The 275,996-nt window shown below is 33.4% G+C and overlaps 40 protein-coding genes, 1 long non-coding RNA gene and 2 pseudogenes across 61 annotated transcripts; 27 read left to right on the top strand and 16 right to left on the bottom strand.

Moving 5' to 3' along the window:
- Positions 1 to 7,821: 7,821 nt before the first annotated feature.
- Positions 7,822 to 10,372, top strand: LOC123196808 (protein NUCLEAR FUSION DEFECTIVE 4-like). Its single transcript, XM_044610933.1, has 3 exons — positions 7,822 to 8,256; positions 8,740 to 9,668; positions 9,759 to 10,372. Exons 1-3 carry the CDS (start codon positions 7,948 to 7,950, stop codon positions 10,225 to 10,227), a joined length of 1,707 nt encoding a protein of 568 aa, XP_044466868.1. The 5' UTR covers positions 7,822 to 7,947; the 3' UTR covers positions 10,228 to 10,372.
- Positions 10,373 to 24,487: 14,115 nt separating this feature from the next.
- LOC123197081 lies at positions 24,488 to 25,998 on the bottom strand (annotated as a pseudogene).
- A 3,380-nt stretch (positions 25,999 to 29,378) lies between these two features.
- On the top strand, positions 29,379 to 30,395 carry LOC123196532 (UDP-glycosyltransferase 90A1-like). Its single transcript, XM_044610596.1, has 2 exons — positions 29,379 to 29,718; positions 29,812 to 30,395. Exons 1-2 carry the CDS (start codon positions 29,379 to 29,381, stop codon positions 30,393 to 30,395), a joined length of 924 nt encoding a protein of 307 aa, XP_044466531.1.
- A 436-nt stretch (positions 30,396 to 30,831) lies between these two features.
- Positions 30,832 to 32,187, bottom strand: LOC123196531 (probable aspartic protease At2g35615). The gene has a single exon (XM_044610595.1). It carries the CDS (start codon positions 32,185 to 32,187, stop codon positions 30,832 to 30,834), a length of 1,356 nt encoding a protein of 451 aa, XP_044466530.1.
- A 1,460-nt stretch (positions 32,188 to 33,647) lies between these two features.
- On the top strand, positions 33,648 to 34,712 carry LOC123196530 (probable aspartic protease At2g35615). Its single transcript, XM_044610594.1, has 2 exons — positions 33,648 to 34,035; positions 34,510 to 34,712. The coding sequence occupies exons 1-2, from the start codon at positions 33,648 to 33,650 to the stop codon at positions 34,710 to 34,712; spliced, it is 591 nt and encodes a 196-aa protein (XP_044466529.1).
- A 1,555-nt stretch (positions 34,713 to 36,267) lies between these two features.
- LOC123196652 (LRR receptor-like serine/threonine-protein kinase FEI 1) lies at positions 36,268 to 45,606 on the bottom strand. Of its 2 annotated transcripts, XM_044610711.1 has the most exons (14): positions 45,421 to 45,606; positions 43,987 to 44,216; positions 43,271 to 43,406; positions 42,637 to 42,708; positions 42,456 to 42,527; positions 41,525 to 41,596; positions 39,959 to 40,030; positions 39,782 to 39,853; positions 39,477 to 39,574; positions 38,589 to 38,753; positions 38,136 to 38,468; positions 37,770 to 38,015; positions 37,187 to 37,320; positions 36,268 to 36,914 (listed from the first exon to the last, which is right to left on the bottom strand). In XM_044610711.1, the coding sequence occupies exons 2-14, from the start codon at positions 44,081 to 44,083 to the stop codon at positions 36,702 to 36,704; spliced, it is 1,782 nt and encodes a 593-aa protein (XP_044466646.1). In that variant the 5' UTR covers positions 44,084 to 44,216; positions 45,421 to 45,606; the 3' UTR covers positions 36,268 to 36,701. The 2 variants fall into 2 exon arrangements, with proteins under 2 accessions (XP_044466646.1, XP_044466647.1); XM_044610712.1 differs by lacking the exon at positions 45,421 to 45,606 and having other exon boundaries at positions 43,271 to 43,401; positions 43,987 to 44,129.
- A 2,089-nt stretch (positions 45,607 to 47,695) lies between these two features.
- On the top strand, positions 47,696 to 51,029 carry LOC123196651 (zinc finger protein 706-like). The gene is made up of 2 exons (XM_044610710.1): positions 47,696 to 47,904; positions 50,711 to 51,029. The coding sequence occupies exons 1-2, from the start codon at positions 47,719 to 47,721 to the stop codon at positions 50,792 to 50,794; spliced, it is 270 nt and encodes an 89-aa protein (XP_044466645.1). The 5' UTR covers positions 47,696 to 47,718; the 3' UTR covers positions 50,795 to 51,029.
- Positions 51,030 to 51,770: 741 nt separating this feature from the next.
- LOC123196649 (trihelix transcription factor GT-3b-like) lies at positions 51,771 to 53,304 on the bottom strand. The gene is made up of 2 exons (XM_044610709.1): positions 53,047 to 53,304; positions 51,771 to 52,813 (listed from the first exon to the last, which is right to left on the bottom strand). The coding sequence occupies exons 1-2, from the start codon at positions 53,239 to 53,241 to the stop codon at positions 52,247 to 52,249; spliced, it is 762 nt and encodes a 253-aa protein (XP_044466644.1). The 5' UTR covers positions 53,242 to 53,304; the 3' UTR covers positions 51,771 to 52,246.
- Positions 53,305 to 57,717: 4,413 nt separating this feature from the next.
- LOC123196648 (F-box/kelch-repeat protein SKIP25-like) lies at positions 57,718 to 59,123 on the top strand. Its single transcript, XM_044610708.1, has one exon. It carries the CDS (start codon positions 57,862 to 57,864, stop codon positions 59,020 to 59,022), a length of 1,161 nt encoding a protein of 386 aa, XP_044466643.1. The 5' UTR covers positions 57,718 to 57,861; the 3' UTR covers positions 59,023 to 59,123.
- A 1,865-nt stretch (positions 59,124 to 60,988) lies between these two features.
- Positions 60,989 to 63,014, bottom strand: LOC123196647 (phytochrome-interacting ankyrin-repeat protein 2-like). Its single transcript, XM_044610707.1, has 3 exons — positions 62,391 to 63,014; positions 61,621 to 61,792; positions 60,989 to 61,515 (listed from the first exon to the last, which is right to left on the bottom strand). The coding sequence occupies exons 1-3, from the start codon at positions 62,538 to 62,540 to the stop codon at positions 61,301 to 61,303; spliced, it is 537 nt and encodes a 178-aa protein (XP_044466642.1). The 5' UTR covers positions 62,541 to 63,014; the 3' UTR covers positions 60,989 to 61,300.
- Positions 63,015 to 64,044: 1,030 nt separating this feature from the next.
- LOC123195466 (protein MOS2-like) lies at positions 64,045 to 65,627 on the top strand. Its single transcript, XM_044609175.1, has one exon. The coding sequence runs from the start codon at positions 64,205 to 64,207 to the stop codon at positions 65,471 to 65,473; it is 1,269 nt and encodes a 422-aa protein (XP_044465110.1). The 5' UTR covers positions 64,045 to 64,204; the 3' UTR covers positions 65,474 to 65,627.
- A 2,997-nt stretch (positions 65,628 to 68,624) lies between these two features.
- Positions 68,625 to 69,965, top strand: LOC123195872 (acyl-CoA-binding protein). Its single transcript, XM_044609738.1, has 4 exons — positions 68,625 to 68,780; positions 69,268 to 69,385; positions 69,475 to 69,537; positions 69,652 to 69,965. Exons 1-4 carry the CDS (start codon positions 68,769 to 68,771, stop codon positions 69,729 to 69,731), a joined length of 273 nt encoding a protein of 90 aa, XP_044465673.1. The 5' UTR covers positions 68,625 to 68,768; the 3' UTR covers positions 69,732 to 69,965.
- Positions 69,966 to 70,738: 773 nt separating this feature from the next.
- On the bottom strand, positions 70,739 to 73,564 carry LOC123195815. Its single transcript, XM_044609660.1, has 4 exons — positions 72,842 to 73,564; positions 71,751 to 71,806; positions 71,468 to 71,660; positions 70,739 to 71,175 (listed from the first exon to the last, which is right to left on the bottom strand). Exons 1-4 carry the CDS (start codon positions 73,427 to 73,429, stop codon positions 70,822 to 70,824), a joined length of 1,191 nt encoding a protein of 396 aa, XP_044465595.1. The 5' UTR covers positions 73,430 to 73,564; the 3' UTR covers positions 70,739 to 70,821.
- Positions 73,565 to 76,998: 3,434 nt separating this feature from the next.
- LOC123196094 (formin-like protein 14) lies at positions 76,999 to 87,608 on the top strand. 4 transcript variants are annotated; one of them, XM_044609974.1, is made up of 19 exons: positions 77,000 to 77,158; positions 77,411 to 77,536; positions 77,635 to 78,338; positions 78,418 to 78,639; positions 78,907 to 80,789; positions 80,904 to 81,027; positions 81,904 to 81,975; positions 83,576 to 83,674; positions 83,760 to 83,801; positions 84,087 to 84,167; positions 84,254 to 84,304; positions 84,386 to 84,467; positions 84,577 to 84,671; positions 84,959 to 85,030; positions 85,146 to 85,262; positions 86,507 to 86,575; positions 86,660 to 86,726; positions 87,024 to 87,245; positions 87,330 to 87,608. In XM_044609974.1, the coding sequence occupies exons 2-18, from the start codon at positions 77,464 to 77,466 to the stop codon at positions 87,212 to 87,214; spliced, it is 4,044 nt and encodes a 1,347-aa protein (XP_044465909.1). In that variant the 5' UTR covers positions 77,000 to 77,158; positions 77,411 to 77,463; the 3' UTR covers positions 87,215 to 87,245; positions 87,330 to 87,608. The 4 variants fall into 4 exon arrangements, 3 of the variants coding, with proteins under 3 accessions (XP_044465909.1, XP_044465907.1, XP_044465908.1); XM_044609972.1 differs by having other exon boundaries at positions 87,024 to 87,608; XM_044609973.1 differs by having other exon boundaries at positions 77,008 to 77,158; positions 77,414 to 77,536; positions 87,024 to 87,608.
- Positions 87,609 to 89,853: 2,245 nt separating this feature from the next.
- Positions 89,854 to 91,311, top strand: LOC123196095 (ubiquinol oxidase 3, mitochondrial-like). The gene is made up of 4 exons (XM_044609975.1): positions 89,854 to 90,268; positions 90,351 to 90,479; positions 90,554 to 91,042; positions 91,123 to 91,311. Exons 1-4 carry the CDS (start codon positions 89,960 to 89,962, stop codon positions 91,180 to 91,182), a joined length of 987 nt encoding a protein of 328 aa, XP_044465910.1. The 5' UTR covers positions 89,854 to 89,959; the 3' UTR covers positions 91,183 to 91,311.
- A 1,153-nt stretch (positions 91,312 to 92,464) lies between these two features.
- Positions 92,465 to 94,540, top strand: LOC123196741 (ubiquinol oxidase 2, mitochondrial-like). Its single transcript, XM_044610843.1, has 4 exons — positions 92,465 to 93,029; positions 93,122 to 93,250; positions 93,718 to 94,206; positions 94,295 to 94,540. The coding sequence occupies exons 1-4, from the start codon at positions 92,703 to 92,705 to the stop codon at positions 94,352 to 94,354; spliced, it is 1,005 nt and encodes a 334-aa protein (XP_044466778.1). The 5' UTR covers positions 92,465 to 92,702; the 3' UTR covers positions 94,355 to 94,540.
- Positions 94,541 to 94,787: 247 nt separating this feature from the next.
- LOC123196740 (protein CYCLOPS-like) lies at positions 94,788 to 97,194 on the bottom strand. The gene is made up of 7 exons (XM_044610841.1): positions 97,125 to 97,194; positions 96,296 to 96,984; positions 96,175 to 96,218; positions 96,027 to 96,072; positions 95,799 to 95,844; positions 95,546 to 95,674; positions 94,788 to 95,403 (listed from the first exon to the last, which is right to left on the bottom strand). Exons 1-7 carry the CDS (start codon positions 97,151 to 97,153, stop codon positions 95,280 to 95,282), a joined length of 1,107 nt encoding a protein of 368 aa, XP_044466776.1. The 5' UTR covers positions 97,154 to 97,194; the 3' UTR covers positions 94,788 to 95,279.
- A 40-nt stretch (positions 97,195 to 97,234) lies between these two features.
- On the bottom strand, positions 97,235 to 97,912 carry LOC123196742. Its single transcript, XR_006497731.1, has 3 exons — positions 97,855 to 97,912; positions 97,410 to 97,550; positions 97,235 to 97,306 (listed from the first exon to the last, which is right to left on the bottom strand). It is a non-coding gene; the product is annotated as an uncharacterized LOC123196742 (long non-coding RNA).
- A 1,453-nt stretch (positions 97,913 to 99,365) lies between these two features.
- LOC123196953 (ATP-dependent Clp protease proteolytic subunit 4, chloroplastic-like) lies at positions 99,366 to 104,066 on the bottom strand. Of its 2 annotated transcripts, none has more exons than XM_044611115.1 (3): positions 103,594 to 104,066; positions 102,826 to 103,328; positions 99,366 to 99,871 (listed from the first exon to the last, which is right to left on the bottom strand). In XM_044611115.1, the coding sequence occupies exons 1-2, from the start codon at positions 103,980 to 103,982 to the stop codon at positions 102,845 to 102,847; spliced, it is 873 nt and encodes a 290-aa protein (XP_044467050.1). In that variant the 5' UTR covers positions 103,983 to 104,066; the 3' UTR covers positions 99,366 to 99,871; positions 102,826 to 102,844. The 2 variants fall into 2 exon arrangements, with proteins under 2 accessions (XP_044467050.1, XP_044467049.1); XM_044611114.1 differs by lacking the exon at positions 99,366 to 99,871 and adding an exon at positions 100,848 to 101,224 and having other exon boundaries at positions 103,594 to 104,064.
- Positions 104,067 to 105,672: 1,606 nt separating this feature from the next.
- LOC123196035 (replication protein A 70 kDa DNA-binding subunit E-like) lies at positions 105,673 to 109,083 on the top strand. Of its 2 annotated transcripts, none has more exons than XM_044609918.1 (2): positions 105,673 to 106,144; positions 106,391 to 109,083. In XM_044609918.1, the coding sequence occupies exons 1-2, from the start codon at positions 105,855 to 105,857 to the stop codon at positions 108,810 to 108,812; spliced, it is 2,712 nt and encodes a 903-aa protein (XP_044465853.1). In that variant the 5' UTR covers positions 105,673 to 105,854; the 3' UTR covers positions 108,813 to 109,083. The 2 variants fall into 2 exon arrangements, with proteins under 2 accessions (XP_044465853.1, XP_044465854.1); XM_044609919.1 differs by having other exon boundaries at positions 106,019 to 106,149.
- Positions 109,084 to 109,265: 182 nt separating this feature from the next.
- LOC123196037 lies at positions 109,266 to 112,242 on the bottom strand. 2 transcript variants are annotated; one of them, XM_044609920.1, is made up of 4 exons: positions 112,109 to 112,242; positions 111,402 to 111,564; positions 110,976 to 111,269; positions 109,266 to 110,062 (listed from the first exon to the last, which is right to left on the bottom strand). In XM_044609920.1, exons 2-4 carry the CDS (start codon positions 111,540 to 111,542, stop codon positions 109,436 to 109,438), a joined length of 1,062 nt encoding a protein of 353 aa, XP_044465855.1. In that variant the 5' UTR covers positions 111,543 to 111,564; positions 112,109 to 112,242; the 3' UTR covers positions 109,266 to 109,435. The 2 variants fall into 2 exon arrangements, with proteins under 2 accessions (XP_044465855.1, XP_044465856.1); XM_044609921.1 differs by having other exon boundaries at positions 111,402 to 111,524; positions 112,109 to 112,227.
- An 8,248-nt stretch (positions 112,243 to 120,490) lies between these two features.
- On the top strand, positions 120,491 to 124,986 carry LOC123196421 (probable methyltransferase PMT21). 4 transcript variants are annotated; one of them, XM_044610446.1, is made up of 8 exons: positions 120,492 to 120,648; positions 122,067 to 122,358; positions 122,459 to 122,607; positions 122,715 to 122,910; positions 123,062 to 123,272; positions 123,459 to 124,134; positions 124,237 to 124,314; positions 124,518 to 124,986. In XM_044610446.1, the coding sequence occupies exons 2-8, from the start codon at positions 122,089 to 122,091 to the stop codon at positions 124,735 to 124,737; spliced, it is 1,800 nt and encodes a 599-aa protein (XP_044466381.1). In that variant the 5' UTR covers positions 120,492 to 120,648; positions 122,067 to 122,088; the 3' UTR covers positions 124,738 to 124,986. The 4 variants fall into 4 exon arrangements, with proteins under 4 accessions (XP_044466384.1, XP_044466381.1, XP_044466382.1 ...); XM_044610447.1 differs by having other exon boundaries at positions 120,503 to 120,648; positions 122,041 to 122,358; XM_044610448.1 differs by lacking the exon at positions 120,492 to 120,648 and adding an exon at positions 120,755 to 120,770.
- Positions 124,987 to 125,482: 496 nt separating this feature from the next.
- Positions 125,483 to 128,362, bottom strand: LOC123195988 (isoflavone reductase homolog). The gene is made up of 4 exons (XM_044609865.1): positions 127,954 to 128,362; positions 126,875 to 127,115; positions 125,952 to 126,155; positions 125,483 to 125,850 (listed from the first exon to the last, which is right to left on the bottom strand). Exons 1-4 carry the CDS (start codon positions 128,281 to 128,283, stop codon positions 125,681 to 125,683), a joined length of 945 nt encoding a protein of 314 aa, XP_044465800.1. The 5' UTR covers positions 128,284 to 128,362; the 3' UTR covers positions 125,483 to 125,680.
- A 3,566-nt stretch (positions 128,363 to 131,928) lies between these two features.
- On the top strand, positions 131,929 to 133,446 carry LOC123196053 (bifunctional pinoresinol-lariciresinol reductase 2-like). The gene is made up of 4 exons (XM_044609938.1): positions 131,929 to 132,322; positions 132,456 to 132,696; positions 132,784 to 132,987; positions 133,176 to 133,446. The coding sequence occupies exons 1-4, from the start codon at positions 131,993 to 131,995 to the stop codon at positions 133,337 to 133,339; spliced, it is 939 nt and encodes a 312-aa protein (XP_044465873.1). The 5' UTR covers positions 131,929 to 131,992; the 3' UTR covers positions 133,340 to 133,446.
- Positions 133,447 to 134,831: 1,385 nt separating this feature from the next.
- Positions 134,832 to 138,497, top strand: LOC123196251 (transmembrane protein 45A-like). Its single transcript, XM_044610198.1, has 4 exons — positions 134,832 to 135,012; positions 135,635 to 136,070; positions 137,371 to 137,875; positions 138,145 to 138,497. The coding sequence occupies exons 2-3, from the start codon at positions 135,724 to 135,726 to the stop codon at positions 137,864 to 137,866; spliced, it is 843 nt and encodes a 280-aa protein (XP_044466133.1). The 5' UTR covers positions 134,832 to 135,012; positions 135,635 to 135,723; the 3' UTR covers positions 137,867 to 137,875; positions 138,145 to 138,497.
- A 225-nt stretch (positions 138,498 to 138,722) lies between these two features.
- Positions 138,723 to 143,253, bottom strand: LOC123196252 (MOB kinase activator-like 1A). Its single transcript, XM_044610199.1, has 7 exons — positions 143,106 to 143,253; positions 140,680 to 140,728; positions 140,348 to 140,456; positions 139,966 to 140,059; positions 139,513 to 139,646; positions 139,158 to 139,321; positions 138,723 to 138,949 (listed from the first exon to the last, which is right to left on the bottom strand). Exons 1-7 carry the CDS (start codon positions 143,126 to 143,128, stop codon positions 138,875 to 138,877), a joined length of 648 nt encoding a protein of 215 aa, XP_044466134.1. The 5' UTR covers positions 143,129 to 143,253; the 3' UTR covers positions 138,723 to 138,874.
- A 1,731-nt stretch (positions 143,254 to 144,984) lies between these two features.
- LOC123196529 lies at positions 144,985 to 145,707 on the top strand. Its single transcript, XM_044610593.1, has one exon. It carries the CDS (start codon positions 144,985 to 144,987, stop codon positions 145,705 to 145,707), a length of 723 nt encoding a protein of 240 aa, XP_044466528.1.
- A 2,218-nt stretch (positions 145,708 to 147,925) lies between these two features.
- LOC123195446 (protein PAM68, chloroplastic-like) lies at positions 147,926 to 148,723 on the top strand. The gene has a single exon (XM_044609132.1). It carries the CDS (start codon positions 148,033 to 148,035, stop codon positions 148,606 to 148,608), a length of 576 nt encoding a protein of 191 aa, XP_044465067.1. The 5' UTR covers positions 147,926 to 148,032; the 3' UTR covers positions 148,609 to 148,723.
- Positions 148,724 to 151,657: 2,934 nt separating this feature from the next.
- On the top strand, positions 151,658 to 157,112 carry LOC123195991 (protein BREVIS RADIX). Its single transcript, XM_044609870.1, has 7 exons — positions 151,658 to 151,944; positions 152,262 to 152,395; positions 153,062 to 153,223; positions 155,322 to 155,728; positions 156,056 to 156,185; positions 156,361 to 156,716; positions 156,806 to 157,112. Exons 3-7 carry the CDS (start codon positions 153,107 to 153,109, stop codon positions 156,882 to 156,884), a joined length of 1,089 nt encoding a protein of 362 aa, XP_044465805.1. The 5' UTR covers positions 151,658 to 151,944; positions 152,262 to 152,395; positions 153,062 to 153,106; the 3' UTR covers positions 156,885 to 157,112.
- A 3,207-nt stretch (positions 157,113 to 160,319) lies between these two features.
- On the top strand, positions 160,320 to 166,907 carry LOC123196214 (cyclin-dependent kinase F-4-like). Of its 5 annotated transcripts, none has more exons than XM_044610143.1 (19): positions 160,320 to 160,475; positions 161,208 to 161,468; positions 161,551 to 161,600; positions 161,699 to 162,291; positions 162,380 to 162,458; positions 162,551 to 162,619; positions 162,696 to 162,785; positions 162,879 to 163,017; positions 163,368 to 163,470; positions 163,611 to 163,663; positions 163,759 to 163,825; positions 164,193 to 164,301; positions 164,543 to 164,608; positions 164,770 to 164,838; positions 165,115 to 165,178; positions 165,297 to 165,413; positions 165,837 to 165,874; positions 166,219 to 166,297; positions 166,431 to 166,907. In XM_044610143.1, exons 4-19 carry the CDS (start codon positions 162,284 to 162,286, stop codon positions 166,652 to 166,654), a joined length of 1,374 nt encoding a protein of 457 aa, XP_044466078.1. In that variant the 5' UTR covers positions 160,320 to 160,475; positions 161,208 to 161,468; positions 161,551 to 161,600; positions 161,699 to 162,283; the 3' UTR covers positions 166,655 to 166,907. The 5 variants fall into 5 exon arrangements, with proteins under 5 accessions (XP_044466078.1, XP_044466077.1, XP_044466075.1 ...); XM_044610142.1 differs by having other exon boundaries at positions 161,543 to 161,600; XM_044610140.1 differs by lacking the exons at positions 161,551 to 161,600; positions 161,699 to 162,291.
- A 978-nt stretch (positions 166,908 to 167,885) lies between these two features.
- On the top strand, positions 167,886 to 169,579 carry LOC123196216 (myb family transcription factor PHL11-like). Of its 2 annotated transcripts, none has more exons than XM_044610146.1 (5): positions 167,886 to 168,193; positions 168,299 to 168,375; positions 168,564 to 168,615; positions 168,878 to 168,938; positions 169,019 to 169,579. In XM_044610146.1, exons 1-5 carry the CDS (start codon positions 168,040 to 168,042, stop codon positions 169,440 to 169,442), a joined length of 768 nt encoding a protein of 255 aa, XP_044466081.1. In that variant the 5' UTR covers positions 167,886 to 168,039; the 3' UTR covers positions 169,443 to 169,579. The 2 variants fall into 2 exon arrangements, with proteins under 2 accessions (XP_044466081.1, XP_044466080.1); XM_044610145.1 differs by having other exon boundaries at positions 167,889 to 168,193; positions 168,561 to 168,615.
- A 2,289-nt stretch (positions 169,580 to 171,868) lies between these two features.
- LOC123196292 (protein ENHANCED DISEASE RESISTANCE 2-like) lies at positions 171,869 to 186,196 on the top strand. The gene is made up of 22 exons (XM_044610260.1): positions 171,869 to 172,587; positions 172,941 to 173,015; positions 173,781 to 173,834; positions 174,918 to 174,983; positions 175,279 to 175,382; positions 176,642 to 176,709; positions 176,796 to 176,912; positions 177,095 to 177,135; positions 177,233 to 177,333; positions 178,019 to 178,114; positions 179,457 to 179,521; positions 179,618 to 179,689; positions 179,789 to 179,944; positions 180,595 to 180,827; positions 180,908 to 180,947; positions 181,054 to 181,208; positions 181,323 to 181,424; positions 182,677 to 182,721; positions 182,797 to 182,937; positions 185,280 to 185,375; positions 185,451 to 185,552; positions 185,881 to 186,196. Exons 1-22 carry the CDS (start codon positions 172,447 to 172,449, stop codon positions 185,986 to 185,988), a joined length of 2,178 nt encoding a protein of 725 aa, XP_044466195.1. The 5' UTR covers positions 171,869 to 172,446; the 3' UTR covers positions 185,989 to 186,196.
- A 4,408-nt stretch (positions 186,197 to 190,604) lies between these two features.
- LOC123196855 (isoflavone reductase homolog) lies at positions 190,605 to 193,894 on the top strand. Its single transcript, XM_044610998.1, has 4 exons — positions 190,605 to 190,986; positions 192,912 to 193,152; positions 193,226 to 193,429; positions 193,514 to 193,894. Exons 1-4 carry the CDS (start codon positions 190,657 to 190,659, stop codon positions 193,675 to 193,677), a joined length of 939 nt encoding a protein of 312 aa, XP_044466933.1. The 5' UTR covers positions 190,605 to 190,656; the 3' UTR covers positions 193,678 to 193,894.
- LOC123196854 (DNA (cytosine-5)-methyltransferase CMT2-like) lies at positions 193,836 to 202,121 on the bottom strand. Of its 2 annotated transcripts, XM_044610995.1 has the most exons (22): positions 201,708 to 202,118; positions 201,283 to 201,399; positions 199,843 to 199,877; positions 199,641 to 199,743; positions 199,082 to 199,186; positions 198,877 to 198,996; positions 198,691 to 198,784; positions 198,035 to 198,240; positions 197,859 to 197,924; positions 197,522 to 197,770; positions 197,317 to 197,375; positions 197,182 to 197,248; positions 196,753 to 197,082; positions 196,419 to 196,487; positions 196,264 to 196,350; positions 196,086 to 196,173; positions 195,635 to 195,753; positions 195,449 to 195,553; positions 194,765 to 194,808; positions 194,622 to 194,691; positions 194,421 to 194,524; positions 193,836 to 194,299 (listed from the first exon to the last, which is right to left on the bottom strand). In XM_044610995.1, the coding sequence occupies exons 1-22, from the start codon at positions 202,017 to 202,019 to the stop codon at positions 194,125 to 194,127; spliced, it is 2,724 nt and encodes a 907-aa protein (XP_044466930.1). In that variant the 5' UTR covers positions 202,020 to 202,118; the 3' UTR covers positions 193,836 to 194,124. The 2 variants fall into 2 exon arrangements, with proteins under 2 accessions (XP_044466930.1, XP_044466931.1); XM_044610996.1 differs by lacking the exon at positions 193,836 to 194,299 and having other exon boundaries at positions 194,421 to 194,520; positions 201,708 to 202,121.
- Positions 202,122 to 206,925: 4,804 nt separating this feature from the next.
- Positions 206,926 to 210,441, bottom strand: LOC123195789. The gene is made up of 4 exons (XM_044609633.1): positions 210,196 to 210,441; positions 210,017 to 210,120; positions 209,830 to 209,914; positions 206,926 to 207,338 (listed from the first exon to the last, which is right to left on the bottom strand). The coding sequence occupies exons 1-4, from the start codon at positions 210,397 to 210,399 to the stop codon at positions 207,249 to 207,251; spliced, it is 483 nt and encodes a 160-aa protein (XP_044465568.1). The 5' UTR covers positions 210,400 to 210,441; the 3' UTR covers positions 206,926 to 207,248.
- Positions 210,442 to 217,577: 7,136 nt separating this feature from the next.
- LOC123196288 (secretory carrier-associated membrane protein 4-like) lies at positions 217,578 to 224,536 on the top strand. Its single transcript, XM_044610257.1, has 12 exons — positions 217,578 to 217,738; positions 217,967 to 218,080; positions 218,164 to 218,226; positions 218,370 to 218,403; positions 218,508 to 218,633; positions 219,227 to 219,289; positions 219,430 to 219,523; positions 220,958 to 221,003; positions 221,095 to 221,162; positions 221,428 to 221,476; positions 222,136 to 222,201; positions 224,279 to 224,536. The coding sequence occupies exons 1-12, from the start codon at positions 217,682 to 217,684 to the stop codon at positions 224,309 to 224,311; spliced, it is 813 nt and encodes a 270-aa protein (XP_044466192.1). The 5' UTR covers positions 217,578 to 217,681; the 3' UTR covers positions 224,312 to 224,536.
- Positions 224,537 to 228,897: 4,361 nt separating this feature from the next.
- LOC123195811 (phosphoribulokinase, chloroplastic-like) lies at positions 228,898 to 231,604 on the top strand. The gene is made up of 5 exons (XM_044609653.1): positions 228,898 to 229,710; positions 230,509 to 230,593; positions 230,673 to 230,757; positions 230,838 to 231,082; positions 231,173 to 231,604. Exons 1-5 carry the CDS (start codon positions 229,142 to 229,144, stop codon positions 231,422 to 231,424), a joined length of 1,236 nt encoding a protein of 411 aa, XP_044465588.1. The 5' UTR covers positions 228,898 to 229,141; the 3' UTR covers positions 231,425 to 231,604.
- A 1,188-nt stretch (positions 231,605 to 232,792) lies between these two features.
- On the top strand, positions 232,793 to 238,548 carry LOC123195564 (4-coumarate--CoA ligase-like 6). Its single transcript, XM_044609346.1, has 6 exons — positions 232,793 to 233,954; positions 235,166 to 235,355; positions 236,720 to 236,865; positions 237,064 to 237,131; positions 237,835 to 237,937; positions 238,224 to 238,548. The coding sequence occupies exons 1-6, from the start codon at positions 232,878 to 232,880 to the stop codon at positions 238,341 to 238,343; spliced, it is 1,704 nt and encodes a 567-aa protein (XP_044465281.1). The 5' UTR covers positions 232,793 to 232,877; the 3' UTR covers positions 238,344 to 238,548.
- Positions 238,549 to 239,598: 1,050 nt separating this feature from the next.
- On the top strand, positions 239,599 to 243,484 carry LOC123195503 (activating signal cointegrator 1-like). 5 transcript variants are annotated; one of them, XR_006497481.1, is made up of 7 exons: positions 239,599 to 239,823; positions 239,998 to 240,141; positions 240,726 to 240,793; positions 240,900 to 240,950; positions 241,035 to 241,094; positions 241,175 to 241,572; positions 242,467 to 243,484. XR_006497481.1 is itself a non-coding variant. In XM_044609243.1 (6 exons), the coding sequence occupies exons 1-6, from the start codon at positions 239,691 to 239,693 to the stop codon at positions 241,514 to 241,516; spliced, it is 798 nt and encodes a 265-aa protein (XP_044465178.1). In that variant the 5' UTR covers positions 239,599 to 239,690; the 3' UTR covers positions 241,517 to 241,736. The 5 variants fall into 5 exon arrangements, 1 of the variants encoding a protein (XP_044465178.1); XR_006497480.1 differs by having other exon boundaries at positions 239,601 to 239,823; positions 242,464 to 243,484; XR_006497479.1 differs by having other exon boundaries at positions 239,602 to 239,823; positions 242,454 to 243,484.
- Positions 243,485 to 245,355: 1,871 nt separating this feature from the next.
- On the top strand, positions 245,356 to 251,928 carry LOC123196763 (CSC1-like protein At1g32090). The gene is made up of 11 exons (XM_044610878.1): positions 245,356 to 245,856; positions 246,735 to 246,887; positions 247,733 to 247,868; positions 248,470 to 248,571; positions 248,706 to 248,825; positions 248,967 to 249,047; positions 249,263 to 249,603; positions 249,991 to 250,236; positions 250,361 to 250,685; positions 250,908 to 251,141; positions 251,296 to 251,928. The coding sequence occupies exons 1-11, from the start codon at positions 245,543 to 245,545 to the stop codon at positions 251,614 to 251,616; spliced, it is 2,373 nt and encodes a 790-aa protein (XP_044466813.1). The 5' UTR covers positions 245,356 to 245,542; the 3' UTR covers positions 251,617 to 251,928.
- A 6,134-nt stretch (positions 251,929 to 258,062) lies between these two features.
- On the top strand, positions 258,063 to 263,537 carry LOC123196847 (DEAD-box ATP-dependent RNA helicase 5). The gene is made up of 13 exons (XM_044610989.1): positions 258,063 to 258,721; positions 258,806 to 258,930; positions 259,588 to 259,695; positions 260,040 to 260,120; positions 261,070 to 261,148; positions 261,298 to 261,383; positions 261,460 to 261,516; positions 261,613 to 261,680; positions 262,089 to 262,157; positions 262,312 to 262,405; positions 262,491 to 262,655; positions 262,769 to 262,861; positions 263,073 to 263,537. Exons 1-13 carry the CDS (start codon positions 258,145 to 258,147, stop codon positions 263,163 to 263,165), a joined length of 1,695 nt encoding a protein of 564 aa, XP_044466924.1. The 5' UTR covers positions 258,063 to 258,144; the 3' UTR covers positions 263,166 to 263,537.
- A 1,056-nt stretch (positions 263,538 to 264,593) lies between these two features.
- LOC123195951 (disease resistance protein RPM1-like) lies at positions 264,594 to 268,106 on the bottom strand. The gene has a single exon (XM_044609827.1). It carries the CDS (start codon positions 267,607 to 267,609, stop codon positions 264,757 to 264,759), a length of 2,853 nt encoding a protein of 950 aa, XP_044465762.1. The 5' UTR covers positions 267,610 to 268,106; the 3' UTR covers positions 264,594 to 264,756.
- A 3,933-nt stretch (positions 268,107 to 272,039) lies between these two features.
- Positions 272,040 to 274,514, bottom strand: LOC123196528 (annotated as a pseudogene).
- Between the last annotated feature and the right edge of the window lie 1,482 nt (positions 274,515 to 275,996).

The raw sequence follows: 275,996 nt of genomic DNA, 5'->3' as shown, positions 1-275,996 counted from the left end.
TATTTGTTTTTTAACATTCTTCCAATTTGTGTAAAAAAAAAACCTATCATATAGTAACATTTCTTCGAACATTTAAATCATATTCGATATTTATTTTTGAATTATATTTAAATTAAATTGAATTAGATTTTATATAAAAAATTCCAAACTCTAATTTGATTTTTCGTATTATACCTAGTTTACATATTGTATAAAAAATTACCAACCCTGGTAACAAAGTAGTTAAAAGTTTCCCAAGCTAAGACGTGATATTAGTCTATAACTCTATATTAAGTACTAATGACAAAAAGAATTAAAATAAAGCAAAAGGTGGATTTGGTTCAAAGGTAGAAGAGCGATGGAAAAGGATTGAGGTGATTAATTAACCAGGGGGGAAAAGTTAGCTCTAGGGTTGAAGATGGAGAAGATTTCTTATACGAAACCAAGGTGACGATGAGTGGACTGTTTTAACTCTTCCCTGGGGATTGGATTCTGTTTCTTCCTGAAGAAGAAAATTAATAAGGATAAAGAAAGGAAAGGCTGGTTTGTGGAGTAAAATTCTCTACGTATGTATCAATAAAATTTTGAGTAATGCTATGTGTATCCACTTTAGGTACACAAATGTATACACACTCATATGTGTCATCATATGATTGGTTATTGTTTTATTCTTAATTCAAAATTATCCAATCACATGATGACACATATAAATGTGTACATATTTATGTACCCAAAGTGGGTACACATAGTTTTATTGTAAAATTTTATACATATATACACATAAATCAATTGGTTTTATATAATATGAGTTTTAATCTTCACATTTATAAGTTTAATATATATTTCTGATATGGTATCAGAGTACGAGTCAAACGACAAGTTTAACAACTTAAGTATTTTTGGATACAAGTGACAATACACCTAACCAAAAATCGATTGAGCCAAAAGACGAATCTAACAACTTAGGGGTTTACATATAAGTGAGGGTGTTGGAGAGTCAAATAAAGAATAAAAAAATAGAGTCTCACATCTAATAAATAGAACATAAGAGAGTGATATATAAGTATGTGGATTGAATCTTAACATAAACTAATTAATTTTGTGTAATATGAGTTTTAATTTTCACATTTATAAGCCTAATATAATATATATATAACAAAGATTTCCACTAACAAAATGGGAAGCATTTAAGTTCACTCAATCCAGTGGACACAAGAGGCCATGGATGAGGAACAATTTGATAGCTTTGTATTTTACTAGTAATTGATTTTGTTGTTTTCTCTTCAAAATTTGGGGGTCTCTTTTTTTTTTTTTTTTGGAATTAGTTTGCTTTTTAGGAATCTTCGTATGCATTTTCCTTAGCATTGTTTTTATTTTGAATAAATTTAAAATACTTTAAAATTTTGGTTAAAATAAATGAAAAATTATTATTTCATTGGTTGAGATTCTTAAATAATTATATCTAATTATTTTTAATTTTTACTGAAATCCAAGATAAGGTTGTCACAGCGAAACCTGCAAAAATCAAATCGCATTTAGTAGCAAAACAACAGTTGAATAAATGAAGGCCATAACTTTCGTCTCTGAAAATGACAAAAAAGATGCCCAAGTTGGTGTAAAATAGTCAAGAAAATTACACACTTCATCAATGATTTTGTTTTTGTAACCACAAAATGCTCCATCAAAAACTTTCCAAGGTAAAATCAAATTAAAAGGCAACTGTTTGATTTATATTATTTATTTTAAATATATAATTTATTATAATTTTATTTTTAATTTTTATATTCTAATTTATAAATTATTTAATTAATTATCATTTTTAATTATATGAGATACACAAATAAATTTAATATTTATTTCATATTTTATCAGTATAAAATTTAATTAAAAATATCAAAGAATGAGTTTCGTCTTACACGGCATTAAACTTGCAATTTTTGGACTGTAGACGCAAAATTCAAAAGCGACTGTGATGTGATGATTTGATGGCAAAACAATAAATTAGAAAGGCCAAAGGACTTTTTCCCGCTTACGTTTTCTCGAGTTTTTATTTTTTATTTTTAAAAATTTTATTTATTAAATTATAAATAATTAAATATATTAATTTTAAAAGTAAATTTATTATTTCATATATAATATGAAATAATAAATTTTATTTTATTTTTTTTATAAATATTAAAATTTAACAATTTTTGTTAGGATAAGTTTAAAAAAATAATATTATATTTTTAAGGGTTTAGTTTTCAAACTCCAACGTTATCTCTAATGACCTCTCCCTCTCGAAATTTCCTTTCTCATTAATGATCTCTCTCTTTCTATTTAGACTTTTAATCGATATTGATTGAAGCTAAAAAAATAAAGAGTTTCGTCTTTTCAATAATTATAAAAAGAAATATGTCTGACAAAATTAGTGGATTCTTGATCATTAAAAAAAGAAAAAGTCATGTCAACACAATTTTGGATAAGAAATAGTCTTCTCCTTCTAAATTATCATAAAGGGTTTGAAAAAAAAAATCATGAAACAGAATTCCCGTTATAAAATACCCAAAATAATGCTTAGCATGATGTATAAATTTGCATAAATATGGTAGCATTAATTTACTTGGATAGACTAGTAATTCCAATAACTGGTAATTTCTTGAGGACGTTTAAAGGCAATGACATCCCAACCGATATCTAAGGTGAGTCTTCATTTCAATTACCATTCTTTTTATCTTAGACTAAGTTAATGTACACTATTTTGGACTTAAAAAGAGAATATCAAAACTAATGAAACATTATAATTTTTTAGAAAAAAATTTAAGTTCGACTCTCTGTCATATTATAAAATTTTAATTTATACGATACAATAATTATGAGTTTGGTTATTATACTCAGAATTTACTTATTCATTCAATATGAACTGACTCTCACAAGCATGATTAAACTTCAAATTCAAGCGTTTTTTATATACACTGTTTCTATAGTGAGAAGACAAACCAAAATTCTTAACTTAATTTCATTCATTCTACTAACAACAACCATCAAACGTTTGTTTTATGAAAGTATTGTTTTTAAAATCGGATTGGATATCAACCTAATAAAAGAAATGATCTAACCTAACTGATGGCAAATCAATTGCTTGTTTAAAAATAATATTTAAAATTTTTTATATAATTTATTATTAGTTATATAATTTGACTTAATTAACATTAAAATAAATTTAATTTGTGATATAATTTATTCAATTATGATAACTAAAATTTTTTTAATAAATCTTTGAAAAATAATTAAATTTTCTATGTTGATGGAGTTCAATGCCGATTCAATCAATCAGACTAATTGATTCGATTCAGTTTTAAAATCCATGTTTAAAAAGGAAATAATGTGTGCGCAGCTGGAGCCATCAATTTTTTCTGGATTCCTAATCTGTATATAAATTCACATGTATGTGTTTCAATAAAAATTGCTAAGATTGAATTTCGAATTTCAATAATTACACATATTTATTTATTAAATTTGAAATCTTTATGAATCTTTGCATCTCCTTTTAAATATACCGGGTCAATTTTGTCCAATTTCCTTGAGATAAATAGAGACAAGAATTGATCATTTCTGTGCTTGCCTATTTTCAAGTATCAGGAGATCAGAACGTGAGATTTTTTATCTATATTCTGTCCACTTGAAAGACAGTTATTACCCTTAAAAATCAAATAATTACGTGGGTCATAAATAATTAAAAAAGTTGATTTAATTTATTACTGAGTGATTGCATTTGTATTTGTATTTATATTAATTGATTTTGTGTATTTATGAAATCAAATTGTCGATTTGAGAAATTACAATAACGTACGTAATTATCTAAAGATATTATGTTTGTGTGTGTGAAGAAAAAGTAATGAAACATTAATACCAAAGATCATTTATAAAAATAATTCAATAGTTTGAGCCAAACTTTGTTTATTGTTATGTTATATAATGAATGTATTCATGTGATCAATTACAAAAGTGTTTTTGTGGAGTCCAAGAGATTTCAGAAAGATACACCTTGTCTCTCTTTTGGTTTTCATGGCTAAGTGGAAAGGGCATCGTCACCTTGCAGCGATGCTTTGGTGCCTGGAGGTTTTATTTGGTGGACATTCAAGATTAATATACGTTAGAGATGGTTGGATATAATATTATTACTTTAAATTTAATGTAGCACCATTACTTTAAATTTAATGTAATGTTGTTGTATGATCTTTTTTAGTCATTTTATATTTAATATGTCATTCAAACGGTATAATCATTTCATATTAAATGTGACATAATATGTTTCATTAGAAAAACTGTTACGACATAAGATATCGTTATACACCCAAATAGAATACATAATTTTATCTATTATAATGTAAAAAGACCTATGCTTCTTACTAATTAATTATCTTAGAAAAATAGATAAATTTTTATCTACTATGTCATCTTCCTTTGAAAAAGAGTTAGACTTCGAACTTCTCTCTTTTGTCATGAATACAATGTCATGTTTTTATCTACAAATAAAGCAAGTCAATTTGCATGTAATTGAAGGACTTTAAGAGTTGAGTAACTTATTGTGTTGTTCAAAGTATCAAAAGACTTTGAAATGCCTAAAATTTGAGAGACTTAGGCCAAACACTCTCCCTTTTTATAGCCAAATCAAAGGCTAGATGAAGACTAATTATAGTTGTTCAAACTAATCCCTAGACACGTGTCAACTGTCCTTGATGTAAACAGAACACCTTTAATCAAGTTTTATGGATAAGTGGAGCAATATGATTAGTGTAAAACTTAAGCCTTGAAGCATACAACATAATGATTCTGCTCGCTAAAAAAGTCTTTATCATGAAGATCTCGCAATCTCCATATGACGTTAATCTAAACAAATTTATTTCGATTGTGATTTTACCTTTAATGTAACCATTTATGTAGTTAATATTTGAATTCGAATTTTGAATTTGTAATTGATAACACTGCAACCCATTTCTTGAATCCTCTAAATATGAAAAACCATCAAAGGAAAAATAGGAAGGATATGACAATACACAAATAGATACCACATATTTCTTTTGCACATGGGATTAGTTTTGTTTTATTCTAAGCACAATGGCAAAGACCTTCAAACTTAACAATCTTACCTGAGGTGTCTCTAAGCTTTTTAACATTCTTTAAGATATTCTTTTATAATCTTTATACTCATTATATGAAAATACTCTTTTAAATTTATTAATATTATAACTGTTGACATAAACTCTTTAACAATAGATCGAACTACCTTTATAAACAACTATTTTATGTTAAATTCCTTTTTTATACAACTTCTATCATCTTAGTGAATATCTGTGTTGAATCTTTAACTCTATTATCAAGTTAGGTACATTGACACATGGAAAGAAATCTACCAACAAAATCAAGACAAAACATTTAAGCACACAGGTAACATGTACTCCAATTAAAGCCGAAACCCTCGAATATTAGGCAGCCGGCAAAACAAAATATTCATTTATCCTGCATTTGGCGGCTAAATATGTTAATACATTTTATTAATTTCCAAGGGATCAAAGCTGCCGTTTTTCAAAAAAAATATTTCAACTTAGCCGGTAATTAGTTGTCTTAAACTGGAGAATCACATTGGAAATCTTTCATGTGTCCACATGCTGTGTCCATCCCTATCTCACACTGTCACACGACACTTGTTGAGCTGTGTCCATCCCTACAACTCACACTGCCACACGACACTTCTCAACAACGCCAGTTTTAACTCATTATTTTATTTATTTTTTTATCAAGTATCTGTTTATTTTAATAAAAAATTACCTTTACCCTTACAATTGAAAAAAGGATAGTGATAGTGAAATTTTTGTCCAAAAAATCAACTTTATTTATAAAATTATCATACACATAAATATTTAAATATTTTTATCGCAAATTAAGAAGAATTTTAAAAGCACTTTTTGTTTGACCAATTACTGTTAGTGGTTATTGTTCACACATGAATTTTAACATTGTTATTATTTAATTACACAAAAACTAATATATTTTTATTATATCTTGTAAGCATATTTCTTTTGTTTATGCAAAAATATAAAAAATAAACTCAAATATTTAATTATTGATGGTTAAAATTTTTAGTTAGATCTAGGGTTTGATGAACAATTATAAAAAGTTTTTAATTAAAAACTTAAATTCTGAATCGTGTATCTGTGAAAAAAATATATTAGTAGAAAAATAGGTTAACGATCCCACTAAAGGGTTGACAGCCCCACTAAGAGTTGGCAATCCCACTAATCCTATTTTTATCTAAAGTTGAAAATACGGGTAATTTAGATATTATACTATAAATATTTAATGTCTGAAAAAAGTGATAAATTTGTATAAATAAACCTATCTAAGGGTAAAAATTTAAATATTCCTAAAAAAAATGTCCTTTAAATGATAAAATTTTTTTTTTTTTGGGTATAAATTGTTATGAAGCTTTTAAATTTAAAAATTTATAGTTGGAAAATCCCATGTAACACTAGCTGTAATATGAAGAATTAAGCAAATAAAACACAAAATTGCGAGATCTAATCCAGGCCTAGTTTGAGTTGCATCATGCAGAAATATTGTGCAAGGGAATCGCTGTAAACTTAATTGAGTAATTATAAATTACGATTAGAAATTAATTAATAATTGACTATATTCTTCTATGCCTATGCCATCACATGCCATCACGTTCGCACCCAGGATTGGAACTGATTGACACCAAATCTGTTAAAACTTGGGTAATTCCAACTATCATTCAGGCCCCACATACTTGGCCAATGATTAAACCCAACCCCCCTCCCTTTTAATCTTAAAAGGGTATTTTAAAAAAAAAAATATTTTCTTTTTTTTTTAATCATTGCATGTGATTTGGAAACATTTGTGAAAAAGGGTGATAATGGCCTCAAAAATAGCTTGAGTGATAAAATTGTAAGATTCTAAATATAAGAGTAAAAATTTAAATTCATTCTAATAATAATTTAATATTAAATTCTTAATTTATTTAAAATAATAGTTATAAGATCGGTCATTAAATTAAAATTTTATCTATTTAAAGTAGTTAATTTAATTAATTTTTTTTAAAATCCAATTTAAATAAGATTTCCTTCCCCATAACAGTTAAGGTATGTAAATATTGTTGTGATTTGTGAAATAATATTTACATGGTATGTAGACTATGACAGAGTAAGGATTATAGAAACAGTTTTATTACTATAAGAAATAAATACCATTAGAATCTTGGTAGTTGGCAAGTCCCAAGTGAGGTAAGGGCAAGCTATTAAAGTGTCCAACTGAGGTAGATTGGCTTAAGAGAGGTGACCTCCAATTGGTTTTTTTTTTTTTTTTAATCAAATCAGGTATTTATTTTAGTTACATTTTCTTATTAGAATTGAATTAATTATATTTGATATAATAATTTATCGTCAAAAAAATTTGAATTTATACTCTTTTAAAATAAAATATTTTTATCACACAAATTGTGCTTTGGGGGTATAATTGTTTCATTTTCTATTCAGTTTGCGTTCTTCAAATGGCTACGGACCTTAATGGAATTTCAAAAATTTAACTTAAAAATAGGGAGACGAACGTCACTTATCAAAATTACTCAAAATAGGGAGAAAGAAAAAAGGAGATTGAATAGTTATTCGATAAAATTAAATGTACTTAAAAGTAATTTGAATTATCTACTAATATTAGTATAAATCATAAAAATTAATTAGAAAAAAAAAAAAAAAAAACAAGAGTGAATACAAAAGGAAAGATAAAAACCAAAAAAATTACCATAAATTTTGAGCTCCATTATAAATGAGGCCACGTAAAGAACTTGATAATCTTCATCATCATCAAACCAAACACAAATCCTCTTACAGAAACTCTTTCATCAAGCGAATCCCTCGGCGGAGATTCTCGTGGCTGCTGCGTGTAAAGTTACTGTTGGGGTTGCTGTTCATGGCAGGACAGTCAAGAAAATGGATGATATTAGTGGCCACGATTTGGATTCAAGCCTTCACGGGAACAAACTTTGATTTCTCTGCGTATTCATCGGATTTGAAATCCGTTTTGGGGATTTCCCAACTGCAGTTGAATTACTTGGCGACGGCCTCCGATTTAGGAAAGGTCTTCGGGTGGTCTTCAGGTTTGGCGCTCATATATATGCCTTTGTGGGTCGTTCTTTTCATGGCGGCTTTCATGGGATTCTTCAGTTACGGCCTTCAATGGCTTGTTATCAGAAATGTTATCTCTTTGCCTTATATTTTGGTATGCTGTTTTCGGGACTTTTATTGGTTTTTAAATTCCTTTTACAGATTCATTTTCGTATTATTCATTTTCATTTTTTCCCAGTTTCTGGAATTCGGAGGAACTAGAGAAATATTTAGAATTCTATCTTAAAGAGGATCAATGGAATTTTTTGTTTTATGAAAACGTTTTAATAAAGGACACTGGTAATTAATGGCTACATGTGTTTTAGGGACTACATTGAAACACGTAGTCTCGGTTGCTGGGTTTGTTCTAGTATTTATTCTGTGGCTGAGAAAGTTAGAAATGGAATCAGTTTAGAAATTTGAAAGGGAAGGTGAAGCTTATTTTTTAAATGGAGACAATGGCAACACGGCCAATCATGGCTGCTCCTGATTAATTTCCAGGAAAATCTATCTCTCTTTTTAATTTTTTTTTTCAACAAAATTCATAGAAAATAATGTATTTTACGTAAATAAAATTATACAAAGAGTCTTTTTGCAGGTGTTTCTTCTATGTTTGTTAGCGGGGTGCAGCATCTGTTGGTTCAACACAGTGTGTTTCGTACTTTGCATCAGAAATTTCCCTGCAAGTCGAGCTCTGGCTCTTTCACTTACAGTCAGCTTCAATGGAGTGAGTGCCGCCTTGTATACTCTTGCTGGCAATGCAATCAACTCTTCATCAAGTTCGTTATATCTCCTTTTAAACGCTCTTGTTCCTCTCATAACTTCTCTTGCAGCCCTCATTCCAATTCTTCGCCAGCCTTCTTTAGACCCTCTTCCTCCTGATGGAGTTAAACGTGACTCTATCAATTTTCTCATATTGAATTTCATCGCTGTTTTCACCGGTGTCTATCTCCTTCTTTTTGGATCAAACTCATCAGCTGGACCAACAGCTCGTCTCTTCTTTGGTGGAGCCCTTTTCCTTCTTGCTTTTCCATTGTTCATCCCCGGAATCATATATGCTCGAGACTGGTTTCGTCGCACCATCCATTCGAGCTTTCGCCTCGAAGGCTCTGGCTTCATTCTCATTGATGTTGATGATCTCGAGCTGCATAAAGAGCTTCTTTCCCGTGAGGCAAGTAGCCATGAAAATGGTCATCTTTTAAGCGAAAATAATGGTTCTAGGCATAGTATCTCTAGACAGAAGAGCGCTGAGAGTGATGGCTTCTGTGAGACAGTGATTGGGAAGGATAAATTAGCAATGCTTGGAGAAGAGCACTCGGCGAAATTGCTTGTACGCAGGCTGGATTTTTGGCTATATTACATTGCATATTTTTGTGGGGGAACCATTGGCCTTGTTTACAGCAACAATCTCGGTCAAATTGCACAATCTCTAGGACAAAGCTCCAGCACCACCACTCTTCTCACTCTCTATTCTTCCTTCTCCTTCTTCGGCCGCCTGCTCTCTGCTGCGCCAGACTACATCCGAGCGTAAGTTACCATTTCACCCAAAGCTAAAAACTTATTTAATCATCAAACTAGTGTGAAACTGAAACATTAGCCAGACTTTTGTGTATGCAGTAAAATGTACTTTGCAAGAACAGGATGGCTGGCGATTGCGCTATTGCCAACTCCGGTGGCTTTATGTTTGCTGGCGGTATCCGGGAAGTCAATGGCACTACACGCAGGCACAGCACTGATTGGATTAAGCTCTGGGTTCATATTTGCCGCTGCAGTTTCCATAACATCAGAATTGTTTGGCCCGAATAGTGTAGGAGTCAATCACAACATTCTGATCACCAACATCCCGATAGGTTCACTTGTTTATGGCCTTCTTGCAGCCATAGTTTATGATGCCAATGTGAGGCCTAACGCTAAAGGTATCTCCACAGACTCGGTGGTGTGCATGGGGAGACAGTGTTATTTTTTAACCTTTTTATGGTGGGGATGCCTATCCGTTCTGGGTTTGGTCTGTAGTGTGCTTTTGTTCTTGAGGACTAGGCCTGCTTATGATCGTTTTGAAAGGAGTCGCTTGACACAATTGTATTAAGAGATCAGTCAGGATAATTCATAGATTTGACTAGGGGCAAGTGTGGATTGGGTAGAGAGGCATGAAATGTATAGATAGTACATTAAATGTTTACTTGTATTCAACCCAAAAAAAATAAACAAAGACATCAACAATTTTGTATTCAGAGGCAGAGAGAATTCTTTGCAGCAGAGACCTAGGCACTAAACAAAGTTGAAGTTTAGGTTTCCAATCTAAAATTCAATGGAAATGTTTACTTGTATTCAACCCAAAAAAAATAAACAAAGACATCGGCAATTTTGTATTCAGAGGCAGAGAGAGTTCTTTGCAGCAGAGACCTAGGCACTAAACAACGTTGAAGTTTAGGTTTCCAATCTAAAATTCAATGGGCGGAGCTAAACTGCAGGTAAACCTATCTCTGAAAGGCCAATGATTCTTCAAGTGACATTTGTTTTGGGCTTACCTATGTGCATAAGTGACAAAAGGCCTATTAAAGGAGCATGTTGAAATGTATGTGACCTGGACTACATATCACATCATAATTTGACACTGACAGGTACAATTCCCTAGCATTATAATATTACACTGACAGTTACAATTCCCCAGCATTATAATATTGTAAGGCAGCCCATTGACTGCTCGGCCGGATCCAATCGAGAGTCGTAACCGGTTTCGTATGGTTAAAGAAGATTAGTACAATATGGCCACCCATCTATTTTTTTGTCATTATATAAGTAACATATAATATATATATATTTTAGGCCAAACGACTATTTCCCACCCAAGGTTTGATGTATTCTCAAAAGTCCCCCCTTTAACTATGAAAACACCAAATACCCACCCATGGCCGGTTAGATTTAACCAAACCCTAATGCTTGAAAATTTCATCTCCTTTTGCCCTCCTAAACTTTAAAAACTGAAATTTTCCCCCCGCCTAAGTTTTAAAAAATTACAGTTTCACCCTAGGGTTTGGTTTTGAAATCTTTGACGACCTCTCCGGCTCCGTTGCCAACGGCCGCTCCCTCCCGAAGCAACCTCTCCTTCCGGCAATCTCTTTCCTCTCATTTGGAGGTCCGATCGACGCCTGGAGATGCCGTGGGAGACGAAAAACTTCGTCTGGGAAGACGAACTCACAACACTCCGGGCGCCGATCGGACCTCCAAATGGGAGGAAAAAGATCGCCGGAAGGAGAGGTTGCTTCGGGAGGGAACGGTCGTCGGCAACGGAGCCGGAGAGGTCGTCGGAGATTTCAAAACCAAACCCTAGGGTGAAACTGTGATTTTTTAAAACTTAGGGTGGGGGAAAATTTTAGTTTTTAAAGTTTAGGGGGGCAAAATTAGATTCTATTTTAGTTTATTTTTAATATTATAGCAAAAATGACGATTTTACCGCTACCACCGTTAGAGTTTGGTTAAATCTAACCAGCCATGGGTGGGTGTTTGGTGTTTCCATAGTTAAAGGGGGGACTTTTGAGAAAACGCTAAACCTTGGGTGGGAAATAGTCGTTTGGCCTATATTTTAAGATATGTTAAATTATTATGATATTATAAATAGGTAGGGTAATACGATAAATATTATTAATATATATTTTTAAAAAATAATATAATAAGTGTATATATTAAAGTTTTAAAATTTTAAAAAATTTAATCATTTTAATCAGATTTTTGATAGTGTACATATCAAGAAATCATAAGAGAGAGAGATGAGATGTTATCAGAGTAGTTGACAATCTGTTGAAGTGAATTACTAAGAAAAATAGTTGTTAAAAAGAAAAATATATTTATGAGAGTGTAAATATAATATTTTAAATTTTGAGAGGGCAACTGTTAATCATAAAATATGAAAATCTTAAAAACCCCAAATGATAAGGGTAAAAAAATAATTTTTTAAAATTAAATTAGAGGCAAAATTTTTAATTTTCAAAACTAAAGTAAAAAATGAGCATAAATTATTTTTAAAAAAATTAAATCTCATAATAACAATTTTTTTAAAAGTAATAATAAAATTTAATAGATGAGTAATTATTTAGATTTTTTAAAATTAACAGATAAAAATTTAATAAAAGAGTAATATTTATATGAGAACAAGCCTTTAAACCTTTTTATTAATATAATATAATAATTGTATTGTATAATATGATACATATTATTAATATAAATTAATACATATTTTTAAAAAATTTATGATATAATAAAAATATATATGAAAATTTGTAAATTTTGGTGGTATTTAAAAAAATTAAGATCTATTAATTATATTTTTTATTATTATTATTATTATTTTTTTAAATCGCCACGCAAATTTTGACTAACCCCCTCTCATTTACTTGTTGATCTTAAAAAAAAAAAACGAAGATTATGTGCTTCCTGTTTTCTTAAATAAAACAATAATAGCGATGGTCCAATCAGAGAACTTGATTAATTACAGATGCCACATTTTATATTCTTTTTGGTTAAGTAATTAAACTTTTCATTAATTTACACACTATTAATTATAAATATCAACAGTTTTATGGCTAATTCAAATTAGTTAATGTTAATAAAGCAAACTCCCTTTTGAATAAGTGGTTCTCCAAGCTGCCCCGAGGCATGAACTCATACATAAAGAGACCTTCTTCTTCCTTGTAACAATACCCAATTAATCTTACCAAATGAGGGTGCCTAAGCTGTCCCAGAAATATTACTTCTGCTTCTGCCTGCTAAATTAAATATACAAAAGGTAATTAAATTATTTTTAATGGGTTTAATTAAATAAAACGGTGGTAACCTTTTACAAGCCATTTTCGGTGATTAGACATTTTAAATAGGTTAAACTGATTCAAAGTATAAAATTTTAGTCTAATTTATTAACAAATTATGTCACACTCAAGAATCGGGTCACTCTAATATTGTATGTAATATTATTAAAAAAATAATAATAATAAAGTAATAATTATAATATAAACTTTTTTTCTTTAAAATTAATGGATCCGTGAATTCCACGGGTGGCAATTGGAGGTTGCGAATTTGTGATCTTGCTGTTATTATCAGCACGCTCTAACCCACCTAACTGATGGGCCAAACAATCTGCTCCACACTTTTCTCTTGATACAAAATGTCTAAAAATTGTGAAAGCAACATTTTTATTTTTATTTTTATAAATTTGACAATTAGTGTTTCCATTGTTAATTAATTTCTTTTCCAATTTCAATATTCTATATTTAATGACAAATATATGATGCTTAAATAGCTTTGATTTGTTAGATGAGGCGAATATAATTTTGAGGCCACCAAAGTTTTTTAATGATGAATCATTTAAGATTATATATACTAAATCTTCATAATTTTCACAAATTCTGCAATCTTTCAATATTGAAAATATAATGGAATTATGTATATTTATTTTAGATATACAAATGTATGCACATTTATATATATCATTATATAATTTGATGATTTTAAATTAAAGATAAAATAATATCTAATTATGTGATAATACGTATGAGTATATACATATTTATATACATAAAATAGATATATATAGTATTATTTTTTGAAAATAAGAGCTTAATGTTCATGGTTTTGATGGCATTCATGAAGTCCCACGGTTGGCTTCAGTGGTTGTCGCCGTGAGGCCATAAAAACCCTCTAGGCTCTGGCAACCCTGAAAGACAATTTAAAATCCAACATACTTTCATTAACAAAGAAAAAGTAGTGGGGAGCTAGTCAATTTTCCAACACTAGTGGGTGTCTTATAAATTCATAAAAACTATGAGGGTTTGCCAAGTAGTCCATATTATTAGTAATGTAATTGATGTATTAAGAGATTGAACTCTTATTGGTTTTGCTGTGCAAGTGCAGCGTTTCTATTTCTTTCGAATTGGCTTATCACAATTTTGGGTACAATTTGCACTTAATATTTCATAAATCTTTACTATAAATTACAAAATTGATTTTGACATATAACGATTTGATCACCTAAAGTAGCACATTATGTGGTGGCAGACGGCAATATCTTATTAAATGGGAAACTTAAGAATCTCTACGTTTCTGTTTTGGAAAAAAAAGATTTTTTTTAAGGCCAAATGACTATTTTCCACCCAAGTTTTGATGGAAGATTCAGGGTTGATCTCATACATCATGACTCCCCTTTCTTGTTATCACCATCGTAGTCAGGGCAAAATTTCTGCAAGTACCGCTGAGATTAGTTCAGTGGCCCACACCGGCAACAACCTTACACTGGATTAAATGCCAGCCGTGCATAAAATGCTACAAGCAAAAATGAAGTGTGATAAGGGGAGAAGCCTTGCCCTTACCTCGAAACAAGCTCTAATTCTCTCTCCACAATGGTCACCAATTAGTCAAAGGACTGACTATGAATATACATTGCAGTCGTGTCTGAATCGATCATCATGTTACTCTTATCAAAATTCGTGTATGACAATTTCTCGTTTCCAACGCTAATTGCTTCTACGGTAACGTGATAAAACATTTTAAGTTCTTTTAATTAAATTGGTAGAAAAAATACTAAGACCGTTAAAATTTCCTTTGATTGAAGAATTCAATTGAGATATTAGCAAAACAGGCCTCTACCAAGGCCATGAGACCCGACACGTTTTCATCAAAAGGGCTTACATCCGCAGCCAAAAACAATATTCGGTAGTTTGACAGCACTTCCAGCAGTTGAATCTTTCGTGGCCAAATTTTCTAGAGCCAGATTTCCTTCAGTGACGGCTCCATCTTGGTGTACCCACACAAGTTTGTACCTGATTGGCGACGTCTGTTGTTGCCAAGATGTTTGCATTGAGGAGATTGTAAGTCGAAGAATTTTAGGTAAAAAAGAGTTTTTTGCTGGTAGCATTTTATGCATGGCTGACATTGAATCCACGTAAGATTGCTGCCGGTAGTAGCCCCTGCAATGAGGGTTCTGATGGACATTGTCCCTAAATAATCTCCACAACTGGGATTCAGGGGTGCCGGAGGAAAATTTTCAGAGGCTGATTATGACGGTGATAAGATTGATTTGACATAGCGAGTGAACAACAGCCTTATGCAATTTGGATTTGGAAGGATCATAAAAGGGTGTGTGGAGAGTCACGGGTGTATGAAATCAATACTAAAACTTTCACCAACGTTGGTTTCTACAAATGCAAAGACAACTATAAGAGTAAACTAAATTATAAGTGAGCATAATTTTAAACTAGTTGTGTGTGAGAATAAAAAGAGTGATGAATATTAATTAACTCAAATAAAAATAAGTGGTGAAAAAAAGTAGGGTATCTATAAACTCTTGGATAATATCCAACGCAATGAGTTTAATTCAGAATTGTCTTCATGTATCATTCTTTGAATCGGTCAAACCCCTTATTTTCAAATTTTATGTATTATTAATTTTTCAAACTAAAGAAGAAAAATAATATAAATTTTTAAGATTTTAGAGTTTAATAACAAAATAATAATTTTGTCCTTTCTTTTAATAAAAAAATTAAATAATAATTAATTTAAAAATAAATTTTTAAATTTTTAAAATTTCATAAATAAATCTCTATTTGTTATTAAAATTTGAGTGATAAATAGTCCTTGGATCTTTTTTAAGTTTCCTACACTCTTGAGTAATGTCAACTTTGTAATGCGCTTTCAAACTACTGTGTCTTTACATGGCGACCCTATAAATTTCCTGCACATGTTGTCAAATAATTCACCACTTTTCTTCAACTATCAGAAAAAATGGCAGCCACCACTATCATCGATGGGAGATTCAAGGTTGATCTCATACAATGTGACTCCCCTGTTGTTATCACCATCATCATCAGGCAAAATTTGTGCAAGTACAGCTGTGCAAAAATTGTGCAAAATTTGTGCAAGTACCAACCTAATTTGTGCAAAGTTTGTGCAAAATTTGTGCAGTTGTGTCTGAATCGATTATGATGTTACCCTTATCAGAATCAGTGCATGACAGCTTCTCGTTTCCAACGCTAATTGCTTCTATGGTAACGTGATGAAACATTTTGTGTTCTTTCAACTAAATTAGTAAAAAAAATATCAGGATCACTAAAATTTCCTTCGATTGAAGAATTCAATTGAGATATTAGCGAGACAGGCCTCTACCAAGGCCATGAGACCCGACACGTTTTCATCAAAAGGGCTTACATCCGCAGCCAAAAACAATATTCGGAAATTTGACAGCACTTCCAGCAGTTGAATCTTTCGTGGCCAAATTTTCTAGAGCCAGATTTCCTTCAGTGACGGCTCCATCTTGGTGTACCCACACAAGTTTGTACCTGATTGGCGACGTCTGTTGTTGCCAAGATGTTTGCATTGAGGAGATTGTAAGTCGAAGAATTTTAGGAAAAAAAGAGTTTTTTGCTGGTAGCATTTTATGCATGGCTGACATTGAATCCACGTGAGATTGCTGCCGGTAGTAGCCCCTGCAATGAGGGTTCTGATGGACTTTGTCCCTAAATAATCTCCACAACTGGGATTCAGGGGTGCCGGAGGAAAATTTTCAGAGGCTGATTATGACGGTGATAAGATTGATTTGACATAGTGAGTGAACAACAGCCTTATGCAATTTGGATTTGGAAGGATCATAAAAGAGAGAGTGTGGAGAGCCACGGGTGTACGAAATCGACACTAAAACTTTCACCAACGTTGGTTTCTACAAATGTAATGGCAACTATAAGAGTAAACTAAATTATAAGTGAACATAATTTCAAACTAGTTGTGTGTGAGTATAAAAAGAGTTATGAATATTAATTAACTCAAATAAAAACAAGTGGTGAAGAAAAGCAGGGTATATATAAACTCTTGGATAATATCCAACGCAATGAGTTTAATTCAGAATTGTCTTCATGTATCATTCTTTGAATCGATCAAATCTCTTATTTTCAAATTTTATGTATTATTAATTTTTCAAACTAAAGAAGAAAAATAATATAAATTTTTAAGATTTGAGAGTTTAATAACAAAATAATAATTTTATCCTTTCTTTTAATAAAAAAATTAAATAATAATTAATTTAAAAATAAATTTTTAAATTTTTAAAATTTCATAAATAAATCTCTATTTGTTATTAAAATTTGAGTGATAAATAGTCCTTGGATCTTTTTTAAATTTCCCACACTCTTGAGTAATGTCAACTTTATAATGCGCTTTCAAACTACTGTGTCTTAACATGGCGACCCTATAAATTTCCTGCACATGTTGTCAAATAATTCACCACTTTTCTTCAACTATCAGAAAAAATGGCAGCCACCAATATCATCGATGGGAGATTCAAGGTTGATCTCATACAATGTGACTCTCCTGTTGTTATCACCATCATCATCGGGCAAAATTTGTGCAAGTACAGCTGTGCAAAATTTGTGCAAGTACCAACCTAATTTGTGCAAAGATTGTGCAAAATTTGGGCAGTTATGTCTGAATCGATCATGATGTTACCCTTATCAGAATCAGTGCATGACAGCTTCTTGTTTCCAACGCTAATTGCTTCTATGGTAACGTGATGAAACATTTTGTGTTCTTTCAACTAAATTAATAAAAAAAATATCAAGATCACTAAAATTTCCTTCGATTGAAGAATTCAATTGAGATATTAGCGAGACAGGTCTCTACCAAGGCCATGAGACCCGACACGTTTTCATCAAAAGGGCTTACATCCGCAGCCAAAAACAATATTCCGAAGTTTGTCAGCACTTCCAGCAGTTGAATCTTTCGTGGCCAAATTTTCTAGAGCCAGATTTCCTTCAGTGACGGCTCCATCTTGGTGTACCCACACAAGTTTGTACCTGATTGGCGACGTCTGTTGTTGCTAAGATGTTTGCATTGAGGAGATTGTAAGTCGAAGAATTTTAGGAAAAAAAGAGTTTTTGCTGGTAGCATTTTATGCATGGCTGACATTGAATCCACGTGAGATTGCTGCCGGTAGTAGCCCCTGCAATGAGGGTTCTGATGGACATTGTCCCTAAATAATCTCCACAACTGGGATTCAGGGGTGCCGGAGGAAAATTTTCAGAGGCTGATTATGACGGTGATAAGATTGATTTGACATAGTGAATGAACAACAGCCTTATGCAATTTGGATTTGGAAGGATAATAAAAGGGAGAGTGTGGAGAGTCATGGGTGCATGAAATCAACACTAAAACTTTTACCAACGTTGGTTTCTACAAGTGCAAAGACAACTATAAGATCAAACTAAATTATAAGTGAGCATAATTTCAAATTAGTTGTGTGTGAGAATAAAAAGAGTGATGAATATTAATTAACTCAAATAAAAACAAGTGGTGAAGAAAAGCAGGGTATATATAAATTCTTGGATAATGTCCAACGCAATGAGTTTAATTCAGAATTGTCTTAATGTATCATTCTTTGAATCGGTCAAACCCCTTATTTTCAAATTTTATGTATTATTAATTTTTCAAACTAAAGAAGAAAAATAATATAAATTTTTAAGATTTTAGAGTTTAATAACAAAATAATAATTTTGTCCTTTCTTTTAATAAAAAAATTAAATAATAATTAATTTAAAAATAAATTTTTAAATTTTTAAAATTTCATAAATAAATCTCTATTTGTTATTAAAATTTGAGTGATAAATAGTCCTTGGATCTTTTTTAAGTTTCCCACACTCTTGAGTAATGTCAACTTTGTAATACGCTTTCAAATTATTGTGTCTTTACATGACGACCCTATAAATTTCCTGCACATGTTGTCAAATAATTCACCACTTTTCTTCAACTATCAGAAAAAATGGCAGCCACCAATAACATCGATGGGAGATTCAAGGTTGATCTCATACAATGTGACTCCCCTGTTGTTATCACCATCATCATCGGGCAAAATTTGTGCAAGTACATCTGTGCAAAAATTGTGCAAAATTTGTGCAAGTACCAACCTAATTTGTGCAAGGTTTGTGCAAAATTTGTGCAGTTGTGTCTAAATCGATCATGATGTTACCCTTATCAGAATCAGTGCATGACAGCTTCTCGTTTTCAACGCTAATTGCTTCTATGGTAACGTGATGAAACATTTTGTGTTCTTTCAACTAAATTAGTAAAAAAAATATCAAGATCACTAAAATTTTCTTCGATTGAAGAATTCAATTGAGATATTAGCGAGACAGGCCTCTACCAAGGCCATGAGACCTGACACGTTTTCATCAAAAGGGCTTACATCCGCAGCCAAAAACAATATTCGGAAGTTTGACAGCACTTCCAGCAGTTGAATCTTTCGTGGCCAAATTTTCTAGAGCCAGATTTCCTTCAGTGACGGCTCCATCTTGGTGTACCCACACAAGTTTGTACCTGATTGGCGACGTCTGTTGTTGCCAAGATGTTTGCATTGAGGAGATTGTAAGTCGAAGAATTTTAGGACAAAAAGAGTTTTTTCCTGGTAGCATTTTATGCATGGCTGACATTGAATCCACGTGAGATTGCTGCCGGTAGTAGCCCCTGCAATGAGGGTTCTGATGGACATTGTCCCTAAATAATCTCCACAACTGGGATTCAGGGGTGCCGGAGGAAAATTTTCAGAGGCTGATTATGACGGTGATAAGATTGATTTGACATAGTGAATGAACAACAGCCTTATGCAATTTGGATTTGGAAGGATCATAAAAGGGAGAGTGTGGAGAGTCACGAGCGTATAAAATCAACACTAAAATTTTCACCAACGTTGGTTTCTATAAATGCAAAGACAACTATAAAAGCAAACTAAATTATAAGTGAGCATAATTTCAAACTAGTTGTGTGTGAGAATAAAAAGAGTGATGAATATTAATTAACTCAAATAAAAACAAGTGATGAAGAAAAGCAGGGTATCTATAAACTCTTGGATAATGTCCAACGCAATGAGTTTAATTCAGAATTGTCTTAATGTATCATTTTTTGAATCGGCCAAACCCCTTATTTTCAAATTTTATGTATTATTAATTTTTCAAACTAAAGAAGAAAAATAATATAAATTTTTAAGATTTTAGAGTTTAATAACAAAATAATAATTTTGTCCTTTCTTTTAATAAAAAAATTAAATAATAATTAATTTAAAAATAAATTTTTAAATTTTCATAAATAAATCTCTATTTGTTATTAAAATTTGAGTGATAAATAGTCCTTGGATCTTTTTTAAGTTTCCCACACTCTTGAGTAATGTCAACTTTGTAATGCGCTTTCAAACTACTGTGTCTTTACACGGCGACCCTATAAATTTCCTGCACATGTTGTCAAATAATTCACCACTTTTCTTCAACTATCAGAAAAAATGGCAGCCACCAATAACATCGATGGGAGATTCAAGGTTGATCTCATACAATGTGACTCCCCTGTTGTTATCACCATCATCATCAGGCAAAATTTGTGCAAGTACATCTGTGCAAAAATTGTGCAAAATTTGTGCAAGTACCAACCTAATTTGTGCAAAGCTTGTGCAAAATTTGTGCAGTTGTGTCTGAATCAATCATGATGTTACCCTTATCAGAATTAGTGCATGGCAGTTTCTCGTTTCCAACGCTAATTGCTTCTATGGCAACCTGATGAAACATTTTGTGTTCTTTCAACTAAATTAGTAGAAAAAATACCAGGATCATTAAAATTTCCTTCGATTGAAGAATTCAATTGAGATATTAGCGAAACAGGCCCCCACCAAGACCATGAGACCCGGCACCTTTTCATCAAAAGGGTCATCATGATTATTACGTCTGCAGCCAAAAACAATATTCGGAAGTTTGACAGCACTCGTGGCCAAGTTTGCTAGAGCCAGATTTCCTTCGGTGACAGCTCCATCTTGGTGTGCCCACACAAGTTTGTGCCTGATTGGCGACGTCTGTTGTTGCCAAGATGTTTGCAGTGAGGAGATTTATATGTTAAAAGGGTTGTGAGTTGAAGATTTGTCGGGGGAACAAAGAGTTTTTTGCTCGTAGCATTTTATGTATGGTTGGCATTGAATCCACGTGAGGTTGCTGCCGGTATCGGCCCCTGCAATGAGGGTTCTGATGGACATTGTTACTATATAATCTACACAACTGGGATTCAACGGTGCTGGAGGAAATTTTTCAGAGGCTGATGATGACGGTAATAAGATTGATTTGACATAGCTCCTAGGTGAAATTGATCGAGCAACAGCCTTATGCAATTCGGATTCGGAAGGATCATAAAAGCGACAGAGAGGTGAGTCAGGATGTATGAAATCAACTCTAAAACTTTCATGGATGTTATCGATTTCTGCAAATGCAAAGACAGCCATAAAAGCAATCCAAATTATAAGTGAGCATAATTTTAAACTGGCTGTCATTGTCTGTGAGAGTAGAAGAAAAGTGATGAATATTAATTAACTCAAATAAAAAAAAGTGGTGAAGAAAAGCAGTGTATAAATAGACTCTTGACAAATGCCCAACGCAATGAGTTTAATTCAGAGTCCTCTCCATGTATCATTCTCCGAATTGGCCAAACCCCTATTTTCAAATTTCAAGAACTCCACTGAACCAAACTTAATCAATTTTTGAATGCATAATTTAATCTATTATTAGAAATGATAAATAAGGATACAAATTGATCAACATTTAGAATTAGTGAAACTTGTCTGCAACTTCAATCGATTTTCTATTCAGATCCTCTTAAATTAGCTGAAACCCATATCCAGATTTTGCCCGAGTCACCTACCCGCTGAAACAAAATCAATTAACTATAAAAATCTAATTTCCAGTTTAAACCTATTTTCATGTTTTTTTGCTTGCTTTGAAAGAATAAGAAAACGGCCATGGACTAATGCCAACAAATAATAAGAAAATGATATGGGATTATTCTATGGCATTAGTCCATGGCCATCATATTCTTCTTTTTTGGGTGTAATATCAAGTATAGAGTAGCAACCAACTAACTGTTTATTATATTATTTGATTTGAATAAATAAGTTAAGAGTTTAATTTTGATATAACGATAACAAATCTCGAATTCAAACACTTTCTATTGAGGATTCCACATTTTTTTACGTTCAAATTATCCTTAAAAACTGTATTTATTCTTTATTAAACTGAAATTATTTTTATAATCCTCCTGGTGTCATAACCTACGTATCATATAAATATTTTTTCAAAAACACCCGAATCAACATTTACATACCTTAAAAAGGAAAAAAAAAGAAAAAATATATTTAAAAAAAATAATCCCATTGAAGATTATAATGGGGTGTAATTAATTTGGCCAAGTATATGGGATATGCGTGGTATTTCAAATTACCCAAGTTTTAACAAATTTGGTGTAAATCAGGACCAATCCTGGGTGTGAACGTGATAGCATGTGATGGCAATAAAAATGGAACCAACTCAATTATTAATTTCTAATCGTCATTTATAATTACTCAATTAAGTTTACCGTGATTACCTCGTACTAGCTTTGATTGATTTTGCGGTTTTTAGGTTGTGCTTTAGTTGTTTGGGTGACCCTTTTTTAGGTTTTTTCATTTTTCTTTTATATTTATATATATAATATTAATTAAAATAGATACAAAATTTTATATCTAAATTCTTTTAAAGAAAATTTTATTAAATTTTTTTAAGTAAATTCAATATTTATTCCAATAATATCCCTCTTGGTAATTACTTTTCTTCAATTATATTTTTTTTTTTTTGTTATAAGTTTGATAACTTATGAATCAAAATATTTATAAACTTATTCAAAAATAGATTAATTTTTATTTTTATTATTAATATATCTATGCACTTCTTACACTCATATTTTAATATAAATATATTAAAATATGTTTATATAATAAATATATATTTAAATTATAAATATTTATATAAAAAAAGATTTTTATATAACTATATATATAAAATTTTATATATATAACATGATGTACATCTCTTGCACTCTTTGCACTTCTTATGCTTATGTTATGTATACATAATATAATATTTATATATTATAATAAAATACAATGTAATATTTATATAATATATAAATATTATATTTTATATATAATATATTATAATATAATATAATAGATATCACGTAATATTTATTTTAAAACGTGAGTGTTAGAAATTTGTTCGTACTTTTCGCACTTACATTTTTTGTACTTGTATATGTTTTGTTTTTCTTTTTAATTTGAATATATCAACAATCAAACTAAAAATTGACATGTTTTCAAATAAGTTTATGAATGTTTTGATTTATAAGTTACAAAACTTACAATCAATGTGATGATACTAAAGTATACTGCCAACGAAAATGCTGACGAAGGAAAAACACGATTAAAGAAAAGTAATTATTAGAGAGGGGTATTATTGAAATAAATATTGAGTTTGCTTAAAAAAGTAAATTCAATAAAAGTTTATCTAAAAATATTTAAGCATAAAATTTTGTGTCTATTTTAATATATATAAAAAATAAAAAATAACAAAAATGGCAGTTGAATGATTGTACATATGAATTATCCATAATTTAACATAAGAATGAAATACAAGTTCAAAGCCAAGCTTTATAACTGAGTCAATACGAACATCTTGTGCGAATTTAAGCAAAGTTTGGCTAATACACACGAACCCAAGCTAAGTGTGAATTGATCAAAAACTCTAAAATTATGAAGCGAGTCTAACACAAACTTGTGTTCCACTGAGCTTGAATCGAGCCTATGCCTTGGTCTTTCAAAAATGAGTTGGACCCTATTCAGGCTCAACTCATATCCAACCCTAGTTGAATCATTTTCAGGTGCCATATTAAAGCATTATAATAATATGATATGAATGTGAAAGAGGATTGATAATATTGTGGAGAAAGGGGTAAACAAGTAAGAAGCACAAATGACTCTCGCGCATAGTCTACCTCTACTACTTGTTTATAGAGTTGAATTCAAACCAAACTAAACTCGAACTCAACTCAATTTGAGGGCAGTTGAACTTGAATTTGATCTCACCAAACTGTTTTCAAAGTTGTTCAAGTTCGATTCACTTGAAAAAAGAAGAGCTCGAATCGAATTAAGTAAAACTTTGAGTTCAGTTTGATATTGTAACCAAACAAAAAATGACTAAAATTATATTATTTGGATGTGTACTGGTCAAACCCAAAATTTTTTAATTCTTAAACTTAAATTTGAACTCAAATTCAAATTTATTTGAATTAAGCTCATTTTAGGTTTGTTCAAATTAATTTTATTATTGAGTTTAAATAAGTTTGATTTAAATCTAATTATACTTGTTTACCTATTCAAAAATTAAAAATACATTTTATAGCAGAACATTATACATACAAGAGCAAAATTATATAAATATATATATATATAATACTAATTCCATTTTTTTTTTGGGGTCAATAAAACACTAATTCCTTTTTTTTTATAGAGTCAAAGGGGGTCAAACGACTCTCTCTCCCTCATCCTGTTGAAGTATGACGGTGTTCGCTGCGCAAAACGGTCCTCGTAATTAGCTAGCCAATAGCCACTCCCCAACCGAAAGAACCAAGGATTGCGAGCTTCTAGTATGAGCGAATCCAATGTGTTCCAAGACAAACCTTTCGCCTCCTCCATAACTTTGTTTGCAGCCTCAGACAAGTTTTCCACATTCTTCCGCAACTCTTCAGAATTTTCTCCTTCCATCAACTCTCTCACCTTCTTCTTCAACTCTTCCCTCTTCACAAAACCATCACATCCCTCTACTCTTAACCCCACTTTAATCTCTTCCACAACCAATTTTGCATTCAATGGCTGCTCTGCCATCATCGGCCATGCGAGAATCGGAACGCCCGCACATATGCTCTCCAACACTGAGTTCCATCCACAATGGCTTAAAAAACCACTCACACTTTTGTGCAACAATATTTCCCTCTGATCCACCCACTCTCTTACCACAATTCCTCTCTCTTTAACCCTCTCTTCAAACCTCTTCCCCACTTCCCATTCATCTTCCCTTATCACCCACAAAAAGTTCACCTTAGATTCTTCCAACCCAATTGCTATTTCCTTAATTTGCTCCGCTGAAATCTCTGCTTGCGTCCCAAAGGAAACATATAGAACTGGGCTTCCCTGACCAAGCTTTTGGTCTAGCCATTGAATCCACAAGGGCTTCTTATCATTTATGGTCGATGGCTCAGCCAGGCAAAGGGGTCCGACACACCAGGCCTTTGGTTTTGCCTCGCGGTTATGGTAATCAACGAACACAGATTCGAGCTCCTGAAAGCTATTGATAATCATGCCATAGCTATTTGACGCTGCTGTTAAATGCTTTATCATGAACTCAAATTCGGCACCTTTAGGATCGTAAAACATCCGTCACAATTCACTTTTACAAACCTTAATCCAAGGAAAATGAGGCAGAGCCACTCTCTCATCATCTTTCTCAACTCCAATCAGAACCCTATTTTCCATTGCGTCATTCGAGACGCTCATTGCATAAGCTCCCATGCTGTAAAAAACAAACCTCGGGAAATCGAATTTCGAAGCAGGTTCCAAGGTCCACCACGGGAAGCCGTCGGACACCATGAAAGTGACAGGTGGCAGACGCTGAAGCTCCCGTTCGAAGGCTGGTTGCATTAGTTTCGTTGCTTCGGCGAATTGAACAAAGAGTGATATTTTGGGAAGTTCATCGGTGCTCTCGACACCGGCTGGGATTTCGGGGATGTTTTCCGGGTAAAGAAGATCGATTATAGAGACGCTGGTGTCCTTGAGAAACTGAGCAATGAAGGAATGGTTGCCTGGAGTGGTGAAGATGGTGACAGCGACGTTTGGACGGCATCGGAGGAGGCGAGCAAGATGCAGAATTGGCACCGTATGACCCTTTGACATGAACGGAAACAGAATTACATGAACAGATGAATTCGATTCCATTTTGTTTGTAAAAAAATGTCAATCTTGACTAGGAATGGCAATTTGGGCCTGACTTTAGGGGCTCCGAGCCTCTCCGACCCTAACGGGGATGGATTCCCCGATAGAATCGGGGAAGGGGACGGGGATGGGGATAAAAAAAATCCCCACAATCGGGGACGGGCCGGGGATGGGGATATATGTGTCCCCTCCCTGCTCCGACCCTTCCCCTCCCCACCCTTTTATATTAATATATTTATTTAAAATACTAATATATTTTTATAATTTTAAATTATTTATATTTTTCAAATTTATTTAGAGTTTTGTTATGCATATTAAAGTAGTTAATATATTATATTTATGATATTTGAAATAGTAGGTTAATTTTAATTTTGCTTAATTTTATTATTTAATATATTTATATTGTATTTAGAATGTATAAAAAAAAAGATTTTTTTTACGGGTATGGGGAGGGGATTTTTCCCCGCGGAGACGGGGAAGGGATAGGGAGGGGATTTTACTTTGCGGGGAGGGGACGGGGATTCATTTTCATCCTCGTAGCGGGGACGGGGATTGAGATCCCCTCCCCGTTGCCATCCCTAATCTTGACAGACAATACAAGGGCTCAAGGTCTTGTCTCTCTATATGAAGAATAATTGCAGGATTCAAGGTAGTATAAAAATATAGGATAAAAAATTCACATTAAAGTATAGTACCTAAAATTGGGTGTTTATATGGAAGTAATATCTGGATCCACATTATTCAGAAATTTATATGGAAGTAATTACTGGATGCACATTATTAAGAAATTAAAGTTAAATTACTTACTCTTTATAGTTCAGGGCAAATCAAAGAACTATGCATAACATAGGCAAATTCATTATTGATGAAAACTCTTTAATATTTGCACCATTAAATTTGTTAAAAAGTTATTATTATTTTTTTAATAAAATTGTTGCAACAAAAAATCGTCAAATTAAATAAAATTTTGCCCCCCACTCTTTTTATTTTTGTTAATAAAAGTACGTTAGATTGTAAGAACAAGGTGAAGAGCAGCTCTTGCAAGAGGAGAATCAGTATTTTTGATTCTAAACGAACAAAAATATTGTTGTAAAAAGTAATAAACAATATATGAATATAAACTTTTGCCAATTTTCATTTAATTATATATGCTAGCTTTCATTTTAAACCAAATTAAATGACAAATCATTATTATTATTAGGCAAAAGGACTTTTTCCACCCAAAGTATCCTCTTATCTCAAGTTTTCATCTCTTAACTTTAAAAATTTTATTTACCCAATTATGAGAGGTTAAAGTTAATGAAACTTTAACCCTTTAAAATTTTATTTCTTTTTCTCTCCTACTCTAAACATTTATAATTTCCCCCAAAAGTCAAGTTTTAAAAAATGACATTTTCCCCCAGAATTTAGTTTTCAAACTCCAGTACCATCTCCGACAATTCTCCTTTCTCTTCCTCCGACGGTCGCTCTCTCGCCATCTCTTTCTCTGACTGACAATCCTAAACTCAACTGGAGATGATATTTTGTCAGGGGAGAAAAACATCATCTCCCTGATGAAGATGAGATCTCTCGCCTTCCCCGATGAAGATGAGATCTCTCGTCTTCGTCGGATCTCATCTTCATCTTCCTGACAAAGTTGAGAGTAATTTTTGACATCAATCAATGCCATCCAAGCTTCCAAACGAGATAAGTTTAGCTGTCGGAGGGAGAGAAGACATCGGAAGATATTCATAACAGATGATGACTTTGGATTTGACATCAGAGATCTGAAAACTAAACCCTAAGAGGGAATGTCATTTTTTTAAAACTTAGTTAGAAGAAAACTTTTAGAGGTCGTTTGGTTCCAATTAAGATAGAATACCTTGGTAATCTATCTTTTATTCCCTTCTTTGGTTTGTCAGTAATAAAATATTACAGTAATCTTCTATTACCAATGCTGACGTGACAGGTAATATAGGTAGTAATCTGATTACCACATTCACCTTGGGTATTTAAAGATTACCAAGGTAATCTTGATTTTATTATAATTATATTATTATTTATTAGTTTTTTAAGACAAAAATAAATTTATTTTTAATTAATATGACAAATATTATAAAAAATATTTAAAAATAATTATATTCAAGGGTATTTAAGTAAAATAATTTATTAGTAATCTTTTATTACTTTTAACCAAACATAATAATTATTTATAGCTATCCAATTTTATCAAACATAGTAATCATTAATACCCAGTAATCTTCTAAGTAATCTATCTTCAAGGTAATCTTTCTATTTTGGTAATAAAACATTATTCAAACCAAACACCCCCTTAGTTTTTAAGGTGTAGTGGAGAGAAAGGAGATTAAATTTTAGTTTATTTTTAATATTACAAGAAAAATGACAATTTTATCTCTAAAACCGTTAATTTTAATTACTTATGAATGAGTTGAGATTTTCAAAATTAAGGGATGAAAACTTGAGATAAGAGAGAATACTTTAGAAGAGAATAAGACCTTTGGCCTTACTAAAATATTGATTTCGGCATACATATATTATTATAATTTTACTGCTTCGAGCAATCAGTTCAAAATAGGTAAGAAAATGGGGATTTGATTACTTTGAACGGTCAACCTCCAATTTGATTTTCATTCTCCAAATACTCAAAGAGTTTAAATAATATTGTTATTACTTATTAAAAATAGGGTAAAGGCTTCATATATATATATATATATATATATATATATATATATATATATATATATATATATATATATATATATATATATATATATATGTAAATTCAAATTAGTAATGATATCCTACTATAACTGGAATAATTCAAGCTAGTATTCAAATCACGCTAGGATTCAAATCCTGAAATAATTTCTTCATGTATATACCACCTTTAATCCTGTAATTATTCTTCATAGAGAAAGAGGACCTTGAACCCTTGTATTGTCTGTCAAGATTGAAATTTTTTTACAAACAGAATGCTTGTTCATATAGTTCTGTTTCCGTTCATGTCAAAGGGTCATACGGTGCCAATTCTGCATCTTGCTCGCCTCCTCCTCCGCCGTCGGAACGTTGCTGTCACGATCTTCACCACTCCAGGCAACCATTCCTTCATTGCTCAGTTTCTCAATGACACCACCGTCTCTATAATCGATCTTCTTTACCAGGAAAACATTCCCGAAATCCCAGACGGTGTCGAGAGCACCGATAAACTTCCCAAAATATCACTCTATGTTCAATTCACCGAAGCAACGAAACTAATGCAACCAGCGTTCGAACGGGAGCTTCAGCGTCTGCCACGTGTCACTTTTATGGTGTCCGATGGCTTCCTGTGGTGGACCTTGGAATCCGCTTCGAAATTCGGTTTCCCGAGGTTTGTTTTTTAGAGCATGGGAGCTTATGCAATGAGCGTCTCGAATGATGCACTGGAGAATCGGGTTCTGATTGGAGTTGAGAAAGATGATGAGACAATGGCGCTGCCTCATTTTCCTGGGATTAGGGTTTCTAAAAGTGAATTCGGACGGATGTTTTGGGATCCTAATGGTGCCGAATTTGAGTTCATGATAAAACATTTAACAGCAGCATCAAATAGCTATGGCATGATTATGAATAGTTTTGAAGAGCTTGAATCTGTGTTCGTTGATTACTATAACCGCGAGGCAAAATCAAAGGTCTGGTGTGTCGGACCCCCTTGCCTGGCTGAGCCATCGACCATAAATGAAAAAACACGTCCAAAACCCTCGTGGATTTAATGGCTAGACCAAAAGCTTAGTCAGCGAAGCCCAGTTCTATAACTATATGTTTCTTTCGGGACGCAAGCAGAGATTTCAGCGGAGCAGGAAATAGCAATTGGGTTGGAAGAATCAGAGGCGAACTTTTTGTGGGTGATAAGGAAAGATGAATGGGAAGTTGGGGAGGGATTTGAAGAGAGGGTTAAAGAGAGAGGAATTGTGGTAAGAGAGTGGGTGGATCAGAGGGAAATATTGTTGCACAAAAGTGTGGAAGGTTTTTTAAGCCATTGTGGATGGAACTCACTGTTGGAGAGCATATATGCGGGCGTTCCGATTCTCGCATGGCCTATGATGGCAGAGCAGCCATTGAATGCAAAATTGGTTGTGGAGGAGATTAAAGTGGTGTTAAGAGTAGAGAGATGTGATGGTTTTTTGAAGAGGGAAGAGCTGAAGAAGAAGGTGAGGGAGTTGATGGAAGGAGAGAATTCTAAAGAGCTGCGGAAGAATGTGAAAGACTTGTCTGAGGCTGCAAACAAAGCTATGGAGGAGGAGAACGGTTTGTCTTGGAGCACATTAGATTGGCTCATACATGAAGCTTGGGTCTTTCATTTGGTTCCCCTTCCAAGTCGCTGTCGATGCAATCCGAATGTGTTTAGTAAATTCAATATTGAATGATTATGATGTCTTTAATGAGAAGACAACAAACATAGAAGTTATTGTCTTCAATACAATTTGAATGTGTTTGATTGATTCTTTCATCTATGATTATGTTGATGTGGTCAATGAGAAGGCAACGAAAGGAGAGGTTCTTCTTCTTTTGAACAAACAAATCTATATAGATACCACTGAGACATATAGAACAGTTGAACAAGATGAAAAACAAATCTAAGTATCATAGAGCTTGATGTTTGTTTCTTTATGTTCAGACCTCTCATCTCGAAATCAAGTTGATCAAGTTTAACCATGTGTAAAAATTAATAAATAACAAATAAATATAAACTTTTGCCAATTTTCATTTAATTATATATGTTAGTTTTTATTTTAAACCAAATTAAATCACCAATCATTATTATTAATATATTGAATTTTGCATACATATATTATTATAATTTTACTGCTTCGAGCAGTCATTTGGCATGAAAGATACAGTCTTCCCTTCAAGATCAAATCCCACCAGGAAATTCATTTGAGCCAAATTTCCAAAAATGGCAATGGAATCTGAAGGCACCATAGTAAAGCACACCAAATCTTCCTCCACTCTAATGAATGCATTCAATGGCTGTAATTTCAGATCCGCATTGCCACTAAAATGAACTGTGATAACAGGAAGATGGTCTTCATTCTTGCTTTTAACTCGAAAACAAGCTCCAAAAACACCCTTCGGATCACTCACACGTTGAGATCCAATTTCTTTCTCCAAAACAGTGGCCAATTTGTCGTAAAACTGACTCTCAATAAACGTTAAAGTCGTCCCTGAATCGACTATCATGTTACCCTCCTCGACTTCTACAAAATCATAATCAGTTTTTAAAGAATTCGTGTATGGCAGCTTCTTGTTTCCGACACTAATGGCTTCCAAGGTAACGTAATAATACGTTGCCGGTGCTTTATCAATCAAAGGAGTTGAAATAAGTCCAGGACTTGAACCGTTAAAACTCGGAGCGCCAAATTTTATCTTGCTGGTTGCTGAAGATGAAATTGGGGCCAAACAATAAGTGAATTTCCCTTTGATTGATGAACTCAATTGAGAGATCAGCGAGAGAGAGCCCCCGCCAAGACCGATGATACCCGACCCGTTTTCATCAAACGTGCCACCATTATCATGTCCGCAGCCAAAAACAATATTCGGAAGTGTGACAGGACTTCCAGAAGTTGAATCTCCCATGGCCAAATTTTCCACCGCCAGACTTCCTTCAGTGAAGGAATTATCTCCGTAAGAGTAACTGTATCCGCACAAGTTCATGTGCGATTCGCAACGTTTGCCGTCGTCAAGAGCGGAGCAGTAACGAGATTCACATGTTAAGATTTTGTAAGTTGAAGATTTTTTGGGATCAAACAACGGAGGTTTTTGCTTGTAGCATTCTTTGCAAGGCTTGCATTGAATCCAAGTAAGGTCACTGCCGGTGTCGGCGATTCCGATTAACACGACAGGCGGGGTCCCAATGGAGATGTTCATTAAATATTCTCCACCAGTGGGCACCAGCGGCGCCTGGAGAAGTTTTGCTGGGCCTGATGATGACGGTGAAAAGATTGTTTTGAGATAGTTCATACGTGAAATTGAACGACGAAAAGCATTATGCAATCTATCGAAATGGGATTCCAAAGGATCATAAAAGGGAGAGAGAGGGGAGTCACGATGTACGAGATCAGCAGTGAAACGTCCACCATTATTATTTGTTTCTGCAAATGTAAAGACTAGGGTAAGAGCAAACCATATTAGTGAGCTCAAATTGAAAGTGGCTGCCATGTTTTGCGAGAGTAAGAAAGGTGGTGAATTATTTGAAAACTTGTGCAGGTTTTTTATAGGGTCATCGTGCGTGAGTCATTTGTAAAGACACAGAAGTTGAAGAGCATCTTATAAAGTTAACGTTACTCAAAACGTGGAGATCATGTAATAAGTACTTATTTAAAAAAAAAAATGTAGAGTTTATGAATTACTATAGAGAAAATGAACGGTCAAGGGGCACCAATTAATAATATCTTTAATGTTTACTTAATTAATGTTATATGTGTACCTTGTTAAAGGCCAAAGGACTTATCCACACTCTAACCTTAGTACGAAATTTCAAAAACTCAAATACTTAATATTCTATTAAAATTTATTTAATAAAAATATTTTAAAAATTAAAATTTTTATCTCATTTCCCTCTTTTTAATTTAAAAAACTAATAATTTTAAAAAATTACATTCACTCCCTTTAGGATTTGATTTTCTCATTCATCACTTTCTAACGAATTTTGTTGTCTTTACTCTTATTTTTTCTTTCTTTCAGTTTCTTTTGTCAAAAATAAAGACAAAAATTATTAATCTTCATCTGAGATAAAGACTCATTATCTTCATCTCAGACAAAAACAATTTTGTTTAAACCTTTATCTTTGATGAGAGAAATCAGGAGAGAGAGAATACAATTGAAAACGACAAAATTGGTCAAGAAATGGTGATTGAAAAAATCAATTTTTATAAGAGAAAATACAACTTTTTAAAAGGTGAGAATTAACTTCAATTATAAATATAAGTGGATTACAGTATTAGCTTAGTAATTATGAGAATTGACGAATAATGCTTTGAACAAATCCAAAAGTTTTATGGTAGTAATATAAAGAATGATAAGCCATTTAAGTAATTATTTTAATTTCACCAAATATATTATCTTAAATCACTTATCATTCTTTACACTTCTACCATATGTTCAAAGCATTATTCATTAATACTCAACATTACTAATTACTAATTTAATATCATTAAAAAAAATTAATGTTATTAATTTCATCTCTTACATTTTAAGTAACTTTTAACTTTATAATATGCTTTCATCTTCTTAGCCTTTGCATATGACTCAAGCATGACGACCCTATAAATATCCTCCACAATTTTTCAAAAAATTCACCATCTTTTTTCTACTCTCACAAACAATGGCAGCCACTTTGAAATTAAGCTCACTAATTTGGTTTGCTCTCATCGTATCCTTTACCTTCGTAGAAAGTAATCACAATGGTGGAAGTTTCCCTGTTGATCTCATATATCGTGACTCTCCTCTCTCTCCCTTTTAGGATGCTTTCGATTCCCATTTTGATAGATTGCATAAGGCTGTTCTTCGTTCAGTTTCACGTATGAACTATCTCAAAACAATCTTATGACCATCATCATCAGCCTTTGCAAAATTTCTCCACGCACCTGGTGCCCGCTGCCGTTACTGGAGAATATTTAATGAACATCTGCATCGGGACCCCGCCTGTCGTGTTAATCGGAGTAGCCGATACCGGCACCGACCTCATGTGGCTTCAATGCAAACCATGTAAAGAATGCTACAAGCAAAAACCTCCCTTGTTTGGTCCCAAAAGATCTTCAACTTACAAGACTTTGACATGTGCATCTCCTTACTGCTCCGCTCTTGAAAAGAGCAAACGTTGCGAATCAGACATCAACTTGTGCGGGTACAATTATACTTACGGAGATAAAACCTTCACTGTACGAAATCTCGCGGTAGAAAATTTCGCCATCGGAGATTCAACTTCTAGAAGTCCTGTCACACTTCCTAATGTTGTTTTTGGCTGCGGACATAATAATGGTGGCAACGTTGAAGAAGCCGAGTCAGGTCGCGTCGGTCTTGGCGGGGGCTCTCTTTCGCTAATCTCTCAATTGAGTTCATGGGAAATTCTCTTATTGTTTGGTGCCGATTTCACCTTCAAAAACAACAAATTATGTGACAAGCAAGATAAATTTTGGTGCTCCAAGTTCTAGCGGTTCTGGTTTTCTTTCGACTCCTTTGGTTGATAAAGCACCGTCAAAGCATTATTATGTTACCTTGAAAGCCATTAGCGTCGGAAGCCAGAAGCTGCCATACACGAATTCTTTAAGAACTGACTATGATTTTGCAGACGGCGAAGAGGGTAACATGATAATCGATTCCGGGACCACTTTAACGTTCATCGGGAGTCATTTTTACAAAAAACTGATGAGCATTGTGGAGGAAGAAATTGGATATCAACCGTGAGTGATCCGAGGGGTGTTTTTAAAGCTTGTTTTCGAGTTTAATGCAAGAATGATGATGATCTTCCCGTGATCACAGTTCATTTTAGTGGCAATGCGGATCTGAAATTGCAGCCATATAATGCATTCATTAGAGTGGAGGAAGATTTGGTGTGCTTAACCATGGAACCTGCAGATTCATTTGGCATTTTCGGAAATGTGGCTCAGACGAATTTCTTGGTGGGATTTGATCTTCAAGGGAAGATTGTGTCTTTCATGCCAACTGACTGCTCTAAGCAGTGAAATTATAATGATATATGTTTGCCAAATTGAATATATTAATATTAATGATTTGTAATTTAATTTAGTTTAAACTGAAAAATTATGAATTGAGATTTAAACTAAATCATTATTATTAACTAAATACTGTATAATTTATAGTATTACAACATAACATGAAATTAAAATCAAATCAAATGATTAAATATATGAATTAAATCCAATCAGAGTATGATTGAATGAAAAAATAAATATTTTATTTAACATAAACTTGATCATCTCGATTTCGATATAAGAGGCCTGAACATAAGAAAACAAACATCAAACTCAGAGAGCTTGATTTTACTTCCAGTGCCTCCTGAATCTAATGATACAACACATTAATGTGGTTGGATTTGGAATGGAACATGAAGTTCTAACTTACGTGGATCCCTCTATAATTGTCACAATGCAAGACATATTTCTCTTGTTCAAGACCTAATTATCGTAGGAACCTCTTCATCTACAAAGAGTTCTTTGTCGGTTTTAGTAATGTCTATATACTAAACCTTTGTGGAAGATAAGGCAACATACTTTTGCAACTTCAATTGGCAAGACACAAACACTTTGCAGAAGTCATCAAGTGAAAGGTTGACTTCTTGGTATCAACATCACTAGCCATGCATATCTACGTCTACGTATCCCTCCAATGCAAGTTTGCTATTGCCAAAGCATAAGCATACCTGAGAGAAACCGACTCACTACACCGTCTGAGCAATATCTGGCCTTGTAACCATTGCATAAATCAAACTACCAATTACAGAGGCGTAAGGCATTTTCATCATTTCTGCTCTCTCATTTCACCCCAGTACTACTTGTAAACTTCAAAACGTCTGCAAGTAGAGAGCAAACTGATTTTGATTTACCCATGTTGAATATGTCAAACACCTTTTTAATGTATCTTTCTTGCGATAGCCACAACTTTTTGCTCTTCCTATCATAGGAAATCTCTATCTTAAGAATTTGTTTTTGTTGGTGCCAAGTCCTTCGTGGCAAAAGACTTGCTGAGTTCACCTTTTAAGACTTTCAATCTTCTCAACACCACAACCAGTAATCAACATATTATTTACATAAAATAGAATAATAATAAAAAAATCTTCAAAAAATTTCTTCAGAAACACAATTGTTTAATATGGTCTTCTCACATACAGAAAGTAGAATCCCTCCATATTAACCTTTCAAGTAACAACCATCAATCCCATCGAACTCCTACACCCTCGTAAAAATCTCATCTTCCTGGCAACAAAACTTATTCTATAATTATTAAACTTATTATGTGAGCTTTCTTTCTTTCTTTCTTTCTTTCTTTCTTTTTTTTTTTTCCTGATCTTAAATACAAAAGAGGGTGCCTTATTCATCAAAATAATTTTTCTTTTTAAACAAGTTTACCTTACATGAATTAGACTATTCCTTTAAAACTAAACCAATTACATCAAACAGATGAAACCTCTAATCTAGTAATCGACCTCACACCTACTACATAGATAAATCAAAAATTTGCTCACGATACAGGTGACAGGAAACAACATGCACAACTGGCTAATCCAATGACCTGATATTTTCAATAAAACATATTATACAAAATGGCATGAATCAGAGTTAACTTCTGAGCGGGCCAAATTTCTGATTTATACAAATGTCATGTACACTCAATAAGAGAGTCTAATTGCAAGAGAAACTACATTTTTTTTTTTTTTTTGGGAGGGGGATAAAAAAATGACAGAAATGACTCATACCACAAGTGGGACCTCCAATTAAGTGGAGGAAGAACTGTGAACTGTCTGCACGCACCCAAGCGAAATGAGGACACCAAAAGTAGAAAATTAACCCACAATTCCATCAAGTGGATGGAAGTGCAGATCCCCAATGGCATAAATCTGCACAAAGAATGAACGAATGGAAATGGAGAAGCTAAACTGTTGCAGACACTTCGCCACTTCTTGGATGTGAACTCAACATGTCACTCTGAGGCTTTCAATCAGAGTCATAAAAGTCACTTGGACATGGGGTCACTACCTCAGATTCGAGTAACTGGATCACCCTGTGCATGGTGGGTCGATCATCGGGGCTAGCAGAAACACACTGGGTAGCTACGGAGAGCAGGGCATCAAGACTTTCAGCCTGCACACCTTCACAGTTTGTATCAACAATCTCTTGTCGTCTATCCTCTGAAATCAGGAAATTCAACTGCACAAAGACAACAGTTTAGTTGAAATAGAAGAACCATGTTTCAACAACCAAAAATGAGGCATCTAATAGTCACGAAGACATGAAAACCTCTAATATTTTCCATTTAAAAAAAAAAAAAAGCAAGCATTATGTTAAATTTTTTGCAGTATTCTCTCAAATTCATTTATCAAACAATCAAATTTCAACAATTACTTGCCAAAAATGATCTTTGATAACAGTGTATGAATCAGAGCATAAGCCGCATTCAAAATGGGTGGAAGTAATCATACCCAGCCAACAATGTTGAGGCCCTTCTCGATGAATGATGCGTCAGTTGGTCGCTTTCCACTTAAGACTTCAAGCACCAAGACACCAAAACTGTAAACATCAGTCTTTTCAGTAGCTCTACCACTTTGTATACACTCTGCCATTGGAGTTATAAGCAAATTCAGAACACGACTTCAGAAAGATAAATTAAAATCCCCTTAATAAACATTTCCACTTTTTCAGATTTTCAGGAAAAAAAAATATATATTAGCCAGCATAAGTATGCACAAGAGCCCCTCCCTGGGACCATTAATATACAGTTTTTCTATAAAGCTGATTTGGGCACCCTCATCTTTACATGACTTTATAATAGTTGTTATATGTCAAAATCAAGCTGATTCAGATTATTCTAAACTTCCATCTCAAAAGGAAAAAGGTTTGCTGCAACATTATAGTCTAACAAGTGTCAATATCATTTTCAATGTTCTTTCAGCTAAATTTGGGCCAAGTCAATAGCATGTTCTTTCAAAATTCACACCAATATAGAACCAACATATCTTAGATGGTAAACATACACAGTAATGTAATATATTTCACAATGCCTACCTGGAGCCAGATAGCCAAATGTTCCTGCAACAATGGTCGTTATGTGTGATTCTTCATCCTTCAAAAGTTTGGCAAGTCCAAAATCAGATACCCGGGCCTCCAAATTGCCATCAAGTAAGATGTTGCTGGACTTTATGTCACGATGTATGATCCTAGGAGAACAATCATGATGCAAATAAGCAAGCCCTTTTGCTGCTCCCATTATAATATTCAAGCGTGCATCCCAGTCTAACCGCTCAGATCTTTCTGTACAAACATTATAAGACATCATTGGTTACAAAAGATTAAAGAAATCACTTATGTAACAAATAACCAATGCACACTACTTAACAAATAAACATCAATCATAATCGAATAGTATCTGACCATGAAGAGCTTCATCAAGACTGCCACCAGGAAGGTAGTCATAAATCAATAACTTAGATGTAGGTGAGTTGCAGTATCCTCGTAGATTCACTAGGTAACGGTGTTTTATGCTTCCAAGAATTTCGAGCTCCCTTTCAAAATATCGATCAAATCCTTCATTTAACTTCACAATTCTTTTTAAAGCAAATACATTGCCATCATCCATTGCAAGCTTGTAAACTGTTCCAAAGCCCCCAACCCCTATGATGTGTTCATCATTTAAAGTTTCCAATTTCTTGATGATGTCTTTTGACGAATATGGCAAGTCTCCATGAAACATAACAATTGAGGCACCTGAAGCAAGAATATATTAAATAAAATAAATAAATTCTAGTTCTTCAAGGATGCATACATGTTAAAACAGCCCAAACAAATATTACAAATGATAGTCCATAAAATGGTTAAGGGCACCACCTCCACCAACATCCTTTGCAAGACTCTTACTTTCATTTTTACCAAACTTCTTATAAAGAAAGCAACCCCAAAAGCACATAAGTGCCACCAGAAGAAGTGCACCCACAGTAGCTGATGCACTAATAAGCAACCTGCCTGAGTTCTTCTTTGCACCTTGATTTTGACCTGCAAAAGTTAAAATTGCAAATAACGCAGGTTTAACTCAAGGATAAGATGCTAGAAGAAAAAAAATAAGAATGTTATCAGAAAATAGATTCTTGTAGTAGAAATTGGGTGTTCCCAAAGGACTCCCTCAGCTTCTCAGAGCCATGTTTTTACAATGCAAGTAGTAACTACATCAGCAGAAAAATCATGATAGCCAAGCCCTTTTTATCCCAGATTTGCAGAGACAACATTTTTTAAAGCCAAGGTTTATATTTCCCACAAAAAAGGGATTACGGGGACACATGATGGACACAGACCAAGTGGAAGAGAAAAATATGGGATAAGGGTGAGCAGTTTTGAGGAAATGGCAGACGTACTGATGAAGTGGGCAAGAAAAGAGTGGAGATCAAGGGAGGAGAAAAATGGGGAAACGTGGAAGACATGCAGAAGTAGTTATGTAATAGGCAAATATAAGAGAGGAGTTGTGGGAGGAAGGAGGCAGCAAGGAAAATCAGTAAGGAAGAATAGGCGTAGGAGAGTTTTAGCCTCTCGAAAGCCATTAGGATTGTGTTTTCAGTTTTATGTTCTTTGTAATTTCTGTTATCATTTAACACAGAGATTCCATTTGTTTGAGTTGGCTTGTTTTAGAGCTTACAGTTTCCAGGTACCTAACAACATTCAACATGTTGCCAGCAAATGTAAGGATCAAATATAATATACAATCAGAAGTTAATGCTGATTTACCTGAATTAGGAAATTGAGCATCTGTTCCAGGTTCACCACTATCATCTTTGCATGTCACATTAATTTGCTTCCCACACAAACCTCGATTTCCAAAGAAGCTGCAAGGTAAGAAGGCATCTTAGTTTTGTAAAGAGATAGTAATTTCCCAAGGCTTTTTTGTGGGTGTATTATCATTGAAAATTTAATTTAAATGCCAGGAGCTTGAGTCAAACCGCAGAAGTATCATAAAATACAGTGGCATTTACAAGAGCCAATAAATAATTTAAAGAATAAATCTATATACGCAAAAGGGCTGTTATACTTACGAGCTTTCAGAAAATTTGAATAGCACCCCATCTGATGGTATTGGTCCAACCAAAAAATTGTTTGATAAATTCCTTCAAACATTCAGTAGAATCCATCTATTAAAATTACATTCAAAATGTTGATTCAATAAAACCCTATTATCAAATAAGGCTATGATCTCAAGTAAAGACACTCACAAGGTTTCCAGTGTCTGTAACTTGCCAAGTGAGGGGGGAATAACACCACTGAGTGAATTGCCTGAGATATCCCTGTAATTCAAGTGTGACACCTATTAAACTACATGTTACAAACATGGACACCTAAAACAGATGTTGTAAAAAGTATTTAGTTCCAATCTCTCATTCTCAACAAGGCACCTGACTTTGGTTCATACCATAAGAAATAAAATCTAGTTATTTCTAGTGATTAACAATTTCATGCTCATCATTATCCGTGAAGATCTCTTTTTTTATTAACATGGTTCACTGAATTATTTGAAAAAAAAAAAATAGCTTCTATCACTTCGCCAGTGAGTAATGACTATTAGCAATTTCAAAGCTCTCTAATCATTCCCGACCTACAGGTATCCTTAACTTCAAGAATCAATAACCTTATCACATAATTTTCCCATGCAAAATAATTCTTAATCCACTAGGTGCAGGCCCAACGAACTTTAAGGAACCTAATTCAAGACATAGAGTAGAGCCTTTGATGTGACCAACGAGGTAAGGTGTTAAAGCATTTATTTTCTTTTCAGTTTTATCTTCTTTTCTCTCCCTTAATCGGATCAGGTTGCAGGAGGGGTTCAGAGTAGAGGTAGGGGGAAACTACAATTTACATAAACACCAGAAGAGAAAAGAGGTCATGGAAAATGTTACTAGAGCTTTAAAGTTTAACACTTCCATGCTTCAATAAGACATTAACACTGTGCTTCCAAAATTGGAAACTACACTTCGTTACTTCCACTCACGTTAAGCATTACACTTAAAGACTACTTGAGATAAGAGAACTGTAACAATTTTAGTAGAATGGAGAAACATGTAAACAATGCAAATAATCAGCGACATAGACCACAATACCTTCAGAAGGTAGTTTCTATTATTATAAAATAGCAGATAGAAAGCTATTTAATATGTGAAACTTGGGAAAAATAGCTCCATATTGAAGAGTTAAGACTGGCTAGACGTCCAAGTCTTGCAACAACAATATGTAAACAGTATGAATTACTGTAAGTTTAAACTGAAGAACTATCAAGGGAAAAAAAATTCCATAACTGCAAACAAATAAATGAGAAGTTTTGTTCATATAAGCTAACGAGACAAGGTTGCATGTGCTTTAAGCCAAAAGATTTGAATTTTGACAATGCATCACAGTATGTTAGGATTTGTTTATCCTACACAGCAAAGTAACAATTTTAAACAAAGAAAAGGAAATTCTGTCCATTTTAAAAAAGCAAGAAGAGGTAACAAGCATCATTTGTTAAAGAAGTACATTTATATAAAATAAAATAGTAAAATTAGCTTTTATAAAGAATTTTGTGCACGTACAATATAAAACCTGTATCTTAAACTATGACAGTATGATGATTTGCACATAAAAAAACATTATCAAGATTGCACAAAACAACAGTCAATAGGAAAGGTGTTCAACAAATCATATTTTTAAATCCAATACAGCCTTTCGCATTCAAGAATCTCACAATGTGTTGAAATCTAACTGATAAAACATAATTAACAATGATTAGCTTGAGACAATAAACTCACAGAATTAGAAGCTTTGATAGGTTAGCCAATTCACTTGGAATTAATCCACTTAAATAGTTACTCTGCAAGGATCTGTAAAGGAACAAAGATCAGCAATTAACTATTAATTAAAAGAAATGAGCATGTTAAGGGGATTATAGCAACATATTTGCAGAATCAAATTCAGCTGCTTTCATCATACCAACATAGTGCATTTAACACTTATTAAAGTGAAGTATATTTTCAGTTCTCAATGACTAAAGCAGAAAATAAGAGAAGCTTAATGTACAATAGAAAAACAACATTCAGAAGAAAAAACTAGAAATCTCTCAACTTTCCCCACCTGTTTCATTGAATATAATATGGATGCCATATACGAGCCCTACAACCTTGGTACCCAAGAAACTTGTGAAATATATTATCCCACACATTGTTACCCAACGGAAATTAAACCCTTGACCTCTTTAATCTGACAAAGGACCTCTAGCACTCAGCGCAGCCCTTTGGATTCATTAAACTCAATTATATCCGAAGATACAAAAAAATCAATATGGCAGAAATCAGTTTCCAAAAACTAAGTTGTAAAATATCACTTACTTTAGTTGCTTCTCCCTTCATTCAAAATAGGTTATTGTCAACAATCAAGAAACTAAATATACAAATAGATGATATCAAAAACACAGTCAAAGTACCTTTAAAATTGAATAAGTGTTTAGTTATCAAAGAGATCCCTATATCTTCAATTAAAATTTTGACAAAATTATTATGTTGTCTAGTTATTTCAGTAAGGACATAGGGAAAAGCAACAGATGATCTTCAGCTGGTTAAAGTACATCACATTGTATACCACTTAATCAAAAAAACGAAAAGAGAAAGAAAGAAAAAAAGTTACAGCACTTTATTTTGTGACAGCAACAAGGATAAACTGATTATGATTACGAAAGGTACTTACATTGCCTGCAACTCTGTGCAATTTCCCAATTCTGACGGAATTTCCCCATAGAAGTTGTTGTTATGAAGAGTTCTACAACAAAAGATATTGTAAAAAGCATCAGCTGCAACACCATAATTCTAAAACAACAAACACACATCAACTATCAAGATAAAATGTAAAAGTTCCTTCAGAAACCTACAAGAACTTTAGCTGGTCTAGCTTCCCAAGGTCAGGTGCTATTGGTCCACTCAATTTGTGATTGGTAAGACTCCTGGAAGACAAGTAAAATACAAGGAAACATAATAAGCACTAAAATTCAATCAAGAGATTATTATAAGCACACAGTTGTTTAGACAGATATCAAATCAGAACAATGCTTCTTTTTTTTTGGGGGGGCCATACATCACAATTTATCATACAACAAGATAGAATCTGCATAAATGCCAAAAGAAGTAGAGTAAAAAAATAGTGAATTTCAATAATTAGCTACAAATAGTTACTTTAAACTTACCAACACGAATAATAGAAAGTTATATAGAAGTGATGCATGCATCACTTCCTTGGACTACATTGAAAAATTAAAAAAAACAAAACAAAATGAGGAACATGGCTTGTCTACTAAAAATTTAACTTCCAGAATCCATATTGAGAAATTAATGTGGGACTATTTACGAACTATCGCTTATCATCCTTCATTACATGCTCATGCATTACAAAAAAGTAACATGTTTGAAATCCACATGAGACTATTTTTCCATATGATATATCAAAAAAAGTAAGCTATCAGTTACTTGATAAGTCTATGAATTCCATATAGGCTTTTTAGAACTCACAAAGTGATTACTCTCTTGGTTTTTTTATCACATTCCACTCCTTTCCAGTTACAAGGATCAGGATCCTCTGGTCTCCACTGAGTAAAAATACCATCTGAACTAACAACAGCCGTCCTGAAGTTTATAAGTGCCTGACCTACACATTAGAAAAAGGATTTTAAACTTAAATTACCAATAGGGGAGAAAGAGGAACAATGACTAAATTTAAAAATGTACTTCCATCCTGCCAGAAGAAACCAAAGGCCATGGGAGTACAGAGATTAAGAACTACCTCAAATCCACCTGACCTCCAAAGTTCTCTCTGACCAAACTAGTAGAATTCTTAGCAAGGTTTGTTTCATTTTTTCACTGGGTAAACAAACCCAAGCAACTGAAAAATTAAAATGCAGCATCACCTCCACCAGACTTTAATGGGGAGAAAAGTGATTGGTGAATTTTCATTTTCTATAAAAGTTAGGTTAAGCTCTAGTATCAAGAATTTTTTCAAAATTTGAAGAGTGAAAAGTACCAGCTCTAGTAGCAAAGCTAAAGAAATGAGCTTTGAATAATTAATACAGATTTTATTTTTTTTGTGTGTGTGTGAATAATTGCCATGGTTTCCTAGGGAATAAAAGCACAAACTATTTATCAGAAACTTAGTCATATAGACATAATTGATAATTACAGCCAAAAAAAAAATTGACACAATAAATAAAAATATATCACCGTCATCATACCATCAGCATTTATGGCTCTGCATTTCCTTAATATGGTACAAAGCAGTAGAATGCAAAGAATCCATAGCCCTCTACATCTTACTGGATAAATGCCCATAGTGGCACTCAACAAGCATAAGATAGGTGTTACAAATCATCTGATACACCAAACTCCAAAATGATTCTGTGTAACATATGGTGGTTTAGTTGATGACGACAATCAGCGACCACAGAAGAAAGGAATTTATTTTCTGCAAAGAAGAATCATTGTAATGATGATAGCAACATGAAAAATGTAAACAAGAAAATGATGAAAATTCCATATGACTTTCCACAAACCCAGAAAAACATATTTCTGCCCAGAAGAAATTTAAACAAAATGAAACCAATTCTTGTCTTACTTGAAGCCTTCCATTGACTCAAAGGAAACAAGAAATCCAATATACAATAAGTATTTATCAGATTTTAAATTTCAATTAGGCGAAAACATTATAACATGATGAAAAAAATACCCGACAAATTCTATGGAGGAGTTTGTCCAATAAATGAGAATCATCTCCTCCTATATTGTAAACTATGCAGCAGTTGTCTCAGAAAAGAACACAAGAATAACCATGAGGTTGAAGTAACCAGATAAAAATAAGAAACACATAGCAGAAGTACATAGCCCTTCTAATGTCAAATTTTGAAAGAAAAAACTGAAGAACTCTCGTACAAGTTATCAAATTCCATAACTCTGCACAAACAAGGGACACTTTTAAACCCATATACTAAAGGAAACATCACTTGTGATACACAAAACATTAATGTTGGTTCTCGGTATTTTTTTCTTGAAGTGAGCATGCACTAGCATTCCACCAGATTAGAGATTGCATGCTAAAGCATTTTCTTTCTATGAACCTGAATTTTCAGCACAAAATTCCATTTGTAAGATCATGAAAACAGTGCAATCAGTCACATTAAAATTTTGTTCTTCACTGTAAACTCAGTCATTCACTTACACTTTAACCAGCGAATCAGCATTTTCAATAAGCACTTGGGACTACAAAAAGACATCTCAAAATTGGCCTTAAAACAGAGGACGATAATTTCCAAAAAGCTTAAGAAAAAGTAAAATTAACAAAATGCTCAGCAAAAACACAGTATACTGCTTAAAATTCACTAATAAGCCGCAAAAAAAAAAAAAAAAAAGCCGAATTGAGTACACTTCCAGATTAAACTAAGTAAATTGCCCCAACAAGTTCAATTATTCATATTTCTACACAGCTCAATACACTCTTCTCACCAAAAACAACAAAAAATAATTAACATAACTATATCACTCGTTAAACTACACTGAACTACAACATTTCACAGCAATGACTGATCTGAAACAAATTTAAAAGATAATTAAAGTAAAAAATAAAAAACTCATAGATGAAGGAGAAATTAATACGCGCATAAAAATAAACAGACCTTGTAATTCTGATCTCTGATCTGTGAAGAAGGTGCAGGAGCTTGAGCTGTAAAGTGAAAAAACAAACAATACAAAAAATAAAAATAAAAACAGAAAAAGCAAAAAGGATTTATTTTTGGAGAGATTTGTGTTGTGTGATGGTGAGGAGAGAGAGCATGTCGAATTGATGCTGGGAATTACAATGGGACACGAACACAGCCAATTAGAGTGAAGTGATAAGCACGTGCGAGTTAGACGTTGCGTACGTGCCAACCGACTTCCTTCTTTCTAAAACTACGGCTACTTATTACTACACACTTTTCTACTACTGTACGTCTGTACCCGGAAGCTACCCCTAATTACTGTATTAGATAAGAGAGTCTCAACTCAACTTTATTTTCTGAGCCAATCTTTGCTGCGCTTATTTTAGTCAATCCCAACAAAATTAAAAATTGGTTAATTAATACTTTTATAATATTAATCGAAAGTAACAAAATGACTTGTGTAAAAAAATTAAGGCCAAACGTTTTTCCCACCCAAGGTTTAGCGTTTTCTCAAATGTCTCCCCTTTAACTATGAAAACACCAAACACCCACCCATGACCGGTTAGATTTAACAAAACTCTAACGGTGATAAGAGTAAAATCGTCATTTTCTCTAGAATATTAAAAATAAACTAAAATAGAATATATTTTACCCCCCTAAACTTTAAAAACTAAAATTCCCCCCCAGCCTAAGTTTTAAAAAATCGCAGTTTCACCCTTCCGAAGCATTGCCGACGGTCTCCGGCTCCATTGCCGACGGTCTCTCCCTCCCGAAGCATCCTCACCTTCCAGAGATCTCTTTCCTCCCATTTGGACTTCTAATCGGAGTCGGAGAAGCTGTGGAAGACGAAGAACTTCGTCGGGGAGACGAAGTTCTTCGTCTTCCCAATCGTCGTCGTCGTCTGGGAAGACGACGTCTTCCCAGAAGAAGACAAGACGACGAGATGACTCGTCGTCCTCTGGGAAGACGAGTTGTCTTCATCTGGGAAGACAATCGTCTTCATCTGGGAAGACGATTTCTCTTCCCAGACGGCTTCTCTCTCCATCGGATGCGTTGAGGTCGAGTTGAGAAGGGTCGTCGATGGAAGAGAAACCGTTGGGAGGGGAAGACGGCCGGTGATGGAGCCGGAGAAAGCGACGGAGAAGGGTTTGGAAATAAACCCTAGGGGGGAAAATGCAATCTTTTCAAACTTAGCTTAGGGAAAAAATGTTAGTTTTTAAACTTTTAGGGGGGAAAATGAGATTAAATTTTTAGGCGTTAGGGTTCTGTTAAATCTAACCGGTCATGGGTGGGTGTTTGGTATTTTTATAGTTAAAGGGGGGACATTTGAGAAAACGCTAAACCTTGGGTGGGAAATAGTCGTTTGGCCAAAAATTAACGTCTACTTTGATATGTGGGTACTAAAAATCAACTTTCCAAACTTGGTAGTAAAAAAGTTCGTTTCGTCAAAGTTCAAATGGGAAAAATTTAATCGTATGTAGAAATAACGCCAAAGGACTATGTTCCACCCAAATTATGTTGAATTCTCAAAGTTTCCCCATTAAATTTAAAAATACCATTTACCCACCCATCGTCGGTTAAATTTAACGAAACTCTAACCTCTGAAAATTTAATCTTATTTTTCCCCTTAAAAGTTTAAAACCTAACATTTTATCCTCTAAACCTAGTTTAAAAAGATCACATTTCCCCCCTAAGGTTTATTTCAAAACTCATTCCCTTTCTCCGATGTCATCATCGACCGTCTCTCCCTCCCGAGGTTTTTCTTCCTCCGATGACCCATCTCAACTCTATCTCAATCCATCCGACATCAAGAGACATCGTCTGAAAAGAGAAATCGTCTTCTCAGATGATAAAGACGAGATCGCTCGATCTCGTCTTTATCATCTGGGAAGATAATTTCTCTTCCCATACGACATCTTTTGACGTTGAATGGATTGAGGTGGAGTTGAGACAGGCTATAGGAGGAAGGGAAATCATCGGGAGGGAGAGACAACTGGTGATGACGTTGGAGAAAGTGAACGGGTTTTGAAACTAAATCTTAGGGGGGAAATGTGATCTTTTCAAACTTGACTTAGGGGAGAAAAGTTAGTTTTTTTAAAATTTAGGGGGGAAATGAAATCATATTTAAGTTTATTTTTAATATTAAATATAAAATAGCGATTTTACTCTTAAAATTAACAGATTTAAACGATTATGGGTGGGTAAATAGGATTTTCAAAGTTAACCGGAGAAACTTTGAGAATTCAGCATAGTTTGGGTGCTTTGGTAAAAATAATGAACATAATTTCTAGCGGATCAGAATTGCCGTCGGTGAGCAAATTTGAGAGAGAAAGAGAGATGACAAGAGGAAAGCAGAAGATTGAGGCGCAGAGGCGAAATGCAGAGAGGAATCTGAAGCCAAAAGGATCTCAGCTTGAGGCCCGAGCGGTTGCCCTCAAAGTTAGTTGCCCTATATGTAAGGTACATCAGTCAAAATATTTCATTTTGATCTTCTTTTTCCAATTATAAAATGGATCTGATTCCGATTATAATGGCATTGCTTTTATCTGATATTTATGATTGTTTCTCTTTATTTGATCAATCTTTCTGAGTATTATAATCGATTTACTTGATCACTGGCCATGATGTTGATAGGTCCACATTTCATACTTTGAAATGTGGTAAAATACGCAGAAACAAAGGTAAATAAACAATAGAAGGCATCACCAAGCGTCGCTAGTTTTTACTAGGAGTTTTAATGAACGAAGAATGTTCTTGAACTAAAATGTAAATGACACTTCTTTCATTGTTCCATGAGAGAGTGTTGTGTTGGATGAGTGCTAGCGCGTCTGGGAGGTCAAACGTTTGCTGGTAATAGTAATGTAAGAGTATTTTAGACATTTCAATGCAATTTTGTGTTGGAATTCGAAGTTCCTCGAGGGATCATTTAATCAAATAACCTTTTCTATTTGGACTTTTGGATGAGGATATTTCTCATCTAGTGATCCATACCTTCTTATACTGATATCTCCCATATTGTCAATAGATGTTGGATCTAAAAGGTCTCCACACTGAGATTGTAGTAGGCAGAAGATTACAAAAGTATCCAACATAGCAATTAATCAGATTATTGTGAAGTTAATTAGTTTACTGTTGTGAATATTTGCTATAAGATGTTGGGAATACAGGTTTCCGTTTGTTGTTTTTATATTTGAAATACAAAATTTTCCACAAAAGTCCAGATATAAAGGTCCTCTTCCAACCTTTTAGATTTTCTTTCCACCTTAGCACAAATGAAGGCTCTGCCAAAGAAGTTAGCTATATGTCTCTCAGATCTAGCTCTCCTCCTTAGTTTTTAAAAGTTCACTACTCCAATCTTAAATCTTGATCAACATATACAAAATCTCCATTCACCAAAATCTTTGAATCAATAGTATCGAATTCTATCAATTTTCTAATTTTAACATGGTATCAAAGTAAATGTGAATTCAATTGTAAGATTTTAGATTTCTCCAATATTCTGAGAAACACAAGCAAGGAAGATACACAACAAAAGCAACTTAGAAGCACCAAAGTTATGAAGATCAATGAAGAATGAGAAATAGAAGGAGTGCACTGGAGGTGGATGCTGATTCAGGTTTTATCAGATTATTTGTATATTGTCCAAATCAACTATTGCTATTGCATTTAAAATATCCTTTTTACTAGTTTTCAAAAAAGGCAATTCTATGTGTACCGACTTTTGGGTACACAAATTAGTACACATATGATGTGATATCATATGATTAAGTGTTATTTTATTCTTAATTTAAAATCACCCAATTACTTTGAGGACACATATAAGTGTATACCCATTTGTATACTCAAAGTAGATACACATAGTTTTATTGTTTCAAAAAACCTTTGGGATTCTTTTCAAGCCCATGATAAAATTCATCTTTTCAGAAACTCCCTTAACATGATTTTTATTGGAGTCTCAATGGTTGATTTTTTTATTTAGCTTATGGTGGAATAACTTACATGTATGCCTTTTTCATTCTGCTGACATTTTATTTTTCAATTTGTGAGGATTTTATACACATAAAGTAAAGCGTAATTTGACAGCTCTTTTTCTGTTTCTCTTTTTCTCCTTTTTAGTTTGAAGGAATAATGCTTTTTTGTCTCTGTATCAAGAATCATACCTGGCTTTGAAATTTTACTTATTGTTGATTTCACTTTTAAATTGTTTTATCTCTCAATCTTCCTTGTGTGCTTTGGATTTTGGAGAAATCCTAAATTTGCAATGGTTCTGATACCATATTGAATTTTAAGACAGATTCAAAATTGTTTGTACAAGGATCTTTGGTGGACACTGATATTTGTTTATGCTGATCGGTAGTTAACCAATGATATATTTATTAGGGTGAGCAAGTTATGAGGGGAGGGATTTTTAAATAACACTTAAGCTAGCATTGAATTTGTCATCTTTAATTAACCAGGAGATCTCTAATTATATGAAACCCAAAAAAAGGTTTAAAAAAAATAATTTGTTACAAACCCAACAATATTCAATCCACAATCAAAACAAACCAAACAATGGAAACAGAAATAAAGAAGAAATGTTGTATTGATTAAATGCAACATTTACAATCAAGAGCTCTCACTTACACCATTACCACACGAAATAAAAAGAAAAGCAAACAAAAACCCATTGGCTTTTGAGACGCTAGCCCTCTCCTCGCCCAAGTGTTTGCCCCAATTCTTTTTTTGCCTCCATCTCTCCCTTCTCCCTTCTTATGGTCCTGTCCTCTTCTATTGCTCACCCCCAATACTGCCACCTGTGTATGTTGGTCCTTCCTCCTATCTTTTGTGCCATTTGTCTTCCCAAGTTTTTTGCTTCTTGTGTGACATCTTTCCTCCCAAAATTTTTGCTTCTTGTGTGACATCTTTCTTGCTTTTGCGGGTCACATAGACCTTGGCCCTAACATTATCCATATCCCCTTCCTCTTTTAACCATGGCTACTGCATTCTTTTGGTTGAAAAACCTGAAAAATTGTTATTTCCCTCAAGTGCCAACCCTGCCTAATGCACCTCATCAGAGTATGTTTGCAGGTATGCAAACAACTGCACCATTTGTTGTTATCAAGTATGTATTTTTCATTTGCATGTTCCCTTTGATTGCAGTGGTATATTCTGATCCCCAATCCATCTTCTTTTATTGCATGTCTAATTTTACTTTGCATGCAACATGGCTGATACATTTTTGTGGTTTTTATGGATTCTGACATGGGGCAACTTTCTATTTCAGGCGCAACTAGCAAATCAGAATCAGCTTGGCGATCATTATTCTTCCAAACATCCAAAGGAAAAACCTCCGACTGAATCAAGTTGATTGATTTCCTCTTAATGTAAAATATGCAAAATAAAATTTAGAAAAAAAATGAAAAAGGAAAAAACAAATTTCATGTCTGTTGCTGCAAGTCCTAATGTGTGCAAACTTTTGTTATCTGAACAAAGGAATTTACTTTTCAATATCTATCTTTCTGTAGAATGGGACTTTGTATGGCTGATGGATGATGTAAGATTGTTGTTTCTCCTATTTTTGTATGGCTGATTGTGGTTTGTCATGCTTTGTGGATGATTCACGGGTTCTTGATGGTTGTGGAAGAAAAATTAGAATTGATTGATTTTTTTTATTATAACACATTGAAGAATGAACTTTTTGGCCATCAAGGCAGTATGGCTTCAAGTTTATCTGTTTAGCAGGGTGGCTTTAATTTTTATCTTCAACTGGCCTACTGTTTCAGTTCTTGCAGTGAAAATGTTTGAACCTGGAGTAAAAATTTCTTAGCTTTATTCGGCTTTATTGTATCATTTCTCACTATTTCCACATATAGAGATTTTACAACTTTTAAGTGTAATATATTTTAAAAATCCATTTTGAATTTTCGACTTTGTTTTGGAAAAACAATTTAAACTTTTATTAATCAGCCTTTCATTCTGTCTCAAATCCACATTTTATTCTTGCTTGAGTCTTGGTGACCAGCTCTCATTCTTGAATCTGCATTGTGCAAGAACATACCGGCAGAGTCTCTGGTCCGACCAACCACTAAGTTGATCGATTGATGAACACTTTCCTTTTGTAATATCAAAAATTAGAAAATTCAGTTCGCAGAAAGTAAGATCGCAAGTTTTGAAACTTTCCACAGAAAATCTCCTCGTTTTAAATCATATCACAAAGATTTGTATGATACAAAATTTTTGGGCTAAAAATGGACTGCATTCAACATCAAACTTCTACAATGAATTTGAATGCTAAAAATGTGATCTAAAGAAGAGCAAATTGCACATCAATCGACACACTCACATAGTTTAAACCCATATTTCTTATAATAGCCACTAGAATGATTACAATACAGAGAAACAAATGCACACTATGAACAACATTCAAACTGAAACACAAACTAGACGATACCCTTTTCACTTGTATGAACATAATATATTTACATGAAAAAGGAAACAAAAGGTGTCAACAAAAATACTTACTTCATAACTGCAGCAGATTAAGACCAAGAAATGAATATTTCTTCTCTTAAACACTAGAATTTCTTCAATGTCGATGTGACTATACTAACAAATAGTGAACCTAATTGCATACAATAGCTACTTTCCATATGTTTCTTGCACATACAATAGTTACTTTCCATATGTTTATACATATGTTTCTTGCATACAATAGCTACTTCCTCTTTGCAAAGAAGTTTATCTTTAAAATCAAAGTATTTTCTCACCTGTTATGCATTTACTTTCTTTACAAGCAACAACCAAGCTAAAATCCTCCACTTTAGAGATTGTTCTCATTGATAAGTTTCGTCAAAAGGGTAGTCAATAGAGCATCCCTCGTCTCGGCTCGTCTTTCTTCTTTTATTTTCCTTTGCTCCTCTTTCTCCCTCCAAGCCTGTTCGACCATTAACATCTCCCTCTCATGTTTCTCTATTCTTTGCCTCCATTCCTGCTCTAGCAATTCCCGTTCTCGGGCACGCCTCTCCATCATCTCCATCCACTCAATCTCCATCCTTTGTTGCTTCTCAAAGAAATCCTTAAGCAATTCCTCAATTTTTCCACCACTGCTGCCACCTCTTGAAGTCTTATCTGAAACAGTTCTTTCAATCTTCCTCTTCCGAGAATTACCTCTAACAGGCACCTCTGCCTCATTCTCATCTTCCTCATCAACATCATCTTCATCATCGGACAATTCATCGGAATACCTATTACCACTCAATGTCTTACCCCTTTTCTCTGGTTGAGTAAGTAATCTCCGCATATTCTTCGCTCTTTCAATAAACACTGCATGCATTTCATCAAAAAAGGGACATTGCCGCCCGCTATCTGGATCAGATGTCTCCTTGCCCTGCATAAATATAACCTCATTTACTCATTGTTCAATATCAATTCCCGATTAACATAATGTAAAAAATTTCAACTAGTCTGCTCTAAACCCTAATTATGATTTCATTCATACACGAAAGTGCATTTAAATGACCAATTTTTCATTTTATAGTACTCTTCTACTGAAACTTCACGAATTTATTATAACGAATAGAAATTCATAAAATCCTTAAAAGGGGTGATGAATATGAGTACCTTATAGCGATTGAGGAGGTTTTTCCACTTGCATTTACATTGATCGGGAGTCCTGGAATAGCCTTTCTCTTTCATTTTAAAGCTAACAATCTCCCATACAGTTTTGTTCCTTTTGATTCCAGTGAATTCTCTTTCAACTTCCCCACGAATCAATATCAAATCCCGAGTCTCCTCGTCACCCCACTGGGCTTGCATTCTGCCTTCTGCCTTCTTCCCCCAACCTCCGAAAGTCGACGCTAGGGTTTTTTCAGTTGAAGAATCGAACTCACGTGGACGTCGTCGTTTTAAAGCAAGTCTTCACTTTGGTGGGGTGCTTTTGCAGTTTTTCAAACAGTATGGGTCACATGGGTGGGGCTAAGTGTGAGTTTCAGTACGTGAGGGGTTTTTTGTGCAGCATATGACACGCGGGATCGAATGGTAGTGGGTGTTTCTAATTTTCCACCATGCGTGGTGGTGGTGTTTCGGTCATTTCAAATTTTAAGGGTTTTTTATATTTTCCATTTCAGCGGTAAATGACAATTTTTCTACTTTAAATTTTTTTTACCTATAATTTTTAAATTCTTATCCATTTTCTTAGATAGAGCATGTACAACTAAAACTAACATATTTTTATTTGAATAATATTATATATATAAATAATATATTATTAAATAATTAAACAGTTAAAAATTAAAAATAAATTAATATTTAATTATATTATAACATATTATTAATTGTGTATAAAGTTATACACATAATTTTATTATTTTTATTTATTTTCTTACCTAAAATAGTTTTTAGACACAAAAGAAATATATGAATTTGAGTTAAACAAAATCATAAATTCAAACCACCAATTCAAACTATAAATATAAATTGAACTAAGTCACAAATTTAAACAATAAATTTGAGTTGAAACAAATTGAACACCTCCTATTTTAAGTTTAACTCTGTTACAAAAATGAGTTCAATATTTTGATTTAAATTCGAATTAAATAATACAAAAGTAAAAATATATTTTAAAAAATTTAATACAAAATTTGAAAAATATTAATTTACAAAAACAACTTTTAAAATAATATAAAATTTGACAAATATCAATTTATTCAATAGAGCAAAATATCAATATAACATTTTATAGTTAAATATCAAATAATACTATATGATATAATATTTATTTAACTCTTTCATTATCAAATATCTAATAACCCTAAATTATAAAATCTTGTTTCACCCCAATATGGTAAAATATCTAATAAGACCCCACGTCGACAAAAACCAATTGAGATATTTTATGTTGAAGTAGAGTTGTAGTTTCTATACAAGTGGTGGACAGCAATTTTAGTGTTAAATTATGGATTTTGTCATGTCCGTTTGATACAAAGAAAAAAATATGGTCAATTGTAGTTTCCTTATAATTAATTGAGTGAATTACATTGTCCCCACCTAGCGGCGTCAGGTCAACGTCGACGCAGCTTATTGCGCTAGTGGGTTAGGTCATGTTTAACTCCTTACGTTGCAGGTTGGGTCAATCCGCTGGTAAGTAAAGGCCAACAACATGACTTAAGGCTAACGAAGCTGTGTCAAGCTGCTTGCAAAATATTTAATTTTGATTTTCAAAATTTGTAAAATTAATGACATATTTCTACGACCTACATTTGTATTTAAATTCGTCGAAACATTTAAATTTGATTGAAGAGATCTCACTTGTGGTGGAGATAAATTATTGTTTTATGATTAAAAAAAAACATAAATCAAACGTATAATATAAATCATAAAATTTTAAAATATCTAAATATCAATAATGAATTTTTTTAGTCATTTTCAATATTTTATCATATTTTAAACAAAAAAATAAATAAATAATAAAAATAAATTCATTTATGTAAATTTAAATGAAAAGAAAATAATTAATTATAAATATAATTAAAAAAACCTTTTAAAAACAATAGTGATATTATATCTATAAATAATAATATATTATTATGTGATTGATTAATTAAAAATTAATAATAAATAATATTTTATTATATAATAATATATTATTATTTATATATAAAATAATACATATAATTTTAATGGGTCGTGCATTCAAAGCTCCCTTCACCGCTGAAAACGGTAATGCAGGCTCATAAATGAAAAGCATTAAATTTTGGTCTGAAAAAAAGGAATTGATGCGGCAGTGTAATGCTGATGCTCATGGCTCTTCGGAGATTGAGGAGTTGAAGTTGAGGTTGGAATTCCTCATAAATGAAAAGCATTAAATTTTGGTCTTAAAAAGAAAAACAAAAAATTTAATGCGGTAGGGTAATGCTCATGGCTCTTTGGAGATCGAAGAGTCAAGAAACTAATCAAATTTTCTCTAATTTTAGTTTAATTTAATTTAAAAAATGGGTCAAACTTTTAAATTTAAATTAAATAAATTCGAGCCAAGATAAGTCAATTTAACCTAATTTTTAAACTCAAACTAATTTGATTCAAATCTAATCGTAATCATCGCTATTCAATATTAATAATATGTTTATTGATGTTGACATAATGTTTATTCAATAAAGCCTTTCTTGGTGGACTTGCAAGTAGGGGTGGTTTATGAATAAACAAAGACGAACTATTGTGATATATCATAGTCCATAAAACAAGTTGGAGTAGATTGATTAAACTAAAACCTAGTAGATGCAAAATGTATTTATATAAAAAATAAAAAGAAATATTATATATATATCAATTTTAAATATATAAATAAATATATATTTATATATATTATTATATAATTAAAGTAAATTTTATTTTTAATTTAAATCTATCTACCTATATGATTATATGTATATAAATGCACAGGCCTTTCTGCTTTTAACGGATTGACGTAGTGAAATGGCATGGGCCTCGCGTGACTAGAGAGCCAGCTTTCAGCATCTCACCTCAGCCTTTTTTCACTCACAAGTCACGACAAATTCACCTTTTGCCAATCACACGCTATGCATGGTGAGGTTCACTGAACATGAACCCTTAACCGGCTGTCTCTATCTCATCTCATCTCACGATATTATCGAAAATTTCCTAGTGAAAGTATTTAGAGGCTTTTCGATTTGATGCAATTATTTAACAATGTTCAAGAATAATATACGGATTTAATATTAATCATTCCCCAATAAATAAATAAATAATAAAAAACAAAAATATGTAGAGATAATTTAAAATTATTTAATTATATAAAAATAAATTTATATATAAAAAGTAATCTTGGTATCTTCTCACAATCATGAAAATTAAATTATTTATTAAACTCTATTTTTATATATTGTATATCGAATATCATATCATATAATATAATATTTAAAAAATAAAATAATAATAGTGTGTTATTATTTTATAAAATATTATAATCATATATAATAATTTAAAAATTTTTTTATATGTTTTTATTATATTGTTATTATTTTAAAAATTATATCAATTTATATAAATAATATATTTATAGTATAACTTACAAAATATATTATGTTTTGTCTGTATAATAAGATATTAGTATCTATGTTCACAGTCACGCACACTAATTCTTAATGTCAAGATCAAACTTGAACCTGGACTTGTAAATTGTGATCCTATTCATGCCACGTGTCCATAACAGTTTGTTTTTCTTTTGATTTAATGGTGGGGTTTATCATCTGTGTACTTCGGCGTTACTTCTGTCAGCAACCTGCTCCACATAAAACTATGCCGTATTGACAATGGCAAACAATTCAATTCTTTTGCTTTCAAAAGGATGACGACTTTGGAGAGAACATATATCTAATCAAAATAAATTTAAGGTGCCTTTTAAGTTTTAATCTTGTGCGGAGTGAAGTCATTATTATCCGGATGAGTAGTGAAGTCCAAGAAACATACAAACTGCCGGTGGAGGCAAGTTTATTTCAGCCTACCCACGTGACCTCTTTTTCTGAATTTGCAAGCTTTACTCAATCCAACTCCAACCACTAAATTTTCTGACTCTGGGCCCTCAAACATTCCTTTCATGCAAATCCCCTTAAAAACGCTATCAAATACATTGAGTGGTCAAAGATACAAAATCTTATGCAAAAGAGTTTAAATTTGGGATTTTTGATAATATATTAATATTAAATCTTTAAATTATTTAATACAACAATTATAAAATTAATAATTAGATTTAAAATCTCATTTAATATAATTAATTTAATTTTAAAAAGATAATCAAATTAAAATAAAATTTTTTAATTAAAAAATACCCTTTTAAATACCCTATTAAAATGATTTTAAAAATTATTTAATCGATAAATAAAGTGTTCAAACAAGATAATTTGAGTTTAAAATTTATTAATAATATATCAAAATCAAACTATTAATTTATTTTTTAAGATTTTAATCTTTTAAATTTTTATTTGTTTGGTATTAATATTATTGATTCAAGGTGGGAGGAACCCTCCTTCAAACTTTTTTTTGAAAATGAATGGTAATCAATGAGTAAAGATTTATAATATCACCTACTTAAATTAATAAATAATATATATAATTTTATATATAAATAATAATATATTATTATATAATTAAATAATTTTAAATTAAAAATAATATAATATTTATTATATTATAATATATTATTATTTATATATAAAATTATTCACATAAATTGTTCACATAATTTTATTACAAACTATCAAATATTCTGAATTCAACCTTTGCCATCCCTTTATTTTTTGACCAAATTTCTGACAGAAAACGCAACTAAACTGCCGTCGTTTTTTCAATTAAACGAAATAACAAAACAACTTCACCATTATAAAGCTATCCTCAAAACAGTCTCCTCCTCGGGCCTTCTCTATGTCTCAAACTCAAACTGACTTCTCTGCCAAGCGTAAAAAGCGAACTCAACTGAAATCCACCAAGCCGCCACCTGTGCTTCCCGGACTTCCCGAACACATCGCTCAGCTCTGCCTCTCCAGGGTCCAGCCTTCTCTTCTCTTCAACGTCTGCCGTTCTTGGAGACGTTTGATTTACTCTCCTTCTTTCCCACCTTTTCTTTCTTTGTACACACTTTTATCGTCCAAATCTCATCAAATTCTACATTTTTACTCTTTCGACCCCGTTGCTTCCACCTGGGAACCTCTTCCTCCGCCGCCTGATCCTCCCATTGACCTCCTTCTCCACCACCCTTCCTTTTTATCCCGGAAGCTTCCCGTTCAGTCCGTTTCCGTTTCCGGGAAGCTCGTACTTCTCGCCGCGACTACTCATAATTTTTACCCTGCACTCACTCGTCCTCTTTTGTTTAATCCCATTCACCGGAACTGGGTATTCGGGCCACCCCTCAACACCCCGCGCCGGTGGTGCGCTGCCGGATCGCTTCACAACGTTGTGTATGTGGCAAGCGGTATAGGATATCAGTTCTCCACCGAGGTCGCGAGGTCAGTGGAGAAGTGGGACCTGCAGAAAAACAAATATAATAACAATTATTACCACAATGGTGGCTGTGGCGGTGGCGGGGGGAGGTGGGAGAAGATGAAAGGGCTTAAAGATGGGACCTTTTGCAGAGACGCGGTGGATGCTGTGGGGTGGAGAGGGAAGCTATGTATGGTAAATGTGAAAGGGTACGGAGCCAAGGAAGGAGTTGTTTACGACGTTGAACGGGACACATGGCGGGAGATGCCGGAGGGAATGATCAAAGGGTGGAGGGGCCCGGTGGCTGCCATGGATGAGGAGGTGATGCTCACGGTGGATGAGACCAACGGTGCATTGAGAAAGTATGATGAAGAAAAGGATGATTGGGAAGAGATGATAATTCAGTCTAACATGCTCGTCGGAGCTCAGCAGATTGCTTGTGGTGGTGGGAGAGTTTGTGTTGTTGGTGGTGAGGGGGGAATCGTGGTGGTGGATGTCGTGGCAGCGCCGCCGCGGATATGGGCGGTGGATACACCAAATGGGTTCCAAGCTTTGGCGGTTCATATCCTCCCACGGATGAGCCAGTCGGTTCCAACCGATTATTGATTCATATAAATTTCACAAATTTTGCAAATTAAAATTCATTTTTTCATTCTGCAATTTTTTATGAATTTTTTTGAAAATTCTTGTAACAGATTATATTACTTACAGAATTATTATAATAATAATAATAATTTATTATTAATTAATTTTGAGTTGTTGGATGAAAAGTGAAAATTTGTCGATATGTATGCATGACTTTCAATAATGTATCTCGTGAGAAGATATAAATGAGCATTTAAACCAGGCCACTAAGCATGAATGGCTGATGTCTCCTGGCCGGCTGGCTGGGCCCTATAATTTTGGGTATTTGCTATTTTTGGAGGGTCGAATGAAATTTTCCACCCTAACTTTAATGAAACGATTTACTGTCCCTTAAGATTGAAAAGCTTATTTACTCATCCGTCATCTATCTTTAGTAATTAATACCGTTATATGAAAGGTTAGGAAGGTCATTTTACTCTAAATCTTTTTTTTTTTTTTTAAAACCATCGTCTGAATATATTACATCTCCGTCGCCTTCGTCACCATCATTGCCATAATCATCACTTTCACTATTGCCGGAGTAGAGAACCGTCTCGAGAATTATTGTAAAGAAATGATTCCAAAAATCATCAACTCTTCACATTTAAAAATCAAATTTCTTCAAATCTCTCTTCTCATTCCTCTCAAATATAAGCCAGTTGTTTCTGTCTCTCTATCTCTGTGTCTTTTGGATTCTCTTGATAAAAAAAATATTTTTTCTTTTTTATATTCTATGCAACAATTCTCTCTGATGGTTCTCGAATCCAACTAAAATATGGCTATCATAGATTAGAAGATAAATCTTATGAAGGGGACAAAAAGAAATTGAAAAACGAATAGAACAAATTCACGTTGCCTTTATCTTCATTGTGATGGTGGTGTTGATAGAAATAATGATGGTGGTAACTATGGGGAAGGAGATGGAGAAGGTTCAAACAATGGTTTTAGGAAGTTTAACAATGACAGAAAAATAAATGAAATTAATAGAGTATTAAAATTTTTAAAGAAAAAACTTAAGTTTGAATCTCTATTATATTTATAAAATCTTATCTTACCTGTATCCCAGATTTACCCATCAAACTAATATGGTCAATTTAGAGATAAAAAGGCCCAATCAATTTCCAAATGCCACCAATCTTACAGTTAAATTTTTAGCACATTAGTCATATTTATGAATCCATGTTATTTATTATTATCTATATTACCTATAACTCAAATTGTCAATTCCAGTTCATATCAGAATACTTAAACGCTCCCAATTTGAACTAGGCCTCTCTTTTTTTAGTATTTGTCCCTCTTCCCAATTTGTGCTAGGGTTTCTATGAACGATGGAAGGAATAGTCATTACGATAAAAAATAATCCAAGTCATATTTCCAAATGCAATAAATCATATTCTCAAAATATCACTTACAAGTTATTCATTATTTTTAGTTCAAATACATCTAACAATATGCAATAATCAATCTATTAACTCCATGTATATTTAGGGTAATTTTATAATAACCACTTTTCATTCACTTCAATTGATTTTATCAAGTTTATAACCTGGTGGATTGACTAACCATTTGCAATGATAATGAGACTAATATATTAGATTAATAGTTCTTAGTAAAAGCTGATAATTTTTCAAAAATTAGTAAAATTTGTTTTAATAAATCCTAGAACTCTTCCCAATTTGTGTCCTCGAGGGTTTCATATGATCGACGATGGATCGCCCCGGATCAAATTGCCATCTCCGCCAAATACTCCGCCAACTAGACCTGAAAACAAAATTTAACATCTTGTCCATCTCAAATGAATTGCGCAGAATTTGCTCAGCCCACCACTTAACCTACCATATAATTTATTAATTTAATGCACTGCAAGATGAAAATTGAAAAGGACGAGCATCAAATCCATATGCGCACATTCTCCAATAAAACCAATAAACAAAATTACTAGCACAACTGAAGAACTAAAAATCTCATTACAATAGCGGAAGGCATAACATCAAACCACCAAACTTAATCAATTGCGTATTCAGTCTTGCACAAAAATTACCACCAAAGCCTGAAAGGTTTTATAATGAGAACAAGTATCTGCGTTCTTCAAGAATTATTATAAAATCAACAATATTAAAAGCCAAACCAAGCTTACCAAAAAAAAAAAGCCAAACCAAGCATCGACACAGATACAACAGACTTTCCCATATACACAACAATAGTGTTAAAGCACCGAGATGCATCAAGCTCCTCTGACTCGGAGAGTGAGCAACGGCATTCAACTCTCAGAGCCATAAGAGGTGTTGCCTGCAGATAGATTTTCCCTTTGAAAACGCTCCATCTCCTCGTATGCCCATTCTAGACTGGGACAGTAATGAAGGGGTGGATTGAATCTGCTGTCGTCGATGTTATCCGGCAAAAATGCTCCGTTCTCAATCAGGAATTTAACAGCTTCCCTCTTTCTTTCTTTGGCTGCTATGTGAAGTGGGGTCCCTGGTATCACATGTTTATGAAGCAATGGTTACAAGTAGCAATTGTGTCAGTAGCACATAAAATGAATTGCCAGAAAATGTACTCAACAATGATGAAAATACTTACAGCCACAAGCACCCTTGGTTCTGGCATCAATGTCAGCACCTCGCTCAAGCAATTCATCCATGACTTCAAGGTGACCACCCTGAGCAGCAAGGTGAAGTGGGGTAACCCCTTTCGATTTGGGGCCCCATGCTGAGATATTCACATCCATTCCTTCATTAAGAAGTTGCTTCACCTGCTACAGAGAATTTTGAATCAACAACTATTTACCCTCGGTAAAATTCTTAGCACAGAATGATCAGTAGCAATCAGCGCAACTACAATAGAAATCAAACAATCTATTTCCTGAACTTTAAACCAATCTTGTAAAGATAATTGAAAAAATGTGTAATTTAATTCCTCCAGGATCTGTTGACAACTCAAAGCCAGGTCAACAGTTCAAATCTAACAGTCTAATCCCCTAAAGATAGAAGGCGGCACAAACTTAAACTCTGGTTCATATATAGTATTTATTCTTCCAATCGAGCTTGAAAAGAATCAATATACGTGCCTAAAGGCAGGAAAACCAAACGAGTTAAACAAAAAGTGATAAATACGACCTAATTGCAACACAAAGATTCATTCTTTATACTAAAAATGCAATTAAAAGCAATAGTATTAAATACAAAGAAAATGTTCCAGAGTTCTCTTAATCGTTCTTCTAGTTTCCATCGAGCAATTAATTCAAGGAAATATAACAACCCAAAAAAGATGTCATTAAACAAATTTAAGGGCACAAAGAAAGAGATAAAGTAAAAAAGAGTGATAAAGAAAAAAGAAAGAAAGAAAATTACCGCTTTGAGATCACCTTTACGAGCACTGATATGAAGCGGAGTCCAACCCCTATCATCCCTGTCTACCACAGACCTAAAGAAGCGCTTTCTAGACAACTTACGCTGAAAACAAAACGGACCCAGTTGCTCTTGGGGCATGCTTTCAATCATCGTTTCCAAATTTCTTAATCAAACCAGAAACCAAACCGTGAAATATCAATTATCGTTTCTGCTCGCAACAGCTATTTGACTGAAAACAAAGCAAAATTCAAAGAAGCCGATTTGCATAATAGGAAATTAGCGAGAAGAAGAGGAGTGATTGGCAATGCAATAGGGAGAGAACGGATTGAGACCAGGGCCCAAAACACGAAGATTTTGACGCACGACGGCGGAGTTAATAACAGATGAAGATGAAATAAACATAGTAATCGATTATAAACCCTAAAAACACAGAGATTAATATGAATATTTGGAGATAAAGACAGGGAAATTAGACGAATCCGGGTTTGATTAGGAGAGTTTTGGGAGGAAACATTAAAAGTTGAAAGCTTTTGCCCTAATTGAAACAGGAAGAGAATTTTTAGTCGGAGTGAATCGCGTGTGAGATCACGGAATGTTTTAAAACTGAATATTTTCGTTTGGCTGATGCTGGTTCTACAATTGGCTGTACTTATGGTCAATGATTTGGGCTTTTTGGGGCCGGTCTCTGGGCCCATAGTTTTTTAGTTCAATAATATTAGGCATAGATATGATGAAAAAATAATTTTTTTGGTTAGATTTTTTAAAATAGTGAAAATAAATAAAAGATAAAAAGGTCATTTTATATTATATTAGATTAGTATTAAAAGAATAATTTAAGGAATTTCGTTGTCATTTGAGGAAGTCCTCTTGCCTCAATTTTGTATTCCAATGTCACGTACATTTCTTTTACATATTATTTTAAAATATTATTAATGTGATAAGAGAATATATATCTTGTATCTTAATTGTCATATTCTATTTGAATGCTTTGCAAAATCATCAAATCTCATGTTCTTTATTCTTGTTGCTTTTTTCACAACATTGTGAAATTGAATTGTAACACTCTTACACCCCTTGTATGTATGCCCTTATACACATCATGTTTGCAAAAACCCACTAAATAATTGTCCAAATATTCATATTGTGGCATACCTTAATAGTGTTAAGGATGTCTATTTCTCTACGCAAATTTTTTTTATCGAATCGACCCTTTAAACACCCTATAAGATATCTAATTCCACTATATGATACACAAGACCACTTCCAACATGCATACACTCATACATGTAATCAACTTTGCACTTGCTCTTAACATCACTGGTTACACTCTTTTGTGTCCCGTATTCCCCTTCTTTATAGCAACTCCCTCTTGAAAAATTTTATGAAATATTGCCAATATGATTGAAGAAAATTCATTTCATGTCTTGGTTGTCACACTCTATTTGAATGCTTCACGGAACCGCCCATCCTCGTAAATTCTTCACACTTGCTACTCTTGTCATGACGTTGTGGAATCAGATTGTGACATTATTCTATTCACCTGGCATGTATTAGTCAAAGATGGTCGACAATCAATCTCTAACCAAGGCTGGGGTGTTTCAATAGTATCGGAAACTATTCGGGGTGTAAATGTGATTAATTCTCAAGTTGAAACGGAAAAGTAAGCCCTATGAAAAAGAATTGCTGGACATAACTAACAACTACGGAATCGTGTGCTTAGCTGTTGGTGAAATTGTAGCAAAACAAACGAACGAGTTGCTGGCAATAGAGGGAAATTCGAAAGCTTTGTAGCTTCTTCTTCTCCTTTTCTCTCAATGACTTCCAACGCCACTAAAGTTTCGTTCTCCGTTCAATCAAAATCAAACCGGAAACAGTCAAAAAGCCTCCATCTTCAACATGAAGATCAAGATGAAGTTCAACCCACCAAACACTTCGTCACCGAATTCGATCCAAACCAAAACCTAACCGACGCCAAGCCGAAACCCAGACTCATATTACCGCCTAAATCCAATGAATCGCGTCCTTACAAGAAAATGAAGAACATTGACCTCCCCATTGAAACCTCTGACCAGCTTCAATTGGAGCTCCATAGCACAACCGGCGGTGCTGAAGGTGCCGCTCAGATTACGTACGGTCTTAATTTGAGGAAGAGTGTTGGCGGTAATGAGGATGAGGAAAAAGCGTCTGACTCTGTGTCCGCGTCTGAGCCTGTAGAGAGGGTGAAATCGAAGGATGTGAAGTTTGATTTGGAGGAATTGCCCGACGATGAGGGGTTTAAGCAGTTTGAAGATATGCCGGTTGAGGATTTTGGTGCTGCGTTGCTTGCCGGATTGGGTTGGTATGAGGGTAGAGGGCTTGGTAAAAACCCTAAGGGAAATGTTCAAATTAAGCAAATTGAGAAGAAAAGTTTTGTTTCTGACGATGCTATTACTGGTTTGATGAGTGGTAAGGAGAAGAGGAAAGAGGACAAACGCATGGACTCAAATGGAGGCGATAGGATGGATAAACCAGTCAAACATCGAAGACAGGAGAGTGAAGATAGAGAGAATAGAAATGGCAATGGGAGCCAAAAGCATAGAGAGAGTGAAAAGAGAGGTAGTGTTAATAATGGGACTGAAAGAAGTAGTAGAGAGGGTGCAAGGAGAGGCAGTAATAATGATGGGAACAAGAAAAGGAGAGAGAGTGAGAATAGACACAGTAATAGTGATGAAGAGAGGGCTTCTTGGCTAAGGCGTCATATTAGAGTAAAGATAATAAGCAAAGAGTTTAAGAAGGGAAGATGGTATTTGAACAAGGGAGAGGTGGTTGATGTGGCAGGAACTAAATGTGATATATTGATGGATGACGGCAGAGAATTGATAAAAGGTGTTGATCAGGATCTTCTTGAGACTGCATTGCCGAGAAATAAAGGTGGGGTTCTTGTTTTGTATGGAAAACATAAGGGTGTGTATGGGAGTTTAGTCAATAGGGATATGGATAGAAATACTGGCATTGTTTTTGATGTGGATACAGAAGAGTATTTGAATGTTAATCTAGAGCAGATTGCAGAGTATACTAGATGCCCAAGTAGTATTAAGTATTGATTCTCTTGCCTCAACAAGATGTTGCCCTGTGATCAATAGGTATTTCAAGCTGCACCTCCTGTTAACACATAGGGTGATATATAGTTATTTCATGCTAGGAACATTGTTAAAACATTTTATCTCATTCTAAATGAAATTTCTTGTTGTATTTTAATTGGTAATTGTCACTGTTTTCTGTCTATTTGATTATTTGTGCTATGGGAAGAGCTTTGCTTGGTAATTTTTTTGGTTTATTTATGAGTTATTGGTTTTATCACCTAATGGTGTATTTTCTCAAAAGATATTTGCTGGAAATTATTAAAATAATGAAATGGATTTTTGAAACTTTTGTGAATATGTAAACAAATGTTCTGTTCTTACATGATCACACTCTATATTCTGTGTTTACTATCTTTTACAATCACAAAATTCTTATAGTTGGATAGATGTGAGTAGATAGATGCATGAATTTCTTTACATGATTTTTTCTGTCATCTTTGACAATCTATGTTTGGATTTAATAATCCAAATAACTCGTTTGGCTCCTTTTGTTTGAACCTCTGCAATTATGGTATTCAATGCATTTATATAATGTAGGGTCAGTGTAATTGGAGATCAATTTGATATTTGCTTTTTTATTGGCATAGGAATATTTAGAATTTTCTGCTGTTTTAGCAGTGTAAAGGTGATCAATTTTACATTACAGTTGTTAGGTCTAGTGTATTGCAGAACTAGCTATTTTGTCTTTTATGTGTGGGAAAATGATGCTAGAAATTGAGGTGTGCATCATGTAGTGTATGCTAGAATAAGAATCATTCTTTGTTTAGTTTAATTCTGTAGTTGCATTGAATTAATCCTAAATGACATTCATAATTTCCTAAAAGCTTCTGGAATTCAGCGAAGGATGATTGGATAATCCATTTGAAAAGGTTAGTAAATCTAGTGTAGAATTATATTGTAAAAACTTTAGAATTATACTGTTAGTAAATCAACTCGTGTGATTGGACCCAAAGAAGAAACTCAAATGTTTGTGTTTCACCATGCTGATGTTTACAGTGTAAGAGGCCAGGGAAGAGTATTGATTGTCTTTTTCTTGTACCTGGATCTTGAAGTGCTATGCTTTGTTCAATGCTAAAATGAGTTCGGATGTTCTATAGTCTAGGAATTCCTTACTATTAAATAGGTTTGTTGGTTGGGACTGGAGTAGAATGCTGCTGTACTTCGGAGGTCTGCCATTTTGGTTATATTTTCGGTTATTTGGTTGGAAAGGACTATTGGAAGATAGGGAAGAAAAAAATGTGATAACTTATTGGATATATTTAACTTTCAATTTTCATTTGGTCTTTTGCCCTAGTGAATTCCGAGGAATTGCTTAAATCATCCAGATTGTGATGCTGCTTAACAGTTCCTTATTTTTTCTCCATTTGTTTCTTGATAAGAGAAGAACAAATTAACTTTAGATAATAACACTTTGGAGTAGTGCCTTCTTGGTTGGAGTAATAATTTTAGATTGTTACCTATTGATGGAGTAGCTTTTATTCAAGATTATCAGTCTTGATAAAATAGTTTTCTGGACTTGGGACTTAAGGTCTATTATTTTACATATGATTGTTTTATGAACAGGGAAGATTTATTTATTAGAAGGGCAAGCGTTAGGATTTTGTTTTCCCTGTAGAACTTGCCCATTAGTAATGCAGCGGTTAGGTCCAATCTTCGAAGGGTTGGTATTTTTGTTGATGAAGTTGAAAATCTAATTTAGGGCAGGCACGGAGCTGTTAAAAAGAACAATAAAACTATGTGTATATACGTGAAAATACATTTTATTGTCATTTTGTGATTGAATAATTTTAAATTAAAAATAAAATAACATATAATCATATGATAACACATATAAATATATATTCATTTATATATTTAAAGTATGTATCATAATACTGCACATCAATTGCTTATGGATTGCAATGTGCCCACGTCACATACATTTACTCCAAAATAAAATTTGTTTGATTTTGCTAATCCTTGAATTTATTACATCTTTTTAGAAGAATCCAGTGATCCCATATCAGTAATGCAACCCAATGTGAATTATGACACATGACCAATCAAGCCTAAACATACAAAGAAAGTATTGATAATTTTTTTCACATATAGTATTGGTCAAATTTTCACTTGTTTCATCAAGTTTCTTAACAACTAATTGCCCCAAAACCAAGTAAGAAATAAGAATCCAGTGGGCAGAACTTGCTCAAGAGGTAATTGAATTTTATTAAGAAATAAATAAGAATACAATTTCAATTACCCAACATAATGTGTTTAAAGTAATTTTGAATTAAAGTTAAAATAATACTTAATTATATAATAATATATATCAAATTGAGTATTCAAAACTCAATGCACTAACATTGTTCATTATTTAGTTACAATCCATTCGAGTTTGCCTAAATCAACCTCATAAAATAACACTTTGTCTTAAAATATTCTTATAAAACACTTGATACGACTTTTATATATAAAGTAGTGTTATGTATATAATTTTATGCATAATTAATATATATAATTTTTTGTATAAATAATGACATATCACTATATGATTAAATAGTTTTAAATTAGAAATAAAACAATACTTAATCACATCGTAACATATTATTATTTATATATAAAATTATTCATATTATTTATACACATAATTTTATTATTTAGAATAGTGTTATATACACAAATAATAATTATATTATTATATAATTAAATAATTTTAAATTAAAAATAAAATAATATTTAATTTTATGATATTATTATTTATACGTAAAATTATATATGTTGCTCTATATATATATATATATATATATCATTTAGACGATTTTACCCACATCTTTCATCAAAACTTATTTTTCTGCTTTCAATGATGATGTAAATATTTGATTCTCCTCCTCTTTATTCCTACGCAATTTATTTCCCATCACTGCTTTTCTTTCTTCAGAATCTGTTTTACATTTTAGAATTTTCATTCATTTTATTTGATTGTTTACTCGATAATGGAGAAGATATGGAATCAAACAAAATGGGTCTTTTCCTTTTCTAATTTTTTTAGATAAATATGATTGATAATAATAAAGAAATTAATTATTATTATTTTTTGTTGGCCACTTCTGCCCATTCTTAGCCACCTAATTACAATAAGTGGCACATGTACCAGTGGACTTCTTAGTCAAACTCAACCTACTCTATTTAAAACAGCCACACCTCAAACTAGAGCCATTGGCGTTACGTTCTAAGTTTGTTATTCAAAGAAGAGAAGCCATCCCGCATCAAATTCTCAATGGGTCTGAAGGTCTAATTACTCTCTTTGCATTGCGTTTAACAAAGATCAAATTTTTATTCCGTTTTGTTTTGAATTACCCGGATTGATTTCGGGTTTTCAGTAATGTGTGTTTTGTTCTGAGTTATGAATTGTTGGATTAGTTTCTGGTTAAACGTGATCTGGGCTCCTGCATATATATATATATTTCCAGTTGATTTCTGGGTTTCTTTCGTTGGATTTGATTTTGAATTATGATTCTATGTATCCTCATTGTTTAAAAAAATCTATGGCAAATTTGAATCAAGTTTTGTTCAAATTTGAAGTCAAAGGCCTGTCGCCTTTGCTCACGAAGTCGGAGATCTTTCAATTTTCCCCAGTTTGGAATCAGTGAAGCTTTCATAAGTTTGTAGTTTGTACTATTTAGATTAATTCTATTTCTATGTGGTGTATTGAATTTGTGTTTGTATTATTTTTAAGTTTGTGGAATCAAACTGTGAACCTGCTTGGGGTTTTGCAGGAAGAGTTTGAGGAGTATGCTCAGAAAGCAAAGACCCTACCGCAGAACACAACCAACGAAAACTTGCTTATTCTCTATGGACTCTACAAGCAAGGCACCGTTGGACCAGTGAACACAAGTAAGTATTTTGCTGCACAATTACTGTATGAAAATATTCTTTGTCATATTCTGTATTAGTCTTCCTTGTTAATTGATTTCGACTTGCAGGCCGTCCTGGAATGTTCAACCTAAGGGACAGAGCAAAATGGGATGCATGGAAGGCTGTTGAAGGTAGTTTAATATGTAGTTTTTAGACAACAGTCTTTGTTTTCCAGATTCATTTAGAGAAATTTGCTTGTGACTTTTGATCTTGCAACTACATGGATTCTTTTTTTCTTTTGGCAGCAAAATCCAAAGATGAAGCCATGAGTGATTACATAACCAAAGTCAAGCAATTGCTGGAGGAAGCTGCTGCTTCTGCTTGACATTTCTGTGTGTTCTTGGCTTCTGAATATTGTGCTTTAGACGTTGAAGATAATAAGACAGGAAAACTACAGTTGTTTCGGACCTACAGCTAAATTATGCTTTGAATTATGTATGATATGTACTTCTGTTTATTTATTTCAATGGTAGTATGATTATTGTTGGCCTTCTCCATGACTGATCTTCTGCTACTCTTGTGTACTTCTTTAATTTGATAAGGATGTTTTGGTGGGCAATTCTGGTACATCTTGAATCTTAACTTGTCATTGAAATAAATCTCCTAATCTTAATGCTAGAATTACAAAATATAAATGATTGATATCATGAAAAATCAAGACAAAAATGAAATCTTTTGCATCTGGGGTGGGATTCAAATGTTTCTTCAACAATAGAATTCTAACCAGAATCATTTTCTCCGCAAATGTCTTACACTATTTAAATAAATTCTCAAAGTCCTCTGCAATTTCCACGTTGGAGACTCACCAAACTTAACTACATTTCTGTCTATGTAATTATACTCTGGAATTTTCACACTTTCTTGTTGCTTTCAATATCAATTTATCTTGTACCAAACCACCCGAACTTCGATATCTTCTAGGACTTGAAGATAGTCTTTTGACATCGGCTTGATTAATACATTTTAAGATTTTCTAGAACCCAGTTGCCATTTAATTCCCACCAAGATTTTCTAGCTACTAAATTTACTCTTTCTGGACCAATTGAAAGATTACCAAGTTCATAGATTTGTGGATATCAAACCAAAATTTGTCTGTATTGATTCAAGATTCTTGCAGCGAGCTTATATCAAGCACACTACTATTGTATGCCGCTCTACTTTCCCATATCACCAATTTAACTAGATGTTGCCTGCCTTGCAATGCATTATCATGTATTGCAGTTAACCTTCTATTATTGTTTTCTTTTTGATAAGATAGATCAGTATGTGATGGTCGCTAAGGTAAATGCAGAACGATTTCATCTTAATATAAGTCATCTTACTTCCTCTATATGGTTTTAGATCAGCATATATACCACAGAAGCAAATATATTTTCGTTAGATCAAGATTTGGGGATACCATTATTCTTGAGATTCTATTGAACAAAAGGATATCTTGAAATGTAGCATTCCCTTAGATGAGAAGCACCATCTCTGGCCAGAATGCCTTCAAGATCTCCGATAATTCTTGCCAACCATATCTCCAAATTTCTCTGGACTTCTTTCAAATTGTTTCTAATGCAGTCCAATGACCGTCTCATGGTTAACTTGGGTTGGCTTCCTAGTTCATCATCATAGTATGATTTCCCAATCTCAGTTTGTAATGCTGTAAGCTTCTGGGCAGTTTCAGATGCACGCTGCTGAAGTCGAAATGCTTCAAGCAAAAATTCGGTTTGCCTTTGTGTTCGAAACTCTGGACTGAGTGTGGATTCACAAGGATCACTAGCCTGCTGTAAAATGCCATGGATAAATAGGGTTCAGCAACATACATTAATGTCTCTAATCACCAAGATCAACATAAACAGATGAATATAACTCATTCGGATTTTGTAGGAGCGTGTAAGTGTGAGAGAGAGAAAGAATTGTTTCGAGCTAAAACCATGCAGCCACCCAGCCTATTTAAAAGGGAACTTTCCCACATCATGCTCAACCAAAGCAACATGTTTTCTATAGTTGAAGTCAAAATTGAAGGAGAATGCAAACAATTCCCTTAAAATGTAATCAGGGGCAGAAAAATCTTACCATTCTCCTGCAAAGCTCATCAATCTTCCCAGCAAGAGCTTGATATCTCTTAGCCTGCTTTCTCATTATTGACGGCACCTTTGACAGATCACTTTTTCCGATCTTCTCCATTTTCAGTAACTCCTCTTCAAGTAACTTTAGTTTAGAGGAAACTCCTGTTGATTCACCATCAACCTTCCAAGGGGACTCCCTTCTGAAAGGAAACAAACATCACTATTTTCAGTTGCAGCAGAGTTGCTACAAGTTTACATTGACAATAATTAGTTCCTGCTGTTAAATTTACCTCGCTACAAAATGCTTCATATGGTACAGTGATTCAAGGGATTCATACTGTACATCCTGCAAGTAAAAATACTTAAAATCAAAACAGTGAAAACACCATCACTACAAATCGACTGCCAACACGGTCCAGGTCAAAATAGTTATATCTATAAAATAGTTACCAATTCAAATCATTTTCTATGTCTCTATTTTATCTAAATTGTTTTACTCATGATAGGACTTGATAAAATTTTCCCAAAGCAACACGAAAAATAAAATGCTGACAGATGCCAGTAAAGTTTAAAGGCAAAAGGCCCTTCTATATTATATATCCCCACAGATACCATGTTTTGCCTATCTAGTAACGAAAATAAGCAATTTCGGTTCAGTAACATTCTGACCATGTTCACTACATCAAATAAATTAGGTAGTTGATTTCTTGCCTTCATTAAACTTATTTGCTCAAGCACAGAGGATAACAGGCCAGTGTTATACCAAAGACACGACAGTATTCAAACCTAGTTAATGTTACATAGTATATAATTTGTTCTGCTTGTTACAGATATTTACTCCCTGTGGTCCAACCCCATCAACAATATTATCAAATTAAGTAAATATAAGCAGAACCCTTGTCACAAAACTGCAGAAAGGCGTGGTCCCGTTGATGCTGAAGCTAGATTATGAGAAGCAAGAAACTGGCATTAGAATTCTAGTTGGCACCAAATTAAGTATATCATCATATTTTCCAGTTACAGAGGACAAACCGCAAATATCCAGAAATACGGAAGATAACACAAATGGAAAATTGTTCAACACATTTTACCCCAAACATCGCTAACCAGGCACTCAAAACATCCATCAATCATTTTATTTAAAGCATTTCAATAGAACTGCAAATAATTAAGCTTTCTTGTAACACACTTGCGTCAAGAACAAGCAACAAATTAGCTATATTTTCTCATTTTTTGAAGACCAAACTCATTAATCTATTGACTTTGTGTATGAATTATGAATGTATGGAAGTAAAAATTCAATTTCTGAAAAAATTCTGGGCTGAAACACCCTCAAACAATTGACCATTAACAAAAACCAAAAGTGAAACAGAGCTCAAACCTGCCATAGACTAGCTTTCTCAGCCCAAGACTTGGAAGCAGAAGCCAAAAACTCAGAGGTGAATCCCAAATTGCCATTTTGACCATCATCCCCACCACAAAGGTCCCTACTCGCACACCCACCAAATTGATCCTCTTCTTCCTCAAACTCACACCCTCCTCTTCTAGACATGAACCCAATCATCTCCTCGAGTTCCTCAATTCGCTTCTTCGATTCCGCTTTCTCCCTCTCCAATTCCTCAATCTTCGACCTCAAACTTGCCATCTCCTCATCCGCGGCGTCGATCTGTTGCAGAAGCCGCCTCTCCTCCGCCTGCCACGTGTTCCTGTGAGTAGCAAAGATCTCCACCACCCTCGCATTCGCCTTGGAGTCCTCCTTCCTCCGCGACTTCATCTGCCTCAACTGCTCCTCCGCCGTCAACAGCCGCGTTGACAGCTCCCTCACTTGAGACTCCAAAGTGGGTATCAGTAAAAGAGACTTCCGCGGAAACAAAGCTAAAAATAAAGAGAAACTTAAGCCAAGATATGAAGAAAGCAGCTTCTTCGTTTCCTGCACTTCCTCTTCTAACTCAAGCTCTTGAGCAGCCATTTCACTGAAAAAACAATTCTTTTTTTGGACTAATTCTATAATTCGATTTGGATATAGGGAAGTGGGTTTCTTTTAGTTTGGTTATTGTTTTAAAGGAAAAGGACAACTGACAGAGTGTTGTTGCAGACTTTATATCTCAAAAAGCTTCTTCACTTTTTTTAACCTGTAACTTGTTCGATCAACTAGTTTTGCCAAACCCAATATAAAAAGTACATTTTCGTACCCCATGTTTTAGGTAATCATTTGTAGCCTTGTTTGTTTTTTAAACTTGAATATTTGGACCTGGCCATGGGCCGGTTTGGCCCGTGAACCGGACGGATAAAACCAAACCGGCAAACCCAGAACCGGAACCAAAATCGAGGTTCTACGGTTCGGTTCCGATTTATATAAATTGAAATCATGAAACCGTCGATTCACATCCGGTTTATGAACTGACATGTAAACTGGAGGTTTACTGTACTGAATCGAAAAAATTTGAATTTTTTTTGAATTTTTTTTAATTTTATTAAAACAGCCAACGGTTCCCTGCGCAGGGAACCGTCGGCTTGCTGAAACTTGAAGGGGAAATTGCGGTCCCCTGCAATTTTCAAGAAGTTCCCCTGCAATTTTTAAAAGCTCAATTCACCCCCCTATTTTTAATTTTTTTCAAAAAAGTTTTTTCCTATATATACCCCTTCAAATTCTATTCTCTCAAATTTCAATCTCTCCACTCTCTCGCTCAGTCCTTCAAACTCTCATTCTCATTCTTTCAACTCTTAATACTCTCTCAATCTTTCAATTCAATCAAATTCTCTTAAATTTAATTAAATTCTTCCTTAATTTTTTATTAATTTCAATTTCAATTTTTATTATACAATTCATAATTAATTATAGAATTTATTTCTATAATTAATTTTGTTTATTATTTATTTATTATCTTTTATAATTAATCATATAATTTATTTATATAATTAATTTTATTTATTATCAAAAATTGACAAGTAGTGGAAATTCTTCCGGTAATAGGAGATTTGGTCAATATTCACATATATCAAATGTGAATAAAAATCAACTTATAGATGATTTTTCAACACAAGAAAGTAAAAGTCAATATGAAGAGGTGGAACAACAATAATAACATCAATAACAGATGGAGATAGAACAACAATATCAAAAAGTCAATATTAGAATTGACAATTCAATATCGGTTTCGAACCGGGGTCATGAACCAGAACCGTCGGTTCCGAACCGTCCTGTTATGGTTTCGGTTCAGGGCCCTTATGTTTTCGAATCGTGAATCGGTAGTTTCGAACCGAAACCGATGGTTCATGAACCATGGCCAGGTCTTCTTCCATTGTTTTGGATTTACTACATTTGGGGGCCGTTTGGTTCCAGTTTTTTAAGATTACCTTGATAATCTTGATTTTATTATAATTATATTATAATTTATTAATTTTTTGAGATAAAAATAAATTTATTTTTAATTAATATGACAAATAATATAAAAAAACATTTAAAAATAATTATATTCAAGGACATTTAAGTAAAATAATTTACTAGTAATTTTTTATTACCTTTAACCAAACATGATAATTATTTATACCTACCAAATTTTATCAAATATAATAATTATTTATACTCAATAATCTTCTAAGTACTCTATCTTCAAGATAATCTTTCTATTTTGGTAATAAAATATTACCCAAACCAAACGCCCCCTTAGAATCAAGCATGTTTCCAAAAACAAATTATTGAAATGGGATTATTTTACATTTTAACGTGAGTTTAAGTTTTTTTTTTATGATATATTAAGATCAAACTCTTAATATATTTAATTTAATAATTATAAAATTTCTTTTATTTATGTGATTAGTTTTGACTTAATATAATAATCTAATAAGGAATAGATTTTCTGTTAAAAAACAAATTCTCACCTTTTAAATGGTTATTTTATAATTATTTTTTAAAAAAATTTACTTAAATTATATCATTCTTTAATTTAATCATTGACTCTATCATACCATTTAAATATAATTTTATATTTAATAATCAGATTTATAAATATTACAATAAATAAATAATATTTATGATTTTAATATATTATAAATAAATTTAAAATTTATGTTCTCGTACCAAAACACTCTCATCTATTGCCTCTCAGAAAACATCTTGAAGCAGTTCAACTAATTTTCACCCAAACAGTAACTCAAGTTATTGAAAAGCGGCAATGGCACAATAATTGGAATGTGATTGTCAGAATCCTCCTTGTTGGCCTACAACTTGCCACCTAAGGTGGGAAGTGGGGGGCTCGTTCTGGGCCTCTAAGAACCAATCCCGTTTTGGGATCGATCCCAAAACGGTTGGGACCGGTCCGATACATTCCCCCACAGCCCGGCCCATAGCCTAGCAACAACTATAGAAATAAAGTACAAACAAATTTTGTAACTGAATAAACAAAAAAAAAAAAAGGTAGAATTGATTTGGGATGATTTGCCCAAGGCCAAAAATTCTTATTTGTTAAGTTTTAAAAATTTAAGTTAAAATTAATAAAATTTATTAAAATATATTTTATCTTATTTTTTTACCTTAATTTTAAAAATAAATAATTTTTTTTGAGTTTAAGTTTTGAAGACATATCTTTTCTCTCATAAGACTTCATTATTTTCCTTTATTTATTTGATGATTGAACTTTGAAGACGAATTTACAATGTATGAAGATAAAGATAGAAAAGACAAAAAGGGGCAACGAAAAACAAAGATCCGAAAATGAATTATCGATTATACAACCCCCACCAATGGGACCCATGGCTTAGATTTTTTTTATTAACATCTATAAAAATAAAATACAAACAAAATTTGTGACTGAATTAATTTAAAAAAAAAAGTATTATTGATTTAATGAAATATTAAATTGAAATGTCAAAAACAAACTCAATTTTTAAAATATTATAACAATCACAAAATACTTTAAAATAAATTACTTAACTTTTTTTTAAGCTTACTTTGAATATATTTTATGCAAAATTTCAAGAGATTGAAAATTTTTTATCACTAAGCAAAGTTTGAATGTGGCCAATTGTGATCAAACGTTCAAAACTTATATTTTTAATATTTATATGATTATTAAAGTGTTAGCTAAAATCATATAAACTCCTTTAAATTAATTAATTTAATTAACACTTAGTTTAATATGAATTTTTGATCACTTCTTTAGTTGAATAATTCGGATTTTTTTCAAATGGAATTATTTAGAAATTGAATTATTAGCTCGGTATATTTTACAAGTGTGATAAAGATTTAAATTTAGATATATTTTTAAAAATTTTAAAATTTTATTCATAATCTACAAATTTAAGAACCATAAATTTATTATTTGATAATTAAAAATAAAGGTAAAATTAATATTTTGCCAATTAAAATGGTCAACACAATTCAAATAAACACACCCCTCCTAATGGGCCTAGACAATCAAAGCAAAGCCTTTTAGGCCCAAAATTTTGAATTTTAAAAAATAATAATTTTAATTTATTTATTCAAATTCACCGCTGCCACGAATGGACTTATAATTTATAAATATATATAAGTTTATTAAAAAAAATCAACAGCAAAGTAAAATCATGTCTCGTCTGCTCCGATTGGTTCTAAGTTAGAAAGTTCAAATTGAATGGTAAGTGAAAGTGGCGGTGGCACCTTCAAATCCAACTCCTTCGGACCTCACAACACAGTGATGTTCAACTTCTCCTCTCCCAGGTTTCGCCTTTTATCGATCAAACCCAACCTTCGATTTAGTCTTTTCTTCGCGTCTCTTTTCAATGCTGGTTTAAGTTTAGAAATTGAACTCACTTCTTATGTTTCATTCCTACAAAAGAGTGAGAGAGAGAGAATGAAATAAACCCAGATGGATACTCGTTCTCCTGTAGCTCTATGTTGTAAAAAGTTTAAATTTTGAATTTCGTTTTTAGTTGACGTATTATTTAAGTTGTCATTTTCATTTTTCTTTAGGCTGTAGCTCATTGTTGTGAACCCAGACGCAGTTTGTGGTTGATTTGAGAGAAATGTCCCTCCTTAGTAGATTCTTTTACAGAAGACCTCCTGATGGATTGCTTGAATTTGTTGACAGAGTATACGGTTAGTGTTTCTTTTCTATTGAGTGGATTTTTTATTTGTGTAGTGAATAATTTGGTTTGGATTTTTTTTTTAACATGTGGACTGTTGTTTTGTTTCAGTTTTCGATTCATGTTTTTCTACTGAAGTTCTACCAGAAGGAATCTACCAAATCTATCTGCATGAAATTATAACTGAGTTACATGAAGAATTTCCTGACTCGTCATTTCTTGCGTTTAATTTTCGCGAGGGTCAGAAGAGGAGTCAGTTTGCTGATATACTGTGTGAATATGATGTTACTGTCATGGATTATCCACGACAGTATGAGGGTTGCCCTCTCCTTCCGTTGTCCTTGATTCAACATTTTCTTAGAGTTTGTGAGAGTTGGCTTACGATGGGGAATAATCAGAATATTATTCTTCTGCATTGCGAGAGAGGGGGTTGGCCGCTATTAGCATTTCTTTTAGCTAGTTTTTTTATTTTCAGAAAGTTGCATAGTGGAGAGCGTAGGACTCTTGAAATTGTTCATCGAGAGGCTCCTAAAGGTTTCTTGCAGCTCTTGTCTCCTCTAAATCCGTTTCCATCGCACCTTCGTTATATTCAGTATGTAGCTAGAAGAAATATTGCTCCAGAGTGGCCACCTCCAGAGCGAGCACTTTCTCTAGATTGTGTTATTCTTCGGGCCATTCCAAACTTCGATTCGCAAAATGGCTGCAGGCCACTTATCCGTATTTTTGGTCGGAATCTCAACAGCAGGGATGGTCTTTCAACCCAAATGCTCTTCTCCATGGGCAACAAGAAGAAGAACCTTCGACATTACTGCCAGGTGTGAGGTTTGCTGTTTTACTTGTATCTTTCTCCATTATTTACATACTGCTGCTAACACGAACATTATCTTGTTGCAGGCAGACTGTGATGTGATTAAAATGGACATACAGTGTTTGGTGCAAGGAGATGTTGTCTTGGAGTGTGTCCATTTGGACTTGGATTCAGAAAGGGAAATTATGATGTTTCGTATCATGTTTAACACTGCATTTATCCGATCCAACATATTGATGCTGAACTGTGAAAACTTGGACATTCTTTGGGATTCAAAACAGCGGTATCCAAAAGGTTTTCGTGCAGAGGTGAGTAGATTTTTTAAGCTTCCCTATATATCTTTGATAGATGAGAGAAGGGAAAGGCAAATGATGACAAATTTTCTACCAAAAAAAAAAAAAAGCAATATATTTATGGAAGTTTTTTCTCTTTTCGCTCATCTTTCTCGTGATTAAATGGAGCCTAAAAAATTTCACCAGATTTTAGACTTTGGTTCTTTTGTTTGTTTTGTGTTTTTCCTCCTCTCTTTTTCCCCCTATCCTTTTTTTCTAACAAAACTAACTTTTTAAGTTCAGGTTTTGTTTGGGGAAGTTGAGAGCATCTCCCCTCCCAAGGCTCCAACTACAATTTTAAATGGAGAGGAGAAAGGTGGATTACCCATTGAAGCTTTTTCCAGGGTTCAAGAACTTTTCAATGGGGTTGAGTGGGTTGATAACAGTGACGATGCTACCCTGTGGTTGCTTAAACAATTATCTGTCTTAAGTGATGCGAAAGAACTTTCAAGACTGCAAAATAGAGGAAGTTCATGCACGTCACCTGTGGACTCTGAAGAAGAAAGCACTGCATCTTGCATAGCTGAGGCTGATAGTTTGGATGAAGTTTTTGATGTCTTTCCTAAGCCCCAAGCAGATACAGAGAAATTACGTCCATTAAATATTGCTGATTTAGTTACCTTACCTTCTGAAAATGATGCACATGAGGTTGTTGTTACTTCAGAACCTCTAGATCAATTGTCTGCTGAAACTGCTTTGCCTTCACTAAATCCAGTAGTAGTTCCGACTAAAGAAACACTACCTTATTCCCCTCCATCAGTATCTCGGCCTTCTTCTGTTCCTCACATACCAGTGCCACCATCTCCATCACCTTTTATATATGAAGGAATTCCTTCATCGATGTCTGCAGTAGCACTGCCACCATTGCCACCACCACCACCACCACTACCACCACATTCTATTTCTAGTGGCATTGCTTTGTCAATGCATGCACCAACACTAACACCTCCACCACCACCACCCCCACCCCCACCACCTCCACCTTATACAAAAGATTTTGGTAGATTTCCACCAAATGTGCCACCGCCACCTTCTCTACCTGTGCTTTCCAGTGGGGATTCTATGCAACATTTGCCTCCAACTAACAAGAAAGGTCCTCCACCACCAAGTTTCTCTAGTAAAGATTCTTTGGCAATGCCTTCAACAACTAATGAAGGATTAGCACCTCCACCACCACCACCTCCTCCTCCTCCTTTCAATTATTCTAACTCCTTCTTGCCAACCCCACCACCGCCATCGCGACTGCCACCGCCACCACCACCACCACCACCACTGCCACCACCAGCACCATCTCCTTTAAATTCTTCTAAAGCCCTCCCACCACCACCACCACCACCACCACCACCTCCTCCTTCTCCTCCTCCTCCTCCTTTTAATTCTTCTAAAGCCCTCCTAGCACCAGCACCCCCACCCCCACCTCCTCCATTTAATTCTTCTAAAGCCCTCCCATCAACCCCACCACCTCCACCACCGCCACCACCTCCCCTCAATTCCTCTAAAGCCATCCCACAGGCCCCACCACCTCCCCCACTTTCCACAAAATCTAGTCAACCATCTTTGCCACCTCCCCCTCCCCCTCCACCTCCACCTACATCCTTGGGTGGTGCTAGTATTGCAACATTGCCTCCACCAACTCTTGTTCGATCAGCACCTCCAGCACCACCGCCGCTTCCAATGTCAAAATCTACTTCTAGTTCTATACCTTCAACACCACCTCCACCGCCTCCTCCTTCAATAAGTCGTAAGCCTGGCAATGCCCCTAGGCTGCCTCCACCTCCACCTCCACCCCCTTTAGAACCTACAAAGTCAGGTTCAGTCCCGCCACCTCCACCACCAGCACCCAAACTTCCTACTGCTCCCCCTCCTCCACCAACTCCTGGCATGATGCCAAAGCTGCCTGCATCGCTCGGACCAAAAAGTTCTACGCTGCCACCACCACCACCTCCATCCATTGGAAAGGGGAAGGTGACTTCAGGGCCCACAAGTCATGGCAGAGGTCGATTAGTCAGTGGAGGTGGTCTTGCCCCTAAGAAAACTTCATTGAAGCCCTTACATTGGGTGAAAGTTACTCGAGCAATGCAAGGGAGTTTATGGGCTGATTCTCAGAAACAAGATAATCAGTCAAGGTGCGTTAAAGTTGGTTTATTTATCATGTTGCATCACCTGTTTGATGAATTCTAGTACATGCTACAAGGAACATGTTTCTGTTGTCACCTGATGATCTTGAAAATTCTGGGTAGGGCTCCTGAAATAGATATAACGGAACTTGAAAGTCTGTTCTCAGCAGCTTCAGATGCAAGTGGCACCAACAAAGCTGGAGGTCGACGTGGTTCTAACATCAATAAACCTGAGAAAGTGCAACTGGTAATACCATTTTTTCTTTTGTTTTATAATTTCATTTCCTGATGAAAAGGTTGCATTTATGCTCTTATTTATTGAAAATAAGGTATAGCTTGACCCCCTTCTGTCATAATTAACATTTGTAGAACTATAGATTATATGATCAAATGATATCTGTTTATCATACTTGATAAAAAAAAAAGAAACAACATTATCAATTGAAATTTGGAAGATTTTTTTTCTACCTGACAATAGAGATGAAAAAAGGAGTACACATGAGAAAATGGATGGAAAGTAAAATTATACATCATAAAATTGAAGTTAGATATGCTATAGGCAAATTTTGCATGCTAATTTTTTTTAAATACTTTGTCTCATTTGAGAAAACATCTAAATTCTTAACTGCTTAGAGAGGATTTAGATTTTGACTCTGCAATAAGCCTGTTTTGCATTATGTTTGTCTTTGTGTAAATTTAATGCTTCCATGATAATTTAAAAATATACTGCAATCATATTTTTGTGTGCATTTTCTTTTTACCATCTTAACCTAAACAAAACTGAATATTGTTTACTAAGACATTAATTCTGACGTTGGATTAACATTGGAGGATGACAATTGTAATTAAGGAATCGAATGAATTTCTGAAGATGTGGTACCTTCCTATGAGCCTGGTTATCAAGAAATGGCATCACTTGCATTGATCTAAGAGTTGCCCATTTCATTTATTTGTAGATGTTAATCTTCATGTTTGTAAGCTCTTGGTCTCATGAATTAATGAGAGAAACTGCTGGTACAGTCTCAACTTTAGGAATCACTGAGAATTATGCATATAGTTTTGAATTGTTTGTTTTTGCTATGGGTGTTTGGATTAAGTTTGTCATTTTTTCTCTGTCTGACAGGTTGACTTGCGTAGAGCATATAATTGTGAAATAATGTTGACGAAGATAAAAATTCCTCTGCCAGATATGATTGTAAGTTCATCTCTCCATGCTATATGGCATATATATATTTCCCTGACCCATGGGAACTTCAATTTTCATTGAATCCATATTTCATAGTCCTAGCGTAGAAGAGTTAGTTTGTCAAAAGATCTCTTAAATGAAGAGATCTCCAAGATTGATCTCTTCATTTTATATGTTACTATTAATATCACGTTTTGATTATCTTTCTTAATGTTTTTGTTTCAATCATAGCTATCCAATTAGTTTGAAAGTGGTTTTAATATTATATTCTTTAACCAAGGAATTAAAAGGTATTGCTGCATCCATTTTATTATAAATCAAAATGCTGTTATGAACTTAGAAAAATATTGCAAATTACTACTATACTACTTCTGAAATGAGGAGAAGTCCCTTTATCCTTTATTTTAAAAGTTTCATAGCATCCCAAAGTGCTGCAAGATAGCACTGATCTTCTTTCCAGTTTCTAGAAGTGCACTGATTTTGGTTCAGGTTTTCTGTCACTGGCTTTTCTGGGAAAAGTCAGGGATGGCCAGTGGTGATGTTTGATATCTCAGACCTTTTTTTTGTGTGTGAAGATTTATGCTTTGCAATCTTCCCTTTTTTTGTCATGCAAGTTGATTTAATACCATCTTGTGGCTTTGGCATGATTTGAAGTGTGGCTTAGGTACAACATACGTGAGAGGTTTCTAATTTAAGAGCTGGGATGGGCTATAGTACATAAGAGGTGTCAAGTTTCTGATCCCTATGAGGCTATTAAGTTTTCCTTGTTATGTGTACAAGTAGCTGTAGCAATTTGTGTTTACACTGCCAAAGAAGGATGTATGAATTCAAATGAATATAAGTTATACTACAACAACCAACATGTTGCATACTGGTCTGGAATGGTTCACAATTGTTTGGGGATGTTGAAGAGATGAATGTATGGAGTGCTGATGTAGGGGATACATTTTGGAGGTTGATATCCTTTGGAGATATTAGTAAGAGTGTGATGTGAGAGGTAGGGGTGGACTCGAACCAAGTTGGTATTCGGTTTGATTCGAGTTGAAGTTTCAGTTTGACAACTCAGCTTGAATCCTCCTCCAGTAATATTTTTCATCTTGCTGATGACACTATTATGTCTGCCAACAATACTATTTGTCTAGTGGGTAGCGCTATTTATCCCACTTATAACATTAATCATCCAGCTGGTGACCTTCCTACAACATCTAGTCCTATATAATTGTTCACTTAGGAGTTAGGGAGTGTGTTGCCTTGCCTCTTTTTTCTGCAGTTCTCTGTAGTAATATACAAAACAGGAAATTGATGTTTATTTTGCTTTTCTATGACTAATCTTTTCCATTTTGTGACAATTATCATGCTCTGTATTGTTGTGGTATTTATCTGGTAAGCAATGATACTCATGAGCTAAAAATCAATATTTGGTAGAAGTGGTGCCTTCATATATTTCATGCAAGAAAATAGACTGTATTCTTTGTTCCTGAAATGAATATATCTTTCCCTGTCTGTTTTTCACTTTAAAAAAAAAAAATTGCCTTCCCTCTAATAGTTAAATTTGAATTTTTTACTCTTGAAATTGATGTTCCTTGATTTGCCCTATTTGTGTTTCCAGAGTGCAATTCTAGCTTTGGATTCTTCTGCTCTAGATATTGATCAGGTTGAGAACCTAATCAAGTTCTGTCCCACGAAGGAAGAAATGGAAATGCTGAAGGTAATCCTATGTAATCATGTAGATCCTTTTACAGAGTAATATGTTTATGTTTGTATTTCTTACATGCTATTATTTCTATTTTCAGAATTATTCAGGTAACAAGGAAATGCTTGGAAAGTGTGAACAGGTTTGTGCAGTTGCTGTATGTCTTAAAAATAGTTTCACCCATCAAATTTACATATGATTTGTAAGTATGAGAGAGAGAGAGAGTTTGTTTGCTTATCTATCAGTAGGTGTCATTAAGTAAGGGTTTGAAGGGTTACTCTGATTGGTGTTTGGACTGGTTCTCCAGTTTTCTGGTTGACTTGATTAGGCTTGTCCAGTTTTTAACACATAACTTATGCAATGGTCTTGAAAAAAGTGCAGGTTCTTTTATTTGATTTTAATATTTTTTTATCATATAATGTTTCAGTTCTTCATGGAGTTGATGAAGGTTCCACGGGTAGAATCCAAGTTACGGGTTTTTTCCTTTAAAATCACCTTTTGTAGCCAGGTATACTTCCAGGCAGTACGTATTTTTTGTTCTGCATACTATTGTTATTGACAGTCCTTGGCACTTAATTTCATGATTTTGTAAAGGTTGAAGATTTAAGAGGTAACCTGAATACTATTAATGCTGCTTCAAGAGAGGTAATATCAAAATTGATGTTTTTGTAATATTTATGAATATACAAATTATCTGCATTCTAACTGTCTTGCTCATATTTCCAGGTAAAAGAATCAGTGAAATTGCGCCAGATAATGCAGACTATTCTTACTTTAGGAAATGCTTTGAATCAAGGCACAGCACGAGGTAAAACCTTTTTGGTTAAAATTCAGTCTTTGATAGTCTTCTGCAATTTGCTTCTGATGCATGTTTGATTATAATATTATCATTGGTTTAATTTATATCTGTATTGCAGGATCTGCTGTAGGGTTCAAATTGGACAGCCTTCTCAAATTATCTGACACTCGTGCTAGAAACAACAAAATGACTTTAATGCATTATTTGTGCAAGGTAGAATAACTAAACATGAAGTTCCAAGCTGTTACCTGGATCATGAGTGTGTAATTGTGAAATAGTTATTGAGTTCTCTTCCCCTTGACTTTTGGGATGCAAAATCTACTCCGGTTAATTGTAAGTTAGGAGGAAAATCGAACTTAATGCTTTTGTCATAACCCATCAAAAGCATTTTAAAAATCCATAATGGTGATTTCATATCCTGCATTTATGAATTTCCCCTCTGGTATTTTTGATATAAGAATGGGTTTTTTTGTGATATCATATTTAATCCATCGTCTCAGCTTCTTGGTGAGAAAATGCCAGAGTTACTGGATTTTGACAAGGATCTTGTTCATTTGGAAGCTGCAGCTAAGGTATAATTAGTTCTGTTTTCTTATTAGGATTAACTTGTTAGTAGCCTTGCCCAACTGCTTCAATAGAGTGCTTATTCTTGCTTTCATTAACTTCACCTTCACATCAAATGACTAGATTCAATTGAAAACTCTGGCTGAAGAAATGCAAGCTGTAAGTAAAGGTCTTGAAAAGGTTGAGCAAGAATTGTCAGCTTCAGAAAATGATGGTGCTATTTCTGTGGGCTTTCAGAAGGTGAGAATAATAATGATACCTGTTCATTTGATAAAAAAATTATTGTAGAAAAATAAGTAAGTAAATAGTTAAAATAAAATAAAATCAAAGAAAGTTTCTGTCCGTTAAGATTTGGCTTATGTAGATTGATTCAAGTAACCTGCTAACCATCTCTCTTGCAATAGTTTTAGATATTTGCTTCAGTTAATTCATAATTTGGTGTTTCTTTTAGGAAAGGTTCTTGCTTTAGTTCCAAGTTGTATAAGCGCTAAGAAGGATGTTATTACTCAAGAAGCATATTTTATTGGTTAATCCATTGAACTTTATCCTGGATATCAATGGTATTGATAATGGTGGCCCTATGATTTTTTCATATAATGTTACTGGTAGATTCTACGTGGTCCATGTATTCTCATGTAAGCAGCATAGAATCCTACATAGATGGCTTCTGAAGTCCTAAGATTCAAAGTTTACCTGATCATAATCAAAATGCAAATATCTTAAAAATATAATCTATAAAAAATAAAGAATCAAACAGTCTCCAAAGAAATTTGAATTCCTAAAGGATAATCTCAAAATTCCAAAAACTTGGCTGCTAGGAACTGAGGAAGACCAATGGAGACATAAATAAAAATCAGTGGCAAGTGTGCTCAAGGAAACAAGTTGGCCTTATCAGAAGTGAATTTAAGTGCTATTTCAAGTCGTTTGTGTTAATTCATAGTCTGATTTATTTTTTTCCATGATGAATAATTCTTAAAATGTTTGCAATTATGCAACTGAGTTTTGTTTGAACAATTTGATCACGGTTGTGGTTATTGTGGCTATGGTTCTCCACTGCTTCACAAAATTTTGTATGTTCCTTTTTTTTTCCTCCCTCTGAAAAGGGGTGGGGGAAGAGGTTGCCACATGGTCTATATATTTTGTTTCTAACCTCAGACTCTCTTCCTCACTAATTAATGATAAGAACCTGCATGGTTTTGTAGATCTTGATAATTTTGGATAAGTGTCATAGATCTGAGGTGTGTTTTTTAAGTAGTTTCACTATGTGTAGAGTTTCTTGTTTCATCTACAAGAGGAGTGCCTGTTTTCTTTTACATTGAACCTTTTTCCTTTTCCTTTTTAAGTACTAAATTCTACATTGAACCTGTTTCCTTTTACATGAACTCTTGATGAACATGATAATGTGCCTGGTAGCATGCCAAAATCGTTTGGCAAACTTGTGTGCTTTTTAGTAAGCGTTAACATATGAACTTCCTGCTTTTCAGGTGTTGAAAAATTTTCTTGATACTGCTGAAGCTGATGTAAGGGCACTTATATCCTTATATTCTGAAGTGGTGAGTCTCTAAGATTTTGGTTCTTCACAGTTCTAATATGCATTTTAGCACTGGTTTCCATCTTGAAAATGGATTATATTTCAGGGGAGAAATGCTGATTCATTGTCTCAGTACTTTGGGGAGGATCCAGCTCGGTGTCCTTTTGAGCAAGGTTTGATACATAATTCTATTATTGTGTTCACTGTAGATTTCATTTGGAAGAATAATCAAAAATTTTTTTCCCATCTAATTATATTTATCCATTTGATTTTATACTTGTTTTTTGGCATTTTCTCAAGTGATTAGTGAAGTAGATATTATTCTGCAATAGATGAACTTTAGGCAAATTATTAAACATTTTCAGTCTATATTGCTCAGGGTTTGCAACTTGGGGCTGTTCTCTAAAATTGATCAATGATCAAATCAGATGTTTCCGACTATTGATGATTCTTATTGTTTCTGATTGCAGTGACTCAGATCTTGGCTGTTTTTGTTAAGATGTTCAAAAAGTCGCGAGAGGAGAATGAAAAGCAGGCTGATGCGGAGAAGAAAAAACTGGAGAAGGAAGCCATGAAAGAAAAGGCAGCAGCTAATTTATCTGCAAAAAAAGATGGGGTTGATGTCGACAAGTCAATACGGAACATTCAAATTCAGAAATAGGCTCCCAACTACTCCTCAAATGAATGCGACAGCGAGCACACATTCTTAACAGATGCAAGAGCTGCATTTAAGGATTCAATAACAAGATGCTGAACTTGTTTGTGGCATTTTGCAGCTTCTTTAGTATAGACCCCGGTGTTTTGTTTGCAGCAAAGAACCAGGCAGGTTCTCTTCTTTCTTGCTGCCAACCTCCGAAGAGAGTTGAAATTTTCCACCAATGCTGAAAATGTCAAAATGGGGTCATTACAGAAACATGTTTAGCGTTGTAGATAGTATACATGAAAGACATATTTTCAGCTGAGAAACCTGTTCATATTTATATCCCACTTTGTATTATTGTGCTAGAGATGTAAAAGTATTTCAGAAATTCAAAGTCTCCGTTCATTTTAACCAATTAATTGGCTGCATTAAGCTTCTGATATTAATCATAGAAAAATTTAATAATTTTTTAAGAGAATTTTCTCTTCAAAGCTTCTCAGGATATTGGGGGTGTATGAAGATGATAAAGATTGAATATATTATATTGAATAAGTTAAATCTCGAGTTTAGTTTTCAATTTCATAATTATTGTATTAAGTAAATTAAAAGTTTTATTTTGATATATCATTACGGTATCTAAAGCCCTCAATTTTAGTAACTCACTTCTCTACCACAATCTCAAAACTTACTTGATATATTATTATAACCACTAATTAAAATTTTATATTATTAAAATAAATGCGTTAGAGAATCTGAAATTTTTATCACGAATTTAACGACTTGATCAGTGAGGTGAAATGAGAAAGTTAATTATTTGCTCTAGTTATAATTCTGGAAATAATCTTGGCCTCTATCGGATTTTAACTTCTTAACTAGGGTAAAACTTTATATCAAGATAAAAATCTTGTGATTTTAAGTACTCTTAACAATTAGAGTCTAATAGGGAAAGAAAATATATACATGTTTATCCTATCATGAACAAGTTTATTATTTTGGATACTGGGATTTTCCCATTTTTAACTTTGGTTATGTTTTTGGATTTTTTAATCAATAATTCTGTATGATTTCCTTTTCGTTGGAGAATTTGACAGTATAAATGATGTCAATATTACTTCACAACTCAAACTGGTTTTCATCTTGGCTTCTGCAAATTTCTGACAGTGATAGGTAAGCATTACAATCTCAAGCTAAATCATTTGAAAACTCTCACTAGTATTGTTTTATTTTTTTTTTTTTACCCTTGGGGAGAATTATGCAATACTTGTTGTTTTTGTTTCAAAAAAAAAAGGATTATAAGTTCGTTCATGGTGATAGTGATGGCGAATACGAACCTCCAAGTATTCCCAAAGTGTTGGGGTTGGAAGGGCTTATTGAAAATAGAACTTGCGGCAAACCTTTCGAGAAGGAATTGACGAAAAGTGACTGGAGCCGAACTCAACGTGAATTGTTTCTGTGCAAAGATGACGTTGAAGAATGCTTGCTTCCTCTCTTAAATGAACGTGAGAATATTCGTGGAGGAATTCCTGTGGACACATATAATTTGTATAGGAGGAAGTGGCTTTCATACTTAGGCCTGACAAAAATTACTATGTTCTAAATAGTGGATGGTGGCAATTTGCAAAGGATAATGAGTTTCAAGTTAAAAGAGTATGTGACAATATGGATGTTTCGCCATGTTGGGACCGGAAATCTTTGCTTCGTCATTGATAATCTGGTTACTTCATCAAGAACTAGAAAGTTAAAGATATAAGAGGAGGATTTTAGCATTAATGGGCTAGATTATTAGTTGAGTTCATTTATTTCAAGTGGGTTCTTGTTTAACTTCAAAAATCTATGATGGTTAATTAAACTATTCTTATTGAAATATTTTATATGGTCCTAGATATTTATTTCTTTTGATTATCAATTTATGGGTTTCTATTATTATTATTTTTTTAACATTAAGGGTTACTTTTTTTTTTTTATTGTGGGTATTCAAACTTAAATAGTGAATATAATTGGTATAATCAAATTGACCTAGTCAAATTCATTAAATGAAATAAGATCGATGGAAATGTCAACGTCAGAAAATAAGATGGTGGGAAGATTGGTTGATGGCATGAATGATATGCGATCATCAGATATTGAAAAAAAAATCCAAAATTTTTTTTAAAAAAATATAACTTCTCAAAATTTAATTATAAAAAAAAAAAGTTAGTTTTATAAATTAAAAGAGAAAAATAATATAAATTTTTTAAGTTTTAAAGTTTAACGATAAAACGATGGTTTTATCATTGTTAACAAAAGTTAAGGTGTTTGAATTTTTGAAATATTATGGGTATGTTGAGTTTAGGGTAAAATTTGGGTGGGAGATAGTTCTTTGGTCAATTATAAGAACATTAAGAGTCTGGCCGGTCCTACATTTGAGCAACCAGGAAGGAACCAGGGCAGTACAGTCAATGTCTAAAGCAATCAGGATTGACCTTTACCCTAAGTTATAAAAGTCAATTGCACTAACGAAATGGAAAACTCCAATCACTCCATGACTAATCAATACCCTATTATTGAATGTGATGTCAATGGTCCACAATTATTGGAACGTGTCCAAGAAGGACTTTCAACCGTTCACACCTTCTTCCTTTCCAATCTGTTAACATAAATTGTTAGGGTTACCAATTAGTACTCATAACATAAATACCAATCTTCCATCTTCAATTTACAGAGAAAAAAAAATCTTGCCTTCGAGTTTCAGATTTTTTCCATTTTTACATCTCAAAAGCTTTGAAAATGAATCATCAAGCGGCAGCAAAATTATCCAGGTCGATTATATCTCAACTGGGTACTCGCAGCTTCTCGACAGCATCAGTAAGCTCTTCTGAAACCGCCCAAGCCTTTGCCAGACTGAGGCCGGCATTCATTATTCGGAATCTGAGTACTTCAGCTTCCCCCGGTGGCTCGCCAAAGGACGAGAAAAATAACTCTGTCAGCTCCGAGGACAAGTCGCCGAACGATAAGATCATTGCGAGCTATTGGGGCGTGGCGCCCGCTAATCTGACTAAAGAAGATGGTTCAGCCTGGAAATGGAATTGCTTCAGGGTGAGTGTGTTTGTAATTATAGTTTAATTAATTTCTGGAACAAATTATGTGGCAAAATTTTAACATGCTTCAAATTTTACAGCCCTGGGAGACCTACACAGCTGACGTCTCCATTGATGTAACAAAGCACCATAAACCTGAAAACTTCAGGGATAAATTTGCTTATTGGACTGTCCAGAGTCTCAAATACCCAACTCATTTATTCTTTCAGGTATTTATATGATAACCCTAAAGTTTCAATGTTAATTTTTCATGGTGAAAAATTCTAACTTGGAAATGCTGCAGAGGCGCCACATGTGCCACGCAATGCTACTAGAGACCGTGGCGGCGGTTCCCGGAATGGTCGGAGGGATGCTTTTGCACTGCAAATCGCTGCGGCGATTCGAGCATAGCGGCGGATGGATAAAAGCTCTACTTGAAGAAGCTGAAAACGAGCGCATGCATTTGATGACATTCGTAGAATTGGCGAAGCCTGCGTGGTATGAACGGGCTCTTGTTTTTGCAGTTCAGGGAGTGTTTTTCAATGCATATTTTCTGGCGTATTTAGCTTCTCCAAAGCTGGCTCACCGCATAGTGGGCTACTTGGAAGAAGAAGCAGTTATATCTTACAGTGAATTCCTCAAGGATTTGGACAATGGTAGCTTTGAAAACGTCCCGGCTCCAGCAATCGCCATTGATTATTGGCGTATGCCACCGGATTCCACTCTCCGAGATGTTGTTGTGGTCATCAGAGCCGATGAGGCTCATCACCGCGACCTTAACCACTATGCATCGGTAAAGCAAGAACCCCGGTGAATTTTCTTTATCTTTTTCTTTTTTCAATGCATTGACTGACTTTGTAATCTCCATTGCAGGATATTCAATGTCAAGGACATGAGCTCAAGGACGCTCCAGCTCCAATTGGATATCATTAAATTGATCCAAATGCCCAAGAACTATTTATTATGGAAAAAATCTTATGCCTTGAATAAAGTTTTGTGTTTGTAAATTAATTATAATTTGTATGAAAATTGATTTATTTAATTTAAACTATTTTATAAAAATTGTTTTAGTCTATTGCAATGCCATCTTAACATGTAAACCTTTGGAACATCTTACAAATGCGCTTACACTAAGATAATTACAATTAGTCCTCTTAACAGTTAATTAATTAAGTGCCTAGTGTGATTTAGACAGCACCAGCCCGTGCCGCCATGCCATGCCAGGCAATGCCAACCCACAAAATTTTAAGGATGGGGGCATGACCCACAACAAAATAGGTTATGCTTCTGTGAGAATTTTGGTAAACTATGCTAACTCTAAACATTTTCATTAATAATATGAATACACAGTTTGGAGATTGTAATTTGATACCTAAATAATATAATTATATAATTAAATATAATTTTATTTTTAATTTAAAATTACTTAATTATATAATAATATATCATATAAATATTTAATTATATATTTAAATTTATTTATACTAATTTTATTACACTATAAAATTCTCGCACAATCCATTTTATTTACGGGCCTTGGCATGCCCAGTGTTGGCCACCTCTCATTTGTGTACTAATTTTCCCACCTGGTTCGTGTCAGGTCAATGAAAAGCTACTTTAATTTTCATTGGCAACCACACCAGAAATTTCCATGGTTAATTAAAAGGTCGAAAGACTTGTTCCCACTTTAAGGAACAGTAAAATCATAAAATCATATCTTCTTAATTTTAAAAATTTAAATATTTATTTATAAAATAATTTTTTATTAAAAATCTAAATTAATATTAAAAATAAAATCATTATTTATTAATAAATTTTAAAATTTTAAAATTTTATCATATTTTTTAAATTTAAAAACCTCATAATTTTACCTCTAATTTCAATTAATATCTTTAATAAAAGTTGTCACAGGAACGAATATCTAAATTTTTCAGGGGTGAGAACTAGTCTTTTTGGCCTAATTAAAACTAGTCATATGGCCAAGACATGACCACGTTGAATGGGACCTGGCTGATTAAGGTGGCTCAATTTGGGTCAATAAATAAGCCGGTCAATTGACCCCATTTGTCAATCTCACCCCACGCCAGTTGGAATCATAGGACGCCAACCAATACACGTTTCTTCCTTTTCCATTTCCATATTAAATTCAATTTTCTTTTTCCGTCTCTTCTTGATCCCCAAGAAACTTCCAATTCAATGCACTAGACTTGTTCTCCAAGAAATACTGGAACCACCAACGCGCCGCCACCAAATTTTACGGAATTAAAAATCTTCCTCTCCAGAAATTTCTTTACGAGTTCATCTTTATCACATTTCCACGTTGGCATCTTAATTGGCTACTATAAAACATAAATTAAACCTCCCTTAAACCCATCGTCATATAGCTGAGAAACAGTCAAAATTCCATCAAAAAATCCTCTGATTTTAATTGTTTCTGATCTCTGAATTTGAAGATGCTGAGCGGTGGGAGCAAATTATTGGGTAATTCCATGGTGGCTGTGTTGGGTCCTCGTTTATTCTCCTCTGTAACCACTCGTGTGGTGTACGGTGAGCCGGTGGCAACTGGGATCCTTACTGGTTACAAGCTTGGGGTTGTTGGCGTGAGAAACAGAAGCACTTTGGCTTTGGGTGAGAAGGAGCAGGAGGAGAAGAAACAGGCGACGGAAACAGCCGGTGACGGTAACAATGATGAAGAGAAAAGGATCGTGAGTTACTGGGGCGTGGAAGCTCCGAAGGTCACTAAAGAAGATGGAACTGAGTGGCGATGGAGCTGCTTTAAGGTACACAGATTAGATCCTTCATCTTCTGTTTCAGTTTCTGCAATTTTTTTATTAAATATTTATGAATTAATTATGTTTATCATGTGGTGCAGCCATGGGAGACTTACAAAGCTGATTTATCAATTGATCTGAAGAAACACCATGCGCCTGCAACATTTATGGACAAAATGGCTTTCTGGACCGTCAAATCTCTAAGATGGCCAACAGATTTGTTCTTTCAGGTAATATCCACTATAATTCCCGAAAGAATGTAATGATATAACCATAGATCATAAATGGAAACGTTAAAACGTACATCAACTGATTTTTTAGTCATAGTTGGAGAAGTTGGAGATGGAGAAAAGGCAAGTTTTAACATACTAGAGAGCAGAGGAGATGACCTTCATATGTCGGGGAGGAGACAAAATTAGAGTTAGGATTCCAAATTATGAAAGAGTGAAATATAAAATTAATTAAAAAATAAGGAAAAGAAGCGTGATTCTTCTTTCTGAAATATGTTTACAATTTTTTTATATTTCCGAATCAGGGTTTTTATCGGTTTCGGAATGTTTCGAAATCGGACAGGTTTCCGTGTGTTTCTGTGCTTCTTAGATCCAGGACTTAGCAATACATAACTATTCTGTTTATTTATGTCAGGGTTCGTCTAGTAAACTACTTTTTAACTACTTTTCTTTGCTTTCACGTACAGAGGAGATATGGATGCCGGGCAATGATGCTTGAAACGGTGGCGGCGGTGCCCGGGATGGTGGGGGGCTTGCTGTTACACTGCAAGTCACTGAGGAAATTCGAGCACAGCGGGGGCTGGATCAAGGCGCTTTTGGAAGAAGCTGAAAACGAGAGAATGCATCTAATGACATTCATGGAGGTCGCACAGCCCAGATGGTACGAGAGGGCTCTGGTTTTTACCGTCCAAGGCGTGTTCTTCAACGCCTACTTCTTGGGCTATTTGATTTCTCCGAAATTCGCCCATCGCATGGTAGGGTACCTTGAAGAAGAAGCAATTCACTCTTACACAGAGTTCCTCAAAGAATTGGACAAAGGTAACATTGAAAATGTTCCAGCTCCTGCAATCGCCATAGATTACTGGCGCCTGCCGCCGGACTCCACTCTTCGTGATGTTGTGATGGTGGTGAGAGCCGATGAGGCTCATCACAGAGATGTCAATCACTTTGCATCTGTAAGCCATAAATTTGATTTAACTGATAATTCAGGTGAATATTAGTGTTAATTATTGATTATTAATGGAGTTAAATTTGGATTTGCAGGATATACATTATCAAGGCCGCGAACTGAGGGAGTCGCCAGCGCCAATTGGGTATCACTAAAATGCTCAAATATCATAGAGAATAAGGATGTTCTTTGTGTAGTAATGACTGCGATGTAAAAAGTATGGGAGTTTTTCCATAAATTAGACTGTTTTACCAGTTGAAACAGTCTATTGAAACTAAAATAATTTTGATAATGAAACAATTTATATTACAATGTAAATAACAAATTAATTTAACTTTTTATGTCGTTGTATTGTAAAATTTTGTTTTGATTAAACTTACAGAAAGAATATTTAAAAAATAACTAGCTAACGATAAGCTATTCAATCAATCAAGGATTAGACGTGTTGTTTATTTGAAATAGTAGTCCAAGATATTGGTAGATGTTTAATCATTTAAGTACAAGTAGGAGAAATCTACGTAGCAGGAAGAAGGGAAAGATTTGAAATTTTCATACAGCTTTTTCGGCTAAAGTGGTTTCATCATCAAGAGCTGGGTGGCTATATTTTGATTCTCCAGGAAAACTGGAACCCTGATACATTAAATCAAAGTTTTTGCAGCATACTGCCAAACTCTATCAGCAAGAGAAATTGGTTTAAGAACAAATTCGTAGATGCTTGTTGGCTTCAAGAGGATGAAAGCTTTTGCTTGATGAGATGAATTTCCCAACAAATTGGAGTTTGGAACTTGCTACTAAAACCAATAATACGGTTTGATCTTTCCAAAATCTACTATAACCAAAGTTAGAGATTGGATTACTACCCATAAGGATGTTCTTTTAATGTATTTACCAAACAAGCCATCCTGCCTATACAGAATACAGATACATCAAGGGCAGGCTTTTCGTCTTTCTTTTGCCTGTTCATTTGCATGTTGGTCCTCGATACCTGAACTGGATCTCTGGAACCTTCGAAATTGTAACCTATAATTAGCTTGCTGCTAAAACATATGTGGAGCCGGAGTAGACTAATATTAGTCAGTTCTACATCTTTCCCGTTTCTGAGATGATCCGTTCAATCTCTTCCAGGAGACGCTCCTTTTCATCCATCAATTCTTCATTCTGCTTCTGAAGTTCTTCTATCTGCTTAGTCTGTTCAGAATCCTTCCTGAAAATTTATAGTACAACTCTTGGTTCATAAACCAGAATGCTTTTGTTCATTATTTAAAGCAAAGAGGAGCATGGAGATCTAAAGACGATTATTTTGTTAATATTGGATGGAGTTTTTCAGAGTAAGCAAATTTAATTACCTGTTCATGAAAGACAAGTTAAGTTTAAGTGATCGCACTTCCTTTTCAAGATTTTCACACCGCTTCAAGACTGACTGCATATCAGATGGAATCGCTGGTGTTAAATTCCTTTCCTTTGCCTCTGCCATCCTACATCACCAATCCATGAAATATAAGTAAAATGAAAAATATACGGAACTTTGGAGTATGGAAGAACAAGTTATTATGCAAGGAAGAGGATAATCTCCTCAAGTTATGGAAAGGATTTACATACTTTCTTGACCGCTCCACCCTCCGCTTTTTCGTGGGGTCTCCCTTGTCTGCTGCATAGTTTTAGTTGGTCAGAGAGATTATACAATTCTTTTTTTTTTTGGGTAAGTAACCATTCATCTTATATTTTTTGAAGTAATTATTTTCCAAATAGATTACTTGAATCCAGGATCAATGGATGAATAGGAAAGCTAAATTTTCATACACGTGAAGTCTAACCATAACTTATTACCTGAACCAGCTGAAGTCACAGATCCAGATCGAGCGAGTTCTCCCCTCTGCTAAACATTCCAAAACAAGAATTAAAGCAAACTGGAAATCAGTAAAATCTTGCAGGTTTTAAAGAAAAATTGTCCTCATTGTCCAGGGGTGGAGAATACCTTTCGGTCATCTTTCAAATTGTCGATTATTCGTTCGCGGATATCTGCAGTTTAAGAAAGAATATACTATCAAACTTTGTGACATAAGGCATTTCATCATCAGTATGTAAACGGTATGTACCTTTTGCTTTAGAGCCATTTTCTATGCTTATGGAGTTTCCAGCTTGTCTTCTGGAGCTCTCACAGATGCTTAGAGTTTGACCTGAGTTGCTAGGACCATCACATACTTCAAAGCCAGATGAGATTACTGGTGCAGCTGCAGAAGATTCACTCTGAGAAGGCTCCCGAGAAACAGTGCTCAACTGAATTGCGTGTGTAGGATTTACAAAACCTTCCAAATCAAGATCCAGAGATCCTTGAATTCCTTGTAGAACTGGAGGATTCTTCACTTGGCCAGCAGACAATTCTTGAAAAGCTCCAGGCATTTCGTGAATTTGATTTACATGTCTTTGACTGAAACTAGTATGGATGATAACTTCTTGAGCAGGATTATATATCCCATTTGAGCATTCCTCGGCAGTTTCTTTCTCAGTCTGGTTATTCAGTTTCTTGCGTTCTAAGGTACCCTTTAGCATACTTACAACAGAGGATACTTGATCAACATTACCCATTTTCAGAGTGTTGAATATGGATGAGGAGGAATCGTACGGGGACATGAATGAGCCTATTTGATTGGGAACCTCACACATAGGAAGATCACTGAAACTACTTGGATCTGCAAATTCTTCTTTCATTTTGTTGGGGCCATACCGCGAAGCATTGTGCATAGCTTCCACACCTAGAGTTGTTTGCATAGCAGCGTACCTCCTCCTACAAAAAGAGCATTATATCAAATCAAGCAAGGTGAAGTTGAAATGCAAAATTGAATCCAAAATAGATAATTTCTCAATCTTCATTATATCAAAGGAAGTGTTTGAATTCTGTAAGCATTTGTTGGATAACAATAATACCGCAATTCAGAGGATCGACTTCTTGTCATTGGTTGAGAACTGTGAAACCAGGCCTGCACAGAAGTCGAGATGCATCAGAAGATCTTTAATCTTTCCGAAACTGATATTTCCTAGTAGTTAGACATGAGCAAACCTTGGCTAAATATAAATTACTAGCCTGGAGTCCTCTCTCAACTGCATTCCTGTTGAAAATGGAGACCAAATATGGGGACTTTTTTTCATTACACAAATTAATAGTAGGCATTGAAATTAAAAGAACAGATCTTGGAAGCATGTGATGATTACCGCACTGAATGCTGATTAAGATCACCCGAGATTTCTTCAGCCTGAGGCTCGTTCTGTGAAAATAAAACATCATTGCTTTTTATTTTCTGCAGCATAGTTCCATGTTGGTGATTAGACAAATTGTTTAGCTCTGTGGATATCCTGAAATCATTCAAAGTAAACATGTTTTAAAATATGATACAAAACATTATGATTAATTCTTGAAGAAATTCTGAGATTTAGTGTCGAATCAATTTAAAAGCTGAGAATTTGATTTCTAAAGCTAAGGAGTTTTTTTTAAATCTTCTTCCAAGTTGCCCTCAAACAATCAAAAAACAGGTCTATGAATCTTTTTTCTATGCCCAAGGGGGGATCCAGCTCAAGTAAAGTTTTCTTGTATTAAAAAAAAAAAATCTCCGATGGTTTGCTGCCTTATTTAAGGAAATTTACTCTTGAATCTACTCACCTTCTTGATGCATGTCGTGTTCGATGTGCTATGCTTGATGAATTGTGGCCATGATTCTGCAAATTCAATAGTACCAATTGAACAATAAACAATTCATTCAGAAAAACAAATTTGTACATATGGGCAATATAATTCCTATATTATGAAAACCCAATTAAAAAGAATTGCATATCAACTTGCCTCTCCATTAATGAGCCAGCTTTTGAAGAGCTCTTCACTATCAGTTCTTAAAGTCTGAGAAATATTTTTAAACCCTAGCATTTCCATAGTTGGAGCAGGCATTCCAATGGAAGTCTCCATTAACGACTTCAAAAACATCTCCTCGCTTGAGTTCCTATACAGCTCTGAAAACCCTCTTTCCTCAGCCTCCATTAAACCCTTCTCCCCCTCACTCCTCTGAACCATCTATCACTTGAGGAAAAAAAAAAACAAACCACCCTAAAATCTCTCCATTTTCTCAAAACAAAAAACAAAAACACAGAGAACCCAAGTTGAAGATGGTGCTGAAAATTAATCTGCTTTCACTCAGTTGACCATTATACGCGTATTCTCATACTTTAGAAAAATGTTAAGCATCTAGCAGGCATGAATTTTCAGCTTTATTTTTTGATTCTTTAAACTATATGTTTGTCTTTTCTGTTAATTTCTGAGGCTTTCAACGGTCGGAAATTGGCGGCAAAATTACACCCTCAATTTCACATTAGATTTTATATTAAAATTGTAGTCGTTGAATCCCTTAATTGTTTATTAATTATTTCTTAATCACCAAATTGCGTGATTAATATAAATTAATTATCATGAATAAATAAAGATAAAATATTGCAAAAAATAATCCTTTGTGTTAACATCAGTCCACGCCACCATAAAAGCGAACGACGTAAGTTTTCAATAAGAGAAATTAATTAAAAAAATAATTTTTGAAGAGGCTATCCAAAAAGAATTCAAACATGACTGCCATGCCTGTATCTTTATTATAAACTATCTAAAATAAATAAAAAATACTGTCAACCTCGACATGCAAATGGGCTAATTATGTGGGTCGTTAAATTAATCATCATTAAATATTATTTTATTTTTAATTTAAAATTATCTGATAATAATATTATATTTATATATTTATGTATTAAAAATATATTCGAAAAAAATAAATAGCTTTAACTGGTTGAGATCAGTAAATAAAAATGTATTATTTCAAGTTTATGGCACAACAAATTACGTAATTGCAGATAATTCCATGTAATTACAGAGCTTACTGAGTAATGTTGGCCGGCAATATTTGTAATTACTTTAATCAATAACGACTCATGTAATATTAATACATTTTTTATTTTACAGTTAATTAAACTCTGTTTTTTTCTCCTTGAATTCTTAGATTCCCAGACCAGAACTATTATTTTTAAAATTTTTCACTTTATATAAAAATTTAGTTCAAATTGTTTCCTTCCTCTCACTTGTTTGTTAAATTATATATGGTAAATAATTTCAACAATCATTTTTATATAAGACTGAGATTAAATAAAGCCAACCGGATTTATAATTTTTGGCCGGTTTGGAAGCAGGGTTTTGACCCATGACAGGATATATATATATGAAAATCTCCGCAATGTTTTCTAGTCCCAACATGGCGAAACATCCATATTGTCACATACTCTTTCACTTGAAACTCATCATCCTTTGCAAATTGCGACCATCCATTGTTAAGGACATAGTAATTTTCGTCAGGCCTAAGAAGGAAAACCATCTGATACTTCCTCCCATAAAATATTATATGGATCTACAGGAATTCCATGACGAATATTCTCACGTCCATTCAAGAGAGGAAGCAAGCATTCTTCGACGTCAGATTTGTATAGGAACAATTCACTTTTTGTCAATTCCTTCCCAAAAGGTTTACTGCAATTGCTATTTTCAATCATCCCTTCCAAGCCTAACACTTTTGGAATTCTTGGAGGCTCGTATTCTCCATCACTATCACCATGAACGAACCTATCCAATGCTGTTTCCCAATCCATTTTTCCTGAAACAAATACAACAATATTTAGTTACCAAGTATTACATAATTGTTCCAAAAGGTTAAAAAAGGAAAACAGATCAATGCTATTGAGGGTTTTCAAAAGATTTAACTTGATATTGTAATGCTTACCTATTAGGGTCAGAAATTGCACAAGTCAAGATGAAAACCAGTTTGAGTCGTTAAATACTATTATCGACATTATTTATATTGTCAAATTCTCCGTCAAAAAGGAAATCATTCAGAATTCTTGATTAAAAAACCCTAAAACATAACCAAAGTTAAATAGAAAAATCCCATTATTCAAAATCATAATCTTGTTCATAATAGGAAAAAAAATAAAGGAATTGTGCTTTCCAATATCAATCTTCTTGATTGAAAAAAGATATGTCCATATTTTCTTTCCCTTTTAAACTCTAATTGTTAAGATTGCTTATAATCACACAAGATTTTGTCCTTGATCTAAAGATTTACCCTGATTAAGTAGTTAAAACCCAATAGTGAGCAAATAAATATACTTTCCCATTTAAACTCAACAAATCTTTTGAGGCTTGAGAAAAATTCAAGTTGGAAGGTTACTCTAATTCTCTCGACAAGAATCATGGGTTAGAAAATCTGTCAATTTTCTATTAAATCAATGTTGTAGCAGCAACCAAACCGGTTTGTAAAACTAATAAAATTTTGAGTTCTATTAAATTTGACTGGAAAAAATAAAAAATAACATTATATAATGTTTTAAGCCCGCGACCCAAGCCAGACCCTCCGACACGGCCCACTGCTGTGTTTACTCGATGTGCATGACTTTTTGAAAGCATGAAAAGTGACAGTTCAAAACTGTTGGCCTAAATATATCAATAGGACTGTAGAATGTAGACTTACACAAGAAAAAAATCCCCAAAGATATATAAGCAATGACCAAAAATCACAAAACAAAAGATGAGGCATCAAAATTTCTCAAAAAAAGCAAAAATCTAACAGTAAATGCAAGGCCAAAATAATTTGTCAATTACAGATTGAAGTTTATGTATAGCAGTATAGGCATTTACTTTATCTGCAAGAATTGTCACAAAGCTGTCAAAGATCTTTTCATTTTGGCTCACAAGCAGGCAAACATGTTTGAATAGATGACCTGATATTGCAGGTGGCAAAGATAGAAAGTGCAAAGCTATTCTCAAACAATCTCTAGTCAACAAAAATGAATCGGAACAATCATAAACCAATCTAACTAAGCATTGCTTCCAAGTACTGCAGTAGGTCATCCCAGTCAATTTTTAGGAGAGCCAATTACCATTCACCCAAATTTGCAGGAAATACATGAGACTACAGCTAGCTGAAGAATCCATTGATTGATTTATAGACCTAGAAGAAAAAAAGGAGGAAAAGAACTTTCTGTCACATGCAATTTCAAGAAATTTGAAACAAGTGAAAACATCACAACAACAATACAGCCACCAAAACAACTAATAATAGAACTAGCAACTATAATAATAATGATACACAGCTATCCAAAATTTTATACATGACACCAAATACTGGGAACTAGAACTTTGTAATAATTTGTACAATTACAAGAAAAAAGTCAACAATCAAACTTCTTCAGACGATCATAAAGCAATCAAAATAACATATATATCCCTCTCTCTTAATTTTCAGACATAGGAATTGTAGATTTTAATTTTAGACTACGTAGAAGCTAAACCATAGTTTTATGATCATGATTTTACCCTTAATATCACTACAAAATAAACCATGTAGTGGAATGGGGAACAAGGATGATGATTATGTGTTTTTAATTTTTCCCAGCTTTTTTTGAGAGTAGATAATAACATTACGCATTAGCTGCAAGGATCATGATTCTAGCTTCAAATTCCACAGTCAATGAACAAAGCAACAACATCTGATAGAGGAAATTTGCCACTATGTAGTAACTTTGTGGATAGTGAGACTGACAGAAGAGATAGTGAGTAAATGGGAATTGCATGCCCAAAGGGTAATTTACAAGAAGATAGAATACCCACAAGGTAATGACCTTTGTCTTTATCCCTATGAATTTATACAAAACATGAAGGGTGATATGCCTCTTTATTTCAGCATTATTAGCAGGACCGATGAATATATATGGGCAACATATTCCAGGTGTTTCAAGAAGAAATACTTCACTAAATCCCTCAAACTGTAGAATATGACAAACAATTTTCAAAGGACAAATTCAGTACATCAAGGTGCTATTACGTGAGAAAATTGCACCATAATAGCTGGTACCATTCTCACAGCCAGCTTTAGAATTAAGAAACCTATGCAGCAAGGAGACAAAACCTGTCAAGAATTTTAACACTCTAAACATGATGGTAAATAATTTTCATCTAGAATAGAAACAACATATATGTTAGATTAAGATTCAGACAACTTTCAGTGAATTTCTCATGGTTAAGGTTCCTGAGTGACCACACACTAAACTAAAGTTAGCAAACCACATGAAAATGGATGGGGGCCAGTTGTCATCCACAGAATTTCAGAAACAGAAAACATAGGTGCAGTGGGGGTTTATCCAGTACTTTCTTAAATCCTGCCACAGCATTCATAACTTTTTCCTTAAGAGAAATAAATCAATGACATCTTAACTTTCATATTGGTCAAGACAAGCTTGTATATAAATAGATGTTATGACCATATATCGATACGAGACACCATAAACTAAAATTGTCTATATCAGAGAAGTTATTTATTCAGAACTGTCTTATGCATAACTCTTAGAAAAAGCAAAATATGAAGACACTTTTAGAAGTCCTTGGCATACTCCCCAGATTTTTATTAACAAATCACAGTAAATAACTTCCCTATAAAAAGCATCACCTTCTTAAAGCTCATTCCAATAAAATAGGTAGAAAACAAAGAAAATTAGAATTATGCACAAATTATAGCCCAAATGCACAGGAAAAAAGGTTGAAAATATATCATACCACTAAAAAACACTCCATGCTAGTAAATTTCATCATCAGGAACATCTGGTGTCAAGTATTTCCTTGGATCTTTACTAATTTCCTCGTAATTGAAGTTTGGTTTGACCTTATCTGGAACAGGCACCAAAGGAATGATGCTATCTCTATCAATAACTCCATCGATAATTCCATATTCAACCGCTTCAATTGGAGACATGTATCGATCCCTATCAATCTCCTTTTGCACTTGTTCGAAAGGACGACCAGTGAAACCAGATATAATTCTGGTAATATTATTCTTGTTATGCATAATTTCTTTCGCTTGAATTTCCACATCAATTGCTTGCCCACTAGCCCCTCCAAGAGGCTGATGAATCATAATTCGCGTGTTGGGCATTGCAAGACGCTTTCCTTTGGTGCCACCACCAAGAATTATCGAAGCAGTTGATGCTGCAATGCCAAGTGCAACTGTGGACACGTCAGCTCTCACCAGCTGCACCACATCATATATAGCCATTGTGGCACTGCCATACATAAACCAAATAAATTAAGGATTTTGTTTTCAAAAACAAGGATAAAAGAAACCTTATGAAAACTCTTTTGGTTGAAATGAATTAAAATCTTTTCAACACGGTTTTTGAATGCAATCCTAAAAATTAGTGAAATTACAAACTATTCGTTTTCTATGGAGTTTAACGAAGATAAAAATCATAATACCTAAGAATATCGAACACATTTTCTAAAATTCATCCAATTATGAATTGAAATAAAAAAAGAAAAAATATTTACCTCAGAGAGCCGCCAGGAGAATTGACGAAAAGTCTGATATCTTTGGTAGGGTCCTGAGCGTCAAGTAACAGAAGCTGACTAATAATGGCATCAGCTACGAAATCGTCTATTTGGTTACCCAAAAAGACGATTCTCTCTCTGAGAAGGAGGCCCATGGCGTCACCCTCTGCGCCTCGCATGGCGGTGGCCGGGGTCTGAGGAGAAGAAGATAAATGCACATGTTGATGTTGCTCTGGAAGCGCTAGGGTTTTAGCGAATAACTTCGGGGTTTTACGAGAAGAAATGGGTTTGAAAGAGAGAGAAAATGAATTGGAGCGAAGCGAGGAAGTTGGTTTAGAAATAGAAAATAACTGAGGAGATAATGGCGAAGAAAGCGAAAGCAAGTCCATGCTTAGCCTTAGAAACTTGAACAAACTTTGGGAAAGGTAACCTGAAGACGACGACTTTTTCTGCGAACTCTTCTACTGAGGTTCGGGTATAAAAAGGATCAGATTAGACCCGCCCGCCCGAATTAAAATTCATAGGACAAGTCGGTTCGGGTCTAGATTCTAGAAATATCAACCCATTTGAACATTTTCAATGGCTAAAAGTTTTATCCAAACTTCGATGAAATCACATTGCCACCCTTTAGGATAGAAAAGTTCATTTCTTACTCAATCTTCCACTCCCATTAATGATATTTTATTTCTTCCTTTCTTTCCCTTTGTCTTCTTCTTTTTTTCACCTTTTTTTGGAATTGAATCTCCCTTTCAATTATGTAAATGAACTTTTTAAACCGTTTCATTTGAAAAGTTAACAAGATAAAATAAATACACGAAGACACTTATTTTAAGCTCAAAACGATTATTCTTCCTCCAATGAAGACTTCTTTGCCACTTTCTTGTATTTTTCTTAATCTCTCTTTCCATTAATAGTTTTTAGGGAATAATTTATATGTTTTGTTGATTTTATTCATGAATTTCTTTTACAGAACAAAAAGTGATTTGTAAAATGGTTATGCAAATTGGGAAAGTGAAGAGATTTGTAATCTCAGATATATTGTCAATTTCCTTTAAATGATAGTTTGATTTTTCATCCACTAACACTAGAAGAATAACCAATTAAATTAGATGATAAGTGAGAATGTGAGTTTTTTAAGTTGAACATGAAATATTGTTTTTGGGGCAAAGGACTATTTCCCACCCATGTTTTAGGCCGATCTCAAACTCATACTCACGGGAGATGAAAATCCAGTTTTTCCACCCATAACCAAACTGCTGTCCAATTTATCAGTTAGGGGCAGGGTAAAATCAATATTTTACTGTTTAAAACCTTAAAACTTTAAAATTTCACTATTTTCCCCTTAAAGTTTTAAAAACTGCAACTAAACCAATCCCCAAAGTTTAAAAAGTTTAATTTCACCCCTAGGGTTTGCTTCCTTCTCCGGCCACCACCGACGACCGACGTATTCCATCGATCTCACATCTTTGACTACAAAGGACGACCCTTTATCTCCCAGATCTGGACGACGAAGTGTCGTCTTTTGTCATTTGGGTGGAGCAACGAAGAGAGGGTGGTGCGACGAAAAGATCTCTGTCTCTTCGTTGCATTGTGCGACGAAGTGCGACGAGGAGATGAAGTTCTCTTCGTCACACCACCGTCGTCGCACCAGGAGAAGAAGGAGGTTGGTGATGACGTCGGAAGATGAAATTGAAGAACGGGGGTGAAACTGCTATTTTTGAAAGTTATGGGGGATGGCTGCTTTTTGAAAAATATGAAAACCCTAGGTTTGGGGGTAAAAATGTTAGTTTTCAAAGTTTAAAAACTTTGGTTAAAGATGAAATTTAGTTTCTAAAACCTAAAGGGGGTGAAAAGTAATTAACTTTATAACTTTTTAATATAAATAGTAAAATGTCGATTTGCCTCTATCCCTAACTGAGAAATTGGACAGCAGTTTGGTCATGGGTGGGAAAATTGGATTTTCATCTCCCGTGGGTATGAGTTTGAGCTAGCCCAAAAAATGGGTGGGATATTAGTTAGTTTTCCCTTGTTTTTGCATCAAAGTTCGGGTGGGAAATATTTCGGCCTAAACAAATGAAGTGGAGCAGACGTGCTGGCAAAGATTTCTCACTTGGAGCCCAAAATTCCAAAGAGCTAACCTTCCATTTTCCCTCTCAAACTATTCACTGGCTATGGCGCTTTAGTTTCTCTCTCCTAGGTTTTTCACAGAAGCTTCAAACTTTCAGTTCATTTTGGATCAATCTCCCAATTTCGTTACAGGGATGGCGATAAATTTGACGGAGGGCGCAATAGAGTTGATATGCAAGGGTGATGTCACGTCGGACAGCCATTTGATGCCTGTGCTTCAAGTGATGGATTTAAAGCTTGTTGTTTCTAAGCAGCAACAGCAACAGCAACATCAGAGATTCAGAATGGTGCTATCTGATGGGTCGCTGAGTCAACAAGGCATGCTTGCTACTCAGAGGAACGAGTTAGTCAATTCCGGGCAATTGCAGATTGGCTCCGTTGTTAGATTGACCAAATTCACTTGTAACGTTATCCAAAACCGCATGTAAGGTTATTATCTGCAAGAAATTTGTTATCTTTTTTCATCAGTATTAAAGTAAAGATATAGTGTAAAATATTCCTTACTGGTTGTGCTTAGAAAATGGAATTACGAAAATGGGACTGTTTATAAATTTAAGGAGAGAGGTTTTTTTTTTTTTTTTCTAATTAGTTTTGGACATTCAATTGTGTTACGATAGTTTGTATGTTGGATTTGTTTTGATGAGATGGTAATTTTGTTTGCTGGGTTCAGGATTGTTATTGTTATGGATTTGGAGGTGATAATGCAAAATTGTGAGCTAATTGGAAAACCTGTACCTGCACAAAGACCTTCTGCACCCGCGCAAATGTCCAATGATCAATCGAGGACAGTTTCTGGGAATCCTCAACATCATGGTGGAAGTTCACTTGCTGGTGGGCCGGTTGATAAATCAAATGTAAGTGCTACAGGGAATCCTCAACAGTATGGTGGAAGCTCACTTGCCAGTGGGCCTATTGATAAATCATATGTAAGCGGTACATTCCCACAACAAGCTAGTGTGAGAATGAATCAATTATCAGGTGCTTCGTATTCCAGCAATTCTGATCCTGCAAGATATGTTACAACAAATGAAACACTCAGTTATTCTAAACCAGAGTCTGGTGCTAGATTTTCTGCTCGGTCAGGAACATTTAACAATCCGAACATGAGTTTTGGTGACTCTAGGCCTGAACTTTCCCGATCTTATCAAAGCAATTATGCTCGTACGCCCCAACCACCCTATATGCAGCCACCTGCTATGTATATGAACAGAGGACAAGTGGCTAAAAGTGAAACAATTCTCAGGATAATTCCCATAGGTGCCCTTAATCCCTACCAGGGCAAGTGGACAATCAAGGCTCGTGTAACATCCAAGGGAGAACTTAGGCACTATAACAATCAACGTGGTGATGGTAAAGTTTTCCATTTTGATCTTCTTGACTCTGATGGTGGAGAAATCAGGGCAACCTGCTTTAATGCAGTGGCAGACCAATTTTACCACCAAGTTGAAGCAGGTAAAGTTTATTTGATCTCTAGGGGAACTTTGAAACCTGCCCAAAAGACCTTCAACCACCTTCATAATGATCTTGAAATTTTTCTTGATACTACATCAATGGTACAGCTGTGCGCGGACGATGACAATTCAATTCCACAACAGCAGTTTCATTTCTGTTCGATAAGTGATATCGAAGTCATGGAGAACAACTCAATTGTGGATGTTATTGGTGTAGTCTCATTTATTAGTCCAGCTGCTTCAATAATGAGAAAAAATGGTACTGAAACTTACAGGAGAACCCTCCATTTGAAAGACATGTCTGGGCGAAGTGTTGAATTAACCCTATGGGGAACCTTCTGTAATGATGATGGGCAAAGGCTGCAAGAAATGTGTGATTCTGGGGTCTTTCCAGTTCTTGCTGTGAAATCGGCCAGGGTCAATGATTTTAATGGGAAATCAGTGGGGACTATTCTGTCAAGTCAGCTGTTTATAGAACCTGACTTTCCCGAGGCTCAGAAGTTAAGGCAATGGTTTGACAAGGAGGGGAAGAATATCCAGTCAGTCTCCATTTCCAGGGAAACATTGAGTGTGGTTAGGTCGGATGTCCGAAAGACTATATCTCAAATTAAAGATGAGGGTCTAGGGACAAAGGAGAAGCCAGATTGGATCACTGTCAATGCAACTGTTGTATACATAAAATTTGACAATTTTTGTTACACAGCTTGTCCTATCATGAATGGGGATCGACCATGCAACAAAAAGGTCACAAATAATGGAGATGGGAGGTGGCATTGTGAGAGGTGTGACCAGTCTGTTGCTGAATGCGACTATAGGTATATACTCCAGTTCCAGATACAGGATCATACTGGCTTAACATGGGTAACTGCATTTCAGGAGTGTGGGGAGGAGATCCTGGGCATATCTGCAAAAGATTTGTACTACTTGAAATATGTTGATCAAAATGAAGAGAAATTTTCAGAAGCCATTCGTAATGCTACCTTTTCCAAATTTATATTCAAGTTGAAAGTGAAGGAGGAAACATTCAGTGATGAACAGCGTGTAAAGTCAACAGTGGTCAAGGTGGAAAGGTATAATCATATATCTGATACCAGGTTTCTTATTGATTTGGTGGCTAAACTTAAATCAGGAGATTCAAGTGCTTTTAACTCAAAGGCAGAAAGTTCAGTTCCTAATTCTGGGATGAGTATTAGAGAAGCTGAGAGTATTGGAAACAGACAACCTGCATCAGCAGTTCCAAACTATGTGGAGACTAACAGCAATGCTGGTAGAGATTTTGGGTTAATGGCCAATCAAATGGGTCAGTATGGAAACCGGTACAGTGGTTCAAGGCTTGCTGCAGCTGGCACTCCCATGCAGGAATGCTGTAGCAGCTGCGGGGCTGCTGGTCATAGCTTTACAAATTGCCCGAGCATAATGAGTGGGCCTGGACAGTCCATGACAGGAGGCTATTCCAACTCGGTATCTCCCGGAGTAGGTGGTGGTGCATCTGATGAATGCTATAAATGCCACAAATTTGGACATTGGGCAAAAGACTGTCCTGGACTGAATACAGCTCCTCCTGCTTATGGAAGCAGCCGCAGTGGCATTTCCCCGGGAAGTTACGGGAATGCCTCAAGGCAAAAAGTTGGTGGCTTTTGAAGAGACTAGAAGAAATATGTACTAATTGATGCCTGATTGTCAAATATCATGTTATGTTGATGGTATATAGCGTTTTCAATGCACTGTTTTGATTTAGGTTGATGCGACCTACGTTTAGCAGTTTTGGGGGCTCATACATGGCCTGGCAGGCACCTTGTTTCTGTAGCTTTATCATCTCGTGAAGGGTTTAGTTAATTAAAATTCAACTTCTTATGAAGTGTATTAAAGTACCTTACTTTTCCCGAATTTGATTATATTTTGTTTGTAGATATATGGTTTTGCAAATTTTCCAGTGTTTCTTTTGTTGTCTGCACGTCTGAGTAAGTCTAACTTGAATTAAACTGTTGAGCTCCATTTAGAAAGTTAACTGTTGATAATGCCTCATGGGTATTCATTGAAATAACGTAATTCACACATTGGTTCAAATAAACTGAAGAACAAGAACTCCCAGGATCCGTAAAATCATAATTGAACAGTGAGCCATAAAATATAAAAGAGGACTGAGGTTCATTCTGCATATCAATTTAAAGCAGGTCCCTCTCCAATACAAAATTTTAAATTTTACCAGCATCAATATTTATTACATTAATTGCTATTTAACTCCACACTTACAACTTATTATGTTAGAAGCACACATTGCCTGAAATAGAAGTGGATCTTTCAGCAGCAACAGAAACTGAACAGCAGTGATTTCCAGTAGTTCCATCAACATGTTTTGGACTATATGCTGCAACAGCAGCAGCAATGGCTGTCTGTGCTGCCACTCTATCCCTTTCAGACACTGCTTTCAGCCGCTGCCGCTCAGCTCTTGAACCAATAACCTGCCCCAAGATAGATGCACCAATGGTCAGTACCATAGCTGTCTTGGGCATCACAACAGACTTCCTAAGCATAGCTATAAAGGGCACAGCCGCATGCACAGCTGCAAACCAGGACAAAGAAAACTTTTGAGTATGCTCCTTCCATACACCCAATGGCACATTAACTGCCATTCCCAGGAGAGCAATAAAAAGCATTTTAGCAGGTAGTGGCTGAGGGCGTAAGTTTTTAACAAGGGCAGTCCGAGCTAGGGCAGCCCTTGCAGCAACTACAGCAGGCGGACATCTAAGCTTCACTCCAGGTGGCGGCTGAAGGGCAGTTGCCACAAGTGGGAGGACCCGACTAACAGCTCTGTAAGACTTTGCAATTGGGCAGTTTCCCATCTCTAACCACTCTTTTCCTATTGCTTCATGATTTGATGAATTAGGGTTCTGTTAGATCAGTAAACCAAAACAATGTCAGTTGAATATAAGGAGAATACAACTTATCATCAAAATTTACAATTATGATGAGGTAGATAATAAGATTTATCATCTAAAGTTAAAGAATAATGTTATGTGAATAATTTTGTGTACAAACAACGATGTGTTATCATGTGATTGAATAGTTGAAAATTAAAGATAAAATAATATCTAATCACATGGTGATACATTATTATTTGTACACATAGTTTTATTGAAAGTTAAATGTTTGTTGTAAACCATCTCAGGAATGAATTGATGCAATTAAATAAGTCCTTCAATAGCTCCCTTTTTTAACCACCCCTTACTGCTTCTCAAGCACTTGCTATTTTCTGGCTATTTGCCTTGCCTGATTCTTTGATTATTGGCACATCAACTGCATGCATTTTGCTTTGATCTCGTTGCCACTTGAGGGCAAGTCAGGTAAGGAAAATCCCCCTTGAAATTGAAAGTAAGTAGTCAAATGCTTCTTGTCGGGACAGAAAGCTACTCTTCTTACTGATTTAAGCACTATGCACCGAAGCTTTTACAAAATTATGCGTCTCTATGGAGTTTCTTATATCATTCAGTCCTGTATTTAAATAATGCCAGCTAAAGATCCTGTCTGCTAACACACAGTTTAAAATTTAGAATGAAGGATTATATGGTGGTGCTAATGAAACAAAAGCAACTTTTTATACATGAATATCTTGGATTCATTTTTCACAGAATAAGAATTATTTAAATGGCCCATCTTAAAATCCCTTGCCTTTCCACAGTTGCAAGCCCAGGGCTTGATTGAAAATGATCGCCTAATCAAATGAATTTTCCTTTACCTTTAACTTTTATTAGATCAATTCCCTTATTAGACTATAATGCTAAATTTGCCAAAGAACATATCTACCTGTGAAGACGTGTCTCTCTTGTTGGGTGCCTCAGATTTCTTCTGCTGCTTCTTCTTCCATTTGTCATCAAAGGGGCCAAAGCTGAACGGACCTCCTAAGCCAAATGTTGATAGGCTGATCGTGGCAGCTTTTGCTGCCAAGGGATTGAACTGGGATGCAGGCTCAAGCTCATTATCATTATAAAAAGAAGACCTCTCTGAAAGAGGAACAACCCCATTCTTCCCATGAAAGAGCTTAAAAGCTGTGCTAAAATTTGGACCATCTTCAAATATTGGACCCTTGGCTCCCCGTACCTGTAGAAGAAGTAGCTCAAAGTCAAGTCCACAACGACAATAACAGTTTTCAGCATAAACAAATTCTCATCAACACTTAAATAATAAAGATCATCAAGGCAAACAAAACACTCTACAAAGACGATAACTTACAGGCATTGGAAAATTCACTGCCGAGAATGAAAAGCTTGTGGGTTTGTTGATGTTCCTTAGAAATGGACATTTCTGAATATCCCCCTCATTAAAGGAGCAGTCAGACAGATCTTCATTCATTCCCTTAAAGAAGAAACCCATGGCTTATCTCAAAGAAATTTATCTACCAAAAAAAAAAAAAAAGATTCTTATCTCTGGTTCATAAAAGTTTAAAGGCAATGAGAACATGAAAAGAGAAAGGAAATTCAGATTGTTTATTATAGCATACAATCACAAAAATATGAGCAAAGCCTTGTAGTAAGTCTCTGGCCACATCAATAAAAAAACAAGTCCCTTCCTAAAAGCCCTCAATCTTCCACATCTTTACTCAGTAATTTCCTCTATGAGGTAAAATACCTTCAAAATATTCCCAGAAAATCTTCTCTCTACTTCAAAAAATTTTAAGCCCATGTTTCAAATATTGCTGGTTCACAATAATATCTAAACAAACACAACCCTCTAAATGTAAAAATTCAAGGAATAACAATTCCAGGTTCAGCTTCTGAAATATGCATTGAACCAATATCAATTAAAATTCTAGCAAGAGAAAATGCAGAAACAAGTACGATTCAACGAATAAATATATATAGAGGTGATTAAATCATATGGGGAATTCAGGATTTGGTTCAAACAAGAAATGAAAAGGAGAGAATGGCGAAGACTTTAACCTCAAATCCCAAGGAGAGACAGAGCTGAAACGAAAATGCGCGTGCCGATCACGAACCACAATTCTTGGGATTTTTTATTTGCTTCTACCCAAGCAGATTACAAACCAAACACAATTCGCAAATCTCACGTGTAATAATTAATGATTGTCTATGTCGATAACACGTGTCAATAATTGGACGCCGTGTGTGCTGTGACCATTCAAATTTAATTAGGATGCAATAATTTATAATTATACTTTGAGCATATTTACTGTATTATTTATGGTAAATTAATTAAAATGACTTAATTCAAGGAATTTAAATAAAATTGATTTTTTAATAGAATATAAACAAAACCCTAATTTAATACTATTATTATCTTTTATGTATAAACCCTAGGCTTTGAATTCACTCTTATTTAAATTTTAATATCATGATTTCAATTTTAAAAGAAAAAGTTTGTTATATTGAAATATTTATTCAAACATTTATTCAAAACCTTATTTATGTATTGATTATGTATTATTTTGTGGTGTGTTAAATAGTATTTTGAAATGTGTTTCAAAATGAACAATCATATAAAAATGTGGAGGGTTTCGTGATATTTTAACATGTAAGGGTAATTCAAAGTAAACTGATATTTTATTTACAATGTTATTTAATATTTAATTATGTGAGAGGTAAATTGATATTTTAATATATAAGAAATAAATTAATATGTATTAAAGTTGACATTAATTTTTTCAAAAATATATTTTATGTATTTAGTTATAAATTATTTTATTTTATTTTATTAATTATGTTATACAGGAGAACTTCGGAATTGATGTAATTGATATTAGATGGGAATTAACTGGAGTTTCGTCCTCTATTATTTCTTATTTCAAAATCCAATTTAAAAAAAAAAAAAAATGTTAACTTGGAGTCAAGTTTATAAAACAATTCTGAAATTTTTCTATAAAGAATAAAAAAAATCGAATTAGCAGCTGCTCCACTTGGGCTCTTGATTACAAAGTGGCAACTTGGGCTTATGTAAGTACTACTTCACTAAACTAGTAAATTAGGATTTTATTCTTGCCCGAAGGACTTGCTCTCACTTAAGGTTTTGTATAAAAACAACCTTTCATCGGTCGGGTTTTAGAAATCTAAATATATATTTATCATTTAATTTTTATTAAATTTTTTTATTAGATTAAGATAAAACTATTATTTTAAAATTATATTAAAAAAAATTATTTTATTTTATTTTTTTCTAAATTTAAAAAGAAATTTTTTTTTCAATCTTAATTTTAGAAAGTGAGCTCCCCCTTCCTCCCTCACCCATCTCTATGATTTTCTTCTCTCTAACAGTGAAGATGGCAACGATGACCATTTCTATCATTTTTCTCCTTTTGATTGTCTCTCTTCTCGACAAAGATAAAAACGTTGTTAAGGAAAATATGAAGACAATTCATCTTTTTTTCCATCTCTGTCTCTTTGTATATTAGATGGTATATTAACATCTAAGACATGAAGATTAAAAATATACGAAATATTAATTATTAAGAACAGTGGTGTAAAGTTGGTGGATAGAACAATAATCCAAAACAAAATGTAAAATTTATAAGGGTATTTCAATCGAATTGCACGTTTTTAATTTAGTAAATTGCCTAGATAAGATTGGCTAAAGGACTATTTCCCACTCAAGTTTTAATCTAATATTAAAAGTGTATTCATAGTAGTTTAAAAGCTCAATCACTCATCCGTATTTACATTTCAGTTAAAATTATAGTTAAATATAAGAATAAAACTATTATTTTAATAATATTATTAAAAAATATAGAATTTTATGTTTTTTTTTTTTAGTTTTGAAAATTAAAATTTCACTAAAACCTCAATTTTAAAATGTGACCCCCCCTTTTAAATCCCTAAGTTTTTTTTTTTACTTTTCCGCCACTAATGATCATCAGTTTCCAACCTAAAGTTGATCACCATCTCTATCATCATCTCTCTCTTCTCATAAGGATGATGAAGGATGAGTTCGTCGTTCTAGATGATGAAACGTCTTTCTTCTCTAAATGACATTTTATCTTGACAATAAAATGTTTTCCTTTGTCATCTAAATGAGACAAAGTGTCATCTCATTTGGACCAAGAATGCATCATCCAAACAAAGGTTTTATCCTTCGAGATAGAGTATCATTAGGAGGGAGAGAAATGGTAGAGAGGAGGGTCATCATTTGTTGGAAGAAGTAGTCAGATATTTTGATATCAAATCTCAGGGCGAAAAAGTAAATTTTTCAAACTTTAATCTTAAAAGAAATTATTAATTTTTTAAATAAAAAAGAGAGAATGAGATATAATTTTAATTATTTTAATATTAATAATAAAATAACAATTTTACACATAATCTTAACATAAAATTTTTGGATGTATAACAATAAATTAAACTTTAAATAAATATTTGAAATTTTCAATTATTACGTGTATATATTTGCCTTTCACCGAAAATGGGATGTAAACTAGTCGTTTGGCCAAAACAGAGAATTGAATTTGAATCACATGGAGAGCACATGCCTTGTTGACTTCCATCAATGAATCAACTTGATTAATTAATTATTAAAACGACGGGCCATAGACCTTGAAATTGAAAACGCGTGGTTGCCCCTTGTCTTGGCAATGTAAGTATAAAATCATTATCCATCCAAAACCCCCTGTCGGATGCAATTGAAATCATTCAATTTCAACTATTTCACTTTTAATGAAAATGAAATGGTTACTACAACATCCCTGGTCCAATAACTCGATTCACTGTCAAGATATTATCTACTTTGGATACACAGTCCATCATGGGTTTGCTTCTGGGCTTTGCAACCCAAAACGTGTCTTAACAGTTAAGAAGCTCACAGACTATTTAACCAATTCAATTCTCCCACCACTAACCAATGTGGGATCCAAAGACAGAGCATACACAGATCCAGCATCTCTCCCATGCTTTGTCGATGTGGGATTCGCCTAAGGGTATCACAGTTACATTTTCAGTTTGCCACCTCGTTTCGTTGAGTAAATTAATTAGGAAATTTACGATCATACCTAAATCTTGTACATTGGCACTAACATAAAAAATTATTAACATTTTCTTCTCCAAGATTTGGTTTTAAAACACAATTCTATCTGTTTAGCATACAAATCACATTTCATTACACAAAATCTAACTTTCAACATTTTCTTAATTCTCTCGAACAATTTGTCCAAACAACTTTCAAGCTCGAACATTGAGTATGATTTACGGATCCAAATGAGCAAGTCGAAATGATGTTAGACCCTTAAATTTTATTAATCTTCAGTAAGAAAAAATCAAAGAAACTAATAAAGACAAAAGTTTAGACAATAAACAAAATGATTTAATTTTTCAATAGGTAAAAAAGTATTTTAAACCTAAATGTTAATCACTTTTGCACAGGTAATTAAAAAATAACTTAAAAATAAAAAATAAACACTTTAAAAAACAAACATGCTCATCAGTAATAATTTTCGGGAGGGGACAAAAGACATATTAAGTGTGATAATTTTTATGCTTCATCGAAAATCAAATTTATAGAAAATAGAATTTTAAACATACATATCATAATTAAGAGAAATTTTCATTTAGGCCAAAAGACTTATTCCCATCTAAGGTTTAGTATAAACCTAAACTCATATCCATTAACTTTTTAAAAATTTAAATACTCATCTATCTGTTAAATTTTATTATAATTACTAGGGATAAAATTGTTATTTAAGAAAAATATTTAAAATAACTAAAAGTTTATTACATTTCTCTTTAAATTTAAAAATCTAACAATTTTTCTCAATCAAAGTTTGAAAAATGACTATTTCCCTTTAGGGTGCGTTTGGTTAAAGGTTTTTAAGGTTACCTTGGTAATCTATCTTTTATTCCCTTGTTTGGTTTGTCAGTAATAAAATATTACAGTAATTTTCTATTATCAATGTTGACGTGACAGGTAATATAGACAGTAATCTGATTACCACCTTCACCTTAAGTATTTAAAGATTACTGGGATAACCTTGAGTTTATTATAGAAAAATTATTATTTATTAATTTTTTGAGATAAAAATAAATTTATTTTTAATTAATATGACAAATAATATAAAAAATATTTAAAAATAATTATATTCAAGGGCATTTAAGTAAAATATTTTACTAGTAATCTTTTATTACCTTTAACCAAACACAATAATTATTTATATCTATCAAATTTTATCAAACATAGTAATCATTTATACCCAGTAATTATCTAAGTAATCTATCTTCAAGGTAATCTTTCTATTTTAGTAATCAAACATTACCCAAACCAAACGCTCCCTTATGGTTTTTGTTCTCCTTTTCCAATGACAACTTCATCGGCCGACAATTAACCTTCCCACCTATCCTCTTCTCTTGTCGACAATCGACAATTTTAGACTAACTAACGTGAAATATTAAAACAAAATACTTAAATTATCCTTAAAAAAAATAGACGGGTAAGAGTGGGGTAAACAAGTAGGTGTGATATTGTTTATAGATGTTATTTAAGAGTAAAAATGATTTATTTATATCAAATTTACATTAGAAAGAATCAATGTCTAGTTTTTTATATTAAAACAAAATACTCCAATTTAAACTATTTTAAAGATAGATCACTTTAATGGTTACTGAATATAAATTATTACTATATTCAATAATATTTTATAAAAATAAATAAATAAAAATAATTATTGTGTTTGATTAGAGATAATAACATAATACTGACATATTATTTTACTTAAATATTTTTAGGTATAATTATTCTAAAATATATTTTTTTATTATATTAATTGAAAATAGATTATCTTTATCAAAAAATTAATAAATAAATATATAATTATAATAAAATCAAAATGACCTAATAATCTTTTAATATCTAAAATAAAAATGATAATCAAATTATCTCTTATATTATTTATTATATTACTATTAATAATAAAAAAATAATTAAATATTTTATTATTTATAAATTAAATATAATAATAAAAATAATAAAACATAAATTACTAAACTAATCTCTATAGAACCGCAATCAAACACTCCTAGCTTTCATAAGGAAGGTGCTTGGAGAACATGGTATAATCTCCTTGCCTTTTACTAGTACCATGATTTGTTGGAATTTGAGTATTAATTAATTTTTAAATACTAATTTCAGGATTTAAGAATTTTAACATCAAAATTTAATAATCAAATAAATATTTAAAATTAAAAAAATAAGGTAGTATAAATTTAAGTTTACAGTCAACCTCAGGTGGGAATAAGTGCAGCAGGCTGCAGGCATACAGAGCGGGACCATTGGCTTAAATCACGCCAGATACTTACCAGAAAGACAATTGATTTACGCGTCGGTGGGCTGACTAAATTTAAAATTCCAATTCAATCCTCCTCTTCATATATTTTAGTTCGGTCAATTCTATTTACTTAGAAAAGCATACTTCTTCCTACAAATATAGTTGGCAGGAAATTTCGCAAAGCAAAGAATAAAGACAATTTGTCGGTGATTCAGATTTGTTAATTTTTAAGTTCATTTTATACTAAAGTTTAAATTGAAAAAGGACAAAGACTTGCCTTAATTATCTATTTGACAATGCCATATTATTTCTCTTAAATTTTGTTTTCATTATCTTCAATCCACGTGTCACAAAATTACTTCTTTCTTGTATTTGACATATTCCCTTATAATATAAATCAATCTATATATATTATAATTCCATTAAGGAGAATATCCATTTCCCACCTAAGATTTATCCCTTTTTGTTTTTCCCACACTTCAATTTTGAAAAGACAATTCGCCTATCATTCAATTTAAGATCACAGTTTTAATGAATTAAAGGTTTTTTTTTTTAAGTTTGCAAAACATATGATATGCTTAATTTTAATTACACTCTTCAAATTTAATTTCTTCACTTTGCTTCCGTTTTTTTTTTTTTTCTCTCCCATTCCCAACTAACCCACTACTAAACGTGTAAAAAAATTGAGTTGCTCACAAACTATTTATGGTTTGGCTAGTATCAAGTTGAATTCAATTTGATTGCTATAAAACTGAACTCGAACTTGAACAAATTGAATTTAATTTTTGTTGAATAGTTTTATTTGTTATTAAGTTTTGTAATAAGGGTTTTTATTTGTCTTTTCACTAAATCTATCATAAAAATTTGGATAACAGATGAGTAATAGTATTTTCAAAATTAAGGAGTTGAAAAATGTTAATAACTAGGGTAAAATTTGGGTGGAAAACAAACCTTCTCCTTTTCGTAATCTGAAAAATTCAATACTTTATTTTGCCATATTCATAATTCCAGGATAAAGTTTCATTGTAAGGTTAGAATGATGAAACCCAAATATAAAAGAATATTTAGAAAACTTGCATCTAAAGGGATCAAAGTGTGAAAAATATGAAATATAAGGAATTCAAAAAATATCTCAAACAAAATTTCTAAAAATTCTCTTGGGCTTGGATAACCATGGTTTGTTAGAAAATTTGTGACGTAGACTACTATTAATTATGGTTTCGGTTTAATAAAATCAAATAATTGAATAGTTTAATACCAATTTACAGATAGATTTAAGTGATTAATAAAAATAAGTTTAATACACTTAAAAGTTATGATTTGAGTAAACAACATAAGTGTGAATCGTGAAGTTTATTAGATCTTGATGGAGAACCAATTAACATATTATATATTGATTAGATTTATACTCCAAAACCTAATACAATATGTTTGCAATATAACATATCCATTTAAAACCCTTATTAAGAGAGGTTTATGAAGTAGAAGATCAAGTCGCTTCGAGAAGTGATCTCGACAGGTAATTTCAGCATGTTTATAAATTTAATTTGTATAACGATCTAAAACTCTAATATTTAATTCAATATTTTGTAATTTATGTGTAGATCTTACAATTTAAGATTATATATTTTATGTTTGTTTATGTAAAATTATCTTACACAGTTTCCCACCTCCATAGCTCTACCATGTATATACATTAATGGGAAGGGGAAAATGTAAAAAAAATTTCTAAATTTTATACTTAAATTTAACAACTTTATCATTTAATTTACCTATCAGGGATAATATAAGATGCTTTCACATTGCCGTCTTCCATTTGATTGGATTAACACGTAATTTTTTACTTAAAAGAAAAAAAAGGAAAAAGTAAAAAAGAAAAGGTCAATTAAGTAAATGCATAAAAGGTGGGCAATCCATGTGGGAACAAACACTACGATGGCCAAATAGGAAAGGTGTTTAATAATGTTTGACAAATGGAGGGGACCAATCTGTTCTGTTTAAAAAAACTGTGTGCATGCTACAATTCTTATCACGTCAACTCAAATAACTTGTATTTATATAAATATTAAATTATTTATTTAATTATAAACAAATACTTAATTAACATTTTTTAATACTTCGCATTAATTTAAGCACCGGCAGCCACTTTCCCGGCATCCCCCCTCCCTCAGTGAGTATTAATCAGCGTTTTAAGAATTAAAGCGATGTGATTATTATTGTAATTATGATGCGTCATTAATAGTCTCTTAGTTTGGGATTTGATGTTTAGAGAAGCAGAAAGAACATTAATGGAAGCAAGTCATTGACTTCTGGATCTCCTCCATCAAGGTGCTGGTGGTTTACTTCAAAGCAGCAGCTGATTAACAAATCAGTGGGTTAAAGTTAAACAATTTTATAAATCACTTAGAAATATAATTGAAAAATCATAGTATTATATTGATAAATGGTAATATATTATTATATATTTAAATAGTTAAAAATAAAATAATATTTAAATATATAATAATAAATTATTATTTATATATAAAGATTTATTAAATCACATAATAAATATATTATTTATATATTAAAAATATATACACATAATTTTATTTATTAACAATAAAATTATGAATATTTATTTTGATTATATAAATAGATATATATTTGATCTCGTTTGATTTTAGACTCTTTGGTGCCTCTTGTCAATGTGAGATACCAAGGAGGCTGACAACAGAAGATGTAGTGAGGGTAAAATTAAAATTTTCTTAAAAGATTAAGGGTAACTATAAAAAAAAGCAAGTGATAATTTATTAGTTTTTAAAATAAAATTAAAAATTAATATTTTTAAATAAAATATCAAAATAACAGTTACCCCTCCTATGATATAAAAAGTGGGGTTTACGGCAAATCTTAGGTGGGACATAGTTACGTTGCCTAAAATTAAACCCAAAAAAAGGAAGGGCGAAAAAAAAAAAACAGTGGACGGGACAGGACAGCTCATCGGCCACATATAGTGAAGACTTTGAAGCTCCAGCTCAAAGTTGAAACTTGAAACTGTAGACAGACAGCCTTCTTTATTTAAAGGCCGAGTTCCGCGTAATGTTCATAATTTCATTTCAAAGAGAGAGGAGAAATCTCGAGCTACTGCAATCGTATGCTGCAACGCTAGCTTCTTCTTCTTCTTTCTTATCTCAAGTTTTTGATAGAGACCTTTTTTTTTCTGACAATTATCAGTAACGAAAGGTACAATGCTCTCTCATTAGTATCATCGTCGTCTTCTTTGTGTGACTGTGTCTGATCTCTTCAGTTAAGGCTGCTAATACCTGAAACTTGTTCTAGTCGTCCTCCAAAATCTTTTCTTCTTGGTGGGGTTTCCTTGTTTTAGATTGGATCTGACATTTTTTTTTTCGTTTTTGCTGGTTCTATTTTTGGATTGTTGTTTTTTGTTATTGTGATCGGTATTTTGTTAGGCTTGCACTTTTGCGTTTTAATGGCTTGTGTTTTGTGTAGCTTTACTCTCTTTCCTACAAATGTTTTTAGAGATTTACATTGCTTTAGCTTGATTTTCTACAACAATGGAATTTCCAAGAAAAAAAAGAAGAAGGATGCAGATTTTTTATCCCGGTTCTGTTTTTGATACTGCTCTGTTTTTTCCAGTTTCGAGTATAAAACTACATGAGTCTCAGGCCATACTCTTTTTTAGGTGGGTTTTTAACTGTTCTTATTTTGCATTTATGTGATTTTTTTTTTCTTTTATGTATTTAAGAGTATGGCTATTGATTATTCCTGTAACAATTTTAAATAACAGAGAAGTAGTCTGATTGGAAAATGTTTTCACACATGAAATCATTTTAAAACTCTTGTTGTGTTTCAAGAAAATGATTAGATTAGAGTAGATTATACTGTGTTGCTTTTCGCTTTTGTTTCCTTGTTTGCTTTCCCTTAAGTTGGTGCAAGATCCACAGCTTTTTTCTGTTTTTTTGACTTAGTGGTGTGAATAAAAACACAGAATGGGCCATGTTAATAGGGTGGCTGAGTTTGACAAAGTTGGGTCCAAACATCACGTGGGAATTGTCTATAGCGTCGGCTGTTTATGTCAGATCTTTATACTTCACTGTTCTTTCATAGCTGTTTTGATACTTATGGATCAGTTATTAAAGGTCTTTGTTGAACCATTTTGATTTCTTCAAGCACTTTTAGCTTGGTTTAGTTACTTTCTTTTTTCCTTGTGTTATTTTGCATTTTTGGATGCTACTTGTATTGATAATTCAGATCTATTTTAAACAATTGTCATGTTTTGTTTCACTTCCTAATCTATCTGGTAAATGCATTTACAGATTTGTAGGGATTTTATTGAATCGAAGTTCTTCATAGTAATATAGCTAAATCGGTTGTGATTTTGACTCAATGCGTATTCTACTTAGTTTCGTACTAAATCTAGTTAAGTTCTTCATAGTAATTTAGCTAAATCAATTGTGGTTTTGAATCTATGTATATTCTACTTAGTTTGAAGTCTTAGATGATATAGGGAAAGGGGCCTTTAGCTTGAGCTTCGAATTGAGTTGCTGACTTCTTTGGTTAATTCCACGCATCAACAATAGCATTATAAGAAATCTAATCTTCTTTCTAATGCAGGTAAGCGTTGCATTTTATATGTGCAGGTTTATAATTATTTCTTGAGTCATGAAGCATAAAGATGGAAAACTGAATCCTCACTCTGATAAAGGTCCTAGGATTGTCCCTTTAACATTAGTAGTTCTTGTACTATGTGGGTTTTCTTTTTATCTCGGTGGAATATTTGGTTCTGAGAGAAACCGAGTTGAGGCTAAGGAGGTCAAAAAGGCTGTGTCAGCTCCAAAGGAAGCAGTTGTTGCTCCTCTCCAGATCAAATCTACAACCTTTCCTGAATGCAGCAGTGACTACCAAGACTACACTCCATGCACTGATCCACGGGTATTGATTTATTCCTGTGATAGTAGTGACTATCTCGGTTATGCTATAGATTTATACAGCATCAAATGTCCATATTCATGATAAATGTTTATTGCAACAGAGGTGGAAGAAGTATGGTGTTTATCGCCTTACGTTTATGGAACGCCACTGCCCTCCAGTTTTCGAAAAAAAGGAATGCTTAATTCCTCCTCCTAATGGTTATAAGCCACCGATCAGATGGCCAAAGAGCAGGGATGAATGTTGGTACAGGTATTATGGTCTACTAATTATGTTTGCTATTATATTGCCAAGGGCTTTCCTTGCTGTAATGTGTTACTTTAAGTATCTTATATTTTGCTGTGTGGATCCTGTTTCAGGAATGTGCCATATGATTGGATTAACAAGCAGAAGTCGAATCAAAATTGGCTGAGAAAACAAGGGGAGAAGTTTCTCTTTCCTGGTGGGGGTACCATGTTTCCTCAAGGAGTCTCTGCCTATGTGGATTTGATGCAAGATCTGATTCCAGAAATGAAAGATGGGACTATTCGGACTGCCATAGACACTGGATGTGGGGTTAGTTTTGTTTTGTTTCTCCATTCGACCAATTCAGTAGATTTTCTTACCATTGGAACACTTTTTTCAATCAGTTATTTTTAAGGGTGCATCTTATTTTACTTAGAGGTAGCTCAGGTCAAGTTAATTTAGATAGCCAATTCATTTGTAGGTTGCAAGTTGGGGAGGTGATTTATTAGATCGTGGAATTTTAACAGTCTCTCTTGCACCAAGAGATAATCATGAAGCTCAAGTCCAATTTGCACTGGAACGCGGAATTCCTGCAATTCTTGGCATCATTTCTACTCAGCGCCTACCTTTCCCCTCAAATTCTTTTGATATGGCTCATTGCTCACGATGCCTTATTCCATGGACAGAATATGGTGATTAATTATCTTAAACTATGATGCACTTAAAGATGATTGCTTCAAAAAATTACATCTTTTGTTTCTCTGTGTAAACTATCATAAGGTTTTAGTTTAGTTAATATCCATTAAAGCATAGCAGCTTCGTTTTCATTCACTGGTGATGCTTGATATTTTTCTATAATATCAATGTCTTGGTGTCAGGTGGAGTTTATCTTCTAGAGATTCACCGCATACTCCGTCCTGGTGGCTTCTGGGTTCTGTCTGGCCCACCTGTCAACTACGAACATAGATGGCGAGGGTGGAATACTACTGTGGAAGAGCAGAGAACAGACTATGAGAAGTTGCAGGAACTGCTGACATCAATATGTTTCAAATTGTATAACAAAAAGGATGACATTGCAGTTTGGCAGAAATCTTCAGATGACACTTGCTACAACAAGCTTACTTACTCAGAGCCATACCCACCCAAGTGCGATGATAGCCTTGAACCGGATTCAGCATGGTACACACCAATCCGTCCTTGTGTTGTTGTTCCAAGACCGAAACTAAAGAAATCGGTTTTGGAATCCATGCCTAAGTGGCCAGAGCGGTTGCATGTTGCACCTGAACAAATTTCGGATGTTCACGGTGGGAGTGCTAGCGCTTTCAAACATGATGACAGCAAGTGGAAAGTGAGAGTAAAGCACTACAAGAAGTTACTCCCTGCAATTGGGACTGATAAGATAAGAAATGTAATGGACATGAATACAGTTTATGGAGGATTTGCTGCAGCGGTAATCGATGATCCCTTGTGGGTTATGAACGTGGTCTCATCCTATGCTGCCAATACACTAGCTGTTGTCTTTGATCGGGGCCTCATTGGAACTTATCATGATTGGTAAATTTCACTGCATTTATTTTAGGGCTTCACCCATAACCTGTAATTTATATGGTACTGGAATATCTATGGTGCTGACTTATTTGTTTTCCCCCTTGGTAGGTGTGAAGCTTTCTCAACATATCCTAGAACCTATGATCTCCTTCACCTTGATGGCCTCTTTACTGCAGAAAGCCACAGGTTGATCTTACAGTTTCCTTCATTGCTATTTTGAAATCACATGAAATATATTTTCTTTAATTTGTAAATTTGACATTTCTTACTAGGTTAGGAAATTTTAGTAAATTAAAATGATGTCTGTTTAACATTTCGATCGCAAACTCTTGTGATAAAGAATGTCGAGAAATGTGTATGATTCTGATAATCATCGCGACCTGTAACAGGTGTGATATGAAATATGTGCTGTTGGAGATGGACCGGATATTACGTCCCAATGGATATGTGATTATCCGGGAATCGAGCTATTTTGTGGATGCTATAGCTGCCATTGCTAAAGGGATGAGGTGGGGTTGCCACAAGGAGGAGACTGAGTATGGTGTTGAGAAGGAAAAGTTACTGATTTGCCAGAAAAAGCTCTGGTACTCAAGCCAAAGTTCAAGCTGATAAAAATTTATAGAGATTCAAGTGGGGTAGAGGCAGAGGATAAGCAAGTGCACTACCCACCACAGTGATTTAAAATTGTTCAATAGGCATCAAGAATTTTTATATTCAAAATTGTCAATTGTAGCTACCTAATAATATGATTTTGTTGTCATATAATAGGGAATTTTAATATAAATATATTCTTTCTAAGGAATCAATGTGTTCTTTGTACTGTATCAATTTTAATTTTTTAAATCACCCTTTTTCTTATTTCCCTCTTATTATCAGGAGAATTTATTTTTTTATTATTAATATTATTTTATTTGGTTTCATAATTTAATTTATATAAATAAATATAAAATAAGATGGATTACAAAGGGTTTCATTAAAAGAAAAATTGTTTAATTAAAATATTCTCTTTATATCTTTATCGAACTACTTTTATGAATAAAAATTCTTACGAGAGAGTTTATATGACGTAATCATATAAATTTAAGACAAAAGACATAAAAAAATGAATGTTGGATATATAAATTAAAAAAGGATTATATGTAGTTAAAAACATATTTTTTGGTAGTGGTATCGTAAATTTGAGAAAGTTATAATTTTGTTTGATTTTATAAAGAACAAATTTGATCAATATGTATATATAAAAATGCGAGAAAGTAAATTAATATTTATGTAATGACTTTTTGTGTTGATAACAAACTACTTGTTGATGGTAATATCAATTTATTTCATAAAACGAAAGAGTTATTGACTAAGATTTTTGCAATGAAAGATCTTAAAAATATATTATTTGTCCTCAGTGTCGAAAGCCACTTTAACAAGACTCATGATCAAATCTTGTTGGCACCAAGAATACAAATTAACTTGAACGAAGAACAATACAAATAACTTTGAAAGGATAATGGAGAAAATTTGATGTATAATATGAATTCAAATCTCTTTCGAACCGAGACTTTTAGACATAGATTTTCAAATATTGATGCATCCGAGTGTAATTCACCTCGGGATAAAGCTTTGAAGCTTCTTCATGACCCTCTTCTTCTATTTCAAAGTTTGTCAAACATCCCTCGTAAAATATGTGATAGAAATGTCCCAATCCCGCCTTGGCTCCAACATCATCCGTCCCTGCAATTAATATTTCATTAATTAATTTCAGTAAAGAGATTTAATTTGCAACTAATTAATAATTAATCTAGTAATTAAAGCTAATTAATTAATTAATCTACCTTTCAACATAGCTAAAATTTCTTGGGCAGAAATACTTGACTTCTCTAGTTTTCTTCCAAGAAGCTTCTCCCATTCCTCGACTAATTGTCTCTGCGACAGAATGTTCTCCGGCGGTGCCACGTACATCGTTTTGTTTAATGTTCGAGGGTCATCTATGGCCTTGATTGTGTATGTCGCCACGTCATCTTCATCCATGAAAATCACTATGCCATGGCCATGCAAACAATAATTAAAACTTAAATCTAAATACATAAAATGGTTAAATTATTAGTACTTTGTAGGCCAAAGGATTATTTCACACCCAAATTTTATCTTAATCTTAAAAATATACCTATAACAAATAAAAAATCTAAATATCTATTTATGAATTAATTTATATTATAATTTTTTATTAGAGATAAAGGTAAAATCGTCATTTTACCTCTAAACTCTAAAAATTTATATTATTTTTTCTCTTTAATTTAGAAGACTAATAATTTTTTCCTATTATTAAACTTTAAAAAACTACATTTCTCCCCTCACCTCTTCAATGGGGTGAAAACGAATTGTCTTCGTCCGATGAAATCAATCAAGTGAAAACATCAATTGGGGGAGAAAAAGATGGTGGGAAGGCTGACCGACGATAGGAACAACATCCGATCATTGGAGATGGAAAAAAAACCTTAGGGGGGGAAATGTTGTTTTTCAAAATTCGATTTAGGAGAAAAATTGTAAGTTTTTTAAATTAAAGGAGAAAAATGATAAAAATGTTTAAGGTTTTAAAATTCAATAGTAAAATAATGATTTTACCCTTCATTTTAACAAAAGTTAGTTTATAAGTGGGTATTTGAAATTTTCAACTAATATGAATATGCGTTTGAGATTAAACTAAAATTTGAGTAAAAAAATAGACCTTTGCCCTACTTTATAATTAGAATTATACCTTTAACATTGCCGTCTCCATAGAGGGAGACTTTGTCCCTTGGGGGGATAAGGGTGGCGAACTGAGAGAGATTGCCCGCGAAATAGCCACCAAAGCAATTGGCGACGACATAAGTGAAGGGAATATTAGCATCCTCTATGGCTCTTCTAATTACCATTTTCTGATCAAATGTTTCCTTGCCTGGTTCAAGGGCGTGCCCCATTCTTGATGGGTCCATTCCAAATTCCGAAGGTAAGAAACGCTACAAAATGTTCAAAGAATATTTATTAATGAATAGGGTTATTTTAATTAATATGATTGAACAAAGATAATATTATTAAGCTATACCAAGTGGACAATTATAAGATACATACACACTAATGTACCAAAGTTTTATTATTTTCATTTTTCTTAATTTTTGTCTTTTGGGCATGATCAGATGCACCAATCTTAAATCATTTAATTAGATTATTTAAAAAATCAAAGTTGGGTAAACATAGAAAAAGACGAATCTTTTTGACCAACAGATCAGCTTAATTTCTTTTTAATTTGAGTCGGCAGTCATATAATAATGTATAGAGAACAAAATTAATATAATATAAAGTCAGCGGGTAGTTGAATCTTATAGCAAGATCAAAGAAATTAATTAAACTAGTGCTACAGTGGGTAAATAGCTCACCAACCCAAAGAAATCAGAAGGTCAATCGATGCATCGTCAATGGTCATCATATGCATGTAAACAACTTTAAACCCTTTATTCCATTCAAAACATCTCATCAGGGGGATACGTAATTCAGCTTAAACTATAAAATCCGATCAAATTATTAAAAAAATTATAGTTTGATTTATAAAATAATTTAATTTTGTTTAACGAATTTTAGAAAAATAATTTATGATTTGAATAATTTTTAAATTAAATCAAACTATAAACTATATTTTTTTTAAATTATACTAAATCTGACTGTTCTACTCTATTTGAAATCAAGAAAAAGTAAATTTTTTTAGTTTGATACGGTTTATATTTAAATTTTTTGCTTATATTTCAATCAATATTCCAAAGCAAAAGCCAACAACTATTAGGTCAAAGAGACAAATCGTACCTTAACATTTCCAGCCTCTTTGATAGCGTCAACAAGCTTCAGCTGCAACAAAATGTTGTGGCTCCGGAAATGAACGCCGGACATCGTGCAAATCACAACATCGGCCTTCTTCACAGCCTCCACCAGGCTCTGATGATCGGAAAACGAGCCCTCGACGAGAATGGCTCCTTCTTTTTTGAACGATAACAGCATCTGCACCTTTTCGATGTCGAGCCCGATCTCCGGACGCTGAAGAACGTAAGTTGTGTGGCCTTGAGCTAAGCTCGCCTTCACAATTCTCCTCCCTATGTATCCTGTTGCGCCCACAACAAGAACCCTGCTCTTTCCCATCTTTTTTTATTCTCTGGTTTTTACTTCGGCTTGAAGATCAGTGGTGAAAGTTTGAAGAAAAGAAATGAATATATATAGGGCTTAGAGAGTTGGTCGTGCATGGTTTCTTAATAAATAGATATAATATAAATATATAATAAAGCTGCCTACCCACTCATGCCTTATAAGTTAATCAACAAGTTTGTTACTAGAACACATGAATCTGAGCAATTTTCTGCGTATCAAGTTTTGAATATTTAAATATTTAATTAAATATATAAATGATATATCATCATATCTCATATAACTTAATAACTTATTAATTTTTTATAAAATAATTAGGATATGCTTGATATGAATTTTATTTTATTTTTAATCTTTAAAAAAATACAACAAATTTTAAATGCCTCAAAATATTTTAGAATACCAACAATAAAGTTTGTTTTCATAATTTTGGAAGTTTTCATAATTAAAATTATTTAATTATATAATTATATATTAATATTTTTACCCGTATTTATTCCTATTGAACATCAATTTGAACACAAACAATCTAGAAAGACGACATTGAAACTGAGTCCAATCTATAAAATTATATTGTGTTAGGTTTAGACAATTTTTTATTTAAAAAAAATGACAGATTACATAAAGATTGCGTAAGATTTTATTTGACAATATAAAAAGGAAAGTCAAAACAATGACATTAGTGATTACGTTTCCGTCTATTCTGAACTTTGCTAAATTAATAACATATAATATCATAACTACTCAAAGTCCAAACTCAGCTAGCTTCTTAAAGCAAGCTTGTAGTTGAGAAAAATAATTAATAATAGTCTCAATAGGTTTAGGGTTCTTAACGATAGAAATTTGAAGGTACTTTGTGATGCATTAGAGAGAAAGGTTTCGTAGTCGTGTGTGACTTTAAAAGTGAAACAAATTTTCAAGATAGATGGATGTCTTTTAGGGGGCAAATTGTTATTTAAATTAAGAGTATTTTTATCTTTTTACCAACATTATTGAAAATTTTAATAGATATTATTATTAAATTTAAAATTAGAAAGGTGAAAATTTTGACATTTCAAACTTTAATAGTGAAAAATTAGTTTGTCCATTAGAGGTTTTTGGGGGGTGGGTGGGGTGGGGGGTGTGGGGCGGGGGCGGCGCTGCTGTTTTGGCCTAATTAATAAAGCACAATAGCTCGTTCCATGGGGGGAATGAAGAGGCATGGGTCAAAAAATAGTGGTTGATTTGTCTCGATTTGATTCTGGTTATACATCCATTTGGCTCACCACTTTCTAAAAGAGACATTATATCTCATTAGTTAAATTAGTGCTATAAAAAGTTAGTGGGACTAATTTTTAGGCGGCAGGATTAAAAATGAGATAAATTCAACCTCGTGTCATTAAAATGAAATTACAAATAATTTTTAATTCAAGCTTTTTAAGTTTTAAAGATCAAAAAACCCAAAGAAAAAAAGTTATTGTTTAATCCAAATTTATTGAAGTGGAGAAGGTTTTAGAGATTGGAGAGAGTGAGTTACCCTCTTTACTTGAAGCTCACTAATTCTTAGAAAGTGAAAAAACCTTGAGCATATTATATAAAATTTTTGATTTAAATTCATTTTGTACTTAATTTGATTGAACTTTTGCCGCAAACTCTTATGTAGGGATGACAATTTGATATCAGAAATAGGATTTTATCTCATTTCATACGAGAAAAAGAAGATTTTTTAATATAAGTGGAGATAGAATGAGAACATAGATTAATATATCACCATTTTATCTTTGTTTTATACCTTTTTTGTCTTGTATCTATTTGTAAAGTATAATTTACAAAAAAAAATATTTTTAATTATTTATCACAATATTATTACTAAGTTAATAATTAAGTGGAAGAGACAATAAGAGGTTAAAAAAAGGGATATGATATGAATATAATTATTTCTCAAGAATAGAGGATAAGATTTTCTATAATTCTCATTAGAGAAACAAGGAAGAGACATATCTGTCTCACCTTGTGATAGATGAAGATGCGGACAAGAAGGGGGATAGTCATCCCTCTCCTCCCCACCCCACCCCATCCCATCCCATCCCATTGTTATTTCTACTCCACAATATTGTAATTAAATGATATATTACAAGAAAATGATAATTTATTGATGCTTTGTTGTTTAACATTTGTAGTTTTTCTCTCTCTTCTTCATCCCTATAGTTGTATATATAAGTCTTATTTGGAGGGAGAATATACATTCAAATTTAATTGGATTAATATGATATATTACAAGAGAATGATAATTTGCTGATGTTTTGTTGTTTAACATTTGTACTTTTTTTTTCTCATCTTCATCTCTCTAACTGCATATATAAGTCCTATTTAGAGGGAAAATATAAGTTTTATTTGTAATTCATATTTAAATGAAAAATGAACATTACAACCATTATGAACATATTTTGTTGAAAGTTTTGGATTAAATCCTTCTTTAGCAAGGGTACAATTGTTGTCTCGATTGGAAAAACTTTTTCCTCTCCGCAAAATGTTGGATTGGAGCTATTAGTCACTTATCATTGGACAAGACATCTATATCTTGAGTAGAAATTCTACGAGCTATGGAGTATTTTACAATAATTGCTTCTAAACTTTGGAATGTGGAGAAAACTTTAAGAATTTTGAGAATTTTCTACCACGTGACTTGTGTATTCATCTTATTGTTTTATTTTTTTGTGGATTACAATTAGTTGTGCACTATTTACATCTTGAGTGGTGGACACATGCTCATAGATAACATTGAACAGATAGGATGAGTTCTTATTCACTTCCTTCTTATTTTGTTATAAAAAGAGAGTGAAAATGACCTAAACTTCATTCAAAGTTTTCCTTCTTAACTTCTCTTGTATGTGTTTTACATAATAAGGAACACGAATTTATTGAAAAACAAGCCATCAACAGTTATCTTTGGCTTTGATACCAAGGAAAAAAAATAACAAAAACAGAAAAAATAACCAACAAAAAAAAAATCAATCAACAAAAGTATCATTTGCAACTAATTTTGATTAACTTTAAAAAACTAACATTAATCCTTTTTATACAACAAAGCTTATGTTAAACTATCAAACCTCATGAAAAACACTAGACGTTTAAGAAAAACCGCATCGGCAATGGCTAACATCAACCATCAAACTTAAGGACAGGAAAAAAAAAAAAACCCAGAGCATTGATAAAAGAGAAAAAAAGATGAACCCTAATTGAATAATCGACCCGTGTCTAGATTTTCCCTCTTTTAGCAAGAAACGGTAAGTCTTGGCTGAAACTCACCATTTTATAAATCTAGGCCAGCACTCCCCTTTGTTTTGCATAATTGCCAAACAACCCACTAATTTATTGGAAACTCATTTAACACCGTGATATTCTTCACATGGATAAATGACTAACCTTTCTTGTAGTGGTCATAACCAAATGACTACGTAATATTAAAGTAGTTGAAACATCACTAGTTCACCTAGATTTATTAATTTTTCGAAAATGAACTATCTTAATTTTCAAGTCAAAGCAATCATGTGAAAAATTCTACTCGTTTATTATTAAATTTAAGTTGTAAGGTTAACTGTGAAGCTAATCTACGTACAACCAAGCAACCATATTTATGTAATAAAAAATGGCTGACACCTTTCCTCTACACTGTTCATTTTTTAAATATAAACCAGGTGGAAATATGGCAGAAAGATAACTAGAGATGGAGAAAATAAAAGTGTTGATTGTTGGGGCAACAGGTTACTTGGGAAAGAGGCTGGTGCAGGCGAGTTTAGCCATTGGCCATGAAACCTATGTGCTCCACAGAGAAGAAATTGGTGTGGATATTGAGAAAGTGCAAATGCTGTTGGGATTCAAAGAGCAAGGAGCCTTTCTGGTGCCGGGTTCTTTTAACGATCACCGGAGTCTTGTTAACGCTGTGAAGTTAGTTGATGTTGTCATCTGTGCAATTTCTGGTGTTCATATCCGGAGCCACCATATTCTCCTTCAGCTCAAACTTGTCGATGCCATCAAAGAAGCTGGAAACATTAAGGTAACCTTGTTAATTTTCAAGGGGAGATTTCTGTTGTGTTATGGACAGTTTAATTTGCCCACATCAGGAAAGTTTCTAACATGAATAGCCGTAATTCTCGTGATATTGTACTGAATAATCTATTGTGTGTCAGAGGTTCTTGCCGTCTGAATTCGGGACTGATCCAGCGAGAATGAGGCATGCAATGGAACCTGGAAGAGTGACGTTTGATGACAAAATGGTAGTGAGAAGAGCCATAGAAGAAGCCGGGATTCCTTTTACGTATGTTTCCGCCAATTGCTTTGCTGGTTACTTTCTTGGTGGCCTCTGTCAACCTGGTAGGATTCTTCCTTCTAAAGATTCTGTTGTATTGCTAGGAGACGGCAACACAAAAGGTACACACACATATATATATATATCTTCAAAGCTCTGAAAGAAATTTAAGTGACATTCACATATTATCTGATTTTACATTAAAACAGCAATATACGTGGATGAAGATGATATAGCAATGTACACAATCAAATCAATAAACGACCCTCGAACCCTCAACAAGACTTTATATATCAGGCCACCCAAAAACATTTTATCTCAAAGAGAAGTTGTGGAGACTTGGGAGAAGTTGATTGGCAAAGAGTTGCAGAAGTCCTCCATCTCCGAGGAAGCATTTCTAGCTTCCCTACAAGGTGAAAATATAAAAAGAAATTATGTGAATAATGATTGATTGTGCCACTTAGTTTAAAAACCCAGATTGAATACACAAATGAATATATATTTATATATATTATCATGTGAGTAAATATTATTTTATTTTTAATTTAAATTATATGATAACACATCTCTGATAAATTTATTTTGTTTCCAAAAATTGAAGGGCAAAATTACTCGGAGCAAGTTGGATTAACACATTACTATCATGTATGTTTCAAGGGTTGCCTTACGAATTTCGAAATAGGAAAGGAAGGAGTGGAAGCTTCTCAACTCTATCCAGAAATTGAGTATACCACAGTGGATCAATACATGCGTCGCTATTTGTAAGGTGGCTGAAGCAAATAAAAAGCTTCATATTTGCTAAAGTGTGGTTAATTTGTGTGATGTTAACATATAAAATATATGCCAAAACTTTGAGTTGGCATTAATGTCTCTATTGGCTGTGACATAGATCTCTTTTGTTCATGCAAATTGTCATCACAGCATTATTGAACCATTTGATGAATAATATCATATTGCCAACCTAAGGATCACATTATCCTTATATTTCAAGAATACAGAAATGGATTTATAAGAAGAATACACTAAAAGGGCATTTAATTTGAGAAATATTTTATTATTAAAATTAAAAAATTACTTTAAAGATAGATTATTTTGAGAATTATCGAGTATAAATTAAAAATTAGAAATATATTATTAATTTTAAATAATTTGAAAATATATATAAAATTAATTAATACAAAAACACACAGATCAATTTATTAAAGGCTCATGAAAACACAATTTTAAAGCTCATAGGCCTTTAACTATTAGTCGATCGACCTACAAAGATATAGGGATCAATTCATTAAAGACTTACGAAATCACAACCTTAAAGGCCATGAGTTGTGCCATAGCCCTCAACTGTTAGTTGGCTGACACGACACCTCTATGGTCATGTCGATAAAAGAGTTTTGGTAATACGAGGATGAGCAGCACACACAATTGTTGAAACTGAGTCACCTATCAGCGGGCGGATTTTGATTGCATTGCCGATGGAATTCAACGGTGGAGGCAATTGAGCGGGGATCCCCTTTTTGGGTTGGCCGGTAGAGGAGATCAAAGGTTATGGGAGATGAAGAAATGAAGAAAAGGGCAGAAATGATTGGGAAGAGATTTGAGAATGGTTTTCCTGCAAGCTTACTGGCCTCTTTCAACGCTTTGCAGTGATTTTATTAGGCAGAATGCAGTAGTATCTAGAGATGTGAACTCATACTCCCATTATTATTCCATATGAATCAAATATACATAAGTATATATATTTTAAATATTAATATATAATTAAATAATTTTAAATTTAGAGTAAAATAATATTTAATGATATAATAATACATAAATATATATTTATTTATAATAAAATTATATAAATATATTTTTAATACATAATTTGAGTGTATAGATGATATATCATTATGTGATTAAATAATTTTTAATTAAAAATAAAATAATATATACTCATATAATGATATATTATTTATGAACAATATTATATGTATCTATTTTTTATACATAAATATGTATACATTTATATGCATTATTATATGATTGAATATTATTTTATATTTAATTTAAAATCATCTAATTATATAATAATGTATATGTATATATTTTTAAATATATATAATATTTTAATTATTTATATATTAAAATTATATATAAAAATATATACATATAATATTAATATTATTAGTATGCAAGTATGTCTAAACTTTTGAATATTTGCCACGTTGGAATTGATGCTCATGCAGAAATACAAAACAAACGTTATACCACTGTGCTCAGAACTTAATTGTCATACAATTGCGTTCCCTTTTCTTGCTGCATTTCAGACTGGCCGTCTCTGATCCCCACAGTCATCTGTCTGATTCTCACTCACAATCCTCTGAAATATATATTTTTTTTCATGCAATTCTTCGCCTTTTTGGATCATGTAATTATACACCTTCATTCAGTCATCTCTCGTAAGTACAAACAATCATCCATTTCTCAATCTATTATTTTATTTTTTGCCTTTTCTCTTCATACCCCATAACTACTTGCTGTTCATTTTTTTACTTTTAATTATTAACACAATCCTCGTTTACCTTGCTTTCTTTTAATTTTTTTTTTCCGTCTATGTTTCATAGATTCAACTGAACTGTAAGATTTGTGATATAGTTATATTTACTATACAATAAGATCTGTTTCCTCTTTGTTCTTGTTTTAATGAGATTTACAGTTGTTTGCTGTTGTGTTATTCTTAATTAGCTGTAAAAAATTCTTCCTATGATTTTTTCTTTTGCGGGTGGTTTTCCTTTTTCTGATAAGTTTGTGATGTAATTGCGTTTTCAATACAGAACGACAGTTGTTTCCTTTTCATAATTAGCCCATAACTTCTTTTAATTTGCTGAAACAAGAATTTTCTTTTTCCCTTTCATAATTGTAGTTTTTTGTGTTATAAAGCCCACTTTAATTGTTTTCAAAAGATATAATTCAGAAATTTTATAAAGGAAGCAATTTTCAAAGAGATCACTCAAAGGTCAAAAGTCTGCTGTAGAATTGAAGGACGAATTATTCAAAAAATCTGAACTTGCTTCGAAACAGGAAAAGTCCCCTGATTCAAGAAGAGGCGTAGCCACAAAGGAGCAATCAAAGCTTTAAACGATCAAATCTGAGTGTAAACATCAAGAAAAATGGGATCTTTCAAAGGACACGCTCTACCAGGAACACTTTTTCTTCTGGTTGGCCTGTGGCACATCTGGAGCACTGTGGTTCGGTATGTATCAAATCCCAAGTCATTTCGGGTCCGGGTTTGGAACCCAGTTCCTGGTTTCGATGGAAAGCTCAAATATTTGGAGCTTTATGTGGTAGCAATTGGTGCTTTTCTAGATATGTGTATTGAGCTTCTGTACTCTACCCATCTTAAGTTTTTCGTCCATGGAGTCTTGAACCCACATCACATGAATGATTTTGAACATTCTGGGATGCTTCTTATGTTCTTCATCTTCGGCATCGTCTGTCTGCTCTCTGAGAAAACGAGGTTGGCTGCTCCTACTTTTCCTTTTTCATATCAATGGCCTTTTTGTTATGTATAGCTCAAGTTTTATCGTATTTTATTATCTTCTTCATGGGAGTAAAAGATGTAATAATTGAGGTTGGAGGATGATAATGAGACTCTTAAAAAAATATTTTTTTTTCCCATTGCTTTGTGGGGAAGTTACAAGAAAAAGAGCATAAATTTGTGGGCTTTTCCTCATTATGTCTTCAAAAAGCTAAAATTTCTTTTGTGTAAATCAAGCTTTTAATTTTGGTCCTTTAAATTCTGATTGTGATGGAAGACTTGCTCAGTGAATTCTATTTCTCAGGGTGCTTAGGAATGTAAAGTTATATGTTTGATACTTCTTGAGAGGGGAATTCAGACTTTAGTAAACTGTCTACCAATTAATTAAGGCCTAATTTCTTGGGTTCTGAAAATCTGACCATCGAATGCTGGAATTCTCTGATTGTTGTTAATGTTGCTGGCCTGATCATAATTGCCAATGGTCTTTACACAAATAAATTTATACAATTTATTTATACACATAGTTTTATTTTTACTGACGAGAGATATCGAGATTTGAACTGAGAAAATGGAAAAGAAGAAACAGCTAAGGGTTAAAGTTGCAGAATGTGAAATTATAAATGTAAATCTAAAAAGAAGTTTCACTATGAAACTTGCTGAATTGTTTCTCCAGATATTTTGTTCTGAATTACTTCTTCTTAATGAGGTACAGAGTGATTTTGTGGCTAGTAATGAAGCTCAATAACATATTTCTATATTAATATCTAAGACTTCATTGCTAACAATTGCTCTAACATTAAACCTTTGTTCCAGCAAAAGATCTATCTTTCTTTCCATCATTTCACATTATGAAACTGAAGTACGCAGATCTGAAAATTTATGAACTAGTAGAAGGTTCAATGTATGACTTCATCACTGATTAAATTTACTTTGGCCTATCTTTATCTCTTTTATGCAGCATCAGACTCAAACTAGATTTTCTTTTCCCAGTTGCAGTATCGTCTTCTTTACTAAGAGAAAAAACTAATATTCCTGATTTAGATGTTAGTTTTATATCTTTAGATGTCTTGAGAAAATTTATAATTTCACATGCAAAAGTCACTTAACAAACAGAGATTCAATTCCCATAAGAGCTGACCTTGATTATCAGTATAATTGCTACTGTTGAGCTACTCATTATTATATATAGAATGAGTTTCTGATAATCTTAGATTTGTTACCGGTTAAGATTTCTTAAAGGCTAATTGAATTTCTTTTCTCTTTTAATTCTTTTGTTCAGCTTTCTTCGGTTGCCTGAAGGATTCCTGTGTTTGATTGCTGCCGCAGCATTCTGTGCAGAGTATCTACTGTTCTATTTTCATTCAACAAATCATAAAGGCCTTGAGGGGTACTATCATCTCCTGCTTGTCCTCTTGATAGGGCTTTGCATCTTAACCACCGTTGCTGGAGCTATCTTCCCAACCAGCTTTCCAGTTGATCTGTGTAGTGGCATTGCTATAACTCTCCAGGGCCTCTGGTTCTATCAGACTGCCTTCACTCTCTATGGTCCCATGATGCCAGATGGCTGTCAGCTGAAAGGAAATTTGATCTCTTGTCATTCCACAGACAGTGAGATTCAGGGTGAGTTTTTTGCCAACTTCCAGCTCTTTTCCATGGTCCTGGGAGTCCTTGTCAGCACTGTGGCATCATACGTTTTTGCAGTTTCAAGGCATCAGGGTTCTGAATCTGATATCAGGAGCCTGCAAGCCACTCGTGATGGATTATATCAAGATTAAAAATTAAGGGTACTTTTCTTATCCTTGTACTCCCTTGAGCCACATACATACTAGAAATACATAGCATCGATTGAATCAGTAGCTTTCTCAGGGTTGGCATAAATCTAACATTTATTACATACAACACACTGAGGGACTGCTTAATGCCATGCCAAAAGCTTGTATAAAGCAGCCCAAAAAAGCAGTTAAACCGAAATTCGGTAATGGCATCAGATGTTGATGTTATTTGGGATGTATTGTTCTATCATTGATGATGTTACTGAAACATTTTTATGCAGTTTTTCACAGGTTTCTGGAAAATGAGCAGCGTCGGTGGAGATGGACATGAATAGTGTTTCCAATGTCAAGAAGAGAAGTAATAATATCTTCAAGTCTTGTGTAAATGGGATTAGATGTAGGAATAAGTACAAGGCAGTCCAAAGTTCTTTTATTATTCGGCAGATATGGCTTTATGGATTTCAGGGCTTAAACTTTCCGTGTTGCGGATTTGTTTTCTTTGAACTACAGTATAACCATTAAGTACCCAGAAAGATTTTTCTACTTTTCAGCCCAATCTTATTGTGCTCAATACTTTGTAAACCAAGCTCATATTTGGGTCAAAATTTCAGAATCAGTTGATTCGGCTTACTAATTTCCAGCCGGTGGATATTTGACTGAATACAAAATCATTAAGATTAACGCAATATACTATAGTAGTTTAGAACTGCATCCTATAAACACATAAAAAGCCCATTTGTTCAGAAATTTCAACAGCCAAAAGATCCTGCTCTTCCACTGAATCTAGACAGACACATAAATGGATGCTCAATTTCAGGAAACAAACACAGAATAATTGCTCTAGGAACAATTTGAGAAATATAGGCAACACAGAGAATCCAGATGAATTTATAATATTAAGCAGTGTTAGCGACAAATTAGGTCAAATAAAAGTATTTATTTAATTTGATTACATATTTCTAAAAATAAAATTGTTTTTTTTTTTATAAGGATATGCCAACCCAGTAACGTTTAGTACGGAACGATTATGGATTCTATAAGCTCCTGAAGAGGTGCAAGCTCCTTCTTGTCAATTAGACCAAATTCCTGCACACGAAAGCAGTATATTCAATATAATAAAATAAAAATAAAACATTCTTCCATCGATGACATGCACATCTTGCCTAATTTTGTAAGTTTAATTTCTTAACTGAACAGAGAAAAGATGGTGTGGTCTTGTCTAATATCGACACAGCTATGAAGAATAGGCACCTAATTTGGTTTATCAATAAGATTGGCATGAATTGTAACTTACACAGGTAAACAGTATGAAGTGCTTGAAGCAAGTGTTGAGATGAGCTTCTTCCTTGAGGCTCACAATCTTCTGGAAGTGAGAGTGATAAATGTGGGCGTATACACGGAACAATCTTTTGAATATTGTCTTCACAACCTCCTTGAAGTTGGGAGGAAATGGAGCTCCTACAAAATTTAGAAGTGATTTTAAATTTGCAGACATATGTACACATACAAATGGCAACCAAATTAGTAGTGACAGTATAACTAGCCTTTCTCATTACATAGGATATAGTTATAAAAAAAGTTCACAAAATTGTGGCTTAACCTTATCACAAAGAATTAGAAGTTGACAGTGCATATGCAAATCGACATACCAAGCTTTTGAGGAAATATGGATTCATCATCAAGCTGAGACTCTATCCAGTCCATTAAATATTCAACATATTTTGGAGCAGAAACCTCAATAGGTTTTTTTATCTGTACACCATCTGCCCATCTATACTCATACCTGTGAAGTTTCCCAACACTATTTATTAAGCAACAAGGAAAACATAAAATGAATGTTTTAACTATTTCAGATTTTAATTTTGCAAAATGTACATCACTTTTAGACTACTTACCACAAAGAAAGAGAGAGGATTTAGGATGCAAAAATACTCTTAAAACTCTAAAAGTTTAGACATTGAAAAATGAAGCAATTACACCTTAGTACAAAATTAATACAAATGGCAGGACGCTTAAAAGCAAGCAAAATAAAGAATATTTCTTTGGAGTTCCAAAGAACAGACAATATTGTATATTTTGAAATACAAAATCTAATAACATACTTGGGGCCTGCAGTCATTGTAGGGCAATTCTCAGCAGTACAGAATTCTGTTAGGGTACCATATAGCAGATTTACCTGGTTGAAGAAATCCACAGCTGAAATAGAAAAGCCCAGCTTATTTAGGATGAACTACAGAAGATTGGCAACAATTTATAACACAACAAACTTATTTAGGATGTACTGTAGAAAATTGGCAATAATTTATAACACAACAAACTTATTTAGGATGTACTGCAGAAAATTGGTAACAATTTATGAGGGTGAAAATTTTGTTTTAAGACAATTTCTGAAAACATCTTTGAAAAAAGACACATATATCAGCATTAATACAGTCTATTTTGAAGGAAAAAAATATTCTAGAACATGTGAGTGAAGTGTATTACTGTTGACAGCAAGCCACTCATTTAGATCCTCTCCAGGAGGAAGTCTGACTGCTTCCCTCAGGTTTCCACTACCTAGGGTGGCATCAATATGTTTCCGAAGCTGTGCACCCTGCATCAGAAGTTCAAGATAAGATGAATATGAAATTTTATTTTCAAATTATTTTTTGAAACAAAAATGTAAAAAATTATCAAATATATTTGCCTCAATCTTCCAACCAAAAGATACAAATATGAATATCATACTATCCATCATAGAATAGTAAATACCTCATGTTATTAATATAAGAAAGAGAGCAGATATAAAAACTACTAGTTATAAGAAGATTACCAACCTTACTCCCTGAAGGTGCACTCTTTTTTGGGCGAAATGTCCTCTGATTTCTGTACCCGGAAATATTTATCAAGCAAGATTCAACAACTGAAAAATTAAATAACAAAGTTGTACAAAGCACCAATCATGAACTAAAATTCTACCAGGAGTCCTTTTTGCCGCATGAATAAATATCTACATCAGCATCAGCACAAGCATGAGAAAGAGAGCACAGAGGAAGGGTGTTATATCGTAAAGTTTCGAAAATATTAAACAAGAGGCATCCCTCTTTCAAATATCATATCAATTCAATGCCCTACTATTTAGTTTCACCATTACAAACCATAAATAGTAACACAGCCCTGACCATCAATCATCCCTGAATTAACAAAGACGATGTTTCCATCTATAGTAAACTACATTTGCATATCCTAAATTTCTACTCACTCCCACACAAGAATATCTTTGACATTAATTCTTTATGGTTTGAAGTTTTGAAATTCATTTGAGGGCCACATTACCTTTCATCATAATCCTTTCACTGGTACATGATCATTGAAGTATCCCCAATTTTTAGAACACATTAAAACAATCATATTGACCATATGTACAATTCCTCTTACATACTTGGTGTAGCACTAATTGCCAAAGTAAGAAGCAGAACCGCACATGAATGCTTATTTCAAATATTCACGACACATAGGAATCTATAAGAAGATAAAGGAACTTCTAATGACTACATATGGATGAAATTTTTTTTTTAAGAAATGCCACCAATGGGAATTACCATGTATCTTCGACCAACTATTGATCTTTAGTTTTGTAATCAACAAAACTTATTACATGTCTACTACGTAGCACCCTAACGGAAATGTTGAAATGCATTTTCTTAAAATTATAGGAAACAGAAACATGGAAAAACATGCAAATAATAAAAATATAGCATATTTTTTAAAGAAATATAAAAAATTTCACAAAAAAATGCAACAATAAAACTAACCCATATAAAACAAGGGACAACTAAAGCCCAATGAAACTAAGCAAAGTCTTTGGAAATAAAATTGCTCATACAAAGGAAGAACTCAGACCAAAAAAGGAACAAGAAAATCATTGATTGGAAATTAGAAAAACTAAGCATCTGTAAATTCAAAATTAGTAAAACAAGCAACGATGTTTATGCCAAAAATTAGTGGTTCGAGTTCTTTCGTTTCAATGATGTTTATACAAACACATACAAACATCATTATTTTTTTTTTTTGGTAATGAAAAACCTTGCCCAAGCCAGACCGGCCCTTCAGGGCCAAATTAACCATACCGAGTAGGACAAACTCCGAGTCCAGTGATCGACTTCCCAACCATTGAATCAGGTAAATAAAATGTTATATACATAAACTCCAAATCCACTTCTTTCCATATATACCAAAAACGAAGAATTTAGACCACTCATGTTTCCATATATACCAAAATCCTCTCCTCCCTAGTGTCTAGGACTGTCCCTTTTAGCAAGATTTCTTGTTATGTAACACAATTTAAACTTTTCAGGCAAAGAAAAGTTTGGATGTGTCCAAGACAGTTTAAATTGTGTTACATAGAAAAGTTCGGGCTGTCGGACTGTGTTACAAAGAAAGTTTGGCGTCTCAGCGTGTCAAAGAAAGTTCAGGTTGTCGACTTCTCGGATATATAACAAAGATACACGTTTGTTTATCTGAAACGTGTTTTGAACTTTTTAAAAATTTCTAAAATGCCCCTTTAACGTTTCATACTTGTTTTGGGAGTGTTTCAACTTCTGAAAAGTTTCAAAAATGCAGAAATGGTGCGTTTCTGTGCTTCCTAGCATGTCCACATAGAAAGAGCATATTATAAAATGGGAGTTAACATTAAAACATTAATTGGCCTCGTTCACCCAATTGAGCTTCAACAAGAAATCAAGCCAGAAAGGGATCAATCAACAAGGGTAACATGTGTTATTTTCAATCATATATATGATGAAAAATGAGAACTTAATAGACAAGTTTCAACCGTTTTCTGATTTAAACAATGAAAGTTATCACTAGACTGAACTAAAATTGCAGAAATGGATTACTCTGTAATATGACGGAATTTACTCAAAATATATACAACTCGACAAATTAATTATCCTTGCTCCAAACAGATATACACAATCTCCAGAAATGAATTCAAATTCATCAAAGATTCGATCCATAAAAATGAATAGACAAAAACTCGACCCGCCACTTCATGAACAGAAATCAGAATAAGAAATTCACACCATAGACATGTAATTTGTTAGTTTATTTAAAAAATCGAAAAACAAAAGACATGCAATAAATACAAGCTGCGGGACAAACAATAATTCTAATTATAAACCAAAAAGAAGATCCATATCGCAATTTTTTTAACAGATCCGATCATATATTAAAAGCATATTCGCTTTTGATTCAGGCTCACCTGCCCAAACCGAAGAGACTCATGGCTGGAGAAAGTCTCGTGCGTCTCTGTGTGTGAAGTTTTTCTTTCTCTCCAGTCCTGAAACTGGAAAAGCTTCTTTAATTTTTAGCTTTTTATTTTGGCCAACGACTGCCCCACCAAGATTTAGTGAAAGGACAATTCTCACCCACTAATTTTAAAAAACCTAAATACACACCCATATATTAAAATTCACCCCCTAAGGTTAAGGATAAAATGTTATTTAGTAAAAAAAATTAAAATGCTATAAATTTATCACCTTTTCCCCCCCTTAGTTTCAAAACTAACAATTATTTCTTACCTAAAGTTTGAAAAATGACCATTTTCCTTATATGGTTTTTTTCTCGGACATCAGCATTATCCCTCTCAATCTACTCATCTTTCCCTTCCAATCTCTTCTTCACCCTCCCCTAGTCATGGCATTTCTTACCCACAGATCAATGTTCACATGAAGATCAGCATCCGTAGATTTGAATGTGGCATCTTTTATCTACAGATCGACATCCATAAATGCATCCACATGAATGCATTCAGAAAGAAAGCGACAAACACGTTCATCGATTTGGAGGAAAGTGTCAATTTCACCCAAGAGCGGCATGATTTAGTCGAAAAAGAGGAGTTTGGGGAGGCTGATCATCAAAGATGGTTGTTGGAGAAGAAAAAAGAAAACCCTGAGGGAAATAATCATTTTTAAAACTTTGGGTGAGGTGAAATTGTTAGATTTTAAAACTAAGAGAGGCAAATATAATAAATTTTTAGTTTTTAATTTTTTTGTAAAATAATAATTTTACCTCTAATCTTAATAGTAAATTTTAACAAATAGATAGATACTTAGGTTTTTTAAAATTAATTGTATATATAAGATTACACTTTTTTTTTTTTCACCTAAAGCCTAAATATAGATATTCTTCATTTCTTTGCTTGTGATATGAAGAAAATAAGAATCCGATGCAATGAATGTATTGTACTGTGTGCTTCAATAGGGGTACTCTGCGCTTTGCACGTGGAAAGATTCATTTTAGGATAATTTATTTGGCCTTCTTTTTGGCTCGATGAGAATATGGGTCAATTTTTGACGGGTCATATTGGCTTGACCGACCCGGACGGGCAGCTGTCGGGGCAAGTTTTAACTTTATATTATGGTCAAATGATTTAGACACCATGAATCATTTGGCCATGGTATAAAGTTTAAGACTACAAATTGAATGTTGCACGATCTCTTTCCCATGTCCACCCATTTGTAAGATGAAATCGGAATACAAAAAAGTTCAAGATCTTTAGGGTTAGTTTTAATGAAATCCCAAAAAAACCTCTTCACATTATCTTTCAGATTTCTACTATATCATGAATTAATTGTAGAAATTGACATGTCTGATCATTGTCCTAATAGTTTATCATTGGTAAGTTATCTGTTTATATAAATTTAAGATAGATATGTATATAAGAGTAGTATTATGTATAAATAATGAAGACAGACTTATATAAAAATAATAATATGTTATCATTTGATTGAATATTATTTGAATCTTTAATTCAAAATTATCTAATCACAAAATGATATACCATTATTTAATATATTTAATCATATAATAATAAATTATTATTTAATACATCTGTAATTTGATTATTTATATCAAGTCATAGAGACACTAGAAAAATAGATACTTTTCAATCAGTTCAGTTACACGGCCTACAAGCTAGAACTGCCTCACTAACTGATACTATAAACCTTAGAGATTTTCATGGGCAACCTTCAGATTTCATCACCAACAAAGACTCCTGCAAAAACATCATCATCTTCGTAAATCCCTGTCTTTGTTTCTCTACAATTTCAATTTGCAGCTCCCTTAGCTTAAATCAAATGGCTGAACACCATGTCTTACCGGTATCTGATCACCGTTCACCGACAAAAGTTTACCCTCTAGCTAACGGCGACACCTCGCAGCTCTACCCATCGAGGCCCCGTGTACATTACGGAATGAAAAGATGGGCAAAACTCACTGCTCTTCCGATCCTCATTATTGCAGCCACCATCTCGCTGACTGCTTTAGTTTGTATCCTCATGTATTTCACTCTCGGCCCCAAACTCCCCGTTCTTTTCATCAACTCAGCGTCAGCCTCAAACTTATCCACCGCCAACACTTCATTGAGAGCCAACTGGGACATCAACCTCACCTTCAAAAACTCAGACCGGCTGTGGGAGATTTCCTTGGACTTTGTTGATTGCATTGTATTCTACCAAGACGAAGACTTCAGCCTGGCCGTGAACCACTCAGTTTTGGGGCCGGACGCCAAGCCTGTCAAGGTGAAAAAGATGAAAGAAACCACAATGAATGTGAAATTGTCCACTGGGGATCATTTTTCTTCATCAAATAATGTATTGAACAAGATAAACGATGATATCAGAAGCGGGAAGGTGGTTTTTAATTTGTCTGTGAGAGCTAGAACCAGATTTGAGGGCGTTTCTTGGCTGTGGTGGACAGAAGGAGGGACTATAATTTATGTTTGTATGGATTTAAATGTAGGGTTTAAAGATGAAAAAGGGGTAGGATTTTTAACTGGTGAGACACCGGTAAGGTGTTAATTAAAGCTTTAGCCTTTGCTTCTGTGTCATCTTGTTCTGTGTGTAAATATATGTGTTTTTGTGGTGACAATGGAGGATGTAACATTGGTTTTCTGCCATCTCATTTTTGCTTTGAGATGATCTAATGGCAACTACACACACACACACACACACACACACACACACATATATATATATATATATATATATATATATATATATGTGGCCAGAGATTTCATTATTAATCTTTTGGAGCTACTGTTTGATTCCATTTCAGGTTACTCTATATATATATATATATATATATATATATATATAGTGAGGTATTACTTTATTTATAATTCAAAATTACATAATTATATGATGATACATATTTATGATTTAATTATATACTCAAAAGTATGCACATATAGTTTTATTGTTTTCCAAAATGCTTGAAATGACTTAAATGCCCTTTCATTATATGTTCCTATCTTTAATTCCTGAAGTTTAGGAGAAACATGAGACATTTCAAAATATAAGGGGAGTGTGAAAAAACTATTTAAAAGGAACTTGCACTTTAAGGGCGTTTGATTTGGGTAATGTTTTATTACCAAAATAGAAAGATTACTTTGAAGAGAGATACTTAGAAGATTACTTGATATAAATGATTACTATGTTTAATAAAATCTGATATGTATAAATAATTATTGTGTTTGGTTGAAAGTAATAAAAGATTACTAGTAAATCATTTTACTTAAATGCCCTTGAATATAATTATTTTTAAATATTTTTTATATTATTTGTCATATTAATTAAAAATAAATTAATTTTTATCTCAAAAAATTAATAAATAATAATATAATTATAATAAAATCAAGATTACCTTAGTAATCTTTAAATACCTAAAGTGAAAATGATAATCAGATTACCACCTATATTACCTGTCACGTCAGCATTGATAATATAAGATTACTGTAATATTTTATTACTGACAAATCAAATAAGAGAATAAAAGATAGATTACCAATGTAATCTTAAAAAACTCAAACCAAACGCCCCCTAGCGTTCAAACTATTTCCTTTCCGTACATGTAACCTTGTCCGGTTTATCCCTTACCAAGTTCATCCTCCAATGGCGGGTTTCACCTCAATAATGAAACTTGAAGTTTAAGCTACTGTGTTGCTCCTCTGAACCATAGAAAGTGAATGAATGGCTGCTATAGCATGGCCTTATAAACTCTGTCAAACGCAACCCACTTTTAAGGTAATATATATGTTTCTTCTTCTTTCATTTATGTCTTTATCTGCAACTTTCTTTTCTAAACTTGGCTGATAATTGATGGTCTTGTCATTTATTATACTGTAAAAGTCTTCAAACGTTGTTTGGTTTGGTACATTTCTTGCTGCGTTCTGCCTCTCATACGAGTATTGGGTAGTCTTTGACAGTGAATTCCATTTCAATTTCCAATCAAACCCTGATTAAACTGCATAGCCAATGAGCGAAGAGCAATACCATGAACCCACGTTGAGTTCACTGATAAGTATACACATTAAGTGTCATCATGTAATTGGGTGTTATTTTATCTTTAATTTAAAATCTTCTAATAGTATTACCACACATTAAGGGTCTAGTCATCTGTGTACTGTATGCATAGTTTTGTTACTGAGGAAATTATATCATCAACTGATCAGTTGGCAAATTTATTATGCTTCCTTAAACCCCCAGATCCGTATCAAAATGACCCAGGTTCTGTCTTTAGCGATGGTGGTCTGTTGGTTTTGCTGGTTCCCTTTCTATCATAATTTAGACCATTTTTGCTTTTTAAACCGTTATTGAGAAATAGCATTTACTGTTTCCACAATCATAGAAAATGGTTCAACATGATAACTTCCTTGTTTTGCGGTGTGGTTAATTGTAAGTTTGTAACCCAGCATATTTCTGCTGGGTTGCACGAAGCTTATGATCAACAGAAGGAATCATAGTTCTGGGTTTTCATTTAGACTCAAAATTGCATAGAACTTTGTTGGATGAGCTTTATTTGCTACAATAGAAGTGAATAGTTATCTTCCTCAAAGAATATCGTTGACTGGTGCCTTATCCCCCGGGAGTCTAAATTGTTTGGTGTTTATAGTTCATCTTTAAGCCTGAATGATTATTGAAATGATGCATTTCATAATTGATTACGTAAGGTCTCTCTTTTTTGAACTTAAAATTGTCAATATATCTATCTCTTTCACTGGGAAATAATCAATAACCTTCAATCTTGGAGATAGTAGTTTTGAACTATCAAAATCAGTTCCAAAGCTTTGCACCTCATCCAGCAAATGTGAAATATTTCTAATACATTTAATAAAGGAGAAAGGCATGGAGTCCTCTTCACTTTCGAGAACACTAAAACCCTTAACATTCACATCTTCATCCAATTCTATCCCAACCAAACAACTTTCCGCATTGCCAATCTCCAAAACAAAACTAAACGAATGCCAAACTCACTTCTTAACAACGTTATATGCCACCTTGAATAGTCCAAAACCTTCGCCAAAGAAAGCAGAAAAGATGAAGTCAAAGTCTGCCAATGAAAGTGATAACGAAGGTGAAGAAGGTGACGATGAACAAGAAGAAGGCATAATACCGGAGATGGTAACCAACAGAATGATCAGTAGAATAGGGTTCACAGTGGGAATTCCCCTGTTAATAGGACTTCTCTTCTTTCCATTCTTTTACTATCTCAAGGTTGGTTTAAAGATTGATGTTCCTACTTGGGTGCCCTTCATTGTTTCATTTATCTTCTTCGGCTCTGCGCTTCTGGGGGTAAGTTATGGCATTGTATCATCGAGTTGGGATCCATTGAGGGAAGGCTCACTGTTGGGTTGGAATGAGGCACAGAAGAATTGGCCTGTTTTTTGGCAATCTCTTTGGGGAGGATCTAGCAAGAAGTAGAACTTCACATTTTCTTTTGGTCCCTACAGAGTGGCAGAAATGTTGTTATTATCAAATAATCAAAGCAAATTTGATGGGTCTTGCTTGCATAATTTTTTGAATCTGTCTTTTCAATACAAATTGGAATATAATGCTCTTTTTTTCTGTTCTTAAAACCATTTTTTTTAAGTACATGTAAATTTTATGGGTTCTTTTACTTGCTTCTAATTTGTCAAGAAATAGTACTTTCTTAAGATTCTTACATTCTTACGTAAATTTCAAATACATTGACTGTACTAAACCTACAGAGCTTCACTGGTTGACAATACTGAAAATTTGTAAGAAAAAGTGAAGGGAAAAAAAAAAAAAAGTGTAAAGGCTTGAGTCAGAGATCTCTGAAATCTACAGGAGCTTTAAACAAATTCTGCAACCTCATAAGCATCTCTGAAATTGTCACTGCAACAATATTTTCTCATATTTCTATATCAAGGCAATATTATTGATTCTGAATCATGTTTTTCAAGGAAATCTTACTGAAATCAATAACCTTCTCACATTAGGGTTGATATTATGGTAAGTTTCTCCTGTCTATATGACTTTTAACTCTATCAATAACTAGTTTTTAAAGTGTGATTTTCTCAATTTTTGTATTTGTAGGTGATTCAAATTGTGTCTTGTTCTTCACTTCAAATGAAAACAAGATATTAATTCTTATTTGAATATTATGTAAATTATTTTGTACTGTTTTCCCTCCTATCCAGGAAGTCCAAAACAGCAGGGCAAATCTTTGACGGCCTTCCTTAATTAAGTGCATCCATAAAATTCAGATGACTGCCTTTTCATCTTCATATAGAACTGAGTTTTGGCTTTGTAATTTTCCTTTTTCCTTTGGCTACTTGAAAATTTCACCTTGAATGACTTGGCCTATTCAACAAAATCAAACCAGAAAAGGTGTCTGGGTAGGCTTTCACTATAAATAAATAGAAGAATTTAATTACCTTTTATAAGGTCATAAGGCACACATAACCATATAGTACATGGTATAATTTCTTAATTTCAACTGTAGGCTAGGAATCTCAACATGGGTTTTTTTTTTTTGACTTAGAAAACTAGGGAGGAGTTTTTCAATGGAGCTAGAAGGATTAGGTCTAATAAAGGCTTAAAAAATAGCCCAGTTGGATTGGAGTGGCATGGTATGGTATGGTTCTCTTCTTTTAACAATAGGTAAGTTAATGTTCTTAACTGAAACAAGAAATCAAAAGATACACAACACATAATCAATCAAACATTGGAAATAGGGAAAGACTAAGGATTTAGATTTAGATCTAACTTTAGATTTATAATTGCTTTATAATCACTTTTCAAACCCCCTTCTTTTTTTAACTTGTCTAAAACCCCCCCAATGTTCCAATACTTCCCTGTACCATTTTTCTTTTTAATTAACTTAAATTTTAAAAAACAAGTATTAATGCATAAGGGTTTTATCTTTACACAAAGAAAAGTATATGTGAATAATAAGAAAGTTGTAAAATAAAGTAATGGGGTGGTTTTGAATTTGTTGCTTAAAAACCAAACAAATGGGAAAACTAAAATGATTTTGATTGATAGAGGCTGAGGCACTGCAATGGAATGAATGGTATGGCTTTGGAGTTGGACTTTGACTATGCTTTTCTTGCTTAAGAAGATCTTCTAATGTGCCCTCTTTACCTAAAGCTTGGTTTTCCTTATACTTGCCATGTGGCATGCAATTTTTTTTTTTAAAATTATACATAGCTAATAAAAAAATCTTACTTGAATCAAATTACTTATTCAAAGTTAAATCAATTAAATTAGACAAATAAAACCTTGAGTTATATAAGGTAAGAGTTTAATTTTGAAATATTATTGAAAAATATTTAAAATTTTGTTTTTATGTTTAAAATCTTTCTCATTTGTTATTCAAGTTATCCCTTAGAGGAAAAAATTATATTATGTATCTAATAAAAGGATTGTTCTAACTTGTATCTTTATATAAGATTAATTTTAATAAATATTATATAAAATAAAAACATATGTATAATAAAGAATCTTTATTTAAGCCGGAACATTTTTTGAAAATTAAATTAATTATATTAAATAGATAAAATTTTAATTTTATGATATTATATAAAATAAGTTAAAATTTTAATTTTAATATATTATTAATAAATTTTAAACCCATGGTCCCTTTCGTGAATACTTCACTTTTGTCCCACAAACCAGAGAGGGGGAACAGGTGTTTGTTTGGGGGGAAAGGCACAGGGATCCCTCTATTCCAAGCATTCTTTGCTTAAAGAAGAGAAGGAATAAAGCCAATGACAAAAACAGTGGGGTTAAAGTAAAAGCATTTCTCCTTCTCATTTCTCTCTACACAAACATTTCTTCTTGCCCATTATGCGAAAGCAGCTTCTCTACCTGACAACCGACAATAGCCAGTATCATTTCTGCTGATTAAAGTACTCTGCCCCTCGTCCTTTGCCCCTTTGTCACCGCTTACACCGGTAAGTCAGTCGCCAGATGCATAATGCTCTGCCTCTGCGCTCGTACTATATATATCTCTCTGTCCCAAAATTAAATTAATTTTATAATTTTCTCACAATTAACTTCAATCCAATGTTTTATAAAGTAATTTTTCCACCCAACGTATTATAAATTTGACACTGTAATCCCTTCCAATTGCGATTCCACCAACTCAACACGTGCGATGTAATCGTGATGTGATTGATCCTAGCCTGTTAAAACATCTGATCATCAAATCCTAGCCTTTCATTTCATCCAAGACCTTTTTCACCACTCTTTTAACGCCACGTCAGCACGTAGACATCTAGGTCCCACATGTTCTCACTGATCAGGACCAAATATTTATTTTCTTATTTTGAAAAAAAATAAAAAAGTAAAAAATAAATCCTCCCTTGTTCAACGGATTCTGTTCACGTATACAGGAATAAAAGATTCTCATTCTCCATTAGTTAACGGATTATTTAACGCCGTCAAGTTCCTATCTTCTTGTATATAAATACTCGAACTCCAATATGGTCTCTCTTCTAGTAACGTAAAACCCGGAGCTGTACATCCGAAACTTTCCTTTTATTTTCCATTTTTGAACAATTTCGGATTCTAACACACATATATCGCTGGCGTTTGTATAATTTTCTTTTTGAAGATTCTTGAGTTGATTCTGTGAGCGAAATTGTAGGGATTACGATTATTTCTGAGAAAAATTAGTGGTGTTTCAGCTGGAAATTAAAGTTCAAAAGGAGCTGGAAATTAATGCTGTACCATCTCCGTTTTGAGCTACTATCAAGAAGCAAGTTGTTTGCAGTTAAAGGTTTGATCGAGGTAAGTGTTTTCCCTTCACTTTCTCAGCAACCAAACAGAGCATCACTTTTTCTTTTTCTTTTTTTTTTTTTTGGTTTCAAATCTTTATTCTACTCGCTTTATTTCCTCAAAAAACAAATAATAAAAAGTGTTTTACATGAAGATATGATTTCAGATCTTGTTAAAAGAGTTCAGGCAAGTTGCATTTTCCATTTTGTGAATTTTCTTCTGCAGCTTTATTTCAAAAAGAAAACTAATACTGGAGAATTGACATTTCAACGTAGCATTCTTTCGTAATTTTTCTAACAATTTTATTGACATGTCGAAATTATTTGAAGTGATGGCAGAGAGTAAAGTGTTGCTGAGAACGATGATGGACGTGTGAGGAGTTGTTGTTTGGAGAATTAAGATGACAGCTAGGGGAGACCCAAAAAAATAAAAATAAAAATAGTGATTGCCGCTTTTGGTTCAGGTAAGTCGTTTTCGAATAATAATGATGCAGATGCACTGGTGTTTTTCAATAAACAAATATTAATGTGATTCTGCTTCTTATTGTGTCTCTTGTCTCTTTGTCCTTTCATCCATTGCTTTCATTTCTCGACATTGTTTCAGATTGGTCCATCATCATCCACAAAACATTAAGCAATTTCAAAAACAAATAATAAATAACTATTTATTATTTAGTGGGTATTTTCTCGTTAATATTTTGTCATAAACTTCGGCTACTCAGGGAAGTTTGATTTTGATTATTCTTTAATGGAGCTTTTTGTACATTAAAGCAGAATGCTCAGTGAGTCTCCATCTAATTTTAGACCACTTTGAAAGTGCAATGTCCCCATTTTGTTTTTTGTTTTTCAATTATTGACTGCCTAAACATATTTTCTTGGTCTTCTCTGATCCCGAGCTCCCTCCTTTTCTTTTTCTCTTTTGTCTTTCCCCAAAACCCACATTCGTTAGGATTCCCAAATCTCCATCTCCCCCACTTTGCCTTTGGGTTTCTTTTTTATTCTTTCTCATTCATCTTGCAGTAAAATTGACGTTACCAATAAGTTAATAATTGATAAAGACTCCTGCTTCTGCAGCAGGGAGGATCTGGAGGATGTTTGATTTTTTAGTTTGCCTAATTGAATTTGCGCAGGGTTGAGAAAGTAAGCAAAGAAAAAGGAAAGGAAGGAGAGGGAGCATGTTTACGTGTATAGCATGTACGAAGCAGATGGCAGACGGTGGGGAGGAGGTTGAAGGAGCGCGTGGGAGTGGCACGCCTAGTACGAAAGAAGCCGTCAAAAGCCTGACGGCGCAGGTTCTTTTCTTCTTCATCTTCTTCTAAGCCTTTCTTTTCCAGTAAAAACAAACAAAATCATAACTCCATTTCCCACGCACCCACACACACATTTTGTAGGGACGACACCCACCTGCGACTCACCACCTCTATCTTAATCCTTTCATTTATTTTTATTTTTATTAGTTTATGAACAACCTATGACTTCATTTAATTTAGGTAAAGTTAGGGAATGTGAGGTTCATATGTGATCGGGTGTACGTTTGATTTGTGCAGTCGATCTTAACTTCTGTCACGTGGATAGATGACCATAACCAAATATTACCAATAACTTTGACCATCACGTGACTTGTCTCTTTTTTTTTTAATATTTATTTATAAAATTATTCTACCATTTTAAATTCCGAATCTTTTTTTATATACAAGAGACAAATATTTAGTGAGTTGGATTTCTTGCTTCGCTTTTCGTACAGTTCATAAAAAGAAGAGTTTTTGAGCGTAAAAGATTCCTTTAAATTTCTGATCGGCAAAGAAATTCATCACTGAGCTTCATTTAAAAGAGAAGGCTTTATAATTACCCCATTAAAATGTTTATCATTATATGGTTTAAGCTAGGCTATGGCATTGGGTTTTGATTCTGCAACTCTCTGTATCTGGAAGTTTTCGAAAATCTGCTGTCCCCTTGAATGCATTTTGTATTTGCCTCCCTGTTGTTTTTTAGTTCTGACACAATACTGGCTCATTTCTTAGCTTCGTCCCCTTGACTGCATTATTGCTGCTGATGTTAAAAAGTAAAAACATATAACATGTAATTTGTTCGTTATTTTCTAATTTTTATTTGTATTTCTATTAATATAAATATACAGATGAGAACCTACATTGAATTTTGATTTTTCTACCGTGTCAAAATTAATGCTATTAAATCTTGATATTTTGGCCTGATAGGATATTCTTTTTATATTAATATGATATATATAAAGGTAATTTAGTTTAGGGAATGTTATATTATCAAAATTAGAAGGTTATTTTAAAGATATAATTTTTTTGAGAATTATTGGATATAAATTATTACTATGTTAAAATTTAGTAAAAATATATATGTATAAATAATTATTGTGTTTGATTAGAGGTAATAAAATAATACTAATATATTATTTTACTTAAAATGTCTTTTAGTTGAATTATTCTAAAATATTTTTTATGTTATTTATTGTATTAATTGAAAATAAAATTATTTTTATCCTAAAATAATTAATAAATAAGAATATAGTTATAATAAAATTAAGATTACTTTGGTAATCTTTTAATACCTAAAACTAATGTGGTAATCAGATTATTTTTTATATTATCTGTTATATTACTATTAGTAATAGAAAATTACTAGAATATATTATTATTCACCAACTAAAAAAAATAACGAAAGTAATAAAAGATATATTATTGGAGTAATTTTTCTATCTCTTGAATCAAATATCTCCTAAATGTGTAATTGGGTAATTGACATCATATGATGATGATGATGATGATGATAATTATTTATCAAAAAAATAATTGAAATTGGGCGGGGGACCTCTATCAAAAATCACATTAAAAAATAATTTATGTGGACTTTTTGATACCATGATACTGGTATACAATAATTAATGGTATCCTTTAAAGTAGATCTTAGAACGAAGGTCACATGGAACATGTAATTGTAGGACAGAATAGTAGCAACCAGCGACATATTCCTACTCAGGCAATAGTCGAAATCTTTATAAAAAGAATAGCTGTTTTAGAAAAAAGATTTTCAATGTCCTTGCCTCTGTCCCACATTGAATTCTTGTCGATGCATCGCGTTCAAAAAGATAATTCTTCTGAATTGCAATCTAAATTGACAGCCAAAGCAGGCCTCAAGATTGTAGCAGAAAAAGTACTTGATCATTTCAGACTATTGCACCGACTGGGTCGAATAGTTTGACCAAATCTGTTTAGGGAATTTCATTGACCAAAAATAGTCATGTTGACACCATTGTCACATCTCTATGATGCATTGCTTGCTAATAGTTAAAAAAATCACCAACTTGCTTGCACTGTGATCAAATGCTGCAATGATTTAATTTGAAGTTGTATTATGCAGATCAAAGATATGGCATTGAAATTATCTGGCACTTCTCGGCAATGCAAACCCTGCACGGGGTCTAGTAGCTACAAGAAAGGGCAGAGGCCTTATCCGGATTATGATGTGGCTTCAGAAGGTGTTCCATACCCCTATTTAGGAGGTGGGAGCTCGAGTTCGACACCAGCATGGGACTTTATAAGGCCTGGTCATCATCCTACTGGAAGGTCGGATACCCGATTTACTGGTGTATTTGGTGGTGACCGGACCCCTGGGGGGATGGATACTGCCTCGGTGCAGTCTTGTGATGTGGTGCTGGAGGATGAGGATGAATCCAAGGAGTGGATGGCACAAGTGGAGCCTGGTGTTCACATTACTTTTGTTTCTCTTCCTAATGGAGGAAATGATCTAAAACGAATTCGCTTCAGGTATGCAATTTAAAATCTATCACCAAGAACTCAAGCATAGACATTGAATTTTTCCATTGTTAGTTTATGTAGAAAGCTATGATATTTGAGCTGGCATATAATTGTAAAACTTTTCGTTACGCAGTTCTGTTACTGTTTATTCCACTATTATATCAAATTGCTATCTCAAAATTGTACTCTTTATGAGGCAATGCAGATATAATAAAGTTGACAAATAGGTCCATATGAAATATTTATATATATAGAACCTTAGAACTCCATTTGTTATCGCTGACAATGCACTGTTATGATCGGGAACTGATCTTACTGGTGCATTTTGATTTGAAGCCGAGAGATGTTTAATAAGTGGCAAGCGCAGCGATGGTGGGGTGAGAATTATGATCGAATCATGGAACTTTACAATGTGCAGAGATTTAATCGCCAAGCTCTTCACACTCCGCCAAGATCTGAGGATGAGGTAATTGCTCTTTTACCTCAATTCCAGGATACTTTACATTCATTGATAACCTTGTTTAACAATGAGTAATTGCACTTTTAGATACCCCAGAACTTAATAAAAAGGTTTGATACATTAATCGTAGAGGCAAACTGTACAAGGAAGTCTAACTGATTTGGAAACCATAACCCTTCAGGTACAGAGAGATTCTAATTACTCAAGAATGGAGTCTGCGAGGGAAAGCCCAATGGCCTCATCAATTAACAAAGAATGGATGCCAAGAAACTACTATAAACCCTCTGGACACCCTATGGATCATGGCGGCATCCAACATTACAATGTGGGATCAAGTGCTTATGGTGCAACTGGTCCGAGAGGTGAGACATCTTCTTTCGATGCATCCCGAACAACAACCTCATCCAGAGATGAGCCCTCTGTGAGCAATGCCAGCGAGGTAGAGACGGAATGGGTCGAGGAAGATGAGCCTGGAGTTTACATTACCATCAGACAGTTAGCTGATGGAACTAGGGAGCTTCGGCGCGTCAGATTCAGGTAATGCAGATACAGATTCAGTTACTTAAAAATCAATGCTGAAGTTGTTACATGCATTTACATTAAATCTTGGTTCTACTTGTGCACAGCCGGGAAAAATTCGGAGAAGTACATGCGAAGTCTTGGTGGGAAGACAACAGAGAAAGAATACAAGCTCAATACCTATAAAAGAATTATGAATTTGCAGGCCACGAATGAAGTTAAACTAAGCTTATTGAGGGTGCATTTGGAAGTCCTGGGAGCACATATCTTACAAAAGCTCATTCAGTTTTGTTTAGTAGATTGTAATGAGTAAGAAAAGGTCTCCTCCCCTATACACAATGAGAAGGATTTTTGCCACTTAGAGATCTACATTAATTATTATCAACAGAGAGAAATCATACCACACTTTCTTCACATTTGTAGTGCCTGCTACATTTTTGTATTGACAAAATATTTCTCCCCGATGTCCAGATGTGCCCTATTTTGTCTTCAGTATCGTTTCCCTTAATTTTTTTTCCCTAGATATGGGGATTATCAACATAAATCCATCCGACAGAACCATTCACTTAATAGGCAGCTAATTATGGGTTCCACAAGATTGAGCAAGAGTTTTGCCCTAATTTATGAACAATAAAGTTGTACATAACTTTATAAACAACTTTATGTACAAATAATGATGTATCATCTTGTGATTTGGTATTGGTTTATTTTTAATTTTCAAATTTTCAGGCACATGATAACACGATATTGTTTTTGCACAAAGTTACCACATAACACTACTCATTTATAAAAGAAAACAGTAGTTAACAAAGCCTTTTTAAATTTATCGAAAAGTAGTGTTTTGTGTATAAATAATGATATATTATCATATGATCGAATAATTTTAAATTAAAGATAAAATAAACATCTAACTATATGATAAAATATCATTATTTATGTACATTATTTATCCGTATAGTTTTATTGTTTACCGAATCAACACAACACAAAATCACTTTTATCACCATATATTATCTCCTAATTAAAATACACCAAGAAGTTTCTTTTTGTCATATATTTAATAATAAAATTATATGTACAAACAATAAACATAAATTTATGTATAAATGATGATATATTATTATGTGATTAAATAATTTTTAATTAAACATAAAATAATATTTAATTATATTATAATATATCATCTTTTATATATAAATTTATATTTATTATTTATACACGAAATGTTTATCTAAATTAAATGGCTAGGAATATGAGAACCCACAATGTTCACAAAATATATATATAAAGAGAAAGAAAGGGAATGGCAAGAGAGATAAGAATGAGAAAATAGTATAAAAAATAATTAAATAATTTTTAAAATTATAGGTACCCAATATTTGGAATTCATATTTTCCTTATACAAATTGGTAAAAACCTTTTGATAGGTTTAAGAATAAATATATAAAATAGCTTTAAGGATGAATTTAATGATAAAGAGGTAAAATTCTAAATATAAGAATATGAGTTTAAATATTTTTTAAAATATTTATTATATATGAAAAATGTCAAAAGACTTATTTTCACTTAAAGTTTAGTGTATTCTCAAATTTTTACCTACAAAATTTTTAAAATTTAAATATCTACTATTATGTTGAAATTTTTATTAAAGTTAACAGTAAAATTATTATTTAACTAAAAATATTTAAAAAAAAACTAAAATTTTAATACATTTTCCTTATTAATTTAAAAATCTAACCATTTTTTCTCATAAATAAATTTAAAAAGTTACATTTTTCTCGCAAGGCTTGATTTTTCCCATCATCACTTTTCAACAAACTTTACTATCTTTGACCATGTTCTCTCTCCCTCATAGCTTTTCCTTCCCTTCTTCCTTCTGTTATTTTCATTTAAAACAAAGACTTATTATCTTCATCTAAAACAAAAATGTTAAGAGGAAGAAGGGAGAGAGATGATGGGAAAAGGGAAACGAAAATGATAGGAAGGAGACTATTGTAGGAGAAGAAGAGATCTGGGAAGGCCAACCAACAGTCGGGAAGGAGACGGTCGTTCGAGAGAAAGAGAAAAAAATCTTTGAGGGAAAATGATTATTTTAAATTTTAGATAAGGAAAAATGATTAGATTTTTAAACTAAAAAAAAAAATGATAAAATTTTAGTTTTTTTAAAATATTTTTAGTTAAATAATATTTTTACCTTTAATTTTATCAAAAAATTTAAATAAAATAGTGTGTATTTAAGTTTTTTTAACTTTATGGGTGCGATGAAATTCACTATTATGAGCAGTAGGTCCCATTAAATAAAGACTTAATTTAATATATTAAATACCGTATTATTTCAATAAATTAAATAAAAACACCCTTATTCAATTAGTGGCAACTTTTTCGTTCTTATCACATGACCAGACCGTCCTTATATAGGCTATTTTGACAAAACGTCTTTAAATCAGGGTTAGACTATTTTTGCCGAACAATACTTACAAACTATGGGGGCGTATATGTCATTATCCGTTAGGAAATAAAGGGAGAAGGACTATTTCACCCCCAACTTTTGATGCTTTCTCTCAAACTGCCACCCACGACAGATGAAAATCCATTTTTCCCACCCATGAGCAAACTATCATCCAATTTTTCAGTTAAGGACAGAGGCAAAATCGTCATTTGTTATTTAAAATCTTAAAACTTTAAAATCTTACCATTTCCCCCCTCCAGGTTTTAAAAACTAATAACTAACCCATCCTCAAAGTTTAAAAAGTTTAGATTTCATCCTTGGGGTTTGCTTCCTTCTCCGGCCACCACCGACGGCCGACACATTCGATCGATCTCCCATTTTCGACTACAAAGGACGACCCTTCGTCGCCCAGATCTGGATGACGAAGCGTCGTCCAAATCTGGAAAAATAGACGAAGGACGACGCTTTGTCGTCCTTCGTCATCGCGTCGTCCAGACGTGACGAGCGAGGAAGAGAGAAGAAGAGAGACCTTCATTGAGCGATCTCCCAGATCTGGACGACGAGCGAAGTTTGAAACCGATCTCCCAGATCTGTACGACGAGAGATGAAGAGAGGTCTCTTCGTCTCTTCGTCGCACCGTGCGACGAGGAGATGAAGATCTCTTCGTCGCACCGTGCGACGAGGAGATGAAGATCTCTTCGTCGCACCACCGCCGTCGCACTAGGAGAAGGAGGAGGTCGGTGACGACGTCGGAGAGGAAGTCGGGAGATGAAGTTGAAGAATGGGGGTGAAATGCTAGTTTTAAAAGTTATGGGGGGCGGCTGCATTTTGAAAAATATGAAAACCCTAGGTTTGGGGGTAAAAATATTAGTTTTTAAAGTTTAAAAACTTTAGGTAAGGTAAAAATGTTAGTTTCTAAAACCTAAGGGGGGTGAATGGTAAAAACCTCACATCAATTTTGAGAGATTAAATTGAGGGGTATTTTTGTTATTTCATCTAATAAGGGTAAAATAGATATTTTACTCTTATGCAAATAGATATCATCTATATTAACAGCTTGTGGGTGAGAAAAGTAGATTTTCATCTGTCGTGGGTAGCATTTTGGAAACACATCAAAAGTTAGGTGGGAAATAGTCCTTCTCCCGGAAATAAATAACGTTGGCTGTGGTGTGCGTGAGCCTCAATATAACTCTGAGAGATTTATTTATTAGTTAGAAAGAGATTGTGGGTGGTGTTTTTCCGGTTTGGTTTAGACACGGATAGGGGGAAGCTCTGGATTCTACCTTTTTCCGTCCTCCGCGACGGTTATTTTGCCGGTTGGCTCTCAGGTTGTGATTTATTTCTCTCTATATCTATTTTCTCTTATTGTATTTGATTCTTTTATCTGATTCGATCGGATCGGACCGGATTGGACGGGATCTGACTCTTCAATTTGCGTTGCTTTGAATTGATTTTTTTCTTTTCTTCTTTTGATTCCTTGAACTCAATTTAGGGTTATTTTCGTTCTGAATTTGGTTTTTATTTTATATTTGTTGATTTTGTTTTGTATAATCGATTCAGCTATTATTTTGTTGTCGGCGGTTTAATTTGAAAGTTTTGATTGAATGTTTGCGGTTGAATTCCTTGCACGATTTTACTTTTTAATTCGATGTTAAGCTTTCATAATATGATGGATTATACAAGATTTTGATAAATTGATGGCAAAGATTTAGGAAGGATTCTTTCTTGTTATGTTTGCAAAAATTAATTATTAATATTGGTAATTTTAGTTGTTCTATATTCCAATTGATGGCTTTTTTCTGATGATTAGGGGTTTGTCATGATATATCACAATTACATAGGAGCAGAAAATCAATGATAATTACCCTTTCTTCAATATTACGATTTCTTGAATATGTTACATCCTTGTCATAATATGGTTATATAAAATTTTACATGTGTTCTATTGTGTCATGTTATTTATGTCATTGAAGATTCTGTCATGTTGTATTGGTTTTTTGTTCTCTTGTTTATATTGTTTCTCATGATTTTTTTGATTTAGTTTGAATATTTAATGTCAGGTTGTGCTGGACTTGGATCTATACAGATTAATAGTCTCTTTTAAGACATGGAACAAGCCTGCATCTGGTTAAATTGCTACCAGTATCGAGTTTTTTTATTCCAGGAAGTGCCGGACTGGCGGTTTCTCGTACTTGGAGGTTTCCTTTTGGTGTCCTTTGTCAATTGTACCAAGTGGTCCGAATCACCTTAATGATCAGTACAGGAGGCGTAATGCAAACATTTGCTGAGATAGGTGTTGGATATATAGCGCACTTTTACAAGTAAGAATTTTTTTGTCTTTTTTTTTGACAAACTTCACTGTAGATATCTTCTAACTATTTTCCTTTGATGGTAGTGCATCAGTGATTCTGATTGAACATCCAGCCTATAATTTTAAGAAAACGCCTTCCGGGGTACTGCATATTTTACACACTAATTTTTCATTTTTCTTTTATGTTTGTCTGAGGCAGTAGTCAATCTTACTGTTTTGTTTTTGCTCCTCTTGCTGTAGGGTTGAGGTCTGCAAAGTCATGATAAGGTTGCTTTTGTAGTGTTAGACAAGCATTTCTGATTGAAACTCTGCAGACTGTAGGTCGTAGATATTATTATGCTATTACTCCTGATGGGTACCCATTAGAAGGACAAGAGATATCAGTTCACAGAAGATTCTTCAACATCCAGTTTAGTATAGTTGAGCTACCTGTGTTTATGTTTCTGAACCTTTGGCTGTCTGTGCTTTGCACTTTGGATATATCTATTGGCTGGAACATCCATCCTACTTTGGTTCATTGTTGGTACTGCTATGTTTTGCCGAATTCTTCTTTTCCTTCAATCTGATGCTTGGTATTGTTGGGAAACTGTGAATTTTGAAGAAAATAAGGCCACAAAGCTTCTCCATCAGAAAAATTCTGGTTTTGTTGTCTTTGATTTTGCTACAGAAAATTGATGGTGGATTCAGCTGGACCAGAAAGGGTTTTTTTATAAATTTATAGTTTTTACTAGCAATCAGTTTGTGACAATAAATGTCATATATCTTTGTGGGTTCTTATACATCTCTTGAATAAAGAAAGAGCTGCTTTTTTTTTCAACAAGAAGAATGGAGAGGTGAGGGGGCTTTCTGTTAGCACTTGCTTGTTTTTTGTTTATCAGTAACTTGCTGGTTCAATACATGATTATTTATTTGGGCAATTAGGTACAAGTTAATCAAGGAAGTAGGTGATGGAACATTTGGGAGTGTTTGGCGAGCTATTAATAAGCAGTCTGGTGAAGTTGTAAGTTCACTAAAAACTTCCATGACCTGTTCATTTAAGAAATATTTTTCTGATTATATGATAATGGTTAATTCTATTTCACTTGCTGATAGGTTGCTATTAAGAAAATGAAGAAGAAATATTATTCATGGGATGAGTGCATTAATCTTAGAGAAGTTAAAGTAAGATTACTTATTATCTTATTCTAATTTGTTATAACTCTGTTGTGGCACATGCTTAATATTCTTTCTATTACAGTCGTTGCGGAAAATGAATCATCCAAATATTGTGAAGCTTAAGGAAGTTATCAGAGAAAATGACATCTTGTATTTTGTGTTTGAATACATGGTAAATGGTTATTGCACTTTTGATGTTGCATTTGTAGTTATGTTATTGTATTTTAGGATCACTTCTCACTTGTTCATACATCACTTCTTCCAGGAATGCAACCTTTACCAACTTATGAAAGATAGAGAAAAGCTTTTCTCTGAAACTGAAATCAGAAATTGGTGTTTCCAAGTTTTTCAAGGCCTGGCTTATTTGCACCAGCGGGGATATTTTCATCGTGACCTTAAACCTGGTAATTATTATTTTTGGCATTGATTACTATTAGTGTCAGATTGACTAGTTTGGTAGAAATGACTAGTATTGACATAAATCTATCCTATTGCTTATCATCCAATGGTATCTTACTGATTTAATATTTTTTTAATTTTAAATTCATTTCTTTTTGCCTCTGAAATGTATCACCAATATATTAGACCTTCCCTGAATCTAGAATTTCCATGCCCTTTAAGTTAACTTTATGTTGTATTTTAATCTTTCAGACTTATAAGATGATTTTCTTCATTGGCCTTTTGATTTATTTCGTTTATTCCTAGAACTTCAAATCTTCATATCTTTTAACTAAAATTTTTTACTTCTGCCAAGAGAACTTGCTTGTTTCAAAAGACATAATAAGGATTGCTGATTTTGGTCTTGCACGGGAGATCAATTCAAGTCCACCATATACGGAGTATGTCTCAACACGGTGGTATGTTTCTTGTGTGCTCTAAGTAATTTTCCCATCTCATTCCTTTTTCATGGTTGTCTATTTCTTGTCTTCTCCCTTACCTTTTAGGGCAACTCATGCCATTTCTGTGGTTTATTGACTTTTTAGTGTGGATGTGTCAGGTATCGAGCCCCTGAAGTGCTTCTTCAGTCTTACCTGTATAGTTCTAAAGTTGGTTAGTGTCATTTAAAATTTTCCACTGTAATAATATAATCATAACTAGTCAATTAGCATTTTGGTTATAGGTTTTTCTTCTTTTTTTTTCTCCAGACATGTGGGCTATGGGTTCTATCATGGCTGAGTTGATTACGCTCCGTCCTCTCTTTCCTGGTTCTAGGTAGTGTTATATCTCTTTTTTAAAGTTCTTTATTTCCTGCCCCTCTGTTTTGCATTGTTAAACAAGAGACGTAATTGATGGTTAACAATTCTTAGTGTTAAAATGAGAGATAAAAGTACTTAGTGTGATTGACTTTTCTGAAGTTGTTACTTTATGAAAGAACCAAGTTGAGTTTAATTAGGTATCATTTTTGAAGATTTGTTTTGTTGTAAAGAAAAAAAATGCTAGATATCATCGATGTCATCTGCCAGATTATCTTTGAAAGTAATCTTGTTTGGAGATTGTTGACTTCGAGGTTACCTTTTTATTAGTAGGTCACATACTGCAACTGGCAGTAATATTGACTTTATCATTATTGTGCATGCAGTGAAGCCGATGAAATCTACAAAATATGCAGTGTTATAGGAACTCCAACTAAGGATTCTTGGGCTGATGGACTTCTACTTGCAAGAGCTATAAACTATCAATTCCCACAGGTCTGTTTTAACCTTACCCAGATCCTGTGTCGTGTATTGTTATTAGGAATCTAATGGTTGTGCATTCATGCAAAATATGGAAGTTCACAATACCCTTTTATTTAGTTAATTTAGTTTCTTATTGTTCTGATATGTTAACTACTGAAAATTTGAAGAAAATTTATATCTAGCACTACTTACCAAATGGAGAATAAAACTATTAAGTAGCCTAAACTGTTGTTTCTTTCCTTTATTTTTTCAGTTAGCTGGTGTCCATCTCTCTTCATTAATACCATCGGCAAGTGAGGATGCACTTAATCTGATTAGGGTAAGTACTTATTTTGTATTGAGATGCCTTTAACTTTAGAGAGCATGGGAAAGTAATTTTAAAGCTCTTTTTAGATTTAATTGGGATTTTTGTGTGTTTGTTCACTGGTGACTCCTCTGATATATGATTCCTTTTGGTTCCTTTCTTATTCAAATATTTAGTTGCTTTGTTCTTGGGATCCCTGCAAGAGGCCTACTGCTGCAGAGGCCTTGCAACACCCATTCTTCCAGGTATGTTCCAGTATTTATTTCTGAAGGATTTAACTGACTTGCTTCATAGCATTGTGTATGAGTAGGTTTGAGTGGTTTTGAAATTTGTTAAAGATCTATCAGAAAATTTTAAAATCTTCTAGAAACTGATATATCTCAAAACCTCAGAAGCCTTCCCTGCTATAAATATATTTCAAAGAGTTAATTAGACATATGGGTTTTATTTAGGCTTTGTTGAAGGGGGATTTAGATTTGGCCTGTGCTAGATTTCTTATAACATTAGATGCAATGTTGCAGAGTTGCTTTTGTGTTCCGCCATCTCTTCGCTCCAGAGCAGCCGTCACGAGAACGCCTCCATCTGGTCTGTCTCTCTGCATTTGTTCTTTCATGGCTAACCAATAAATGAAATAGCAATATCTTAAGTTACTTAACTTTGAAAGGTTGCCTGTCAGAATCTTATTTATTGTGCATTGTTGCAGCTGGAACAAGGGGAGTATTGGACCAGCAAGGTGCTAGGAGGTATTCTGGGGCAATATCTAATTCAAAGCTCTTTAGTAATTTTTCTTCTCCAAAGTTAAATGCTTCCATGATTACAGGTAATTTTATCTGATTATTTAGCAGATTTTTTTATATAGATCCATTGATATTTTGAAATATTTCTGTTCTAATTTGGTCCATAGTCTTGTACTAAGATTTTCTTGGAAAATGCTGGCTTGTAATCTATGTCAATGGCTCAGGGCCCAATTGAAGGGAGAAATTTTTTAACATTCTGGTAGAATGCAGGAAATCAAATTAAGCCGAGTTTTTGTTCCCTTCAATATTGACATTGAGGATTAGTGTCTAAATCACCAAAACATGTTAAAGATTGCTTGTAACTAGATAAAGGACTGCTACCTTGCAAGTGTATGTTTGCTGCACAAATCAATTTAGATTCCTAAAATGGATGCTGATGTTTTTTCTTCTTTATGTATTTATTATTTTAATGTTAGATTGACATGCTTTGCCAAATGTTCTTTCAGGTGTGCAACGCAAGCTTGAAATGGTTAATCAGAATCAGGTAAGAGGCTAGGACCGATCCTGTTTGGCCTTTTTTTTTTTTAAATAACCAAGAAATTCTCTTGAAAATAATTAATAAAGGAATGATAACTCCTGAAGAACCTTGGCAAACATGCATAACTAGGTTAAAGGTTTGTATATCACTGGAAAACTGGTGGTTAACAGGAATCGTCAAATAATCTGTTTTGTGCTCACCCCTTAAAATTTATTACTGAAAAATAAACCAAGAAAATTCTCATATTAAATGTATTGTCTGTGTGAGAATGCTATTTTCATTTTTGTTAGCTCAACAGCATATTAGTCCTTCAGCAAGTTATTTATTTGTTGACTGATTGTTTCATGCAGGCTGCCACTAGTAATGATAAATACACAAGTAGCATTCCTAAGCAAACAAAATATCGCCCAGTGCTTAGGAAGAGTCCAAGTAAGCATCTTGATTATTAATTTATTGTTTTATGCCTGGTTGATAATTGAACTCTTTCCTTTCGATAATTGTTCATTTTTCATGTTGTACCTTAAGAAAAAATTATCATTAAGTTTGTGTTCATATTTTGCAGCCTCGATAAACAAAGGTAGAACAGTGCGTGGAGTTTCAGATGCAGCTGAAAAGTTGGCAAATATGACAATAGGTAGCCGCAGGCAGTCTGTGGGGCAGTTGCTGAAGGCGCCTCCTATGAAGACTGGAGTAGAGTGGAACACTGAGTCAGGAGGTGATATGTTTCTGAGATCTACTCAACCACTGCAGCCGGGGAGAAGTTACACAAGGAAAGTTGCTGGCTAAAGGAGGTGTTTTTGAGAGCGGGCTTGAATAATGGGATTATGTGGAATGTGTCGAGTACTACTAGTATGAATGAATGATGAACTGAGTGTGTTGTGGATTTTATGGTTCTGGGTTTAGTTCCAAAATATTGGCTTATATTTACACTCCCGTTATTTACTCAGGTTTCTCATGTTTCTTAAATATAATATGATAAAAAGTGCTGTAGATATTATGAATTGGCTTTTATATTATTTCCAGAGTTCAGTTTTTTATAGGTTGACAACTAGAAGAATCTACGATGCTAAATCATCCTTTGAAGCCTTCTTTTTTATCAAATTGCTCATAAAGAGTCGAGCTCACTTTGAACTCAAGTTTGATGCAATGAGTTAAACTCAATATTATAGGATTTTTCCAAATCTGACTATAAATTATAATTTGATTAATTTTTAATTTTTAAAATTATATTTTTTAATATAAGAAACATTAGAGAAAAGCTTAGTTGGGGTTATAATAAATTTATTTATAATGAGTGATATAAATAATATAAATTTTTTATTAGAAATTATATTAAACCTTTTTTCTTTTTTATAATTGAGGATTATATTTGTATCTACTGGATAGGTAAATTTAAAATATAATAATCTAACTTTTAAGTATAACAAAAATTCAAATCTAAATTTTTATTTTAAAAATTTTAATGTTTTATTAATTCTTTAAATGTTTTAAATTTATTTTTAAATAAAATAAATCCTTCATGTCTCTCTGTCAGGATTTTGTTTGCAGAAATCTCAGGTTAGTAATGTTTTAGTCCCTGTTGATGATGATTTGGTTGTGGTCCTTATGCTACTGTTTGGACTTGAAACGTTAACGTTTAGGGCAAACCTAGGGGGAAATTGTTATTATTCAGTGGACCAGGCGGTAGCTCACGGGCTCATATGCTGGCGTTCAGCTCGGATCGAATATTCTTGAGCCGCGCGGAAGTTGCGAAACGTGTTCATCTGTCTGGCCCACTTACATTTCCACGACCGTCGTTTAGATTCATCATGGGCCCTCCACGTGACTCCGCAATATTCTATTTCCAGGAATATTCCACGTTGGCATCTACGTGGCAACACATTACCGTCCGATCATCACACTCTCTGACTTGGCAAAACATCCAACGGCAATAAGCCAAGTACATGTACGTAGGACATGTCATTTTACATGTCACTTTTTGGGCTGAGATTCGTCGCCGAGCTTTCCCCACATGTTCTCTCTTTCATTTGTTTATTAAAAAACTTTCTCAAGTGTCCATTTATAAAGCCTGTGAAAACCAGTATAATTTGTTCTTGTTTCTTTGCTAGATTCAGTTCACTGTGTATTTGAAAATCTTCTGCTCTGTTTCCCTTTATTCTTGTTCTGGAAGAATGGAGAGAAATAATTTTGGTGCAGGAGGAGGTGGCAGCAACGGTTACGAGAACGGAGTGACTACGAGTCGAGACGCGAAGCCGAGGCTGCGGTGGACGGCTGATCTTCATCGTCGTTTCGTCGACGCCGTCACCAAACTTGGAGGCCCTGACAGTGAGTCTGTCTTTTTTCTGGTTGATTTTAATTAATTAGCTCTTAAATTTTCTACGGTGAAAGATTTCTGTTTATTTAATAATGTAATTAGATTGATGGTTTCAGAGGCAACTCCCAAGTCCGTATTGAGAGTGATGGGCATAAAGGCCTTGACATTGTACCATTTAAAGAGCCATTTACAGGTATATTTTAACCACATGGCATAATTTCCGTTCTACCCTTATCATTGCCTAAATTTTAAATAAAATTAGGTAATTGGATATATAAATAATATTATAATATATTATTTATATATTTAATTATATATTTGATAATATATTCAAATAATAATATTATTAAAAAATTTTGTGTTTGACATGGCGGATAGAAGTATAGGCTTGGACAACAGACATCGAGACAAAACCCTTCACAACAACATTATGGTGAGACAATTATTTATTGATTATATCATTGTATTACAAATAATTTTTTAGAGAAATATTATGTGTATATATTTTTTATATATAATTTGAATATACAGATGATATGTCATCGTCTGATTGAGTGTTATTTTATTTTTAATTCAAAATGATTTAATTATATCATGATACATAATCTATATACCTAAATTATGTACTTAAAATATATTCATATAATTTTATTGAATTTTTCATTTTATTATGCACTGCATTATTTAAACTACAGGGTTATCGTTGGCACAATTCATTCATGATTCTTATTCACCAGGAGTTGATGATCAAGAAGGGTAATTTTCAACCAATTTCCTAGTTCTGTTATCACTTAATTTTCCTGAAATTGACACCAACAGATGTGCAATTTAAACAGAGAAATCTCAGTGACAGAGGCATTGAAATGTCAAGCCCAAATCCAGCAGAGGTTACAAGAGCAGCTTGAGGTACAAAAGAGATTACAAATGAGAATAGAGGCACAGGGGAAGTACCTGCAAACAATATTAGATAAAGCTCAGAAGACCCTCCCCCTTCACAACATGGACATGAGCTTCAACTTGGCTTTGCCAAATCTCATGGAAAACATTAGTGAATCAGATCGAAAAGGGAATGTAATCGAGATAAATGGTATGTCGCAGAAGGCTGGTGGTTCTGCCTTCCAAATTCGAGGAGCCTGTAAGAGAGAAGAAGATGGTGATAATGAAGATGTTAAGCTTGGGTTGAATAGCAAAGGGAGGCTTGATTTTGTTTCTGCAAATGGGATTGTATTGGATGGAAGTTTGCTTTCATATAAGAGATAAAATTCACCCCATTTGCTTTCATGACATCGCCTGTTCATGGGTAGAATATTTTGGTTCTGTAAGTTAAATGTATATGTAAACCAGATTTTATTTGATGAATGTAAAATGATGCAATGAGTGCTTCTCATCTTATAAGTAATATCTATATGTGAAATGGGTAGGATTGGCACGCCGCCTAGCCTAAACCTTGGCCTATGGGACACAAACCATGTTAGGCTCATGGACCATGTGGGTTGTGTTTGGACCAAGTCCTCTTGTTTTTTACATACCAACAGGGCACATGTTATGTCAGATCTATAGGTATATAGGTTGTATCGAAAGTTTTGGGATTAGTTTGATATGATTAGCTAAAAAATAATAAAAATATAAAAAATATAAAAAATTAGAAAAAATATATAACTATAGGAGTCGACTTGTTAAGGGTCCACGAAGGCATAACTCAAAGAAGTCTTGGCTGTGTCACAAATCTTATTATGTTAATAAATTAACTTGACCCATTACACAATGGTCCATGCCAAAGTTGGTTTGGCACAACCCAATCCATTGAGACTAGTATGCCTTTTAATGTCACATTTGCCATATTTTATGAATAGAAGCAACTACTTTATTAAACTGGATCATAAATTTTTTATGGGTTTGGATTCAAAACTGACAATATTTATTTAAAGTGATCAATAACAATTTTACTTTATTAAACTCAAGATTAAACAATTAATATTATAGTGATTAATTTAAAATTTATTAGATATTATAATTATAAATTTTGAGAACATTACATTAAGGGGGCGTTTAGTTTGGGTAATGTTTGATTACTAAAATAGAAAAATTATCTTGAAGATAGATTACATATGATTACTATATTTGATAAAATTTGATAGGTATAAATAATTATTGTGTTTGGTTAAAGTTAATAAAAATTACTAGTAAATTATTTTACTTAAATACCCTTTAATATAATTATTTTTAAATATTTTTTATATTATTTATCATATTAATTAAAATAAATTTATTTTTATCTCAAAAAATTAATAAATAATAATTTTTCTATAATAAACTCAAGATTACCCCAGTAATCTTTAAATACCTAAAGTGAATATGGTAATCAGATTACCACCTATATTACCTGTCATGTCAGCATTGATAATAGAACATTACTGTAATATTTTATTACTGATAAATCAAACAAGGAAATAAAAGATAGATTACCAAAATAATCTTAAAAACCCTTAATCAAACATACCCTCACAGAGAAATAAATACTAATTATAGCTTTCAGTTTCATGTTCTTGTTGGACAGTTCATAGAATCTGTTCCGTTGACTTTTTTTGGAATAATTTGGTGTTTCAAGACTAGCTGGAGCTTTAGAAACTAGTGGGTTCTCCAAAAACTTCGCCATTTATTTTTGGCCAAAAGAGATATTCCCACCCAAGGTATACTGAAACTCTAAACCCTTATCTTTAATTTTTTAAAATCTAAATAGTTATTTATAAGATAATTTTAATTAAAAATCTCAGATAGTGTTAGAAATAAAACAATTATTTAATAAAAAATTTATAAAATAAAATTTTTCTCATATTTTTTCTCCTCAAATTGAAAACTCATAATTTTCCTCTCAAAATTTAAAAAAGTGGTAATTTTTCTTTTATAGTTTTTTTTCTTTTTTCTCTGATAACAATCCGCCGCTTTCAACCATTGATCGTTCTTCCTCCCGTCTTATCTCTCTCTCTTGGTCTCTCTCTCCCTCTCATCTCTAGCACAGATTGACAAAAAGCGTTTGAAAATTCAAACAAAAGTTATCTGAAAATCTAGACCATTTTCATTTGAATGATGACGTCTAACTAAATCGTCTGGATGTGTCATTGTTTAGATGAAAAGTGACTTATCAACCCTTTATCTAGACAACTTTGTCTAAATTCGTCCAATCCAATTGATGTCATGATTTAGAGAGAGATGGTTAAACTTTTCTCTATAAAGTAAGGTTAAAAGCATTATCACCGATGACTAAAGTAGGGAGAAAAAAAACTCTAAATTTTAAAGTTTGAAAACTTTAGATAGTGGTAAAGTTGTTAATTTTTAAAATTTTAAAAAGAAAATATAATAAATTTTATGTTTTTAAAATTTGTTTGTTAAGTACTAATTTTATCATTAGATTTAATTAAGTTTTTTAATAAAATTTGGTTGATAAATAGGTTTAGAGTTTTTGAAATTAAAAGTGGGTTGACTTAAGAATAGAATATACCTAGGGTGGGAACATGTCTTTTGGCCTTTCGTTTTTCAAAATTCGTCACCGCTCTAATGTAGATTTCAATTAGAGGGAACATATCAAGTACCAATCATCGTCCTCCACTTGGCAGTCTCTCTTCTAGGGGAGTCTCTTTAGTTTTCATATTTTTTAAAAAAACCTACGTGGGATCTCTCACTTACGTCAGTCAGAATCTCTCCTTAAAACTGCCGTCCCGCGATCATTTTCCAAAACGGCGCCGTATTATATCATCTTCAACCGATATCTGCGTATCAAACCTCACGGGTAGTCAGTAATCACCTCTGCTTACTCGATAAAATTACTTATATTATTCTTTTAAAAATAATCGTTTTTGTAAAAAAACACTCAGTTATATTTTCTTCTTTTCCAAGAATTTACTTAGATCTTCCTTTTGTCTCTCTCTCAATTTGATTCGTTTATACTTTTTTTAAATTTCTCTCTTTGGCTTCATTTTCCCTCTGGAGATTGACGGAATGCGGAAAATTGAATTCTACGGTTGATTTTCTCAACATGTTCTTCGAAATGAGGATTCAAATTGAATTAACGCAATCGCTGGTTTTTCGATTCTGATACTGATGATGAGCTATCAAGTGACATAATTTATACTGATCTCGCGGAATCCAGGATTGCCTTCTATTCTCCCGATTCTGCGAGATTTTCTGTTTTTTTTTTCTAAATCCTTTTTGTAGAGCAAGGTTTCTAATTTTTAGAGAGTGAATTTGGCGGGCTGTAAGGGCAAAAATGTCATCGAAGGTGGTGTATGAAGGATGGATGGTGAGATATGGAAGGAGGAAGATCGGGAGATCATTTATTCATATGCGGTATTTCGTGCTCGAGACTCGTCTTCTGGCTTACTACAAGAAGAAACCTCAAGATAATCAGGTTCCAAAAGCAATGTTTGCGTTATTTTACTGTTCCGCTTTGAATTTTGAACTTCTTTTCTTAGTGTTTAGAAAATGTTTCTCAAAGTAAGATGGGAGGAGGATGAATTTTACTTTTGGTTTATCTTACTAATGGCTTCAAAAATAAGCTTTTAGCAAAAGTGGAAGCGTCTTGTTTGCCCAAGGTTACTGTTATACAAGGCTTTTTGCTGTTTTGACTTGGTGATTTTTACAATTTACCCTTTTAATTGGTCCATATCCCAGGTGGATCTCAAATCGTTTTTTATTTTTGTTGCTGTTTATTTTTAAGAGGGGGAAATTTTGTGTCTAAAGTCTGTGTTCATGCTGTATTAGGTTCCCATCAAGACGTTGTTAATTGATGGAAATTGTCGGGTTGAGGATCGAGGCTTGAAGACTCATCATGGACATGTGAGTTGTTATTTTCTACTTATCAACATACACTTTGTCTTTCAAAAAAGTTCTGGATGGAATTTTATGTGAGAATTGTCTGAACAATTTATAAATTTCATATCTGGGAAACACGTGCAATATATGCTACCAATTTTCCAACATCATAGTTATTGCTGAAATGAGTGTTAAATTGTTGATATATTTTGGTCATTTGGTTTTTCTTCTAAAGACATTATTCCCTTTGGGAGTTCATCAAGTGGAGTTTTATGGTATGTTGCTTTTCTATTTTAAAATCGCTTCAGATTGTAATTTGATTGGTTCATAGCTATAACTAAATCAGGCTCTCTGACTACTTGCTTCATATATTTGTTTTATGTAATCATTGCTAATCCATAACCTTGGTAATTAATTTATCATCAGAAGGTGTGATAGGTTAGTTAGCTGAATTAAAATCTTCAATCTGATTTGATTATGTTTATTTCAATGAACCTTGAACATATTGTATGCACCTTTCTTTCCTCAAGTCCATTAACTGTTTATGCCATAATGTGTTATGAACCTATTGTAATTTACTATGACATCCAACACTTAATTGTGTGGTTATTTTTTATATTTTATTCCAAAAGGTTGGAGAGTATCTCATCTTGGGATATGAGAATATTTCATGAAATTGAATAGTGGAAGTTGCTAGTTGTCTATGGCCATCCTTTTTAGAATTTTGTTGATGAAGTATGTATGTATATCCTTTTTCTGACTTATTGTTCATTTATGTGTGTTCTGCAGATGGTTTATGTTTTGTCTGTTTACAACAAGAAAGAGAAGTACCATAGAATCACGGTTTGCGTTCTTTTCTATCTTTTAAAATTGAAATTGGAGCTACAATTTTGAATGTTTTTGACTTCATTGTAGTCACACGTGCACACACATACACACATATGCAAGTTAAGTATATTTTTTCTTTGCATCAAGAAGTTTATTTTCTAAGAAAATGTTTAATCTGTTTTAGCAAAAACTGCTCTAATTTGTTTGAGATCACTAAAATACAGATAAAATTTAATTTTAGGACTTAGATTGACACACTTCTGGGTTAAGGCTATACTTGAATAGGACCACTGAACCTCATTATTCATAGTTTATGCTTTATTTTTTTAACATCATTGATGTACATATCTATTAAAAAAACTATAAATTGTTTAAAAATAGATTACAGATCTTGAAAATGAAAAGAAATTTTAGCAATAATGTTAAACTTTTCAGATTTGAGGAGTTTCTTTTTGGGAGAAAAGCATGTCAGGGAGTGGTAATATTATATGATCAAATTTAAAGGACATTGTGCCAAAATGCGGACTGTTATCTGTTTTCAGGTGTAGCGTCAAGAAGCGTAACACATATTTTTAGAAATTAGAGTCAATTAATCATATCATTTAGGCTTGTGCCTTCAGGCGTACACTTATATCAGTTAAAATTAGACTTCAGGCAAAACATACATAAACTTGTCACATGGGTCTTAATTGGTCTTGCTCAGAGCTTTTTAACATGTGGACTTCTACTTATTCTTTTCATTGTTTTGCTGCTATCAGAGTAACTATGAAGCTCCATTGGTCATTTTGGAATTTTTGCTAATAGAGTTAGCTCTATTGGTCACCTGAACTTATTGTATGAGAACTGGAGTTGTAAGGATATTGCTGTACAAGTGATATCCATGTATACACTTGCTATACTAATGGCACCAGTGGTGCCCCTATGGGTTGACAAAATCAAAATTGATATTAGACAGGTTTAAGACCTGCTTTAAGTGTTTCTGTAGCAATTATTTTTTCTGTGCTTGATATATTATGAAAACTCCTGGTGGCTAAAACCATATGTAATTTGAGGTTTTTTAATGAGAAAAGTAATTGATCTGTTATGTGCTCTTATCAGATGGCAGCATTTAATATTCAAGAGGCATTAATATGGAAGGAGAAAATTGAGCATGTGATTGATCAGGTACCTCTTTCCCTTTAGATTAGGTTGCACTGCATACCATAACTCTCCCCTGCCTTATGCTTTGTTCTACATTTGAAATTTGATCATTAAGGTGATGCTTGCAGGCTTAAGCCCTGTTCTAGGTTTTCTTTCAATGTAGTTGCTCCAGAAAACCATTAGTGGTTATAAATTGATATTATCTTGTTGTTGCCTGTTACTTGATTTTACATGGCCGTGTGTACATGCAGAATCCAGGAGAGTTTTGCATTGCATGGGTTGACACATTCTTGACTTAATTAATATTTATACTTTGCAGCATCAGGATTCACAAGTTGCAAATGGTAACAAATATATTTCTTTTGAATATAAATCTGGAATGGATAATGGGAGGACTGCTTCATCTTCGGACCAAGAAAGCCAGTATGACCTATTTAACCTTTTTTTCATTGTTATGATGGTTATAATAAAGTTGATATCAGTGGGCATATTCTCTGTAAGTTTTAAATTTATAAATTTGACTGCTTTTCTTCTTGTATTACGAAATTTAAGTTGTCTGTTGCTAAATATTTATTAGTCCTGACAGACTTGATATTTGTATAATACCCAAACAGTTGTGCCCAGGGTTTCTGATTATATTGGCAGTAGTCTGATTTTGAACTTCTGCTTGATATTTAATCTACTCCTATTACATTTCTTGCCTGTTCAATGATTTATTTTGTGAAGTAGATTTTATTGATGCCAGACTGCAAATCATTGAATTAGTATGGGTTTAGACAAACCTTTTTGGTGTTTTTTTCAAGCCAGCTTACTGTCTATGGCCTATGAAGGCCTGCCCTTCCTATAAGAATGGGTTGTAGGCTGACATTGTGTGTTCTATCCCAATTGAGTATGTGAGAGAAAGTTGGTTTCAAGGGGATCTGTAAATTTTTTACTTATGTGCAGTTGATTTATTATTATTCATATTTGATTTGGTAAAAGTTTTCCTTATGTAGAGTAATGCTGTTTAGATGTTGCCTTCAGTTATCCTATTCTTGTACTGTATTCTGGTTTCTCTGTTCTTGAAGATGCAGAAATTGACTTTTTATTATTTGCTGACTTAGTTTATGAGAAAATACCTTTCTTTTTGGGAAACTAATGCTATGTTGTCCTGTTGTTGTTGCTTGAAGTCTGTGAATATCACTTGACAAAAGAATAAGGAAAAAATAAAATTTCCAATTGCTGTTTCTGTTTAGCATTTGTAATTGCAACCAAAAATTTTAATGTACCCCATACCCATTGCATTTTTGGTTTGGTATGGTTGCTTATCCTTTAATTGGGTCTCTACCTAATAGATTAGTTTTATGTGCTATTTATTTATAACAAGAACTTGTTTGAATGTATTCCTATTTTGAATTTCTACAGAGCCTAACCTGTCTGAGAGGATGTTGAATTATTCCATATTGGCTGCGTTTTGGCTTTATGACAGTTACTTCAATTGAAATTGTGTCTTTACGTAATAACTTAAGCTTTTTGATTGTACTTTTTAACAGAGAGCAGTTTATTAATTTCTCTGCCGTATTGATATCAACTCCATATCCAATGACACATTTCACTTCAACTTCTAAAATGCTTGATTAAAATGTTATTTGGATCTCTTTCAGTGCTTATATTTATATTCATTTATTATAAACTGTTTTCAGGTTTGGTGCACAGGAAGATGAGGATGATGGACACCCACATTTGATGCGGAGAACAACAATTGGAAATGGTTCTGCTTAATTTCCTTCTCTTATTTACTTAAAAATAATTTGGTGCAATTTACAGGTAATTTTATCATCTTTAGATGCCTGGCAGGTCCTCCTGATTCGGTATATGACTGGACTCGAGAGGTTGATTCAGAGTTGTCAGACCAGAATGCTAACAATCAAGCATTTTCTCGAAAGCATTGGCGTCTTTTGCAGTGCCAAAATGGTTAGTAATTTCACATATCTCCTTTTATCATTCACCAACTCAACACTAGGATGACATTGAAGCAAAGCGATTAGAAGAGTGGTACTTGGGAATTTAGCTGCTGGCGATGTTGTATGGCTGGGATGAGTAGTTTGACTTCCATTCTTCTTTTTTTCTTCATTCTGTTTTTCATTTTATGACAGGACTCCGTATTTTTGAAGAGCTTCTTGAAGTTGATTACCTTGTATGCCATTTCTACCTACTTTATGCTCAGGGCATTATGTCACTATGATTTAAATTTGTTTAGGTCAGAAGCATCATCTATAGTTTCCTTGATGCAGCCAAGAAGCTGTAGCAGAGCAATGAAGGCTGTAGGAGTTGTGGAGGCTTCATGTGAAGAAATATTTGAGCTTGTAATGAGCATGGATGGAACACGATTTGAGTAGGTCTTTTTTCCCTTTTTAAAACTTCATATAGTTTTTCTGTAGGCTCATTGTTATAATTCTTGGTGTATGCCAGTTTAATAAATATGCTCATTCAGGCCCTCCTTTCATTTATTTATGCGTGTGATGTACAAAACTCAACATGCTCCTTGCGTCCAGGGATGCAAATGTGGCAGAATTAGACGGGGGAAAGGATTACCATCTCCATCGCTACTTCTTGTAGAGTTCCCTATCCCAATTGATTCTCCATTTATCAAAACTTAAGTTTGGGCTGGGAAGCCTCATTTTCTATATTGAGTTCCTTGCCCACAACCATGTTCCATTGGTTTCAATTTCGGTGAATTTCATTTGTTAAGTCCCTTGGTAGATCAGTTACTAGTATCTAAATATGGGAGACTCATAGTTGTACAAATTTTTATTCCTTTTAAACTATATTTAGAAGTCAAAACCTTGATTTGAATATCTGCATTTTTTTATCGAATAAATAAATCATTGGAAATCTGATTGTGGGCCCACACAAGACTGAATCTTTTGGGGGCACCTTTCACTATTCATAATTGGGACATTATAGATCTCTACCCTTCCAAGATTTTAATAGTCCCAATCTGTAATTTTTTTTATGGATTAAGGAATGTACTTCCAAGCCTCATTCTGGATGAACTTAATTTTTCTTGAACTGTGCAGGTGGGATTGCAGTTTCCAGTATGGTAGCTTAGTTGAAGAGGTTGATGGGCATACAGCTATACTCTATCATAGACTTCAGCTGGACTGGTTCCCTATGTAAGATTCTCTGCAATTTAAGTTAGCTTGTTTATGCTTTTGATCAGTATCAAATATATGCGTTTGTGATCTGTGGAAATATTATTTTCTCCTGTTTTGGGTCTAAAATTGCTGAAACATTGTAATCATGTGCAACCACAATAGCATATGCTGGCTAAACCTATTGTCCTGTTCCTATAAATTGATTTTTTGAAAAATTAACCTGAAGTGTTTGTGTTCTGTGTTCTGAACCAATTATTTGTTATGATTTTGGATGAAATCATTTAATATACAGTGCCCCTCTATATTGCTTCTAACTCACTTGTATGAAGTTGTTCTATTTGGTCTTAAAAAGGAAGATTCTAAATGGGATATATAAATGGGGCCCTTAACTGGTTTATTAATTTCATTCTGATTGTTGGCAATCAAATAATTGTAATCATTTGATCTATGTGATGTTCAGCGCATTTCAATATCATTCCCAAAAAACCAAAAAAGAAATAAAAGAAAGATTTATGAATTGTGTGCTTGAGTGTTTATGAGAGGAATTATCTGCAGCATGTTGCTGACAGTAGAGCTTGGAAGATAGACATTTTGGTGAATCTCATTGCTTTATGAGGAAAAGGCCAGGGATGATGCAAATCCATATTGAATTTTGATTGATAATACTAGGAGCTTAGTATTCACAAAAATGTTTATTTGGTCTTTGAAGAGAGTATAATACTTATCCAATTTCTAGACTCTAAAAGCCCTTGAAAGCAGGAAGGAACCTATTTGCTTCTTTCTGTTATGTATGCTGGGGTAGGAAGATGGATAGTGGTGAAAATATGATGCATAGTTAAGAATGTAGGATTCCTCTCTAAGTTTCTAAACATTTTGTGTTTATTTTTGTGATTACAGAATTCTCTCCCACGGTTGCATCTGTTGAACCACAGAAAAATACTGTTGTTCCTGTAGGAGGACCTTTTATCATTATGCATTTGTTTCATGTAATAAAATTATTGGGAGTGTTCACTTGGAAGATTCCTTTAAAGATGTTTTTTTGTTTTGGTATTTTTCACCCTGTACTTTCGTTAAGGGAAAATTTTCTTGCCTCACAACATGGCCTAAATACCCAAGTTGTTTGATGTGGCTTCGAAATTTCTCAAAAGCGTCCCTTAGGCTTTTGATGCTTTCTAAATGGAAGTTTATAATGAATCTAAAAAACTTAGGGTAGATTTGTAACAGATTTTGCAATCACTTGGGTGCCTGTGTTTTAGAAACTTAAGAGGTATGCGAGGTCCTAAGAGTTTACTCTTTCATTTATACAAATAACTTTTGTCCGTTGATTGTTTATGCTATCCATGATTTCATGTGGTTTCAGGTTTGTGTGGCCTCGGGATCTTTGCTATGTACGCTATTGGCGTAGAAATGATGATGGGAGTTACGGTATTATTTTTGCCATCCACATCTTGATATTCCCTTGCATTGTTTCTAGTCTGTAGTCATGGAATTTCCTACGCTATATATTTTGTTATTGTGCAGTTGTGCTGTTCCGTTCTAGGGAGCATGAGAACTGTGGTCCACAACCAGGATATGTGCGAGCTCACGTCGAGAGTCAGTTCACCATCTTCTTTCCTCTCTAATTTTGATTATTAGATTACATGTGTCCTATACAAAATCATACCCTGACCCTCTTCTTTATTTCTCCCTTAGGTGGAGGGTTCAATATTTCTCCACTAAAATCTCGAAATGGGAAGCCTAGAACACAGGTGCAGCACCTTATGCAGATTGATCTTAAAGGATGGGGTGTGGGTTATATTTCAATGTTTCAACAACATTGTCTTCTTCAGATGTTAAATAGTGTCGCTGGTAGGTTACTTCTCTTTTGTAACTTTATGTTTATGATAACGTGGATTATTACTTCTGTGAAAGGCTGTGTTGTCACATTCTTTAAGTTTTGCTGGTATATTTGACTGTAAATTGTACAGTTGACTGTATCATTATGTCATAAATACCCTAAAAGTTTAGAAAATTGATTTAAGTAAGCAGACAATTCAATATTTGGGCAGTATATATAACAACAGTAAAATTTCATTAATAAGTTTATTTAGTTGAAACTTAAATCATATAAAATTTAAAATTGAGTGTATATACAACATTATTTCTTGCTTTTGGACTTTCGGAGTACATATATATATATGTAAATCAAATTGTTTATCTTTTGGTTGACCACTTTCTTAATGTATGGAAGAAGATGCTTTGTATTATGAGAAAAAAATGTGTTGTATAAATGATTGAACTTTAAGTTTAATTTATTTCCTTGGGATTGGTGGGATATGCAGTCTTAATTATGGAGAGTTGTTTGGTTTTTTGTAACGGGTTCCACAGAAAAAAAAAAAAAAGGCTAAGAACCTTCTACAACTTTGACAGGAAATTTTTTTATGATTTCATTTATTTTTTCTGCAAACATGTGGCACTTGGTATGTGATATCTGTAAGTTTTGTGCTTTGTTGAGACAGGTCTGCGTGAATGGTTTGCTCAAACAGATGAAAGGGGTGCTCCTCCAAGAATACCTGTTATGGTTAATATGGCTTCAGCTTCTGTTTCTTCTAAAAAGAATCCAAGTCTGCATGAGACATCATTTCATCCTAGTCAATCTCTTGATCAGATGACTGCTGCTGGCAGGAACTCTATTATGGATGAATACTCTGATGAGGATGAAGAATATCAAATAGCTGAGTCAGAACAAGAGGTTTGATTGACACTTGATTGCATGTCCTTTTTTCTAGCTTCTTTATGAACTCATGTTTTTTTTTTTCTTGGATTTTCCAGGCATACCAAACAAAGTACGAGAATGATGTCAAGAGAATAGGTGGATGATAACCATTTGTTCATATTTAATTTGTTTTGCCGAGATTCTCTTTTCATGGAACTAGTTGGATTATATCTTTAACATGCATTCTTTTTAATTAATTAAGCCTTGGAAGAAGAGCCAACCCATCAAATTGATTTGTCTTGTTTCTCCGGAAATCTGCGGCATGATAACCGTGATTATTCTCGTGACTGTTGGAGAATTTCTGAGGGAAACAATTTCAGAGTTCGTGGCAAGCAGTTTTGTTATGACAAATCAAAGGTTCATTGCTACATTGTGTATTTGTTCTGGTATAAACGTCTTGATTTTTCTTGATACATCTTCTAATGTTCTTGGGCTTTGTCTTTTTTCATTCTATGCTATATGTATTTAAAGATTCCTGCGGGGAAACATTTAATGGATCTTGTTGCTGTTGATTGGTTCAAAGACACAAAGAGGATGGACCATGTTGCTAGGCGTCAAGGATGTGCTGCACAAGTATTAGTTCCTATCTTTTTAACCGCTTTTTATTTTTTCCATGTCTCTTTACTTTTTCCTCTTTCTCTCTCATTTGCATTGAATGAGAATATACTTATTTTTTTGGCTGATCTTCTAGTTTCTATATCCCTACATTTTCTATAAAGGGGGATATAACTTATGCTTTTGCAAGATGGTCTGTTTATTTTTTTAAAAAATTGTTGGAAAATTTTAGATGGAAGATGATTAATGAGATATCTTGAGGTAAGGATGGCTTCCCTCTAGAAAGAATCTGGTACATTACTGGCAAACACGATTGATCTAGCAACTTCTAGTAAGTTACGATTTTTTCTCTATACGACACCATTTTGTTTAGGTGTATATACACACTAACTTTGGTGAAATATACCATGCTCTTTAAGATATTCCTCTAGCTCATGGGAGAAATACTCCTTCCCATTAGAATTCAGTCAAAATGTCCATTCTTGAATCAAATCTCAAGCATCTTGACCTTAGACTTGATATAATTTTATTGACTTTGAGCTTCCTATCTAGACCTACTTCAAGCTTTTAGGACTTGCAACCCACGCTCTCACTTGAGACAGCCAGGATTACATCCTATGCTCAGACACACGGTTGGATCCCAAGTGGCCAAGTGTCTTGACCCAAACACGGTTGCAAGCATGTTGGTGTAAGATTGATTATAAGTCTCCAGCTTAATTTTAAGCATGCAAATAGGTCTAGTCCCATGTATCACAAATTATTTTTAGCTTTTTAAGTCCTAAATAATATAAATAAAGCAATTAAATTTTAAATATTTTATGTTGTTGACGATAGTGGTTTTGATTTTCTCAATTGTTATTATCTAGATGTTTATAATTATTGAATGCAAATTTATATAACATTTAACTTTTTCAGGGGTGAACATGTGAATACATAGTTGAAGTCAAAATCTCTGAATTCTTGAAAAGCAAACTACTAAATACTTACATATATATAAAATAAAAAAGGAGGAAGAAGAAAACACCCTAATAAAACACTAGTCTTGGACTTAAGCATATAGACCTGTTAACACTTGTATCTGATTGTGAATCATTAAGATTTAAGACAAACAGCAAAAAGTAAATTTTAATGGAGGTCCTTTTTCTTAAGAGTGTGAAGGTAACAGGGTCAGTGTTATTTGGATTATTAATGTTAGATCTATTAATGTAATTGCTTTCTAATTCTTCATTTGAATCTATAGTAATCTGAGCCTTTTTCTAAATGTTTGTAGGTTGCTTCAGAAAAAGGGCTTTTTTCTGTGGTCTTTAATCTTCAAGTAAGTTTGCTTCATTTACAGGTTTCAACCTTTTTGCATTTTGAGGTTGAATAGTTTTAACATAGTACTCTGCAGGTTCCTGCTTCAATACACTACAGTATGGTATTTTATTTTGTGACGAGGGAATTAGTACCCGGATCCCTTTTGCAACGGTTTATTGATGGTGATGATGAATTTCGCAATAGTAGACTGAAGCTTATTCCTTCCGTCCCTAAGGTATTTGTCCTAGTCTACATGCATTAAGATTTTAAATTTGGGATATTTGGGTTAATGGATTTAGTTCTTAGTCCATCATTGTGACTTAATTACCCATTGAAGTCCATTTATACCTTTGAGGGGCCGTTTAGTTTTGGGGTAATCTTTGATCACTTGGGTAATCTATTTTTTATTATTAACATTACCTTGTTTTATTCATCAAGTAATAGAAAAGTTCGATAATCTTTTACTATTAAAATAACGTGATAGGTATTATAAAAATAAATTGATTACTACATCTGTTTCAAGCGTTAAAAGATTATTGAGATAATTTTAATTTTGTTATAATTTTACTTTTGTTCGTTAAGTTTTTAAAACAGAACTACCCTCATATTCAATTATAATAACAACTAAATATAAAAGTCTATTGTGACTATTTTACCCATACTCAGATAATTTTCAGAACAAAAATGTCCTTTTATTCAATTAAAATTATAAGCCACCCGCACTACCATTGACCATCACCCACCACCACTTTTCAACACCAATACCAACCCTTCCACCACCTACACTGCCACCAGGACCTACAAAAACCTTTAATCTTGATTGCTAAAATTTTGGATCTTGATGATTCTGTCTAAAATTGAGAAAGCAGTGACCTACAAATCTGGAAGCAATCACCTCCAAATTGGCCGACATCCCTCAACGATGCTCCCACAATTTAAATCAAGGGTGGGGAAGTAGGCCTTAGCCATCACCACACACACCATCGATCACTTTCGCCCTACCATTTCTCATCCGGATTCCTATTGTCTCCATACATTTGATTTAGTTTAACATGTCTAAGAGCATTTAAGTATATAAATATTTTAGTATTATTTTATTATTATCAATCAAATACAATAATTATTTATAAATGTCAGTTTTACCAAACACTATACTAATTTATACCTAGTAATTTTTCAAGTAATCTATCTTGATAGTAATATTTTATTATTGATAGTAAAAGATTACTCCAACCAAACACTCTGTTAGAGTATACTGTTCAGACCATGCACAGAGAGTGCATATGAAATGACAATTAGTTGTGATCATGTGGATGGATTCTTAGCATCAGCTTGTACGTAATAACATTTTAAGAGTTTCATTAAGTTAATCAGAGCAATTGTCTGTTCCGTTGGAACTATGGAAGCTGAGTCAGTGTTTTTTAATTTCAATTATCTTTCCTCTACATTCTTCAATAATAGGGAAATGAATGATAGTCCTTGAAGTTGTATTCATTTTCTGTATTAAATATTTCTTTCTTTCTTGTCTTATTTCCACTCTGTTGGTTTTGATCGAAGATGATATTTCTTTATTTTAAAGAAAACTGTCTTAAATAGAAAAATGTATTTCTTTTTATTGACAGCATTTTTTGAGAAGTTTTCTTTTTTTTTTTTTCAAATTTCATTTTCTATTAATTGGATTTTGATTTTCCTAGCAAGAATGTGGACACAATTCATGAATGTAGTATTTGGCACTTGTATGCAAATATGTGAGTCTAGTTGGACAACTCCTGAACGTAATGTTGGAGACCTAATTCCTTCCAGACACATTGTTGTCTTTGGGGTGCTCCGAGAGTCTTAACTTCCTTGTTCCCTTTCACTTGACTTTTAAAAAATGTTGTCGACAAATTTTCAGATCATGTTGTACATTCATCATTGCCATGTTTGTTGATTCGATCTTGTTATGGATTTGTTTGTATGCAAATGGAACATTATTTGATCCTTCTGCACCTTGTGAACAAACGTTTGTTTTTGTTCTATAAAGGGGCAATATTCTCTGATGACACTGCTGATTACCCTGGCATGCCCAAGAATGGTCCTCAGTCTGACAGCCAGCAATGATTCTTTTTAGGAGCCGTCTAGATTCATAACTTCATTGCGTGACATGCACTGCTTGCAAAATGATAAGTACATCTGTAAGGAATAGAAACTATTGCTTATACTGTCTAATTTCTCGCATCCTTGAGTTGTGTTCTGGTTGGATCTGTGTACAACTGAGACCTAACCAAACAATTTATAGGTGTTTAATAGCTCTCTTAGGCCAACTTTACCAGTATTTCTTTGCAGCAGTGTGTAATCTTGTAAGATTTGTGGTGCTTGCTTGTGCATTCTACTGACTTGAACTGAGATATTCTTGAATGTCAAAAGAATAACAGTATTAACCCCATCCCAGTTTGTAATCTTTTTTCAATTTTGTGGGATATAAATATACAATTGCCCTTTTTCTAACTAGGTTGTTCCTCCAAAAATTTCCAAGCCTTTCTTTTCCGTTGAATTTGTTGCGCGCTTGTTCTTGATTTTTGAAACTTAATGATGCAGGGATCATGGATTGTGCGCCAAAGTGTTGGAAGCACCCCTTGTTTATTGGGAAAAGCAGTTGATTGCACCTATATTCGTGGCCCCAAATACTTAGAAGTAAGTACTCATATAATTTCCTTGCAAATGCTTGTTTGATACCATTAACGCTAACGTTGTATTAAGTTTTTATAGGTTGACGTTGATATTGGTTCTTCTACCGTTGCTAATGGAGTTTTAGGCCTTGTGATTGGTGTGATCACGACATTGGTGGTTGATCTGGCTTTCCTTGTACAGGTATGTCTGTTTCAGTGTACAAGACCATCTCAAAAGTACCTGTTCAATGTCGGTTGTAGCTATTAATTCAACCATGCTATCCGATTGGAACATGTTATATTTTAAAACTTTAGTAAGCATATATAATTGAAACATAAATGTTGATGCATTGAGCGTAGGATATACGACAACTGAAGGCACTAGCTATTTGAAAATTTATGTTTGCTTGTGTTACAGGACTTGCATTGAAATGGGGATTTCTCTTGATTGTTATGGCATTGTATCTTTACCTAAAAGTGGTTTAATGGTTTTTTCCCCTTATTTTCTTTTCCTTTATCCTTCCAATTAGGCAAATACAATAGATGAATTACCAGAACGGCTGATCGGTGCAGTACGTGTTTCTCATATAGAGCTGTCGTCTGCAATAACCCCAACGCTAGAACCAGGTACACCATGACAGAAACAACTTACCTCAGCTGATTTATACCCAAAAAGAGAAAAAAAAAAAGGTAAAAGAAAATCATTTGTTCAGGTATGTACATGTATGTTGATCCCATTTTCATTGTAATTTCTCATTTACTTCAATGGTAGTTACGGGTGTTTATGGATGAGTTAAAAAGGCATAATCTGTGATTCTTTATTCATTGCTGTTAGATTTTAGTTTCGGGTTGAGGTGGTTTGTTTTCTTATTGGTTTTTCATGTTGAAACTTGAAGAATTCATTCTAGAAAATAACCAGTATGCCTTAATGGTAATGAATATATTCATTTACCCTTAAAGCTTGATGTAAAGAAGATGGTATCTGGTTTTAGGTTGCACATTAAAATATTATAATAATGATTCCTAAACAAAATTCAAAATGGAGGACATTTTATCATTAATACTAAATTGACACGCCAACATTTCTATTAATTGAGATGTTGAAATTGATAAAACTGTGTCAATTTCCTAAAGAAATTATAGTATATTAAATTTCTTGTGCAATAAAATCATTTTATATATACAAATATTTACATATTCAATATATTGTGATTATATGATTAAATAATTTTACATTAAAAATAAAATAATATATACTCATATGGTGATGATGATAAATAAAATTATGTATTTATTTATATATTTAAAATTTATGTATTTAATAAATATATATATATATATATTCGTATATATATATATATATATATATATATATATATATATATATATATAAATAAATTGTGGTCATGCCAGGATCCACGTTCAAGGTGGGTCATGTCAAGGCCCTTGTGAGCCTATTGGACATGGCTTGGCTTGTCTTTTTCGTTTAAAACAAAAGAATAGATTTTGGCAAATTGACCATACAAGGCTTAGAAAGGCGTGGCCTATAATATTAATTAAGATCAAATTTAAACTTAACTTCAGTCGAGACAAACTGTGAGTTGACCAGGAGAGGCTAATGGCTCATGTTAATCTTCTTAAGCATATAACTTCGGGTAATCTTACAACACAACACGTGTCAACTCATCAATGGACGACACAAAAGTTAACAAGAGCGGTGCTCATCCATACGTTATTAAAACCACAACTCTCACCGACTTCATTATTTCATATCACTCTCATACGTATCTATTTGTATAAATAAATTAATAGATGTGATATATACCAAATTTGCTTACTTTGAATGTTATTACATGTAAACTCATCAAATTCAAAGTATCAATTTTTCTTTGCGCTTTCAAGTATTCTAAAGACATTTTTACTCTCTTTCAAATTAAATAATTAAACAATATTTTATATATATATATATTTCAAATATATAAATAAGTATATATTTATGTATATTATTATATAATTAGATATAATTTTTTTTAATTTAAAATTATTTAATTATATAATAATAGATATTAAATATATATTTATTTTGTGTACTTAAATGAGATATGATATATAAACTTTTATTATAAAAAAATTATATACCCTTGTAACTTGTCACAATTTAAGCATACTGAGTACATAGTCATTTTTCTTCCTGCCAAACGTCATATTCAGTCCTCTATCTCCGTGACTCTCCTCCACATGGCAATTCTTCCATCATGTATGACTTCTTCTCCCGGCCAAAAAAAATCTATTGGTGAAAAACAAGAAAGCGGCAAACCATTTTTAAAAGTCGTCTACAAGAAAAAACAAGGATTAAGTTGACAATTAAACCAATATTCTTTACATTCTTTGAATTTTTCGCCCACTTATTCCCAATTAGAGAGAGAGGGATTTCTGGTTCCTTATTTCCTACCTGGGAAAATTTAGAAGAAGAGGACGAACAATGCATTTACACTGTCGGCCCAAACAAGGTTTACAGTAAGTAAAGTCAATATTTTTCTAGAATGAATGATTGCATAGTTGGAAGGGAATTCAATTATGATACTAATGAACATGCAGCTACAGGCTTCACATCTGACACTTTCACACATTAATTGCCTGTATTTGGGATTACAAATCCTCACCTATAACTTATTAAAATTAAGAATTTTAAAGGTAAAATTATTATTTTATTTATAATATTAAAAATAAATTAAGATATAATCTATTTTTCTTTTTCTAAATTTTAAAAACTAAAAATTTTTTCTTAACCGAAATTTAAAAAAAAATGATAGTTTTTTCCTAAGGAATAGCTTTCAGATCCTTGATAGCATCTCTAATGTCATTGCTGATGGTCTCTCTCTCTCTCAGTTCCTATCCCTTCGACGATCTCTCTCTACTTATTTAAATATCCGATTGGCATGCAATAAAGTGTGAGAGACGAAGAGTCTTTCTAGACAAAGATGAGATCTTTGTCTTCGTCTCCTATGCTTCATTGAATGTTAATTAGGTGTTCAACTGAGTAAAGAGAGATCACCAGAAGAAAAGAAAGTTTTAGGAGAAAGAGGCTATCGATAATGACATCAGAGATGTTGTCAGAGATCTGGAAACTATATTCTAAGAGAAAATTATCATTTTTTAAAATTTGAGTTAGAAAAAAATTTTTAATTTTTAAAGTTTATGAGATAAAAAGAGATAAAATTTTAAAAAATTAGAGTTTTATTAATTTTAATTGTTTCTAAATAGATAAATAAAATTTTTAAAATTAAAGGGTAAGATTTAATATTAAAGGATTCGTTGAGAGAGAAATAGTCCCTTGGCCTTTAAATAATTTTTTTTAATGCATTTACCTTTCCAAGACACAGTAAATGCTCCTGGCAGCCTTCATTAAAAAGTGTGAGAAACAAATTAAATAAATATATCCACTTTCACTTTTTTTTTTTTTTAATGTGCTCTTAATTTTTTTATTATATTATATATTAAAATTTTAAATTTTTATTGTATATTAAATAATGTTTTATATTATATTATACTATTTTTAAATAATAAAATTTTTAATTAATATATGATTATTTTAAAATATCGTAATTATTTTTAAAAATTTAAATTTTTTATATATTTTTTATTATTTTATTATTTTTTTAAAATATATATTATATTATATTATATATTTATTATATCATATTAATTTAATATATTTTATGATATTTATTATTTTTTATCGGTTATTGAATGCAAACAATCACTTGTAGGAAGTGATATGTATGGCCCGGCGCCTAGGTCGGCGCATGCTCAACCTGTTAAATTTTTTTTTTAAAAAAGTGGCTCACTGTCGGTGGAAAGTCTACTTGAGCAAAAAATGTTTTAATTAAATGGCATAATAAATCATATTTTTATTTTATTTATTTTTTATATGGTTGTTTCAAACTATTTTATCAATAAATCATCTAACAAATAATTTAATTGATGATTATAAATTGAATCTAGAATATAAAATTAACTATATATAGATTTTTATATAATTTAAATAATAAATAAATAAATATATTATTTAGTATTAACCATATAATTTCAATAAAATGATAGCGAAACAAATTGGCTATAAAATATCAAAGATATTTTATATAAATAATAATATATTATTATATTATTAGATTTATTTAAATTATAAATAAATCATATTTAACATATGATAATATATCATTATTTATATATAAAATTATGAATATTATACATACATATAGCTTTATGATATAAATATCATTTCCCATTTTGCTTTAAAGAAGCAAAGTCAAGGGAGTAGACACTTTATAGTGATGTAAGACAAGAATTTAGATAACAAATTGAGTGGTATATAATATACAAGAGTCATGTTGTGTTTTCGAATTTCTATTTTTATCTACGTTTTCTTAAATATATTATTATTTTTCTAATTCAATCACTCAGTTATAAATTAAAAAGATTAAACGGTTAAGAATCCCATGTGAATTAAATCTTTCTTGTTCTTTCAATATATCTAAATTTGTATGCTTTTTAATCAATCTTTGTTTTTCTTTTGTTCTTTCTTGTTGTTTCTTACAGGATTTAGATGGAATTCTTTTGTTTTAGAGGAGGTTAAGTGGAAATTATTAGCTTCCTTGTGTTGTGTTTGTTCACTTGTTTAGAGTGAAATGAAAATGATAAAAGAAAAATATTGAAAAGTAAATTATTTAGCATTTAAATATAATTTATTTATATTTAAAAAATAGATAAATCAAAATTTTAATTTTTAAATATAAGAGATTTAAATTATTAATCTCATATTTAAAATCTTACCTTTTTTTTTTAATAATAGTATTATTAATAAAATTATATGAATAATCTTATATCTAAATAATATTTTATTTTATTTTTAATTTTTAATTATTTAATTACTTAATGATTTGTATGGGTTGAGACTATTCATAGTATTATATATCAAAAATAAGCCGGCAATCCTCCCTCTCTTGTTGGATTTATTGTTTGGATTTGTTGTTTATTATTATTATTATTATTATTATTATTATTATTATTATTATTATTTCACCACCAACTCCAGAGTGGTAACTTGCACTGCACCACAAAAAGGGATTTCCATACTTGTTTATTTTCATGCATATACAAATACAAAAAAAAAATAAAAAAAAAAAATAATAATAATAAACCATAAAAAATAAACATATTCCACGCATCAAATCTCTATATAAGCCTCCTTGCTTCTGCAACTCTCATCCATCCTACCAAAACAACAAAAACATCCAAAAGAAACAATGGGGAAGAGCACGGTTCTCGTTGTTGGGGGCACTGGTTATATCGGGAAGAGAATTGTGAAGGCAAGTTTAGCGCAGGGACATACAACTTACGTTCTTCAGAGGCCGGAGATCGGCCTCGATATCGACAAGTTTCAAATGCTTTTGTCGTTCAAGAAGCAAGGGGCTCGCCTGATCGAGGGCTCGTTTTCGGATCTTGGCAGCCTCGTTGAAGCTGTTAAACAGGTTGACGTAGTGATTTGCACCATGTCTGGTGTTCATTTTAGGAGCCACAACATTCTGCTGCAGCTGAAACTTGTCGAGGCTATCAAAGAAGCAGGAAACGTTAAGGTATTATTTATTTATTTATTTATCTATCTTATTTTACTTTTCTTTTGTCGGTCAATTTATGATATATCAAAGCTGGAATAGTAGATATAGTATATTGTTAAGAGCTTCTGTTTAACTGACATAATCATAGAATCCCACCAGTATAATAAGCTACTTATTTTTCAAACTCTAAAAGCAAATAAAATGAAAAAATATATAAAAGAGTAATTTCATGAGTACACATTTTGGATATACAGATGATGTGTTATCATGCAATTAAGTGTTATTTTATTTTTAATTCAAAATTATCTAATAATATAATGATATTTTATTTATATATCCAAATTATGTATAGAAAATATATAAACATATTTTTATTGGTTATTAAATGTTACTCTTTTAATGCATAATTGGGTTAGTTAGGACATGTTTATACATTGATAAAAAGGCAAAATTCCCTTAAATTTTATCTAAATGTAAAGATTTCCTAATATCTTATTAAAAAAGAAAGTGAAGAAAAAGAAAATTAAAGAGCAATACTATGTTTATACATTTTTTTATAATAATTTATGTATATAAATTATATATTGTAATATGATTAAATGTTATTTTATTTTTAATTTAAAATCACTCAATCATATGATGATATATATTTATATATTTAAATTATTTAAATTATGTATAATATATATATATATATATATAGTTTTATTAAAAATGAAAACTTGAATTTTATATGTTTTCAAAATCTAATTTTACAAAAGAGAAATTAACATATAAAATATTAGAACTTGTAAAGAGGAGTTTTTGGATTTAAAAAAAAATCTAATTTCGCAATATAAATAACAGCACATCCTCTCAATTTTTTAAACTTATTCATAACCTAAAATTAATATGCGCACACTATATATTATTTTATTTTCAATAATTAAATTCATTAGTCGGTCGGTCACATGTCCTTTGAAATATATAAAAATAAAAAAATTATAAATTATGGTATCTTAATTCTTATGACAATCATGTCACGCATTATATATATATATATATATATATATATATATATATATATATATATATATATATATATATATATATATATATATTTATTTATTTATTTATTTATAACGTACTATAAAATAAATATAGACAGAGACCCAAGATTTTGGCGAGGATATCATTTCCTGGGATGTGCACTGAGAATCGGATTAGTGAAGTCAACAATGGTAATTAATTATCATATTAGAAATTTAGTCCTTACTAATAATTTATATTTTTAATTTATTAATTATATTTACAACCAAATCGTCACTTCATTTGACAAAGAGACTTCTTGGACTAGTTTAACTCAAAGTTTTATGTGAGGTTGGTGAAATGTCGAATGTCTACAGATTAAAACGTCATCGTTTTCAATCGAGATAGGTGGTAACGTTTTTGCTTATTCGTGAAAGAAATCAATTTTGACTGACTTGGTCAACCTTCATCAGCTCACGTGTTTTGTGAGGGTTGGTGACCCCACTTTCAGAAAAATTTAATTAATTTTCTTGGTTTTTTTTTTTTTTGGGTGCATCAACCATTTTGTTGGGTAGGTTTACTAGTATTTCTAGATTTATTCTCCTCCAACTACATTTGTCAACTACTTCAAAAACTAGAATCAGATTTATAAGGCCAAAATCTATTCTAACCTATGTTTATTTTGATCATTAAAATTATTTACTAATCAATTTTAAATATCTATTATGATATTTAAATGATATATTATCATATAATTAAATAATTTTAAATTAAATATAAAACAATATTAAATTATATAATAATATATTATTTGAATACTCAAAATTAGGTATATATAATAATGTTTTTATTCTATATGAAATATTAGACTCTATAGTAATGCAATTTACTGGCATAAAAATGAAAATCCCAACGGATGATTTTTTTTTTGGTAGCGTTTCTTGCCATCAGAATTTGGAATGGATCCAGCACGGATGGTAAATGCAATGGAACCGGGAAGAGTGACATTTGATGAGAAAATGGTAGTGAGAAAGGCCATAGAAGAAGCTAAAATCCCCTTCACTTATGTTTCTGCAAATTGTTTTGCTGGTTACTTCGCCGGAAACCTTTCTCAACTTGGCACAGTCGTCCCCCCAAAGGGAAAGGTCTTCATATATGGGGATGGCAATAGCAAAGGTACATTTAAAAAAAATAAAAATGAATGACCTCTAATTTATGTCAACATTCTAATGCAGAAATTTGTATGCAGTCGTATTCATGGACGAAGATGATATAGCAACATATACGATCAAGACAATAGATGATCCTTGTACACTAAATAAAACAGTGTACCTGAGGCCAGCAGAGAACATTCTTTCCCAGAGACAATTAGTTGAGATGTGGGAAAAGCTGAGCAGGAAGAAACTAGAGAAAGTCCATATTTCCGAAGAAGACTTCCTGGCCTCCATGAAAGGTACAAATTAATTAAGCTGTCAAGAATGACCTAATTGATGGCTTTTGACCTGTTTAATTCAACCATTTCTTTCTTTGAATGCAGATATGGACTACGCAGGCCAAGTTGGAGTAGGGCATTTCTACCATATTTTCTATGAAGGTTGTTTAACAAACTTTGAAATTGGTGAAGGCCAGGAAGAAGCTTCAAAGCTTTATCCTGAGGTGAAATATACCAGGATGGATGACTACTTGAAGCAATATATGTGAAGATTTCTTTCATATCTAAAGCCAGCAGTTCATAAAGTGAGCAAATTATAAGTAATAAATTGGTTCCTCAGTATTAATTTTTTTCAGACTACGATACAAATACTGTATACTGGGAATGCCACAATGTATTGCTGTATAAATTATCAAATACATGCAGGTGATTGGTGAATCGATTAAATATACTAAATAAATATTCGATTAGTACGGGTTTCAACAATGGATAGCTTGCAATTTTCTCAACCTTACATCAATTTTTTTTTCTCTGGAACCCTAACCTAATCATCAATGAAACAAGTATCCTTAAAATAAGGATTAAAAATCTCCCTCTAAAATATTGCAGTATAAAGAAAATTGTTCTAAGCTCTACCCTCCATAAATGTTTCAGTTGATTTTATGCGATGCTAAGAAAATAATTAGGATTTGTTCAGGGAATGAGAAAATTGAATGCTAATCAGTCCGGTGAAATAGAGACTTGCCTAGTTGAAGGTTAGTTGAATGGGAAAACTTGGGGGGCAGGGCCATCAATGGATCATCACTACTCAGTTTTTGAACTGCTTGTCCAAGAGCATATCCTAAGGCTCGAGACACAGAAACAGAAACTGCATTTCCAATCTGGGCATATCTGCACGATTTAATAAACATATAAACAAGAAAACTCAATTAAGAAGATTTCAGAGTCTCTAGTGTGTGACTCTGGTCCCCCGCATATTCCCGATTTTAATTTCAGTAGCAAAGAAACATACCTCTCCTTGACGGTTCCACAGAATCTATAATAATCTGGAAACCCTTGCAACCTAGCGCATTCCCGTACAGTGAGAACTCGATCTTGCTCTGGATGTATCACTGGCTACAAAAATTTAATTGCTCAATTAAATCCCGGACATGTGAGCCTGTTACTAAACAAAAGAACAATTAAAAAAAAAAGCACTAGAGCAAGAGGAGACCATGCTGTGAAGATTTGGGAAAGTCACTAAAGTTGGAACATTCTCGTCCCACCATAACCTAGCAAATGGTCTGCACATATAGCATCAAAAAATTAGGAGGGTAATGACAAAATTTAACAGGGCTGCATGAAGAAACATCTCACCTTTTGGACTTTCCTTGTTCAAAAGTGAAGGCATAATCTGGTACCTATAAGAACATAAACCAGATTATGTAATTATTAACAATTTCACTTTTTCTGGACGCTATTCCATTCTTGTAGAAAGCAAGATGAGAATTTTCATATTTTACAATGGCAATGGTGCAACTCCATTTGATTACTATGCTCAATTTCAGATCATTTTGCTTCATGTCTTCCATATTCCACATCTTTCATATCAAAATCTTGTTTGTAAATTTAACCGCTCATTTCAAGCCAGGCATGGCAACCTTTTGCCAAAACAAAAAAACAATGATAGGAAGGAAAAACCTCTAGATCAAGGGTAGACCATAATAAAACTTCAGAAACTTTTAAATGCTCTAGATTTGTCCAAGTTCAATTGTTTTTTAAAACCATCAACATTTTCCACCATATTCTAGAGCCTATTATGAACTTTCACAATATGTTGACAGTGAAGTTCACTCTTGCTTCTTTTGATCATTTTGTTATGTGATGGGTCCATACATATTTTATTATTCATCTTTGAGTTGCATTTTCTAGTTGAGTAACACAAAAATGATATAATCATTCGATTTATGAAATAACTCTTTTAGTAGAAGCCCCTAAAATATTAATAATAATAATAACGATTAATACTATTCCAGTAGAAAATAGTGACAAGCATCTCACCATTGGTTTTCCAGACGGTAACAACATTTGTTCTCCATTTGGATCTCGCCTAGCCACATTGTCAGCTCCTACAACCACACCAGGGAGGTCCCGGAAATTTGCTCCCTATAAAGTTGGTAAAATAAAAGTATCAGCAGATGTCAAAAGCATAATGTATTCTTGAAAAAACATTAAAATTTATCTAACCTTCCTTTTTGGGATTTGGCAAACCCGGATATAATCATCCTCAGACAATTGGTAAGGCCGATGATCATATAATTTGCATTTTTTACTTGAACTATCATTGAGTGCAAAACCCATCATCTCTAAAATTAAGGACAAGTAAAAACACAAGGTCAATAATTAGTTACATTACCCTGTCTTGGTCATATATATTACAAACACATTAACAAGTCAAGATCAAATAAATTTTCAAATTACAGAGAAAAGATTGGTGTGCAAAAAAAGTAAAAGACTTCCACAAACGTATAATAACCTCATATATAACCAATAGTAAATGACCTTATTAAAATGCCCTTACATCATATTAATGCAAGAAAGCTTATTATAGAAAATTGAACAATCTAAACGCAAAGTTCTACACTAGAACTTCAAACTGCAATTATGAATATAAGACCAAAACTTAGATTCATTTTACCAGATTTCCTTGACCTTATAAACCTTTGAAACTCTGTTTCTGGAGGCTTTTCATATAACATTTCCTCCCGAGCTTCATGGCTTTCTACCTATTTGTAGAATATCATTTAAATAAAAATTTGAAACACTGTTTAATTGTATTAAAGCTGGAAATCATCAAATGAAATGCAATGGCTTACAGCTGGAAGATCAGAAATAGCATCTTGAAGAACAATGGGTTTTTCGAGTTCACGAGGTTGGTCTTCGTCATAAGCAACAGTATTACGCTGTAACAGGAGATCAAATTAATTCTTTGGGCAGAGCACCAAAACTTAACAAAAAGAAAAATCAATACCTCAAACTCAGGTGGAGGCCAATATCTGACAATGACATCATGAGTAGGAAGTGGAAATTGGGGTAGTTTCTAGCAACAAAAGAACAAGGGTTAAAAGCTTGTTTGACAATCATGCAAGTTGAAGTCACCAATTCAGCCTAACAAAGCATTTCATGTGAGCGGTAAATAATCTGAATGGTACTTCAATTCATCTTTTTGCCAATGAAGATAGGGGATCACTTTAACACTGATTAAACAGATCTTATTGGTTTATATCCAAGGTTGGGTACACAAAAAGTCAAATGACCCAAAGAAATCTCATCATATTCGTTAAGTCCAAAAAATTAAAACTCACCTCAGTAGGATGTGCTCCCCACAAGAAAACACGCAATCGGAATTGTGGGAGACCATAACAGCCAGCTGCAATGATACCAAGCCTTGCTTGGTACTTCAAATGTACCAATCGACTTAAAGCATATCTTCCAAGAGAAGCCTTATCAAATCTCAGAATGTCCACCACATTCTCCATCAGCACAAATTTAGGCTTTAAGAATTCAACTATGTCCATAAAGACTACTATTTGACGATTTCTTTCATCATCCAATGGGGAATCAACGTTTCTATATCGATTATAGCCACTAATTCCTTGGCACGGAGGGCCCCCACAAATAACATCAACATCACCCTGGAGTGTATTGAATCATTAGGATTTGACAGTTTGACACAAGTTACAAGTTTATGGTACTAATCATCTAGTGCTAATTGTTGATGAAAGAGAACTTACAGGAAGTGGCAAGATCTTAGATTTGAACCCCTTTATTACAAAATCCCGCACCCTTTCTTGGCAATTACTGAGGAAATATTACACGAGTAATTAACAACCAACTCAAAAAGTAATCAAAAATAAATTCAAGAATACCTTAACCCTTCAACTGGTTCCCATGTATCTTCACTTGTACCATACCCCTTCCAATGCACCTAACGAAATAGCTATGAGTAGAAAATCATCTTCATCAAACTACAATGTCAAAAAAAAATTCACGAATGCGTATTAAACAATACCACAGGCAACCATGAAACGAAAGCAAAACATAATCATAGCAAAGTAGCACTTTCTGAAGTACCTTAAATTTTAGTCCACGCTTGCCTCTCTTGTTAGGATCACCATAACAAATATCAACGATACTAGCAACTTCAAATTCACCTGCGGCGGTACCAGCACCAGTTGAAAAACTTACATCCTTGGTTACTAACTTTGAGGCCTTTGTGCGCGATGGACGTGCTTTTTCTTTAATATTTATTGCATACCGTTTGCATAACTTTTGCCATCCCTTCAATAGTTCAAGAAAATCCTCAGTAGCTTCATTCCTAACCTGCACCAAAAAAAAAAGAAAAAGTGATATGTCATAATATCTTTCAGGTCTTGTGGATGCTTTGGTAGAACCAAGTTTGCAGCCTCACTTGTGTCTCTGGATGATTCAACTTCAAGCTTTCACAAGCAGACTTGTCAATATCAACAGACCATCTCTGCATAATACAAGAGAGATGACATATAAATCTATGGTTCAGTTTTATAAGGTAAGTGACTTATGAATTATGATTTTAGTAAAAAGAAAATTTCATATTAATGAAAGTACCGTCACAAGATCAACGCAAGAAAGTTTGGCTCCCATGCATAATCCAGTTGACATTCCTCCACAGCCAGAATAAAGATCTAATAGCACCAACTTGACTTTGGAAGTTTCAAATCTGGGCATAATTTCCAAGGATGTCACAGTGGCTGCTTTAGGAACAGTCTTGGTAAGAGGGGTTAATGCTAAAACAGGAACCTTGGAAGAATTATCTGAAGCAATACATTACATTAGATATAGTTGAGCAAATTATAGTTATACATCAATAAAGAAATTTAAATAAGGGAAGTATCAATTTGTTATACAAAATTAATATCTATTGTGGCAATTGATCAGATTTACTAATGGCCAATCAGATTTATTGGATCATAGGAAGAACAGAGATAAATATAGGGACAAGACAATATTTTGCCAAACAATTAGACTAAAATAAAAAATTACAGTGAAATGTTACTATCTTTTTAATGAGCAAATTAATATTCAATTAAGACAGCTTTAAGTTCTCTTTAATAACATCAAAAACTGGTGTCGCTTTGATACCTGCCATGGTACCAGTAGTTGAATATAGGCCAGAAATAATACTAGACCCATATCAGATCATTACTTAAAATTGTTGGTGATCATGGTTTGATTAAATTACTTCAATAAGCCCCACCACTTACCATTTTGAAAACTTCGAAAAGTTGAATACTCCACACAGTACTCCATGTCAAAGTAGAAGTCAGAAGATGAAGAGCAGTTTGATTTCAAACCAAACTGTGTGAGAAATAAAAAATAAAAACAAATTAATTATTGATATAAAATAGACAGAGTTTTGGTTAGGCATGTTAAATCAGACTGGAACTTACCCTAGGTGGTTTTTGTGTGACATTAACTTTTGAAATAATGCAATCTACCGGATTATCATTCATTACAGTAGAATAGAATAAGCGTTTTCCATTATGAAAGGCAGCAATGTCTTGCATAACCTGAAAAACAAACATAAATCAGAAGCACCAAATAATGTTAGATATGTATGCCATGAGCAAGAAATAACCCATTTTAGTAACACACCGTATCTTCAGCTTTATAGAACCATTGGACTCGGAAGTACTCTTCTCCATCTGTTGTCTTGAAAAACTCTAAGATTCTGCCAACATGTTTTTGAGCTCCCTCACCCTGCAAAAATTGAATACCATGTAAATATACCTTGACTCTCTAGCCAAATTATTGTCTTTTTGGAGTCAAATGTAGTATACCCAGAGTCCAATCTCTGAAAAGCCCTACTCTGTTATATATTATCATTCCAACTCGACATAAAAGAATTCAAAGAAACAAAAGTTGTAATTTATGAATCATACTTAAAATATGATCTCATTCATTTTGATAACTTTGATACTCTCAAATTACTGTATATATTTTTTTCTCATTACAAATAGAAAAATTTTGCCAAATCACATGCCATATCATTTTATTGATCCCATTACATAGTGAAATGATATAAAGTAAAGTAGCACCATACTGAAACACATATAGGGAAAAAGAAATAGTAACAATGCATCAAAATGGAATGAGAAAATTGCACCAATTGGCCTGTTATCGTTTTGTAATTCAAAAAATATCATCAATATACCTTTATATATGCACAATCTCCAAGACAAAAAATGCAATCACCAATACGAGCTTCAGCATAATGACATTCCACATTGGATATTATCTTGTCTTCATCATCATCACTACAAAATGTATACTCAAATTTGAAACACAAATAACCTCTAAATGACAGGAGACAATAAGAACCAGAAAAAGAGACAGGCTTGCAAATTATTACTTACTCTGATACGCAGCCTTTTGCCTTCAATCTCTGACTCTGCAAACTCCAAAACATCCCCAACCAATGTCAGATTGTGTATTGAACAAAGCATGAAATTTTCTTTTCTCTTTCCACTTTTAATATGATACATAATTCCAACCATGTTGCATCAAGACTATTTTGGAACCAAACAAGACACTTAATATAATCCTCTGTAAGGACTTATATATGCAACCAAAGCCACTTAGTAAACTCACAAGGTGTAAGTAACATTTGCTCTATTCAATGATAAAATGAAAAAACTATAAGATCACACTATTTGAATGAATGCACAGGCTATGAGAAGACAAGAAATCCTTGCAAGATAGAATTAAGAATCAAAATTAAACAAATCACTATTGATATAGAAAATTGCAAGAAATTCTATAACAAGTAATCCCCATAACTCATGAAGATAAAGACTCTAAATCCAAGGAAGAGCATCCCACCAATAAATATCTGAACAAGTTAATCCCAAGTTCACCAGAGTCAACCATTGCATTGCCTTCCCTGTAAATATGGGGAATCACAAATCAATGCTAAAAGGGAATCACACTCTAGTCAAAGCTTTGGTCATTTGATGGAGACCTCACAAACTTTAGAAATGAACATATTCAATGTATAAATAGATCAATGATCTTTTTTACTCTCTCATATCCTCAAAGACTTTGTTAAAATAAAAACAAGCTTGGCAGAATTTTGGGGTTCAAACTTCAAACAAGAGCTCTGACCAGCTATATTCAAATATCACATTGAAACACCATTCATGTGAAGGTTAATTTGTAAAGATGAAAAATAAAGAAACCAACAATAGTGTTGGAACATTGACATAAATCATTTTGAGGTTCAGTTGCCAAACACAATGAACCTCAAAACAAAAAGAAAAAACAAAAACAAACTGAACTTGTCATTGAGAAAGCAAAAATTTTCCAACTCTACTTGACCAAAATACTATAATTTAGGTTGAAATTTCTCTATATTTTCTTTAGTCGATTCTTTTATAGTCCTTGCATATGGTGAGAGGTGTAAATAAAAATAAATTAATTTTCCATCCCACAATGATTAAATATTATAACTTCCCTAAATTAAACATTTTCTTAGATTTCATGCAGCTCTAGTTTTTGCACACAACGTTTTATTCATGGGCAATATAAATTAGATGTTGATGGATTAGGTAAGCTTTTTATTTATTTGCATATAAAAATCAAGGGATTGTCAATAATATAAATGCTCCTATCGCATCATTTTTTTGTAAATATTTCATACTTACATACGAAAAAGCTAAAGGTGATAGGCAAGAGCCAGTAATAGTTGTTGCTATTTTCCTACTAAAGAAAGGAAACATCCTGCATTTGTACAAAAACATACACTGTATTTTACCTGAGTCAACTGAAGTCAAATAAAAGAGTAGTAGGTATATTACCTTCAATTCATAACGCCAACGCCATCTTTCTTGAGCTTCATCGGCAGGTATTGGATCTCCAATCAAGTAAGAATGATTCTTGTGTTTCTTAGCAGAAGTGGAGGGCTCACTCTTCTTCTAGATAAATGAAAAAAATAAATAAAACAGGTAAGTAAACTCCTAAATTTTCTTAAAAAAGAATATATGCCATAAAGCAAAGCATTGTCAACTATAATTATGATAGATAATCAGCGAGTCTACAGACTATAATAAGTGAAACTCACTACTTGTATGATTATATCTTCAAATTAGTTTCCTTCTTACTCTTTTCATGTTAAAACTTCAAAAGCCGCAAAAATAAGGTAAAATTACTACATTCACTCAAAAACATCAAAACCGAAAATATAAACCTATAGAAAGGAAAAAAAACAGAAACAGTGGCTTACCTTGACGGTAGCTTTATTCGATTGGCCATTGGCAGCAGATCTCAGCAGCCTTTTAGGACTTTTATCATTAAAATTTTTGAAATCAAGACCACATTGTTTATTTTTCCCGTTCAAAACGACTCCCGCTCTGGCAAATCGCGGTGACCGTCTAACACAATAATCAGAACTCGGAGTATAAGTGAATCGCGGAGATCTTCTTACAATCTTTCTTTCACTACACACTTGCAACGACATTGCTTCTTGCTGGCCAAGCACCGCAAGGGATAAAGATTTCGAATCTGAATTTGAATTTGAAATTGTTCGCGAATTCATGCCGACTGCGTCGATGATTCCGAAGAATTTGTGTGGACTTATTGAATAAAAAAAGAATGGGATTTTGAAATGGAAACTTTCCACTCTCCCACTGGGCTGTGAAAAGCGAAGAGCATTTATGGGAAAAGGGCAGTGAATAAGTGACGTGGCATTATTAATGAAGATTTGAAAATTGATAGTTCAATAACTAATTCAAACAGAAAATTGCCTTTTTTAATATTAAAAAAAGTAATTACTTGAAGTGGTTGAATCGAGGTGATGAGTAGGAGGAGATTGACGTTACAACTTACATGGGCGTAGTAATTAAACTCAAGTATAAATACAAAAAATGCTTTCATCTAATGTTTTTAATTAAATAAAAAACACAATTTAAAAATCTCGTTTTCACTCACTCACGTTCTAATTTTTAAATTTGAAATCAAGAAAAAGGTTTCCTATGTATAATTATTTATAAATGTTAACCTTAAGTTTCATTTTATGTCAAAAGATTATTTCAATAACAAGTTTTTTTTTTTTTAAATCTCAAAAAATTAAATTTTCATTCATTATCTAATTCTTTTAATGAATATAATAAATAAAAAAACAATATTGTTATTTTGCATAAATTATTTTATTTTCTCTTCCTTTTTATTCAATTTATTTTTTTTATTTTTATTTTTTTCTATTTTTTCTTTTTTAAAAGTTAGAGGACAATGTAATTTTTGAAATTGTTAAGCTTGTTAACAAAATCTTAAAGGGCATTGGGAAATTTAGAAAAAGCTTGGAATTAGACACGTCAATTGGGCCGGATCGAATGGAGGCCCGGCCCGAAGCACGAAGAAAAGCCCGGGCACGATAAAGCCCGGCCCGGTACTGTAGCGTGCCGGGCCGGGCCCATGGGCTTATCGGGCCGGGCCTTGGGCCTTAATATTAAACCCATGGGCTGGCCCGGCCCGGCCCGGCACTGTTCACATATATATATAATTTTTTTTAATTTTTTCTTCTGCCAAATGGCAGAAGCAAATTCTGCCAAATGGCAGAAGCTGCTTCTGCCTGGTGGCAGAAGCTGCTTCTGCCTGGTGGCAGAAGGTAATTCTGCCTGGTGGCAGAAGCTGCTTCTGCCAAATGGCAGAAGCTAATTCTGCCTGGCAGAAGCAAGCTTCTCCCAGGCAGAAGCCCAGGCAGAACGCTTCTGCCTGGCAGAACGCTTCTGCCTGGCAGAACCGCTTCTGCCTTGGCAGAAGCCGTTGGCTAGCTTCTGCCTTGTGGCAGAAGCCGTTGGCTAGCTTCTGCCACAAGGCAGAGGCAGAAGCCGTTGGCAACGGCTACTGGCGCCAGTAGCCGTTGCCAAACTTTGTTTTAATTTTTTTTTAATTAATTGATTTTTTCCTATAAAAACCTATTCAATTTTTCATTTTCATTTTCAATTACAATTACAAATTTCTCAAACTCTCAATCTCTCAAACTCCCAATCTCTCAAACTCTCAATCTCAACTATTTATTATATTTTTAATTTCATTTTATTTTAATTTTATCATTACAAAATATTACAAATGGATCCAATGTCAAATGAATTCAATCCATTTGAATATTATCATGCTGGCGTTGATGATATTATTGATGATGCACAAGGTGGGATAGGTAGAGCACCAACAGGTGAAAGTGGTACGGGTACAGGTTCGCATTGTTCGACAGAGAGAAAAAGAAAACAAACGTCAATGGTATGGGAACACTTTGATAGAATAGAGGAAACAATAGAGGGGAAATTAATTCGTCGAGCAGTATGCAAACATTGCGGTTCTTGTTTAACATGTGCAAGTACAAGTGGGACGGGACATCTTCGCCGACATGTTACTGATTACTGTAAAAAAATTCCACATGAACTTAGAGGACAAAAACAAATTGCATTCACCAGATCGCGATCTGTTGGTCCAGGTGCCACTTCAGCAGGAGGTCCGAGCGGTTCTGGACATATGGGAGAAATGTCAACTTTTACGTACGATCAAATGAAGGTTCGAGATTACATGGCCAGGTATGTCGTTGCTTCTGATCAACCTTTTAGTTATGCAGAAGATGAAATTTTAGAATGGATGATGCAAAATAGTATTCAACCAGCATTTAGAAGAATTCCTAGGTCAACTCTTAGGTCAGATATATTGAGAAATTATGAACTAATGAAAATAAAAATTATTGGAGAATTAAGTAATTTTAATGGTGTTATTTCAATAACTTCTGATTTATGGACTGCTACAAATCAACGTATAGGGTATCTTTGTGCAACTGCTCATTATATTAATTCTGATTGGCAATTATGCAAAAAAGTTATTGCATTTAGAAATTTAGAATATCCACATAATGGTCTTGCAATTTATCGTTCATTAGCAAATATTTTTGATGAATATAAAATTAATAATTCTATTTTTTCAATTACTTTAGATAATGCTAAAAATAATAATAAAGTTATTGAATATATGCATAATCATTTATCTCCTCCATTTAATGGAAAATTATTTCATGTTAGGTGTGCATGTCATATTATTAATTTAATCGCTCAAGATGGCTTGAGTTTGGCAAAAAAACATTTAGAAGTAATTAGACATGCCATTGCATATATTTCATCATCCCCATCACGGGTACAAGCATATCATCAATTATGTAAATCAATGGGGTTAAGAAGGAAAAAATTAAAAATAGATATTAGCACTAGGTGGAATTCAACATATCTCATGTTGAAAGCATGCGAAGGGTATGAAGTTCCTATAACACGATACTTCAATACCCAACCAATGGATTCGCAAGATCCTATTTTTTTGACAGATCAAGATTGGGAAATAGCTATGGCTTTAATGAACTTGTTAGAGCCATTGAAAACAGCCACAGATCATTGCTCAGGTGTGTATTATCCGACAACTTGTTCTATAATATATAATATGGTAGAAATAAGTGATATATTTAAAGAACATAGGTATCGTCACTCTCATAATGCTTTTCAAAATATATGTATGCAAATGGAACAAAAATTTAAAAAATATTGGAGTGAAATTCCTTTACTTTATTCTGCAGCTACTATTTTAGATCCTAGGGCAAAAACTAATGGATTACAAAATTTATTTGATGTTATTAATGAAAATTTGTCAATTAATAGCAATGTAAATTCTGTTGAATATGTTCAAGAATTTTTATTTGATATGTATAGTATTTATGAACAAAAATATGGAAAAACTGGACAAAGTTCTGCACCAGAGGTAAGCTCTGGTAGTTCAGGTAAAAAAATGTCACGCATATGGTCTTTATTGCGCAAAGGTAAACAAACTGTTAGTCAAAGTACAAATTATAGTCAATTTTACAATTATATAAATATTGACCATTATCCTGAAATTATTCAAAGATATAATGCTGAAAAACTAGATGTTTTGGCATGGTGGAAAGACAAGGCAGAAACCTTTCCTGTGCTTGCAGCCATGGCTCGAGATCTACTAACACCTCCGGTGTCAACTGTAGCATCGGAATCCGCTTTTAGTGCAGGGGGATGTGTGCTGGATGATAGACGATCCAATTTACATCCAAATATGGTCGAAGCGATAATGTGCATGAAAGATTGGATCAAAGCTGATTTTAAATTACAGAATCGTGTGACAGAAGATGTCTTTGAAGAATTCAAAGATTTGGATGTAGAAGATGAATAGATAAATATTATATAGTAGATAAATTTTATTTATGTTTTGTAATTTATACAATATGTAAATTAATTTATTTGTATTTTATTAACAATTTATAATATTTTTTATCATGTAACCACGGTATTCCTCCGCCATAAGTGAGGGATTATAAATAAAATATTCGGGGTACTGTCCTCGATTTTAATAATTGAAAAATAATTTGTGTTTAAAAATTTTAATTAAAACTTTTTTTAAAAATATTTAATAAGGCCCGGCCCGGCCCGTTTACTGAGGCCCGGCCCGGCCCATTTACTGAGGCCCGGCCCGGCCCGTTTACTAAGGCCCGACCCGGCCCGTTTAAAGCCCGTTAGTATATGGGCCGGGCTTTGGGCCTTTATATTTCAAAGGGCCGGCCCGGCCCGAAGGCCCATTACTGTTTGGGCCTCGGGCCCGGCCCGGCCCATTAGCCCAACGGGCCTTGCTGAAGTCGGCCCGGCCCGGCCCGGCACGGCCCATTGACGTCTCTACTTGGAATGTTTTAAAAAAATAAAAGATTTTAATATGAATTTTAATAATTTAAAAAATAACAAATATACTTTTAAAGAACTAATCAAGACATAATATTTTAGAATTTATTAAAGTTTTTAATATTTTTTAAAGTTTAAATAATAAATCTAAACCTGGTAAATACATGCTCCAAGAAAACCATACTGATTAATTAACAAAGATAGATCACAAATAAAAATTTAATTTTTGGAAACTTAAAAGGTCATAATTTATAGTTTCATCAAACCTCAGTTGAAAATAGTGATTTGTTTACATCGAAAAAAATGAGATGACAATCCGAGAGCATTACCACGCCACTCAGCACGTATAATTTTGCAGATAACTTTTTTTATTATATAGTATTATTTTAAATATGATTAAAAATTTATACACAACATTTTAAATTAGGATTGAATTTAAATCAAATTAAACTCGATTTGATTTGTATAAAATCAAACTCGAATTTGAATCAAATTTTTAATTTAGTTCATTATTAAAACGACATCGTTTTAATGTAGACTGATTAAAACAATACTATTTTATATCAAATTTTTTAAATTCGCGAGTTGAACCCCCTAAAACTCCAATTCGAGCTCAAAAATATTAAACTTTTAGACTCAAGCTCAAGCTCAAACAAACTTAATTAGAATCCAATCATACTTTGAATCAAAATTTTGGGTTACCATATTCTGAACAACAATAAATGTAAGTAGAAGTTAATGTAAAACAATTCAACTTCACATTTCCACCTCAGTCAAGCTCCACAAACTTACATCCTCTCCCTATCTTATTTATCCGATCTCTATAAAACAAACACAAAGTATATGGTATTTAAACGACATAGTATTTTCTAGTAGGGAAAGATCATACTAAAAAAAATCCCTTAAAAATAAAAAATGACATTGGAGTTATCAACCATTACCTGTCCAAAACAGTCTCAAAACTGAATGACTACAAAATTAGTCATGTTCTAAGAAAAAGTATTGAGTTTAACAAGTTGAAGCACAGGAAAAAAGAGGCCAATACATGGTGGAGTCGCAGAGACTTAAGCTAAAAAGTTCAGCTTCTTCATCACCTTTGCAAAAGCAGGAGGGACTAATGCAGGTTGCCGGAGTCTTCTTTTTGATTTTTTCGACTGCATTAAATTAAAAACTCCTTTAATTGCAAGTGAAAATATTTTTAAGATTCTGTATTTTCTGCTAGAAGCATGACCAATATTACTGCAGAAAACTGAATTCCAAATCTAGAAAGCATTAAGACATCAATTCAAAGAACTAGCTGTGCTAGTGCGGCATATTAATGCACAAAAAATATTCATACCACTTTAAAGCAACATAATCCTGATTGCTGCTCTAAAGCAATACAAATAGCTTTAAAATGTAAATACACATTAACAGAGATAAAAAATATTCCCTATTTCCTGTCACCTAAATACACTGATATCTTACAACAATCCTTATAAACATGAAGCTGATGACTTTAAAAACAAATAGATATTCAAAAGGAAATCTCCTGGTACAACCAAGTAGTTCACAACATCAATATATAACCCTAAATATTACAATTTTTAGTTCCAAAATTTAAAAAAAAAAAAAAAGTAGTTGCAATGGTTTTTTGGTGTAAACTTCAAAAGTAAGACATTGAAGCTACTACTTTTTGTGACTTTATCCCACATGGCAAGGTAAGGGATCTAAAGCTCATCAAAATCTTTGGACACACAAATAGCAGTGACTGTTATTAAACAATGCAACCACTAAGAACTTGGGTAAAACACATGCAAAAAGAGGTGCTTTGGTATAAATTGTAGAATGCAAATTATAAAACTCTTAAAGAAAGTTTCAAGAAATTTTCATCTTAGCTTGATGAAGCAAAAGAAATGTTCAACATCCCTACTTTCAAGTTTTTGTTGGACTTTTGCTCATGGGAGGGGTCAGGAGGTGTCATCAAGGTACTGAAACTCAGTACTCCTTTTGGAGCCATGCAAACGACTACAATGACCAACAACATCAAAAAGGTCATCGATGTAACAACATTAATCTAGGCAATTAAATCAAAAGTGTCAAACAGAGTGATTCTTTTCATTGAATCAAGGCGAGGACTGTGTGGGGTTGGGGGTGAATACTTCCCCACAAGGTGGGGATAGGAAATGGGAGATTCGGCCCCAACCCGTCTCATTGCCATCTTTGCGTAGGGCACAAAACATAGAAGAAATTGTTCAACTGATTCACCCCATAATAAATCTTTCCCTTCTTGGTATGCTATGCGTCACAAAAGTGAAAAAATTATCATATCATTTGTTCCTCCATTACATAGTGGCATTTTCTAGCGGACTTAACTTTTCAATAAAGCAGTCATTTAGAAGGTTACTTTGAGAGCTTGTTCTTCTTTACTCAAGGAGAATGTCACAACTTTTGGTAAAGCAAACAAGCAAATACTCTTAGGAAATGTGCACATCTAGCTCTTTTGGTGGTTATTTGGGGCGATATGGTTGAATCTTTCAGGAGAATAATGGAAAAGTCTGTTTTGTAGGACAAACAAGATTTTTTCTTCTATGCTCTTACGACATCTCTTGTTAAAGATACCCCGTTTCCCCTCACTTTTCATTATGCCATGCATTGTAAGCTAGTGTTTGACTGCTTTTGTTGTGTTCAATGTAATTATTTATTTATTTATCTTTTTGTTCACATTACACAGATTATTCAGGGATTTTGACTTTTCTTGGTTAAAATCTGGACACTTCTGTTGTGTACCACTGGAATGCCTCTTAAAATTTCATCGCACAAGTCCTATCCTACTTCAGCATTTACATTGGTTGGTGAAGAATGAAGAAATATTTATTTGGGAGGCCATCACATAGAAACAAATAAATGGAGGCTGAGGGAAGAAGATATAACTAGACAAGGTTGTATGAAAAATTTTCGTTTAAGTACCCATTTCTTTTTTCAAACCATTGCCCCCTCACCTGGATGTGTCTCAATAGTCAATAGTGAGTGGTTTTCTGTGACACCAATAAGGATTATTTATTTTGGGCTTCATAAAACTAAAATAGAAAACCTGCCCCATTCAGTAACAATCTTAAAACACTGAGATGGAGCTAGATGGACACCTATAAATTCTCTTTTTCTTCAAGACAAGCATAAATAGTATAATTGTTAACCACAAAAATAGTGTAATCAGAAATCATGACTTCGTGGTTCTCATGAATCTGACTTGCCCATTTTTGTGATTGTGAGTACTACAATATTCTACCATTCAACTAATCCACCCAGAAGGGCTTGGTCTTTCTTTTCATGTTCAAATGTGCCCATGAATTCACATACACATACAATTAAACACTACTGCAAAATGGTATAAAGTGTCCAAGCTTATTAACTTGTAATTACTGCTATACATAATGCAGTATAGAACAAACTAAAATGAACCAGAAATGCACACAAACCAGTAAAATTAAATTCACATTTGCTACGATCCAATAAAGGAAATTGAACAAAAGGTATGCCAACTACATCAAGCATTCAACTTCTTTACTCTAGAAAATCTAAAACATCCAGTGATAAATCTTTGCAGTCACAGAGCATATGTCAGAATTAGGGAACTAAACAAACATTCATTAAAAAAACCTATACCTTCTGATGTGCATTGTGATTTTTACCCTCGTGCCAGCGACGAATTGTCCCATCTTTCAATGGCCTAAACCTGAGTTTGTACGACCTAAGCACCAGAAATTGACACCATTTATCCATCAAATTTAAAATGGAGAATACAAATTCAAACGCAATTGAATATTGAACAACCAAAACACTGTACACCTACGAATAAAACTTCATTTTAACTTTCTTGACTTTGGATGTAGCCGGAGTCATTGGCTTCCTCCTCTTTTTCCGCTCCCTTGAAGACACGTGGCGTACTTGAACCAACTATAATTGAACCAGATAATCAGAGCAACTGAAAGGAATATAATATAAGCGGGAACATTAACTTAAGGTACTTACAGAGAGGGGCAATTGCGAAAAGTACAAGGGACGGAGAGGCGTTGAAAGGGCTGAAACTGAAGGAGAGTAATTGATGCTCCGTTTGGCAGAAGATGGAAAAGAGACGGGGCAGCGAATGGGTGAAGAAGAGTGTAGGAGGCGACGAGAGGAGGAGGAGAGTGTTTGTAGGGTTAAAGAGCGGAACCTGTTGCAGAGTCTCTGCATTGTTACTGTTAATGAGCATCGATACAAGCGAGACTAGTATTTCACAACGATTGCTTCCAGGCTTTTGGTCAGTGGGCTAGTCTTTAGACGGGCCAACCGGGTGGAAAAAAAATACTGGATCCGACTCCGGTGACTCGAGGCCTATTGAATCACCAAAGTTATCTTTGTTTATTAAAATTAATTAATTTTAAAAAATAAATTATTATTTAATTAATAATTTATTAAAAATAATAAAAATTTATTTTATTTTTATATTTAATCTAAAAATAATAATATTTTTATGATTAAATTTTTAAATATTATATATTTTTATTAGATGTGCTATTTCTCTGATGTTCTCTCTCTTTGGCAAACGAACCAGACTTTCCACATCTTTGTCTCTTAAATTTGGCCTATGTATTTTGCAGGAAATAAAAAAACACAAATGAATGAACATTTATCTATCAATTCTTTATTACATTGAGAAACACACGTGTAACATCCACATGAATATAAATGACTTAAGTTAACAATACAGTAAAGGCCTCAAATTATTTGCAAAGAATTAATTGAAAACTAACGAAGAAGATTCATTAATCAATTCATTTGTCTTCCTCATCATCATCATCTTCCTTACGTACTATAATGTTAGCATCCAGACCAGTCACCGGCGACCCCCTCTCACTGTCTTCACGTGCAAGCCCCGCCGCTTCGGCTCCCCCAAAATCACTGATATTTCCGAAAATAAGAACAAGTTTTCCGACTACAGCCGCGCAGAAAGCAACTCTGAAACAGAAATGAATATCTCCAGGCATGGCCGATGCCACTGTAAATCCTGCCCAAGTGCCAACTGCTTGTACCCAGGAGAGCCATATGGAGAACGCGCCTTCTTTGCCACTGGGCGAACAGTCTATTAACAAAACTCTCCCAAAGGCATGAAGAAGCCCTGTTGAAGTACTTTGAATTGCGGCAAAAAGAAGTATGTGTTTATTCTTCCAATGGTGATTCCGGAAGCAGTATCCCGTTCCTGATGTAATTAAAGCCAAGATGAAACCCAGCAGTTGCATTTTTACAGCATTTGCTTTGATGATTTGTTGCAGTGGTTGCAGTAGAGGCAGAGAAATCGATGGGAAAATGAAGTAAACAAGCCAGAAATAGAGGAAGAACACTGGTTTAAGGCACAACTGACCGATTAGAAAAAGTGTTCCTCCGGTGAAAATGCACATTGTTGTAAATGAAGAAATGAAAACCACACTCAGGCTTCCAATGGCGTGAGGATACTTGAACAAGGTGAGAAAATAAGTTTTGCGCACAGGGGAGGAGGGTGTTGTCCCTGGCTTAATTGAGATAGCAATAGACAATCCAATGAGCCAAATTAGGCCACTGTAGATGGAGACCACCCAGAGACTGGTGACTATCTCTTTGCTTTTAAGCCTATGGTAAGCGAAGGCGGATATAATGGCGGAGCCTAAGCAACCGGCAGCGGTGGCGTATAGGGAGAGCCACCCGGAGACGCCTCTTCTATGTGGGAATTCACTTGGTGGAAGAGTTGAGCCGGTGAAGCCGCGCACCAAGAGACCGAAGTGGCGTGTGTGGGAGGCGGCAGCAATAACGTAAGCTGCAACGATAGGCGCAATATATAGTGGGAAAATCCACACGGTTTTAAAGAAACCAACAGGAAGACAAAAGAGAGCGCCAATGGCTGTTGCAGCTGCAGCAACGAGCTGCTGGTTTTGGCCATGATCAAGATTGGTGGAAATTAAGCCGAAAAAAGGACTAGCCAAAACTAACCCGATAAACCAAGAGATCGAAGTCCACACCAAAGGGGAGAAACACATATTGCTCACACAGATTGAGCTTTGGATCAGTCTCTCATACCTGAAATTCATCAAACTTAGTGTAACGTCTCTAGTCAAATAACTTAATTCAGTGTTAAAGAGATTAACCACTTAGATACATAGTTTATTGAGTTTTTTTTTTTAATTTTATAACTTAAAATATCTTTTAACAGTTTAAAAATCTTAAAAATTATTTAATCAATTATATTTTAATATAATTTAGATAAATTTTATATTGATAAAATATAAAAAATATTTAGTTTATGTGTATATTCATATCACTTGAGATATTAAAATATGACTAATTAAATATTTTGTGAATACTTTAAATTATTCAAATATATTTTGAATTGTAAAATTCAAAAATAAAACTTTATATCAAAAAATCGAGAATATCAGGATGAACCTACTAGTAATGTCACATTTTGATTTTGAAGAAGTAAGAAATTTATATCCATAAGAGAACTTACACTTCCACTTCATCATGGCTACAAACAAAGCCCTTGCGGGTCTTCCTCCAAACCTGCTCAGGCTCTTCCGGTTTAATGATAAAGCTGATAATAAGAGGGAAGATGACGGGTAGAAGAATTGTGAGAACGAAGTATGAGCAAAAACTATACAAATACCAAACCCAAATTTCTCCTCTAGAAGGCGCATCCACCAGCCCCGCACAAACGCTGTAAGCCTCTCCAGCCCTCCCAATTTTGACACCAGTATGATGCACATCAGGCAGCACTTCTCCGGCTGGCTTCGATGGCAATTCTTGATTGCTTTCGACATCGCGATCACTGCTGGTTTCCGCCATTTTCGATTATAATTAGCTTGATTCGTTAAGTCTCTGAGGTTGGTGTTGAAGCATAAGAGATCACGACGAGGGCTATAAGAATTGAGATTTTTGAAGAGGGCATGCATTGGCATGCACGTACAGCTAGCTGGTGCGAAGTTTTCGAGAGGGGAAAAGCCTCGGTTTGTTCATTTAAATCCAAAGGAAAATTTGGCATCATTGTTGTCTTGTTCGAATTGTCCCATAAGAATCTTTACAGCAAATTTATATATGCTGATATCCTTTCGGCAAGGCGCTCGACAACTACTGTTCACCATTGTTAGAATCAAATGACAAGGCCATTTCGGCGGTGACGGGAAGAAAAACATATAATGGTGATTGGACTTTACTGCCATTAAAGGTTGAAATCAGTCAATTCGGATGAGTGGATTTCAGGAATTGAATAGTAGTTTGATTTGCAGAGGAGGGATTCCCTATGGTTAACTTAACATTATGCTGATTTTTTACTGAATTTCTGATAGAACGAAGATTCCAAGTCACATCAAGCATAGACAGACTGACTAACTTATTGTTTTAAGCATTAGATTGAAAATACATATCCTTTTTTAACAATTTTTTGTCAAAGTTTTTATGGATTGTTTTAGATAATATTCCCTCTCAGATTTTGATTTTATTAATTGATTTTTTATATATATTGATAGTTGCGATCCGTTTATATTGGGTAAATCCAGTTAAATCCTTAAAAAATTTAATGTTTTATCAATTTTACTAACTCTTAGAACAATTTATCATATTTTTCACTATTTAATTTTTATGTTTCGTTTGTATTTGTTCCCTTCTTATATCTAAGTCTTATCTCTACTCTGATTAAGTAGATTTATCTACTCTGATTAAGTAGATTTATCTACTCTGATTAAGTAGATTTATCTTTCTACAACAGTATCTCTTATCAATTATATTTCTAACATTCTTAATTTTAGTTTATTCTAAATTATTTTCAGAAGAGGGAATAACATTTTCCCATCTGGCTTTGATCTAAAAACACTATTTCATCTCTTGAATGCATAAATTACATATTTTTTTACACAAAACCTAACATGGGTAATGAAAAATGAGTCTACCATAAATATAGAAATTGTGATAACTATATTATCCTTGATTATTTTACTTTATTCATAGTTTATCATATTACGTTTAATTAAATATAATTAACATTTCCACTCTATTATCCCCTTTTGTTAACAGTCAGAAATTTTATATATCTCTCTGATAATCAATACTCATTCTCTTTTAATATTCTTTTACTCTAGTCTAATCTTTTTTCTCACTCCACTAAAAACACAAAAAAACATATAATTTTGTCGTCTTTGGTGCATCTTTGAGTTTAAGATTGCAAATGGAAGATTCAAAACAAGATTTACCCACAAATTGTTGTCTCATGGTTGCCCAAAGGGTTCCTTTGATATTAGCTAGATGCACTTGCTCATGGTGCTGCCTCGTGCATCTTCCTTTCCCAATTCAACTACTTTATTTTCTAAGGTATTCCCCTCTAATCTCTAGCTTTTATTGCTTTCTTTCTTTGACTGCTGATAGATCCCTTTCAATCTGTTGGGGTTTATTTGATTTCTATTTAAATGTTTGCAATGCATCTAGTTTTGTCGATTTAACTTTACTTGGTGTCAGATGTTTGCCCAGGATGTAAATACTTTAAACCTTCAGTTTATTCATCTTTCCTAAATCCCTAAACCTTCCTTTCTACTCTTAAATCACCATCACCATTTCCACCGTTAAATCTCCATCACTAAGTTTACTCCACTAAAATGCTATAAAGCTGAAGAGTTCACCGTGGATGAAACCTTCTTAGAACAACTCACTCCAGAAGACAATGAAATTGAGGATGAAACCCGACGTCGCAACTAGATGGGTTAAGTGTGGATAGGCCCTTGGGACGAAATTCTCACTCTTAAAGGGTGATTTCGCATGTAAATCATATTTTGAATTTGAGCTTGACGGTGGCAACAATGAAAAAAGAAAGAAGATTGAAAATGATTTTATATTTTGAATTTATTTAAAAATTTTAGGAAATAAAAATGACAATTTTCCTGTTAATGGAGTTAAGTTATGAGTGAAAAAATATAATTTATGCTTTCAAAAAGTGAAAAAAGTGTTTTTTTTTTTTTGGGGGGGTTAAAATTTGGATGGGAAAATTTAAACCACTCAGTTTAGAATGAACTGGTCTATACAGTAATTTCAACTAAAAGTGGTGGGAACAACATTTCATCAAACCTTGGGAGGCAATGGGAATTTGGCCTCCTAAATAAATACAACTAAGCTCTGTGTGCCCTTAGCCTGAACCAACTAAATGACTATTTACTTTTGATTATTCACTAGGCAATTTAAGGGAGAAGGACTATTTCCCACCTAACTTTTGATGCATTTTTAAAATGCCACCCACGACAGATGAAAATCCACTTTTCCTATCAATGACCAAACTGTCGTCCAATTTTTTAGTTAGGGACAGGGGTAAAATCGTCATTTACTATATAAAACCTTAAAACTTTAAAATGTTACCGGTTCCCCCCTCCAGGTTTTAAAAACTAATAACTAACCCATCCTCAAAGTTTGAAAAGTTTAGATTTCACCCCTAGGGTTTGCTTCCTTCTCCGGCCACCACTGACGACCGACGCAATCGATCGATCTTCCATCTCTGACTATAAAGGACGACGAAGGATGACCCTTCGTCGCCCAGATCTGGACTACGAAGTGTCGTCCAGATCTGAAAGAATAGACGAAGGACGACGCTTTGTCGTCCTTCGTCTTCTAGGTGGAGCGACGAAGAGATCTCCGTCTCTTCGTCGCACCGTGAGACAAGGAGATAAAGATTTCTTCATCGCACTACCGTCGTCGCACTAGGAGAAGAAGGAGGTCAGTGACGACGCCGGAGACGACGTCAAGAGATGAAGTTGAAGAGTGGGGGTGAAACTATTAGTTTTGAAAGTTATGGGGGACGCCTGTATTTTAAAAAATATGGAAACCCTAGGTTTGGGGGTGAAAATGTTAGTTTTCAAAGTTTAAAAGTTTTAGGTAAGGTGAAATATTAGTTTCTAAAACCTAAGGGAGGTGAATGGTAAAACTCTCACATTAATTTTGGGTTGAATTTTGTAGACTAAATTGAGAGGTATTTCTGTTATTTCATCTAACAAGGATAAAATGGATATTTTACCCTTATATAAACAAATATCATTCAAATTAACGGCTCATGAGTCAGAAAAATGGATTTTCATCTATCGTAGGTGATATTTCGAAAACGCGTCAAAAGTTAGGTGGGAAATAGTCCTTTGCCTGCAATTTAATTTGTTTCTTTTACAGAAACATATAATTAATAAATATTCCTAAATTCAATTATAAGCTTTATTTTAAGTAGTTGCCTAAATCATTGCCTAACGTTATAAATATGGTGGCGTGTCAAAAATATGACGCATACATAACGCTACAGCAATGATAATCTCTTCCAACTGACCCCAAAAAAAAAACAATAGTAATAAGGCCAAAACACTTATTCCCACCTAAAATATAGGGAAAAGCTCTGTTCAATTTTTTAACTTTCAAAAATCTAAACACTTTTTTATAAGTTGAAATCAATTAAAATTTTTAATTAAAATTATAGATAAAATTATTATTTAATGATAATATTTTAAAAAATAAAAATTTATATCATTTTACTCTGTTATTTTAAAAAATTAATAATTTCTCTGAAATTAAATTTTAAAAAGTGATATTTCCCTTACCTAAGGTTTTAAATTTCATAAGCGAATTTTCAATGAATAATAGCTGATCTCTCTCTCCAGATGACATCTTTCCCTCCAACGATTTCTCTTTAATTGACGATGTTTAGATTTGATAAAATCTAAATAAAAAATCAAAACTCTTTATTTAAACCTTCGTTGTCCTCATAAATTGGCTACATTTAGACGACAATAATGGTCTGATGAGAAGTTGTCCTCGTTTGGAGGAGGTTGACTTCTTGTCTTGATCATTATTATCATCTAGATGAAACTAATTTTTTGTTTGAATTTAGTCTAAATTTTATTTAATCTAGACTTCATTGGTCAGAGGAAAAACGACAGAGAGAGATATGTCACTGGGAGGGAGAAAGATTGCTCGTTATTCATTAAAAATTCGTCGATAAAATTTGAAACACTAGATAAAAGAAAATATCATTTTTTAAAATTTAATTTCAGAAAAAAATTATTAATTTTTTAAATTTAAAATAAAATGGTATAAATTTTTATTTTTTCAATATTATTGATAAAAAATGATATAACTTTTAATTTTAATTTAAAATTTTAACAGATTTTATCGTATGAGTCAATTTTCACCATAGTACTGTTGAGCAAGTCTTTTGGCCTAATAATAATAATTTCTCCCATAGCTTAGCAAATTACCGATTAGGTACATCCCATCTGTGTGACCGCAGCAACAGGGCACTCCAACTTCCAGGTAAAATCGTAATAATTCAAAATTCTAGTGGCAAATCCAGAAAAAAAAAATGAATCTATCCACCTCACATTTCCGTCCGCGTTTACACACAAGCGATGATTAAAGCAGAGAAGTTGGGTTTGGTTAGGCAAGAGTCGTCAGAATTCGGTGAAAAATCTAGGGATCTGAAACTTCAGTAGCTATGCATCGCCACCACGATCCCAACCCCTTCGATGAAGAAGAAGTCAATCCGTTTTCGGTATTTTTTTCTCTCTTTACCTTTTTTGACCTCACTTTTCGATTCGTATCTTTCCTATAGATTCTCGGCTTCTATTTTGATCTAGATTCGCGGGATTGTATTTCGCTTCTAATTTTATTTTTGCGTGATTTTGTAATTTTTTTGTTTTAATTGATTAAATCAAGCTTATAATTACACCTGTTTGTATTGTTTATTTATTTTAGTGTGGTTCGTTCTTTTACTTTGCAGAACGGCGTGGCTGCTCCAGGATCGAGGTCACACATTCCTCATTTGGCATCTGAACCTATGGGATTTGGGCAGAAATATGATGCTACAGTTAACATTCCACTCGACAATATGAATGTAATCGTTTGAATTGCGTCTAGTTCGTAAACATTTGTTTTCTCGAAGCACTTTGGGGGTTTCTTATATCTATGTTGATGTAGGATTCAAAGAAGAGAGAGAGGGACCTGGCATCATGGGAAGCAGATCTTAAAAGGAGGGAAAAGGTTAATTTCACATTTTCATTATAAAATATTTAGTTTATAGAAGGTTCTATAGCCCATTACATATTGCTTTTAGTATTTTTGCACAATATATATATATATATATATAAATCTAGCTGTTTTATTGTTTTTATCGATTTGTTTAGGAAATCAAACGTAGAGAAGAAGCTGTTGCTAAAGGTTAGCAATTGAGAACACAACATGTTTTCTCTTTGTGATCTTTCTTCTGTCTGTTCTCAGTTTATTTTGTATCATCTAAGCTATTTTTTGATGTTGCACTTTAGCGGGTGATATCCCCACAGATGATAGAAATTGGCCACCATTTTTCCCAATTATTCATCATGACATTTCAAAGGAGATACCAGTTCATGCTCAAAGGCTGCAGTATCTTGCTTTTGCGAGTTGGTTAGGTATGGGGGTTAAACTCTCTCTCTCTCTCTCTCTCTCTCTATATATATATATATAGAGAGAGAGATAGATATAGATAAAATTATTTATTACTAAAATTGTGTTAATTCTTTAAAAAATCTTTCATTTGTGAAAATTGATGTGAAAAGTTTGTGATGGATACAGCAGCTTTCAGCTTAAAGTGTGTTTTCACATGTATCAACCAATTTTGGTGCTAATATTAACAAATGAGGAGTGGTAAAGTTGCTTCTTTCCCTACTAATGTTGTAAAGACAAATGTGTGAGAAAAGAGAGATAGAGAGAGAGAGAGCGGCTGAAGTGGGCAGCAGTGAACATTTTGTTTTTAATTTTTGAATGAAGTTTGACATATTCTTAGTATGTATGTATTTATAAACATACTTTGATTTTTTTTTTCTACCAATAACAATTTTCTTTTCTTCTCTATATATAGGACAGTGTTGTTTCAGATGAGGAGCTATTTATAAGAGTGCATATTCTTGTGGATTGTTTTCTTCCTTGCTTTTGTTTTCTTTTTTCTTTTCTGGTTGCTGGTAACCATACAACAAACTAACATGCTTTAATTCTTCTGTTGCAGGTATAGTTCTTTGTCTTGTATTCAACGTTGTTGCGGTGATTGTATGTTGGATCAAAGGCGGGGGTAAGCTCTTACTTTCAATGACTGTTGTTACTTGTTAAAGATTCAAATTTTGGCCTAACAATAGTATACAATATTTTTATGAGATCATTGGTGCCTTATGTCCTGGTTTCCCAAATTTTGACAAGTTTCTCAATTTATAGGTGTCAAAATTTTTTTCCTTGCAACTATCTATGCTCTGCTCGGATGCCCCCTTTCATATGTTCTTTGGTACAGGCCTCTTTATAGAGCAATGAGGTAAGTAATGCAATGTTCTATTAATCTAATATATATTTTATCAACTGATATAATATGGCTACCCAGTAAAGTAAAACCATGCTTGCATTGATTGAAAAATATTCACATGGATATAATTAGACATTGCAATGGTATTGCTTGCAAGAAAGGTTTGGTTGATTGGCACAGTTTCTGGGGTTGCTTTATTTTTAAGACTTCAGAAGATAGGGCATAAATAATTATTTACTTTAATTTATAATAAATTTTTTTCTATTAACTGGAGAATGGTAATGCAGTTTCGCTAAGCTGTTATATTTTCACTCTTGCTATGATGCATTTGTTCTGTATATTGTCAAAGAAATTATACACTATCGTGAAATAGTGATACATTTTGACTGATGGATCAGTTGCTTCCACTGCAGTGCATGAATTGATTTCCCCTTGAGTATTTAGATAAACATTCAATGGCTGTGTAGAAATATTTTAGGGAAACCAAACTGTATGTAAACTTATTTTAACTTAGAGTCACCAACATGTAAGATGAGAAAGTGAAGATATAACACTTTACTAAAAGAACTTTCTCCATTATTGTATTTACTAAGAGCTGTAGCTTAATCTTTTTGATGCTCATTTTATTAAATAATTGTGGTGGAAGAAATGAATTGAGAGTCAGTAATGGCTCAGTGAGGTGAAGAGATTACAATTATAGCTTCTTACATATTTATTGAAGATCATTTAATGGATAAATAAAGAACAAGAGTCAAAGAAAAGGTAATTTAAATCAAGGTTTTTTCAGTGTTCTCTTTAAAATCACTAGTATATGCTCTATGAGAATAAGAAGGATAGCAGGAGTTCTGATAGAAACCATTCCCTCTACAAAGGTGAGGTATTAAAACTTTTCAGTATCACCAACAAATAACAACTATTATTAGCTCCTTTTTCCTTGTTTGAGCATGGATAATAAAGTTTGATGAACCTGTCTCCTCTTTGGATCCACAATATTGTGGTGATGCTAAATTCATTGGGCCCATGGTAAGAAACGTAATTTTGCTAGTATGTGTGACTTTTTGAGCTGTTTTTGTGACACTATTTGTTGTTAAATAATTAATTAATATTTTGTTTTTTAGCTCTGCATGAATATGTATTGAAATGTAGTTTTTCGGGACGATTTTCAGTTGATTGTTAATTTAGCAGCTCCTTGGATGTATGGACCTTTGTTTCCCCTTGAGGTTGTTTTGTAGCTTCTGGATTACTACTTTAAGGTCTTTTTTTTTTTTAATTTTTAATTGATTTCTAATATATAGTGGTTGTCATTATGGTGTCATTAATGGCTTAAATTGTATATGCTTGGACAACATATGTATGAACTTTGAAAATGATGTGGTTAGAATGAAATTCTAGTATTTCAACCACTTGATGTGTGTTTCAGTTGGCTTTTTGTCTATGAAATTGCAGGACAGATAGTGCATTGAAATTCGGTTGGTTTTTCATGTTCTATATGGTGAGTTATAGCAATCAACAATTGTTGTTTGAGACATCTATCTTTTGATTAGTTTTTTTTCACCTCTAATAACGTGAATTGTATCATTCAGATCCACATCTTGTTTTGCATATTTGCTGCTATTGCTCCTCCGGTTGTCTTTCATGGGAAGTCATTGGCGTAAGTAACTCTATTTATTGCCATCTTTGATTTCTAAGAAGTTAAGATTGAAAAAGTGATTTTTTGGATTTTTTGGTTTCTATTTATTTCTCCGTTTAGTTTGTGTTGACATTTTATCACTTGTATTATGGAAATTTATACCTTGTGTCAATTTTCTTACAAATTCTTTTTATTTTCTTTTACAATAACAAGTTTTGGGTTTAGAGACTGCAGTTGGGGGTTTTCTTTACCTCATTATAGTTATTTCATTGTTTTTTTATTACAGGGGCATTCTGGCAGCAATTGATGTCATCTCTGACAGTGTTTTCGCTGGGGTAAGTTGTATGATGTAGCCTTTAAGGTTTTTTGTTGCCAATTTACTGTGGGCATTTAGAATATTTATTTGTTCTTTTACTAATTTTTCTGTTGAAGTCTCTGAAGTAAAGAAGATGTGAACCTGGGTTGTAACCTCAATTGTCTTTATGAAAAGAACAATGAACCTTGCTTGACGGTCTAGAACACAAAACTAGTCATAAATATACGAAAGAGGCAAATGGCACTGGATTACTTCAAATGTATTGTTGTGGAATGCTTTTTCCCGTTGTGCTTGCTTTTAAGATCATTTGAATGCAAAGTTTTGATCCCTCTTGGCCTTGACCCATTTGGATTTTGGATGCCAAACCTTGTATGAAAAGAGTCCAAGTTGTCTTAGAAAAACATGGTGTTGTTGAGATGATATTATTGTGTCTTGTGCTTGCGTTGGCACTTTTTTCCATGAATATGGAATTTAGATTTTTTGATGCACATGTAGATATTGTAAGGATATAGTGTGAGATCATCTCAATTAACAGTGACCTTTTGGAGTAGTTCAAAGTTTACTTTCTTTGCTGTGGGTTTAAGATGACTTGTTGATATTAAAAAAGAAGTTAACCTTTATAATTGCAATTTTATTTACTGTTTGATTTAACTAATATATTTCTTGTTCTTAGCGCAGATTTTCTACTTTGTTGGATTTGGCCTGTTTTGTTTAGAGTCACTTCTAAGCCTCTGGGTTATTCAGGTAACAGAAAACAAATTAACTGGTTCTCACCCTCTCAAATCTATTTAGCTTTCTGTTGATGCCAATAACAAGATTGATGATTTGATTAGAAGTGTGAAGAGTTGATTTCGAATTAGTTTGTTATACAATGAGCATGACTTAGAATAAGTGGGCGTAGTTTATTTTACGAAGTAATGCTAGCAGAAAGATGGGTTACAGATTCCCGGCACTTTTCTAGGTTACCTTGGTTTTATTGTTGACAATGAGGTGGGCAAATGTTTTGCTCTTAGAATTTTAAGAATATTGAACCAAAAAAATGGAGGTCAATTTTGAGATCTGTGCAATTTGGTGAACATAAAAATTTTTTGAAGATGCCAGAAATTGTATCTGAGAATGATGCCAGAAGAATGAGCAATTTTGGCTGGAGATGTCTGTCATCAGCATTGAGATGGGGAAGAAGAATAGTGTAAGAAAGAACTGATTGTGGAGAGAAAGACTAGTATAATTTTTGTTTTGAGAAAACAGATTAAATCCTGTAACAAGGAGTTTGGGTTGATGGTGCAATTTGTACTCTTATTACAATATTTCTCTTCTTGACTCTTTTTTGTCATCATACCATTGGATGCATGAATTCCTTTTTAGTCCATATACTAGAGGGGATACTGTGTAATCACTCTGCGCATCATTCTTGTCAATATTCTGCACTACTTATTCAGCCCTCTCTCTTTACCTTGTTGAGTTCTATTTTTTTGGGTATTTTCCCATATTTTAGAGGAGAGACAGTATAATCACTCTCCACATCATCCTTGAAATTTTTCTGTGTTACTTCAGCCTCCTCTTTTTCCTCGGTTGTGCTTTTTGGGTGCTTAATATTCAGAGATACTGGCTTTGAAATATGCAGACACCCTTGGGATATATGATTGTTGTTAGCAGATGAATTTTGTGGATCTGATGTGGTTTGCCCAGTTTAAAGGTCGAACAATGGTTGAAGATGGTGATAAAATATTTGTTTATCTTTTATGCTAGGTGACAAGGAAAAAAGGATATAATGGTGCTGAGTTGAAGATTTTTCATTTTCTTTATTTATTTCAATTTAGAGCTGTTTCTGGGTTAATTTTGCCTAGTTTGTGATCTATGTTTACGGTGGAGGATGGTTTGGATAGTTTGAGAAAACAAGAAAGAGTAATACTGCATAGATCACATACCGATGGCTCTTATCATTAATACATCTTTCATAGTTTTATATTGTTATTAATAATAATATTGTACAGAGGAGGGATGATCACTCATTGCAAATAGATGTATAGATTAATGTCTCGCCGGGTTTTTTTAATTCTTTCTGAACACTTGGTCCTCATTTCATACTTTTTTTTTCATACAAAGTCCATGGTTTCTTACTGAAAAGAAAAATGAAAATAGCAGAATGACATAGGATTTGTTAATCGCTGAAAGCTTACACTTGATTAAGATTTGTTGGGCTGGTGAAATCTTGCCTGATATTATGATATCGGTAATGACTCTATGATCATGGGGATCCACTTGGTTAGTGATTAGTCCTTGTGGCAAAATATTGAATGACTATGATCATTAGGATCCACTTGGTTAGTGATTAGTGCTTGTGGCAAAAGTTGGAATCTGTCATGTCTGAAGAATTTATCTTAGGAAATTATCAGTATTATTCCGAAGCGTGAAATGATGCTGTAGTTTACTTAGATCTGAATCAATGGTGACGTGTTTCCAAACAATAGGAAACTTTAAAAACGTGTGGATTCAGGAATTTGCTGTGGCAATCCTTATCCCAAGGCAGGAAAAGTGGACTTTGAAATGGAATTACTCTTTTTGGATTGATGTTACTTCTTTGGTGGGGTACAATTCGATTGGCAGAATTATTGCTTGAGTGCACCTTATAGATTTTATATTGAAGTTTCACAATTCCAACCAGATAGCTTTAGGTAGATGGAATAGGATTTTTAAGCATGTATAGTAATTTAAACTCATGCTTGAATAGGCAATCTCATGCTTGTGATAGTGCACATTAATTTACTTTGCTGATCTTTCTATTGCTCGACTAATTTTCCTTACCTCATGGGTTTTGCAGAAAATTTATTTGTTTTTCAGGGGGAACAAGTGAATATGATTTTGCTATTTTCCACTTCAAATTGCAGCGACACTGAGAGGCTTGTTTAGTATATTCTTCTACCTTTGACTATGTTCATTTCATTATTCCACTGAATATATGGGTTTCTTGGGTAAAGATTTGTACTAGTTGATACAATAAGTTTGTCAAATATGTTTTAGGTACTCTTGGTCTTATTTTTATGTATGATATATAGTAGTATTCCTCGTGTTTTCTGTATTGAGTTATGATACGAATCGGATAGTATTGTGGTAATTCAATCACTGCTACTGAACACTGTTATCTCCGGCAATTCTTTAACTTCCTGCTCAGTCCCGAAGTCACACCACTGGTTCTTTCTGCTACCAGCAAACAAGAAAAAATGAAAATTAATTCACCACTAAGAAACCAGACTCCAATCCAGTACCATAATTCCAGCAAATTCCATCTCAGTTCAACAACACATCCAGCAGAGAAACATTGAACGATGAAAAGTGAAATCGAAGTGGACGGTTAAGGAAAAGGTAATTTCATTCTACAATTGCATTACTCAGCATTGAGACTCAATTCATTAAAGTAATCCAGACACAAATGAATAGGAAGTGTGATAGAAATTGAAGAAACTGTAAACCGAGACACAAAGCTCAACTGGAAGTATGACGGAAGTGACACATTCCGTAACTGTCACATCTGTGCTGCCACATTTACGCTCCACTTGCATGCTACCAGCTGTATTACCTCCTCTCTCTTGTATTATATTGGGTGTCTGACAATATCTGTGAGTGTACCGAACTCTGGGACACATCACATTTCTGAGTTGCTCTGTGTTTGCTATGCCCCATGTTTAAGCAATTAACACCACAAGTGGTCCTTTCATGTTCAGCTTCTGGTCTATTCCAGTGGTTGCCGCTTCAGGGCAAAAAGGCTATTTTCCGCCTATATTTAAATGTGTTTTTAAAGGTGCACTCATTAAGCTTTAAAAATTAAAAGTTTGATTTATTTATTTAAAATTTTAATTGATATTAAATTTAATTAATTTATTTAAAACTTTAATTAAAATTAAAAATAAAATTATTATTAAAAAAACTAAAATTTTATTTTTTTATCCCTTCAATTTAAAAATCTTATAATTTTTTTATATCTGAAGTTTGAAAAATTAATATTTTTTCTCTAGGGTTTATTTTGTTGTCTCCAACAGCATCAACTCTCTCTCCCAGTTTAACTCTCTTTGTCGATCATATTTCAACCATTGATAAAAACCATTTTTTTCAACAAAATAAAATCATCTTTGTTAGATTGTTTTCGTCCCGAATGAAGATGATAGCTTTGTTTGAGATGAAGACAATCATCAAAAGTTTCAAACGACTACATCATCTTCGTTCGAGATAAAAATACACCAATGAAGACAATTTCGTCTTCGTCAGAGAAAATAAGTTTCATCAATGGTTGGGATGTGATTGACAGGGAGAGTTAAATTGAGAAAGAGAGCTAACACGATTGGAGATAATAAAATTCTCTATCTCAAGCAACTATTTGTAAACCCTATAAGGAAAATATTAATTTTTCAAACTTCAAATAAAAAAAATTATAAGATTTTTAAATAGAAAGAGATAAATGTAATAAAATATTAATTTTTAATTTTTTTTTATTAAATAAAAATTTTATCTTTAACATTAATTAAGATTTGAAATGGACTAATGATATTTTTAAATTTTGAAAATACATGTAAACTTCAGTTAAAAATGGCCCTTTGGCCCTGCAGCTTTCATATTTATTATTTTCGGCGGCCCCACTGGGTTTCCAATGATTAGGTTTCCGAAAGCAAACCTACCACCATTTTATTGGTGAAGAAACGTGGCTCCAAGAATTAGATTCTCAGAAACAACCTGCCACCTGCTTTTCAAAGATGTTGCGAACCAAACATTCGAAGTACGGGCTGATTTTACCGTGCAGACTCCAAAATTTTCTCTGGAACATCAAACTAGATGCATTGATCTCGTGGAAAGAAAGCATGCAAATATGCTCGCCGGCGCTGCCGGTTTGAGTTGCACAGTCTCCCTGCAATTGTTCAGAGAAATGAACACACTCGAGCTGAGCATGATGGCTTAACTAGAATACATTCGAATTCTGAAGTCAAAGAATTTTGATACGTGGATTTAATCATATGATGGGAAATTGTGACAAAAGCATCACAAGTCAAATGAATACACAAGTCAAATCCACTTATTCTGAAGTCAAAGAATTTTGATACGTGGATTTAATCATATGATGGGAAATTGGGACAGAAACATAACAAATCAAATCAAATCATATGATATAATTATTATATTAATAAGTAAAATATTTAATTTTAGTATATTATTAATAAATTTCAAATATATATTTTTATGATAAAATTTTTTTATCTTTTATCATTTAAACTTTTTTTAAAAGTAAAATAAAAACTTTAAAACTATACAAATTTACGAGTCTCTCCTAAAAAATTGAATTGAATGGCAATGCATAGGCTCCATATCTCCTCCACTCCACACCCTAAACTTCTAATCTTTAACCAGCAACTGTTCTCCCGCCAAGTGTCCTCCAAAATATCCAAGACTCCAAGAATACCCCACCAAGCTTCCCCCTGCTTCTCCATGCCTCTGTTTATTATCACAATGCCATCACCTCATCAACAATTCAATCTTTTTTCATTCAATAATATTAAATATTACAAACAAATATTTTTTAAATTACAATTTCACCCCTATACTAATTCAATCAAACCCCTCTATGTCCCTCCTTTTCCCTAAATATCACCTCCCAATTTGTCCAAAGTCAATGGTAGTCTCAGAATCCCATACACAAAAACAAAAACCCCACGTTCGCCTTTCATCACGAATTGAAAGAGAAAACAAATTGTTTTCCCTTTTTGTTTCTTTCTTTCCATCCAAACAAACTGCCATCTGTTTTCTGTCATCAACCCTTTTCCTCCTCTGCCTCTCATTTGAGTCCCAAATTTTCCCACGGAAAGAATCTAATAAAAAGCCTCATGTCATGATAACCTAGGGCTAAAAGAGCTCCATTTCCGAAATTCCACTTGCAAAATTCCTTTGTAAACCACCCAAGTTTATAATTATTTAATTGGCGAAATGACCATTTTCATCCAAGTTTTAATATAAGATAAATACATTTTGTAAAGTTTTAAAAACTCAAATATTTATTTATAGACTAACTACTATTAAAAGTTTCTATAAAGATAAAATTATTATTTTATCACAAAATTTTAAAATTTTAAAAATTTGTATCATTTTTCTTCTTCGGTTTGAAAAACTAACAATTTTTCTTAGGATTAAATTTTGAAAAAAATCACTTTTCTCCTCAAGATGTTTGTTTGAATCTAGATAACGACGACTAAGACCTCATCTTCGTTATTGTCAAGACAAATCAGATGATTTGTCTTTTGGAGACATCAATAGGGTAGTATCATCCATCATCAACAGCAGGGGAAGAAGATAGCTCGGTTAGAGTCGATCACCAAAAAATGGAAAATGAATTTTGAAACCCTATGGGAAAAAATGATTTTTTTAAAATTTAATCTTAAAAAAATTTATTGTTTTCTAAATTAAAAAAGGAAAATGATATAAAATTTTAAGATTTAATGATCAAATGATGAATTTATCTTTATTTTTAATAAAATTTTTTTAATAATAATTTACTGATAAATAAATATTTAAAATTTCGTAAATATATATATATTTTTGTATTAAAATTTGATTTGAAAACTGTCCTGTAGCCTTATTTAATCATTTCAAATCACTAAACTATAATGAGATTCCCAAATCCTACGTACCATTGGTACATTCGATTTAGTGGTTCCCACAACAAATTAACCGTTTTGCCTCAAATTAAAACCGCAAGCTGCTGCTGGTGGGCCTAATCTTGTGTGCCATTTCATTTGAATTAAATTATCTTTTTAAAATTAAATTAATTATATTAATAGATAAAATTTTTTATTTAATAATTAATTACATTAAATAATTAAAACTTTAAATTTAATAACCAATCATATTAAATAAGTAAAATTTTGAATTTAATAATTAATTTAATAATTATTATATTAGATAATTAAAATATTTAATTTTAATATATTACCAATAAATCTCAAACATATACTTTAATAATTGGGGATTTTCATCATTTGTCGCTAAGTGTCTTCTGAGGGTAAAAGAGATTATCACTCAATTCCAAAAGATTGAGTTGAATGGCAAGGCTCCATATCTCCTCCACTCCACACCCTAAACTTCTAATCTTTAAGCAGCCACCATTCTCCCGCCAAGTGTCCTCCAAAGTATCCAAAACTCCAACTTCCCACCAGGCTTTCCTTCCTTCACTGTGCCTCTGTTTGTTGTCACAATGCCATCAACTCATCAACAGTTCAATCTTTTCCATTCAATAATACTAAATATTACAAACAAATATTTTTTTAAATTACAATTTCATCCCTATACTATTCAAACAAACCCCTCTATGTTCCACCTTTTCACTCCTTAATATCACCTCCCAATTTGTCCAAATTCAAGGGTAGTCTCAGAATCCCATGCACAAAAACAAAAACCCCACATCAGCCTTTGATCACAAATTGAAAAAGAAAACAAATGTTTTCCCTTTTTCTTTCTTTCTTTCCGTCCAAATAGACTGTCATCTGTTTTCTGTCATCAACCCTTTTCCTCTTCCTCTCATTTGTGTCCCAAATTTTCCCATGGAAAGAATCCAGTAAAAAGCCTCATGTCATGTTAACCTACTGCTAAAAGAGGTCCATTTCCAAAATTCCTTTGGAAACCAGAGAATTCAAAAGAAGAGAAAGAGATGGCCGTTTGTACAGTGAACACAACACAATCTTTGAACTCAACATGCTCAATCTACACGCCAACAACAGTTAAAACCCAGTTTAGTTTTCACCAAAGGCGGCTAGTTTTGTTTAGAGGTAGCAGGAGGAGTGGCAGCAAGAGAGGTGGGAGTAACACGTGCGTTATCACATGCGCAGCGGGGAATTCGCAGACGATTGTAATCGGCTTGGCAGCGGATTCCGGCTGTGGGAAGAGCACCTTCATGAGGAGGTTGACCAGTGTTTTCGGTGGTGGAGCTGAGCCACCAAAGGGCGGCAATCCTGACTCCAACACGCTCATCAGTGACACCACAACTGTCATTTGTTTAGACGATTATCATTCTCTTGATAGAAATGGAAGAAAACAGAAGGGCGTCACGGCTCTTGACCCTCGAGCCAACAATTTTGATCTCATGTATGAGCAAGTTAAAGCTTTAAAGGATGGCATTGCGGTTGAAAAGCCTATTTATAATCATGTCACTGGTCTCTTGGATCCTCCTGAGCTCATCAAACCTCCAAAAATTCTTGTCATTGAAGGTTTGCATCCAATGTAAGTGCACTGAACTCAAGATTCCGTGAATCTGACATGAATGTTTCGGTTAGTTGATTTTTACTTCGACGGTTGGAATTTAGACTGTGAAACTGTGAATTGTAATTCTGATAGAGAGAGATTATTTGTATGGGCGAGGAATCTGGAATGGCATTGAATGTTCAGCGGTTTGAGTTTGTCACGTTTTCCTTTATGGCCTTTTATGATATTTTGGCCTATTCCATTTAAAATCATTAGTCTCTTGGCAATATGCTTCATGTCAAGACCATGAACATGAACAAAATACCTAGACATTATAAGCATATGAAGCCAATTTTGAATATTTAATTGAGAATTCAAATAATACATTATCATATAATTGAGATCACCTTGTTATATGATGTGATTTCTAATTAAGTATTTAAAACTAAGTGTATATATTACTTTAAATAAGATGTTTTTATTCAATCTTTAACCCAATTCTAATTAGATAAACTTCAAATAGCTTTGTCTTACTTTCCAAGCTTGAACTAATAGCCCTTCCTTTTAGCATATTATAAGCACACACTTTTAAAGATATAATTGGGTATAAATATACTCTATTATTTTAATTTATAGTCTTTTAATCACATAATGACACATCATCTATGTATCTATTGTAGGCAAAAAAAAAAAAAATATACACTTAGTTTTATTCTTTTTTTTTTTAATTCCTTATTTACCATATTTGTATACCTTTATTAATATGCTTATAATATAAAACGTTAAAGGTTGCATATATAATGCATTTTAACTTGATAAATTGGCACAAATATGAAGGTTTGATCAACGTGTGAGAGACCTCTTGGACTTCAGTATTTATTTGGACATTAGCAATGAGGTTAAATTTGCATGGAAAATTCAGGTAACAATGGTCTCTTACACATAAAATGAATTGGGTTTCGTTAAAATCCTGCAATATGACACTGTTACAATCCTCGCAGAGGGACATGGCAGAGCGTGGGCACAGCCTCGAGAGCATCAAAGCTAGCATCGAAGCTCGAAAGCCAGATTTCGATGGCTATATTGGTAAAATCTATATGTTGCCTTAATGCGATCTACTGAAGCTCAATTTATTATGTGTTTGGTTAATATAATTGCTGCTGCAGATCCACAAAAGCAATATGCCGATGCAGTGATTGAAGTGCTACCAACTCAGCTGATTCCTGGTGACAATGAAGGGAAGGTTTTGAGAGTCAGGCTGATAATGAAAGAAGGAGCGAAGTATTTCAGCCCAGTTTATCTGTTTGATGAAGGCTCCACCATCTCATGGATTCCCTGTGGAAGGAAGCTTACTTGTTCATACCCAGGCATCAAATTCTTCTATGGCCCCGAAACTTATTTCGGCCATGAGGTAATCACTTTAAATCTTCTGGATGGATTCAGGATTTAATGTCATAGTGGGCAAAGTTCAAAATAAATATGTGTTTTGTGTTCATCATAGGTGTCTGTTCTAGAGATGGATGGGCAGTTTGACAGATTAGATGAGCTCATTTACGTGGAAAGCCATCTGAGCAACATTTCTACCAAGTTCTATGGAGAAGTCACCCAGCAAATGTTGAAGCATGCAGATTTCCCTGGAAGTAACAATGGAACAGGTCTCTTCCAAACCATTATTGGGTTGAAAATAAGAGATCTCTTTGAACAAATCGTCGCAGCCAAGGCTGCGGCTCCGGTAGAAGCTACTAAAGCTTAAAAAGGACTGCCTTGTATATAGAGCAAGGCACCGATCGAGGCTCTTCTTTTTTGGGTAGAGTGTTAGGCGATTCCTCAGAAGTCAGAAGTCACTCCTTTGTATGTATTTGTTCCTGTTGTAATCCGTGGAGACTTGTTAATATAAGAGAAGCAAAGGCAGAAATCAAGTTTAAGAAGAAAATTGAAATCTTTTTCTCACTTTTTTTTTTTTTTAATATTAGTTAATCAGTTCCCATGCTCTGGCATCAGCAAAATAACCTCTCAATATCCAATTCTATCCATTTAAAGTGTAACAGTTAATGATACAGGTGCCATCCACTAGTCTTTGGACAATTCTGAATTTATTGGACTGGAGTTTGGACTTACATGAGTAATTACATAGCTGAAAGGTGGGAATCGTATTATTATAGAAAATTCGAGGATCACATGCCCTCAACTGGGTGTGAGTTGACTGTTTTTTAATTATTATTGAAGACATTATGAAAAATGGTAAAAATGGTTCTATAATAATAGAAATCATCATTGTTTGCTCAAGATATTATGGGAAAGAGTCGTAACTAGCAAGGATTTTTTTTTTTTTTTTTTATAATTGAAAACTCTATTCGTATTTATTAGACAAATTTAAGGTATAATGATTAAATCTATAATCGTTATATCGGATAAGTTAAAGTTTCATAAACGTGACAAAGACTTAAATTTAAACTTTTATTTTAAAAGTTTTAATATTTCGCCAGTTTTACTAATTTTTGAGTGCGTTGTAATACGAATAATAATGAAAGGAAAAGAAAATTTCCCCATGCAGGATCGAACTACAAGCCTTCTGTCTACAAGAGTTACTCTTCTCATTTTTCAAATAAAAGATTTTTTACTTGACCCGTAAATAGTGTGATTGCTGGCTACATACGGTTTGTTTGTATTGTGTCGTGAATTGGCCCCGTAAATAATACGGTTGTTGGCTATACACAATTCGTATAACTAATCCGTATATATTAGAGGTAGTGCCTTTGGGTTATTTTTATATTAATCAGTAGTTAATAAAAAAAGTAATGTAATAAATACACACTTTTAAATACGTTAATAAGTATTCATTATTTGTCATTAAAAGCGCTACATTAATAAGACTATTTTTATCTCCCTATATTTACCAAATAAAATACAAAATTAAGATTTTAAGTAATAATTAATTATTGTATAGAAAATAATTCATCGGAAATTACCATCAATACGGAAAACGTGACGCTGAAACGGCAGGGGTTCCGTCAACTTTAAAGACTGTCAGCTGAAAGCACAGGCACGTGTTAACGACTACCATGGTTAAACTTATGCACTAAAAAATATATCCACCCTATTTAAACATGCCAGCCCTCCAGAAAAATAACGCAGCGAACGCCGAACAAAACTTGCTCCTCTCCTCTGCTCTCATCTCACTCCGCGGCTTCGCATTGGTTATCGAAATGACTTCGATTTATAATAAAGAAAATTCTGAACTGCCTTTCAGCTCCTCAGAAACCAAAAAACAAACGTCTTATCCGCGTTGGTACTCCCCTGAAACCGGAATTTGCCACAGCACATTTCCCTCCGTTCATCTCCCAACCCACCCTTTTCTTGACGTTGTTTCCCTCATTTTTTCCCACCAACACAATGGCTTTTCCGCTCTCATTGATTCCTCTTCTGGGTTTTCGATTTCCTACTCACAGCTCTTCCCTTTGGTGAAGACCCTGGCCTCTGCTCTTCACCGGTTCGGTATTTCTCAAGGTGATGTCGTTTTGCTTCTTTTGCCTAATTCTGTTTACTTTCCTGTCCTTTTCTTGGCGGTTTTGTACTTGGGTGCGGTTGTGTCTACTATCAACCCTTTGAGTACGGTCTCGGAAATTAAGAAACAGGTTGCTGAATGTAAAGTCCGTTTAGTGTTCACTGTTCATGACAATATTGAAAAGTTGAAGTCTTTGGGCCTGAGTGTTATTGCTGTACCGGAAAATGTGGGTACTGGTTGTGAAGATGTTGCATTTTCAGATTTTTATAAGCTTATATCGGGGAATGATGAATTGGTTAAGAAACCAGTGATTAGGCAAGATGATACAGCAGCAATATTGTATTCATCGGGAACTACAGGACCTAGCAAAGGCGTTGTTTTAACACATAAGAATTTTATAGCTGCGGTTGAGCTTTTTGTCCGGTTTGAGGCCTCGCAATACGACGGTTTCACTTGGAAGAATGTGTATTTAGCAGCTCTACCAATGTTCCATATATATGGGATATCTCTTTTTGTCTTGGGACTGTTGTCACTGGGGTCTAGCATTGTTGTCATGAGGAAATTTGATGTTAATGAGATGGTAAGAGTGATTGACGAGTATGAGGTGACTCATTTTCCGGCTGTTCCACCGATAATGATGGCACTGGTGAAGGTGGCAAAGACTCGATCTGGAAAAAGCTTCAAGAGTTTGAAGCAGGTTTCTTGCGGGGCAGCTCCTTTGAGTGGGAAAATAATAGAGGACTTTGTACAGTTTCTCCATCATGTAGACCTAATTCAGGTATGTTGAAATTAGTTTCATCAGACTTGATGAACTTGTTGGAAAACAATTTTGCTCCATTTAAGCTTGTTTGGTTGATGAAATGTTATATTATTATAATTAAAAAATTATTTTAAATATTATTAAATATAAATTAATATTATATTTGATAAAATTGAGTAATTATAAATAATTATTGTATTTGATTAAAATAATAAAAAATATTTATATATTATTTTACTTAAAATTATTTTAAAATATATTTTATATTATTTATTGTGTTAATTAAAAATAAAATCAATTAATTAGAACATTGATATAATAAAATTACAATTATTAAATAATATTTTAATATTTAAAATAAATATAATAATTATTTTTATTTATTGTATTATTATTATTATTATTGATAATAAAAAATATTAAAATATTTTATTATTTATTAATCAAATAAACGTTTAACCGAGCACCCAACAGGGAGTAGCAAAATGACTAGTGTTGCTTTTTTTATTTGAATATGGCAGCCCGAATACAGTGATATACACTCCGGACAATATTAAAGTACAAAATTTCATTTTCTGGTTGAAAATTGGGCTCTTTAAAATTAGCATGTTGAAATATTTGGAGAGGCTAGGCATTCATGCAAACACTGAGCGGCCGTTTTGGTTCTAGTTTTTTAACAGTACTTTAGTAATTTATTTTTTATTTTTTTGTTTAATTTATCAATAATAGAAGATTATGTAATCTTCTATTATCAATATTGATGTAATAGGTAATATAAGTAGTAATCTGATTATCATATTTATATTAAGTATTTAAAAATTATCAAAATAATCTTGATTTTATTATAATTATATTATTATTTATTAATTTTTTGAGATAAAAATAAATTTATTTTTAATTAATATAATAAATAATATAAAAAATATTTTAAAATAATTATATTCAAAGATATTTAAGTAAAATAATTTATTAATAATATTTTATTACCTTTAACCAAACACAATAATAATTTATATTTATTAAATATAATAATTATTTATATTTTAAATAATTTATATTTAAAATAATTTTTTTATTTTAATAATAAAACATTATAAATCAAACACCCCGTGTGTTCTTCGTTTGATGGCATTTGTTTCTTTCCGTTTTATCTCCTTTCTGTTTCTAGCGGGTTAGGCTGGCTTTTCCATTTTCAGAAATTCTGAGGTGTGATTTGTCTTTTTTTGTAGGGATATGGCATGACCGAGTCGACCGCAGTAGGGACACGTGGCTTCAATACAGGAAAGTTCCGTAAATATGCATCAGTTGGGCTTTTGGCTCCAAATATGCAAGCTAAAGTAGTGAATTGGAGGAATGGCTCCTCATTGCCACCGGGCCTTAGTGGTGAGCTTTTGCTACGAGGGCCAGGAATAATGAAAGGTGATTTCATCGAGTTTTTTCTTACTTTAAATTATAACTTATTGAAAAAAACAGCCCATTCCTATTTGGTCTATCTTTTTCAAAATTTTGTAGTTGCAATAAATGTTGTTATTAGTTTATTGGCCAAATGACTTATTCTCACCCAAGCTATAATGAAAATCTAAAGTGATGTTCGTTAATTTTTAAAAACTTAAATATTTATACATTTGTTAGTTTTTATGGTATAGTAAAAAGTAAAATCATAATTTAGAGATTTTTATTTAAATAAAAAAATGATTTCTTTTGAATCTCTTAGTTTTAAAAACTAATCATTTACAACCTCAAACTTTAAAACATTTCATTTACACCAAAAAACCTCATTCCATCTTTCTAGAGATTGTTCTTCTTGGTGCTTTTCTCCGGTGGCATCTCCCCTCTTTCCATGGGGGTTTTTTTGTTTGAAAACTATCAAAAATTCGATTTAAATGGTCAAATTTTCTCACACGGATCTGTGCAAAAATCACATAGATCCATGTGTTGACAATGCACAGATTATCAGACAGTGTTGCATAGATATGAGCATCATTCGTGCAATGATGTGAGATTGATCTGTGCATTGCTGACATATAAATTGTCACAAGGATCTATGTGATTTTTGCACAAATTTGTGTGAGAAATCTAACCACTTTGGTCGAATTTTCACTGGTTTCTACTCTGGGAAACCACCATGGAGGGAGGGAAAATGCCACCGGAGAGGAACATCTAGAAGAACGACCTCAAGAAAGATGGAATGAAGTTTTTGGGGTGTAAATATAATGTTTCAAAGTTTGAGTTAAGGGGAAATAATTAATTTTTAAAACTAAAGGGGAAAAAAAACTTTTATTTGTTAAATAAAAATTTGTAAATGATGATTTTACCCCCAACTATAACAACTAAAACTAATGAATGAGTGTGTATTTGAGTTTTTAAAAGTTAATAAATGTCGCTTTGGGTTTTTACTATACCTTGGGTGGGAATTAGACATTTGGCATTACTTTATTTTGTAGAGTTTTTTTCAAAGTTGCTCAAAAACTTTATATTTATGTTTTGCAACCTCTGTTCTTTTGCATCATCACTTTCTTTTGCTTCAATAATTGATTCTCTCTCTTTTTGAAGTTCACTCTTATCTGTATTCTCTCACCTTTTAAGTGTCAAACAGCCATGTACCTTGAAAGCTCCCCATTTCGGTCATCTATTAGCATCGAATGCTCTTCACAATGTGCTGATCCTATAAATTTCATTCTTGGTCATAAATATATAGTTAATTTGCATCATAATATCTCGCTACCATGATGTTGGGTTTTCTTAATTTCACTGTGATCTGATAAGCTTCTACAATCTGTCAGAATACATGAATAACATGGATGCAACTAGGTCAACTATTGATAATGACGGTTGGCTACATACTGGAGACATTGTTTATTTTGATCAGAATGGGTATCTATATGTAATTGACCGTGTGAAAGAGATTATCAAGTACAAGGGTTTCCAGGTATAAAATTTTAATCCACGGCATCTAATTGTTTTGATATCTGTCTGGCATGATGACTAATAATGTGAATTAGCTAATTAAACTTGTTCCATAAGATTAGGACATTGTTGTTTAAGAACTTTGATGTATCTTGCAAACTTGACTTTGATATGGTTGTGAAAATGTGTATTTGTGATTTACAACATGAACTCTCTGCAGATTGCTCCTGCTGATCTGGAGGCTGTACTGATTGGCCATCCTGAGATACTTGATGTTGCAGTAGCAGCGTAAGTATTAATACATACTGCATTTTGACATTCAGTAGAGAGCATTATAAGAATGGTGTGGGATAAAGTAAGTTATACTGTGAATGGGCAACCTTACAATATTATGAATTGTAATTGTAAGCTTACTAAGTTACACTAACAAGAAGTGATAATTGCCCAAACAGATACCCTCTGAGCCAGGCAAACTTAATGATTTATGTTGTTATAGACAGGACAAATAGCGTGAAAAAGGATTTTTCTAGTTCGCTCCTATGTTTCCTAGTCTCTCTTGGCTAGTAAAATGTAGCACTATCATATTACAATTCCATGACATTTTCCCTTTCATTTGAAGAACCTTTTGAAGGATTTGTCTAGTTTTTCATAGAGAAACTAGTCTTAGATGGAACATGTTTCAGCACATTGATTTAAAAAGCCACCCTATGTGAGGTATGACTAGGTTTGAGCGGAGTATAATTTAAGGCAAGCATTGATCATCTACAGAGTACATGTATGTGAGTCACTTCGTTGAAGTTAGAACCATGGGAACTTCATGCTTTTGATATCAATTGATACCCGTGAATGCAGATAAATAAGCTTTAATCATCTGAGAATGATTTCTGCCTCCTGGGGTCAAAACGCTCCATAAATTATGCTCATGATATTTTATTTTATTTTATTCTTATTTTGAGATATTATCCACCACTCTGTGTTGTCTGCAATTCAGTGCCATGGATGAGGAACTTGGAGAGATACCAGTGGCATTTGTAGTAAGAAGGCCTGGAAGCAAACTAACCCAGACGGCTGTTATCAAATACCTAGCTCAAAAGGTTAGCTGTTAGTTTAGTGATTTCTATGAACATATTTTCATATTTAAGGAGGCATCAATAGATCTCCTTCAAGATAAATACTATTATTGGCTTAGCTTTTAGGCTAAATGGTACTTAATAGAGTATCAGAACTAAATTGATAAAGTGATTTTGTTTTCAAATCCCTTGATGCACTAATTAGACTGTTTAAGATGTGTTTGTGCCAGAGACTTGATTTCTGCACAATGGTGTCCCATGGTGAACAACCCGTTAAAACATTCAACAATGTGTGTCTCCATTTTGACAGGTTGCTCCATACAAGAAGGTGAGAAGGGTAGTTTTTGTGAACGCCATACCAAAGTCGCCAGCTGGAAAAATCCTTCGAAGAGAACTCAGAAACTCTCTCACTCCTGCTTCTAGACTTTAAAATTTTCAAGCTGAAATCCAGAATAAGGAAAGTGAATTCTACTTTTCCTAAAGTTCTTGAAGATGCCCTGTTGCTATCCAAATTCCAAAACCAAATCCAGAATAAATGGTATTCTACCTTATTCAGTGTATTGGTTTGCTTGAACTTATCAATTGAACCAATAATAATAAAATCTAGTACAAGTGCTAGAATATTCCTGTCTTCATCCATCTTCTTTTTCTTATTGCTCTGCTTCTTTCTTGCAACTGTCACAATTATGTAGAAATGATGATGATAATGAAGTTGCAGTTTTCATAATTAAGGAGGTAGAGAAACTAGCATTTGAGGACGAAAAAGAAACAATATTTGGCATGAAACCAGAAATCTAGGCATCTAGCAAACAAACATTTTTGATAATTTCTTTATTCAAAAAGAGGATGCAAACTCAAGTTATTGTATGTAAATTGTAATTCACTACTTGCTCTAAAATTTGCTATGAGTGATTTTAAATAGGGGGAAGAACTATTTTCCACCCAAATTATACTAAAATATAAGTTTTCAATCCGAAATTTAAAAACTGAAATTTTCACATTTTTTATAAAAATCAAAAAGTTAGTTTTTATGATAAAAAGTGTTTTTGTATCTATTTGTAAAATATATAAAATGTTGTGCGATTAATATCACTTACACGGATAAAATACAAATAAATTAATTTTTTTTACTGGCTTTAAAATTTATCACTTAAACTTCTATCTTTACTTGAAAAAAAATTGAACACTAACCCCAAACTCTAACTAGTTTGAAATCTCTAATTGCATCAATTTTAATTGATATTGGGATTTCAATCATGTTGAAATTGCAAGCGTGATTTCATCAAATTTGCATTGAAATGATGCAATTTTGGTTGATTTGTACCATTTGAGTGCAATTCTGACTGAATGATGCTGTTCTAGTGAAATTTTGATTGAAATTGGATTGATTTGATGTTATTTCAGTAAATTTTGGTGACAATTTGTCGTTGGGAATTGTTTTTTTTTGATTTAATTTTGTATAAAATAATAGTAAATTTTCTTTTATAAAGTTTAGGATAAAATGTTATTTATCTTGGATAAAATATTAAAAGTTATAAATCTTGGATAAAATATTAAAAGTTATAAAAAATATTTTTTGTTAATTTTAAATAAGTTTCATATTTTTGACCTGACCGGAGATGCTCCACGTGTAATCCTCTGATTGAACAAGAGACTCCCACTGACAAAAGGCCGAAATCTTGGATACGAAACCTGATTCTGCTGTCCCCTCATGAAAAAAAAAAAAAATCCAAAACCAAGGGGAGAAGCTAAACTGTGATCGAACGTAAGAAGAGAGATGACGGGACTAAGAAAGCCAGAAATGGTAAACTACACGAACCCATGTTTGACTATGCATCAACCCTGGGCTTCGCTTCTCGTTTATGGGATCAAACGCATTGAAGGCCGCTCTTGGCCGGCCCCCATCACAGGTTTCTCTCTCTCTTTTTCTTTTTTTTAAGGTGTTGGGATTTTGTTTAGAGATTAAGTGACCCCATGGGTTATTCTTGAATTTAAAGGTTTTGTTGATATGGGAATTGTAGAGTGTTTCATTTTAGTGTTTGGTGAAGATGGTTTTAATTTTGGAAGAATGTTTGTGTTTGAAGGTCGTCTTTGGATTCATGCTGCCGGTAAGGTTCCTGAACGAGCTACAATAAAAGCAATGGAGGATTTTTACCGGGAAATTTATGGACTTGATGGAATTACTGATGTCGAGTTTCCTCAGCATTATCCAGTTTCAAGACTTCTAGGTACTTGCAAATTGGTAATTTTATTTTACGTGGTCTAATCATCTGCTTTATGTTAAGATAAAAATAAAAGGACAATACCTGGCATGCCGACTTACCAATTGTGTTAGTTATCTTGATACCTGTACATCATAATGATAACATGGCAAGAATATGCCATATTGAAATGTCTTGTTATAAATATTGAACACCAGATCAGGATTTCACTTTAGTTGGAAGACAAGCATGTCCATGTGATAATTTTTTCTTTAGGGTTGCCAATGACTCTCTCTGTGTTTTGTGAGTCCCCATAAAGAGTATTGATGCAAAAACCACAGAGATAAACATAAGAAAGAGCTAGACTTGGATTGGGTGTGGTGTGAGTAGAACTGTAAAATTATGGTGACCCATCCAATGTTTTCGTGTCTTTTCAATTTCAAGTGAGAGATAGTCCAAAGTGGTCATACACTTCTTTGCTTCAGTGTCCTTATATGGCTAGCCTGGAAATCATCAATAGATAGTGTTTTAAAGTTCTTCAAAATTTACCCTAGTCTTTCTTTGAAGTCTAAAAATTTTGATTTGTTGGCCTGACCTCATTAATCATACAGGGTGTGTTGAAGTAGTTGGCTGTGTTAACTGTGAAGAAGCAGCAAACTGGAAAGTGTTACCCGAAGGGGTGAGCTACCCACTTACTTGATTCTTTTGTTTCCTGATTTATTAATTGCATCTCATCTCACACTTTTTGCGACTGTTGACTAATAGATACCATTTTCATACTGTAGGTGAGGCTAGAAGCACAGACAGAGTTTTGCTGGCTTTGCGAAAATCCTCGGGTGAGTACTCTCACCCTGCTTGAAGTTACCATTCAGCAATTACTAAAAGGTCTGTTGAAGTTTTTTTGATCCAATGAATTGTAGAAATTGGTAGTTCCGTTTGAGATGCGAGGCTATCCAGGTATTTATAGTTTGGAAAAGAAGGTACATATGGTTCAACAAGCTGGTGGTTGAATTTTTTTATATTATGTCTAAATCGGGACTGAATTCTGCACCTGTCACAGATATATGATGCTGCAAGTAGGGGTCTTCTTCCAATTAAGAGTCCACTGCCAGTAAAATTTCCACTTCCGGATCCACATGATCCTTTTTCCTTGAAACCAGGATCTATTTCTGCACAAGCCCGTGAAAAGAAATCATCTGTGGTGGAAAAATCATCCAGTCTGAGTGTGGCCATTGCTGCTGCACTAGCAGCTGCTACACAGGTCAACAAAAATGATGAAGATCTCCAAATAAATATCATGCAAAATAGGGAACCTTATTCTTTCAGAAGTCAATCAATGAACAAATCAGTGGAAGAAGATGGTTTTGATGAGGGAACTTCAGATTTGGCTGAGCGTAAATAAAGCAATCACATTAATCATGTGGAAACCATTAAACAGCATATTAGCCTCCCTCCAAAGTATGCAGTTTCCTATTACTTCCTTTTTCATATTTTTGTTGATTGCTTTGTCAAACAACTAGCTTGTTTTAGTGAACTCTCATATAGGTTTAAAGTAACAATTGGGGCACAGCCAAGTATTACTGACAAGCTCATATGCTAACAAATAGCTAATTTTTCATCTATTTCTAGTTTCTGATGTTATATACCATATCTTGGGCCAATTTGAATTAAATTTTAATTACTACATTCTGATACTTGAGTGGGTTATGAAAATCTTCATGAGTTTTATACACTAATGAACTCTATAGAATATTACTAGAGTAATTGCAATATCCAAATGCATGAATAATTATGAATTTTAATGTTAGAGTTTTAAGACTCCTCTTCCCAAATTCTATTGAACAGAATCCAATAAAAGTAAAATATTTTATCAAAGCTGTCTTATGGTTTTAGAATTGGTATTTTATGCTGAATCATTGAGCACATCTCAAAATAACTGATAATTGATTTACTGAATTATGGACTTGGTGCATGTTGTTGATACGTATCAGTGATTGAATTGAGGTTGGCATTCTAAATTCACATTCAGTGTGTGGGTTGTATACAACCATGGTGCACAGGCTCAACCTGATGGCATAAATTTCAATTTTCCTTGTGCATGGAACACAAGTTTGATAACAAGAAGTTCACTGCCTTTTAAATTGAGAAACTGATCTTGTTTCCCTAGTAAATGTTTCCCATCATAAAATATTTCTTTCTGCGTAACCATAGGGATGCTGATGATCATAGTGTATGTTCATTATATTAAAGGCCTCTCTGATCACCTTTCTCTTTTTTCCTCCTTTGGAATATACTTCTTTTCTTGATTGCTCTACATGACAACTCCTTTTAATTTTTAGATTTTTGCAGCAGCATAGAGAGGACTGAAGCCATCATGAATTTCCATCTATTCTCTGGAGTTCAGCAATTTACATCCCTAGTTTCATTAGCACTCAGCAATTATAATCTGCAGTTGGTGAATACAGCGCATTGCATAGGGCATTCAAGAGCAGGCTTTTTATATTACTGGTTGTCCTTGCTGTAAAGCTAGCCTATGGGTTTGCAACTTAACCAATGTTTGAAGATTTTATAAGGCCAAAGAACTTATTACCATCTAAAGTATGTTGTTTTCCTAAATTTTTATATTTTATTTTTGAAAATCTCAAATATCTATCTATACTATAGATGGTTAAAGTTAATGAAATTCTTACCTCTTAAAATTTTATTTCTTTTTACCCCCCAAAACCCTAAAAAATAACAATCTCTCCCCTCAGGCCAAGTTTTGAAAAGTTGCAATTTTCTCCCTAGGGTTTTTTTTATTATTCGGTGGCATCTCCTTTCTCTTTCTCCAATGGTCACTCCCTCCATTCGGTAGTCCTAAACCTAGCGGGAAAACGATGTTTCGTTGAGAAAGACGAACAACTTTGTCTTCTCGACGAAGTTGAGAGTGTTTTTCAGCTTCAATCGACGTCGTTCAAGCTTTCAAATGGGAGAAGCTTGGTCACTGGAGTAAGAGAAGGCATCGAGAGACATTCGTCATTGGCGATGACGTCGGAGATCTGGAAACTAAACCCTAGGGAGGAAATGTCATTTTTTAAAACCTGGTTTAGACAAAAACTTTTAGTTTTTAAAGTTTAGGGGGGAAAAAAGATTAAATTTTAGTTTATTTTTAATATTACAGGTAAAAAAACAATTTTATCTCTAAAACAGTTAACTTTAACTGTCAATGGATGGGTGTTTGAGATTTTCAAAAATCAGAGGTGGGAACTTGGGAAAACAACATACTTTGAGTGGGAATAAGTCCTTTGGCCATTTTATGATAGTGAATGTCCTTGTGTAGAAAAACTAGTACAAATTGAGGATGTTACAAACTTTGAATCTTCCAATCTTCCTTCTGTTCCCATTGCCCTAATCTAACACTGTTTGATTAAAAGTTGATCTTTGAATTGGTGATGAAATGCTGGACCACTGGGTATACCTTTTAGTGATTCCATAACTAAGAAACATAAAGTATTCAGTCTAGAAAAGCAAAGAGTTGAAGTTGCCTTCAGATGGTTTTTATGCAAAAATAATCACCAGTTATTCCGGAGAATACGCATGGGCTGCAAGCACTATAATACCAATAATTATTTTGCTCCATAACATCATTAAAATATGAGAAACCCAGAAAGATAACTTATTTTCCCTCTGAAAAAGGAAAACTTTTGACATTATTTCAACCAAGAGCACACCCACCCAAGTCAACATCCTTTTAGTCTTTTCCACAGACATTAAAAGATTTAAATGGTTGAATAGGAAAGCAACAAAGAGTTGGGTTGGATAGTTGTTTAAGAAAGGCAACATTAATTGTTGTGAAGAATTGTTTCTTGTCCAAGAGAAAAACAAGATTGAAATGGGATTTGATTTCCTTTAATTACGGTTGTCTGTTTTCTTGAAACTTCATACCAACTGTCTCTTTCATCACGTTCATCTTCTCCTCTCACGGACTTAATATAATGCTGCAAGTTTCCCATCTTTTTTTTTTAGATATAATACCATTTTTTTAATTAAATTTCTCATAAATTTTCTTAAAAAATTTCAAATAAATTGATTAATTAATTTTCTTAATTGTGCTAATGCTTTCCATGAATAATTCTTGAATAAATTTTGAGTTTGGATTCTTAATAGCTTCTATAAAACATTAAATTTCCCTTTTTTTTTTTCCCCAAAGAATAAATTATGATTCTGACAAAAGGAATAATAGTTGTAAGTGCCAATAATTGGAACTTCATTCAACCGACCAACACTATTTCACCCATAATCTGTCCCTTTGTTGAGGAAAATGATAAACTATTTCAACTGCCTAATAATTTAGGAAAATACCCCCGTTAATTAGCATTATATGTTCTAATTTCTTAACATAGAGTTTTAATAAAATTACCTATACAGACTTTTTAATATATAAATAAGTATATATATGATATGATATTATATAATTTAAATAACTCTCGATTATAATAATACATCATATATATATTTATTTATATATTAAAAAATATAAACACATGAAACTATTTTTTGAGTTTAGTAATATTTGTAACCTAATCTACTCTTGATTATGATTTAGAGTTAAGATAATTTCTCTTTAATTATTATTGGTTTCAATTTTTAATGTCAACTAATAAACTTGAAAACCGAGTTTGAGAATGCACTAGACCTGATATGAAATTAATATTATTGGCAGAAAAAGAAAAAATTGCATCTTTAATTGAATCGTCATAACTTACAAATTTCTATCATATCCTGAACAACTTTATCATAAATCAAACAACATGTGCAATGTGAGAGTCATGAATGAGCATCATGACGTGAAATAAAATCCGAATCAAGATGGAAATTTTATTTCGTAAAGTTTGAGAAAAGAATCCACTGATATTGAGTTTAATATTAAATAAATCAATAAGCTGATTTTAAGGCGTTGTTACAGGGAGGAACAGGAAGTCTTCTACACTTTCCACCGCCTGGAAAAAGTTAAAAGCTAAAAGGAAAGTTTAACCAATCATCACCCATCTCAGTCAGGATTTTCAAAAAGATATTTTGTTAGTGTGATGTTACAGTTCATTTAGGTATTTAAGTTTTCATGGATTATAAGAAATGATTTGGATTTCACTGGCCTATAGATTCTGTTTCCTAATTTAATTTGTTTTTTTTTAGGTGTAATTAACTGATAATGCATAGCGCACTTTCACATTCACATGCACATGGGAGAAGAAGATTAGATTAACAGAAATATTCTATTCTATTCCCTTTTAATATAATATGCCAAAAAAGCTAAATTATTTACATAGATATATGTCGTTTCCGTTCTGTTACTTCCAATAGCATCCTTTCTTTTCTGCCCACTTTTGTTTGTCTTCTTTCTTTTCTGCTTCTTCGGCACATTTTCGTTCTTTTTCTTTGTGTTGTTTCAATGGCTACTCTTGGTGATATTGGAGTTTCTGCATTGATTAACATACTGTCTGCTTTTGCATTCTTGTTAGCTTTTGCTTTGCTTAGAATTCAACCCATCAATGACAGAGTTTACTTTCCCAAATGGTACATTAGTGGAGGAAGAACCAGCCCCAGAAAGTCTAGGAACTTCGTGGGTAAATTTGTCAATCTCAATTTCATGACATACCTTACTTTCTTGAACTGGATGCCTCAGGCTTTGAAGATGTCTGAGTCTCAGATCATCAGCCATGCTGGTCTTGACTCTGCTGTCTTTCTGAGAATTTACACACTTGGGTACTTCTGCTTCTGTATCTCTTTTTAGATTTTGCTATTTTGGTTAATAAACTTTACTATTCTTTGTTTGGACTTGGAATTTTTTAATTTTGAGATTCTTCAACTGTTTTTTATTCGTACTGGCGTTTGAATCTTTGAGAAAATTTCTGATTTCATATTTTTACTTCTCTGGTATATTTTGCTGTTTCCATAAGTACATTCTAAATTCCTACCAACTTAGGCCTGATGAGGTTTCTGGGTTGGTTAATACTAGTTATGGGTTCAGAAGTTTTTTTTTTTTTTTTTATTCGAATGTAAGATGTATTCTTCTAATTTTCGGAACTTGCACTGACTAATTGTGGTTCTAATTTATGTTTTGTTTTGCTCTATTGTTCATCTTATTTTTAGCTGTTTCTTTCTCTGGTTAGTTTGTGTTTCCTGTTGCTTTTAACTCAGCTTTCTACTGAAGCCCTTTTCTTTCCTGGGTTGTCTCTGTATATGGAAATCAATTAGTTGCAGAATTATTAAATTTTATCTGTGATTGATCATGTTTTGGTTTAAATTTTGAGAATTTGGATTTGGGGGCGTTGCTTATTTGTATTTAGTTGTTACAGATTGATGTAAGGAAATGTAGCTCTTCAAGTTCTTCTGAATAAATTTCTTATTTACCAGTTTATTTTGTTTTTGTTGCGCTCGAGTTGCACACATAATTTTGGTTTCCAGTGCATTTACATGTTTTTAACTTTCCGAAAATCCTTCATGATGTAGAGGCCAGCCTTTATTTTTCTTGCCATCAGCAAATTGCAACATGACCGTGGATTTGTCTTTGTTGTTTTTGAGGCTTCTTTAGTCATTGCTCATTTTTATAGCTGATTTTTTTTGCCTGTTTAATCTGGCAGCTTAAAGATTTTTGTACCAATGACAATTGTGGCACTCGTGGTTCTCATTCCAGTCAATGTGTCAAGTGGTACATTATTCTTTTTAAGGAAAGAGTTGGTTGTAAGTGATATTGATAAGCTTTCAATATCTAATGTTCAACCTCAATCTATAAGGTAAGCTCTATAGTTTTCTCAAACGAAAAACATTGTACCTTACGAGAATTAGGATATGGTTCAATGTTACTAAATTTTGTTCTTTATGGCTTGAACTTCTCAAAATATTTTATGGTAAGGGGCATGAGATTTGTTGATTAAAGAATTATGAATTGCACCACATATATGCCACTATTAACTTTAAAGTGGAGAACTAGAAAAGCACAATCCATGTGCATTTCTGCTTTGTGATTATCAATCTATTGAGATGATTCAATATGGAAAAGATAAATTATGTTGTGGGCATGGCTCTTGGAAATGAGTGTACTTATAATGAGTACCATTTTGAGTACCAATGATGATATGTTACTATGTGATTGAGTATAACTTTTTCTTTAATTCAAAATTATCTAATTATATAGTTGTAAGTGCTCATAGTTTTATTGCTTGTTAATATTCTCAAGTAAATTGTATGAAAAGTATGTGTTCAGTGGCATATATTGACTAGTTTACTCATTCAACTTACATTTGGATGTTTGATTTGTCCAATATTCAGCTGCTGTGTTTTTGCTGAGATAATAGGTTTACTTTAATCACCATGATCCTTTTCAATGTAATACTTCTATTTTCCGATCAGCAAATCCATCTTAAGCTATGTTCTTTGCTCCCTTAACTTTGATAACTTTGTTAGAAACTAGACTTTGCCTTCGTATGCCATTTTATACTTTTGCTGTTGCACTGTTCCTGTGAATTGTAGTAACAATAATGTATTATGCTGGCATCTTTTTCCACATTAATGCTTCTATATATTTCTTTCTTCATATGTTATATCAATTGTCTTAGAAAGTGTTCTGTTAAAATTACAGGTTCTTTGTCCATATAGGATTGGAATACTTGTTCACAATATATATATGCTATATGCTTTACAAGGAATATGATATTGTAGCATCGATGAGGTTACAGTTCTTGGCATCTCAACATAGACGTGCAGAACAATTCACTGTGAGTTGACCGATTGCTTCATAACTTTCCCGAGGAAAAAATTAATGTAATAAATTGAGATCGAATGTCTTTTGTTAATTTGTGCCGTGTATTTTGAGGATCATCCTTATCTATTACTATTTTACATTTTGACCGATATTTTGTAGATTTATCACTTGTTTTGTTAAAGGCTCAGCCTTTTATTTCATGTAGGCAAAAAGATGAATAGATAATGAATTAAGATTTTCATTCTTAACATTACTGGCAATTTGCAAGATAGTTAACTAGTATTAAAAGGTATCACCTTCTTTGTTCAATTTTCTGACATTTTCTTCTTAGAATTTTGGAGTTCAGAGTCTGATTTGCACGTTTTAGATTGTGTTATTTAAGCATTACTTTTAGAAATTAATTCGTTCTTACTGGGTTTGCTTTTTCCCTTTCTCTTAACTGATGTTCCATCAGAAAAAAAACTTTCATGAAGAAATAGGTTTAATGCTTAAATGATTCATCTTTTACTTCTAATCATCATTGTATTTTAGCAGGGACTTTAGCTTCTATGCGGCATTTCTTACAATTAGGTTTGACAACCTTTCTAAGTGTTTGGATTGTGTATTTTTTGCAGGTGGTTGTCAGAAATGTGCCACTTGTTTCTGGACATTCTTTATCAGAAACCGTGGACCATTTCTTTCAAAAAAATCACCCCGATACTTTTCTTTGTCACCAGGTCATACAACCTTTAAATTTTTAGTGATAAACATTTTCCTGTTCTGCATTAATAAATTTAGTCTTGTTTTCATTGTTTCATAGGAATTTTCATTGCTTTATGATGTATTCATTGTGTTTGATTTCTTAATTCAGGCAGTTTACAATGCAAACAAATTTGCTAAGTTTGTGAGGAAAAGAGACAGGCTGCGAAATTGGTTGGACTATTACCAACTAAAGTTTGAAAGGCATCCTGAGAAAAGGCCCACTAAAAAGGTAATTCATTCTTGCAAAACTTAGATCGCAGAAGCACTTTGATCTGATGTATATAACTGCAAGATCTATTCAATAATCAATTCCCATTTTCTGAATTTTAGATTGTTAAAATTTGATGCTGTAAATGCTTTTCAATTTCAGACAGGATTTCTGGGGCTTTGGGGTAAAAAAGTTGATGCTATTGAATACTACAGTCAACAAATAAAGTATTTTGAGAAAAAAGTAAGTTGGTAAAGTTGATTTATCTCCAATAATTCATATTTTCTGATGCCATACATAATCATTTTAATATGTGCATCTATTCCAAAATAAAATATAAATTCTTTTGTTCAACTTAGTTTCATTCAATTCTGTCCGCCAGATATAATATTTAGAAATTTCCTTCTAGATGCTTGAGTTGCTCTAATAGTGGTATGTTACAACCTTGTACTGTGTAGATGTCTTTGGAGCGCCAGAAAATTCTGAAAGACTCAAAATCTGTTCTTCCAGTTACATTTGTTTCATTTAAGTCACGTTGGGGGGCTGCTGTTTGTGCACAGACACAACAAAGCAAGAATCCTACTCTATGGTTGACAAATTGGGCCCCAGAACCTCGAGACGTTTATTGGCAAAATTTGTCTATACCATTTGTTTCATTGACCATCCGGAAACTTATTATATCATTGTCTGTATTTGCTCTGGTTTTTTTCTATATGATACCTATAGCTTTTGTACAATCTCTTGCAAATTTGGAGGGTCTTGAAAAAGTTGCTCCATTCCTCAGGCCAGTGATAGAATTGTAAGTTTACTTATCAGCTTTTCTTAGTTTTTTGTTTTTCTTTAATGTGTTTCTGCAATTGGTTATGAAGCATTTGCTTATTTATTTGATGTGTAAAGTTTGTCATGCTTAACTCTACCTTTACATCTAGTGCTTAAGTTTAATAGGCACCTCCATAGACCAATTAGCTTTGGAATTAGGCTTCTATATCTTTGGTATACCCCGTAGTATATTTATGGAAATTTTACTTTCATTTCAATTGAATTTGGGAAGGCAGGTGATATGGTATTTTCTCATGTCAGATTCTCTATAGTGATTCTCTTAAATAGCTGTTTGGACATTTTGTTGTATACATGTTCCATATTTCATTATTGCCTTGCTCTGGAATTAACTGGCAATGTTTTGCAGGAAATTCATCAAGTCATTCCTTCAGGGTTTCCTTCCTGGTCTTGCTCTTAAAATCTTCTTGTACGTACTTCCAACAATTTTGATGATAATGTCAAAGATTGAGGGACATATAGCTGTATCGAATCTGGAACGAAGGACATCGGCAAAGTACTATTACTTCATGTTGGTGAATGTCTTCTTAGGAAGTATCATTACTGGAACAGCTTTCGAGCAGCTGCACTCTTTCCTTCATCAATCACCAACCCAGTAATACATTATATTCATATGCTGATACATTTATTATTTCCGTGTGTGAATTTTTTTAGGTATTATGCTTTTAAGATGCTTCCATTGCACTTGAAAATTGAATATGCACTTTGTTTCATTGCAGGATTCCTAGGACCATTGGGGTCTCCATACCAATGAAGGCTACATTCTTTATCACATACATAATGGTTGATGGGTGGGCTGGCATTGCTAGTGAGATTCTTCGATTAAAACAATTGGTCATCTTTCATCTCAAGAACATGTTTATTGTCAAGACTGAAAGAGACAGAGAAAAGGCAATGAACCCGGGTAGTGTTGATTTCCCAGAAACTCTCCCAAGTCTCCAGCTATACTTCCTTCTGGGAATTGTCTATGCTGTGGTTACGCCAATTCTTCTTCCTTTTATGTTGGTCTTCTTTGCCTTGGCATACTTGGTTTATCGTCACCAGGTTAGCTTATTCTCAATGCCGTTGTTTTCTTCTAAATTTTATCTTGTTTGTATCCGTGAGTGTTTTGAAGTATATTATACATATTGTTTATAAAATTGTCAATCTTTACAATAGACATGTACTTGTCAGCGAAACGGTATTTCTCTTTTCATTTAATTTCAGGGAGGTTGCGAAACTTTCAGAAAGATTTGCCTGTAAAATCTATCACTTTTTATTATGCAGATAATTAACGTCTACAATCAACAATATGAGAGTGCTGGTGCATTCTGGCCACATGTTCACAGCCGGATAATAGCAAGCTTATTGATATCTCAGCTTCTGTTGTTGGGTCTGCTTAGTACCAAGGAAGCTGCCAATTCTACTCCTCTGCTTATTGTATTGCCTGTATTGACATTAGCATTCCACAAGTACTGCAAAAATCGGTTTGAGCCTGCATTTAGGAAGTACCCACTTGAGGTAAGATCTGTCTCAGAAAGACATTCGTGAACAAATGATGTTTATGTTAACTGCTCGGCTTTATTGACCCAAATGCTGCCATTCTAGCATATTCTTTTATAAATATGATAAGAATTCAACACAGTTGATGAAGTTACTCCATTTTCTTATACAGGAAGCAATGGCGAAGGACATTATGGAGCGAACCACAGAACCTGAACTAAACTTAAAGGCATACCTGGCTGATGCTTACTTGCACCCAATTTTCCTGTCATTCCATGAAGAAGAAGAAGAAAAGGTAGAAGTTAGAGTGGACAAATACCAAGTTCACACTGCCAGCCCCTCGAACAGCGAACCAAGTTCCCCTTCCCCAATCCACCATGTTTATGATCCTCCCACCTCCCCGCCGCAGTATGTCTATCATCATTCTTCCCTCCCCGACTACATCTATCCACCCCCGCCTCCACTCCATTATCCCTATCATTATGAAAGTTGAGCCTTGTAGTCTTGATTGCTAGCTTGCCGGGTAAGATCGCTTGCAAGTGAATCAAGAGGTTTTATGGTCGAGTTATCACTTACATTAGGATTCGAAGGTCTGAGTTTGACTTGGTTTAAATTTATAATGAATTTAGAGGTGCTAATCTGCTCACAAGGAGTCCCAACAATTTTTTTTTTTAACCTTTGTAAGTTATTGTTTTAGCAATGTATATGCATGATTTATGCTGTTTTCTTGTATGAAAGTGTTACAGTGCTTTAGATTCATGTTACCCAGTCCTTTTTTCAATGGAATTGTTGGTATTAGTTTGAATTCATCTGTAAATGGCCTCTGATGAACAAGCTTGCAGCATTATTCAGTACTTGAACAAATTCCCGACATATTTTTATTTATATAACTTTATGATATCTAGTTACCATGAGCAAAAAACTGAAAAACTTCTTCATCTTTGATCATAAACAGAATACATTAATACAGTACAAAGTCAATGTCCTATTTAAGGGAAAAACTAATTCCTAATAATCAGCCATAAACTAATTAAATCTGTCTAAATTAAAATCACAGCTGTTAGCTAAATTAGGAGGATTATAATCAGCCTAAATTATAGTTATTAGTTGTCAATTAGCTATTTACAACCCTATACAATCTCCTAAACAAATAATCCTAGATTCTCCAACACTCCCCCTCAAGCTGGAGAATAAATGTTTTCCATTCCCAGCTTGCTAGTAATATTTCGAAAAGTTGAGCTGTCCAATCCTTTTGTGAACACATCAGCCATCTGACCATTTGTAGGAACATAAGGAGTGCAGATCAGTCCACTTTCAATCTTTTCCTTGATGAAGTGTCGATCCACTTCAACATGTTTTGTTCTATCATGTTGAACCGGATTGTGGGCAATGCTTATAGCAGACTTGTTGTCACAATACAGCTTCATAGGTCCATGCCATTTAACTTGTAGATCTTCTAAGATTTTCTTTATCCACAAGAGCTCGCAAATTCCTTGAGCCATAGCACGTAGCTCAGATTCTGCACTTGATCTAGACACTACTGATTGTTTCTTACTCCTCCAAGTTACTAAGTTTCCTCCAATTAAAGTACAATAACCAGTGGTTGAGCGTCGATCTGTGAGGGAGCCAGCATAGTCTGCATCTGTGTAGGCTTCTACAGTCATCTCTATTCGTTTCCTAAACATAATTCCTCTCCCAAGAGTAGCTTTTAAGTACCGAATCACCCTATATACAGCTTGAAGGTGAACATTCTTGGGGTCATGCATGAACTGACTCACCATGCTTACGGCATATGCGATATCCGGACGTGTGTGAGATAGGTAAATCAGTTTTCCTACCAACTTTTGGTACCTTCCTCTATCAACAACTTCATCATCTTTTGCTTCACTCAACCGGTGATTTTGTTCAATTGGCGTATCAATAGGCTTGCATCCCATCATTCCCGTCTGTCGTAGGAGATCAAGAATATACTTTTGCTGGCAAACAAAAATACCTTCTTTAGACCGAGCTACTTCGATCCCTAAAAAATATTTAAGCTTGCCAAGTTCTTTAATCTCAAATTCTTTTGCAAGTCTAGCCTTAAGCCTCTGAATTTCCTCATCATCATCACCTGTTACAATGATATCATCAACATATACAATCAAAACTGTGAGTTTCCCTGCTGCCGAGTGTTTGAAGAAAAGGGTATGATCTCCTTGACTTTGTTTGAAGCCAATACGAAGCATTACATTAGTAAACCTTCCAAACCAAGCTCGAGGTGATTGCTTAAGCCCGTAAAGTGCCTTTCTTAACCTACACACTTGATTATTTTTGAAATATTTCTCAAAACCTGGTGGAGGTTCCATATACACTTCTTCTTCAAGATCACCATGTAAAAATGCATTCTTGACATCAAATTGCTGCAAACACCAATTGAAATTAGCAGCCAAAGATAAAAGAATGCGGATAGTATTCATCTTAGCTACCGGAGCAAAAGTCTCTTGATAATCTACCCCATGTGTTTGAGTGTACCCCTTGGCTACTAACCTAGCCTTATACCTCTCTAAAGACCCATCTGCATTAAACTTGATTGTATACACCCATTTACATCCCACAAGTTTCTTGTCTTTTGGATGATCAACAATCTCCCATGTACAGTTTTTATTAAGTGCACTCATTTCCTCATTCATGGCAAGTTTCCAATTCTTGTCCCTAAGTGCCTCATTGATAGTTTGGGGAATAGGAATGGTATCTAATTTAGTGAGAAAACAACGGTGTTTATGTGAGATTCTATCCAAAGAAACAAAATGAGAAATAGGATGTTGTGTACAATTTCGAACCCCTTTCCTAACTGCTATAGGAACATCTAAATCATCAATCAATGGAGAGGGTAATTGTATCTGCATACCTGGTTCTGGAGTTGAATCCTGAACTTGCAATTGGGTAGAAACAGGCTCACTTCTCCTTGAGTAGACTAGGATAGGTTTTTCAGCAACTAGAGGTATATTTGGAGTTGATTTTGATGAGTCAGTAGGCTGGTTATGTGGCTGACCAAGGGAAGATTCAAGTGCAGGTTGGTTTTGATCAAGGGGCTGCTCCAATATAGTAGGCAAAGGCTGAACAGTAGGCTGCACTGTGGACTGTAAATCAGGGAAAAACAGCTCAGACTCTTTTATTTCACTCACATTCTCCCCCTGAAGATGAGAACTAGAATAGAAAGGTTGTTTTTCAACAAAGGTAACATCCATTGAAATAAAGAATTTATGAGAAGCAGGATGATAACATTTATACCCTTTTTTAGTGGAAGAATACCCAACAAAGATACATTTTAATGCTCTTGGATCAAGTTTTCCTCGGTTAGTGTCATGAATATGAACAAAAACCACACATCCAAAAACTCTTGGGGTTAATTTAGAAGCTATTTGTGAATTTGGATAATGCTCATGAAACACACTCATAGGACTCTTAAAACTAAGGACTTTAGAGGGCATTCTATTTATCAAGTGAGCTGCAGTGAGTACTGCTTCCCCCCAATAGAATTTAGGAACATTATTTTGAAATAAGAGAGCTCGTGTGATTTCTAAAAGGTGTTTATTTTTCCGCTCCGCTACCCCATTTTGTTGTGGCGTATTAATGCAAGATGAGTAATGAACAATTCCTTCTTTTTGAAGGAAAAATGAAAGATTTTGATTAAAGTAATCTCTTGCATTATCACTCCGTAAGTTTTTAATCCTCACCCCGAATTGATTTTTGATCATTTGGAAAAATTTTGGAAAGATTTCACTAACTTCGGATTTGTTTTTCATTAGATAGACCCAAGTTACCCTTGTGCAATCATCTATAAATGTAACAAACCACCTTGCCCCGGTAATGTTCAAAATTCTAGCAGGACCCCATATATCAGAATGGATTAAAGAAAAAGGTGACATAGATCTAGTATTACTTAAAGGATAAGAAGCACGTTTGTGTTTAGCAAGTTCACACACATCACAATGTAAACTACTCACTTCAATATTTTTGAATAATAATGGAAACATAGTCTTGAGCAAACTAAATGGTGGATGACCAAGACGATAATGGTGGAGCCAAATGTCCTCTTTATTGATAGAATAACTAGATAGATAGGATTTTGAAAGGGAATAGTTACTGCCTTCCTTAGCATCAAGGATATAAAGCCCATTTCTTTCCTTAGCAAGCCCAATCATCTCCCCCGAGACCCGGTCCTGCAATATACAATGTGTAGGATAGAAAATCACTTGACAATTCAAATCACATGTAGCTTGTTTTATGGACAGAAGATTCACAGCTAGTTTAGGAATATGTAGAACATTTTTTAACACAATTTTAGAAGAGAGAGGAATGGTTCCTTGACCTGCAACAGTAATAAAGGTTCCATCGGCAATTTTGATTTTTTTATTGCTAGGATAAGGCTTATATGAGGTAAAAAACTGATGTGAAAAAACCATATGATCAGTAGCACCTGAATCTATGATCCAAGTACTGTTTTGGACAGGAAAAGAGGCACTAAGGGCAAAAGAATTAGAGAACTTACCTGTTTGAGCCAGAGAACATGAGCTGCCAGGATTCCCAACAGAGTTGACCATGGATTTTAGCTTTTCTATCTCTTCCTTGAGAGTTTCCAGTCCATCTTGGTTTGGTTTTTCATTAAGAACATCCTCAGCATTTGTCATGTGGGCTTGTCCTCGGGGCTGTCCCCCACGATTACCTCCTTTTCCTCCAACATTTGAAGGCTTCCCGTGGAGTTTCCAGCATGTATCTTTGGTGTGACGCGTCTTCTTGCAGTAAGTACACCAAACCCCTTCACGGTTAGACTGCCTTTCATTCCTATTGGTCTCAACCTTGTGTCCATCCTTTGTAGAATTCATGGCTGATCCTTCATTGACAGAATTGTCAAGCATAACTCCTCTACGACTCTCCTCAGCCCGTATTATTGAGAAAACTCCTTCAAGGGATGGAAGGACTTCTTTCCCAAGAACTTGGACTCGAACTTGATCAAAGTCAATATTGAGGCCTGTAAGAAATTCAAAAATTCTCTCCCTTTCTACAAACTTCTGCAACATAGCAGCATCTTCTCCACATTTCATTTTAAAGTTTTGATAATAATCCAATTCAAGCCAAAAACCTTTCATGGTACTATAGTACTCAGTGACAGAAAGGTTGCCTTGCTTTGTGGTGTTGATTTTAGTTCGGATCTCATAGATCACTGCAGCATCTTGTATTTTTGAATAGGTTTGGTGAACTGTTTCCCAAACTTCTCTTGCTGTTGTGAGGAACATGCAGGACCGACTCACTTCGGGTGTCATGGAGTTCCATAACCATGACATGATCATGGAATCTTCTTCATCCCATTTCGCAAACGTGGTGTCCTCAGCAGCAGGTCCAGTTCCCATAAGATGACTCAATTTTCCCTTTCCTTTGAGAAAGGTTTTAACAACTTGAGACCATTGAAGATAATTTTGGCCATTGAGCCGGTAGGATAGCTGAATGTTCTGCAGTTCTCCTTTTGACTCAACTAGCATTTCAACTTTGTTAGCTTCAGTAACAGTAGGTTGATTCTCAGAATAACTCTCTGACATAATGACAGACAGAGAGGAAAAAACTGAAGAAGAATTCGGCAACTAGCACCAAAGAGTTAGAAAGATTTTTTGGTGTAGAATGGCCGTAGAGAGGCTCTGATACCATGAGCAAAAAACTGAAAAACTTCTTCATCTTTGATCATAAACAGAATACATTAATACAGTACAAAGTCAATGTCCTATTTAAGGGAAAAACTAATTCCTAATAATCAGCCATAAACTAATTAAATCTGTCTAAATTAAAATCACAGCTGTTAGCTAAATTAGGAGGATTATAATCAGCCTAAATTATAGTTATTAGTTGTCAATTAGCTATTTACAACCCTATACAATCTCCTAAACAAATAATCCTAGATTCTCCAACAATTAAATCTAGATGACAAAAAGCTTTCAAAGTTACATTTGGGAGGCCTGGCTCCACTAAATTTGATTAATTCAAAGACAAATAAATTATAGAGTATGCGTACACACTTTTAAAAAACAATTTGGATACACAGATAATGTGTTATTATGTGATTGAATATTATTTTATTTTTAATTCAAAATCATTTAATCGTATAATGATACATTCTCTATATATTTAAATTAAGGTTGAACTTGAACTGAGTCAACTCCAACTAAATGTTCGGTTCGTTTTAAAGTTGAGTTGAACTCAAACTATAAAAAATTCGACTTATGAGTTGGATAAATGACTTGATTCAGTTCAAACTTGATCGTGGCTCAATTAAAATTATATTAAATAATTGTTAAACGATGATGTTTTGTCAATTAGTCACAAATTTATACCACAAATTTGAGTTATGAATTTAAATCATAAATTTGAGTCAAACTTGAATCGAATTATTTTTATTCGAATCGAACATGAACTACTCCTAATATTGGCTTAATGAATTGGAATCGAACTCAAACTGTGTTATTTTTTATTCGAATCAAACTTAAGTCAAAGGTTATTTGAGTTTGATTCAGTTCATATTAGAACATATCTAAATATCTAATTGAGTATCTTAACATATTTATTTATAATTTAAGTGGATTAATTAGTTTGTTATATAAGTATCATAATTTACAATAAAACTATTAACACACATTTTTAGTATATAATTTGAATTAGAGATAAATATGCATGGGTTAAATTGTATATCAAAAATATATATATATAATGTTATTATTTAAATATAATAATATTTTATTTATAATTCAAAATCATTTCAATTTTTTTCATACAAAATATTTAAAAAATAAAATTTTAATATAAATTATGCAGGTTTTGACGATTATGTTTATTATTATTTATTTTGGCGTAATTAATTCACCGTTTTAGTGTAATGAATTTGTTAACTTGAAAGGAGAGCAAAAAAGTATAAATAGGAAAATCTAAAACCCTAAATAGCTGCTCAAACCGCACAGCAGTTTGAGTTGGGGCTTCAACTTGAACTTCTACGACGATGGGTGGAAAACTTAAAGATACAGCTTCTCTCACCCAATCGCTCATCGAGGAAGTTCAATCTAAGAAGAAGAACAAGAAGAATAAACACAAAGATATCGAAACTGAAGAACCAAACGAAGAAAATCTTAAACGAAAGCTTCAGGCGGTTGAAACGGATGTGTGTAAAAAGAAGAAAAAGAAGCACAAGAAGGACCGGGAGAATGGACACGACGCGAAATCAGATGAACAAGTAGTTAAAGAAGAAGAGGAAGAGGAAGAGGAAAGCATTGATGGGTCTAAGAAGAAGGAAAAGAAGAAGAAACGTAATAAGGAGGGTAAAGAAAGCGAAACGAATGAAGCAAAGGAAAGTGAAAACGGTGAAGCAAAACAAGAAGTGGATTCTAAAGTGGTGGTGACTGGAAAAGGTGTGGAGGAAGCCAAGTACGTGTCGTTGAAATCCTTTTCTGACGCAAGGCTTCCTGAGAATGTGTTGGAATGCTGTAAGAATTTTAAGAATCCATCCCCAATTCAGTCTCACGCCTGGCCATTCTTGTTGAACGGCCGTGATTTTATAGGGATTGCCAAAACTGGATCAGGTATATTTGTGTTTATGTTGATATTTATGCGGAACTGGATTCATTTGATTAATTTTGGAGGTCAAATTTGATTAATTTGTGTAGGTAAGACATTGGCATTTGGGGTTCCTGCGATTATGCATGTATTGAATAAGCGAAAGGGGAAGTCAGTGAAGAAGGCAAATCCGCTCTGCCTTGTACTCTCACCTACTAGAGAGTTGGCTGACCAAGTATGTATCCTTACTTTGTGTAATATTCAATGTAATATGTGCTAAGTTTTAGTTTTAGATATGTAACGGCGGTGCTACATTTTGAGAATTTTTGGATGAATATTTGTTAGATCATGCCTTTGTTTGCCAAATTATTTATATGTAAGACCACTTTGCGAGCTGGTGACAAGCATTGGGTCACTTACAGTTTTAAGAAGTCTTGGACATCATATCACAAATTGAGTTTTATTACTTTTATCTATTAGAACTGAAGCAAAAACAATGTAAATCAAATATTTCTTAACACCTTTACTTATGCCCATAAAGTTGATGCTTGTCCTGAATCAGTATGAATAATGGGGGTGTTCATGTTTTATTCTTCTATTTTGAAGAAAATAAAGTTCCTTTTATCTTTACATTATATATTTAAATTCAGTAATGTCGATGCCAGCCGCTAAATTATTATGCTAGTGCTGTGCTGATGTTACCTTGAAGCGGTAAGCAAAGCTGCATTATTTCTATGGCTGTGTAGACTACTATGTATTTTCTACATGATTTTATGATGTTTAATTGATGCAATTTTTTCCTCCATGTTTTGTGTTATCTTTCAATTGATCGATACATTGAAATCTATTTCTCAAAGAATTTGACAAATATTGGCTTTACCTGCTGTTGCAGATTTACGATGTTATATCCAATGCTGGGAAACCTTGTGGTGTGAAATCAGTCTGTGTGTATGGAGGAACGTCAAAACAACCTCAAATTTCAGCCCTACAATTGGGTGTGGTAAGAGGTTTTATATTTACCTTTCAAATGATATTTGGCTTATTTTTAATTGGTTTTATATAAGATTGGATTCAAAATTTAGTACTTTGATTTACTACACCTAGTTTTTTTTTTTTTTAATTTTCTCTATGTCTTAGAATATGTGGCATTTTTTTGAAGAAAAGAAGTGATTTGTTTCTTTTTAGTTCTTTGGGCATCAAATTATGGTGCCTCTAAAAATGATAAAATTTACTGCATAATCCTTTGAACATTGTAACATCAAATGATAGCCTATATATCTGACAGAGTTTGGTATTAATATGACTCAGCATTACCTCTTATGTTGGATTCTTTTGTGCACTTAGGATATTGTCATTGGAACTCCTGGTCGTCTGATAGATCTAATAGAAATGAATGTCTGCCATCTTAGTGATGTATCTTTTGTGGTAAGAACACTATCCTTTTTTCAGATTCATTTGCTTAGCCTCATCTCTTGATTGAGTTTGACCAACGGATGATGTTTTTTTAATATATATGGTGATGCTCATTGTGTATTTAACTGTCATTATCTCATTGAATATTGGTATTTAACTTTTATAAATGAAAGCTCACTTTCTTTTCCTTTAAAGAGGGAAAAGCTCAGTTTTTTATAAAAGAGGGAAGCTTATTTAAGATCAGGCTGTCTTTCTTGACTATTTGTTGTACACTGTCATCCAAACAGTGACAATGGATTATATTGGACTTACAAATTAAAATTCCTCATGACAGGAAATCATTCATTTTAGAAAAGCTCACTAAGTTGTTCAGTGTAGGGTATTCATCAATCTAAAGAACAGAAAATGATGGTCTGTATTGGACTTTGAATTAACATTAAAAAGAAACAATTCCTCCTTAGAACCCCTTATTTGTAATTTACTTTACATATGGTTAAAAGATAAATGAATTGTTTGATTTGTTGAAGAAAATTGTTGACTTTTATAAATGTAGAAAAGCTCAGTTAATTTTTTTTTTTAAAAAAAGAAGGAAAGCTCATTTAAAATTAGTCCCTCTCTCTTGGGTATTTGTTATACACTGTCATCCAAACAATGACAATGGATTATATTGGACTTACAAATTAACATTTTTAATGACAGGAAATCATCCACTTTAGAAAAGCTTACGTAAGTTGTTCAATGTAAGGTACTCATCAATCTAAAGAATGGAAAATGTTGGATCTTATTGGACTTTGAATTAACATTAGCAAGAAAAGCTTCCTCCTCAGAACCCATTATTTATAATTTACCTTATATGTGGTTAAAAGATAAACGAATTGTTTGATTTGTTGAAGAAATTTGTCCACCTTTTTTATATATCAGAGATAATATCATTTCTTAGCTAAACATATCAATTTTGTAGGTTCTAGATGAGGCAGATCGAATGCTTGATATGGGATTTGAGGAGCCTGTCCGTTTGATATTGAGCAAAATATCGTCTGGTATGTTTTATTCATAGATGTTCTCTGTTCTCTCTCACATCTTGTGTAATAGCCTTTTGAAATTCTTTTTGTCCATATCCATCCATTCTGAGTTAATTGTGTTCTTGGCACATATTTTGAATATGGACAAATCACTTAATTGTGTGCAGCTCGCCAGATGGTAATGTTCAGTGCCACGTGGCCTGTAGAAGTTCATAAATTAGCTGAGGAATATATGGATCCCAATCCAGTTAAGGTATTCATCTGTATTATTGTGATGTTTTGGTTGTGCTACCTTGCCTTTCTTAGAAGTGAAATCAGCTTTGTTTTAGGTGGTTGTGGGTTCAGAGGATTTGGCTGCCAACCATGATGTTATGCAGATTGTTGAGGTTAGTTTTACAATATGAGATTTGTTCTAAACAACCTTAGTTTCTATTTTTATTCATATATATGCTTGTATTAACATCTCTTGGACAAAATTGCAGGTCTTGGATGATCGTTCACGTGATCAGCGCTTACTTGCTTTGCTAGAAAAATATCATAAATCTCAAAGGTATTAGCTCAAAATTTCTGAGTTACATGCAACTTTAATGTGTTCAATTTAGTGGGAAATTTTTGCTTGTCTTTGGGCGATTTATCATATATCAAAAATAAAATTTGCAACTTCTTGCTTGATCTCATAGATTCTGGAGGACTGATTCCTGAAGTAAATGAGTTACACAAACTCAATCTTGTCAGTGTGAAATTTGGTTTCCAAATGCTTAGGCCTACCAGTTCTTTTAAAAATAGGCTTGCATCTAAGGAAAGGGAAACCCTGGATGTCTTTTCCTAAAGAAGATAAAGATTAAAAATAAAAAAAATAGAAGAAAGAAGTGTTGAATCTCCATTCATTTTTTCATATTGTCTTTAGATACTAGAGCTCTTACATCATGCTGATACACTGCTTGTTACTCATGACCAGGAACAGAGTGTTAGTTTTTGCCTTGTACCAGTTGGAAGCTGATCGTATTGAACATATGCTGCGAAAGAGGTAACATTATTCTTTTCGGGTAATAGTCTGGTGAATAAGCCATTCCAAATTATAGCTGACATCCATGCATCTGAAGATAGAACTGGCAAAACTTATTGAGGAATTTAATTTGCTATGCAATTCCCCTTTTTTCTCATTTTCTTCTGGCTCTCAGTGGTTGGAAGGTTGTTGCAATACATGGTAAGAAAGCACAACATGATCGTACAAAGTCACTATCTTTGTTCAAGCAGGGAACCTGTCCTTTGATGGTATGCTGCATGATGGTTGTGTGTAATATGGACTTTTATTCTCTTCTATGCATGTATAAATCTAACTGGCATAATGTATCTGCAGGTTGCTACTGATGTGGCTGCTCGGGGCTTGGACATTCCTGATGTTGAAGTAGTTATTAACTATTCTTTTCCTCTAACAACGGAAGATTATGTTCACAGAATAGGAAGAACTGGCCGGGCTGGTAAGAAGGGTGTCTCTCACACATTCTTCACTCATCACAATAAGGTAACTTCTGAAACTCAATCTTGTAATTGTTGCTTGAACACCATAGTCAAAACTAATACATTCTTCTGTAAGCCAATTTGTGTTATTTCTAAATAGTGATGACACTATTTCAGGGACTTGCTGGGGAGCTGGTGAATGTTCTGAGAGAAGCTGGGCAAGTTGTGCCCGCTGATCTTCTGAAATTTGGTACTCATGTAAAGAAAAAGGTGTAAATTTCTATCCATTTACGACACTTTTCATGCTCACTCTAGTGTCCACATAAAGATACCTGTGTGCATGCGAATCCTTGTCCCTTTGATGAGATGCTGAAGGCATCTTTAAACTTCATAGGCTGTTAAATATGGTACATGAACATGCATTTTGAGCCGCAAATTAGTTCTGAGTTAGCCTATAATATTTTGTCTCATTGCAATGCAGGAGTCGAAGCTTTATGGGGCTCACTTCAGGGAAATTTCAGCAGATGCTCCAAAGGCTAAAAAAATAACATTTCAAGACTCTGATGAAGAGTGAATCAACAGCCCCTGAAACACAGTGACTCCTGTAGGGATAGAAACTAGATATATAGCGTCAACTATTGAAATTGGTGAAAGAGTTTCACATTTGCTCTATTTAATTTTATCATTATTTTTTATTATGCTTTTTGTCCTTGATCCAGCAGCAAGACTGATCTTGCACATGATCAGTCTGTGTTCGAGTAGCTTGATGCTTATAGAAAATTTCCTTAGAACCCTTTTAGTAAAAGCTACCAGATTTTACATGCTTCTAATTCGTCAGTACTCTTTTTCTTACTGTTTTGTTTGTGTATGTAACTTATTCAATTAATACATTACCTTGGCATTATTTATGGAGGAGAATTTGAAAATGGCATTACAATTTCTGATATCTCAGTTTTATTCTCTGAAGTTCTGCTTTGATCTCTAAGAATTATATGCATTGATTTTAATTTCATTCATGAAATACCTGATTGATGGAAAAATTATTGAGTTATCCAATTTTCTTAGTTATTATATCAGCATAAGGTGATGATCAAAAATTTTATTGACAAGTGGAAGAGGCTGCATTACTATAACAATTCACGATCGATTTGTGTAAAGTTCGACTTCCAAATAAAATAAAATTATTGAAAATTGATATGGCCATGGCTATGGCTGGAGGGTGTGTTCGGGAGACAACTTGAGGCCTTGACACTCGTATAAAGTTCCTGTTTTGGCAATTCAAAAGTAAGAGAGGGTATTTTAACAAATGAATAATCTCTAAAATCAATCCATTCTGGGTTGCTTTCTTTTTCCAAGAATCGGATTCCCTGGGACTGGGATTCCTTCCACAGCTTTTTGAACAATTTCACCCATTCGGATTAAATAACGGGCTAATGAATCCATCTTTTTTGGTTGCCACTGTACCTTCCAATCAAATTCGTCATAACACGTAACATGATAGACTTTACGAAGATCCCATTTCGTAGCATTGGTCTACAGCAGAGGTGAAACATTTGAGTGATGTCAGAGCAGAAGTTGAGTAAATTAAAGAGAAGTTAGCGCAGATGCAAAGGAAGAAACATGATCCTGTGCTACAAGTAAGGGTGAAGCAAGTGACAGATATTTCTTGTGACATTGAAGATGTCGTTGGTGAGTTTAACCTTCATCTTGCAAACCAACATGCGATTCAATTATATGCCTCTTTTCATAGAATCTATTGCTCTATTAAAAACTTGAAGACTCGCCATCAAATTGCTTCAGAGATAGAAGGCATCAAATCCAGGATGGTAAGAATCGCTGATCGATACAAAAAAGTATCAACACAGTGGAAGTGCATTTGAGAAAGGCTTGAGCTCAACCTTGGCTGTTGTCACACCAGTGAGCAGTCAAGGGATGACTTTTTAAATTTTTTTTGGAAAAAGCTGATCATCTAGAGGGAATGGGGGGTTGGGGAAAACAGCCCTGGTACTAAAACAAGTTTATATAAGGATGGAATTGTGAAGAAACATTTCAAGATATATACATTTATTTTTCTTGTTATTTACAAACTAAATAAAAAGGATTCTTATACATATGCTGTACAGCTGAAACGACACATTACTTATTGTTGAAACGACTTCAGTAAACTACTTCCAACGGGTCTGAAGTTCACTGTTGCTTATGATTGTGTTAAGCAGTGGAGCATTTTCCCCTTCACTAAAACTCTCCAGTGAATAAACTTCCCATCCCCCGCTTCTCCAGTAGGTTGAATACACTTCAGGAATGTGTGCAACTCTCCAATAATCTTCGCCTTCTTCATCTCGGCAAATCGTCTTTAGCAATTTATTTGGCATATCAAAAAACTCAAGTACTTTCAACTCGCTCAGATGCTCAATTCCTAGCGGCACTTTCTGCAGTGACTTACACCGCTGAATGCTAAGCTTTTCAATGCCTGGCATTGCTCCCTCTTGTATTTCAACAAATCTCAGCTCATCAAATTTGTCCAGACCCAGTTGCTTCAACTTCTTGAACCCACCAGCCATGAAGCAGAGCGTGTCTCCTTCGTAGACCTGAAGCAGTTCGAGGTGAACAAGATTTGGAAGATTTTGTAGAAACACCATTGGATCTTCCTGTAATCTGCTCCATTTCAGATAAAGTTTAACCAAACTGTGAAGATAAGTTATCCAATGAGGTAGACTCTCCAGCCGTCCTGTCAAATAAACTCTTTGAAGGAATTGAGGTGGATGGTTAAGGTGTTGAAGATCAATAATCTCGTTTTCATCTGTTGAAATTATCGACAATGCCCGAAGGTTTGTCAGATGTTCGACAGATGAACACAGTGTTCTCCCATCTTGTTTTCTCAACTTTAGAACACCGAGTCTTCTAAGTTGGATCAACTTGCCAAGCTCTTGCAGTGTTCCAACATGGGTTGCCTCGATAAAACAGAGCTTTTGTAAAGATTGAAGAACACCAATCTTCTCTAAACTTTTGAATCCAAATTTAGAATGAGTATAAGACTCGTATTCATATCGGTAGACCATCAGATGCCGAAGGTTTTTGAGGTTGAGTATCTCAGATGGCAATTCAGTGACATAAGCATGTTTAAGATCTAATGTCTCCAGGTTCTGAAGCTTCCCTATGTATCTTGGAATGGTTTTCACCTTGGTGTCTCTCAAGCTCAGGTACTTCAAATAATACAAGTTTACAACTTCAATGGGAAATTTTGTGACTGGTGTGCCTCGCATGTCTAGGACTCCAAGAAGCTTGAAGCCACTTGGAAAAAGTGCGTGCAAGCATGGCTTTTCAACTATCCCAAACATGAACAGAGAACGCAATTGAGATGAGTTAACACACCAGTTTTGTTGAATATTTTGCAGTGTATTGTGAACTGATAATCGTCGAACTTTTTCTGGCCATATTGCGTTCTGATTGACGTGTTCTTTAGCTATGGCTGCAATGTTGTGCTCTCTGGACTTTGCGATTATGATTTCCCTCAGAAGGTCGTGAATTCTGCAGTGCTTGACTCTGCCATCGCTTGTTGTTCCAACCACTTCCATCAGGCTTCTGTTCAAGAGCTCACTGAAGTATTCCTCCGCAACTTCTTCTAGGGTCTTTCCTTCTTTAGCTTCAACGAATCCTTCAGCAGTCCACAGCCGAACCAGAATATTTGGTTCGATTAAATGATCTTCAGGAAAGATGCTCAAGTAAAGAAAACATGCTTTTAAATAGCACGGTAAATCATTGAAGCTGAGAGACAAAACTTTCTTCAAATTCTTGAGTTTGTCATTGCCCTCTAACTCAGCACCAAGACTCCGGCGAACCATCTCCCATTCATCAATCCTTCGCCAATCTTTCGCAGCCAAAACCCCACCAATCGCAACTATCGCAAGAGGAAGCCCTTCACATTTCTTTAAAATACACCTACATATTTCCTCCAGGTGAGGAGGACAAGTGTTTGTGTTTCCATGAAAGGTTTTGGTGCAGAAAAGTTTCCAGGATTCCTCCAGAGGCAATGGCTGCATATTATAGACTCGACCTTCGGATTCTATCCTCGAAGTGAAGGCTAAATCAACATTACGCGTAGTGAGCATCACTCGGCTGCCGCAATTGTTGGTGGGCAAAGCATATTTCACCGCATCCCAATCATTTATATGCCACACGTCATCAAGAACAATCAAGTACCTCCTCTCCTGAAGAAAATCCTTTATTATTTTCTTCAATTCATAACTGCTCATCGTCTCCACAGCCTTTGGAACCGACTTTCTGATCTCTCGAAAAAGCTGCTGAACCATATCTTTTAGAAGCTCCTCCATCTTGTAGTTTCTTGTAACAGTAATCCAGGCATGGGTTTTGAAGTGTTTCTTCACTTTTCGATCGTCATAGACTTGTTTCGCCAGAGTGGTTTTGCCCATCCCTCCCATCCCTGCCAGCGAAACCACTTGGCGGCCTGAACCACCGCTTACCAGCAACTCCGCCACTTTCTTTTTAGGCTCATCAATGCCAACCAAATCAGTCTCGTCTAAAAGAAGGGCGTCTCCGCGACGATCGTTCCATGTATTGGTCGAGCTCGAAGCAGCCTGTTGAGCTGCTCGGAATTTCTGCCGGAGTCTCTGTTGTCCCTCACAAATTCTTTTGATTCTCATGTTGATGCCTTGGATTTCGTACCCTAAGCGATAACGAGCCTTCATGTTCTTAACACAACACGAAAGCTTGTGCAAAAAGCCGTAGATACCATCACCATGATTGTGAGCAAGAAGAAGAGAGAACTCATCCAGAACATCTTCGATATCGTGAGCGACATCTCTGATTTGCTTCACCCAAACTCTAACTTCTTCATCAGTCTCTTCCAAACAGTCGGCGACTCTCAAGAACACCTTCATGCGCTCCAATTCTGTGCGCACGTAAACAGCTTCTTCTCGACTACTCGTCATCAGTTGCACCTCATTTGCGAAGAATGGCGTAAGCTCCTCCAGTGCAGACATCACCGCTACTGCAGCCATGAGAAACGCCAGTATAAGAAGCTGAAGTTTGTGGTTTCAAAGAAGAAAGGAGATCAAACATCAATATCGGGAGTTCCTCAAGACTCTGAAACCGCTACCACTTATTTATGGTCTGTAATCTTCCCTTCTCTGGATTCACTTTCGTGTCAAATCCGCCATTAATGTCATTCTGATGTTATAATTAACCAAATAAATTTTATATTAAACGGCTAAAAACTACAAATTAACGTCATCCTTCCATGATCGAAACAAATTCATGTTAATATAATAGTAGATGCATATTAAGAAAAGAAGTCCCATGAAATCAAATAGAAATTTTCTCCAAGGCAAGATAAGATCAAGTCCTATGAAATCAAATAGAGAACATAGCTCAGAAACAAATCTAATATAATATTATCTATCTACGTGTCTTTGAATTGATTTTCGAGTTTGCTCCATTACTTGGCCTTCAAGACTACCAACTGTTCATGGACCATGACTCAGCTTGAGGAATTTCTTCTTATTAATTAGATTGACAATTAGTGTGTGACTTCAGCTGATAATTTTAATATATTATCCTTTGTGTTCTTCGTACGTTTCACTCTTAAAATCAGATAGACTTGTATGACTTTTCATAATATTCTTGATTGAGGAAGAAAATAAACTGGGTTTTGATAATGAAATTGAAAACGAAATGCCCGTATTCTAAATTTCTTTGTATGCAATTTCATAAATTTCTTTGCTTGTAACGCGTATTCTGAATTACTGTCAAACTCACGAAGGCCGCTGATTTAACACTTAACTCGTTTTGTTTTGCTTTTTCTGAAAAATCACTGTCCAAAGCAATTATTTTGTAGAAATATTTATTTGTTTCTATATAATAATTAGACAAAAAGGTTTACTCTTACCGATGGTTCCATCAATACTTAAACTTTTAATCATTAATTTTTAAAAATTTAAAAATTAGTTAATTATCTAATTTTTTTTTGTTAAAATTTATAATTAATTATAAGGATAAAATTATTATTTAACCAATAACATTAATAAAATTAAAATTTTATTCTTTTTTTTATATTTGTTTCAAAAAGTGATTTTCTTTTCGACTCTAATATTTCATACTTTCAAGTTTCTCTTTTGCAATTATCCTCTAGAATTTTTAAAACTTTTTTTTCACCCCTCATATAGTTTCCATCTCCTCTCTCTGTCTTCGGCTGCCTCTCTAGCCAAAATCAAGTTGTTGTCACAAATAAAATATTATTACAAAAATAAATTATCTAAAAAACTGTCATTGTGTATAAATTATTATTATGTTTAATAAAATTTGATAAAAATTGAAAGATATAAATAATTATTATGATTAATGGGAGATAATAAAAGAATATTAAGTTATTATTTTACTAATATGCCCTTAAATATAATTATTCTAAAATATTCTTCTTGCTATTTGTTATATTAATTGAAAATTAAGTTATTTTTGTCTTAAAAAATTAATAACTAAGGATGTAATTGTAACTAAATTAAGATTACTAAGGTAATTTTGATTACCAAAGTAAATGTGGTAATTAGATTATCTTTTATCTTAATTGTTATATTATTATTGATAATAAAAAATTACCAGAATATTTTATTATCTGACAAATCAAATAAAGTAATATTAGTAATAAAAGATAAATTAATACAATAATTTTTTAATATCTAAACCAAATACCTCTTAAGATAGAAGAATTTTTTAGAGGCATGCTTATGAGAGTTGAACATAGTTTTTAAAATCTTTCCTTTTAGGGTGGAAAACACTAGTCATTGGCTGGAATGATAGTGGCCGGAGAAGGGAAACAAACCCTAAAAGTGAAATGTTAATTTTTTAAACTTTAAAAATGGGGGTGAAGTGTTAGTTTTTAAAATCTAGGGGGCAAATAATATTAACTTTTAGGGTTTTAAGGTTTAGTAATAAAATAATGATTTTACCTTTACGCATAATTGAAAATTCTAATAAAAGTTAGTCTATATATAGGTGTTTGGGTTTTTGAGACATAACCCGTGTATTTTTGAGAATGGCTAAAACTTGGGTGGAAAATATTCCTTTGGCCTTTAATAAATAACAAACTCTTAAGTCTAGAGTAGTCCTGGCCACAGTTCATAAACCGGTGGTTTCGGTTTGAAACCGTTGGTTCACAGTTCGAAAAAATAAAGACCCTGAACCGAAACCGTAATAGGACAGTTTGTAACCGGTTTGGAACCGACGGTTCCAGTTTATGACTCCGGTTCGGAACCGACGATTTCAGTTCATGACTCCGATTCGAAACCGACATTGAACCGTCAATTCTAATACATGATCTTGATTTAATTTTTAAATTATTAATTACAATAATTGAAAATTAAAAGAAATACTTGGATTTAATTTTTCAATTAAGCTTCTTATGTATCTTCTTGAGGTTTAGAAGAATTAAAGCCTACGTATTTCTTTTACTTTTGCATAATAAAAAATAAATTATATGATTAATTATGAAAGATAATAAAAAATAAAATTAATTATAAGAATAAATTCTATAATTAATTATGAATTGTATAATAGAAATTAATAAAAAATAAAGAAAGAATTTAATTACATTTGAGAGAATTTGATTGAAAGATTGAGAGAGTATTAAGAATTGAAAGAATGAGAATGAGAGTAAATGAGAGAGTTTGAAGGATTTAGTATGAGAGAGTTGAGAGAATGAATGCATATATATAAGAAAAATTTTTATAAAAAATTTTAAAAAAAGAGGAGGTGAAACTAAATTTACAAAAGATTTTGAAATATGCAGGGGACTCGGTCCCCTGCATATTTGTAGGGAACCGTTGATTCCTTTGTTTTTTAATTTAAAAAATTAAAAAAAATAAAATTATCGGTTCAAAAACCCTAAACCGCCGGTTCATAAACCGGATGTGAACCGGCGGTTTACGGTTTCAAATTATATAAACCGGAACCGAACTGTCAAAATCTGGTTCCGGTTTTGGTTCTTTCGGTTTCAGTTTCGGTTTTATCCGGGCTGGTTTCAGTCTGGTTCACGGGCCAAACCGGCCCATGGCCAGGTCTAATCTAGAGGAAGGAATGAAAGCTACACATCTTTGAAGCATCCAAAATCCAGGATCGAAGTCTAAGTGAATGTGAAACACTGCATTTTCTAAAAATAGTATATGCTAGCAAGTATTCTATATTCTACTAATAAAACCAATTAAATGGCTATTCTAATGATAGATTATAGATAAGCTTAAATGATTAATAAACATAAATCCAAAACATTTTACAAGTAATGTTTTTAATAAACAAAATCAATATGAGCCTTAAGATTTATTGGTTTTATAATGAGTATCTAATAAACTATTATATATTTACTAGATTCCCTTTAAAAACAATTTTACTCATTAAAAACCGACATTCAAGGAAGTTGGTAACATTAGTCACTCAAATACAAATAATTTTAGTAGTTTTACGAGTCCAAAAAGTATAACGTTTCAAGTATTCTTATATCCCTAAGCTAATTTAATTCATTACTTTATAACTCATAACTAATTCCTCTAGATTGATTGGTTTTAATTGTTTAAAATGCCAAAAGACTTATCCCCACCTATGGGCAGTTAAAAATCCAAAAATTTTTATCAAATTTTCGTATTTTAACTTTAGAAAACTCATTTACCCACCTATAGACAGTTAAATATGTTAGTTTTAAGGATAAAATCATTATTTTACCTATAATATTAAAAATAAACTAAAATTTTATTTCTTTTTTACTTAGACTCTAAAACCTAACAATTTCCCCCCTATGTCAAGTTTTAAAAAACAATATTTTTCTTTTAGGGTTTAGTTTTCGATTCCCAATGACATTTTTGATGCTATCACCAACAACTTCTCCCTCATAATGCTTCCGCTTCCTCCAGCGATGTCTCTCTCAACATTTCTCCCTCCTCTGATCGACTATTCAAACCAAAAAGATAAGGAGTTTCGTTTTTCCGATGAAGTTTTTTGTTTTTTTGGCTTGAATAGCCCACCAAAGGAGGCAAAAATGTCGAGAGAGACATCGTTAGAGAAAGATAAAGCGTCAGGAGGGAGAGATTGTCGAATATGACATCACAAATGTTGTCCGGAATCAAAATCTAAACCCTAAGGGTGAAAATGTTATTTTTTCAAAAATTGGCATAAGAGAAAAATTGTTAGTTTTTAGGATTTAGAGTGAGAGAAAGAGATAAAATTTTAAGCGGTTAGAATTTTGTTAACTTTAATCATCCATAAGTAGGTAAATGAGTTTTTTAAAATTAGAAAGTCAAAATCTAAGAAAAAGACATACTTTGGATGGGAACAACTTGTTTAAAAACAGACATTCAAGGAAGTTGATAACACTAGTGACTTTAATACAAATAATTTCATCAGTTTTACACATATGCTTCAAATATTCTTATAACCCTAAGTTAATTTAATACATTATTTTATAACTCATAACTAATTCCTCAATATTGATTGGTTTAAATTGTTCATCTAAGTGAAATCTCACATAAACTTCCCATCCCCCGTCTCTCCAGTTGGTTGAATTCACTTCAGGGATGTGTGCAACTCTCCAATAATCTTTACCTTCTTCACCTCGACAAATCGTCCTTAGCAATTTATGTGGCAAGTAAAAAAAACTCCAACATTTTCAACTCGCTCAGATGCTCAATTCCCAGCCGCACCTTTTGCAGTGACTTACACCGCTGAATTCTAAGCTTTTCAAGGCATGGCATTGCTCCCTGTTGTATTTCCACAAATCTCAGCACATCAAACTTGTACAGACCCAGGTGCTTTAGCTTCTTGAACCCACCAGCCATGAAACAGAGCATGTCTCCATCGTATACTTAAAGCAGATCGAGGTGAACAAGATTTGGAAGATCTTGCAGAAACACCAGTGGATCATCCTTTAATCTGCTCCATTTCAGAAAGACTTTAACCAGACTGTGAACATAAGCTATCCAGTGAGGTAAACTCTCCAGTCGTCCTGTCAAGTAGACTCTTTGAAGGAATTGAGGTGGATGGTTAAGGTGCTGAAGATCAATAATCTCGTTTTTTTGTGTCGAAGTTATTGACAATGCGTGAAGGTTTGTCAGATGTTCGATAGATGAACACAGGATTCTCCCATCTTGTTTTCTCAACTTCAGAACTCCGAGTCTTGTAAGTTGAGTCAACTTGCCAAGATCTGGCAGTGTCCCAACATGAGTTGCCTCGATAAAACAGAGCTTTTGTAAAGAAAGAAGAACACCAATCTTCTCTAAACTTTTGAATCCATATTTAGAATTGGTATAAGACTCATATTCATATCGGTATAACAATAGATGCTGAAGGTTTTTGAGTTTGAGTATCTCTGATGGCAATTCAGTGACATAGGCATGTTTAAGATCTAATGTCTCCAGGTTTTGAAGCTTCCCTATATATCTTGGCATCTTTTTCACCTTGGTGTCTCCCAAGCTCAGGTACTTCAAATAATACAAGTTTACAACTTCAATGGGAAATTTTGTGATTGGTGTGCGTTGCATGTCCAGGACGCCAAGAAGCTTGAACCCACTTGGAAAAACCGAGTGCAAGCATGGCTTCTCAATTATCCCAAACATGAACAGAGAACGCAATTGAGAAGTGTTGACACACCTATTTTGCTGAACATTTTGCAGTGTATAGTAAATTGATAATCGTCGAACTTTGTCTGGCCATAGTGCATCGATGTGTTCTTTAGCTATGGCTGCAATGTTGTACTCTCTGGACTTAAGTATAATGATTTCCTTCAGAAAGTCGTGGATTCTTCGTGCCTTGACTCTTCCATCGTCTGTTGTTTCAGCCACTATCATCAGGCTTCTGTTCAAGAGCTCGTTGAGGTGCTCCTGCGCTACTTCTTCCAGTGTCTTTCCTTCTTTCGCCTCAACAAATCCTTCTGCCGTCAACAACCGAACCAATCTCATCGGCTCGATTAAATGCTTCTCCGGAAAGATGCTCAAGTACAGAAAGCATGCTTTCAAATGGCATGGCAAATCATTGAAGCTGAGTGAAAGCACTTTCGTCAAATTCTTGAGTATGTTCTTGCCTTCAATCTCAGCACCAAGACTCCGACGAACAATTTCCCATTCATCAATCGTCCACCTATCTTTCGCAGCCAAAAACCCACCAATCGCCACTATCGCAAGAGGAAGTCCTCCACATGTCTTTAAAATACACCTACAAATTTCCTCCAGGTGTGGAGGACAAGCTTTTCCATGGAAGGTTTTGGTGCAAAAAAGAATCCAGGACTCTTCAGGAGGCAATGGCTGCAAATCATAAACCCAACCTTCGGATTCTATCCTGGAAGTGAAGGCTAAGTCAGCTCTACGCGTAGTAAGCATCACTCGGCTGCCACAATTGTTGGTGGGCAAAGCATATTTCACCGAATCCCAATCAGTTATATGCCGCACATCGTCAAGAACAATCAAATACCTCCTTTCCTGCAGAAAATCCTTTATTATTTTTTCAACCCATCACTGCTCATCGTCTCCATAGCCTTCGGAACCGACTTCCTGGTCGCCCGAAAAAATTGCTGCAGCATGTCTTTAAGAAGCTCCTCCATTTTAAAGTTTCTTGAAACAGTGATCCAGACATGGATTGTGAAGTGTTTCTTTACTTGTCGATCGTCATAAACTTGTTTCGCCAGAGTAGGTTTTCCCATCCCTCCCATCCCAGCCAACGAAACCACTTGGCGGCCTAAACCGCCACTCACCAGCAACTCCGCCACCTTCTCTTTAGGCCCATCAATGCCAACCAAATCAGTCTCGTCCAAAAGGAGGGCGTCTCCGCGACGATCGTTCCATGTATTGGCCGAGCTGGAAGCGACCTGTTGAGCTGCTCGGAATTTCTGATGGAGTCTCAGTTGTCCCTCACAAATTCTTTTGATTCTCATGTTGATGCCTTAGTTTTCGTACCCTATTCGATAACGAGCCTTCATGTTCTTAAGACAACACGAAAGCTTGTGCAAAAAGCCGTAGAGACCATCACCGTGATCTAAGTAGCATGGAAACTTATAATAGGATGTGTTTCCATGTTTCGAAAACGTTCCTATTTTCGAAACTCTCCGAAACTTGTAGGAAACATTTCAGATTATTTCAAAATTTTTGAAAATTTTTGAAACACTTTATTTTAGAAGAAAAATTGTGAAATCGATTAAATATATATCTTTTATATTTTTAAATCAAAAATATCTTTAAATCTCATATATCTCTACTTTTTGATATGTTACTCATCTCTTTTCCGATATATCATATAAATTGATATGTATTATTGTTTTTTTTTTTTAAATATCTACATGCATTTGCTTAAGAATAATTTACAATAGGTTCTATGATTATATTTTATAGTATTTTTTCTCTTCACTCTTTTTTTAGTATTTATTTTTATATTATATAAGTTTATATATTTTCATTATAAAAGATTTAGTGTTTATAAAAAAACATTTATACTTTTTATATTTATAAGTTTCTTCATATTTTCGTTTCTTATATTTTAAAAAAAATGCGTTTCTATGTTTCCGTTTTCGCGTTTCCACATTTCTCTATTTCCATTTCCGTGAGACCGTGGTTGTAAGCAAGAAGAAGAGAGAACTCATCTAGAACATCTTCGATATCGTGAGCGACATCTCTGATTTGCTTCACCCATACTTTGACTTCTTCATCAGTCTCTTCCAAACTGTCGGCCGCTCTCAAGAACACCTTCATGCGCTCCAGTTACTGCACGCACGTAAACAGCTTCTTCTTGTTGGGATAAATTAACCCCGAAAGAAAAAAAAAAAGAAAGTCGTAAAGCACAATCAAGCACACACCAAACGAATAAATAAAATAGACACAAGAATTTTACGTGGTTCAGGAAATTCCCTACGTCCACGGAGTGCACCAGCACTTCTTCCACTATCAAATTGATAATTACAATCTGACATTTTTGTCTCTCTCACTCTCAATCACGAATTTCTCCCTCACAAGTCTCTCTCACCTTCCTAAACTTGTCAATCTAAGCCTAAACCCTTAGAGACCCTTAATACATCATGTAATTTAATATAAGACGTTCAACATGTGTATTTATAGGATAGGAACAACCCACAACTAATTCGGACTCAAAAACCTTAAAGAAATAAGAATCCGTGTAAAACTGACCACCGGACGTTGTTGTTGCAGTGGTTCTAGAAGTAGACTTAGTCTTTGAATTCTGTTAATAAATCTCTATTGTCTAGGAAGTTGATCTATTCTTTAGCGCAATCCCACGAACACAGTGGAGTGCCTTTTATTTCTAGTTTCTGTTACTGTAAGACTATAAATAACCCCATCCATATTTAATAATATCCGTGAGTTTTTCCTCCCAGTTTATCAACTCTGTTTTACCTGCATTAACATCT

The sequence above is a fragment of the Mangifera indica genome, chromosome 14 (genome assembly GCF_011075055.1).
Source record: "Mangifera indica cultivar Alphonso chromosome 14, CATAS_Mindica_2.1, whole genome shotgun sequence".
Taxonomy (NCBI): Eukaryota; Viridiplantae; Streptophyta; class Magnoliopsida; order Sapindales; family Anacardiaceae; genus Mangifera; species Mangifera indica.
This window is presented reverse-complemented; position numbering and strand designations above follow the sequence as displayed.

Excerpts from the sequence above, each read along its gene's own strand:
- LOC123196808 (XM_044610933.1), top strand. The coding sequence starts at position 7,948 with ATGGCAGGACAGTCAAGAAAATGGATGATATTAGTGGCCACGATTTGG. Across the intron at positions 8,257-8,739 it reads TCTCTTTGCCTTATATTTTG|GTGTTTCTTCTATGTTTGTT; the intron begins GTATGCTGTTTT and ends GTCTTTTTGCAG. Across the intron at positions 9,669-9,758 it reads GCGCCAGACTACATCCGAGC|TAAAATGTACTTTGCAAGAA; the intron begins GTAAGTTACCAT and ends TTGTGTATGCAG.
- LOC123196532 (XM_044610596.1), top strand. The coding sequence starts at position 29,379 with ATGGGAGCTTATGCAATGAGCGTCTCGAATGATGCACTGGAGAATCGG. Across the intron at positions 29,719-29,811 it reads GACCATAAATGAAAAAACAC|AGATTTCAGCGGAGCAGGAA; the intron begins GTCCAAAACCCT and ends GGACGCAAGCAG.
- LOC123196531 (XM_044610595.1), bottom strand. The coding sequence starts at position 32,187 with ATGGCAGCCACTTTCAATTTGAGCTCACTAATATGGTTTGCTCTTACC.
- LOC123196530 (XM_044610594.1), top strand. The coding sequence starts at position 33,648 with ATGAACATCTGCATCGGGACCCCGCCTGTCGTGTTAATCGGAGTAGCC. Across the intron at positions 34,036-34,509 it reads CGTTGAAGAAGCCGAGTCAG|TTCATTTTAGTGGCAATGCG; the intron begins GTCGCGTCGGTC and ends CCGTGATCACAG.
- LOC123196652 (XM_044610711.1), bottom strand. The coding sequence starts at position 44,083 with ATGGGCATTTATCCAGTAAGATGTAGAGGGCTATGGATTCTTTGCATT. Across the intron at positions 39,854-39,958 it reads TTACAGACACTGGAAACCTT|GAATTTATCAAACAATTTTT; the intron begins GTGAGTGTCTTT and ends GAATGTTTGAAG. Across the intron at positions 36,915-37,186 it reads GCCTCAACATTGTTGGCTGG|TTGAATTTCCTGATTTCAGA; the intron begins GTATGATTACTT and ends GTCTTTGTGCAG.
- LOC123196651 (XM_044610710.1), top strand. The coding sequence starts at position 47,719 with ATGAACATAATTTCTAGCGGATCAGAATTGCCGTCGGTGAGCAAATTT. Across the intron at positions 47,905-50,710 it reads TTAGTTGCCCTATATGTAAG|GCGCAACTAGCAAATCAGAA; the intron begins GTACATCAGTCA and ends TTTCTATTTCAG.
- LOC123196649 (XM_044610709.1), bottom strand. The coding sequence starts at position 53,241 with ATGCAAGCCCAGTGGGGTGACGAGGAGACTCGGGATTTGATATTGATT. Across the intron at positions 52,814-53,046 it reads ACCTCCTCAATCGCTATAAG|GGCAAGGAGACATCTGATCC; the intron begins GTACTCATATTC and ends ATATTTATGCAG.
- LOC123196648 (XM_044610708.1), top strand. The coding sequence starts at position 57,862 with ATGTCTCAAACTCAAACTGACTTCTCTGCCAAGCGTAAAAAGCGAACT.
- LOC123196647 (XM_044610707.1), bottom strand. The coding sequence starts at position 62,540 with ATGATTGAAAGCATGCCCCAAGAGCAACTGGGTCCGTTTTGTTTTCAG. Across the intron at positions 61,793-62,390 it reads GTAAAGGTGATCTCAAAGCG|GTGAAGCAACTTCTTAATGA; the intron begins GTAATTTTCTTT and ends TCTCTGTAGCAG. Across the intron at positions 61,516-61,620 it reads AACCAAGGGTGCTTGTGGCT|GGACCCCACTTCACATAGCA; the intron begins GTAAGTATTTTC and ends ATGTGATACCAG.
- LOC123195466 (XM_044609175.1), top strand. The coding sequence starts at position 64,205 with ATGACTTCCAACGCCACTAAAGTTTCGTTCTCCGTTCAATCAAAATCA.
- LOC123195872 (XM_044609738.1), top strand. Across the intron at positions 69,386-69,474 it reads CGTTGGACCAGTGAACACAA|GCCGTCCTGGAATGTTCAAC; the intron begins GTAAGTATTTTG and ends TTCGACTTGCAG. Across the intron at positions 69,538-69,651 it reads TGCATGGAAGGCTGTTGAAG|CAAAATCCAAAGATGAAGCC; the intron begins GTAGTTTAATAT and ends TTCTTTTGGCAG.
- LOC123195815 (XM_044609660.1), bottom strand. The coding sequence starts at position 73,429 with ATGGCTGCTCAAGAGCTTGAGTTAGAAGAGGAAGTGCAGGAAACGAAG. Across the intron at positions 71,661-71,750 it reads ATGAAGCATTTTGTAGCGAG|AAGGGAGTCCCCTTGGAAGG; the intron begins GTAAATTTAACA and ends GTTTCCTTTCAG. Across the intron at positions 71,176-71,467 it reads ATGAGCTTTGCAGGAGAATG|CAGGCTAGTGATCCTTGTGA; the intron begins GTAAGATTTTTC and ends GGCATTTTACAG.
- LOC123196094 (XM_044609974.1), top strand. The coding sequence starts at position 77,464 with ATGTCCCTCCTTAGTAGATTCTTTTACAGAAGACCTCCTGATGGATTG. Across the intron at positions 84,672-84,958 it reads TAATGCATTATTTGTGCAAG|CTTCTTGGTGAGAAAATGCC; the intron begins GTAGAATAACTA and ends CCATCGTCTCAG. Across the intron at positions 86,727-87,023 it reads TCGGTGTCCTTTTGAGCAAG|TGACTCAGATCTTGGCTGTT; the intron begins GTTTGATACATA and ends TTCTGATTGCAG.
- LOC123196095 (XM_044609975.1), top strand. The coding sequence starts at position 89,960 with ATGAATCATCAAGCGGCAGCAAAATTATCCAGGTCGATTATATCTCAA. Across the intron at positions 90,269-90,350 it reads GGAAATGGAATTGCTTCAGG|CCCTGGGAGACCTACACAGC; the intron begins GTGAGTGTGTTT and ends CAAATTTTACAG. Across the intron at positions 90,480-90,553 it reads CAACTCATTTATTCTTTCAG|AGGCGCCACATGTGCCACGC; the intron begins GTATTTATATGA and ends GAAATGCTGCAG.
- LOC123196741 (XM_044610843.1), top strand. The coding sequence starts at position 92,703 with ATGCTGAGCGGTGGGAGCAAATTATTGGGTAATTCCATGGTGGCTGTG. Across the intron at positions 93,251-93,717 it reads CAACAGATTTGTTCTTTCAG|AGGAGATATGGATGCCGGGC; the intron begins GTAATATCCACT and ends TTTCACGTACAG. Across the intron at positions 94,207-94,294 it reads ATGTCAATCACTTTGCATCT|GATATACATTATCAAGGCCG; the intron begins GTAAGCCATAAA and ends TTGGATTTGCAG.
- LOC123196740 (XM_044610841.1), bottom strand. The coding sequence starts at position 97,153 with ATGACAAGAAGTCGATCCTCTGAATTGCG. Across the intron at positions 96,985-97,124 it reads AGTCGATCCTCTGAATTGCG|GAGGAGGTACGCTGCTATGC; the intron begins GTATTATTGTTA and ends CTCTTTTTGTAG. Across the intron at positions 96,219-96,295 it reads AAATGGCTCTAAAGCAAAAG|ATATCCGCGAACGAATAATC; the intron begins GTACATACCGTT and ends CTTAAACTGCAG.
- LOC123196953 (XM_044611115.1), bottom strand. The coding sequence starts at position 103,982 with ATGGACTTGCTTTCGCTTTCTTCGCCATTATCTCCTCAGTTATTTTCT. Across the intron at positions 103,329-103,593 it reads TCTCCTGGCGGCTCTCTGAG|TGCCACAATGGCTATATATG; the intron begins GTAAATATTTTT and ends TATGTATGGCAG.
- LOC123196035 (XM_044609918.1), top strand. The coding sequence starts at position 105,855 with ATGGCGATAAATTTGACGGAGGGCGCAATAGAGTTGATATGCAAGGGT. Across the intron at positions 106,145-106,390 it reads AACGTTATCCAAAACCGCAT|GATTGTTATTGTTATGGATT; the intron begins GTAAGGTTATTA and ends TGCTGGGTTCAG.
- LOC123196037 (XM_044609920.1), bottom strand. The coding sequence starts at position 111,542 with ATGGGTTTCTTCTTTAAGGGAATGAATGAAGATCTGTCTGACTGCTCC. Across the intron at positions 111,270-111,401 it reads CAGTGAATTTTCCAATGCCT|GTACGGGGAGCCAAGGGTCC; the intron begins GTAAGTTATCGT and ends CTTCTTCTACAG. Across the intron at positions 110,063-110,975 it reads AGAGAGACACGTCTTCACAG|AACCCTAATTCATCAAATCA; the intron begins GTAGATATGTTC and ends CTGATCTAACAG.
- LOC123196421 (XM_044610446.1), top strand. The coding sequence starts at position 122,089 with ATGAAGCATAAAGATGGAAAACTGAATCCTCACTCTGATAAAGGTCCT. Across the intron at positions 122,608-122,714 it reads AGGGATGAATGTTGGTACAG|GAATGTGCCATATGATTGGA; the intron begins GTATTATGGTCT and ends ATCCTGTTTCAG. Across the intron at positions 124,315-124,517 it reads TTTACTGCAGAAAGCCACAG|GTGTGATATGAAATATGTGC; the intron begins GTTGATCTTACA and ends GACCTGTAACAG.
- LOC123195988 (XM_044609865.1), bottom strand. The coding sequence starts at position 128,283 with ATGGGAAAGAGCAGGGTTCTTGTTGTGGGCGCAACAGGATACATAGGG. Across the intron at positions 126,156-126,874 it reads TGGAGACGGCAATGTTAAAG|TGATTTTCATGGATGAAGAT; the intron begins GTATAATTCTAA and ends GCCATGGCATAG. Across the intron at positions 125,851-125,951 it reads AATTTTAGCTATGTTGAAAG|GGACGGATGATGTTGGAGCC; the intron begins GTAGATTAATTA and ends TATTAATTGCAG.
- LOC123196053 (XM_044609938.1), top strand. The coding sequence starts at position 131,993 with ATGGAGAAAATAAAAGTGTTGATTGTTGGGGCAACAGGTTACTTGGGA. Across the intron at positions 132,697-132,783 it reads AGGAGACGGCAACACAAAAG|CAATATACGTGGATGAAGAT; the intron begins GTACACACACAT and ends ACATTAAAACAG. Across the intron at positions 132,988-133,175 it reads ATTTCTAGCTTCCCTACAAG|GGCAAAATTACTCGGAGCAA; the intron begins GTGAAAATATAA and ends CAAAAATTGAAG.
- LOC123196251 (XM_044610198.1), top strand. The coding sequence starts at position 135,724 with ATGGGATCTTTCAAAGGACACGCTCTACCAGGAACACTTTTTCTTCTG. Across the intron at positions 136,071-137,370 it reads CTGCTCTCTGAGAAAACGAG|CTTTCTTCGGTTGCCTGAAG; the intron begins GTTGGCTGCTCC and ends TCTTTTGTTCAG.
- LOC123196252 (XM_044610199.1), bottom strand. The coding sequence starts at position 143,128 with ATGAGTCTCTTCGGTTTGGGCAG. Across the intron at positions 140,060-140,347 it reads TGAGTGGCTTGCTGTCAACA|CTGTGGATTTCTTCAACCAG; the intron begins GTAATACACTTC and ends TTTCTATTTCAG. Across the intron at positions 139,322-139,512 it reads CATATTTCCTCAAAAGCTTG|GAGCTCCATTTCCTCCCAAC; the intron begins GTATGTCGATTT and ends TAAATTTTGTAG.
- LOC123196529 (XM_044610593.1), top strand. The coding sequence starts at position 144,985 with ATGGCTGAACACCATGTCTTACCGGTATCTGATCACCGTTCACCGACA.
- LOC123195446 (XM_044609132.1), top strand. The coding sequence starts at position 148,033 with ATGGAGTCCTCTTCACTTTCGAGAACACTAAAACCCTTAACATTCACA.
- LOC123195991 (XM_044609870.1), top strand. The coding sequence starts at position 153,107 with ATGTTTACGTGTATAGCATGTACGAAGCAGATGGCAGACGGTGGGGAG. Across the intron at positions 156,186-156,360 it reads CGCCAAGATCTGAGGATGAG|GTACAGAGAGATTCTAATTA; the intron begins GTAATTGCTCTT and ends ATAACCCTTCAG. Across the intron at positions 156,717-156,805 it reads CTTCGGCGCGTCAGATTCAG|CCGGGAAAAATTCGGAGAAG; the intron begins GTAATGCAGATA and ends ACTTGTGCACAG.
- LOC123196214 (XM_044610140.1), top strand. The coding sequence starts at position 161,398 with ATGATCAGTACAGGAGGCGTAATGCAAACATTTGCTGAGATAGGTGTT. Across the intron at positions 162,786-162,878 it reads ATTTTGTGTTTGAATACATG|GAATGCAACCTTTACCAACT; the intron begins GTAAATGGTTAT and ends CACTTCTTCCAG. Across the intron at positions 166,298-166,430 it reads AGTGCTTAGGAAGAGTCCAA|CCTCGATAAACAAAGGTAGA; the intron begins GTAAGCATCTTG and ends CATATTTTGCAG.
- LOC123196216 (XM_044610145.1), top strand. The coding sequence starts at position 168,040 with ATGGAGAGAAATAATTTTGGTGCAGGAGGAGGTGGCAGCAACGGTTAC. Across the intron at positions 168,194-168,298 it reads CAAACTTGGAGGCCCTGACA|AGGCAACTCCCAAGTCCGTA; the intron begins GTGAGTCTGTCT and ends TGATGGTTTCAG. Across the intron at positions 168,376-168,560 it reads ATTTAAAGAGCCATTTACAG|AAGTATAGGCTTGGACAACA; the intron begins GTATATTTTAAC and ends CATGGCGGATAG.
- LOC123196292 (XM_044610260.1), top strand. The coding sequence starts at position 172,447 with ATGTCATCGAAGGTGGTGTATGAAGGATGGATGGTGAGATATGGAAGG. Across the intron at positions 176,710-176,795 it reads GAGAACAACAATTGGAAATG|GTCCTCCTGATTCGGTATAT; the intron begins GTTCTGCTTAAT and ends GATGCCTGGCAG. Across the intron at positions 179,690-179,788 it reads TGTGCGAGCTCACGTCGAGA|GTGGAGGGTTCAATATTTCT; the intron begins GTCAGTTCACCA and ends TTTCTCCCTTAG.
- LOC123196855 (XM_044610998.1), top strand. The coding sequence starts at position 190,657 with ATGGGGAAGAGCACGGTTCTCGTTGTTGGGGGCACTGGTTATATCGGG. Across the intron at positions 190,987-192,911 it reads AAGAAGCAGGAAACGTTAAG|CGTTTCTTGCCATCAGAATT; the intron begins GTATTATTTATT and ends TTTTTTTGGTAG. Across the intron at positions 193,430-193,513 it reads CTTCCTGGCCTCCATGAAAG|ATATGGACTACGCAGGCCAA; the intron begins GTACAAATTAAT and ends CTTTGAATGCAG.
- LOC123196854 (XM_044610995.1), bottom strand. The coding sequence starts at position 202,019 with ATGAATTCGCGAACAATTTCAAATTCAAATTCAGATTCGAAATCTTTA. Across the intron at positions 201,400-201,707 it reads CGAATAAAGCTACCGTCAAG|AAGAAGAGTGAGCCCTCCAC; the intron begins GTAAGCCACTGT and ends TCATTTATCTAG. Across the intron at positions 199,187-199,640 it reads GAGATTGTGCATATATAAAG|GGTGAGGGAGCTCAAAAACA; the intron begins GTATATTGATGA and ends CAATTTTTGCAG.
- LOC123195789 (XM_044609633.1), bottom strand. The coding sequence starts at position 210,399 with ATGCAGAGACTCTGCAACAGGTTCCGCTCTTTAACCCTACAAACACTC. Across the intron at positions 210,121-210,195 it reads TTTCGCAATTGCCCCTCTCT|TTGGTTCAAGTACGCCACGT; the intron begins GTAAGTACCTTA and ends GTTCAATTATAG. Across the intron at positions 209,915-210,016 it reads GTTAAAATGAAGTTTTATTC|GTCGTACAAACTCAGGTTTA; the intron begins GTAGGTGTACAG and ends TCTGGTGCTTAG.
- LOC123196288 (XM_044610257.1), top strand. The coding sequence starts at position 217,682 with ATGCATCGCCACCACGATCCCAACCCCTTCGATGAAGAAGAAGTCAAT. Across the intron at positions 217,739-217,966 it reads AAGAAGTCAATCCGTTTTCG|AACGGCGTGGCTGCTCCAGG; the intron begins GTATTTTTTTCT and ends TTTACTTTGCAG. Across the intron at positions 219,524-220,957 it reads CCTCTTTATAGAGCAATGAG|GACAGATAGTGCATTGAAAT; the intron begins GTAAGTAATGCA and ends ATGAAATTGCAG.
- LOC123195811 (XM_044609653.1), top strand. The coding sequence starts at position 229,142 with ATGGCCGTTTGTACAGTGAACACAACACAATCTTTGAACTCAACATGC. Across the intron at positions 229,711-230,508 it reads ATTGAAGGTTTGCATCCAAT|GTTTGATCAACGTGTGAGAG; the intron begins GTAAGTGCACTG and ends ACAAATATGAAG. Across the intron at positions 231,083-231,172 it reads AAACTTATTTCGGCCATGAG|GTGTCTGTTCTAGAGATGGA; the intron begins GTAATCACTTTA and ends TGTTCATCATAG.
- LOC123195564 (XM_044609346.1), top strand. The coding sequence starts at position 232,878 with ATGACTTCGATTTATAATAAAGAAAATTCTGAACTGCCTTTCAGCTCC. Across the intron at positions 233,955-235,165 it reads ATCATGTAGACCTAATTCAG|GGATATGGCATGACCGAGTC; the intron begins GTATGTTGAAAT and ends CTTTTTTTGTAG. Across the intron at positions 237,938-238,223 it reads TCAAATACCTAGCTCAAAAG|GTTGCTCCATACAAGAAGGT; the intron begins GTTAGCTGTTAG and ends CCATTTTGACAG.
- LOC123195503 (XM_044609243.1), top strand. The coding sequence starts at position 239,691 with ATGACGGGACTAAGAAAGCCAGAAATGGTAAACTACACGAACCCATGT. Across the intron at positions 240,142-240,725 it reads TCCAGTTTCAAGACTTCTAG|GGTGTGTTGAAGTAGTTGGC; the intron begins GTACTTGCAAAT and ends TTAATCATACAG. Across the intron at positions 240,951-241,034 it reads GGCTTTGCGAAAATCCTCGG|AAATTGGTAGTTCCGTTTGA; the intron begins GTGAGTACTCTC and ends AATGAATTGTAG.
- LOC123196763 (XM_044610878.1), top strand. The coding sequence starts at position 245,543 with ATGGCTACTCTTGGTGATATTGGAGTTTCTGCATTGATTAACATACTG. Across the intron at positions 246,888-247,732 it reads GTTCAACCTCAATCTATAAG|GTTCTTTGTCCATATAGGAT; the intron begins GTAAGCTCTATA and ends TTAAAATTACAG. Across the intron at positions 247,869-248,469 it reads GACGTGCAGAACAATTCACT|GTGGTTGTCAGAAATGTGCC; the intron begins GTGAGTTGACCG and ends TATTTTTTGCAG.
- LOC123196847 (XM_044610989.1), top strand. The coding sequence starts at position 258,145 with ATGGGTGGAAAACTTAAAGATACAGCTTCTCTCACCCAATCGCTCATC. Across the intron at positions 259,696-260,039 it reads CAGCCCTACAATTGGGTGTG|GATATTGTCATTGGAACTCC; the intron begins GTAAGAGGTTTT and ends TTGTGCACTTAG. Across the intron at positions 261,384-261,459 it reads TGGATCCCAATCCAGTTAAG|GTGGTTGTGGGTTCAGAGGA; the intron begins GTATTCATCTGT and ends GCTTTGTTTTAG.
- LOC123195951 (XM_044609827.1), bottom strand. The coding sequence starts at position 267,609 with ATGGCTGCAGTAGCGGTGATGTCTGCACTGGAGGAGCTTACGCCATTC.